The sequence below is a fragment of the Dermacentor silvarum genome, chromosome 3 (genome assembly GCF_013339745.2).
Source record: "Dermacentor silvarum isolate Dsil-2018 chromosome 3, BIME_Dsil_1.4, whole genome shotgun sequence".
Classification (NCBI taxonomy): domain Eukaryota; kingdom Metazoa; phylum Arthropoda; class Arachnida; order Ixodida; family Ixodidae; genus Dermacentor; species Dermacentor silvarum.
In genome coordinates this window covers 197,090,848-197,338,558 of record NC_051156.1, presented here as the reverse complement: position 1 = coordinate 197,338,558, position 247,711 = coordinate 197,090,848, and the positions used below count along the sequence as shown (strand labels likewise).

General features: G+C 49.4%; 1 protein-coding gene across 1 annotated transcript; it reads right to left on the bottom strand.

The window, feature by feature from the left end:
* Positions 1 to 13,479: 13,479 nt before the first annotated feature.
* LOC119446427 (GAS2-like protein 1) lies at positions 13,480 to 192,812 on the bottom strand. Its single transcript, XM_037710853.2, has 5 exons — positions 191,883 to 192,812; positions 20,052 to 20,159; positions 19,076 to 19,169; positions 18,217 to 18,298; positions 13,480 to 17,618 (listed from the first exon to the last, which is right to left on the bottom strand). Exons 1-5 carry the CDS (start codon positions 192,477 to 192,479, stop codon positions 16,343 to 16,345), a joined length of 2,157 nt encoding a protein of 718 aa, XP_037566781.1. The 5' UTR covers positions 192,480 to 192,812; the 3' UTR covers positions 13,480 to 16,342.
* Positions 192,813 to 247,711: the final 54,899 nt, after the last annotated feature.

Below are 247,711 nucleotides of genomic sequence, written 5' to 3'. Positions count from 1 at the left end.
TTTAAATAATTAATTGTATTTAATTATCTAACTCGAGAAGTACTGTCCTAATTACCAAAATGTCAATGTGAAAGTTGTAGAGCAACATGAAAAACTCCCGATACAGCTTTCCGTTGTTCAATACGTGCTACATAAATGTGTTTTTCCGAGTGTGAAAGATGCCCGCGAATACACGCAGAATTGCCGCATGACTGGCCGCTCGAGGCACTTTGCGTGTATTCGCGGGCTTTCATCAATGTATCAAGCATTATCTGACGTGGAGGAACAAGGTGCGCAGCCTGATACAACGAAGCACGGCGGCGACGGCTGGTCTTCGCTTTTCATTTTCTGAGCAACGCCAACACGAACGCACTGCTCTCTCCTCTGTTTTATTCTTTATTTTGTGTTCAAGCGCAGCCACAAAGTTTGCTGCATAATGGTAGCTGAAAAAAAGAAAGACAGAACGAAAAAACGAACGAACGCGCCTGAAGGACCTCAGAATGAAAGTACTGGAGCTTTAACTGAAGGTTGTCAGCTAATTACCCATGATCTTGGCGTGACATTCAAACGAGGAGGGCAGACTGGCTTGGAAGGCAGAGAAGAATAAATTAGCGGCTCCCGGGACAAGGGAGCCTGACTGCTGAGTTCGAAGTGGAGAAAGGTCGGGGCGGCGTCAACAACTCTATACGCATATGCGAGCTAGCTTATGCGAAGCGTTTGTGAATTAACCGGGAACAATATACCTGGAACAATTTCGTAGTGCGAGAGACCAGCTGGGCGGGGGGAGCTGATACGGTAAAGGTGGGTAGGAGGTGTCGGGTTTTGCGGTCGTAACGGCCTTGAAATGTTATTTATAGTCACGAAAGTGCCTCTCTTTCAGGAATGCATTAAGGGCATTCAGTTATGAGAAATTCCGCGGATACTTCCGGCCGGGGCGTCACTTTCACCAACCATCGCTAGCACCTTGGGACGAACCACGTGAAGACGAGCGTACCGATTAGCTACGCTCCGACGTCTGCAGCCGATGCCTGTCACCATCTTTGGGCATGTACTGAGACAAATGCAGTCCACGAAAATGCACTTAGCGATGCGTAGTTAAGAAGGGGCCTACCTGAATACAGTGAACAGCGATTCATGGACCACGCATTAAATAAGTCACTGCTGCGGTATCTGATCGAAACTGGCCTCCATGCTCGCATGTGATTTAATCCCTACGTTATGGCTCGTGGAAACCCAGGCGAGATAAAGAAAATCTTGGGACTACAGCTCACAAAAAAGTCAGCGACGATATGCACGGACCGAAAATGAGCGCAGGCTCACACATACTCAGACTTGTTGCCTCGCACACGTCCATGCGTTTTCGTACACATACGCAGGCAGGCCCTCAGTGGTATTCGCAGTGACAGGGAGCCATGACTCGGCGAGCAAGACGACGCACTGCAGAGCGTTACATCGTCTCGGTTTCAGAACGCCTTATAGCTCGAGGCACGAGTCGAACTGTCTTGCCTCAAGCAGAGCGCTCGCGGTTTTCAGAATCACAGCGCAAGGACCCTTAGCCCGTGACCTCACTGCAGGGACGCGTGACCCTCAAACGCGAGATACCAGAAGTTACTCCTGCACCGTCCTACTCATTTCTTCGACGGCAATCATCATCTGGCACGTGACTCGCCCCGCACGTGTCACGCACATTTGCCCGCGCTGGAAATAACGGGTCGCTGAGAGAAATGGGGGCTTCGTGCGATGATACCGCCGCGGCCGCCGCCGAGAACGGGCCGTCGTGTTATAGTACATCGCGTGGCTCGGGCGAAGCCGGCAGTCGCGCGGTTGCAGTCGTTATCCCCCGCGCGGAGGGGTCAATAGCGTTTGACACCGGACAATTTGCCCACGGCGCGCGTGCGTTTATAGCGAGCTGCCCTACTATAGCCACCGCCGCCACCGTAACCTCAGAATCGGGGCATCCGTTACAATTCTCTGCCGAGCTTCGAGCTCAATGGGCCGCTTTTGTTTTGTTTTTCGCGAAAGCGTGAAAGAACCGTACTTACTGTGTGCAGGCAGCCACAACCGCTATATACCTATTTCACGGCGACCCCTTGGGTGCCGCCACGTTTGATCACACGGTGACGCGTCCATTGCTCGCCTCAGCTGCCTCCGTTGCCTCCGTGTTTACAATGGATGCGCACGAAGCCCGGTGCGGCTCGGCAAACCTCTGTTTCATCGTTTATCGTAGACGGTGACTTGGTGCACGACGCGAAGGTCTGGCCACAGCTTCAGAGGGCGTGGAAGCGCTTTCAGAGATCATTACGCCTTGCCCAAACGACGAGAGCAGCGTATGCGGTGCTCTTACTATATAGAAGCGGGGCTAAATATGTATGAATTCAGCTTGTGAATTAAATCAGGATCAGTGTGTTTTTATCTTCCTTCTTTATTCGACAAACACTTCAAAGCAGCGGCTTGTCATATTTATGACTCAGTAACCTTCCACGGTGCGGTCACTATCTGATTGTATATTTCCTGCCTAATCGCTCGCGGGTGTGCTCGGTTGCGATAGAATTATTCTTGCTGCGCAAAAGGCTTGGAACGTAGATATTCCTTACTTTGCAATAGCTTGTAGCAAAGACGTACATCGCTAGCCATTCGCTTACTCTGTGGACTGCCACGAAGCATCCACATTCTAAGCATACGTGTGCTGTCGGTGCAGTCGCCGTCACCCCCAGATATTGTTTCACAAAGTGTGGGACAAAATTCATGGACGTTCTGATTACTCTTGTGATTCAATGTATAAAAGAGCGTTTTGTTAACAAAGTAAGTGGAACAACAGTTTATTTTTACGGCGAGTTCGATATCGCATATATCTCCAAATCGGTGGACCATTAGAGTTACAGAATGGATACCAAGAGAAGGGAAACGCAGTCGATGATAGCAGAAAACTAGGTGGGGTGATGAAGTTAGGAAAATTGCAGGCGCACATTGGAATCAGTTAGCGCAAGACAGGGATAATTCGAGATCACAGGGAGAGGCCTTTCTTCCTGTAGTGGACATAAATATAGGATGATGATGATGATGATGATGATGATATCTCCAAACTGGTGTCACTCTGGAAATTCATTCCAGTTGGATACGCCTAGCAATCTCAGCAGCTAAAATTCGTAAATTGCAACATGTGCCTTCAAGTAATTAATTAAGAAGTAAACTAGTCATTTGTTACTTAGCTGAATATGTGTTCCCATTTCGCTATTGCGAGAAAGAGCTCCTATCTCCCTTCCCTCTGACCCCCGCTCTGCTTTCACTGCCCGAAAATCCATCCTCCGGCGTGACACGTGGGTCCTCATCCCCCCGCGTAACTGCTCCCTTCCCCACAATGTTTCTTCGGAGCCTCCCTTACACCAGCGATCACTTGTGCTTGCGGTCAGCCATACGAAGACATTGTCCAGTGTCCCAAGTGCTCCGCTCCTGCGTCTGCAGCGGATTCTCGCCATCTACTGTGGACCTGCACTATAGGACAAAGACAATTCGCGAAAGCGTACTCAGACGTGTGACATTGAACAGTGATCAGTCTGAAGACTACGAACGATGGATTACGGACAACGCATTTTACAAGTCACTGTTGCAGTATCTCTATGAAACGTACTTGCGTGCTTGGCATGCAGGTCCGCAATACAGAGCAAGCATTATAATGGTGCTATCTTCTGCACGTGATTCTTTATTAAATTACTTCAAGTATTCGCAGAAACTTCCGGTATGTAGCTCTACCACTCGTGATTAACGCCGCAAGGGCGTACCATATGCCGGCAGCTTTTGCAGGGCTTAGTCAACGCCACCTAGATAGCACAAGGCATATTCACTCCGATCCATGACGTCGAGCTACCCGGCCCGACCGCCATAGAATCTAATGCGGATGGTCCCGAGTAAGTAGTGGTGACTTCGACGTCACCGCTTTCGTCACGCCAGGCTTGGCAATGGAAATTTCGGGCCAGCTAGCGTGACGCCATGGATCGGAGTGAACAGTCCTTGTGCTATCTAGGTGGTGCTATATTAGTCCGCCTGTAGCCTAGGCTACGTGAGGTATTCCTCTCCGTCTTCACCATCGCACGTGTAAAAAAGCCTGAGAAGCAAAAGCGTGTCCGTACATAAAACGCGCACACACGTCAGACCCGCCGCGGGATCCCATTGGCTCCTGCTGCTGCTAAGCAGGAGGTCTTGGGTTCGATTCCCAGCGGGGACCGGCACTTCGATGGGGGCGAAATGTAAAAACGTTCGTGTACCTCAGATTTTAGGCGGTGCACATTACAGAACTCCGGGTGTTCAAAATTAATCCGGAGGCGTCTCACGCGGCCCGTGAGTTTGCTTCGGGACGTTATAAGCGTTATCATTATTTGATTTGAACACGTATATATACACTTGACGGGAAAGGGAAAGCGAGGAGCAGGCTGGCAACTGTGTCCGGAAGGGGCCCAACGCCTGCAGACTCTTCAGAAAGGAGGAGAGAGAAACATAGAAATTGAAGACGGGAAGTATAAACCCCACGAATCAGTCAAATCACAGACACGTCAAAGGCTAACGGCGAAAAATGGAAAGGTCGAGGCGTAGGGAAGCCTCGGGTCATGACCGTGGCGCGAACCAGGCGTTCCTCATATTTCCCGGCGCGGACGCGCGGGCAGCTTTGCCCGTGTTAGGCGAGCGCGCGGTTAGGACAGCAGAGGACGCCGCCGCCGCTGCCGCAGCCGCAGCAGCTGTGTTTACTCTCGTTCGAGAACGTAAATCTGAACAGCACACTCCGCAGTGCGTGCTCTCGCTGCTGCGTCTGCTGGAGTGTGTAGGGCGGCGCATTGTGCGCAGGCGTCGTACGACGGGGTAATTTGGAGAACCAGACGGGGTAAGCTGGTCGGTGAGCGCACTTCCGGATATATATACCACTTCATGAGCGGCGGAAAAACAAAACTCAGCTGAAGAAAGAATAATATAAACAAATACGGCTTGTCGTGATATACAAACGCAATAGAACAATCTTGCAGCCAGTGTAAAATGAGAATGAGAGTAAACACTAAATCAGTTTAGACTGATGAATTTTAGCAATTCCTTCAAAACTAAGTTTCCGATTTCTTCTCTCGCTAATTTCATGTGGAGAAGTCGATTACTAGAAGAGATAATGAAAGCTGAACTTGCTTGCCTCTTTTTTTCTTTTCTTTGCGTTTTAAGATATCGTACAGGTAGTACAAACATTTTTTTTTAACCGGCCACCCCTTGAGTTTCGCGCGGAACCGTCATCGTCGGTATACGTCAGAACGACGTCGCAGATTTCAAAGTACGCATTTTTTGTCGTATTCGGGCCGGCTGTGACGCAGTATAGATTTTCCGAAAACCTGATAAGTCGAGTATGTTGCTTCTTTAGAGCCCGATGAAGTCCATCTCTACACGTAAGCTATATAGACCGGCACGGGCACCGTCAAAATCCACGACGTCACGGCGGACTGGTGCCGGAGCTTCATGCACGGTGGCGTCGTCAGCCATATTTCGTTTTTTTTTCTTCTTTTTTCTCTTTTAATGCGAAAGCATTAAATGCTCCATTACGCGACAATCCGGCGGCGTCGGCGTGGCCGAGCGGTGGTACCAAAAATGAACGACGGCGCAAACAGTAAAAAAAAAAACGTCAAAAATGCTCGAATTGACATGAAAATTTACAGAGAGGTTTCTGTAAACAAAGTAAATTAATTGTCTTGAAAAAAAAATTGGTACTTAATAATTTCGCATTCTCACACGTAAGCAGTCTTAAGAGTTTCTGCCGAAGCTTTTTTTCTTTTTCCCCTTTTATTTCATCTCGTTTATTTCTGGCATAGCTAGCCTCTTCTCGCAGGGGGAGTGGCCCTTTTGCTACTACAGATGCGTAATTCAATCGTATCACTATGATTCTTGTTAAGTGTTCTTTTAATTACGAGACAATTAACGGCTTTACTCCCCTCATTAGGAGATACTCATACGAGCACTCCACCGTCTCTCCTGTAGGAGTGGCAACCACATCGTTGTTTCTCGTTATTACTCCTTTGTTGTGCGAATAGGGCTAACTGGGGGGATCAAGTGGTTTCTTTGTCGTGGCCCGAGAGCGCTATAGAGAACTAGCTTGGACCATGCGCGGTCATTTCGCGGAGCGGTGGGGTAAAGGTTAGGGTCATTCAGGCACGCGCTACAAATCGCCGCGTAATAAGAGCCCCGCAGCGTCGGCAGATTATTTTAGGTCTGTACACAACGCGCAATGACCACGCAGTGCGCGAAGCGGGCGCGTGAACTATAGCGGCGATTAATAGTTTCGTTCGTGAGCCATGCCCGCAAACAGACAAAGCGTCGTTAAGGGTTATCAGCGCGACCGAAAACCCGAAATCACGGGTTGGCAGTGTTGCGGCGCGGAAGGTCCTTGAATCGTCGCACCCTGTGGCCGCGAAAGAGGATTGGGATGCGCGTGACCTGTGCGCTGGGCCGCCGGCAGGTTTCTCCGAATAGTGTAGCGCCTAGGATGGGAAGTACCCTTGTTTGCACATTTGGTGGATGATTACCTATGGCGTAAAAATAAAATAAAAAAATTGCTGTAGGTATAGGCTTGAAGAGTACAGGGTGCGATTACAACTCCTTTAGCTTTCCTTTAGCAACCCGAGAGTCCGAGACAGGGAAAGACATCCTTTACTGTACGGGGGCTAGGAAGCCTTGTCAAGCCCTCCAGAGCTTTTACTTCCTGGTCGGAAGTGGAAGTAAGCCGATTGATTGATTGATTGATTGATTGACTGATTGATTGATTAATTGATGGATGGATGGATTGATGTATGTATGGATTTATTTAATGGGTGCTTGAGATGTTTGCCACGCCGTACGTTTAGCATGCGCCTCCGGATAACGTGGATGAAGCATGAAATGACACACTCATAAACTGTATGCATGAGGGTATGGATGTGCATGAAGGCTATAGGTGCATGCTCATGTCCGAAGAGGTGTATGTACAGGTCCTGGGCCGTAGCATGAAATGACACACTCATACATAACACGAAAAGGAAGCTTTCGTGCTCTTGGGTGGATGGCGGTTCTTCCCCCTTCTGAAAAAAAAATGACTGCACTTGTACGATGGATGTTAGCCTCACTGCCACTTATAGAAGAAGGCATAAAGAAGACGTCGTCGTCTTTACGTTCTCATTTCATGTTGCGCTGAAGCTAACATGAACAACTCACTTCAAGTCGGCCAACGTATCGCCCCTCCCCTACATCCCTTCCCCCCATTCTTTCCACATACAGATTTGATTTGCTCTATCCTCACTTTCACGTCGCATTCGAAACTAAGAGATGAGGTGTTCTTTAGGACATTGTCGAATTCTGGTACAGTTTAGAATTTCGCCATGTTGATGTTTTGAGCCAATCAGAGGTGCCGTAGCAGCCTAGCTATGAACCAATCAGAACTGACAAGCTCGCGAACTTGTCAATATAGTGCAATCTGACAGATTGCGAGCTGCTCAGTGCTGCAAAACACAACAGCCATGGATGAAGGAAATAAACTAGCAGAAAGCATTACGTCATGCGGCCGGCCTTGATCTCAAGCCTTACGTGAAGCCACTGCCTTCGCTTTTCTCCTCGGAAAGTCGGTCCAACACATGACCTCTGAGACAGCGCATTGGCCTAAAATGTTTGGTTCCCGGTAGTTGATGCGCGCTTGTTCCGTTGCTCCGCTGTGGCTTTTTTTTTTTTTTTTTTTGCCTGCAGAACGGGTGTATACTGAAACTTGCAGCCGCGCGCTCTGACGTGACGATCACGTGTTGCGCCGACTAGTTCGGCTTCAGTCACGCCGCGTAATGCTCCCTCCTGGCTCTCTCCTTCCTCCACGACGACCACATCCATTCAAGCTAACCAACAAGAGCAGTAACAACGTGTGCACACACGCGCGCGACGGTCGTGCGTTTGGAAACACGACACACAAGGCGCGGAGCGTTCACTATTACATACGTACACGCCTCCTGCGAGTCGCGCGCGGCGGACGAGGTGCGGCATTCCACCCTCGTATACATGCAGGCACGGCGGGAAGCGAAGCAAGCATTTAAAAAAAAATTAAAAAGAAATAAAAGGTTAAAGACGCCTTGTTGTGTCTCCTCGCGAGTCTATTCCGGGCGCGTGCCACGCGGGGACCAACACGCGGTTCATGCAATGCTGCGCCATCCCGAAAACGCGCTCTCCGCTTTCGACGTACAGCATCGCGACCTTCCGTCGGCTTCTCCCCCTGCTTGTCGTGTACCCCCTCTCTCTCCACGGTATGCCACAGATAATCGCAAGCTGGAGAGAGAGTGCGGGTGCCTATTTTGAAAGCGGCCGAGTTCATTTTGTTCGTCGATACTTTTTATCCCCCGCAGCTCTTCGTCTCTTGTTTACTCCTCATCTTTCTCTGCTCGCTGACTAGATTTTTTTTGTTCCGTTCCATAGATTATACGCTTCGGCACGTGGTGGATGGATGAGTTAGGTGGGACGTACGGCTCTCTCTTGTCGCCGGAGCGGCTTGGCAAAAGTAAGAACGGAAGCCGAACATTTCCCGATAAAAGGGGACGATTCGAAGTGCCACCACCCTTTCTCTCTATTTAAAAACCGCAGATGGCAGTGCGGATATAGCAGGCCCGGTTCGGTGCGGAGAAATGTGCTCGCTTTTTTTATTCTTATTTCTTAAAAGAATTCTCCCTCCGCTTGCAGTGCGGCGAAGCGACGCTGCCAGAGGCAGCTGTTGTGTCTCGTCAATTAGAAAGCGCCCTCTCTCGCACAATGACGTTTTTGTTTTTCTTCGTGTTTTTTTGTTTTATCCCTTTCTTCTTCTCTCCTTTTCGGTCTCTCTCTCTTCGGCGGTGCTGTTAGCGAAAACGTTTTGCCACATCTGGCCCACATACACGACGGAAGACGAAGCGCTCGAAATAACATAGCAGTGTCAAGAAGGGGCAGGTCTGTTGAAAAACAAGCGCATCGTACACACACACACACACACACACACACACACACACACACACACACACACACACACACACACACACACACACACACACACACACACACACTCTCTCTCTCTCTCTCGAGACGATGCACACTCTCGATGCACACACTCTCTCTCTCTCGAGGCCGCCGTGCTTCAAAAACTTCAAAAACTGTAATAGCGCGCGAATGGCTTTACCCGCCAACGAACGGAAGTGGCCATGGAGGGTCCCGGTCGCTCTCTACTCAGAAACTGGTCTGATTTCACGCATATAGAGCAGTTAATAGACAGGCTTAGTTTGTTACGCTGTGCTGTATTCGTCGCTTTCGAACAGAATTGAAGATACACGTAGTTGTAACGTTAGTTTATTTACCAGTGGCGTCATTTATGTCGAATATTCCAGCCAAGGAGAAAAATCTGCTGCTGTCGTTCTACTTGTTCCGAATCGCTTTGAGTCGAATATCGAGCCGAGTTATACGAAGTAATCAGTCAACCAATAAGACAATCATTTAATCAATCAATAGCTTAATGAGCAGAAATACACTTGATGATCAGCTAGGCTAACACCCGCAATAGCAGTTTGATTGGGCCCAGACGACCATTAAAGCTTTTCACGGCAATAGCGGTGCACATTAACAACAATGAAACAGTGTTCCTCGAATAATATACAGTTATGTCACCGGTACTCGGTGTAACTCTAAAAGTCCGCCCCTTGTGCTATTTGTGAGTTTTGTGCGTATTATATGCGTATTTTGTGAAAATTTTAGAACGCACTTTTCTTACGCAAACTTGCGCAAAAAGCGCATTTTTTTTTTTACAATTTCCCGTGAAGAAATTGCAATTAGTGCTGTTTAGATGGTATTGGCAAACTAGGGCAAACTGTCAACCCCCCCCCCCCCCCCCCCCCCCGGCTGTGATCCTGGGTGCGCTACTGGTGCACACTGACATCATATAGTCTTGTACCGGCTAATATAGTGCCTAATTCGGACCACACATCCTGCACCCTTCCGCGCCTCTAACTTTCGCGAATATATCATCGGCCCCGGTCCACGACTGCAACGCTTGACTAAATAAAGGCTGTGCGCTGTTCGTGTTCTTGTTCACTCATGTGATTTAAGACGCCTGTGCATAATAGCAAGCGATCTAAAATTTAAATGCACGGGGTTTTTCGTCAGTAGCAAGGGGGGTTTCATTTCACAAATAACTGGGAAAAATACTCTGAACTACTAAACAATCAGAAAGAGGCAATTGGCGTCTTCAGACGTATGTAAAAGAGAGTGAAAAAGACCCTTTCTCTCAATTCTCCGTGGCGCCCCTTCGGAATATCCAGACCGCTGCAGACGAAAACAAAAAAATACGAATAATATTAATCAAACGACCCGAGACCATGGACACGCCGCAATCTGTAAATAAAGAGACCACAAGTATCATGTGCTGTTTTTCAATGCGCCCTTCTTCAAAACCAAGAAAGCTTCACATACATAGACAGACATCAGGAATCTGTTCTGCATAATTTTTTTTAATTTCCGTATCACATCCGTTTACCTAGCTAGCACGTTTTATTGCTTCCTGAACATGCATTGCTTAGAAGTGTACCACTACCCACACTTGCTGTCGAACTTTGCATATAGAAGGGGAGGGGGGAGCCTTGTCAAGCTGAAGTGTGCAGCTTTTTCAGCAATACCTCCACGTTTCTCATCGACAAATAAAAGTTCATTTCATTGCTTGATCGATTGAATGATTGATTCATTCACTCTTCGGGTGACATTCGATTTAGGTGTCAGAAATTTCAACCGGCAGACCCAAGGCATGTGTCCGTTTCTCACCATTCCGTGCGAATTTTCGCGCTCTTCTCGCAATGACGTTGCGATGCCCGGTTCCCCTCGACCACCAGTTTTTAAGAGGTTCAGGATTAAGCTATCCGAAGCCGCCCAGCGGCAGCCCAAGCCGCGATTGTTTGGTCACGGGCGTTGGGAGGGGGGATGCCGCGGGGCACCCTCGGAGGGCAGGTTTTTTTCGGGTCGCGAGCCCCCAGGCCGTGATTGCCGTGCCAACGACCTCGGGTTCCAAATACTACCTCGTGCCGCGACTCCGCGCCTTATAACCCCCCGCGCGAGGGCCTCACGGACCCTGCCTCGCCTCCTCTCTCCGAGCCACACGCACCCGTTTTTATGCCTCCGAATCGCGGCCCTTCATCTCCACCCAACGGGGTGGTGCCGCGGCTTCGCACCGCTCTCCCTACCCGGCGCGCGCCTTGTAGGCGAGAGCCGCGTGTTTGTAAACAAAGAGTGCGTGTGCGCTGCGGAGCGTTACAGTATAAGCGGTGTACAGTGTGGTCCTCTGTTAAGTAGAACGCGCGAGAGTGGAGCACGTGCTATGTTTTTCCCCTCTGGTAAGCGTACAGTTGCCAGGCTTCGGTAGCAGGTGACTATATAGAGCGGTTGGTGGCGCTTGCACATTTATATGCGCGCCTCCGCGCGTTGTAATGGAAATGCCAAGACATCCACAAAGCCAGGACCGAAGGAAGCGTACGCCTTTCAGAAGCACTCAAGTTCAAAGCTTATGGGTGTGTCAACTGGTCAGCGGTCGAGATAATCAACAGACAGTATTGGTGGGGGGAAAAAGCAGGGAAGGGAAACTGGGGCCGTTACAGGCATTGGTAACCTTACAGTATAGACATTGAGTCTTTAATGAACAGAGATTATACAGAGTAGAGTTAGACAAAATGGTAGACTTCAATAGATGTAGTAAAGCTTCATTGGCTCAAGCAGGCTATTGTCGCCGTGATGTTTCAAGGGGGATATGCCGTTAAATATCCTCAAAAGGAGAATTGTCTGACTTGAGCTACAAATGAAACCCATACGGGTTGCTCCTAAGGAAAGTTTCGTAGGTCACGAAAATATCGTCCCCTAGTCCGGGACGAATTTTTCCTCAACAGCAATTTTTTTTTTCAACTTAAAGAAGCAACCGAGTGGAGAACGCAGGTAGGTGAACAAAATGGGGCCAGAGCGTGCATTGAGCGAATACGTTGTTGAGGTACATAAAAGTGAAGAAGGAGGAGAAGTGAAGTGTCCTGACACTTCTGTAATACACAACTTCGAGACCCTCGAGCCAATCCGCGCGATTTCACCATACTTTCAGACTATACACGGCCGGTCCTGGAAATGGTGTATCCAAAGGTGGCGACACCTGGTGGGCCAATCACGAGACCAGCGTAGGATACGCGACTTCGAGAGGGTTTTTGCACCGTTTATGGCTCGCCAGGCCTCTGTTGAAGGCAGAGGCTGACATCTTTGGCATTCAAGAAGCGTAATTTACCAACTACCATAGCTTAAGAGGAAGTTTTAGCTCTGCGGCTCCTGTCTAAATACACGGGAACTGAGAAGTTCTTTTTCTCGACAACCACTGCGCCGAACTGGATGCGGTCTATGCATTTACAAGAAAAAAAAAAAATTAAAAAGAACTTCAAATCGAATGAATGTAGGAAGTGAATTTTATGTTTAGGCCATCAATTTTCTTAACTTATTTTTAGAGGAATTCGTGAAAATTGCGAAATTTGGCCGCTCTAAATTCATTAACAGAACTGCAATATCTCTATTTCTTGCGGGGCTAAACATTCGTAAATATCGTGCACCAATTTTTTTTTTTTAGCTGATTACTTTCCGGGAGCTTCTGTAAAACATTCCATGCCCTAAATCAAAACGCTGATAGCTGCAGTCCGTAGAATTTTACTCTCTCTCTCTCTCTCTCTCAAATGCAACAAATTTAATGCAAATCGGTCCAGCTGTTGTCTCATGAAAGTATGTCTGCGTTTTACATTTATTTGAACAAGGAAATCGGAGTCGGCCTCGAGCTAAGGCTTCCTCTTAAAAGAACACTAATGAGGAATCGCAAATCAGTTCGTAATGGTAAAGCATTCGCTGAAGACACTGCGTCCATTTCGCAGGAAAAGGCTTATCAGTAGGGGGGGCGGGGGGGGGGGGGGGGGGGGGGGGGGGGGGGGGGGGGGGGAAGGACAAGTCTCCCTTTCACTAATTACTCACCGAATCATCAGCACCAGTACTTCAGTGTTGCATCATGGATGTCGTATTTAGGCCGTCTTGACGAAGGAAAAGTGCTCAACACCTGCTAGGTTGAGTATTTTGATCCTCCATTATGCAATTTAGTTATCCTCCAGGATAAACACTTTACAATAAGCAGTTACATAGACATAAGCGTAGAAGGTGAAATCCCTGCAAGGGATTATATTATGGTAATTTCAGGGTTGGTATGGGTCACTTTCGATTTTGCCTCTTTTCTGTTCTTACTGAGCCTCGTACTATACTGTAAATGTAGCGGCTCTGCTACACCAGAACCGTGATTTGCCGATAATGCCTAGCTTTGTTATTAGCTAAACTTTAGTGCCCCTTCATAATTGCTGTTTAGCGCCCCGTGTATGTGGAAATGCCTAAGACGTGTTCTACAGTTCACTTGCCTTGTTCGTGTTTCAATAATGCGCGTCAGTGAACAAGAGAGACCCAACGTTTTTGTTAAAAACAGAACTTTTATTTACAAAATTTTAGCTGAGGTATAGGCAACGACAAAGCATACCGACAACAATGACCAAGTTGACAGTTCCTAGAAAAAAAAAAAAACACTTTGTTATATTATTTTTGATGGCGTGCTTACCCAAACACGGCGTGCCTGGCGTGTGGGTGCGTAATTATTTTTTTTTTTCAGGCTAAGTAACAGTGTACAGCACTTCAAATTGAGCGCGCTGTCTAACGCGCGCCAACAGTAAGCGAGGTCTTCTCACAATGTGCCAGCTGCACCATCCGTGCATCCCAGTCTTCTTCTCACCTAAACATTCACAATTATTATTATGTACAAACAACTGCAGCGTCAGTTGCGCGGGTTCAATTCAGCGGTCTAATAAACATTAAAACTTTCTTTGCGCAGCCTATGCCACACTCATTAATTTTTGTTTTCTATGGAAGGGTCCGGTGTAATCCACCAAGGTGCAGTCAGTATAACAGCTGCCAAACAACACGGGCGTCATTTAAAGCGAGACCTATCGATCACTTCTAATAACCAAAATAATCTTGACTTACGAAGCCAAGCCCGACTTCGACAGCTTGCGGAATCCACAATCAATGAAATCGGTTGTGCGTTGTCCACCTTCTTCACACCAACAGACAGTGTCGAATGCCTGCGTTCTTGTATTTTTTTTTTTTCTGTGCAGTGATGGAAATATACTAGATGTTTCATGCAGAGCTATGACAAGTGAACAACATTGGTGAATACGAAACGCGTGCTGTGTTTGCACGTGCCTGGTCTGCGGAAACACACACTACACAACAAATAAGGTCTCGCCATCGATCGAGTACAACGCCCGAGCCCTTGTCACTATCCCGCGACAACGCTGACACGCCGTGAAAGAAAGTGTGGCTATCCTGAAGCCATCAAATTCATAGCTGCAGTTTACTGGCAGCTACAGTTATCTGGGTTCATTAAATTTCACATAATATGCGCCACATTCGCTGAGTGACCAACAGCGGGCGAACAAGAAAATCCTCAGTACGGAGCCAGCGTTTCGACAAAAGTGCTTGTCTTCGTCAGGGCCCTGAAGAATACAGGTCCTCCTTGTCGAAACATTGTCTCCGGGCAGAGTATTTCCTTGTTCGGTCACTGTTGGCCGCTTCCAAGTTTCCGTCTTTCCACGAACGCTTTTGTGTCGTTCGCAATCGCATCTGCTGTCATCTTCACCTTCCATTTAGTCTTTCACTCGACCTCAATCTAAAAGCTGTCATCAGACATTCCTACTGTGACGTCTGCAGTTTGTAAATAGAATTCTTACAGAGCGATAAACAAGGGCCTAAGAGCCAGCGAACATGGAAGCCTCGTACTCGTCGTGAATGGTTTATAGTTAGGTTGGTCTCAAAAGAAACCAGCGCGTGTGCATCTGTGTTTTATATCCTGCAGACTAGAAGAAGCGACGGAATCGATCATCGTCGGGAGACGCACGACTTCCGAGCCATTTCAAGATGTGCGCCTGGGTCAGATGTGATGCCGATTGCGACCGCTATACAGATTAAAATAAAGATAAAATCAGCTGCTTGCGTGAACACGAGAGATAATGAATAGAAGGATCGTAACAAAACAAAAGAGCAAAACAAGCGCACTGCCATTTGTCTTGCTGCTTCAGCGAAAGCAAAAAAAAACAAATATACAAACACTCTTCATAAACTCTTCACGTACATCATGCATGGCACTCGTCCCGAACGAAATATTTAAAAAATAAAGCACATTTTTGACCAATACTCATCCGACCCGCTTCGGGGCAGTATTGGCAGCGGCGCTCGCACGAACCAGCCAGCAAAATGAACTTTAAAAGGTCTCAGGTGCACTGCTCCGTTAAATGCCATGTTACTTATTCTCAAGCGCCTCGAAATTGCTAAACGCCGGTGCTCTCTCTCTCTCTCTCTCTCTCGAGACACTTCACTAACTGCCACTTCTATTTCTCTTTCCCTGTACTAATGCGAAGGCTCGAGCGTAACGCAGTCATTATACTGCCTGCGCTAGGTCGTGCCGGGTAAAATAGACTTTAAAAATATATCTACACTGTTAATCTGTTGCGTGTGTGTTTTGAAAAGCTCCTGAGCGCATTTGTTATTATACGACCACATTCTACTGGGTCTCGCGTCATTCCCAGGGTCGCCCTATAACGTAAGCCGTTTCGACGACTCTACCTTCGTACTTCTCCAGACTCGGGCTCAAGACTCGGGCTGGTACGACTACTGCTGTGTTCGTACGAGCTTCGTTTCAGGTAACGCTATAAAGTTTGATCTCGTGAAACAAAACTTCAGCTCCGGGCAGCGCATCTGCCCGAAACAACAGCGCATGCTAGTTCTTTCTTGTATTTTTTTTCTTCTTTCACTTCTGCGCCATGCAACAGGTGGATTTGTTGCGACTTGTTAACTATAGCTGTGATTACAGGTGGGCCACACGTGCTACATACACGCGGAGAAAATGTTGCTGCGATGCCAAACTCAAAGTAGTTTTCACCCGTCTTGCAGGTCTCCCGTTGTCAAGAAACTCAGCAACTCACACGATAACACGCATACCGCAGCTATCTGTGTGTAAGATGGTGTGAATCATCACTCTATAACAGGCCATGCAGGAGCGCTCTCTTGCAGCATCTAACAACTTATCCTCTTGTCAGGAGGAAAGCAATTCTCGACAGCGGCATTCCAGCCTGTCAGAGATGGCCGGTCGTGTTGGCAACCAACTTGCTTTTTTTTCCCCCTTTGAACTGTCCCGAACCCGTTATAACACCGATGATCTTTCGGCACACCACGGGGCGGACAGCAGTTCTAAGCAGAGAGTCTTCAAGAACAACAGTTTGGATTAGTCCCTGTCGTAGTAAGTAGCCATGGGAATCTTGGAGCCTCGCCTCCGACACGGCGGGCTGCAGAAGCTGTCAGGTGACGTGGGTGCCGTGTGCGAAGCCTTGGGGAGGGTGGAGCTGCCGTTGGCTTCACCGCATTCGCCTCTGTCCAGACGCGAGCGGTAGTGGTTGACGATGAACTCCATCTTCTTTAGGATCTTGTCGTCCGAGTCGAGGTCCTTCTCGCGCAGCAGCTCCTGCAGCAGGGGCGATATCACGTTGGGCCTCTGCGATTTGGTCGGGCTCGAGTGGGCCGCGCTCCTCTTGGAGCCGGGCTCGGTGAACAGGTCGGGCGTGAGGGCAGGTCTCGAAGAACCGCGCTGCCGGAAAGCCCAGGTCTTGTTGCCGGCGCCGCCGTCGGAGGCGCCGGACCGCGACGAGGTCCGGACCGGGGGAGGACTCCTCCAGGAGCAGCGGCCCGGAGCGCCTCGCGTGAGGAAGCCCTTGTCGGCAATCATGCTCCCTTCACTGCTGTGAGACCTGGAGCGGGGCAGAGTGGCCAGTCCGGCGTCCACAGAACGACGCCTAGCGTTCGGGTTGGGCGGAGTCGACGACTGTCGGACGCGCCCGTTGGTCGTTGGCTGCTTGGACGAATGTTGTTGCTGATGATGTTGAGGAGTAGGGGACGTCGAGCCGTTTGTGGTCAGGTTCTCCGTGCTGGTGGCCCGGTGGGGTGGGGCAAGGTAGGGAATCCTGGATTTGGCGGACGACGCCGACGGTGGGGGCGTCTGTCTGGACCCAGCACTGGAGATCGAGTGCCTCGGAGACGAGGTCGTTCCGTTCGTCTTGGCGGGAGATGCCGTGGGCGAAGCCGACGACGCGTAGCTTTCGTCCGCTGACGCCGCGCCGCTGTCGGCGACGTCGTGCGAGCGTGGCAGGCCTCCGGCAGAGTCGGGTCGGTCCGGAGGTGCCATCTTCCAGGGGGCGGAACCGTTGGTGCTCCCGAACTCTCCTGGCTGAGGCGTGACGTTGCCGGTCTTGGCGATCTTGCGCGGCGAGCACTTGCGGGATCCGCCGGGCGTCTTGGTAAACTCGCCCTCGGACGTCTCGCTGCTGTTGTCGGAGGGCAATCCGCAGCCGCCGCTGCTCGAGCTGGTCGAGTCGTCGCTGCAGTGCGATATCCTCGATGGGGTCAGGTCTCGGTCGTGGTCGCCGGTGAGAGAGTTGTTGTGCGGCAGGCCCCTGTGTGACATCAGCGGCGACGTGCTCCCGTAAGGGTAGCTCGGTGCGGGAGGTCTGCGAAAGAAGGGACGACACCGGTCACGGTTGAGAAGTGCGCGTGATGCAATAAGGGCATCGAGAACGTCAGCTGCAATTCTTTCGCAAGAGTATTAGCGTATCAAATTCCCGCGAAACGATAACTCAGTCACAGAAAATAATGGTTATTGTCGGGTTGCAGCTGAGAATGTTAGGAAATGCTCTTAGCCGCCCTGCCCTGCACTTTAAACGTGTCACGTTCTGCGCACAGGGTTGTTATTAGCATGAACAAAAGCCCTCCTTTTGGTAACGGATAAATGTGAGGACGGGTTTACCTTATACATTTTCGCGCTATTTATTCATAAAGCTATTTCGCGGCGAAGTACGAAAGGAAGCAACAATTCAAACGTTACACGCGTTTATAACAAAATTTACTGTTAAGTATAAGCATATCAGACAGCAACAGAAGTTTGCATTATGCACCAAACAGAGCTATAATTGCTAAATTTGCTAGGTTAGTATCTCAATTGAAATAAGGTTTTTTGACGTGTCGTCACAAAGAACACACCGGTCGATGCATTATGTCACAATTTATGAACTGGAACTCAAATGTACAAGAAAGTTTCGCGGCACTGACCTATTGTATGTGACCTGCATGGTTGGGCTGCCACCCTTCCCGGGAGTCATGGTTAGCCTAGCCGATGTCGATGTCCTGTGGCCTGTGAAAAGAAAGAACAAAAAAAGTAAAGTTTACTCATATTTTTCGGTCATTTAACATTCTCCGGCAAAAGCTGTGACAGAGAGAGTAGAATTAGCTCTATTGTTCCTACGTGCCTTCAGTGCAAATTTTCGAAGAATGCTTCGTACTTAATTTTATAAGACAGATTAACGAAGTGATGATGAACTGGTGCACTCTTCCGCACTAATACCATGCCTTGAGGATTCCTTAAGCAGACCAAGATATGTTACCACTATTTTCTAGCTAGTACAGAAAGTCCAAGTCGCTCGCGAATTTATAGGATAATTCGCATACAGGAAAGAAGAAAACACACGCATTGTTTAGCTGCATGTCGTTTTTTTGTGATCAATTTAGACCAGCGCATCCAACCACCCCAGCTCCCAGCTACTAGATTAAACACTGCTGCGCACCAAGAGCTGACAAAATGATATCTCAGCTGATAAAAGGAGCTCTGAGCTGAAGAACTCTTTCTATGGAAGGACAGTGAGGTTTGCCAGTGCACATTCGTCTGGATGTTACACCGCAAGCGCAGTATTTGCTGAGATTGACGTCAAGAAACACACAATAATATATTCAGAGGACTTGTAATTGTGCTTTCAGTTTAGACGTACAGTACATGGAATGGCACTGAATTTTTTTTTTCAGACACTAAAGGTAGTCCAATGAGATCGAGAGATTGTTGCAGCTTTGACTGGCACTGTCAGGTACCAATATCCCGCAGTAAATCGCGTGGAGAAACAGCCCGCCCGACGCTCACCAGATCTGCAACGGCAGGGGTCATGCTTGTCGAGGTAGTGCTCCAGCGTGTCCCATCCGCCGCCCACGCGCACCATCACGTGACTGCGGAGTATCTGCAAGGAGAAGCACAACGGGGAAAAGGAATGCCGTAAGCGATTAGGTCGCAGTGCAAGTTGGCGCTCAATTTTACAAAGAAAGAAACAAACAGCCTCATAAAGCGACATAGCAAAACAAGAAAGGCACAAGTTTTCGTGCGCCTGCAACATTGTGCCTTAGTCCTTGTGGTAAGGAACTAAGGAGTTTGACACGCGCACACGCGCACACGCGCACACGCACGCACGCACGCACACACACACACACACACACACACACACACACACACACACACACACACACACACACACACACACACACACACACACACACACACACACACACACACACACACACACACACACTATTCCGCACCACGTTGTCCCATTTGCACGACAGTCCGTAAAGAGTCAAAGCCAACAAGGAGAAAGAGAGATGGAGGCAACAAGCTAACCAGAACCAGGGCTGACCTACACTGAATAAGAGAGGAGACAAAAAGAGATGAGCCTCAAACAAGTTCGAGAGTTCCAGGAACTCGGGAAGTCTGACGTGTATATCGTCAGTACAAGCTCGGATCCGCGGCGCTATATATTACTATGACCTCCATGGCTTATGTTCGTACTTAAAGTCTCGCATATGTCATCATGCCAGTACCAACATTGCCGGTTTGCTACGACAATCTTCTCAACTATACCGTTCACCCAGTAGAGGGTAACCAATCGGACAGTTACTTTGATGGAACTTTCCTGTCTTTGCACCACCAGCTCTCCCTCTGAAAAGCAGGCAACACGTCGCACTCCATCACACCAACGTCACAAGCACTGAAAACGGCCAAGCCACGGCCGCTATCCGTTTCCAACTTCTTCAACAATTTCCAACTATTCAGCACTGACTATACTCACCCGTACGAAGATGAGCACCTTGGTGTCTCCAATCCTGTACTTCCCGTCCGCGACGCGAATCATTGGGAACTGGGACGGGCAGGTACACCTGTTCAGCAGGTCCACGACCTGTACGAGACACAAAGAACGCAAGGCTCAGCAGTCGAACACACATTCTATAGCGGTAGCAATGATGCGTTGGCATGAAATGACAAACAACACAAACATAAAGGGCCCACAAAATATGGAGAATACAATTTATCGACAGCGAATGAACAAGATAAGCCTCAAGCTGGCGCCAACATTTCGACGAGGGGACTTCGTCAGGGCAATAAATGACCTGTCAGAACGCTGGTTTCCCATGTTTCACAACTGTTGATCCGTGGCAGTGAATGTAGTCGTACCAGTCACGCATGGCTTTAGTAAGCAATAAGTTGCTGTCTTAGTTGCTCTTAATTTTATTGCGATAGCAATTATATGGACACTCCAAAGCAGATTTCTGCCGTCGGCGTCGCCGTCGCCGTTGCCGTCGCCGTGAGGTTCCGTATGACGTCAATGGAGATGAAATCGTCGCCGCGCGCCGCCGAACGCTGTATGTGCGAGTGAAAGGGCGCGAGGGACGCGCGCTTTCACGGGGAGTGAACGCACGGCGGAGAACAAACGCGCGTTCTGTGCCGTGCTCCCTTAAGGGCTGCAGAAGTCGGCGTCTCTTTCCTCCTTTACAATCACCATATATGTAGAGCAAACGCGCCTTCTTCTGACGCACGAAAGGCCGTGGGGGGGGGGGGGGGGGGGAGGGAAGGGAGGCGACGTTTAGCTGCGGCACCAAGTGCCTATTTATATCAGAGGCTCCGGCAACAGTCACCAACGCCGCACGCATTTCGTGCGAACGCGGGCAAAACGCCGACGGCGTCGACAACAGTGCTGTGTGTTGCCGGTGCTGCTGCATGTCCAAGTTTGTACAGCGGATAAAACTACTATCCTTACTCCGTATAGCTCTCTACTAAGTTGCTATCGCAATTGATGCTTCGCCTTTCGGGTGAAACTGCGACAACTTTTTAACACGAAAGTGTTTTATGCCGGGGTCCACCAAGACTTCACTGACGTATTTCCGTCACGGAAATGCTCTATGACGTATTTCCGTCACGGAAATACGTCATAGAGCATAATACAAAGAAAGAAACCAGAAGAAAAAGTTCCACAAACATGCAAAATTTGGGAATCGAACCCACGACCTCTCGGTCCGCGACGATAGATCGCCGAGCGTTTAACCCATTGCGCCACAAACGCATTTGCAGAGAGCTACACAGACGCGCCTTATATATCTAACACTCCTCCGTGTACCCGCGCTCTTGCTCGGGGCGGTGCCGCCGCCTACGAGCAGAAAAGAGAAGTACTGCATTATGACACTAACGCGCACCGACAGTGAACGCTTCGGTGGTCTCAGCTCTACGACGCCTCGATGCCAGCATTCGAAGGGACGCTGGCATCAAGAAGCACTACCAAGGCCACCTAGGTGGCGTTGGTTAGGTGGCGTTGGTTGTGGCGTTCACCGTACTCAGCACAGCGGAGCGTGGCCTCCGCAATTAGCTCTGAAAATGTTTCTGAAGTTGATCGCGGAGGCTGCAATTACGACGCGCTGTACGCGCTGATTTGACTCGGTGACGATTCAGTTACGTGCTTTGTCTTGCGCGTTGTATTAGTGTGTCAGTTACGTGCTTCGTCTTTCGCGTTGTGCTAGCGTGTGCAGCGTAGTGCAGCTTCCATATGCACGACGGTTGCTCATGGTCATCGACGTTGGTAGTCGTGATGGAGGAGACGTGCCACCAGGCGTCAGCGTGGGTGCATCAACGCCTAAGGGCGCTTTAGCCACAAAACACCAATAGACCTTATATATCAATGTGCAATAAACATTACACTACTTCTGTGAAGACACGTTTCACTTTCGTGTTCTATACCGATTCCTATATAAGAGGGATCAACCACATTTTTTTATCCTAATGCATGCGAAATGAGCTGAATCGTGGTTCGAAGGCATTTAATAACATTATATATGCCCCTAGAACAACGGCCGTAGCCCCGGTGAAAGCCGATAAAACGGATAAAGTATTTCCCACAGGCAGAAACCGCGAGTTCAGTACCACACTTACGGTATCTTCAGAGAGAGAGAGAGAAAGAAAGGCAGGGAGGTTAACCAGAAGCGAGTTTCCGGTTTGCTATCCTACACAGGGGTGGGGCATATAGGGGTTGGAAAGAGCGCAAAGAGAGAGAGAGAGAGAGAGAAAGAAAAGAAGAAAACACACAAAGGTATAGGTAACAGTAAAGGCGTTCCGATCACAGACGTTCACACAGGCCAGTCGATTTCAGGAAGCGCAGAAGCGCTTGCACGGCCTTCTGATGCGATGTTGAGTCGCGCCGATGATGCAGAATTCTTTCTTCCGATAAAGGCTGGTCGCCCAACTGGTTCAGCACGACGGAAAGCGATTGTCTCTGCACACTGTATTGTGGGAACTGACAAAAAAATACGACGAATCGTTTCCGCGTCCCCACAATCGCCACATGCTGCGCTGTCGGCCATCCCTATGCGGAACGCGTAGGCATTGGTAAACGCGACGCCCAACCATAGTCTACACAGAACGGTCGCGTCTCTTCGGGGAAGTCTTAGTGGAAGTCTAAGGCTTAAGGTTGGACTCAAAGTGTATAATCGGGCGTGTATAAAATGTGGTTTATTACTCTCTGATGAAGTGCATTGGCGTGTAAGTAGGCGGAGCATCCTTGCAGCATGTGTCCTAGATAACGGGATCGATAGGCGGTTGTCTTTTACATGAGCTGAACCAGCAGCTTGATCGGCGCGTTCATTGCCAGTGATTGCACAGTGACTTGGTAGCCACTGAAAGATGATTTCATGTCATTTCACAGTCAAGTGGTGTATGGCCTTTGTGATTTCGAAAACCAACTGTTCCTGCGAACCGCGCCGAAATCTGACAGCAAACTCTGCAGTGCCGTCTTCGAATCGCAGAAAACGGACCATTTGAGTGTTGGTTCGTCATTAATAAAGTCTAGTGTATAGGCGTGCTTTGATTAGGCATTTCATGAAAACGCCGAGCTACAACCAAACATTCATCATACCATCATTATCATCACTTTTAGCGCGTTGCCACAAATAGGTCTCTCCAAAATGTCTTTTCAGTTTACCTGTTGTCCTACGCGCCAACACTAGCAGCTTCAACGTTTCCTGTCAACCTTGTTGCTCCATCTTTCTGCTCATTTTTCTTTCTCGCCAATCTTGTATGAGAATCGGCAGTGCAGAACGTGTTCCATGTTAAGTATCTCCAGTGAGCGAAAACTGGATTTCTCACTACTTTTCCTAAAGAAAAGGAAAAAAAAAAAGTTGTCGCAGTTTCACCTGAAAGGCGAAGCATCAATTGCGATAGCAAACTTGTAGAGAGCTATACGGAGTAATGATATTAGCTTTATCAGCTGTATAAACTTGGACATGCAGCAGCATCGCAACACGCAGATATGTTGTCGACGCCATCGGCGTTTTGCCCGCGTTCGCTCAAAATGCGTGCGGCGTTGGTGACTGTTGCCGGAGCCTCTGATATAAATAGGCACTGCGTGCCGCAGCTAAACGTCGCCTCCCTTCCCTCCCCCTCCCCCACGGCCTCTCGCTCGTCGGAAGAAGGCGCGTTTGCTCTACATACATGGTGATTGTGAAGGAGAACAGAGACGCCTACTTCTTCAGCCCTTAAGCGAGCACGGCGCAGAACGCGCGTTTGTTCTCCGCCGTGCGTTCACTCCCCGTGAAAGACGCGCCCCTCGCGCCCTTTCACTCGCACATACAGCGTTCGGCGCGCGGCGACGACTTGGCGCTGAGCCGTGCTCCCTCAAGGGCTGCAGAAGATAGCGCCAACCTTTCCCTTTCCCTCAAGAACCACTTACCACCGGCGACGACTTCTTCTCCAAATGACGTCATACGGAACCTCACGGCGACGGCGAAAAAGCAAAGCAGAACGAATGACTTGTTTTGATCTTTCCTCCGGTCGGTTTTCCTTGTGACTTTCTTCCTATAGCCCAGGCCATCAAGCATTAGGCGCATATCTATCTGATCGGCGGATGGCGCCAGAGAAATAAAGTAATGGCCAGACCGCTTCCGGCCGCAAACTCGTCGGCGACACGATCGAAGACAAAGTGAGGGATCGGATCCAGGCAGAGGAGTGGGAGAGGGCGTCAGTCAGCGATGGCAAGAAGATTCACTTGTAAGCATTTTCACGAACTCCGCTTATAAACGCAGGCGGCAGCCGCAACGGCGGCAAGCTGCTTCCTGTGCCACACAGCCGCAGCTGTCAATGCCGACGCCCGCGCGCGAAGACCGCGGGCTCTTCCAGGCTGCGCCATTAATAACCCCGCGCGTATTCGTCTCCCTCATCGCCACAGTGGAGCTCGCGTGGCTCCTAGCAGCACCTCGCACACCAGCCTCTCCCTCCCTCTGTCCTTTCATTTTTTCTTCTCCGAGGCATCCTTTGGTGCGTTGCTTTCGATTGTGTGCTACGGCTTTGTGCCGGAGGCAAGCGGCGTGGCTCCGAGGAGGCGAGACCAAGACAGAAAAGGCGGCGACCCGTCGTCGGCGCCGCTTATCCCGTGGAGCGTTGCGTAGGGATGAACGGCCACGATGCAACCCCCCCCCCCCCCCCCTCCACATCTCCCGAGACTCCTGCTAGCAACCCCCCCAAGAGACCCTGCTTCTGCATCAAAAGGGGTACGACGTGCTGCCTCGGCACGGGAGTCGAGGGCCCGCTCGGAGAACCGAAGTAGCAGCATTCGGAAACCCCGAGGTCGTTGGCACGACAATCACGGCCGTCAGTGCGTGGCGCCTCGCAAGCTCGGAGCTGCTGGAATCTCGGGTTCTATATGGCTCGCGACTCGGAGCTGAAGCATTGTTATACACTGATGCCTTTCGAGCGTTGCTGCCTGTATGCGAGCGATTCGGTGGGGGTCTATTACCCGGAAAGCTTCGGCGCTTTGTGTTCCGCGGTGGCAAAGGCGACCGGAAAGATCGATATGGTGATAGGCACGCACAGAGACGGAGTCACAGGGAGATTTACTATATGACTGCGATGATTACTACGACTCGACGACGATGGCGAGCGCCTTGCGCGGCAGCGCGGAGACCTGAGTGCCGGCACGGCTTCGTGGACTATACATTCTTAAAACAATTCGCACCCGGAAAATAGCAAACGTCAGTTGGTAAAAACGCAGCTAGTGCGTGCGCATTGGGCCCGTCAAAACCTACAGAGATATATCGCGCAGTCTTGTAATCAGATGTTATCGCAACATCCTCAGATACTCGGTTTCCTTCTTTGATCGCAGTGGCCCAATCCTGCTAAGCAGCATTCTCCATGAACAGAGCTGCGCGGATCTCTTTGCTGCAGCTGTCTTAAAGTGTGTACACACACACTCCGTGTCAGGTGGCCGCTAGAGACTAGCGCGGTGGCACCGGGAAGTATCCCAACTACGTTAAATTCATAGTCCATAAGCACGATTATACGTTATCATACTCCTTACACGCGGTTTCTTCGGCTAACTACTCGTTTTCTCCACCTTCTTCCTTTTTGGCTTATAGGCTCTCCGATAGCGAAACTCGCGACCGCGCAAATGCGAGCCCACGCCAGCTGCCACGTGCGACCGTATGGGCCAGGGACAAGTGGAGTACTGAAAGAAGGCATGCCACATACAAAGGAAGCGCGCGCGCTTTCAAAATAGGCGCTGTGCTATACGCACGCGGGTTATCTGCGGGGTGCCTCTGGAATGAAGCGACGGCAAGCCCGGCGGGTGAGGAAGGTCGCGTGCGTGCGCGTACCCGAGAATAGTAGCGTCGTACACGAGCCACGCACACCAACAAGGCGGGGGTGCTTTCCCTTTTTCCTGCCGATGCCGACCGAGGAATGCTGCACCTCGTTCATCGTGCGCGGCTCGTGTGGCGCGCGCGCACTGCGTACGCGGGCGCGTATTTATCTTGTCGCTGCGTTCGTCGGCCTGCGTGAACGTGCGCATGTATTTTTATGTTTCTGTGTGTGTGTGTGTACGCGTAGTGTGTGCGTTCGTGCATGTGCGTGTGTGTTTGTGCATGCGTGCGTGTGTGTGTGTTCGTGCGTGTTCTGCGAGGCCGTGCTAGCCTGGGTACAGACCTCATGACTGTTAAGAGCAACAATACTCCACAACTCTGCTTTGTTATTAGAGTATTTGTGTACGCTGTACGCGGCTGGTCTTGTCTTAGCATCTTATATCACCGAGTATTATAACTGGGGTGCGGGCCAAGAATACGGGTGGCAGATTTAGAAGCCAGCGTACACCCTTGCAATCGAAGCTCTGGGCCCTCTATAGCATGATGTGACCGTCCTGAACATCGAGGTCTCTCACTACGCAGGAGGAGGCGCTGGTGCAGTCACTAGTGCCACTAGAAGGGGGACAACGCCTCGTCGCGCCTCCACCCCCGCTGCTGCTGCGGTGCTGAGCAGACAACATCGCTATAATTTCATTCGAATACGAGAAGTCGAATTTTTATTTAGCATTTTATTTAGCACCCAACTATTTTTGCGGCAGATACAGGAACGGTCCCACCTCGAATGCAGTGCTGATTTAAGGGGACGCTATTGAGCAACACTAAATCAGGTTATATCAGTAACGTATTCTTTCAGAAAATTATATGCATTCACCCGACAGAAGAATGTTCATTAGTTGCAAATAAATGTTGCCAGAACTCAATAGATCGAACATTCAGCTCACTTCGAGTGTAGTCTGATATTTGTGTACAAAGATCACATTGTACTAACTACTTAATTCGACAATGGATTAAAACTAGGCCCGACTAAACGCTGTCAATGTCAATAGCACAAGCTGGCGCACTCGTCTTTAGTTTTCGTCTCCCGTCATGGCTCGGCAAGTATCCGCTCGCCAAAAGTGTGATCGCGTTTTGCTATTGCGGAAGCCTAAGTAACCAATGCAGCTTTCACTTAGTATTCTTTAACTATAGTGTCCTCTTAAACGACACGAAGCGTGGGGTTTGTTGGGGAACTTTAAGCGAACACGCGCCTGCCAGAATACACGTTGCGACTTAGAAACCACATTTTCTCCACCGTTATATCGTCCATGCAGAGAGGCTGACGCAAGGGCACGGAAGCTGGCGTCTTTATCGGACGGACCCTCCGAGATAACGCCAAGTGCGCATCCACGACGACCAACAACGGGCGAACGTCCGACCGCACCCGCTTATCGCGACGACCTTCTCAGGGTCGAGTGAAGGGCGTTCAGATAGGTCCAAAGGCGCGCGATGCTTGGGTGATTCGTCACAAACAAAGACATAAATACAGAAGAGTTGTGTGGATAGCGACGAAAAAAAATTGAACACCCGATACCGGACTTCATCGACCAGCTAAATTGGGTAGTTTTGAATCCTCGTTTTATCGATATGTTCCACGAATGTACAAGATTACTATACGACAACTCGAGCTCGCACGGATCCACGCAACAGGTCACTGCACTTAGCGGCCTCTCCAAGTAAAGCCGCATCTGAGTCACCAAATCAGGGTTCTTAAAAGGGCTATGCACAAGCCATCGTCGACAGCCTATCATTGATAAGAGGCGAAGACCACGGCGGCTTACCTAAGGAAGCCATCCGCAATCATCCCGAGCGCTGATTGCGCCCACGGAGACGTCTATCAGCCAATGTACGTACGTACCCAGCACACACTCATGCCTACTCACACAGTCACACCTTTTGACGGCGTGCCTAGAACAGGTTCCATGATCTTGTGCGGTAAGGGTGGTAAGAAAGATAAAATAACTAGCGGAGAAAGAAAGCGAGCGTGTGTTAAAAGAAAGGGGGTTAGGGGTGGGGGGGGGGAGGATGATGAAAAAAACAAAACTAAGCGCGGGTCAGTGAACGTGGGAGTATCAGAGTCACTGAAATAGTTTACTGAGCTAAGAACTTCAATAGCGCCTCGAGAACGACATCTAGTGCGAATGTCAGACAATGCGAGTGAGACTTGGACAAAGGCTTTCATGTTCGACTTCTGCATTGCAGGGGCAGCGATCCTCACTCTCTTGAACTTAGGACCACCAGACGCGTTAAAAGAGCAGCTCGGTAATATATAGTGTCGGAAGACACAGATCGTCGTCACACAGTGCTAATTTGAAACTCGTGACAAACATTGTATTTGAGACTCGCAGCTTCAGTGTGTGAAAACTCTTAAAGCGTGTCTAAATTGAGATCGCGCCAACGCAGCCGTTCCGCGGTCCCAGTGTCCGAGCAGACGACGAAGAAGGGTTACGACCCGGCGGGAGATGAATTAAATAACGAAGCTCCTAATTTAGAACAGGGGCGGCGCTTTCAGCTGTCGCTCAGCGACGCGCTGAGGTGCTAGGCGGCGACGACGTCTGTCTCAGGTCCAGCGAAGTGAGACGACCATTGAACCTGCTTCGGGGAACGGCACACTTGGCGCACCCCGGTACAATAATATCGTCGCCCGCATCCACCTGCGTGCGTGTGTGTGTGTGCGTGTGTGTGTGCGCGAGAGAGAGAGAGAGACAGAGAGCGGGTTGGAGAGAGGGTTATAGAGGGGGGAGTGACATCGTACACACAGAAAGTGTAACTCACTCCAAATCGAAGGGAGCGTAACGAACGCGCGAAACAAAAGCTCGTAGATCATCGTCCGACCCGACTATACTTGTACCAACGACCACATCCGACCAAGTGTCTGAACAGCTCGAGAAGCAATATGCCCAAGGTGTCGCACGTCCAAACGCGCATATCTCGCTTTTAGAGCTGCGCTGTCGACGATGCGACAATCATCTGCACGGACCTTTTATTTTCGTACTGTGTAAATAAAGTCTAAAAGGCTACACGGACAACAGTATACCGCCTCTGGTGGCCTTCACAGTCGGCAGTATGGGCTCTGCACGGTGCAAAGACTGCTCTTGCCTCTGCGCTGCTGGCGGCGGTTAGGAAACCGCAACAGGGAAAGCCAAGTGCAACGGACAGGGAAAGGGCGACGACTATAAGTGACCAACTACAAACCAACCCGCACGAACAGTGCAATGAACGTGCCAACACAACAACGGCAGTGCTATAGCGAGCCAGAGGAAGTGTCAGCAGCATGCTGAGGCGCAACCGTCGCCGCTGCGGGTTCGCGGTCGAGGTCAGGCACCCTGGCTGACTTTGTACCCTTGCAACAACCCACGGCCAGGGGCAGGCAGGCAGGCCGGCAAGCAAGCAAGCAACCAAGCAAGCAAGCATCGAACCGCGACTAAGAGGCACCGCAGTCACCCGTGATTTGTCGTTTAATTCGGGAGCACTAATGACCCCACGTCGCGGAGCTGCTTCGGAAATGATACGATTATCCCCGCTCGTTGGCGCCGCGCGCGAGAAAGGCTGCGTGCCGAGCGCGGGTAATTTGAACCGAAAATAGCAGCCCGCGCCACAAGCGCGCGCAGCTACGCGTTTCTAGCTGTCGCCCTAGACGTATAAGCTAGGTCGCGAGCTGTGGTGTGGAATGAATGACCTCATCGGTCTCCGTGGCTGACATGGCTGCCACTGACCTCCCCCTATACTCACCGAGTCGCGGAAAAGGTGACAACGGGGTTGCTTTGTCTGTTGCCCGTTAACTGGAGCCACAGTTCACTAAAGTGATCCGACGCGGAGCCGCTTTAGTGTGCCGGCTGTCTCGAGTATACAGTGATGTCAGGTGCATGGACTGCTCGGTTGCCACTCTCACCAGTTTCGCAGTTCTCTCGCCAGCTCGCCATTGAGTCGTGGATTACGATGTCGTGTACTCGGACCCCTACACTTAATAGTTTATCAGTAAATACGAAGTACATTGTAATCCAAAAGAACTAGCACATTTCGAAAACTGTCCCACAGCCAAAACGAACCTATCACGCGAAAAAAAAGATCCGGTACGTCATAATAACTGATCTCACACTGACGCACAGGCGAAATCAAGCGCGAATTAGCGCCGGGACATCAGCCTTCACCTTTATTCTCGTCGAGATTCTGCTCAGCCGCCATTTTGCTTGCCCAACAAAGTAAATAAGGGAAGCATTCTCGGACGATCGCTTTCGGCAATACTAGCGCCTTCGCGTGCTCAACCAGCCAATCAGCTAATCCAGTTTTGCTCAACCAGCCAATCAGCGTGCGCCTGATGGCCGAGGCGATAGTATCGCAGAAAGTGATCGTCCCTGAATACGTCCCCAGCTTGCATCGTTTTTGAGCTCGATGCTATCTTCGCGAAAGTGTGTTTTGTGGCGGCTTCGTCAAGAAATGTAGCGATACATAAGATGGGCGCTCTCCGCTTAGCTGTCTATTCAGCCGTCTGCGGGGAGTATTGGAACACAGGCACTATTATATTCATGAATAATAACCAAAACCGAGTTCGCAGCATTCCGTGCACTTGCGTGAGAGGCGGTGTGGGCCTCGTAAGGTATAGGTGCCGAGCACGTAGGCTACACGAGACCAAAACTGGCACTTAACTGCACCGAATTAGTTCAAGGATAACGTAAACCTTCTGTGTCTTCTCTACCGCGGGCATTCGAGAACGAGATGCAGCGCGTCGAACGCAGGCCGCGCTCGTCGAGCGCCAAGCTGTGTAAAAAAGCCCCCCCCCCCCCCCCCCCTCCCTCCCCCTCTTGGCGAGCAGATTTACGATCCACGCCAGCGTAAACAAAACCGAGGCCCAGAACCAAGCTAGGCTGATTCTAAGTAGCGGAAGGGCGCGAACCGCACACAAACTCCCAACGCGGCGGCGGCGACGGATGCGAGGTGCACGCGAAACCTCGCGGCCACGGTCACGGCCAAGAGCCGACCCGTCTCGCCCTCTCGTCAAACCGACGGCCTCGTTTCCTCGTTCGCTGTCGTCAGGCGCGCTGTTCCTGAACACCGCGCGCCACTCGGACGGAAGAGTCGCTCCATTCCGCACCCTTCCTTGCAAATAGATGACTGGAGAAAATGACACCATATACAGTCAAACCTGGTTATAACGAAACGATACATAACAAAATAATGGAGATAACGAAGTAACTGAAATTCACCTTGACATGCCCATTAAGATTCAGTGCAGTACATATAACAGACATAAAGAAGTAATGGATATAACGAAGTAAGTAATTCTGGCTACACCTTCAACTGCGTTGTAACGAGGTTTTACTATTCGAAAATCATGAGAGTTCTAGTTCGGCCTTGTGCATCTCACAAGTTACGGAATACCGGGCGACTGGAGACGTGGACTGCATTAGCAATGCTAGTAGCGACATAGAGTGACGCCAGACACAACGCGTTCGATACCTTTTCGTGTTACATTGGTGTGGAAACTTTACACCAGCAGATAAGTAGAATATAGTTGGACATTGCAATAACGGCTCTGTGCCCTGTCTAGTCAAGCCCTGCGCCACGAGATGGCGGTAAGAGCCTTGCTACTGTCGTCCACGTTTCCGGCCAAGCGCGCTCCACCCGCACGGCTTTCGCACGCGCAAACCGAAATTTGTGCACCTATGTGCAACGTGTGAAGCTTTTCGCGCGTTCGAACGCGTGCGGGAGGCCGTGCGGTTTGAGCGAGCTTGCGCCTTCAAAACCCGGTATTCCGCAGGCGTAAACTTGAGCAGCCTGGTTTGTGGGGCCACCTGGTGGGACAGTGTTTAACCAGAGAGGACACGGAGCTCTTAAATGTGTATTTCTTTTATTTTTTGTATTTTTAAAGCTGCGAGTGGCGAATTGATATCGAATACTGAATGCTGAAACACAAGGATGACGCTTAATAGTTACTCGAGATGTCGTCAGCAGTATTGCCACTCCCGTCTGCGTTTCTGGTATGACAGCCATGCAGTAACACTAATACGTACACGTGAAACGCGCCGTCCGGCACAATAGACTCGGATCGCAGTGGGGCCTCAGCAATACAGTGGGTTACACTATTACACGTTCCGAATACGGCTAATACAGGCGACACGCCTGAGCCGGGTGTCTATAATAATATTTTTGCCCAGCGAAACGGGACCGACAAGGTGCAATCTAGGCGTATCTAGGTTTCTCGAAACAGGGGCTCACTCGGCGAGGAAGAAAACTGCAAGAAGGGGGCGGGATCTTCACATATGTCGTGGAAATGGCGGGCATGGGCTCGCAGTGGATCGAGAGAGGGCTTTATTAGTAGGAGTGGCTTATATATGCCATAGAGTGGCGTACATACTTCGCAACCTCTCGGCCCATGCAAGACGCCAAAGGCGAGACAGAAGCAGCCTCGATGACCGGTTTCAAGAGCTGGCGATGCGTTTACACGGTCGAGATGGGCGCGCGCCCGGGCGAACTGTGATGACAGGGTCGCCCTGTGTGGGGCTCGCCACCACACGAGCCGGCTTGAGCTGCCAGCTGCGCCCAAGAAGTTGCGTGCAGCGCGCTGAAATCGCCGGTCGAATGTCGAAAGTGTTCTCTAAAATGCTTCACGTGCGGTACCCACAACGGCTTTCTAGAACTCGTTGGAGAAGGTTCGAACGGGGGAGACCTATACTCATGTAGGCTAAGTTCTAGCTGCTGTGCCCAGCGTAGTCCCATAATGCCGATATCAAGAACCAGCGTATTTACCATAGTAACCAACATGCTGTCCGCCACCACCCAGCGTGTGCATCTGTATATGGGCGCAAGCTTCCACAGTGTCAGCGTCACCGCGGCATATAAGTAGGAATATTCACTCACGAATACACCGAATCATGTTCGTTTCCCAATCAAGTGTTAGTGAGTGACCAAGAGTGTATGTGGTAGTGAGTGAGTGAGTGAGTGAGTGAGTGAGTGAGTGAGTGAGTGAGTGAGTGAGTGAGTGAGTGAGTGAGTGAGTGAGTGAGTGAGTGAGTGAGTGAGTGAGTGAGTGAGTGAGTGAGTGAGTGAGTGAGTGCCGGTTAACGTAAGTACGTTAGCCACACGAAAGCCAGTGGCGGTGATATTGCTGGGATGCGAGTACGAACTGTGGGCGTGCGATTCACTGGACGTGAGTATGTGTTTAGCTAGTGCCGGCCAGTAAACGCGGGTATGAGCGTGAATGGGTGCCGGTAAGTTTGAATGAAGCTGGCTATGAACGCGTTCTCATATCGGTATTAGTGGGCGTGAGAGTGAGTGGGTGCCGACGAGTGTGAGTGCACGTCAGTGAGTGCATAGCCTGCGTAAACATTGGTCAGTGAGTATCAGTGAGTACCCTCCTATTTTTCCGGTCCATGCGCGACGCAGCATGCCGATAGAGCTAACCCACCAAGAAACTTTCACCATCGCCACAATTACCTTTTATACCCGGCGTGATTTTCAGCATACCCATTATTATATTTCTATCCACCACAAATTGAGACCGACTACTCTTGGTTAATTACTCTAATCAATGCGCGAACGGCGCGAGAAGAAAAAAAAAACAAAAAAGAAGAAGACGAGGAGAGCAGTGCACGGTACTAATAAAGCACACACGCACAGCGCCGCACAGCACCACAGCCACTGATCTTCCGCGGAGGGTACAATCTACGTTACCGCATCGGAACGCTACATGGCAGACATTTCGGTCTCCTCGAAAATCAAACGTTTGAAATTAGCAATAAAAAATAATCAATTTTTAAGCAAACAAGTTAACAATTACGTTAACTATGGAATCTTATTTCCGAAAAGAAGCGAAAGTTATTATTATAATTATTATTTCATAGTGTAAGCCTTCTGAGGCTCACACAGGAAGTTCGTACAAAAAGTACAGTGTCAGCACATTGCAAAAAAAAAAAAAAGGAATAAAAAAGAAAAAAAAAAGATCCCGTAGGTGATAAAAAAAGACGATTCCCACTGTAGGCATTCTACTATAGTTTGGAGGAGACAGCAGAACGTTTTTCAGCCGAGACACGGTGCACACAACTGCGACAAATCTATACAAACTTTCGCGAGGAAATGGATACACGCGCAACCCTGGCGCCGAGGGCGGTAGGCCAGATCCCCACTATGTGGGCCGACGACGGTTCAGTGTCAAACGCTATTGACCCCTTCGGGTCAACAGCCACCCGACCGGCCAAGCCCTAGGGGAACGGCTACGCGATCACGATATACGGGACAAGCCACCCCCCTCTAGCAAAATCAGCAGCAGCTGCTGCAGCGTATGTAAGCATTGATATCGCGCTATTTCTCCGGCGGCGCACGCCGCTCCAAAACACCATTATTTAGTGCGCCGTTAGTGAACGACGCGTGTTCGCTTCCACACGCGGCGCGTGAGAGTACGGTGACCGTCACGGTAAAATATAAAGAAAAAAAAATAATGATGATGATAAACGAGACCTCGGGGTGCATTAGGTTACGCGGGCTGGCAAAGTGACCTGCCATACTTCCTTGCTCTGTATCGCCAGGCGCTGCAATAATCATCCCTGCTACGCGAGAAAATTCGCCACAGTGGAGAAACGAAGCTCCGTTGCACGATTTCACAACTACTACTTCACTCTGGGGTACTCATCTGCGGTCCCTATGATGACAAGGTGCACCATCACAATCTCTACGATTGCGAACACAGAGCGCGTGTCACTCGGTACGGGCAGAACACTCTGGCGAGCGGTCCAAATACGACCCAAATACAAGAAAACACTTTGAAATTTGTGACGTCACTGTCACGACGGCCTCGAGCGTTCTTGTCGCGAAACTAAAACAAAAATATGGAAGCTTGGCGTTCGTTTCTTTCTTTCTTTTTTTTTTGTAGGGATCAGATTATTACGCCGGAATAAACGAAAATATAATTTAGAAGAAGGCATTGTCAGATTAAAACTGATTTAGTGTTTCTCTTTAACCTTTTCACTTTAACTGCGTTTTTACTAAAAATTGCCTTCAGACATTTCGATGGGGGCGAAATGCAAAAACGCCCGTGCGCCGTGCATATGTAGGGTGCACGGCACCCCAGATGGTCAATATTAATACGGACTCCCAAACTACGGCAGGCCTCATAATCATATCGTGGTTTTGGCACGTAATATGACATATTTCACCTAAGTTATTTAGACATTTTGTTCAACAAAAATAACAAACACTTTCTGCAGACCGCTGCTCTAATAGAATTGGTAAATGTTCTCACTTTGCAATACAGTTAGTAAATAATTACATGCCACTGTGCAATGCTCCGGCACGCGCGAGGGCGACAGACAACACGTGAGGTCAAGCTGGTACACAGCCCGAACCATTCCACTATAGCTGCGTCACGTCGCAGACGCGGAACATAGAGGGGGCCTTGGTCGTCGCGTCAAGATCATCCATTATAAGCCGGCAACCTCAAATTAAATCATTATTACTTCCTCTCGGTCGCTTCTTTCATCATCGTTGGCTCATTCTCCGGTTCCTCGCGGTTCCGGTGAAAAATCGTGCGCGCGCGTGATGCACGAGGCGTTTAGAGAAAGAAAGAAAAAAATAAAGAGAGAAAGAAAGAAAGAAGAAAAGAAAGAGAAACGTCTTGTCTGCGCATACATTTAATGTAAAGTATTACCAAAGCTGCAGGACCATCTTATGTTTTGGAGAAACACCTGATTATCCCGCATAAGCCCGCATATAACTTCCGACGTTTAGCAATCTTACAGAGAGAAAAAGAGAGAGAGAGACGTTTGCCTCACCGCATGCACAGCTACTCCAGATGTATATGATGAAATAATATGTACAGCTCACGTGGCAGATGCACAACGTACACAATGCACCCGATGTGGCGTTTTAAACAGATGCGTGTTAGTGAAACACTATAGCCTGCATGTCACCACGGCGAATCAAGCCTCAATTTGCGCTCAAATGAGCAGCCCGTTCTTTCCCGTCCGATAATGGAAGACACTGTGCGTGAAACGCCGAGCTGAAAAATTAGGTGTGCAGGCTGTGACAAACGCCGAAGTGGTGTGGAGGATTCCGGAATAATTTCGAGAGCTTGAACGTACACCCAGAGCGCGGCAAACGAGCCTTCTGCATTCCTTTCAAATCGCAACGCGGTGGGAGCGGCCGGGACTCGATCCCGCGACCTAGAACGCTATATAGCTACAGCAGAACACTATATAACTACAGAGCCGCAAAGTCTTTTTTTTTTTTTTTTTTTTGCGACGGCAGTTTCTCATCAGGCATAATTGGTGCTCGAAAAATGTTAGCCGTAAATGTAAAGACAGGAAGACAAATGTGTGGGTTAGCGAATACACGAGGGTAGCCGACATTCTAGTACACATTAAGAGGAAGAAACAGAGCTGCGTAGGGCAGGTCATGTAATGGGTATATAGAGCAGATAATCGTTGGTCTATTACAGTTACAGAATGTGTGCCAAGGGAAGGCAAGCGCCGTCGAGGACGGCAGAGAACTGAGCGTTGCGATGGAATTAGGAAATTTGCTGACAAAGAATGGGCTTAGCTGGCACAAGACAAGGGTACATTGCCGGGAGAAAGAAGCCCTCGCCCTGCAGTGGACGTATCGAAAAGGCGATTGGCGATAATGATGATGATGATGATACGGGAGTTGAAATGCCCGTGTTGTGTACGAATTCGTGTAGTGCTCTGCGGTACCCGCTGTGTACCCACGGATCATAGCTAAGCCTTGGTACTCAACAGAGGAGACCGCGGCGGGTACGTCTGTACATACAAGTCCATACGATGCATTTGCGCGTCCCAGATCCCAAAGCGTGCCCTCCGCGGAAGTTTATTGGCCCCGCACGACCTACGTGTTATCGTCGCTGATGGCTATACTGCGCAGCAGAACAGCTATACTATATACGGCAGTCCCGACCGGCGCGCATGCGCAAGCGGTAAACGTCCACTCTCGTTCCTACCTGCCGCAATGCATAGAACGCCCCCCCCCCCCCCCCCCCCCCCTACCCTAACCTAAGCCCCCCACCACCACCACGCCCGACTGCCTGGCTAGCTGCGGTCGGTCGTTTTTTCCTCTCTCCCCCGCCAAGGCCGGCCGGCAGAGCCGAAGGTCATGTCAAGGTCATCCGTAATAACCGACAACCCCAAATTAAAGCGCGCCCTCATCTCTCCGTCGCGGTTTCTTTCGTCATCACCGTGGCCCACTCTCCGAGCTACGTTTTCATTCCTTTCTTTTTTCTGTGTTTCTCCCTCCGGTGCAACATCGTGCGTAAGTAAATGCGCCTGGCCTGTGCACGCGTGGACGATGCGTCGAGGAAACAAAACGAAAGAAAGAAAGAAAGAAAGAAAGAAAGAAAGAAAGAAAGAAAAGAGTGGGTGGTTCCCAGAAATCAAGAGCGGAGACCACCCGCTGCCGCGGTGCCCCTCGTTGCTAGGCGCCAGTTGGTTTTTTCTTCTGGTTCCAGGGCGACCCACGTTTTCGTCGATATTTCGAAAGAACGCGAGCACGCACTCTGTGCCGGCTGTGTAAAGACGGAGGCAGGTCGGTCAGTGCAGTGCGCCCGCACATCCTTGACCACGTGGTCTGCCCTCGCTGACGATTTTTAGATGGGAGAGAGAGAGAGAGATGGGAGGGCCGCGGCATAATAATGATCTGCAATTTCAACGCGGCCAATCTTGAACAACAATGAATACTTGGAATACCTGTTCACGTTCATCTTTCTTTAATTTCCAATCTTCATTATAGTCTGAAGGTCGCATTTTGTATTTGGGGATAGCCGGTTTAAAAAGGTCTAACTAGCTTCACATTCGTTTACGCATCATATATTGTTACGAGGTCATCACAACAAGACACCGCCCCTCCCCCGACCACCCCTCCGAGGCCCTCCCGACACACACACAGTTGGATCTGTATAATTTTTTTTTCAGTAACTGCTGCAGCAATGTTCACACTCGGCTCGACGCACTGCCCTATACGGTGATATGTTCCGCCGACCGCCTGGCACCTTCGCCAGCTGTTTGTTCCTCGGCGCCTTTCTCGAATCTCCAGCTGTCATTAAGAGGCAACGAGCAAATAACGCGCTAAACTATCACGCATTCTGCGAGGCCACTCGGGCGTTGAAAAATTGTTCTCACTAAAGAGTTAAAGCGAACGAGGAAACAAAGTTAGACAAAGAAAGACAGCTTTATGACGCCCGACGCCTTCTCACAATAGAGAGGCGCTATCTCGAGAATGAAAAGTCATACAGCTCTTCACACACCCTTCAGTTTATGGCTTTTCTCGAATAGCCAGTTTCCATGTGAAGATTTGGAAATCATTATTAGCAAAGCGAAATTCAAGAATTTGGATTGTCCCTGTATGCAGAAAAAAATATCAGTCACTTAACTATCCTTACGTGGTTTCAATGCGAAAGCATTATGACTTCTCAAATTAATTGGTTACGCCCATGATACGTGACGTCATGCACTGTCACGTGTCCTTCACCAACTCTACCTTAATCCACTTTACTCCACCTTAAGTCACCTTACTCTAAGTTTCATTCACTTCATTCTAATTCACTTAAATTCACATTATTTACTCATAATTACTACTAATTAAAAAATTATGGGGTTTTACGTGCCAAAACCACCATCTGATTATGAGGCATGCCGCGGTGGGGGACTCCGGATTAATTCGACCACCTGGGGTTCTTTAACGTGCACCTAAATCTAAGTACACGGGTGTTTTCTGCATTTCGCCCCCATCGAAATTCGGCCGCCGTGGCCGGGATTCGATCCCGCAACCTCGCACTTAGCAGCCCAACACCATAACCACTAAGCAACCACGGCGGATTTACTCCTAATTAATATCGCTATACCATTTACTATCTTCTGTTTTACCAATGACGTCATGCAAGACGCTGATGACATTACACTGATTTTCGGTACCGCTCGATGGGAGAAACAACCCCGGTTTTTCTGCCTCATGGGACATAACGCTTTCGCATTAATAAATACCAAGGTGGAACAGCTACAGAGACCCGCCGTGGTTGCTTAGTGGCTATGGTGTCGGGCTGCTAAGCACGAGGTCGCGGGATCGAATCCCGGCCACGGCGGCTGCATTTCGATGGGGACGAAATGCGAAAACGCCCGAGTACTTAGATTTAGATGCACGTTAAAGAACCCCTAGGAGGTCGAAATTTTCCGGAGTCCCCCACTACGGCGTGCCTCATAATCAGATCGTGGTATTTGGCACGTAAAACCCCATAATTTAATCTTTTGACCGGCTACAGAAACAGTAAAATCTCCGCTAAAGAGCTGCCGCATCACTTTCTAAACCACGCATCGGGGCGCAGTTGCACAGAATGCAAACGATGGTGGGCGAAGGCAGGATGCGTTCCACTTTTGTAACGTAAAAAAAAAAAAAAAATCATGCGAACGACCTTGCCAGTTACGCCACGCGAGTGCTCAGGCGATCGAGAGCGCGCGCGCGCGCTGGTTAAAATATTCCCACGTGTTTCGAAGACACGACCGCCAATTAGAAACAAAATGGCGGATGGCCTTTCGCGGCGCCTCTTTCTTCACACGCGAGCCTTTCCGGATGCCGGAAGGAAGCGGCACGATGTCCATCACGTACCATAACCTTCGGGGCCACCCACCCACACTTTGCGACACGGCCGAGCGAACGCACGCGGGGCGACATTCGCGCCGTTCAGCTCTTCCTCCACGCTCGGCCGACCACGGCACGTGGGGGCTGTCCGCGTGACATCACTCGTCTCCGGTTCAGCCGGCAAAATTTAGTCCGCGGCGCTGTTCTTTCGCTTCTTCGTCGCGCCCCGATGCTTTTCTATCGTCGACTGTAAATTCAATGCAAAGCGTATAGTCATTTCCAGGGCGCCGGTTGGACACGTTGCGGAACGATAGGGATAAAAAATTAAGAAAGAAAAAGGAGAGAGAGAGAGAGAGAGAGAGAGAGAGAGAGACAGCGGATGAATCACGATGGTGCCGTTCCGCGAAAATTATGCATCACGGACTGCTTCTATCTGTCGGCGAGCGCGCGCGGAGTTTCCGCTGCCATCTCGACCGTGGCTGCTCTGCCGATATTGTGTGCTGAGGAGCGCAGGGTTGCGGGTTCGAGTCGCATGCCGCGGATGTGGCATTCGCGTGGGACTGCAGAATGCAATAAAACATTCGTGTGCTTTGACTATGGCGAACGTCAATAACAAATAGCCTGAAAACAACCCGCACTTTTCGACTGTACGCTGTTGTAGCTCATGGCTCCCTTATATGCAGGGTGTTTCAGCGAACACTTTCAAAAATTCTTAAAGGTTGCCCGTGGCAGATAGCACAATTATAGTTCATGAGCTGGTCTACTCGAAGAGGCGGACATTACTTTCACAAGAAATTGAAATGCATAATCGAATAATTAACAGAAATTCACTAATTAAGCTTTTAACCTATTACCTGATGGCCCTTATTGCAATTTACAAATTGTAGCCATGGAGTTCGCAAGGCGATGGATCAACTTGGAACGAATTCTCCGGATGACAGCAGTTTCAAGATAATAATTCCCGAACTTTGCGGATAAATGCATTGGCGCTCCAGTTAGGTTCTTAACAAAACGTCGCTTTTTGCATTGAAGCACAAAATTAACTGAACACCAATGCATTTCTCTACAAAGTTCGGGAATTAATATCTCGAACCTGGTGTCATCCTGAGAATTATTTCTAAGTGGATCCGCCTTGCGAACTCCACGGCTATAATTTGTAAATTGCAATATGGGCCATCAGGTAATTATTAAAAACTTAATTAGTAATTTTTTGTTAATTAGTCGATTATGCATCTCGATTTTTCTGCAAGTAATGTCCGCCTCTTCGAGTAGACCAGCTCATTAACTAGAATTGGGCTATTGCCACAGGCAACCTTAAATAAATTTTGAAAGTGTTCGCTGAAGCACCCTGTATATATGTATTGTCCGCACTGTCACGACAGGTCCCGACAATGCATATTGCTTTGAGACGTTACAAGAAACGAATGAATGAACTTACCAGCGTGGAGAACAATAGGTTGCTCCTCTACCCTGCTATAGGCGACGTCATTAACTGGAAGGATATGTCAGGAATTCCTATAAATCTACAATGAAGCATTTCCTACAATGCATTGCCGCAACTGGTCCACGCGGTCACACATTTAACGGCATGATTTTTTTTTTCTTATAGGGCATTAATAATGCACAGGGCCATCCTTTTATTTTTGCGAAGCACTCGCAGTGTACACGGGGTCTTCGCTTCAACAAGGGGACCTCTGAAGTGAGCATCGTTCCCTTGCAGATGAGCGGCGAATGGACACGGCTATGTAGCACGGAACGGGTCAAATCCACGAATGCGTGAAGTATACCATTCCCCAACTCTCTCTCTCTCTCTCTCACACACACACACACACACACACACACACACACACACACACACACACACACACACACACCACACACACACACACACACACACACACACACACACACACACACACACACACACACACACACACACACACACACACAGTTTTTGTATATATATTTTCGAGATAACGGAACATGCCGGCATCAGTTCACTAGCACGTCGACAGATGCGCTATATTTACGACCGCAGCGTAGTAAGCCAGGCGGCACGGATAAAAACCCGTTCAGGCATCCGTTATCCCTGCTTCTCCGAGAAGCACAGACGGACGGACGGATGGACGGACGGACGAACACCGCCGCTTTCGCGCGCATACACCGCAACGCCTCATCGAAGACGCCGTGCACGCCGACAAAAACGAGGAAGCACTAAAGCACCTCTCTCACGATATACACGCGCGGGTGGCATACACCGCGCGGAGACGCGCGCAACGCTAATGGCGCGATTGTTTCGCCCGCGGTACCGCGACTGGATGAACGCCCTTCTTCGCTTGCTTCTTCTTCTTCTTCTCTTCTCCGGAGAAACCGCGAAGCACTGCACGCATCCGCAGGCCTCGCAGTATAGGGCGTATACACTTCGCTTCCTCGTGTTCCTGCATCGCATTTTAACGCCACGAGCACAACAACTGCGCGGCCGAAGCAGCAGCAGCAGCAAAGGTGAACAACCACACGGACAGCCGCCGAACGTCGAAGACGATGGTGGCGATGATGATGTGATGCCCGCGCCTGCGGCGGGAGACCGCTATTCGGTCCCGCATGGCTGCATCTTATACATACGAGCGCGGCAGCTTCCTTCTCAGCCTTCACGTGCGGAACAGAAAGTGATCGCTCCATACTACGCCCGTTAAGAAAGAAAAGAAACTGTTCCAAACGCGTGGCGACTGACTGAACTTTCGACCTTTTTTTTTTTTTTTTTTTTTTTCCCGCAGCCATTGTGAGCAACAACGCTTTGCATCGATGGCACACGCATCCACGGGCCGCTGACGACGGCGTTGAAGCAGTGCGCCGTTCGTCGTCGTCTTCTTTTTTCATTTCGGCTTCGGCCCAGCACGCTCTCTCTCTTTTGCTCGGAGTGCATATAGGAAAAAAAAAAAAAAAAAGAACTCGCGTGCCGAGACAGTCGATATACGTTATGCGTTGGGAAGAACAGTCGGCTTCCCTTTCTTCGAAAACGTTTCCCATCGATCGGGGTCATCGCGTATCTCACGCTGTATATATGCGGGAGAGATGACAAGTGGTCGGGAAGTCTTCGCCGAAGTTGGCGAGTGACGGCAAGTCGTGCGTGGAGCTCGCGAAAATGGAACTGGTGGGAAACAAAGGAGTCGTGAAAGCCGCGGCCGATGGATTCTGATAGCGAGGCCTATATCAGCAAAAGACTGACAACACTGCACACTATCGTGAAGCTAGCGAGAATTTACTGGCAAGGTGGTTCATATGATCGCAGAAATGAAGCACTGTGGAAGACCGGAGAAGGTAGGAAAAATCACACAGACACTGCGCTGACTGTAACAACTGTATGTATTTATTATCATGCTGCGCCTCTTACTGAGAAATTAGACAGCCTTACCAGCCACAACAGAGAAGGTGGCACGCAAGGCCAATTATAAAGCTGCAATTGTCTTACTTATTGCGTTTGTTCTCGCCTTGTATTCTCGCCACTGCACATGTACGCCCGTGTTTCCTGGAGTGCGAAGCCTTACACGGACACCCTGGTAATTCCGCTACGAAAACAACAGAGGCCTTCGAGATTGATCGTTCCAAAGATGATTGTTTCAGCGTTGCTTCCTTAAATTTTTCTAAGAAATCGATTTCTTGCTATGGCTTTGCAACGGGGACCGCTCGTGAACATACCACTTTGTCTCTTGACTTTGGTAATGCTGTTCTATCTCTGTTATATGCTGCTATATCTCCGCATAATAGGCACCACGTGATAACACACAGTCGTTAGTCGGCCCAGCAACATTGTGCTCATTCCTATCTTGTCTCTCCCTCTAGCGTTCTATTTCCGTGTTGCAATATAGAGTTGGGGAAATTTACGTTCTCCTATCGCCGTCCCTGCGTTGCCGGCGAGCAGAAGAGACTCCGCGAAGCAATCAAAACGAATTACAAGGTCAATAAGACGCCCGAGAAGATGGTTATCATCAGACAGACCACAAAGTTCACGCTACAGTGAAGTCCAAGATAGCCAAGAAACGCCTCAAACCGGTACATTTTTCTCAGAGGACAGGATGAGCCGCTCGCGTGCCGCGTTACTTGAGGGCACCACCACGTACGTGCACAAAGCAACAGTTGAAAGTTGCGTGCATATAAGAAGCAACGCAGACCGTTAAATGCGGAATTGCACATGCGGCTAACCGCGACGCGCACGAGGATTTCACCCGACCCCGCCACGCCCTCCGCGTCATTTGAAAGTCATAGTATAGACCAGCGAATGTATGCTCACGTTTTTTTTTCTTCTTATTTTTGTTCCTTCAACGCGCAAGTGCTAATATATGTCACGTGCTTCAGTGACGTCCGGGAAGAACAGCCGTCGTGAAACTGCTGTCAGGATCCTCCTGTACTTTCCAGCGCAACCACAAAAGAACCATCCAGGATTCCAGCATATACCTGCCGAGAAACTGCAGCATGCAGCGCGCGTCGTTCGGCGAGGGGAACTTGTTGCGTGCACGACCGGTGTAGATCACGCACGCGCGTTGCGACGACTCCATTGTGCGAGCCGCATTCTGAATACCGCATTGGACGTGCGTGTCGACGCGATAACGCGCTCAGCTCGCCCGTAGCGTCACGCGAAAGCGATGTGCCGCTGCTAAAATGTGAGACCACGCCCTATATATACGCGGCGCGTTATGTGAGCACGCGCACGCAATGCACGCAATGCACACAACTTAATCGCGCGCTACATCCTATATGTGTACAGAGGGGCCTTCCGCGAGCGCTCGGTGGTTACAACGTGAAGAGACCGGACAGGAGGTAAAAGTAAAGGGTTTGCGAGTGTTCGCAATAGTGCGGGCGTTGGCGTGGATTAGTAAAAGTGCGCGGAAATTCATGACGAAAACACGCGGTGGCCGCCTTCGTGAAACAACGGCAGGCGGTTTCCTTAGCTTTTGTCTCTGTATACACGCGGTGCGCATGCGCGTGCCTTCAGGTGATGTGCGACTGGAACAACAGACAAGTCCGAACAGCACCCGCCGTGGTGGCTTAGCGGCTACAAGCGTTGCGCTGCTAAGCACGAGGTCGCGGGATCGAATCCCGGCCGCGGCGGCCGCACTTAGATGTGGGGCGATCAGGCAAGAACGCCCGTGTCCCGTGCATTGATTGGGGGCGCGTTAAAGATCCCCAGGTGGTCAAAATTAATCCGGAGTCCTCCACTACGGCGTGCCTCATTATCAAATCGTGGTTTTGGCACGTAAAATCCCAGAATTTAATTCAAGTCCGAGCAGCGCGTCGATTTAATTGCGGGAAAACATATTAAGAGTTATTCGTTTATTTAAAATGATACGTGGGCGCTTATATGGTGTTCTGCTGCTACAACGCAACCACAAAAGAAACGCCTCAAATAACAATTAAAAAAAAAAAGTGTCACGCGTTCCCTAAGTACGAGGTCGGGGGTTGTGTCACGGAGCACAGTTTGTGGAGCTCTCTATCAATGCCTCCTTAATATTGCAACATGTGTTTTTCAGAAGCAGTTGCGACTGCAAAATCGCCAACGTGGCAGTGGAATCGCATGGCAATACGTGTGCGTATTGCAATGCGCGCTTACTAGAAAACCCTGCGTGATAAAAGAAAAAAGTAATATCGAGGCTTGAGACGAAGACAAAACCGAAGAACAAAAGTGAGCGCACTCTTCGTCTACTCGTCGTCTCCAAAGTTACGCTGTTACATTTGACATTGCGCAGAACCAACTTGTCCAATCTTCGACGCTTCAGCTCCGCGCAACATTGCACGCCATGTTGAAGAAACTGCCCCCCCCCCCCCCCTTTTTTTTTTCGTCTTTTTTGCTTGTTTGCTTAATCAGCGCAGCGTGAGAAATCTGCATACGAACTAGACAGACCGCATCCGTCACCCAAATACAAGCGCAATACGATCCTCGGAACGACTGGCATTGAAAACCCAAGTGATTACTAAACACGTAGAACGGACAAGAATAGCTCCAATCAGCGCGCAAACGTATACTGCTAGAGCGGGCTCCGGCAATGCGATGCAGCCGACGCGGTGCCTTGCCCGGGCTCGTAATTGCTTCCCCGCGAAGACGTACGCGCACAAGACGTGAATTCTCGCAATCACGAGCTTGAGCACTTACCATGCGGACACAAATAGAAGCGGGCTCTTCACGTTCTATTCTAGTATAAAGGACGCGTATACATACTCGGCCGTCAGGCCGTTATTAACCACTGCTAACGACGCGTGGTTAGAGACGCCTCACAACAGAACGTGACGCATAGAATAGTAGTATGTAGGATAGGAGGACGTGGTTCGGGGTTTCGAGCATTCGTGACTGCATAGCATGCACGAAATACAGCGTCAAATGTCAATAATGAGTGCAGCCCAGCGCGGACAGTGAATACGAGAACGTCAGTACGCAGTATACAGTCACAGTCTTTCTTAAGCATGCAGGCCACTGTGCAGCGGCAGATTGGTTGAACGTGCTGTGGAAGCTTACGCGAAGTTCTAAAGCTGACGAATCTCAAAAGACTTTCAACTGCAAGTTCCGCTATCAACAACGACTTTTAACCAAAGGGTGTCGGGGGATTCTGTAAGTGTCCAGTGGAACAGTTAATTTCAGCGCGCGCTGAATGGACGAAACTCGAGATTCGGTGGCGACGACTGGCGCCTGCACTACCGGCTTAGAAGCTCTATCCAATCAGTGCGCGCTGAAACTGACAGTCCACTTAGCTGGACTCTTTAAGAATACTCCCCTTGGTTTCAGCTTACCCTGCCTTTTTACAGCCGTGCGCGCCCATCGGCGGGTGAAGGCACTGAGGGTATTATACAGCTTTAGCCGTCGCTAAAGCAGCCACGGGATATTCCTAATTATACGGTATACTCCCGGGAGTCCTTCGAAGGCGATGCCTCGCAATATCCGACCTCCGCTATACAGCGCAGCTTTGCTATAGATATGTACTTGGCTGAAAGAGCGAACTCGCTTATTCGTCCGCGGTGTTAATTACTCTCCGACGGGACTTTAATTGCACGCCATATCTTGCTCCTACAGTCGAGCTTAATTGGGTGAGCGAGCAAGAGGCTGGCGGGTAAAGGCTCCCGTGAAACGCGTCTTGCGTACTGGCATACACAGGGTGTGAACGTCAAAACTTGTGTAAAGTTAACTTCAAAACAAGATGCCAAAGTATATGAATGCGAAAGTATACATCGAATAGTAAGGCGTCAAAGGCACTTTCATATGAAGAACAGAACATCGGCCTCCAGAAATCCTACCTACGAGGACAAGGTCAGAAGTGGGGCAGTATGAGGGCGACGGGCCAAGCAGCACACCACGCATCGGCCTGAATTTGTTCTATCTTTGTAGCTGCGTCATACGATACGACATAAAGTGACGTCGCTAACGACGTCGGATGACGTCAATATAGAAAACTCAGAATTTCAGTTCGTTGCGCCAGTTACGTCCTTTAGCACCTGTCACGCCTGCTTTTTGATCGCATAGCCCAGGCTTAAATCACCCTGCGACCGTAATCGTAACTTTTGAAGGAAGAAGTAACGATAACACCTGAAAAAAAAACACTGACGCAAATGACAACGCCGGCATCATAAGCTTTCCCTGCTTGCGAAAGAATCATTAAGACAAGGGTGAAGAGAAGAAGCAGTGAGAGTATTTTTGATGGTCACTGGGAGAGGTTCAATAAAGTTTTTCAAAACAATAACGTTTTCAACCAACCAACTGGAAAGGTTAGCCCAATGACAATCTCCACGTGCTGCACCCAAACAAGCTTGGTGCGCACACACCAACACGAGCAAAAATATGGCGAGGCACTTCGCAAGGCCCTCTTCGTTGAGACCACCACAAGGCACCGCGAAGTGAAGAGCACTTTGAAGTACGTATATATAGGCGTTCTGGCTCCATGACTCTCACATACGCTGCATCACTTATTAGCCACTCAACAACCACCTATAATATACAGTATATGCGAGATATAGTCCTCCGCGTAGGCACCACACTATAGTGGGCGAGCACGCGCCATTTATGAACAGACGGCTCATTCATTAGCAGCGAAAGAAAGTCGTCTGCTTCGGCTCCAAGCTCCCACGTCTGCACATTCGACGTCTTCATTTAGGCGACTCGAAAAAAAAAAAAAAAAAAGGCAATCCCAGCGTTACCTCGCGCTGCAGGAACAGAAAACACATTAAGGCTGCTTAAACCGACCTCGTTACGGGCTCGATACGGGGAGGCCTTCCCTCCAAACCACAACAACGACACGACCTACCCCACGGAAAGCCAGTAGTCTCGACCCTGGCAGAGAAACGTGCGCTCGGCGCGCCGCTTCACGCCCTTGCGGAGCTGCCGTGCGGCGCCTCTAAGTGGGGTTGACTAATGGAGATTCTTAATCAGGCTCCACATACCGCACGGCCCACGCAAACTCCTTGACGAGGCGGTGCGCTCGAATGTTGGGGTGAACCATGTTTTGTTTTTCTTTCTTTCTTTTTTGTCTGTCTAAACAATTTCAGCGTCAGCCTTGAATATACCGTGGCCGCATCGCGCGCTGTGCAGACGGGGACCTAGGGAGCCTACATGCGTTGCAAGTAAGCTCCCTAGCGGGGCCAGAAGAAAGCATACAAAACAAGGTGCACGCGAAGACTCATTAAGCCTAACAGTGGCGTCGACCGCTCTTGTCCGGTCGGTAGTGTTAATTTACAGCTTCAATGTCGACCGGTGGACGATTGCGCACTGCCCTAGCGGCCCGGCCATAATAAATGCGTGAAACATGAGGCACGTGACGGTGTTGTGTTGCACTGCAAATGGAGCCTTAGACTTTCTTTCTTTTATTTTTTTTTTTTTTTTTTGCTGCGGAGAATCAATTAATTGACAGCCATCTCGCAGTCGAAAGGTGGGGGGATAGTAAATGAGCTGTTAATCAAGGGCGCCCACTCGCTGAAGCGCACTGCTGCTGCTGCTGTCGCCGAAGTGCACGAAGAAGGTCGTTCGCGGTGGTAAACTTATGCGGAAGTCGGGTGCACCTGAGATCTGTAGCCCGATCCATGGAACGTTGGGGTTAGGTGGGCGGACCGGATTTTCGACGAAGCGGTCTTAACATAGCAAGACATGTAGCTCATACTGCCGTTGCTTGCTCTCTGGCAAAGAAAGAATATCGAGTGACCGGTTGTATCACTGTACACAGAGCTTTATGAACAGGGACAATTGCTCTCCTAGACGCATATAGCACAACTAGACGACCGGTCTACAAACGAGATCCTAGAGACACAGACCTCGCCGTTTATATCGGTGCACAAGGATGTGAAAGCGGCACTGCATAATTTAACATCAACGCGTGCTTGTGTGATCGCTTTCGACCGCGTGACAACATGCCAGGTGTAAGGTAGCCCAAGCAAGCATGGCCTAGCGTTAAACCTCACTGCATTTTTTTTCCGTCTCGTTTCCTTGTGCACTCATGTGTTCAGGGAACCTTCTCTTCTATATATCCCAATTTTTCTATACCCTCCTCGCCCACCCTCTCTGCAGGGTCGCCAAGCAGATTCTTTCTTAGTGCATAAGACAGGTAGTTGAGCAGTGCCGTTCCAATGAAATCGCGTTGTCCTCAAGAAAGAAAGAAAAAAGAAGAAGAAAGCGGTAGCGGCGCGCTCTCTCACGAGAAAAGCTGATTCTACACGAGTGCTTCAAGGGCTATCACCTGACCGCTGATTCACGTGCACCACCACACCGTGAACGCGGACTTCCTTCATTCACCGCGCCTACGCAGGTGAGAAGCGGTGATCCATCAAGCGGACCCCCCCAAACCCCAACGGCAATGCCCGGACGCGTCTTCTCGAAAGCACTCGTCTCGGCGGGACGTTAACGAAAGTGCATACACACCGTCTCGCCGTTTCCCCCGCACTGGGCCCCATCGCGTTGTCGGCGGGTGCACTAAGAGCCAACACGGTCCGGCACCCGGGTACGCCTTCGCAGCTACAACTACGCGCACGCAAGCCTAACAGATCAACAGGGAGGAAGCACTGTCTCTAAGTGGTGCCACTCTTGCTCGCGCGAAGTAACAAGCTCCTCCCTCCTCCCTCCTCCACGCGCCAACGCTGCTTTCGTCGGCGGAAATGTGCACGGATTGCTGTATACCCGCCTGATCTGAAACACGCGCCCTGCGCGAATACACTCAAGTTCCCTAGCCAACAGACTCGGACAGGGAAACGCTGCCCCGAATTCCTTCCGCTCTCGCGCACACGGAGTGTGCGAACTTGTAACACCTGTAGCAATACCACCTAGAATCTGTCATAATATCTATCATGACATCTATAATCTATAACATCAGTATCGGTCTCATCAACTTCCATGCAGTGCAGCGAAGGCAATAAGAGTTCGTGTCAGCCAAGTATAACGAGAGCCAGCTGCGTGCTCCAGGGAAAGGAAAGAGGCGGGTCTCGCCCATTGTGTGACACTAATCCTTCCGTGAAGCTTCCATTCACATTCAGGGAGATTATAGAGGCGGGCACAATGGGAAAAATCCCTTCTTATGGTGCCCTCTCCTGGTTGGCTGACGCGACTCACGCGCACTGCACGGAATTGGCGAGGCGAGAAACAACCAAAAGCTGCGTGATGTCGCGCACGCTCGTCGCGAAAGGTACAGCCCGCCGATTCCGCGCCCGTCTCGATACTGTATTTGTGTTACCGTTATTTCTGCAGCAGCGACGCGACGGCGAAGAAAAAGAGGAACAAGCTGACGAGCAGATGTCGGGCAGCCGCCGAGCTGCAAACTAGGGAAAGCCCCCGCCGGCGCAATAGCTAGCGCTGGGTCGATGACGCACTCAGCGGGAGAGCCCAGATGACGCGACCGTTGACAGCCTCCCCCGCTGTCACCGCGGGCGAGGCCTCCACTATTACTGATAGTTTGCGCCGCCGCCGACAGCTCACGCTATGAGGGGAGCGCGAACAATCGAAATGCCCGTCGAGTGACAGACAACGCTTCACTCTGTACGTGTTATGCTTCGCTTGGTGCCAAAGGTCGGCAAGCTCACTCGTGAGTCGACTCAATCAGGCTCAAACCAACCCGTGAGAACGAGTGTGAGTGGGCCCGGCTGAGTAGAGTTTTGGCAAATCTGAGCCGTAGGGGACCCGGCTCGGAGTGATTGTTGTGAGCCCTGAGTGCGAGTGGGCACCCCCGCTGAGCAAACATTTGTTGAGTCTGATTCCGAGCGATCCTTAGGAAGAAAAAAGAAGTGAGTTTGAGTGAGAAGTGAGTTTAGTTTATTTTGTCGTCTATACTGACTTCACTGACGAAATCTTAGCGCGAAACTCACGGGAGTTCCCATATATACGTTCAACATCTTGCGAGCTTAGCCACTGTCACAGAAGCACGACATCCACATTCAGCGAAATACTGCTACTCCATAGATAAGAGTCCTCGGCCTTCCTATATATGCTTCCTTTAATGCGGTCTGAGTTTCCCGCAAATCTCATTCTTTTTTTTTTCCGCAACAGTAGCCCAAAGAGAAAGTGCAGGTGATTCGACAGTTGGGAGTTTTAGATAATAACGTACCCAAGGGGCATTGCGTCCTATAGACAAAGCGGCACCGCGAACGGGCACAACCCAAGCTCAACTGACGCGTTTTTTGTTGTTGTTTTTTTACTCTTTTTCCATTGAAGTCAAAATAAAACAAAAAGATGTAGTGACCCTATAGTGCACGTGACATCTATTTTTCATATAATAGCACTCAGCCAGGAGTATTGCGTCCTTTAACTTCTTATTTCTAACCTAGTTCTAAAACTCCCCTGTCGAAGCTATATATCGTAGCAGTTCACAGCGTCTACGAGCATCAGCTTTTGCTTCGCAAGAGCCACGCACTCGTAATCGTGACAACCTCTCCAGAGTGGTAAATTCCGTTTCGACTACGGTGACTAAAATATCACCACCACACGCAGCCAGCTTCTTAATTCCCACATGTACAGGCATGGCTGCATGCGCTGAGCTTCACTATTGAAAGGCTCCTATACAACGTATCGTAACTAAATTAAGAGGACCAGAGGGAAGGCGTCGAAAGTATACACGCGACCGCACGAGGAAGTGATGATGCTTCGCACATAGTCAGAAAAGGGGCGTCGACGGTTAAAACACGACGGGGGGCCACTCTTCAAGGGCGAACGTCGATGCGCCAACATCCGGTCCGGAAGCCATGCGAGGGAGAGGAAGGCTCTTCGCCGCGCCTGCAAGAAGCCAACAACCCGACCCGACAGCGCGTCTCCGCGTATGTGTGTACATGGCAAGCACGCGCACAGACACGCACCCAAGCCTGTATTTAATACAGCGGTCGTCGCCGTTGCCCCGAGTGCGAAGAACGCGGCCATGGAGACACGGTATAGAGTCACGTGTTCGGAAACTGGCGCGCTTACGAAGCCAGAGTCTCAGGAATGAATACACAGTCTAAGGGCCCATTCACACTTGCGACTAGGCGAGGTCGCGCGACCGATTGCGACTGGCGACCAGAAAGCTACTCAAGACGAACTATGTTCACACTGACAAATGCGACCGACGAGTCGCTAAACCGAAATGTATCACGATATGCCGTTCACGTCTGCTTGAAATGTCATCGCCGCGTAAAATAAGCGTCTGCGTATACGGACGTCCTGTTCCTTCGCATCTGATTGGTTCAGCTGTTCTGCGACTGCGGTCGCGCGACTGAAAAATCGAGCAGTGAGCGACTGGCCCGAAACGGTCGCATTTCGAGAAAAGCGACCATTTGCGACTACTTGTGACTGGTCGCTTTGCGACCAACTTGGTCGCGCGACCTCGCCTAGTCGCAAGTGTGAATGGGCCCTAACACGGTTATATCGATCCCGCATATAACAGATTATCGTGTATAAAGAACAGCTGTAAAATCCCCTTGAAATTTTTTTGATAAAATCTGTATTTTATACATATCGAATGACCTATATATCGTACTTTTTTGTGATCCCCTTCAGATTTCATGTACCCGGGTTCGACTGTAGCAGGTTGGTAGTGCGCGACGTGTTATGGGTGATAACGTTGTAGCAGGTAATGATCATTAGAGCGAGTACTGGCGTGCTTGTAAAGTAGGCGCTGTTGGCAAGGTCGTATACTCTCATTCCGTCGATCTTTCGCGCGCATTCCGATCGCGCGTAGACGTTGTGGTTGGCCGCTTCTAAACCGCGAGTTGATTCAACTATACGTGACGTTTCATCTTCCGCGCCACCCCCATCGACCATCTTCCTTACTCCATCAACGTCTGCTTTCCCACGTACAGTCTTCGTCAAAAGTATACGGGCTACGTTGCCTGCAATCGCAAGGCTGACTATACAGGCTGTTTAAGGGAGTTCCCGTGGTGTGCCGTAAGTTCCAACGCTTTCCGAAACTAAAGAACTGCCGTGCTCGCAATACGTACGTCTGTGGAGAAAGCGCGGAGTAGCCTGTATATTTTTGCTGCACGTAAATCTGTATTTAAAGCTGTCTTTCTGTGTTTATTCTAGTGCGTGTACGCCGTGTATTATTGTTCTGCCTGCACTCCAGCCCACAGCTGCACCGCTTAAAAGCAAACTTCCGTTATAAGACCGATGTTTGAGTACACAACTTCTAGTTGGACCCAGTCGGTGCACTTTTTTTTTTTTTTTTTTTTTACAGTAACTTTAGCGCGAAGTGAGCCACTACACACACAAAGAGGCACGAGGTAGGCGCTGACAACTGACGAATGTCTCGCCGTATACCTTGTCCTTCCTTCTTCGTCCTTTTTCGCGCTGCCTTGGTATGTGTTCAAGAATGCACCAACTAGCCCAAACAAAAACTTTACTACAGAACACTTTTTTTTTTTGTCGTGACGCATTTTATTATTCGGACATAAAGACATTTTGGCGCGTCTCTACTTTGTAGTTTGTGAGTGTAGTTAGGAAATGTGTTTGAGTTGCACTGGTTCTGACCCCCTCCTCTCCCCAACCTTAATACCGTCAACTGAAGGTCTTTAATACTGCGAATAAATAAAGAAATGAATAAATGAATAAATAGAGGGCGCTCTTTTTTTTTTTTTTTGGGGGGGGGGGGGGTTCTGCGCGCTAAACTAGTTGCCTGAAAATAACAATAAAAAAAGATAAGACCAACTTATTTACAGTCTGTCTGATTTCTTCCGTAAACAGTTTTATCACTAGAACTCACGGTGCGTTCCCACGTATAGCCTACTTAACGACGGAACCGCTCCACGACAGCGGGAGTCCGCGCCGACAAGAAGGCACGACAACAAATAAGTGATCGGCGAACCGCGCACGAAGTCCTGTTGTATACGCGCCCGCGCCTTCCTGAGGTCCGTGACCGCGTATCCGAACAGCACGACGAGAATTGTGACATCGCGAGTCTCTTATTTGCACACGCTGGTGATTCGGCACAGCAGGATCCCGGACGGTGCCGCGAAGACGCCGTCGAGGAAAGCGGATAGAGATCTCTGCCTCCGACAACGCGAGAGGCGAACGAATAAGAAGATAAGACAGGCGGGGAGGAGCTACTGCTCGTCCCGTCGGGAGTCGTTATCGGGTTCGCAGCACCACGAACGCCGAACGGTTCATTAACAAGGTAAGCGTCCACGGCCACGCCTACTATCACCAGCGTTATATATACGTATATACACTATATCGTGGATACAAAACGCGATCCGCTGATGGCTCCTATTAAAGACAACCTGGAAGGTGACATTAACAGCAGCATTGTCCACATCGACGAGTGAATCGTTCAACGCGCGTTTATGTAGAACGCTGGCTGACAGAACTTTCTGGTCACACGGAAGAACGTTGGCCAGAGGAAGGAGAGAAAGGGGGGTGGGGGTGGGCATACTGGGCACGTGCCCCCCCCCCCCCCCCCACCAATTTGTTTGCGTTAATATGTGGCCGGCCAGCGCCCCACTCCCCGCTCCAAAAATAAATAAATAAATAAATAAATAAATAAATAAATAAATAAATAAATAAATAAATAAAACACGTATCCGGCAAGCAGTAGCGATGGTGACGCCATCTTGTTTCTCATCACCTGGTCCGCCACATAACGAGCGTTCCGAAAGTGCACGACTGCGACCGGACGACCCACAACTCATACTCTACGGAAATGATCTGCAGTACACAGTATACAGCTCTACAGAAGACATGTTCACAATATCACACTTGCAATACAATCCTTACAATATCATGCTCGCAATATAAGCGGCACTCCGCTTATTGTAGACGATTTCCAGAATCCCGCGATTCTCTCAACGTGTCAGCCATGGCTGCACGCACTAAGGGTACAACATGAAGCCCGCTTTCCAAGGCAAGCGAAGCCACGAGGTATGGAAAGAGGGAGTTGCGCCGCCCCGCCACCGCAAAGGCAGTTAAGACAAGCGCGAATAGATTTATAATGGCGGCCGGCTAAAGATAGCGCCGGCGGTCATTCGAGAAGCGAGGAAATACTAAGCTATAGCAATCGGGAATCGACCGAGGAAGAGAAGAGAGAGAGGAAGACGTTCTAATGAGCGGTCATAAATTTTGCCTCGGGGGCGCGCCGCAAGATTCGGAGCGTCGATGCGCGGCGCGCTTGCCAAACCTGGTGCGAGCGCACCGTACTGTACACGTGCGCGCGCCGATGTAGGTCGGTGCGCGGTAAACGGTACGACCTCCGGGGGTTGAACCCGCGTGCGTTGAGCGATAGATGCATCGCCTGATTCGGTCGAGCTCGCATATATATTATTACACCGACCACACAACGCACGCATGTTCTCCGAAACCACCTTGCCGTCACGTTTGTCCTGCTAGGTACGCTTATCCTAAAGGTTTCCGAGACCTTGGCGCTCGCCAGTGCGGTAGGATATCAACTGCCCTCACCAACTGTGCTCGCCAGTAGGGTATTGGATCTCTACGATCTCGTTGTCGGTTTTCCGGCCTTACGCGCGAGAAAAAAAAAGACAAAAAAAAAAAAAAAACGAGACAAAAGAAGTACAACTTGGCGCCTTCTCGACAGAAATTGTTATCGGGGATGCCGCAACGTCTATACCTCCACCTTGCACGCAGTTGCCGGCGTCACTTCGTTATATCCCGACACCTTTAATTCAGAACGGAAGCACAGGGTGAGCACTAGCGAGTCCTCGACGCGAACTTTGAAGAGAGGATATCGCCAAACGTGCCGCCGATTGCACGCTGCGTTCACGGATTTCAGGAACCAGAAAGGATCAGGAGTATATTTCGATAACAAACACGACAAACAAAGAAAAAAAAAGCTTTAAAACATTCCATTATTACTTTTTTTCTGCTTTTTTTTTCTGACCAACGCATCACCAAGACTCATGTGCCACCTGCCCCGGAAAAATCAGTAATACAGTACTGATGGGAGCGTCCAAACAAGCGAGAAAAAGAGCGCAGCAGATACCCCGACTGTGCTTCTTCAACGTATATACCTCCAGCGTCGGCTTGGCCGTAGAGCATGAAAGTCAAGAAGGAGGCGTTAATGTCGTTTGCGCCCGGCGACCCGCAGACCCGTGAAGTGTGTGTGTGTAACTGGTGCGTGCAGACAGAATGAAAAGAGCGCCGCCGAACAAGAAGGCAAGCGAGGCGAGTCGCCACCGCCCGAGGCGCCCTCTAGACGCTGAACGTATGATAGAAGCGCCGCTCTGCGCGCACACAACCGAAAACGCGGCGGTGGGACCCCTCCTGCTCGGAGCGCCGCGCCGCGGCCACGCCTGCTCTTCATCGCGGGATTGAGATGCGTGACACTATTTCCTTGAAACTCTCTCTGTTTCACTCTCCACACTTTTTTTTTCTTTCTCTCGAGCATCTACAGGTATCCTTTTCACGGTGCGCCGCGTACTTGTGCAACATCCTTGCGTGGCGTTGGCGCGAAACCTTTAGCGCCGCTGCGGAGAGGAATAACCTTGGCCGTGGTGCTCAGTGGCTTGGAGAAGAGAGGACATAACGCAAGCGATACTCGCTACGATGGAGAGTCCCGAGAAAGAGAGGAAGAAAGAAAGGGGGACGCAGGAAACTTGTCATACTTGGTCCTCGATGAAGACATTTTGATGACACAGAGAGACAGAGAGAGGGGGGGGGGGGATATCAGAATACTTCTGTGATTTCTCTGCTCTGAAGAACTCATTTTACTGCAACACCAGCGCGCTGTCACAGCGGACACCGTTCTCTGCCTACCGGCGGGTTGCGCGCTCTCGTGCGAACTTGAGCACCGACAAAGTTTCTCGCTCTCTCTCTTCTCAAGATCTCGAGAAGGACCATACTTTCTTGAGATGCACACAACGATGCCATTGCCTGCCGGTGGCCTTCGAAGTACGCACACAAACGACGACGCTCTCTGCGCGCGATGCGACCCCACTAACAAATTCTTGGGCGACATAGCCCAGTGGTCAAGAGCATCCGGTTGCCACCTTCACATCGTTGCAGGCCCCGGACGTTCTACAGCAAGGCCCTGAAGAGGAACGGCGATGCCTCTAGAAACGCGGCAGAGAAAACCTCCTGGCATGCTATCCCTGATCGAGACGACCCTCTTCCCCACGGGGCTACCTCGAGGGACACAAGTCGCAATAACCAAGGGAAGATCAGGGCATACGCCATGATTGGCATCGCTTTATGGCAATGCCGACGGCAACGCAATGACCCTGGCCGCAAGCAATCACGTCCGAAAGAAGAGTTACTGTTCCTCTAAGTCCAATGCAGAACAAAAGTGCCTTTCCCAGCGACCTCGGCAACCATAGCTGCCCTATATACGAAGCACGCCTGCGAATTCCCATATCTCATGACTCAACCAAACACTCTGCCACCTTCGAAGGCATGTTACGATGACTAAATCGGTTAGGTCATAGACTGGCCACGAAAAAAGCCCTGATCGTAGGCTGGGGGATTCTAGACTGCAACCTCTTACTCAGCGGCGGAACGTCATAACCACCAAGCCTTCGAGTTGGGCGAAGGTTGTTTCAGCTCACCACCAGGAAAAGTGCTTTTCACGCAAGATCGCAGCACAAGAAACCATGTCAGCCGGAGCTTACCTGCAAAGCGAGAAAGAAAAGAGAAAGAAAAAGCGTACCGTTAGATATCACGCAATCTTAATGCTCTTAACACAATAATGATGTTTTCGCGCATTTAACCTTCGGTACTGCTAGACAAGTTCACAGGCGACCACCATTTTTTTTTTTTTTGGACAGCTCACATGATTGCTACGTATATGTTGTCTGTTCATAATGAGTTTGGAACCTTATAAACAAAGCAGGAACAACACAAACGCAATACACGAATTACAGGCCACGACGAATAAAACAAGAAAGACAAACAAATAATGTAGACATTATAGGGAAATAATTGTTAATCCGCGATTCCATGCTAAGCGCGCAAAAGGGTGCCACAAGAAATCCTATCAGCAAGGGAGCACTGGCCGGAGACGGAGCCTACAAAGAGTATATTTTGCAGCTCTTGTACCTTTATTCTGGAGCTACGAAAACAAAAACAAAAGAGAAACAAGTCTTTTTTAGCGCGCTTGAGGTTTCTTTTTCTTAAAGTTTTATTATTTTTTTTTTCTTTTACAAACTGCCAGCACTAAATGTTCTCGCTAAAAACCAGAAACGCGTTATCTATCAATGAGATGAAGCGATATCCCACCATTACGTTCGCTTAAAAGCCGTTCATCTTTCTGCTCTACAATTTCTCACGGCTAAATTAGGCTGTATGTCGCCACCCTTTCAGTTTGTAACGTTCCTCAAGCGATCTCGGACCACCAAGGCAGCGACACCAGCGTCCCAAATGGCTGCAGAATACAGGGCGAGGGCGGTAGCCAATTTAGCTTTCTCTTTATTTTCTTTTTTTTTAAAGAAGAAAATGAACATCTGAACACAACGTACAGGAGCTGCCAAGACCGACAATTCACAGGAGAGCGCATAGCTTGCAGCCTGTCGCTTTTTAACCTGCTACGTTTTATTTTTCTGCGCCCGAGGCGCAGAGACGGTCCCTGCCTTCCTCTGCGGGGACGCGAATCCTTCAGTCAATTTGTCACGGAGGGAAGGTGACGAGCGGGTGATTGATGGCCGAGCTACCAGAAGAGCTTGGCTCCCTCTGCACTATACTGGCGCTGGTGCCTTGTGGTGAAAAAGTCACTCCACTGGTGCGCACGCGCGCACGCATACAGACACACACACCAAAATGTGAAAGTTGGTAAAGTTAAGTTGGTAACAGTTCATTATTTTTTCGACGAAAGACTAAGAACTGAGTCCAGTAGTGTTTGTGCCCCGTCTCACAGTGTGCATTTTTCGCTGCAGAAATAATGAGCCGGGGTGGCTCAGTCAGCTAAGGCGTTGCGCTGCTGAGCACGAGGCACGGGCACACACAATTTCTGTATTAATGCGCGGTCTGCCCAGCATGCCCCCTCCCTCTTCATCGTCCTCGTACCCGGTCAAGTACGTACTCCCCCCCCCCCCCTCCCCTCCTAAGAAAAAAAAAAAATTCTGGCTTGCCACTGCTTACACACAGTGGAAGTTCACTACAAGCTCCCCCTCTTTCCACCCCTTTCTCTGCGACAAATAGTCTGTTTTCCCGTTGTTCACTTAACTATTCGCCCCAACTTTCTGGCTTAACTTCTCGCCAAGCGTATTTGCAACCGAAGTGAAGGCACGCGTAACGTGATTCTCTAGAGGCGGCCGGTCTATATAGGAAGCAAACCTTGGCTCAGGAATCTAAGCCGCGGTGGCTTCCGCGTTCCCCAGCTACACCCGGCGATCAGGAACGCGGCCACGCACGCAGCTACGAGTAAAGAAAGTTTTAACGCGCGTTAAGGACTGGTTATCTCCCTGACACGGCGCCCCCCCAGAGCCCCGGGCATCGCGTCTCGACGCGAGCTGCCCACCCAGGATGACAGTGCTCGGCGCGCGCGCTACTGCATATCAAGCGATCTCGGCGGCGTCGAGAGATTCGCGGGGCCAGCCGAGGAGGCCCCGAAGACGAATTCTCTCGTCTGGGGCTCAGGCAGCACTGCGGCGTCCGTCTCGAATTCTTTTCGTCGCGTTATTTTCTCTTGCGCCGCTTTGCCTCGCGAGGTAGATAGGTGGGTGGGTGGGTACAGCTCTGCGTCCGAAAAGCGACGCTGCGCCCCTGTCTCGAGAAACTGGGCCCCACGTTGGGCGCTGCAGCTATCCGGCCGGGCGACGGCAGCAGAGGAAAGAGGGACGTACGGCGAGCTATAGGCGCCACGCCGGCGTCGTCGACGTCGACGCCGAGACTTCGTACGACGGCGCTTCGCCCCGCTTCGTTCGTCCCACGGCATTTCGGCGCGGCTCGCAAGCACGGAACGAGAGAGAGAGGGACAAATAAGAAGCACCAGAAGAACAACACGAGAAAGAAGCAGAAGAACAACAGACAACTCGCAGACGACGTCTAGCAGACGACGCGCGCGCGCACTGCCGGCGCGACACATCAGCGGTGGACGCCTCCCTTTCCACCTCCGCATCTTCACGGAGAAGACAAGCGCGCTCTTGGAAGCTGACCAAAGAATTCCGAGGACGCCCCCGGAAGAAGTAGAAGAGGAATTTCGGCCGGGGAAATCAAGGAGACACTGCTTCTACTGGCCTATACGCGGCCGCTCCACCATGGGGGCCGCGTGCCGCGAGGGTTACGACAGGCGCCGCGGTTCTGCGTGCCTCGGTGCGATTCGAATTTGGATGCAGTGGAGCGGAGTCACGCGGCGCTTGGCTGCAGGGCACGAGTCGCGCCGAATACGCGAAAAGTGTTTCAGCAGGGTATTATTGCACCAGCACGCGGTAAAGGATTTTGCGCCTTCAAGGGCGTTGATTTGTTTCATGGATAACACCTAAACCCTTAAGGGGCAAAAGAAAAAAAAAAAGTTTTTTTTTTGTACACAATAGCTAGCTCAAACTACATCCGCGATCACAGAAGCCGTAGTTGAAAACTACAAATTTTGACAGCGCGGTGAGCGTCAAAATGCCTAACACGAGAGTTGGGACAGACTGGTTTGGAAGGAGAGACTGGTTCAGAGGAGACCGAAACGAAAGAAGACGATTGGCCATAATCACACGTAGAGCTACGCGCCATAACCCCACCTATAAGCACAGAGACAGAGAAAGTAGGGAAAGGGAAGATAGGGACGGAGGACACAGACGACCGCCCAGTTTGCTACCCTACACTGGGGGTAAGGGGAACAGGATGAGGAAAAGAGAGAGAGATTGAGAACTGAGCGCGCACAACAGGAGGCTACAGCCGCTTTGTACTGAATATTGGTGAAGAGGATGCCGCCGCAGTTCACTCCAGAACACCGTTCTCCACAGTCTACAGGCCCAAGCCGACGCCCTGGCTCTCTTATTTGATCGCTTTCTTTCCCTTCTTTTCAAACGAACCAGCTTCGTGCTACGAACGAGTTCGTAAAAGCTTCCCCTTTGCTTTGTTCAAAGAGAGGGAGGGGGGAGGAGGCGGCGTTGACTCACTGCAGGCGCAATCCTGCGACCCGTTTCCGCCTCTCCGGTTGACGGCGGCACTTGGCATCTGTTGTTGCTCCTCGCTTGTAGACCCCCCCCCCCCCCCCCTTTCTCCCTTGTAGAAAGCGAAAGTGAAAGCCGAAGAACCACAGTCACCGTGGCACAGTTTAGAAGAGGCGCCCCACCTCGTTCCACAGCCAGTTTGTCAGGCCTGACTGAACGGCACGCCAAAGGAGTCCCAGCCTTTTCTGCCGCGCCGTCTGCTACCACAGTTGCAGAAGTGCAGAGTGGTACCGAACTTAGCCTAAGTGTGCATAGCGCAGAGATGGCCCACATCACTCGTATCGTCCACTCTTAGTGAAAACACGTCATTAGTATTTCATCGTTTACGTTCCGGTGTGTTTTACACCTCATGTCAACCGACTTCATGCGACTTTTTTTCCATCCTTGGGAGCTTCACTGCTGCCTCGTTATGGTCATACTTATTCGTTCGTTTTTCGATACTATAACATACAGGTAGTTTCTTGAGGTACGTTAAATGTTTTGAACCGGCCAGTTCCGGTTGCAAATGTCAGCTTCTCTATTTCTAATCACACGGGCGTGCCCACACATACGCACATACACGCACACTCTCTCGACCAAGCCCTCCATAACCCCCCCCCTCCCCCCTCCTCCTCACAAACGCTATGCCCCTAAGAAAACGAAGCCTTCCGGCGACGAACGACTCATGAAAGGACCACCGCCTGGTCGGCAGCTTCACCGCGCGGCTGCCGTGCACTGCGGAGTGCTGCAGTGCCGGTGCTAGGCCGCGGCACTGCGCCTATATTTAGGTCGGCGCGCGCACAAGTCGATATCGATTCGCGCGCCGGCTCGGCCTGGGGTCGCAGACACGCGCGCCAGGTGGCTGCGCGCAGATCTGCGTTGCAGGGAAGCCGGACGCAGCAGTGCGACTTCGGGCGTGTCCTTGTCTCGAGGAGACGGCGGAGAGGGAGGAGAATTCGTCTGCCCGGATCGGGAAGGCCACAGCGGCGGTTGGCGCTGCTGCGTTTTTTCCGCAGCATGAGTCATAAAAGGAACCGCGCTCGTCCCAGATCATTCCCTTATAAGTGGAACGCGTACGAAAGGATGCCTTACAAGGAGGAAAAGGTTGCCCCGAAAGAAGATTAAGTGACGTCGTCACTTTGGAAGAGCTCATGCCAGGATAATACCAGATGCTTCTGCGAAAGGACATTCGGCAAAGAGTTCAAGACGTCGCTCTTTCCACCGAAGGACGAAGCATTGACAACGGTAGCTAGCTATTACAATATCACGCAGAGTAAGGCTTGATGTTTTATTGGCAGCAAGCTGCAGCAAACATCCGCCTACTAACTAAACAAGCGTGGTTTCACGAGCAAGAGGACACGCATGTCAGTCACATGTCATCATCAGACACATTCAGACGCTCGCATGAGGCAATGGGGAGCGGGCATGCTTGCCCAAAGGGAACGGTGCTTGCTGCCGCTCCATTTACCGCTTCACTGCTCCGCGTTTCTGAAGACGCAAATCACGTGACCTCCAACACTTGGGAGTACTGACCTTTGACAAGAAGCTCAACAAGAGACTGCGCTTCGCGCAGGCGATCGTGTTGCACGGATGCGTGCGCGAAGGTGTCATGCATTAAGAAGAAGCTTTAGCTCGGGCGCGGCTCCTATCTAAATACATCGGAAATGAGAAATCATTGTTCTCGGCAACCATTGTACCGAATTTGATGAGGTTTGCTGCATTTAAAAGAAAACAATAATATCCAGAGACTGTTGGTGGAAGATAATTTTTCATTTAGCCCGTCATTTTTTTTAATTGTTTAATATCGTAAATTTTCAGGGAATGAAACTATGAAGTTTGCAACTCTAGAACTAAGCAATGAAAGACTATCACAATTCTGTAAATTGAATCTAATAGTACAGCTAAGCGAACAAAATTGATGTATCATACATTGCTCTCATACAGACCACTAATATTGGTGTATGTCATCCATGCACAATGTCCTAATATGTGAGTAGTACTTTTGCAAAACCCCTGTCACGTAGCAAAACCCCTGTCACAGAAGTCACGTAGGATATACATTCATACATCAATTTCATCCGATTTGGATGCTATAACAGATGCAGTTTACAGAAGTGTGATAGCTGTTCTTGGTGCGGAGCTACGAACTTGTAAATCTCATGCTATTCTTTTCAAACTTACCATTATTTTAAAATTCTTCTTAAGAAATTCAGGCCATAAATCGAAATTCCGCTTCCAACAGTCCACTACAACTTACCTTTCTTTCTCTCAAATGCAACAAAGTTCATTATAAAGTCGGCCCAGTGGTTATCTCAGAAAAGCGTTTCGGCGTTTCATACGTATTTGAATAGGCGCCATCGGAGTTGGACTCTGTGCAACCGCCATTTCCTCACTATCGGTTTCTCGTTTTGGGACCGTTATCCTCCAAGGAATAGAATACATCCTGTTACTCGGTCGTGCACCCGAGTGCCAAGCTTGTAGTCATCGGTATAATGGCAGTTAAGTGGCCGCCGTTCTCATTAGCGCGAGCCCCCCCCCCTTCCGCGTATTCCGGAGTCGGTGGCCTTCGGGAGCGAGAGGATGACACAGCCGAAGCGAAACAAACAGCCGGCGGAAATGCCTGCGTGCGGCTCGCGCATCGCTAAACTGACTCCCAGGAGCCGCTGCTCGTCGTAGAAGGGGGAGGAGCCTCGCAATAAAAGGGTTCCATTGTCGCGCCGTAGGGATAGGCACAGCACAGCGCTTGTGGGAAAACCAACAGGCAGGGCAATTGGTTCCACGCAAAGACGTGAGGCTCGATTTGCTAAGGGCTTTAAATGAGCCCAGACTCGTAACAAGAGATGCCGACCAAACTTGAAAGTGAACGCGACTGGCTGAAGAGTCAATGCGCCGGACAAAGATTAACGCGTCTAACAAAAAAGCGATTTTTCATTTGTTTTTTAATTTCTACAGTTGTTGCTCAATAAGTAACGGAAACTCTAAATAAACTGGTTACTGAAAAGCCGGCTATCCCAATATCGTATAAACGTATAGTCACTATAAGCCTCAAATGACAAAGAAACGAAATCAGAAATTGAAATGAAATCCAACACGTTTCGCCGGCTCATCGTTGATTCGCACCTAAAACTGAAGAGCTGACTTGTAGGTATACTCGCAGCAACAGTTATACGTTCTTGGCATCAGAATACTGGAGCGTAAAAGGTTATTCGGTAGTGCGAAACGCAGACCGTTATATAGCCTTGGACAGAGGTTAGCGCTCTTCTGAGAAATATTCACCGGCTCAGTATCACAGGGTAATTTTAACAAAGCGTAAATTAAAGGCGCGCCCGTTCGCATTAACATGGGAGCAACAGATACGTGCCAACGACTTCACCGCACCCACAACACCTCTGAAGATAACGGCATCTCTGAACATGAACCAATAACGGGGAGACTTCCTATAGTGAGGTTGTCCACGCAAACAGTAACGCATATTCTGAGATTTCCCTACAGAAAAAAACATGTGCTTGCATTCGAATCCAGTAAGTTCGTGAAAACCACCGGCAAATGACGTCCACACAGAAGGAGCAATTTCCGGCAGCTATCGGACACCTTCTCCGCTTATCGCCCGCTCCGTTATCTCCCGCAGCCGTCGAAGGCGAGGTAAAGCGCCGTCACAGGCAAGACAACGATGAGAGCCGCACCTTCATAGCACTCTCACTAAACAGGCGGTACCTTGCGACAGTCGAGTTTGTCTATCAGACACGCCTCGAACGTGGCGCCGAATGCCCGCTTGGCTTTGAGGGCTTCTACTAGCGTCTGTCTCCGTGTTTTACAGAACCGTAGTTGACACGTTATTGAAGACAAAAATGTTATGCTGATCCACTTCACACGTTGGAATCTATGTGAAGCGAAAGCTTTCGCGAACCGCTTACTTAAAGTACATATACAAACTCAATGCGCTAGAGTAATTGTGTTTATTCTCATCCTCTGCGGTGTGTTCTCTCCTGCTGCGTATACATTCACGTACTGCAAAAGTGAACATTAATCTTAAACAAATCTTTATATTGATGTACTACCCCGTTCGCTGCGAGGTATCAAACGTTCATTTATTTTATTTCATTTTACATGCGCACGTTTCGACCGCGGAAGCAGGAAGCAAACACATACAGTCGAGCCCCTCGACAACGAAAACCTCCACAACGAAATGACCTGTATAACGAAGGGATAATTGTGTCCCGGTTCTGTTGCGAGCGGTGTGGTTCCCGACCTTTACAACGAAGTAACCTGCATAACGAACGATTTCGGAGGCTTCCAGCACTTCATTATAAAGTTATTTGACTATCAATTCAAGAACACGGGAGCACCGATGCTCTGTTCCAGAACACACGCAAAAGAGAGTTGTACTTTGAATGAACGAAATGAAGTGGAACAACACAACGGCACCCTATATCTGCGGCCCTCCGTCTTCGGGGAGCTTCGCTCGAAGTCTAAAAAGAGGCAGTGTTTAGGCACACTGCCTCACTGCCGTATCCGTACTTAGCGCAACCCGCAGCCCTTGCGCGAGCCGCAAATATAGCATAGCCGCGACCCTCAGCTATAACCGTTGAGGTTAAAAACAATATAGACGTCCTCGCTAGTAACAGTAGTTCCGCCGGGGCTGTTCTCGTTCCCTCCCGATCTTTCTTTCTTTCTCCGCGTCGCCAACGACGGCTCTCTTTGTTTTCTTGTGTTTCGTTTACTTCCCCTCTAAACCAACCGCTCTTTATTAACCCCCGGCTGACGCCCCGCGCACAAACTCTTCCAAGCGTGAGCAATCCCCGCCTAACCGAAACGGCGTCTGCTCCAACTTCTGGAACGAAGACGTAAAAGCAAACTCGGGAGCTCCGAGTGATGGGTCGAGCATGACGCCACCAGATAAACGATAAGCCGTACTCAACGGCACGCTGAGTGTGAGGAGAGGGTTTTCGAGAGAAGAGAAAAACGTTTTTGACGATGGGAAAGGAGGAGGCGCCAGCTGGTCGGGAGAACGGCATGCCGCTGACTTCCTGCTCCACGCTGCAGTATAGGAAGGATTTCGTTTCACTTTAACGCCTCGCATAGCCGATATACAACGATTTAGATTAACAGCGAGAAGTGTAGTTAATTGCGTAAGTCCTGTAACACGCAGAGCTAATGAATGGTGGAATATCGGAGTGACCAAACGTGTGCCGACGGAATGGAAACGCAGTCGGAAGCGGAGTGACGACAGAAGGAAATCTACCTACATAGGATAACCAATCGGCTGACACAGGACGGGCGCAAATAGAGATACATATAGGCCTTGGTCCGGCAGTGCACAAGAAACAAAATGATGACGTCATAAAAACAGAGAGGCTATGAGAACGCCCGTAGCCGGAGGGCTCGAACGCATAAAAGAGCCGTTTCTTTTTTAAATTCTTTTTTATTACCCTGCACCATATATGCTCGAGACAAGCGTGGAAACTGCACGTAGCTTCGCGAGCAGCAGTTCGGTATTTATTCTAATCTGCTTTGTGGCAGTCGCGCGTGTTTCTTTTCTAAATTTATCTTAGTTTTTTTTTTTTCTCTACAGAACAGACTACACAGAACGGAGAGGAATGGAGTAGGTGAGGTATTTTCGACCCTTATCTCTCCGGCGCAACTCATTTATATAACAGAGGAGAGACAGATCTGAGGCTACGGAAAAGCACAACGTCTGCGATAAGCACGCGAGATAAGCGTCGCGTATACTGACAACTCGTGCAGAATGCGTCGCGATGACATCGCTCCTACCAGATACGGAACCGAGGACTGCCGGCCGACTCCCGGAATGTGCTAGCAGAACCGGGCATCTCAGATGCGAGAGCAGGCCAGGCGAGACCTAAAGGCTTTTTGCTTCTTCTTTACTGTCTTACTGATATGTATATTTTTTCTCAGCGTTCTTTCACGCTTTCATGCTTTCGAACAGAGCCCGCGGGTAGACCGGCGGTTTGAAATGCGCGTTACATACGCGGCGTTTGAATTAGTTTCTTCTTTGCACCTCAATTCATGCTGGCACCTAGCCACCCCACAGGGCAGAGGGGACTGGCCACGGGTGCTCACCCGGGCCAGAGTTCTCGCTCGAGAAAGGAAAATGAACAAACCTATATAGTAAGAACTAGGGTGCCAACGCGGGAGCTTTCATTTTGTCCTCGTCCTGAAATTTATGCGCGCGTTAGCGGAGACGTTAAGAGTGCGTGCTCCAAGCGTATACTACTACAGTTGTCCTTTCCTCTTTTTTTTTATCTCTCTCTCTCTCTCTCTTCTCGGGCGCAACTCTCGCACGCGTGACGAACCTCCGACAGATGAAGACGAAGGGATGACACCGAGACGAAAACAGAAAGGAAACGGTAACCATAGCATGTCGGGCGACACCATCAACAGCAGCAACAAAACAGCGAAAAAAAAAAAGGGGGGGCAAGACGAGTGTATAGAAGCAACGTGTGTATAAGGAGTGGTGAAGGAGGGAGGAAGAAGCGCTGCGACATAACCGAGCGCTCATTGCAGCATGGTTGACCCGAATTCCAGCGAACGCGCCGTTCTCGTCTATAGCGGAACGGATGTGAAGCGAAAAAAAAGGGTGTGACGTGCGCGAGTGAAGTGTTCTTGCGAGCACGCGGCTATATAGGCTACAGAGGTGCTAGGCGATTATCAGTGCGTACTTACGTGGTGCCGACGACGAGACGAAGCTGCGCGGTGCGAGACGGTGGAGAGAGAGTGAGAGAGAGAGAGAGAAAGAGAGCGGGAACGGTGAACGAGCGGATCTCGCGAACTTCGCAACTGCGAAGTGATCGCCCGGTCGTCGCCGGCGCGGCGCGGCGTGGCGTTACCGCGGTCGTGTAAGGACACGGCTTCGGTCGCGAAGAGAGGAACGACGACTGACCCGACGAGGCAGAAGCGGCCAGGTGTATTATACCTGTACACGGTATAGCGTAAGAGGCAAAAACCGCGCTCGACAGAGGACACTGCCTCGGCGACGCATCGACCGGTGCCTGCAGTGCGGCACCGGGACAGTGACCTCGGGGCTCGAGGCTGCCCGCCCCAGGTCGAGGTCCTTTCGCGAACGTTGCTTTAGCACTGGGCGGCATTGGTGCAGTGTTCTTCCCTTTTCTATGAAGCACTCACTGTGAATGCGACGTGTGTTTAGTAGGGCCATACGTATACAGGATGTTTCGGAAGATGCTGTCGAAATTGTTTAGCTATAAGGGAGATGAGATAATTAAGCGCTTGTACTCCTTTTTTTTTTTTTCTGAGAAATACGGCGACAGACGCTCAATAGAATTTGAAAGCAATGCAGTTCGCAGACAGAACGTCGTACAAGGGCGCTGCTTGGCCAATCGATAAGAAAGATAGTGTCGTAGGCGCGGCCAGCGGCTCGCGTCGATATCGACAGCAACTTCCGCCCCGCTTCAGCAAAACGAATCTTGTTACATTCGGGTCCCCCTCGTATGCTCTACAAGCCCCAAAGTATGCCAAAAGTTCTGAGCTCATGGCCATCAAAAGTGCTCCGTCGCAAACCAATGAATGCATTTCAACGCTTCTTTGAAGACACATGTGAATTAGCGAGGAATATTGATTATACCACGTCGTATATGTCTGTCTTATCCTTGCATTTGAAACTTGCGTAATCCAGACATTCACGGACTTTGTTTCAACGAGAACCTTTACATAGAGGCATTTACCGTTAGTGCTGTTGCATGTTCTGTTTTATTTAAATACTACATAACGCTGCCTCCGATCCGCGCAACGACCACTGGCCCTTGGTTCATGCCCGATTTCTTCAACGCACATCACCAGCTATGGCACTTGACTTTCGTGTAACGGCGCTCCGCTGCATACACAGTGCTCACTCTCTTCCTCTTTCTATTCCCCCTTTCCCTTATCCCCAGTGTTGAGTAGCAAACTGGACGCTCGCCTGGTTGACCTCCCTGCCTAAATTTCATCTCTTTGCTATCTCTCTTTGCTATCTCTCTTTCTCTCTACATAATGCAATAACTTCATCTTTTTTTTTATTCATATATTATTAACCAAGTGAAACGGGCTGGCTGTGGATAGGAAACGGCGACAACTCCTCCCTCTCCCCATCTTTATTTTTAAAGTAATTAAACAAAAATGAACACACAAGGACTTGTTCTGTCTGTCCTCATTTCTTCAGCTGTCTGTTCACGCCTATACCGTCCGTGCAGGTCTTCTGCACATGAAAAAGGCACAATCAAGTCGCTCGAATGGCAGCGTGAGAGTTCTTCGCGGACGGGCACTCAAAACGGCTCCAAAAATAGGTTGTACGTACGTCCGCGCGAAAGTTGATGGGCGGAGACTAACGGGTGGGGCCCCTATAGAGAGATATTTCGTACTGCAGTGAGAGTGAGAAATGAACGTATACCCCCGCCGCGTACAATACAGAAATGTTGCTCAGCCTCGCCAGGAATTTCGATGCGTGGCACGCGATTCATCGGCGCTGTACCTACATGGCGCAAAAGTATGCGTGCAGTTAATCACTCGCGCGGAACCATTTGTCATCGGCCTGTAGGCGCGCTTGGCCTTGGCGAAGAGGAAAATGGGGGGGAAAAAAAAAGTGGGACTCTTCGGTCTGTATTGACCGCAACGCTGCTATAGCTGCGCCCCACCTTTGAATCTTCCGGACACGTTGCGGAAACTGCGGTCATAGCAAGGGCGGCGTCACGCCGCAGCCTTCGCGTAGAGATAATGAGGAAACTTCGATGGAGGTAGCGGTGCCAGTCGTGTTTCGTTTACTGGGTTTTACAATTCCAGAACCGTTTTTTTTTTTTCTAGTGCAAGCCGGGCTGATACGGTGAACGGTGCAAAATGCGTCTACAACAATATTTGCGCTGCTATATGCTGAAAAATGCTGCGTATATAGGTACAGCTGCGAAGCATCTTTACCTGTACAGCGCAAGCTTGACAGGCGGGCCACAGAAAGAAGAAAAAAGAAAAAAAAACTGCTTCTACAATGCCCCGTGCGCTCCTCACTCACGCACGGCCATGCAGACATTTCACGAAGAAATAAGCAGGCGTGTACAGTTTTTTTCCAAATCAACGAAGCCTAATCAATAGCTTGTCAATCGTGTGGTACATCCCACAAGATATTGTACTACGTCCGATTGAAGAATTCCGATTTCACGTTGAAAGAAGCCCGTAAATATGCCAAGTGAGCACTGGCACAGCCTGAGGAGAAGTCACTCATGGCGCCTGCACCGCGCAGAATAGAACTAACGCGGCTCCGGGCCTTTCTTCCGGCAGAGGCTGTAAAGTCCCTCGTAACGGAGAACGCGCGCAGGTAAAATAAAAAAAAATTAGAAAAAAAAAAAACACTGACTTCCGTAATGGCCGAGCCCTTACTGCATCGATGTTCGCCTTAGGCTTACGTGTCGTCCATCTTCCCGAAAGTATATATCGAAGGCGAGCCGCACGTAAGATATAGTGTATACATATACTTTAACGGGAGTGGGGAGCGTGTGTTGCTCGCCTATATATACACAAAAAGCTATCTCGGCCAGCCTCGGTCCAGGCAATAAAACCGAAACACACCACAACGCTTCCCTACAGTATACTGTGCAGCGTCGGGCATGCTTGTACCGGAATCGGCTAACCACACAGATTAGATAAACATTATGGCCAGGTATATTAGTTCAATGAATGGGACTATAGTTGGCGGTATAGAACCTTAGGCGTACGCTGAAGGTCACACGGTCTACACTACACAGGAAGCGCTTTTAATGCGATTAGCATTCTTAGGATATCTGCAGGCACTTTTCGGTATGTATTCGTGTCTGTCTTTAACCGCTTTCCTTTGACGAAGACTTTCGTCACTGGGTAAGTGCCATTAGGTAATTATGCACCGGGTATCTGCCAGAGAATACAAATTTGGTCTGAATTCACTTATCTTTTGTTTCTTCCAAATGCAGTTCAACTTCTGTATGATGATGTTTATTTAGGTTCTCATTGATTCCTCGGCGTGCTTCATAAGTTCTTTTTTATTCTAGCCTGCCTACATTTCTCAAGTAGTGGTCTATTTTCTTTTGCATTCTTCACCAATCCCCGCCATAGTGGTGGTACGTGCCAATGCCCTCAGAATAAGGCCCTACATTTACGTCTACCGAAAAAAAAAAAAAAAAGCAGCACGCTTCAGTTATAACTTGCACGAGCCGCGTATAGCTTCGGCAGTACTGCGCGGATTTCTCGAGACAATAAAAGTGACCCAGAGGCGGCAGGTTCTTACATCCTGCGTGACCCCATGAACCTGCGTTTTACGATCACTCACTCGGGCAACTTCCGAGCCCCACAAGACAATAACGTAAAAACGGAGCACGAAAGTGGGCTCAATGGCGCCTTCGTTCGAGCACTTCGCACGCCCTGTGAAGTTCACGACAAAGAAATAAACGAAGTAATAGCATAAATACGAAGAAAGAGGGCCACTAAAGTTATGCCGAAATGTGTTTTCTATCCGTGTAGTTGACCGCAAAGTACGATTTTTTTTTTCTGCAAGTGTGTTGGCGGGACCAGAGAGCACTACGCCCAACGCACTACATCTTACGACGGACGTGCACTGTGGCGCGCAAAGTAAATACAAACATGCGCAAAGTTATGACAGTACTACATGAGAGGAAGTCGATAGTGGCACACTTCCTACAGAGCGCTAGCTTCCTAAGGAGTGTAAGTATACTGTAGTGCGACATCGTTTGAATAATGTAGTAGTATATTATGGTATAGTATAGAAAAGAGGGGGAAAGAAATAATTTCGCAGGTGCGCGCAAATTCGAACTCATACACGAACGAGAGCGAAGCTGCATAGGGCACTTCTCACACTATTCGGAAGTCCTAAGGATCTGGGGTCCGAAATCTACCCAAGACTTTGGAAACGCTCCCCTATAACCGGTGCGACTCATCTCCTATCTGTGCCTGCTCAACTGCCGACGGCAGGCTGTTCCTGGCTGTTCTCCGGCTGACATACGAAACCGGCCATGTCACCATGGCCGCACGAAAACCATTGCGAATAAAGAAAAAAATGCAGATCCGATTCGCATGTTAGAATCTGAGAAGCAAAGTTTTCGTGAAGCGGGGGTTAAATAAATGTCATGCAGCTGATTACATTCTGCACAGCGTTTCGCACCGTAGCAATTACCTGCCTGCCAGTGAAGACGGCAAGACGCCCGACACCCCCACCACGTGACCCAAGTGACCACGCATTATATTCTCCCGGGATTGGCCCCCTTAGCTATGACCCTGCATCCTGAGTCGGCGCGCCGACTCGAGTGGGCCGAATCCTAGAGATAGTGAAACAGTAGACTGCACGTTACTCCGCAAAAGACCGATCAATCAGACGCGCCACACCACGAAGCCTTGGAAAGTACAGGTATCGAAAGGTTTGCTTTATTAAAGGAGTCAATGCTGCGCGGTAGGCTATGGTTGGCTGCTGGAAGTTTAAAAGTTTTGCAAGTTTACTACATACCACCTTGTCCACGTTCACCCTCTCCCCCTAGAAATCATGTACCATGATGCACCATGTTTGCCTCTCCCTCATATCACGCACCATCTCTCTCTCTCTCTCTCTCAAGCTCTGTATCATGAACGAGTAACCGCTGCCAGTCACAAACAACGCCGAAGCCTCGCACTGCGCAACCTTGAGCCGAAGGCCGCAAGGACGCGCGGGGCGTAGTCCGTGCGATGAGCATGTATAGCATCCGTAGTACTCCGATATGGTGCAATAGCCGGTGAGCGCGCGCGGCCCGCATTACTCGTTACAGAGTGGCGCGCCAAGAAGGAACTAGGTCAGACCAGACCTTCCGAACTTGGCCACCGATGTATACACTGCAGGAGTCGTTGCGCGCGCGCGCGCACACACACACACACACACACACATACGCGTGAATAAATGACAAGCGTCCAAAGTAAAACGAAAACTATACAGTCAAGCGCCGAGGTGTGTGTCTATGTGAACGCGGCGCTAATGTAACAAATGGGAGGGCGGCCGCCCGGCCCGCGGGGATCTGAAAGCACCCGAGAGGACCCGGAGTGATCGAGCGCGCTTCTCTTTCCTCGGTGTTATTATACGAGTGTAGCCGCTCTCTTCAACGCCATCTCCCGGCGTCCCGCCCTTTCGGAGGTCTACCTACGTAGATCGCGCACGAAACTGTAGTTTTCTTCTTTTTTGTCGCTTTGCTTTATTGCGGCGGCAGTGAATCTACTTCGGAAGGAACGATCGGTAGGAGTGGAAGCGAGTAATTGCGACGCTCTGGTCGTGTCGCATGCAGGGGGGATCTGCACTAAGAGCGAGCTGCAACGAAGACGCGCGAGAGTCCACTTAATGGGAATTAACGCAGGAACTAGAAGAAGTAGAACAGCAAGAAACAAGAATAACATGAAGAATCAGCAGAGAAGAAGCAGAAGAAGAAGCAGAAGACAAGCAGAAGAGCAAAACAGCAATGTTTCCCTTTCTCACGGAGAACACAACGGTGATGCGCTGCGTTGGTCGCCCAGAAACAAACAAACAAACAAACAAACAAACAAACAAACAAACAAACAAACAAACAAACAAACAAAAACAGACAGTGCAGACAGAAAAGCAACGAACGTACACGCATCTGTTATCGCTATGTCCGCCTCACACAAACCCCACGTAACCACTCAGAGGGGCTCCCTTTTTACCTTTCCTCCTCTGCGCTTCTAGGGTAGGCGCAGAGCAGTGGTGTGTAAGCGCTTTCATATTACTTCGCGCGGGCTCGTCGGAAACTTTGCGTCAGCAGACTGCGCCGTCCTACTTAAGTGATGAGTGCGTATCGCACCTTATGCGACTACCCATTACCGGCAAAAGAACCAATATTTCGTTTTTTCGGCTTTACTGGAAGAACGCTTGCAGGAAGGAAAAGATGAGTGTCACACTCTATAGGAACACTTCGCATGCCTGCTAGCAGTACACGCATGTAGCCAAGAGCCTTTTCGAAAATTGTTGCAAACGAGATGAAGTAGGGGCAGTGAAAGATCTTCTTACACCATTTGTTGTATACAAGGCGGAATAAGTGCACTTCTATATTATTTTCTTAATTTTGTTTTCGAGGGCAACAAGAACACACTCGAAATTATTGCGCCACACGACAATAATGTAATTCACTGGCGCTGCCAGCTTCCTCCTTTATTTTCATCATTCTCAATGCCAGAACGCGCTTATGCAATTATACATACGAACAATGTATACATAAACGACCCGGCGCGCTGCCATGGACGAATAATTCTTAACCGAACCTATACCACATGTGATCAGCCGCCGCAGCTATACCGTGCAGACCACTTCTTATATAATGTAAACGTGAACAGATGAGCGCGACTTTTTTTTTTCTTTTTCTGATGAATCATCAATAGGGCCTGCAAAAAACAAAAAGCGAGGCTGTGCTTATCCGAAGTATACAACGTGATCCACAGTGAATTTAAGATGTGTAGGGAACAGACTGCTCTAACTCGCGCATTTTAAACTCCATCAAACATCCTACCTTTCAATCCCGGCACACCTTGGCGAGCTCAGCCTCTACACCGCAAGAGCTACGCACTACACTTTGACCAGTGTGCTGGAAGACCACATAAAACACGTCAGCCGGTCCCCCCAGACATAAAAAATCAGCACCATAACCAGGAACCTAGCTCGACTCCGACAGCGACAAGCCAGACGTCGTCCAGAAAGAAAGCACCTATCTCTTTCTTTCTTTTTCTCTCTCCATAAATAAACACCTCTTACAGCGAGTACGAGTAACAGGACATCAATCATTGTTTCACGTATGTTCATCGCAGCCACTTGGAGATGCAGACCTATGGCAGACTCAAAAGTGGATCCAATACGTTGCGGACGGAGATTCCATTCTTTTTTTCTGTTCTCATAATATGAGCTACGTAATGCTTTTCATGCGCGATGTATTGAAGACGTATTGAAGCATTGCAGTGCACTCGCATCAAGGGCGCCCGCACTGCGTATCCGCGGGGGGCGCTCTCATGCTATGAGAGCAACGCACGACCTACATATTGCGCGCACCGTACATGTATACCGTATTTTCGCGCGCACAACCACCGCCCCTCCTTGTAATCCCAACCCTGCATAACAACAGTTAGCACGAGGAAGGCAGCTTTCGCAATTGATCCGGCGCAAGGAAAAAATGAGAACACAAACTGATTCTAGGACACTTCTTTTCGTTCCTATAAGCCACTTACGGAAAGAAGAACTGTACGCTAACTGTAGGTTAGTCCGTGATTTCTTCTTAATGGGTAGCGCTTGTAAACCGTATACGTAACAAAATGACCTACACGTCCTGACTGTGGCGTCACCTACCGGAAGCACCTCCCCCCTCGGACGCTTCCAATGAAAGCCATGTCTTGGGAGAATATCGATCCCGCCGTTGTCACCCGCGTAAACAATGGAAAAGTATGGGCTCTGTATTCCCACGTGACGTCACGCTTCGAAGCGCGTCGACATTCCCTTATTTAGGCGGTGTCGCGCCAGATCGCTAACCTGACGTCACGGCAGCGAGCTTACGAGGCCTTGCGTCATTTATAGGAGACCATGTTCCACGCATTTTCTCACCGCGAAAGGAGTATAGCCGGCGTATGGTATGTATACTTGTGTTGATATTCGCTTTCTCATTCCAACCCCGCCCTCTCCGAAGAGCATTAAACTGGTTCGACTGCACACCGTCTTCGGATACGTCTCTGTGGCCGTTTACAAACCTGGTGCGCCCCTTCGAGTGCGCGCGGAACTAGGTGGTCGCTCACTTTCCTATTATCTCTCTTTTCGCCCCTTCATCCCTTTCCCCAGTGCAGGGTAGCAAACCGGACGTGCGTCTTCTCACTTTCCACCTGCTTTCACTGAGACATGACAAAAGTCCTCTCCATATCGCGCAGCCAACAGCACTCTGTACGTTAGTGCTTGTCGGGTATTTTCGGCGCGTGCAACAAGCGATAAAATACAGTGTGCGCGTTGTGTACCGGGATGGGCGTGAATGTATTTCACGCCTCGGAGCGGCGCGGCGCGTACCGACGGCACTGCCACGACTGTTCTGCACGGGCAGAGCGGCTACACTGCATGGCTGCACTCGGTCCGCAGAGAGAGGGCAATGCGCGCGAGTGCAGCGCTGCGATTGGGATCAGCCGACGAACGCGTCATCTTGCATCCATACACGCCTTCGCAAGCTTTTCTATTGTCTTTTTTTTTCTCTGTATCATTCATTACAGCGAAGCTTTCCTTGTTCCTTTGACCCCACTTTGCGCGGACGGCTGTCCGGCAGAGTAAATTGAGCTGATCCCACGGTGACGTCGTAATCGAAGGTGGTAACATGGCGGCCCGATCCTCGAGTCAATTGTTACACGTGAGTCCTCGCAAGCGTCTTGGTGTGGTTTAAACAATTGAATTCTCGACAAACAATTTCTGGAAACAAGGCCCTGCGGCCGTTTGAGTATGTATGCTGCGGCCTTCCGGTAGAGCTCTAGAGGCCACAAAACTGGCACGGCACCTTGAACGATAACAGACGCGCACCTCTATCAACGTTTGTTTTAGCCTCGATATGTCCAGCCAAGCTTTGTCCATGGCCATAGGCATTGAGAGGAGCGCATGCGCTGCTACGTTCCATATAGCACGCCGGTGCCCAGTATGGTAAGACGCACCTGTACCTCAAGTCGAGACGTTAATTTGCAGACGCGAAATCGCAGCGTGCGATATACTGCAAAGTGTTTCTCCTCCGCTCGCTATAAGCTGTGTGTTACGCCACTGCTATCGGTACGCGTAGATTGAGCGCTGGTTGCCCATACTAGTCATACTATAAGCACGCTCTTGATGGTGTCTACACGCATTCGCGCAAGAAGCTTTCCCTGTGCGAACGACCTCAAGGCCGCTGTCGAACGTTGCTAATCTTCTTCGAAAGCTTCTCAGTTCGATGTGCAACACACATCAGGAATGCCAGCCTGATAGCCTTCACGCGTCTACGTACCTTACCTGTACGTTACGGAGCTCAGACAGGGAGCGGCCGAGCCATTGCGACAATCGACACAAGCCCTTGTCTCGGCGACTATCTACGTCTACCCATGCGGTCGCTTGAGTGTAAAGCACGGCTAAAAAGGCGGAAGTAAGCGAACTTCGTAGTTCTACACTAAGAACACTAGAAGAGAGGCTGGCGCTAGTGTTCACCGCCAGTCTGGCTGTTCATTCAGGATAGGAGTGTTTGGCATGTACTACATGAATTTGCCTAAACTTCTTCCACCTGACTTCAGAAGTACACCCTGCGTAAGAAAACGGTTGACACGCTTTCTTACGCACCTATAGAGTAAGCCAAGCCGCGCTCTTTCTTTAGTTCACACGCGTAGAATTAAAATTATCGCGACATTGTTTTTCTCTGTTCTTTCAACTTCGGAACACCGCCAAAGAAATGGACGTAAAGAAAAACAACACAAGACAGCGAGTCGCCTTTCTTCACGTCGTCCGTTCTTTCACGATGTGTTCCGAAGATGAACAAAATTTACACCACATCGTCCAATTTTCAGATCCACTGTTGTTTTCGTTGTTGAGAAGTGACGCCAACTCGCAGACACACTCGAAGCCAGTGCTCGAAGCCCGCTTGTTTTAGTCGCCAAAGTAGACTGATTTGGCAAGAACTGGAATGACCGCATGGTATAGTAGTGAGCGCTGCGCTCTTTCCGATTGTCCGCTAGCAGCGCGCGAAGAACCGTTTGGAAACAGACAGCACGTCGACAAGACGAACGCCTCTTTGTCTGCGGTGGCCGCCGCGAAGCGGCATTTTCACAAGCCACGTCGTTATACGCTTGCAGGGCTTCGAATGCGGCGCTTACTTTTACAATCGTTCATTTGCGCGTTGCTTCAGCGCCGAGGTCAAAGCGCAGGTCGGGACCAGGGTCCAGCGCAGACAGCACAGGACTTTGCCGCTGCGGTGGCGCGTTCACTGGCTCTGACAGCGAGCAGCGTCTTCGCCTGGATGTGGAAGATTGTATCGGGAGCACGCTGGACGGTACGATCTCGAACTATGGCCTCCGAGGTCAGGGCTGCGCACATGGGGCGCCGAAATCTCAGAGGCCATACTCAAACGGTAGACGCTCCCAGCAGCGCGCGTGCTGGTAACACCTAATCAATGGGAACATCGGGCAGGTGCAGCGCGGCTTTGTTGAAAGATTCGAAAGTCGCTGCACAAACGACAAGATGTGATGCCGGAATGCCCTGCTACAGGGTTAAAAACGAACTTGGCCGGTGCGGATTCTGTCAGAGTTCTCGTAGAAAGTTTGGCCTTTTTATAGACATGTCAGTTCGGCCACCGCCAAGAGGTCCACATCTGTCCGTAGAGAAAAGTCGATAAGAAGTCTCACTGACGTGTGAGCCTCTGGTTTGATGTGCTCTGTGGACTCTACATGGGCTGCTTCCAGGACGTCTAGTTACATGAGTCGACCCATAGTTCACAGGCTGTCTTAAGGCAAATAGACAATAGACAGCATAGAAAAGCGCCAACTTTTCAGTGGGCTATCCTCACTGTATTCTAATTTCTATAAGTATACCTTCACTATAAGGCCGCTACTCGATCTTTTCGGTGGTCCACTACGAGCGCGCTGCGCGTTCCGGACGAGGACAAACAGAAAAGAAGAGTGCCCGGTCACTTCGTTCAATGCCCGCCCGCAACACGCTACGTTTGCTGCACGTAACTATAATATTACATATGTTAACCAAAGTGCGCTTCACCCATGGAGCTAGAAGCTTGTTGAAGTACGGTTGGAAGCGCTGTTAGTACGAAGGGGCTGTCAGCGTTTGACGGGTGTGGCTGGAGTGGATGTCGTGGTATTTCTATTTTCATAAGTCGAACCTGTCATATGTGTATCACTTTACTGTATTTGAATGGCATGTTGTATATCAATGCCACTGCGTTTTACGCTACGCTCATGTCTACCTTTTTTCACTATAGCCCACATTATTTTTGTAAAATTCATACGCCGCATGCAGGACCACCTCGTTACTGCTGCTTGTACAGGTGAGTGTGAACGTGAAATGTTCAGTGCTGCGGCCTCTAGTCAGGCGTTCTCTCGCCTTTAGTCGAACAGAACCCGAGAAAATGTATGTGTCTGGAATATACTTTCACATAAATGTCGTGGCAACATTCGTGAAGGCGACCGTCATTTCGAACGTGTGTAAGACGGATGAAGTAAGCGGCATTTCACTCCAGCGACATGCGAACGCCACGACGAGCTATAGCACGGGCCACTTAGTGGCTGTCGCTGCTCCGGTATGTGGGCCGCCGCCGCAAGAGTCGCAGTTGTATACGCGCTCTCTCGAAGAACAGAGGGAGAGAGACAGACACCGCATTGAAGCAGCAACCAACTGAGTCGTGGTGCGGCGCAGTGTCGGCGGTTGCGCGGTCCCGAACAGCGATGGAGATTGATCTCGCCTCCGCTTTGTGGCGGCGCGACGCGGTTTTAAGGAGCGTGGGCCGCAGCCGCGCCGACGATGACGACGACGACCTTGGCGCCATTCGTATACGCTGGACTTCTAGCGCGCGGCGTCTAGCATGCGTTTTGGTTCCTGACCCGCACTTTCACGAGACGCCCTCTCATCGCGCCGAAACGCCTTGTGCCGCATTCTCACAGCGACGTCCCGAAAGACGTTCACTATATGGCGTGCTGATTGCTGCGAGGCTCATCTAACACGGGATGACCCAGCGTTTAAGGTAAACGTCGCGTTTATGTATGCACGGCGCACGTGTCACTATATAGGCGCAGCGTCCTGTGTGCGGCATTTGGCAAGTTTGTATTTCCGGACTCGGAAAACATGCGAGGTATATTTCAAGAGCACGCCTGAAAAATCAGCCGAGCTGAGCACACTGAGCTTACGGTGAGAGCGCAGGCTTTATCGTTTCCTCAGTCTATATACTGTCCCGTGTCCGATGTGTCTCTACAACCCTGCGCCAGTGCTTACATTTACCACAGTGGCCTCGTGTAATAATGTTTGCTAGGCGCGTCTTCAAGGCTACGTGGCTCTCCGATAGAGTTGGCGAGACCCTTGCCCGGAATTCCCACGCCATTTTTCCCACACAGCCGGTGGGATCACCAAACGCACGCTGAACGGGAGCTATAATGATTTCGCAGCACGTGATCTTGTAAAAGGGTTTGCTTACAACACAAGCGAAGGGTCAGAGATCGAACGCGCAGTGGCAGTATGACCTTGCGTGCAGCATTACCCGACAGCCGCGTGCCGAGAAACTTCCAAGAGATATGCAAAACCGCGTCACTCGTACACCACAGACAGCGAAGCTTTAAGGCATGACTCACACCAGCCGAAGTTCAATAAGGGTGTGCTTTGCCACTGCCTCCAAAATATACCCGAGAATGTGCAAGCGCTTCGATATAACCGCCAATGAAGTCGCCGAAGACATCTATGCAGACGGCTGCGGGAACCGGAAGCCATATATTGGAACGTTTTGTTGTCTCGTCTCGACCTTTGCGCGCGCCGCCGTTGTGCCGATGTGTCAGGAGCGATTTCATGTCAATCAACGGGGTTACGTCGGGCTCTGTCAGTCCGATTTACGACTCGACCCGCTCGCGACGGCTACGCGTAAACGTACAGCCACTGCGGCCTCCTATGCATTTCAGGAGCGACGCGTCGTCGCCGCCGGATGAAAAACCGTTGCGGGACATCTCTATAGTACGGAGGGCTCCACTGTTAATCTGAGGATGGGCCTGGTTGACTGTCGCTGCTTCTTCGTTAGTCTTATAAGAAGCTGCAGCAACGTTTTTTTTTTTTTTCTCCAATTTCCCACACGGCGTACGTGGGAGACCATGCTCGCCAAACGAACGAGAGCGCCGCTTGCGAAAGTCCCTTCTCCTCCTCCTCTTCACCCCCCCCCTCCCCTCCTACCAGAGGCCGCGGCTGCAGGCTTATCAGAATGCGCGATGCTGTGCGCTCTTCTCGACGATAATTCCGCAGTCCTCGAACCGTCCTCGCGAGATGAGAGGTCGGTTAAAGAGTCGAGCCGGGTCACCCAGATTCTAATCGGCGCGCACGCGCCCTCAATGAGCGGAGTCGGGCGTTTTTTCTCGAACAATGACCGCTAATGTGACGCAACGCGGTTGTGTGAGGAGGGGTTAGAGAACGTTTCGAGATACGAAGCGCTGAGAAGAAACGCGATATAGGTGAAAGTTTATATAGTTACGCGGACAAAGCGTAGCATTTGGTACGGCCTTCGCGAGTTGACTCAAGCCGCTCTCGAAAGGAATATGACCGACGTTGTGTAAGCGGCGCCATTTGCATTTTTTTTTTAATTTCTGCTTCAACTACATTGTCCCCGACAACGTAAAGGTATATAGTATAGTCATCGTGCTCAATCTTTTCTTACATAAGAAACGCGTACCTGTGTAACCGAGCTAAGTCTCCTTATACTAACGCGCGTACATCGTTTAGATTTCAGTCTAGTTAGATTCGTCACTGACAGTTTTGGGACTGACTGGTTCTTCACTCTCACTATAATGTGACAATATTTAGGCACGAGAGAAGAGAGATGGGAAAGGAGTTAAAGCCAGGGAGGTTAACTAGCCTTTGTCCGAAAAATTAAACCACGATCTGATTAGAAGGCATGCCGTTGCGTGGGGGACTCCGGAATAGTTTCGACCACCTGGGGTTCTTTAACGTGCACCAAATGCAAGGTTAATGAGCATTTCTGAATCCATAATCGTGGCCGCTATGGCCAGCATTCTCCCCTCGACTTCCTGCCTAGCAGCGTTTATATGCCATAGCCGCTACGTCGCCTCGGCGAGTGGGACTTATTCGTCCAGTTTGCCAAGAGATGAGACAAGAGTTCAAAACACGCGCGCGCGCTGGACGATGACCATCGTTCCTATATACTGTCGGGCACCCCACAGTGTGGGTCGTTTCGGACTTTCTTCTTCTAGTGGAGGGCCCCCACGGATACAGCCGCAGCGCAGGCTCGGTCTATAAAGGCGAGCTGGTGCTTCAGGACTCGGCTCGTCAAGGCCCACTGCTCCAATGAGGGACGCGGAGGCCATGCCGAGTTACGTTGGCAGGCCCACGTGGTGCGCCTTATCCCCGCAATGTGCACATCTATCCCTCCACACTGCTCCAAACGAGAAGCCTTTTTAGAGCACCAATAAAGTTTATTTTCTCTCTCTCGCTCGCTGATGGCATTTCTCCGACTGCACCGACTGCATAACGTAAGTAAAACAGATTGCTCCCCAGGTACTGTTACTTGTGAAATCTACGAAACGCCACATTTTCATCAAAACTTCGACGCTATCGTAACGAACTCTAGCTGAACATGTGCGCAAGATGATCATTACGCGCACATGAACACTGCGAATCGTAGACGCAAAATGTGAAGAAAGCTATGCACCATTTCCCGGAAACGTTTAGGTGCCGCCATATTGGGCTGATAACGCTTGTGTTTTCTGTCGTTAACAACGAAGTTTATGGTACTGCAGTCAATCCGCAAGCATGAAACAGTTGTATAATTGCGTTCAGCATTTCATGACCATGTTACGTGACTTAACTTCTCATAACAATAAAATTGTTTGTGTAACCGCCCAAGATGGCGGCGCCCATGAATCGAATATAAAATCGTCTATACGCTGCAGCAAGGCGCACAAGTAACTGAGATCCGACGTTCCCAAGTCGAGCGCCCGTCTGATCGCAACGTTCCCAGCCGACAACATCCGCACCACCGTATGCGACGACGCATGCGAGACGCCGTAACCCGACCATTCCTTCGAAAGACGAAACCAGCGAACCGCAGATATATAATATATACAAGGGTCACGGATAGGGCAGCATCGCTGATTACTGGGGCAAGCGAGACCCACGAGAGCATCACGTGACAGTAGCATACGCGGTCCTGCTGTCTTCACGCCCACGACGATAACGCCAGCGATATATCTCTTCTCAGCGCTGCCTCTCGGGAGTGCGAAGATTAGGAGGGGAGAAAATTGAAGACACACCAAGGCTGTGTTGCTACGCGGGTACGTGTCACTCGCGATCCGTTCCTCTGCCGGCGTCTCTGCGAATCGCCCCGCTGCCGAAGGCATCCGGCGTACAGGACCGTTAAACTCGATTCGCTCGCGTTTACAAATGCATGTGAGTTGTGCATGCACGCTCGCGCCATGTGTGCCGTGGTATGCGCGCCTGCTTGGCATGCACACACGTCACACATCTGTCAACTAACTTTGCGCGTATGAGTGTACTTGTATGCCTGTATCGGGGTATATTTATACCTACGCGCACGCAAATCTGTTCGTGGGGTGGCCATGCATGTTAGCGAACCCGCGAACGTTTGGTCTGATGTCAACGTTCGAGTCACCCTCTAGCCAGCACCCACTTTCTTACTTTATGTATGTAACAGCCTCATGTGTGGGCGTGTGTGCTTGCGCGAACGCACGCGTACGTTTGGCGTGTGCGTCTGTACGCGCATTTACATGTCGTGTGTCTGTGATGCTGCCAGCGGATAGGCGATGCATATCCGCTGACCCAGGAACGCTTGGCGACGCGAAAATGTCAATGTTCGAGTCTGCTCGTCCACAACCTGCCTTTTCCCATAATCACCTCAGCTGCGTTTCGCTTGCGCAGCTTCGCACGTATAGGGCTACTAGGCTGAAGTCGCTGAAGTGCCTACTATTCTCACAGAATTCTCACTCCGGATGTCAAATGCTCGAGGGATTGGACTTAACTCGAAATATCGCTATGGCCCTTCGCACGCACTATACCGGCGTTCCTCATCCTCTCCTTTCAAATAACGAGGCCATCAAGCCATCCTTGTTACAATAAAACGATTCAATCGATCAATTCGCAAAGGAGTCACTGGGTTAGATCTATCCATTAAAGAGTTTATACCTACCGCAAGGACAGCGGTTGTCATAAATCACGCCCCCTTGGTGAGGGTTTGAGACCTGTCATGTACTTCAGCATCCGCCGCACCCTCATAACTATCACGACCGTTACTATAAGGAGAACAACGATATTGTAAGGCAAGTTGAATAAAGACTGTGTGTCGCGGTACGAAAGCTCCTACGTTACCTTGGGCAATCATCGTAGATGGGTTCTGGCGGAACTTCTAATTATTACTTTTTTTTTCCTTTTACTATTATTATAGCGCGGAAACGCATACTCGTCGAAATCCCGACAAGAGACCGACCAACTCAGGCCAAACCACAGGATCGTAGGCAAAACAAGCAAACCCTAATATTTGTTTTTAGAGTCCACTTAAGCACTCATATACAGCAACGCTTCGAGTGTCGCGGACAATAATAACTGCCCTACGGTGCGGGGAATAATTTACTCGGGACTGTGACACACACACGTGAAACTAGGTCACTTCCTATATACGCGTTGCCTTAAAAACGCAGATTAAAGAAACAAACATAATGAAAAAGAATGTAAAATGACGCGACGGGCGCTATGCAGGAAGCGCAGCAGAGCGGAAGGTTGCGGCAACACGTATACCGAGGATACAAATGGCTTCCGGAAACTAATCTTCTACTACTCTCCCTTCTTTCGTTTCATTTGTCTATCTTTTTTCTCTCTCTCTTCTACTCAGACCTGCTTAGGCCCCATACACTGCGACTCACATCTTTTTTTTTTTTCGTTCTTTCTCTCTTTCTTTCGTTCCTCCTTTCTTTTCCGTGACGACTTTCTTAAGCACTGGTGACAGACATCCACAGAGAGCGAAGCCTAATCTCATTTCCGTCTCACTTTAAATTCTACCCGCCCCCCGCTGGTTATTCGCGTTTTAGAGTGCGCCGCCGCCTCATCTTCGCTTCGCGCCGACGGCGTTTCCAATTACGCTTTCGTCGTATCCATTTGTAAGCGATCCCTTTCCTGAACAGATAGCTGACCTGAATTTTCGCGAATATACTGGGCGACCGCCCGCCGTGCCTTTTCTATAGCACGCAGAACCTCCTGCGGATACGCAAGCGCGCTGCCCCGACAGCGCTCCCAAAATCACGTGGCCGTATGTATTGCTGAAAAGGCTTAATGCATTCTGATCGATTAGTTGCAAAGACTTGCGGTCAGAAAGCTTGTTATAAAAAGCGCCTTCTTTCTGTTCACCTTGTGTGGCTATCATAGGATATTCTGTCAAGGTGAAAACATTTCATGAGTAGTTCTTTGCAAGAAGATTAATAGATAGATAGATTGATTGATTGCTCGATCGATCGTTTTTATGGCCCGAAAGCACCATCGTCGAAAGTAACAACATCATCGTCCGAAAGCCGAACAGTGAGAGACTCCACGGTGAAGTACTCTAGAGTTTAATTTTGATCAGATGGAGTTCACAACGTGCACATAAATCAACGTCCACTGGCGCATTTGCACTCCGCTGCCATGATAACCAGCCCGTCGTGATAGGAAATCGCGCCCGCGACCTTGCGCCGAGGAGCAGAACGCCAGAGCCCTCACTCCGACGCACACGCACGCACAACTGCGAGGTAAAGTCCAAAATTGTGCCGAAAAACACAAGTGGCGCCGCTTTGTTACCTTCGGTTTCATCTCTCTCTCTCTCTCTCTCTCTCTCTCTCATTTTATAGGACTTACGGTATCGAAGTTCTTGAACTTGCATCGTTGTCCACGTGTAGTGTTCTGTCAAGCAAACGATGTGCCCCTGGAGACATGATAGGAGACGAAGCTCGTTTTATGTTTGAACGATGCTTTCGATCTCACAGCTCTTAATGTTGCAACATCGTTCTGCGTGCTTCTCTAGCAAACAGACGACGTGACCACGGATACGCGTCGCCTGGAGTACCGTGCACTGGTATTTATAACTGAATGAAGCTGAATGCCAGTCATACCACACTGCACAGCTTTAGTGAGACGTTGCGCGTACTTGTTATTCCCAGACTGTATACAGGCTGAAAAACCGGCTGCAGACAGGGTCGACGAAGACGAAAGCAGCAGAAGAGTTATGTGTATCGTACAGGTATCGCCCCGGCTTCTTGTGCGCGAGATTAAAGGAATGCTTACCGAGCTTAACTCTCTACCACGATAGGTGGCGTGGTTATCGTTGTCTGGCGTATTCCATGCACGAGCCATGGACCACTTAAGAGGCAGGGATCGCTTGAGCAGACGGCTCAACGAGGTTTGCGAAAGAGCCAGACAGAAGTGTCCGTTAATGCGACGCTAAAGAGGACTACGAATGTAAGATGAAAATTACTAAGGTGCACTCTCTGCTATAGCAAAGCGGCAATTGCCTGCCGTGAGTTGAGGCTTTATAAGCCGGAAATGGGGGCAGGCACCGCCACCTTGAAGTTGCCGCCACGGCTCAACGTGATGTCATGAATTTTGCAGCGTCTATACATGGGTCCACCTAATAGTTTAGCTACGTTGCGTTCAAAAATAACCAGACTCAACACGTAGCAAGCTTTGAGAACATTTCGTGTGCCGAAACGGCGCAGAGTGCGGGAGAATACGTTAAAATCTGTGACGTAGCAGTGACGTACCGGCGCTGAAGTTCATCACAAAATTTACAAGACAGAAAAAGGTAAAAGTTATGTCTTCTTTTCCTGCAGTAATAAGGAACCTTTTTTATAGCCATAAATAAAGATAGGGTACTGAAATAACACTTTGCAAGTCAAAACTGATTTAACGTTGGTCTTTTAAATGCAGCCGAGTGCGATAAACAACGACGCGATTTCCGAGCTCAGTTTCTCAGATCGTTTGCAGACATCTTATCCATGTGTAACAACCACTCGAAGCATGGCCTCCGAAACTGGACTTGCGCGAACCAGCGCCGCCCGATCTCAGAGGCCATGCTCGGAGTCTTTTATTTCGTCTGCCTTCTAGAGGAGCAGCGCGTACGCCTATGGCTCCTCAAGCTGGAGACAGTGGCGTCTTGCCGTTGAGCACAAAGCTCTGGGTTCGACTCCCATTCGCGCCGCGGCCTCATTTCGTTGGGGGAGAAATTGCTCAAAAACAACCTTGCACACTCGGGTTACACCACAGGTCAGATAATCTCATGTGTGGACTAAATTGTTCCAGAGCATGCCACTAACGGCGCCCCTAATAACCCCGCGCAAGCTGTGAGACGTGAAAAGCCATCAATTATTGTCTCGCAACCTTCAGCCCCAAGAGCAAGACATACCTCATCCTCCCATCCTATACACCGCCGCCCGAAAACGCCTGGTTACGCCCCATGGTGCAGACGTTAGAGAAAAACGCCAGGGCCTATTTCTGGCGCGGAGCTTAGAAAGAGAACAATGGACCGCTCGCGAGGAATGCGAAGACCGCGCAATCTCCATCGTTTTAGTAGCTCGAGACGCGCGCAGGTCCGTGCTTCTTCTATAGGGTGTAGTCTCCCGCTGCACTGCATTCCAGAGAGTATACGTTAAACTTCAATACGTGTGCGTGTTGCGTGGTTCGAAAGTTCGTCTGTTCACACAGCCAATGTGTCGCGCGATCGTTCACCAATTCTTCAGCCTGTAATAACAATTCAGGTTAGGTTAGCAGCCAGACTAACCAAATAAGCTTCCTAGCTTTAAACAAAAACATCATCGGTCTCTCTATACTTATCACGTCAATGCACAGCGTCGCATCTATCTGGCAGCCACTTAGATGTCTCAAAGCGACTAACGAAATCGGAATGAGCGATCGACCTGTACAATACAGAAGCGCATGGTGTGCGTAATGAGTGTCGATGCCATCTCCACACTCCCCAGACTTCGATGAGAAGCAGGTGACACGGTTCGTCAGCGTTAACAACGAGGGTATACAAAACTGTCTGCCAGGTGCATCGACAAACGCAATATAAAGGGCTATAGTAAAAGAAGAAATCATCAATGATGGAATATGCATACATTCCAGAGCTTTCTGAACTCGCCGTAAGGGGTCACGCAAAACGCTGCACACTGGGTAACGCTGCACTGACGGTGATAGCTGCTCAGCGGGAGAGAGCCGAATCGACGTGGTGAAATGAAGGATCGATCGGTGGCAAGAAAGTCGTCATTCCCACGGTGATGTCGTCCTACTCTACTATACATCTAAGCGTGCAAGGCTGAGAAAGGAGACGACCAGCACACGAAGGCAGCTGTTTCGCATCTAACCTGACTGCAGTGCTAAAGCAACGCTCTCGCGCAAGGTCGTTTGCTCGCTCGCATGGTCGAGGATACCGAAGCAGACGACAGAGCGGATGTTGTTTCAAGCCATGTTTGAAGTAAATTCTCGCCATTCTTTTGTATGTCGAAAAGCTTTTCTGCGAAGCCCGGTCATATATCAAGTCGCCGATTTTCGGCAGCTATAGCAAACGCATCTCTTGCAAGCGCAGAAGTGACCACAGAGAAAGAAAAAGAAAAAAAGAAAGAAGAAAACGGGGGGGGTGGATGCAGCTCGTTGGTATTTGCCACTGGGAGACTCAGAAACGTCCGTCTGCTCTAGAGAGAAAATGTGGCGCACAAGAAGAGTAAGTATAGCAAGTAATGAAGCAATACAGGCCTTCGAGACGCACGGCGCTCCCACGCATCAGTGCTTTTTCTGCGATTCTTGTGTCCGTCTGTTTAAGGCTCTGGGACCGTGGATAAGGTTGTCTTGGGCGCTAAAGCTTATTCGCCCACTACTGCAGTACCGAATGGCACCGGTACAAACCGTCCGCAGTACTACTGTGCATCCTCTTGCGAGTGCGCTTGCGGTGTTCATTATCGCCTTCGTTTCGAGCTATTTCTATTGCCCTTTCCATTGCCCTTTCGGGTAGGGTTGCAAATCGGACTGTCGTCTGGTTGACTTCGCTACCTTTTCTCTTCTAGGCTTATTGCTCTAGCCGTTTCTCATACACGCAGATGGCGCCACGATTCGTAGGTATACACATTCTGATGCATATTCAGCACGTCGGCATACTTGAAGCAATATGAGCATGCAACGCGAGTGGTATGATGAAGAGCTCTGGCGCCTCTTCGCAATGCGGAGGCGGAGCGCGCGCCCTCGGAAGCTGACGTGATTAAACGGTTTCGACCCGCGCGTTTCGGCAGGCTGTGCGTCGTCGTCGCCGCCAGCGCGCACATAGTACTGCACCTCGCACTCCCACCCGGGTCACACAAAAGGGTCGCCGCGCTTCGACGCACACGGAGGCCGCCCTCCCTACTGAGCAGCGATCGTCAAGGTTGACGCCAGTCCGTCGCCTGCGGTGCAACCGAGACGCGTTGTCGGTTCACGACAGATGCAACAACAAAACTAAATAATTCCCGAGGCGCTGAAAGCCGCCTCCCTGCTGATGTGGCGCGTCGTCTCGTCACCGGATTATCGTCTGCTTCTTGCAAGGCTTTGTTTGCCGTCTGCTCTGGTAGGAGCTCAGCCCTAACTACGGTGCGCGATGGAATGAATGAATGAATGAATGAATGAATGAATGAATGAATGAATGAATGAATGAATGAAACTTTATTTGAAACGGCTCTTGGAGCCACGAGCCAGAGAAAAGACTTGAATCCAAGAGTGATTTGCATGCGAGATACTTCGTCCGCTGCTCGCGGATTTTCTGCCGTCTGCTGTGGAAGGAGCTTAGCCCTACCAGGCGCCGTAGATTCGCAAACTATAGAGAAAGGCTTAAATTAAAAACTGGATTGCTTGCAAGATATTGTTCTGCTGCACGTGGAATTCGTGTCGTCTGCTCTGGAAGGAACTCAGCCCGAACAGACGCTGCACTGTATATCGACAAAGCACGCTCAACAAAAGCTTCAATTGGAAAGCGGACTGCACGTGAGCTAGTTGGTTGGTCTTCATGAGTAGATCAGCTAAGGTGTTGCCGACAGAAGAGAAGGCTAGTGGCGATTACAAAAAGTTGAAGGTGTGCTAGTGACAGAATTGGCGAGCAATGCGAAACTATAAGCAATCGGTATGTCTCGCATGTTCTATTTTGTCAGGTTGTTTATTGACTCATTATAGTTTTGGTCAGCAATATCCACCAATCGCTTATTCAGTGATAATAACCAATGGCGTAACGCCTAACAGGACGCGTCACTGTGGCTGTACGAGCGTTTCGTGTCACGGTCTTTCTGGTACTAATCGTTACGTCACGCACACGACAGCTTCCACCTGCGACGGCACGTCGAACGTGGAAACAAGCATCAATTCAAGTGCTCCTACAACTCTACCGCATGAGGTTAAGCTTTTGCATTTCCCAAAATTCGCACTAATTTTCACCCCGGGCATCGACTTATGACCAACTTATGCAATACAGTTTATCGTGCCTCATCACGTGGAAAAAAAAAGAAATTTCATATTTGTTTGCAAACTATGCTTATAATTATTGGCCGCAATTTACAGGTTTTCCTGAGATAACATTAGACAACTGCCGAGAAAGTGCAGAAGTCGATAAGTGTACAAACAAACACACAAACACACAAACACACCACTCACTCACTCACTCACTCACTCACTCACTCACTCACTCACTCACTCACTCACTCACTCACTCTCGTTCATTCCATTCACTGACCGTCCCACAGCACTTATCCACGGAAGGCGAACCCGTGACCCTCGTGCTCGGCAGCGAGATGACATAGCCACTAATCTACCGCGGCGCACGCTACGAATAATCTAATCAGTGCACGTGCTTACATTGCATAATTTCATAACCTAAGTGCGCTCGGACGCTATCTATACCAAGCCGCAGTCTCCATCCCGCAATCCACAGGCGTATTATACTATAATTGCCGTAGAGGAGCGAATGGCCGCAGTTATGCGCTAAAACCATACGCGAGCATGCGGAACACCGGCGCTAAGTCGTTAGACACGACTGGTTTTTCGCGAGTTAGGCCGCAAATCGATCTCACCCTGAAAGTCCGTATCTCAGAACGCCATCTTTTGGGCGCAGCCACATGTCGCGTGTGGATTGGCTACGGCGCACGCGGCCTGCTAATGGTGCAATCTCGTTGTCTCTTTTTTTTTTTTTTTTATCTCAGCGACAACCACCACGTCCCTGCACGCAGAAAGTGTAACCGCAAGCAATATCGATGGCGCGATTATACGCTCACCTTCGAGAAAAAAACGCAACGCTACAGCGGCCGCGGCGTTCGCCTCCATAATGCCTATCGAGCAAACACACACGCAGTGACAGCTACCCGAGATCACGTGGCGGTAAAAGTCTTCCCTCGATGCAAAGCGCTATGCGTGAGTAAAAAGAGAAGCAGAAATTAACGACCCGTTTATCCTTCGCTTCTCTCATAAACTTTCCGGCAGTGTGACCGGGTAACACGGATGGTTGTCTCGAATTTTGTCCTCCCGCCAGTTTCAGCTTCCGCGCTTACTCTGCTCAACAAAGGTGCCACCACAACGGCCGCATTTCGATGGGGGTGAAATGAAAGAACATCCGTGTATATATACCGTGCATTGGGCGCACGTTAAAGAAACCCAGCAGGTAAAAATGATTCCGGAGTCCCCCACTACGGCGCGCCTCATAATCATATCGTAATTTTGGCACGTAATATCCCTATAACGTATTTATTTATTTGTTAACAATGGCGCTGCGTTGCGAAGGTATAACTATTATCAGCTGGAAATACTGCAAGTGTCTGCGCACCCGCGTCGTCTGCTCCGGACTGCTGCAAGCAGACGACTTCACAAATATTCAAAGCCTTTTTATAACATTTTGTAACCTTTATTGTAACTTTTATTGAGCAGACTAAGCGCAGAAGCTGAAACAGACGAGAGAAGAAATTTCGAGACAACTGTCCGTGTACTATGGAGTGCACGCCCTATTGGTATAATACGTAGCTTGTGCAACACTGCAATGCAGCACGTGTGTTCAGACAGAGGCCGCACTCCGGTACGCAACTGCATGCACCGACGCGATGAAAGAAAGGCTCGTCGTCTAACCAAGCAAGGGCAAACGAGGGCAACTAGGGGAATGTGTTTGCCGCCCTCCTCAGTGTTGCAAGGCCCCGTAAATCTCGTCGTACGCGAGCAGCTACTCGGTATCCCGCTGCGGCGCCGTATAACGCTTTAACAACGACGCCGGCGACGACAACCGCAACAAACAACGTCAACAGCAACAAACAACGCTCAGGCCCGCATAAACGAGCCGTTCAGCACGCGAATTCCAGACGCGCGTGCGCGCTTGCCTTTTCATTTACGCCTCGTTTGCGCGCGCGCCGTGTGAGCCCGTCTGCTTTCGTTTTCCTCGCGTAGTATTCGCTGTTTTCTTCGGACTCGCAATCTTCTCATTAACGAGCGAGAACAGCGGCCCAGAAATGCTGACTCGCGCTCATTGCTGGATTGTTTCCTGTTTTCGTTTCGTTTTTTTTCTTTTTTTGCTTTTTTATTTCTGTTGTCGGAACTGTACGGGGCGTGCCAGAACGACGACATTCTTTCTCGACTTTGCTCTGAGGCATTCGCTGCCATGGCGAGGTCTCCGTCTGATTAAACTACCGGATGACTGCTCCACTTAATGAGCCTTTCTTTTTTATTGAAACCTAAAGTAACAGAAACAGATTTAGTCACATTATAATGGCGCATGTTATTGTTTTTTCGTCACAGAAGTAATTAACAGAAGTTATTAGATAAGAAGAAGCGTCACAATTTGGGAAAAGCCGAGCGCCAAGACAGCCAGAGAGGGTAAACGAGGAGGTCCGAGACACACTGGAACATACAGAGACAAACTGAGAGTACCAAGCTGCTCATCACACACTATTTTGAATACCAAAGGACTGTACAAAGCGAGAAGCTTATAAGAGGTTTTCTTTTTCTAGAAGCGAACACCTTTCTGTGGATTTTTTGGCCGTTTTTGTGGCCGGTGGTCGAGCTTTCACCGCCGACACAAGACGCCAACGCAAAAGCCGCGGGCGCTTGCACAATTGCCGAACGGCAGGAGACACGCGCCGTCCGCCATACTGTATCACCAATGGTTTTTCAGCATTTCTGTGTAAGTGTCAAGGTGCGAAAAAAAAAATGTATGCGTGTGAAGTATGGGAAGCCGGTCACGTGGTAGAGGTAGAGGTGTGTGTGTGTGTATACACATTGGAACCGCGTTGATACGATCTTCACGGGAAGCGGCAAATAAAACGTATCGTGCGGAAATCGTATTATCCGAAAATAATCGTATATAAGAAACGAACGTATTATCCAGAATCGTATCAACGAGATTCCACTGTACATATACACACCTGTAATTCCTCCAATAAATCGTCCATCCACACTGTCGCTAACACTGTTCACAACAATCAAATGTATCTAAGGGACAGTCTCAGCAGTAATAGCGGCGTTTGTTCGCGTTGGAAACGCAGATTGAGAGCATAATCGAAACGATAGCACAGTGATCACCGCAAAGGCCGTTTCTCCCTCTCTTTTCGTCAATCGGCTGATTACATCACCTCGTGCACTCTCGCGTGTCCAGCTTTCCTCTGTTCGTTTCGATAGTTGGCACGAGAATCTTTGATACATGCGTCTGTAATTTTCCTGCATCCCCCCCGATCTCTCCTCCCTCGTCCTTTTTTTTTATATTTTTGTTTTTCTCCCGTCGACTTCTTGTAAACCGACACGCCCCCTGCCAGTAATCCAGTAATTTACCGCGACCCAGTCGGGGGAGAATTAATGAAGGCCGACAAGCAGAACCATTACGATCATAAATGGCGAACAAGGACAAGCAAAATATAAAAAAGCCAGCAGAACGCGAGCAGAATTGTGCACAAGCGACTTGTCAAAGCGCATTCTTCATACACGCGACACCGGAGGAAAGAGAGAGACCTTGACATTATAACGCCCACGCGAATATGGAAAAGCGGAGATGTCACGTGGGAGCCGGATAATGGGCCACGGAACGCGATACAGCACACGCACGCGGTGATTTCTCATGAGGCCTTCGGAAACCCCCCGCCCGACTGTCTCTTCTTTCGTTCATTTTTCTCCCCTCTCGCCCCAACAATGATTCTCCCCTTCTAGTTTTCTTTCATAACATTCATCTTTCTCTCTCTATCTGTCTGTTCGTTTCCTTTGTGCTTTTTCGAAGCAAGCGGGAGCAAATTTTAACACGTGTGAAACAGTAAACGCTCCATATATATGGGCGCACAGCAGCCGTGCGAGAGGGCGCGAGGATTTGACGCGTTTTAGAGGATCTAACGCGTTTCGATGGCTTTGCTTGATGAGAAGCTATGGCTCTGCGCGCTCGATGAATACCATGAAAGGCGAGCCCCCAACTCACCAACGAGCCGAGCGAAAAAAAAAAAAAAAAAGGCTAGATTATCATTTTGGTATCGAGTTCGCTATTTATGCGCCGCCTTCTGCACAATCCCTACATAGTGAAGCGTATACGGGTGTTGTATTCAGGCACGATTAACGTATGATGACGTATGATGATGTCACCCCCCCCCCCCCCCCCGTATACTATCAGCATAAATTCAATTTCCGCTGGTTTAAACTTCGATCATGCCTAACGTCTGTCCTCGCAGCTGTACGCAAACGCTCGGTACACTTTCTAGCGTTTAGCCGTCGGTGCAGGAATAATTCCGGATAGATGCCAGGTCCGAACACACAAATCAGTTCAAGTTGAGTCCCCAGTACAGAGCCATAGGCACGCCACCTCATGTTGAACTGTACAGCACCTGCTTTCATTATATATATATATATATATATATATATATATATATATATATATACACCAAATGTCTACCAAACATGACACTGTTCAATTACCTCACGTGCTACAGCACGAATCGGCCATGCAGTGTTCATCTTCCACGAAGCAGCAGGATCGATCCACACGCCCCATCACATAACATGAGTGAACATTGCTACTACTGGCCTCTTCTTCTTCGTCTCATGCTGGTCTCGGTTAACATTTCGGTGTTTCAAGCGTGGTTCTCCGTTTCACGATTCTTTCGCCGCGTTTCTCGCAATTATACCAAACACGGCAGCATACGACGACGAAACAACAGGCGATTAGTAGCAAATGCTCGCGCATCATTTAGATAACTCCCACAGGAGATTCCTCGTGTAATTTTTTTTTTCTCCCGCGCGCGGCACTCCAGTGGCATCTTCGAGAGGAACTGGTACTCGGCGCTCTCGAAGCATAACAAATGCGCGGATATTGCCAGCGCAGTGCATACGTTCTCGTAGGCTCACCACGCCCACACAGAATACTCGTTTCCCTGCAAGGTTTGCCGCATCTCTATCTCTCTCTCTCTCTCTCTGCCTGCGCGAAATGAGCGAGCCCGGCGCCTGCTCTGCGTATAACATGCCTACAGCCATGGCGGCGTGATATCGGATGTGATCCGCGCAGTAAAAAAGGCTGCGGCAAAGGCTGCGCCGCTCATCGGGTGGCGCTGTGAACCGGACGCGTCGTCGCTTGGCCCAGATTGCAAATGATGCGAGCCGCGCATCCGCCGCGATGTACGCGCGCTGCACGTGTGCGCAAGTTCCCGTAGAATACCATAGACGCTCCCCGAGTACACTGCCCGCAATGCTTCGCAACCCTGACGTTTGAATACATCACACGCTTCTAAACCGTGTCAGCTTGTGGGTTCATCCTCCGCACATGCAACCAGCAGCATGTGCTTACCAGCAGTGTACTCATACAGGCAGTGATTTGCAGTGATATGCCTTTCATGCAGTACTTCATATTTTATCTCCTTTTTGCTCCACGCATTTTATCTCTGCCTAGAAAGAACATACCGTATAAACCGGAACATAGGTCGAAATGTTTTCCCGAAAAAGAAAAGCCAACACCTCCCCTCGTCTTACATATAGCGGTCTTTCAAGTCAAGCTCAGGGGTCGACCTATATTCCGGTTTGTATGATAAGTATACAGCCCCCGCACTCTGCCAATATACGCACCCAAGGAACCGAAACTTTATAGACGATATATTCAATAATCGAACCTCCTTCCGATGTCCCTGCTATAGCGGGAAAGCCGTACTTCCGGTACTTACAGAGGGTGCACGCTTTCTGGCCGAAAGAAAATGAATTGTTCTCGGAAATCTGCGCTTGCCCAGACGCGCCGAATGAAGAAAGCACGGCTTATAAGCGGTGCCATTGTCTCACTGATGGCTTCCTTCCATTGTTACGCAACCACAATTAAAAGGCCACGCCGATCGAACGCATTGCCCGTTAAATAAATGTTCACGCCTGTCATTGCGCGGTATACACGATGGATTCGCTCCAATAGCCGCGACCTATTTTCCCACTCCCCTTCGAATTACGCTGTTCGTCCTATCCTTTTTGCGACGTTGCTTATGCAATTGGCGCTTCAGAGCTGACAGCCAGTTCTGGTCCAGCACGTAGCGATAGGTCTACAAAGCAGCTTGCTAAAGCTCAATCGAAACTTAAATTAATTAAACTAAATTCTGAGGCTTTACATGCCACAATCACGATCTGATTACGAGCCAAGCCGTATAGCGGCGGAACGCCGGGTTAATTTTGACCACCCATAGGATTCTATAACGTGCATCTAATGCACGGTACACGAGCGTGTATTGAATTTCGATGGCTCCAATCGGAATGCCACCGGGATCGGACCCGCGACATTTTTTTTTGCTTACCCAGCAGAGTAACGCAATAGGCGATGAGCTATATACCGCGGTATGTAACTTGCGATATGCTGGGTTCATTGCCCTAGTGCATAATAAACTGTTGGCAGATGGCGCCCGTGCATACGTACCTTCACGCCTGGCCTCGTCATAGCTCTGCGTCGTTTTAAGAGTTCATTACAGCGCTCAAACTCTGCTGAATATTCCAGCTGAATGAATACATTTAGATAAGTTCGCACCATCGGTGCAGAAGGCAGTGAAGGCACTGTTGCGCTTTCTAAGGACGTCTGGCATGTACGAGCGCCTTTGACTATGTAGTACTGTCCATGCACGTCTCTATATACCTCTCTCTCTCCCTCTTTTCTCTTCCCCTTCTCCCAGCGTAGGGTAGCCAACCGGACTCTTGACCGGTTAACAACCCTGCCTTCCATATATCCCTCTCTCTCTCACATGTACGCAATGACTAAATAAACCTTCGGGAAGAAAACGATAAAGAAGGAACGAGTAAGGCCTTTCAAATTATTTCAGTTGTGTTTCCGAGTGCGCCTCCGGTTCTACGGGAACCCGTATAACTAGAAATATACCAAGCGATAGGTGTATAGCTGAGTTCTACGTATGGGCACGCGGCTCCCACGCGGAATAATCTATATATCACAATGCGCATCGCGTTCAATAAGGGGACGAGTGATTAAAAAAAAAGGACCACAGATCTGATGTTAGGGACTCAACAAAGTCCCACACGGCGAACAGTTGTTTAACCCTACAATCCTGCGCAGTCCTAAGCCATCTAATGCAATCCTGTCAGATATCAGACAATCGCGTAGCTTATTTGTGACGTTGACCACCTCATCGGGCGCAGTCAATGTTTGTGGTGCTCAAGGCGCAAGTGATCCAATATACCTGTGATATAAAACCTGCACTGCCGCTCTGGACTACTGTGTGTGATTTTTTTATCTATCACTATACCCAAAAGCCGCTGAAAACGCAAAAAAAAAAGCTGGTACAGGGCTTCACCGGCAACTCGTGAACCTAAATGGCCGAATGTTTCGTTGCCACGTTTTTTTTTTTTTTTTTTTTTCTCCACACGTTCCTGCGTTCCAGTATGGCCGAGTGTGCCTTAGTGATCGACCCACTGAAGTGCTTGCGGAAATTACAGGCAAGATAGCAAAAAATTTAAAGTAACGAAACATGAATGTATCGCTACGCACAGCTATAAGGCACGAAAATAACTTCGTTCAATTATCATATACACAGCGAGCGTTCCACATACCTTCCGCACCGGTGCTATTAAAGCTTCCGTGACCCCAGTAGCCCTCCAAATTGTGCCAATATTGGACCGACGTTGGCGAAATATAAGGTCAATGTGGCCCAACATTACGCCTACATTGGCACTGGCTTCCTGAGCAGTTCGGGGGCCTTGCGTGCAGCTTTCGCGGGTGTTTTCGTATAGTGCCGGCGTGACGGCCCATAAATATAACTCGCCACGACAGCCTCTGTAATCAACTCCTAACACGGGTGCACTTCCTCGAGCGCGCGTTCGTAAGAGCGAAAACTCTCCCGCCGAGCTGAGTGCTTACGCGGACGACCTTGTTTCTTCCGGCGAAGCCGAGAAACACGAGTTGACCGGCAAGGCTGGGAGAGAGGACGCTCGCAAGACGTCGACGGCAAGTAGTCCACTCTGGCACGCGGCACACAAATTCATTTGCATGTCCGCGCAGGACGCCGCTTAATTTGGCAAAGCTACTACATAGACGGTTGCAGTACGTAGTAGCACTTGTAAAATAAACAGCGCAGTTCCAGCGAACTCCGCATTCCGGACACGCTTTGTTGTTGCTGCTATCGTACCCACAGGAGGGATTGGCCACAATGGCTCGATTGAAAAGTGCACTTGACAGAATACCAAAAGAGAGTAAAGGCAAACATTCAAATATGACGATCTTTGTCCCGCCAAATGTCCCGATCTTTGCTTTTTTGTTTCTACTGGGTAACAATAAATAGACTAGATTTTCTTTTCATAATGCCTGACAGCTCGTTTGCACAATCTTTCTTTTTGCGTTATGTGGCATTGTCACAAGCATAAAGGCGGTTTCGTTTCTGTCGTGGTTCTAGGTCTGTTGCAGGCCCTAACCGCTCACATTAACTCTATCCACATTGGTAGCCGTGTCAGTAAGGCAACTTGTTGTACAGTACATTTGTTGATATAAATCGCGACATGGAAGAAATAAAATAAAATTTTCATCTTCGTTGCACATACAGGTTGGCGTCTCTTGGCACTCGAACCAGTACAGTCAAGTTAACAGTGAGCAGTTATCGCGCAGCGTGAAATGCTTGCGCTGACGCCGAAAATACACTGGAAATAGAGTATATGCCATCTGACCATCAGCGTTGCACCCTGTCTGCAACTGACAACGGCAAACCCCTCAAACTGACCCCTTAAATAGCTATCATGTTATCGCCCCGCCAGCAGAACAGCGGGCGGTGAGTTCGGCGTGCCAAAACTTCGTAGCCCCTGCCATTGACCCATGGCAAATAGAACCGCGCCATAAAGGCGGGGACAATTAAGCGCATACTGCCAGTTTCGGCTTCACGCCGCTCACCATCTAAGAATGCCTCGCACAAAAGACCACGTGGCAGTTTCAACACAACTTCGGTCCTAATTGTTTCTTTCACACCGTCGCTCTACATTGGCGCGCGCCCGGGACGCGATTCGGAGCACCGCCCGGGCGTGGTCCGAGCGATTGTTCTGTCCAATCGACGACGACGGACAAAAGGAACCGCTTCCTCGTGAACCTTCGATGCGATTCTGTGCCCTCCCTTTGCCACAATGGACCCGCCCTGCGTATAGAGAAACCAGCCGAAGCAGCCGATCCGAAGCAGCCGAACTTCGTCCAGTAATTTGGAGGATGGTGGCGGTGTACAAAAATGCCTGCTTGCAAGAAACTGATGCGGTCAACTAGATGACCTCTTATAGCCTTTCTGTAGACCTCACTCGCACCGAAATGTCGCAGAGGTGACCATCATTATGCGTCACAGTGCTCTTGTTTACTGACTTGAAGGTCACCTATACATATGCGCCGCTCCAATATATTTGTAAACAGTATAAAACCCTGTTCATAAATTTACAACACACATGGAGGAGAAGAATGTAAAAAACAAGCTGGCAACTGCCACCAGAAGGCGCACAACAGCTCACTCTTCTAAAGTCCCTATATAAGAAAGGTACCGCCATCCTTTGATCAACGCCGCTTCGCTCTCTCCTGTATCTCTGATTGGACGATGATAGCGCGCGCTTTGACTTCTTTATATTTAGATTTTTTTTTTCGCCTCAGAGCCATGTTGAAAGTCCTCTGCGCAGGCGCAGTTGCCGGCGGCGGAGGCGGCGTGCGCCCGGCCTGAAAGTTTCAACGTGGACTTTCTAGGGTCGCCACCGTCGACTTGCTTTCGCAAGCAAAAAATAAAGAAAAAAAAAACACCATTTAGGAGTGGAAGAAAAGAGTAGATGGCGGTGCTTTTCTTATATAAGGACCTTACACTCTTCGGGAAGGAGACATAGGGGACAGAAAAATAAAAAAGATGGAAGATTAAGCAAGAAAGAAACGAAAGAGAGAAAGAACGCGCAAATTGAGAAGCGACAACGATCCCTAACTAAAAAAAAAATATATGGCAGAATACAGTACGGAAGTAGAAATTGAGGGGGGGCAAAAAGATTCACTGCAGGTCGCAGTATCAAAGGAACGTTAAATAATACATAAAATTATGCAAAATCTATTCAATATCTCAGGAAACGAGGCGGAAGCACTTTCGTTCTACGCAAAAGAGAAATTGCGTAACGAAGCGTTTATCTTCGGTGTCGGTGCGGCCGGGGGTACACAGGCCGCGAGAAGAAACGCACTGCAACGCGGCCCAATCGGCATGAACCGCGCCGCCCGACACGTGATTTCTTTATACACGCGTGTCGCGACACAGGCACTGAGGTATACAATGCGATCCCCCCCCCTTCCCACCTGTATTAAGATGCGAACGCCATTCTTCTGTCTCCGTGCAAAATAACGCGGCACGACCTTCGCTACACCTCGCGCGGCTGCGCATAAGGAAGGACCACCCACCAGCGTCGCCCAAAATGCATCGCCGCGCAACAACAATGGCGCAGACACGGCACGCGCACCCGCCGGTTGACGCAACGCGGCGCGAAACAATGAAAACGACCAGGTCCGTCGTTACGTACGCAAGCAGCCTGTGACGGCGACCCCAAATGAGCGCCCCCTATTACTTGTCTCGGCAACGTCAACAACAGCATGCAACAACAAGGACGGGGACAACGACGACGAAAATAGATTGAACAATAAAATTTGTGAGCAACCGGCAGCCTAACATTAGGTAATTAATAAGACGTCTACAAGAGGTTTCTGCCCCGAAGGGTGCATATGTGCGTCCTGTCCTGTCCCCCCACCCCCGTCGCTTGTATTTACCAGCGCCAACGACAGCGGCAGCAACAAAGCCGAGAAAGAACAGCGACATGGGCGACGACGAGAGAACAGATAATCAATAGTTTAAAAATGTACGAAAGGGCTGTCATACGCAAGGTAGCTAATAAGACATCTACAAGAGCTCTACAATAGCTTCACGTTTTAAACGAGGGCGCATAAGCTCTTTCACCTTTCAAGTTCTACCCACTATTACTTCTCTAAGCAACCTGGACAGCAGCGGCAACAAGGACAGCGACAAAGGCCCCAACTGCTAAAATAATGTTGCCAAAAATTATGCGCAACGGGTAGCCCAACATTAGGTAATTAGTAAGACGTCTACAAGAGCTCTGCAAAAGGTTTCTGCCTCGAAGAGAGCATACGCGCGTCATCGCTCCCCCTCTCGCTTGTATCATCAACCTCGACGATAGCGGCAGCAACAAAGACGAGAAACAACAGCGACGAGGGCGCCGACGAAAGAAAACTAAACTAAACAGTTGTACGAAAGGGCGGCCGAACTACAAGAGGTCTACAAGAGCTCTACAACAGCTCTGTGTTCCAAATGTGGCATATAACTGTCCATCCTCTCCTACCTCTACTGCTTGTATCGGCAACCCTAACAGAAGGAATGACGCCGATGACAAAGACGGAATTTAATTTTAACTTGCACTTATGGGACAGCCTAAATATGGGTAAATAGTAAGACTCTCACAGAAATTTCACCAGGTATTTATATCTATATCTCAAAGGGAGGACTGTATAACCTACGAGTGACGTTTTAATGGACGACTACTTTTTGTTTATTTTTTTCTAACTCCCCCATGATAATAACGCGGGCAGTGTAGCGTGGAATCGAGCCAACGACCTCCCGCTTTCAGCACCACTAGCACCACGAGCAATAACTCCTCAGTGCTCAGCGATTGATCCACAAGGCGCCGGTTATACGGGACAAACGTGAAATTACAGACGGCGAAGTCAGTTTTCTATAACGCATCACTCACACGTGAACTTGATGCATACCGCGAAGTAGAAAGTAACATCAAGTTGCATATCAGCATACCGAGGGTCATCGAGCACGAATTTGAGGCACAGAAGATCATACAGGAGATTAGCTGATCGACCACGCAATGATGAACACTATAAGCTAGAAGATATGCTTTATGTCCTGCATGGCCGCTCGCAGAGGTCAGTCAACCATAGTTTCGCAGGTCCACGCACATACCGCTCTTCGCAGACTCAAGGAGCATATACATCCGCGTCACGAAGAAGGTACAACGCGAACACTTAACTGGAGAAGTAATCCAACGCCGCGATCACGTACGCGTTCCCTCCGTGACACGCATAGTTTTGGAGCACAAAACTCGTGTATATACGTATATATCATGCCTACAGGGCAGCGGCACTGTAACAGGGGCGCGACACTCGGGCCGCAAGCGCTTCTGGCGCTTCATGCGAGGTCAGTGCCCGGCGTTTGAAACTCGAAGCCGAGCTATAAGAGATACCAACAACTCTCCGTCTTTTGATGTGTTCTTTTCTAGCCGCCGCTCAGCTTTATATCAACCATGCGGCGCGCGTATAGATTTTATGTACTAAGGCAAGATCCGCTTGTGGCGACGCGTAGCGATAAGGCTTCACGACGGCGCGGCGCCTCTGCGCTATCTTTTGTTTCTTTTTCGTGGTTTATGAGGATACGAGCGTATAACCACCAAGTCTCGCACCCTCGGTTCTGCAGCGACTTATCCGCCGTGCACGACGACGAACTATGGTCACACGGCGTTTATACATTTTGCCGTATACGCGCCTTGGTCGCCGAGCGTGTCTACAGTATGTGCCACAGGTCACGAAGTGGAAAAACAGACTGCATGTATATATAGATAACAACGCAGGAGAAGCGAAGTTCTCACAACACGCACGCTCATGCGCTCAGATAGCGGCGAGCACGGTGATAATGTGCGGAGCGATTTTTGGTTGTTCGACAAAGGTCCTTGATCTACGCATGTATAATGAGGTCCTCACATGGGAAAGTGAGGCCACGACGTGTTTCGGTGTAAGACACGTTCCTTCTAGAGGTACGCGAGAAAGGCGGTAGGGGATGGTTCTGCTCGTTGCCGTATTGTCGAGATTATTGTGACGTCTGGAATGAAGGAATGGACGCGCAGGCGTTCTTACTTTTATGCGCTTTGTGAGTTAGGAAACCTAGAGATTCTACCTTCCTCGCTTTCATCATCTTGTTATTTTTTCCGTGAGGAAGGAATTACGCGGATCCAGCGCACACGTTAAAATCTGTACGAACCAAAGCCCGAGCGAGTAGAGTAATTGAATGGCACAGATGAAATGCGATGCGTATACATTTGGTGGGCGTTATAAGACTTCTAGGTGGTCAAAATTAATCCGGAGTCCCCCACTACGGTGTGCGCCATAATCATACCGCGGCTTTGCCACGTAACATCCCAGAATTCAATTGTAACATTTTAGTGCAATCTGAAGCAGTGTTTATGTACAACATCGTTGTCAAGCTATGCAGACACGCAAACACAAAATCTGGCAAATGCACAATGTGAAACGTCTTCTACTTTACCCGAAGGCGACAGACTGTAGTGCCCGACTATACGCTGCACACGGCCTGGTGCGTATGAAAGAGTGATCAAGACTCATGTCTGCTCTCTCTCTCTTTCACTCCCCCGTACCCCTCCCCACGTGTAGGGTGGCAAACTGGGCAAAGTCTAGTAACATCCCTGCGTTTCCATCTTTCGTTCTTTCCCTGTCTGGCTCTCTCGACGCAACAACGTCACGAGGAGCTATAGGAAGCGCTTCAAAATCATGAGGACCTTCCAAATGTTTTTCTATGCTTTCTATGCTTTTTCTATACCGCGAGAGAACGCGGTCTGATGACGTCATGACTTGCGCCAATCAATCGGCGCCACCGTTAACACCTCTCTTCCCACTTTCCTCCTCTCTGCTCCGCCCCTCTCCTTTGCTCTCCACCCGCACCCTCCTCTGCACATGTACAACCACCACCACCGCCAGCCACAGCCTCGAAACCCGCCAGATGCTATAAATAAAGTTTCGGTTTAAGGATAAGCTCCGCAGTAACCCCGGTAGTGCAGACAAGAAACCTCCGCATTAAGCTATAGTTAAACCATCGCATGAGAACCTGACTGTGGTAGGAGGACGACAACTTAATATTTGTGATCGGTGTGCGGAACCGATATTTGAAATGCGCGGGCTTTTCCGTGCTTGTGCTCGGCGTGCGGGGCCGAAAAGCGCGGGAGTGAGCGTCGCTGGTGCGCGTGATCGGTGCGCGTGTCGGGAGAGACCATCTGGAACGACGGGGCATCCAGGCTGACAGAACGGGCAGTGCAGCGAGATGGAGCGGACCGAACGCCGGCCCACGTCCCGGCATCCCGGTCCTGCACTGCGAACCGGGCGCCGCCCCGGCTTCAACCATCGTCGCGGGTCCTGCTGAGCTGGGCTTCGTTCCCGCTCGCACGACCGCTGCCGTGCTGCCGGGCTCGGGCCACGACCCAGAGCCCCCTGGTCCTGTTCTCCAAACCGGGCGTCGCCCCGGCTTCTGCCACCGTCGCGGGTCCTGCGGAGCTGGGCCTCGTCCCCGCTCGCACGACTGCTGCCGTGTTCCAGACTCGGGCTACGTCCCGGAGTCCTGGTCCTGTTCCGCAAACCGGGCGCCGCCCCGGCTTTCACCCACTGCTGTGCTGGGCTTCGCCCCGGCTCTCATCCCACCGCTATGGTGCCGAGCTCGGGCTACGACCCAGAGCTAACGCTCCGGAACCGGGCTAAGTCCTGGAGCCATCCTGAGCTTCAACCGCCGCCAGTACTCACCGCCGTCAGAGCAAGTCCGCCGAGCCGTCGCCACAAGGCCGGACTCCTGATTAGAACTGTGAGTGCTCGCCAGTGACAGTTAACCCAGTTTATCTGTATAGTTCGTGTTCCCGTATTCGTCCCATGTGCCGTTCGTGTCATAAATACGTCTCTTTGTGTCTCTGGTTGCTTTCTTGTGTGTCTGGCTAACCTGCGCCCACACATAATCATAATCATAAACTATAGTTAAACCATCGCATGAGAACCTGACCAACTCCACAAACCAAACTTCTCTTAAATGGACAACTAAACATCAAAGAGAATACTCTAACGGTGCACGTTAATCATATTGAAAAAAGCACTAAGCAGATGCTTCATTCCTTTGTATAAAATAAACTATCCATGTGGTGCAGCTATACTTCAATGAAAATGTCTAGTGGCACACTAATTCCACGGAAAATATAGTAAAAGAAACTCAGTAAATTTTCAAACAACGTGATCGTTAAACAAGGCCCCAAAATTCGCGTCTGAAATCGCGCCCAGTTTATAGAAAGGCGTCACGTGCTACAATGACAAACGCTTAAAAAAAAAAAAAAAAAAAAAAAAATCGAACACCACGGTTCGGTCGTTTTTCTTTCCTTCCTTCTCCCTCATGACCTCGTAGCACAACAAACCTCCCTTTCGTACAGCACAACAACCTTGTCATTCATCCGCGCTCGCTGAACTCCAACCATGAATCATCCCTTAAGAACAGCCCTCTGTGTACTAGAATGATGTATGGCCAACTGTAAAGAGCAGGAATTCCACGTGCGCGTACTGCATGTGTTTTTAGCGGAGTCTCCGTCTCTCTGCCCGTCGAAGTGACGAAGTGCAGATCTTCCGCGACGTTTACCATCCACGCATGCCGAAGCAATGTCGCCATTCGAGGCCGCGTAGGCCAATTTCCTGGACGTCGTGGCCTCTCTGACAGCCCACGCTGCATAGTCGAGTACCGCGTACAAAAGAGCCGAGCTTCTATGTCAACGCCATAAGGATCTCACTAACGCGTTATGAAAGAACGAACATCAGGGCCTGGAACGATAAAGCTAAGGTATTGTGCCTGAAAAAGAAGTGCGCTTTGTTCGTCTGCTTGATGTCGGGAATAGCAGACGCTCCACGGAGCGACGACGTCGCCTGCAGAAGAATAAATGACAATCGTCTGCTAGTGTGGACGAGACGTCATTATAGCGGCGCGGCGCCGTAATGGCGAGGACGCGGAGGAACGGACGCCAATATCGACGTCATTGCGGATTCCCGCAGTCGCAGCTGATGAACGGAACTAATGAACAGTATAATACATTCCTTAGCTCTAGCGTTGGTGACTCAGCCTGCAAGGTATGCACACTATACTTAGCGATCGAGCTTGCCAGATAAAGATTTCGGCGGCGCGTTATCTGCGTGTATAAGTGAAGCTCAAGATACCGCGCAGACTTCTGCCGATACTTTCACTTCCTGCTTCACGCGACATACACCACGATATCAATAACTTAGAGTGATGCATAAATGATTAAAACACGGTACAAAGCGCTAACAATACTTTGTTCAAAATGGTCGATTTGCAAAGATACAAAGCCGCGTAAAACCAGAAAAAAAAATCTATGTTTTGCCACATCTCCGCACTGCTCATCATTCCCGTGTTTGCTGAACCACCATGTACTTGCAGCTTCCACAGACACTAGCGCCCCATTTCCATCTAGTAATGTTTCAATGCAACTATGAGCCGTATAATATACATCGGTATACCTGTGGTCGTTCGGATACTTGACAGGATGTACGGAAAAACAGCACTGCAATCGTTTACCGCGGTGCATGCGCGCTCCGAAACAAGTGGTTACTAACAGGCAAGCAAACAGGTAATACCGGAGGCAGGCGCACGTGAAACCTACAAACAGACGCTCTTTCCTGTCCCGATCCTTCTTTTTTTTCTTTTTTTTTTTTTGTCCTTGCTTGCGTCTTAACACTACGGAATAAACAGACAACGACCACTGCTGTTGTAACTTACGGAAACAACGGACTTCGGTCCAAAACAAAGCCGGCCGAACAATGCCGGCAAAGTTGCCTCACGGTTGAAGCCTATATCTGCTACATTATTATTATTATTATTATTATTATTATTATTATTATTATTATTATTATTATTATTATTATTATTATTATTATTATTATTATTATTATTATTATTATTATTATTTGATTTGAAAACATACACACAGGAAAGGCAAAGCGAGCAGCAAAGCTGGCAACTGCCACCGGAAGGGGCACAAAGGAGGAGACAGAAGCATAGAAATGGAAGATAGGAAGGATGGGAGGAATGAGGAAAGGAAAGAATAAAGTAGAACACACAGTACAGGTCACACACAGTGGGGCCCGTCACGGCAGGTCACGCTACCAAAGAATGTTAAAAAGTTGTCGGAGTTTCACCTGAAAGGCGAAGCATCAATTGCGATAGCAAATTTGTAGAGAGCTACACGGAGTAATGATAGTAGCTTTATCAGCTGTATAAACTTGGACATGCAGCAGCACCGGCAACACGCAGAACTGTTGTCGACGCCGTCGGCGTTTTGACCACGTTCGCACAAAATGCGTGAGGCGTTGGTGACTGTTACCGGTGCCTCTGATATAAATAGGTACTTGGTGCCGCAGCTAAACGTCCCCTCCCTTCCCTCCCCCCCCCCCCCCCCCTCCACGGCCTTTCGTGCGTCAGAAGAAGGCGCGTTTGCTCTACATATATGGTGATTGTAAAGGAGGAAAGAGACGCCTACTTCTGCAGCCCTTAAGGGAGCACGGCACAGAACGCGCGTTTGTTCTCCGCCGTGCGTTCACTCCCCGTGAAAGCGCGCGTCCCTCGCGCCCTTTCACTCGCACATACAGCGTTCGGTGGCGCGCGGCGACGATTTCCTCTCCATTGACGTCATACGGAACCTCACGGCGACGGCGACGCCGACGGCAGAAATCTGCTTTGGGGTGTCCATATAATTGCTATCGCAATAATAGAAGAAGTAGTTTCTGGGTTACAAACGTGCCTCTAAGTTCGTTACTTTTTAGAAACGTAAGGATAGCGCGATAAGCCTGGTCGCCTCGAGAGGCACAACCACTGGGGTATAAACATTCGTCTAGTGTGGTACACCGCAGGCCAAGGAGATGATAGTCCCTCACTAGTGACATGCGCTGCACACTGAAAGCGGGACATAAACTTACACTTGTAGACTGTCATTTTGAAAACTCCACCCGAGTTGCCACGGAGATTGAACGCCGATTATTAGCGGACAAAATTAATACCAAACTCGCGTCCCCTTTTTTTCAACTTCGCGCGCGATCTGCGATACCATTGATGTTAGCACGACGTCACAGATTTCACGCTGTTCCCGCATAACCAGACCGAACTTTCTTTCTTCCCTCATTTATTCATTAATTTATTGATTGTAATAACCAGCAAATGTTGGCAAGCATGTGTCATTGCTGTTTTTGATGCAATTTGATCCACTTTAGTTAGCGACGAGCACATACCGGTAAAACGCATGACGTCAAAGGGGGCTGCTGCAGGCACTTCAATTAAACGGGCATTTAAACGGGCAATTATGCGTAAAGTAGTGAGAGAGGCGTGAAACTTCACTCGAAGCATTCGACTTCGCGCTAAGCAGAAGAATCGCGTCCAATCCAAGGCGGCGGACACATAGTAAGCGGGACGGGACTGCATTCCTTCACATTTAGCAGAAAGAATTTGCAGGTCAGTCGAAGAAGACGTATCGCTGTTGCCATATAGATCCGTCTCTACAGGACGCTTTCTTGGCCCTCGTTTACGCTTCTGCGACGCTACCAACACACTTGACTGCGTCATTGTTACTTCAGCCAGCGTCGTGGTTCTTATGTCAGCGCAAACTGATAGTTCTATGCGACTATACGGAAAGGAAGCGCATATTTGATCTCGTTAGTGGTGACTATAACCGGGGTCAACGACACGACCCACTCGATCTCCAAGTTTCCATCCTTCAACGCGAACAGCGGCCACGTACCGAGGAAAACTTTCACAACGAAATGCTCCGCGTGATTGACCTCTCCCTGCGGTATATATATCATTCTATAATTATCCTTCTTTCTTTCCCGGAAGGTGAAGCGTTTGGAATAAGTACATATACAGCAATCAAGCGATTGGGGTATTATAGCCTGGGACGGACCCGCTCGGAGGGGATTCATATACGAGTGCATACACCCTGTGCTGGGGACGAGATGATAACGTTTGCAGGAGAAGACAAGTGAGAATATCTGCGGGTTACCTGAGAACAAACGAGCGAGTGTCTTATCTACGACAAGGCAGGCGATAACTCAACGGACTGCGCGGCCTGCCTCTCCTTCGAACGGAATGCCCAAGTGCGGCAACCTCGACCAACCAACCTTCCTCGTTTTAGTTCCTGCGCGCAGATGAAAACCGTCGACACTGTGATCCAGTAGTCCGTTTTAAGGGTATCGAGTTCCCAGCCCGTGTCCGTCGTAATCTCGCTGCAGCCACCCGCCTGCGCCCGCCCTTTGGAAATGTACCTGATATCTAACTAAATACGTGCAGCATTCAGGCAGCTTGAGACGCGCTCTCGTTAACCGATCGGGAAAGCGAGAGTCCTCGAAAACGTTTTTGTGCCTCGGCGACCGTGCCGTCGTCTGTTCACGATAACGGTGGGCAGACGAGACGTAGGACTCTCGACGGGACGATATCAAAGCGCTTCGAATGGTTCGATGAAGTCATTGTTTAAACAATGGCAACCCACACGAACGCTCTCGAAACTCGGGCACTATTTCCTGCAGCGCCGAACAGAGGGCAGGCTCTTCGATCGTTCGCGTCGTGCCCGCGTCACAAGAAGCGTCGTCTGCTCCCGATAACGGAGGCATGCAGACGACAACGTCACGTTTAATGGCGAATGGTTAAAGGTGAAGCGCCGACTTTCGAAAGAAACCGTAAAGCGATACAAGAATTATGGAATGTCGGCACGCGAGCAAGCCCGACGACTTCCCGAAGGCTGCACGGATTTTGAAGAAGTGGATCCCACAAAGGGGAGCGTACGTAACGACCTCGCCAGAGAGATATTTATCTCGCTACGGCAGTCCAGCCCACAGAATTCCTTCAAGGGAGGGGGGGTCGTTCCTCGAAGCCCGAACATCGCCGCGCATACTATGGAGGGAAACCAGCGAAGCTAACCCTTCACAACCACGTCCTCATTCCAGCTCGCATACAAACTAGCTCTCACTGAAGTGATCACCACCAATAAACCACCAGGCAAACAAACAAACAGAGAGAGAGAGAAAGCGTGACTGATAACAAACGCCAAGTGCGACTAGACGGTTCCATCTTAAGAGACACGAAGGCTCTCACGCTCTCTTTGACCACCCGCCATCCAGCTAGCTATATGAGGTCGTCCTTTCAACGAAGATACTACATATCTACGATTGCGAGTTGACATATATTTACTCTCGCGCGACAACACGAGGTCAAAAAACGAGGCATGGCCAAACAATCACGCGCCAACGTTGCTGGGGACGATCGAGGTCCTAATGAATGTTTCTTCTGTAAGGAAGGGCAAGCTTAATATCTTTCGGCGGTATCCTGTAACTGACAACGGGAACCACGCTAGCGATTAATCCTTAGCCGCATCCAGGATCAACTGAGTGCGGTGCGGCGCGTCTGTCGTCATCGAAAAATGTGTCCTGAATTGAAACAATGCCCCCATGCATTCAATATCTTTGAGCACTCTGATATGCGAAGGCTAAATCTGTATCTAAGTGTTCCAAGAGACAGAAGGAAAAAGCAGCAAACAAGAGGAGATAAAGAGTCGTAGGGCTTATGTTCCCTGGACAACATCTTACTGTATTTATCAGCCGGCACCACGAAACGCTCAAATAACTGATCAACCCTGCGAGCGGCCACAGTCCATTACACGTATATCGCAGGTGGTCTTATTTTTCCCGACGCCGTTCTCTGGAAACGGCGACAAAGCCGCGTTTGTCAGAACACAATACCTCGTCGCCACAGACAGAGAGACAATCTAGACTCACCTCATCACCGAGCATCTGCAATAACTGTTCCGAGCAGTTTCGCCGAGAGGTAAACCCTCGTCTACTGCATCGGATATAATAACAGGAGTGTGGTTATTCAAGACGAGGCGTGCCACCTCTCCGCCCCGTTCATTTCGCAACGAAGCACAAGCCATCGAACCCTTTCTGTAGTCATGCACAAGCTACCGGAGTGAAAAAGGATGCTCTTCTTGAGAAACTAAAAAAAAAAAAAGAAAAGCCTCCTGCATGGATGCCTGCGGCACCTTGTGATTCCAGAAGACTTCATGATAGCCAGCAAGAAAGTTTAACGTTTTCTGTTTACATTCCTAAGAGAGACTGGTTTGCTAGAGGCGTGGCACGACAGACCGCTGGTGACGTTGCAAGTGACGCTCAGGCGGAGCATCTGAAATGTATATTGAAATGTTTGTTTTAATATACCAATAAATCAAATCCAATTGCCGGCCTCAATCGCCACTGAACGCGGCTGTTGCTACAAACATACACCACCATCATCTCTCCTACGTGTCAACGAAATTAGATGCTCAATAGGGTGAAGACACTCCAACCATGAGAGGCTAGAAGCGCCGATATCAAACTCCTTTGCTGCGGGGTATACTTTCACGATAGCGGAATAAAAAACAAAACGACTATCGCCAAGTTGGCAGGCAAGGACTTGGTTGGTATTACCTTGCCATTTACATTTACGCGAAGCAGCCGGCCGCTCGGCTGGACAATCGATTGCCCAATCTCAATAGGGCCGTGTACACTTAAAAGTGACAACTGGAAAGCGGCGGCCATTAATCCTTCGAGCCTACGGATACGGTCAAACCGCGAGAGCCACTTTCCTCTCTTGGGCACGATCTCCGAGATTGCCTCTTCTCTAAAGAAAGAAAAAGTCGTGCGGGTGGCGGCGACAAAGTCGTCCCCTCCACGAGATGGTCAGCACTTCGTCTCCCTCCGTGGAAGTGGGAACGCCCAGCCATTCCCCTCACGACGAACATCGGTCTGTGACAAAGTTTGTGCGGTAGGAACACACGCACGCACTCACAACCACAAGCAACGCACACAAACACACGGACTCGCCAAGTTGGCACGGTGTGCCGAAAGACATATACAAAACAACGGCGAGCGAGCGGGGCGACGCGAGGATCGTTCTCACACAAACACACACACACACCGCTGATAGCGAAGAGGCACGTCGCCAGGGCCTTCGCGCCTCTTCCTTTTCCCGACAACGGCTCCACCAAGGGGACATGCGCCAATACCACGACGCGTGGGCTGTTATATTCGCTCTGCACGTCAACGCTCGTTTCGTCACCTACCACTCGGACACGCTTCGGGCCCTTATACGAAGAAAAGAACGAGGTGTTCACGAGCAAGCATGGGAGAAAGAAGCGCGAGCGATCAGACGTAGGGACGGACGGACAAGGCACGCATACGTCCCGCCGATGAGCCAGACCACCATCCGCCCTGGGAGACGTTAGGGTGAGGAATAAGGGAGGGTATGGAGGGGCCAGTGTGATATTAGGCGGGAGAGAGCGAAACGCATTGCGGTGACGACATACACGTTTGAACGCTCGATACATTCTGTGTCAGCGCTCATTTCCCTTTTCTTTCTGGATCGAATCCCATTCTAATTTGGCCTCTCTTCGTATTTTCTTCTTCTTTATATCTGCTGCAGTTTAGGCAGTCACCCCCCTGCTTGCCAAGCTTTCTCATTGCAGTGATCATATTTTTTTTCCGCTTGAGTTGCTCCACGGCATAACATCAGAATAGAACTAAATATAAGCACGCTGCAGGCCCGTTTCATAGAGATACTGCAATAGTGACTTCTAAAATGTGTTGTCCATAATCCATCTGTCGTGGTCTTCAGCTTGGTCACTGTTCAATTTCACACCTTTAAGTACACTTTCGCGAATTTTCTTTGTTCCAGGTCACTTTCAAAGTAGATGGAGGGCATCCGCTGCAGACGCAGTGGTCAATAGTCATAGGAAAATTACGCGTCATGCCATGTAACCAGCATCGATGCGTGTTAATAGTGAAGGTCAGAGGAGTGCAGTGATGCATGCGTTCAGAACGCCGGGATAAATGCATGTTGCGTAGGGAAAGTCGAGTGTCTTTTGATCACTTAGCCCTTGACGCGGCCTCGTAAGACACAGTAAGCACGAGGTCACCACCCTGAGAAGGTGAAAAATGCAACGCATAGATTGCGGCCTTTCTAAATGGTCGACTTATAATGATTAAAGAGACGTAACATGCAAGAAGTATTATTTTATCTGCCAAGGCTTCGAGCGGTGTACTGTGTCATGAATGCCGGAAACGGTTGACGCGTGACTTGAACGAGGCTTGCTTAACTTCGAACAACAAAACCGGGTTTCATTTACGTATTTCTTCTTTCCCAACTGCATTGAGTCGTGTGCGAATCAGAGCTCCGCTCACAGTGATAACGTCGCTCGGCATGGGCATGCGATGTCAACGTCTTGTACAATTCGAAGCATGTTACCGCAGTAATAGATCTGCGCACGACTGTTTCACGTGATGAGTTCGAGCAGATATAGCCGTTAAAATATGTCGCTGGCCAAGTTGGGTTCAGTTGACTTGATACGTAGTCGCGCAATCAAAGGACAAGCCACATGAAATAGGACGAACACATGTCCTGTCCTCTTCTACGTGCGTTGCCATTCTACTGCGCTAAATATGTATCATGTACCCTGCTACTGTTCCCTGTTAGACTTCCTGCACGAAACAAACCTTTGTGTGCTTGTAGACATACCATTGTATCATTTCAAAAGGCAGGCTTCCGAAGTATAAACAGAATCTATCACCCAGCTGGGACCAGCAAAGAAAAAAAAAAAGTTCGCCCCCGTTACGGTATTGTGTACATATTTCCAGTTGGCCGAACATTCAATGTTCGAATCAGCAGCGAAGGGGCGCCCAGCCTACATTACTTAAGTTGCCTTGCCTCGTCCACATTAGCAAATTCGAGCTGCAACAGTCATCAAGCAGAACGACCTCACCCGTTCAGCGAGCACCCTTTCTCGTCTAGTAACGAAGGTAGTCAGGTTCAGCTTACCTGCAAAGAGAGACAAGAAGAAGTGTGAGGTGAGGTACTCGTGAGAAAGGGATCAAAGACAAGCAAACAAACAATAATCAAGATCATTAGAATAACGCAGTTTCCGAGTTTACAAGGCAGATGTGAAAAATGAAAATTTGCCAAGGCTTTCCGCGATCACGTTGTCTTTGCGTCCGTGTAGAATCGTAGTAGCAAATATAGTAACGACTGCTGAAGGGCCCTATTCGCTAAAAAAACCATACTAAAACAATTCCTAGCAAGGCCACCTGAACCATATCCCACCCAGGCACTTACAAGAAACAGGCTCAACCCCTGGAGTTTTCTTTTTTTTTCACTTTCAAAAATAGCAAGAGCAGGTAAGCAGGCACGCACGCACGCGCACGCACGCACGCACGCGCACACACGCACACACGCACACACACGCGCGCGCGCGCACACGGCGCGCGCGCGCGTTGTTAACGTCAGACTTCGACCCTTCGATCAGACCCTTCGGCAGCTTAGATAGCAAAGTCCGCTTTGAACGTAGCTAATATCTTCAAGTCACAGAAGGCTTTATAGAGTCGAGGCATTCAATTAGGAGTTAACCAGATGCTGAGCTTTTACGCTCCGACAAACCTCTCAACGAGGTTTGAGTGTAGGCTAACCGGTTCTTGAAAATGAAAGCCAAGTTGCGCTGCATAGTTGACAAAAAGAACACACGAAGTATAACCACGCACGATGCGAAGGACAGGGGAGTGGTCAAAGCAAGATTGACCCAGACGACCAACTAAAACTCAGTAATAACTTCAAGACAAAGAGCTTCACTACATGTTCTAGGAGTCCGTAAATAAAAGCCAACACTGTCACATAAAAGCAAGAAATAAGTTACAAGAGAAAGGTTTATTTTTTAATATATATATATATATATATATATATATATATATATAGTAAAAGCGTAAACCAAAGTCTTGAACATTCGCCACCCCGAACAGGAGACAAGGAAAATGCACCGCTAACATAACTACACATAAATCGAAACAGAATCAAGGGCAGTGCCCATGCGTGCGCGGTGGTTGAGTCGGAACTGTCGACATCGGTTGCCCACAACGATGGGAAACATGCGGTATGGACCTCGGTTTGGACCTGCGAAATTTCGCCTACAGCGCTATGGGGGACAAGCTTGCCGCGAGCTTCCCTTCCTCCCTAATCTCCTCCCTTCAATTATCACCAGGCAACGAGAGGAAAAGTGGGAGATAAGCCGCTACGCTTGGAGTGACTTGGGGTCTCCTCCAGTCTGCCCGCCTACCGGCGTAGCGAATCCCTAAAATCACCCGAAGCGCACAAACGCAGTGGCGCAACTCCTCGCAGTGCAACGGGAGAGTTTCCCTAAATGAAGCACGTGCGCTGTCCCGGGGAGGCATGCGCCAACCACGGTGTCATGTCTGCTTCCCTTCTGTGTTTTCCCTGTTGGCAAGTGCAACGGGAAGCATATTCTCAGCCCTCTCTCCAGCTACCCTCTTTCTCTCTGAACCCCATTGGGAAGGAAGCCAGCGCCATAGCTTCCCTCTTCCCTAATCTCCCTTCAATTATCGGTCGTCGAGGAAAAAGGGGAAGATAAGCGGCACGCTCGGCGTCCCTTTACGCCCTCTCCAGTCTGGCAATCGTCTCGGTTCCCGAAAATAACCAGAAGCGTATGTACAGGCTTCGGCGCCGCTCTTCGCAGATGCAACGGGAGAGTCCCTATGCAGAAAATGGGCAGTAATAGTAAGTACGCGCCAACCTGAGTGTCATATCTGCTCCCTTTTCGCACTTTCCCGTTGGGGAGCGCAATGTCGAGCACTCCCCCAGTCCTCTTCAACGACTACGCTGCTCTTTCTGCGTTAGGTCCATTGGGAACATATCGAGAACGAAGCCAGGGGGAACACAGAACGTCCCGAATCTGCAGTGAGCTCCCTACGCATGAGGGCGCTGAGATACGCCGCCTCCTCGCTGGCCAAACTGCCCCCTCTTCTTCGGGACCCCCGCGCACTACAGCTACAGAAGAAAAAAAAAAAGAAGAAAGGGGAAAAGCGTTCACGGTCGTCGTACCGCGAACGTCACATATAACCGTCCGCAACGGGTCTCCTACGTCCCTTATCACGGTCTCACAGGCGCGATGCGAACAGCTACGCTGCAAAGCGAGGCCGGGAGCACATGGTTGGCCCGTTCCAGCTTTGCGTGGCGTGGGCTCGCTCGGCGCTTCTCCCTGTTGTCTCTGCAATAGGACGTCGTAGAATTACAATGTTTATGAGCTCGGTCCGCATGAATTGTGCAAGCCGATGCATGTGTCCGCGGACGTCGTTCATTGAGTGGGTGTCGATTGCGTGGCTGCAGACAGTTGAGAGGTCGGAATCACCTGCTTCTTGTCACTGTATTTCGCCTCTATAAAGGGCTAAAACGCTATTTGTGATGAGCATTGATAATACAAAAAAAAGGCAGGAAATAAAATCCGAGAAAGCACTGCACAGGTGCTTGTGCGCGGTGGAGTTGTTTCTTGCGAAGGACAGTTCAACCATCTTTCGTCAGATTGAAGATTAAAAAATCAAAATTATAAGAAAGACAGAACGTCACTATATAGCAGGCGTATTGTACTTTCCTCTATTCGACGGTTGCTGGCCATTTCAGAAGTTAAATTCGCTTAACAAACCCTTTACTTCTATTAGCGCTAAATCCAGTACTTCAGTAAATGCCAGGCCGTCAGACAGACCAACATCTCCAGCATTTTATTAACGACGCCTGTGTACATAGGACATGTTGGGGCCTTCGTGGGGCACATCGAGCTGCTGCTTGTACCACGCGCTAAGTTAACATCATCATCATTAACAGCCTATATTTTCACTGCAGGACGAAGGCCTCTACCTGAGATCTCGAATTACCCCTGTCTTGCGCAAGCTGATTCAAGCTTGCGCCTGCAAATCCCCTCACTTGCTAATTTCCTAACTGATTTCCTAAAGCGCTAAGTATTTCCGACTAAAGAATCCGACACAAAGGGACGGCAACGCTCCACGTAAGCACCGTAATGCACAGTCGCCAGCAGAAGTTTGCAGACCACAGCGCCAGCAAATATATAACTCTTCTAGTACGGCCGCTCATCGTGAAACTGCTAAATAGCATTGCGTTGGTCGAAGAGGCTGACGCGGTGTGTACGTCTTAATTTCAACCTGCACGCCTACGCTGCAAATGAGTTTTTTTTTTTTTTTCGCGGCATTCGTAGTCCACACGGACTCTTGCTCGCCACTGTGCCCCTTGAAATTGCTACGTTGACACGTCGTCCACCGAACACGCGCTAGCCGATGCCAAATGCAACGTTTTTTTTTTTCTTGTCTTTTTTTTTTTTTTCTGCGCACACTATTGCACAATAATTGACGAGGAGGAGCAATGATGTTCTCACGAAGAGAAATGCCGAGAGGTCGGCTCGAATGAGGAGATGTCTATATATCCTCCTACACCTCAAAATTACCGAGAGAGAGAGAGAAAAAGCAAGGAGAGAAAAGGCAAGGAGGTCAACCAGAGGAGCATCCGGTTTTCTACCCTACACTAGGGGTAAGGGAAAGGGGGAATAGAAAGAGGAAAATGGAAAGAGAGAGTACTGAGTACACGTGGGACAATGTACAGGGACACTATAAGCCTTTACAGAATGCTGTAAAGTTGTCGAGGCGAGAAAGGACGATCTTGCTAAGTCGAACGCCTTTATAAAAAGTGATTGGGGCCCCCGAAATCATTCGTTATACAGGTCACTTCGCTGTAAACGTCGCACACCGCACAGCTCCCAATATAGAACGGGGACATAATTATTCCTTCGTTATACAAGTCCTTTCGTTGTAGGGGCGCCCGACTGTATATACAACACAACCAGCTGGCGTCGTTCTAGACACGGCCCGCGTGCGGGCGCCACATTACTTGTCGAAGCACCCCGAGCAGCTGCTCTCCATCAAGGCGCGAGCAAAAAAAAAAAAAAACGAGTTCCACACGCGCTCGAGTCATATAACAGCCTGTGCCCAAAGGGGGCGCAGTGTGAGAAAGGAAGCGCACGCCGCCAGCTGGAAGCAGCAGCAAAGTCGATGGTCTCCTCTCTGTCCTTGCCGACGAAGCCGCGCGAGGAGCAAGGACACGTTCTCGTTGAAAAAGACGAGCCGGTTCGGAACACACGACCGCGCGAGAGAGAAAGGCCAAACGATGTTTGCATTCGGTACTGCGCCCTATCGGTTAACTCGATCCGCCAAAAGAATGAATCACTGACCGTAGGATAAGACCGGAAAATGATCTTCACAGAAGGGGAGCTTTGAAGGAGCGCAAAGATTGCCGAGTAGGTTACGTCTTATAGTGAGGCGGCGAATCCGGTAAGCGGATATGCGAATTCCCTGACCCTTCACTCAGATTTCTGTGAAGGTCCCTCGTTTAAACAGCTTGTGACGTCGTGTTTAGGCGAACCGCGCACTTTTAACGCGACAGCGTTAAGGGACCCGTGTCGCGAAAAATCGGGTGCCGGCGTCGGCGGTGATGTCAGTGAACGAAAACATCGGTATATATTTAGGTATATGTATATACCACGCCTTGCTATATGACACGCGGTATATACTGGTTATATTGTCACGCCATTCTAAAACTAAAGTTGCTCACACCTTGTCTTACATTCTTGACAAAGCTATTCATCGATTTTTAAAACTTTTTTTCCGAAATGTCTGACTATATATATATTTCTTTTTTTTAATTGCGTATATCAGTCTACATCACGTGCAAGCCATATTCCTCGCCCGGCACTTGCAAAAGCACGCCGGGCCTTCAGCCAGGCAAACATCTCTAGCATATCAGTGAAGTCACCATCTCCCCATATCCGCTTGCAGCGTCGTAATCAACACGACCGCACTTTTGCATCTTGTTTGTTTCCCAGAGCTCTTCCACGCGAGGACGCTACAAGCGCGTCATGGTCGATCAAATCATCGCAGCGCGTCGCCACCGGCGCTGTTGTTAGTGGACACTCCTTTTCGTACTCCGCGTCTATACGTCTAGGAATCCTATACAATTCTCGCTATTGGGCCGACGAAACTGTGAAGTACGTTAGCTCCGGCGAGGCGCTATTCTTCTTATTATTATTATTATTATATTATTATTATTATTATATTATTATTATTATTATTATTATTATTATTCATGGAGACACATTTATACCACACTCACCAACATCAGAAGCAGGGGGAAAAGAGAAGTAAGCGGTGAGAGACAGTGATCTACGGGAAACAGGCACACCTGCAACTCAATGTGTTCGTCACTTCATTCATTCATTCATTCATTCATTCATTCATTCATTCATTCATTCATTCATTCATTCATTCATTCATTCATTCATTCATTCATTCATTTTCTCCTCTGCCGCTTTATTTCTTCGTTGACTCTACCTCTTCGTGTAATTTCTCTCTTTATGTATCATATACCACCGTATCTGCACTGGCAGGCCGTCTTAGCAGTGGTTTCTGTGTATAAAGCAACAAAGTAATCCGTGTATAAGCCTCGCGCATTATGAATGGCTCCCCTGGGGGAGAATGGGTGAGCTAGGTCACCGTTCTGGCGCTCTTTATCATTTCCCAAATGTATTTCAGACGCGCAGAAAAAAAATACAAGAGAGAGAGAGAGGGTGAGGACCGGGGACACGATAGCGAATCATGAGGAGCGATGGTGCTGAAGCGATTGAAGTTGACGGCAATGGAGGACGCTCCATCCTCATGTGATTCACGACCACCTAATTGCATTTTTTCACGTAACGTAGCCGTGGCTCAAACAGCCAATCTAGGAATTGTTGGCACACTGTGGATACTTTGAGCATGAATTTGAGCAAGAGGCGGTACCACTACAACATTAACTATACAGAGGCCCAGAAACAGGCTTTATCGCTGCAACCATAAGGTGCCGTGAAAGTCTAGTTATATAGCGCGCAAAAATCAGCAAATACCTACGTACCGAAGAAGAAGCGACGAGAACATAACACGGACAAACAAACAAAACAAAAATCTTGGGACAATATAACAATGCCGCCATCATCTTGGGCGTATACATATTGAAACGTTCGCCGCACGAAGCTTGTGGTCAGTCAAGTCGGAACGCGTTTCAAATCAATCTTCGCAGTTCGAAACAAAGCCAACGCAGAAACAATGACAAAGAATAGAGAAAAGAAAATGCCGCAACATCGACGAAATGCACAGCTGGGAGGTAAAAGCGAAAACAAGTCATATTTGAACACGTGATGAAAGACTTCGAAACGAATTTCGCCGACGTCCGCTTCTCCAACTGGCGCTCCAACCAGCACGCGAGCAAGTCTCATTAGCATAACTACTTAGGCCGCAGGAAAAGTTTTTCTTGTTCGCGGCCAGGCGGGCGATCGACGCACGGCAGTCTTGTTGGGATTCGATCGGCATTTCGCGTGCTTGAGATTTACGGCCTGTCCGCACCATAGCGCCGAACGTCTCGTAATTAAGCGCATGCCGAATGCCCCTTGGCTTATCTTAAACGCTCGCCTTGGGAAAAGCCGCTGAAGGTCGCCAATTTTAGGACGGCGCGCACAAAAGGAGCGCGAAGCTACGTTGGTGGCCTGGCAGTAACGACAGCCAGGCTATCAACGAGAGAGAGAGATAGATAGAGGAACTGATAGGCAACATCTGTATTTGTCGCAGGAAAACCGGCACTGCGCGCAAGGAACGCCACAACAGAAATGAGGATAAAGACAGACAATGACTCGCATGAAGGCCAGATGTCGTAACCCACAAGATGTGCTCCGCATTTGATGGTTATACAGTGCAACACGGCGTAGTACGGTGCAACAGACACTGGGAAAGTTCATCGAACCCCCACACGTTTCTTTTTTTTTTTTTTTTATTCGTGTATTCATGTTAAGTAAGAAGGATATCTGACGTCACTTAAAAGCGCCAGCACCCCATTCTGGCACGCACGCACACTTCAGGGTACATCAAACTTTCCTTTGAGAATCCCCCAACAATTATTTACCTCGTACCGATATTTACTGACTTAAATTTTCTGGAGTCTCACGGGACTCCGCGATATGCATTTCTTTAGCAAGTAATAAACCCATTCCCTTAAGTTCTGCTTATTGTCCTTCCGCACGTGTCAGTAAACGCTCACAGATGTCGCACACAGTACCGCGACCTTTGCATGTAGCGGACATTGCGAATGCGACCTCCAGCCGCTATTCTCGCCACATTTGCGGGCGAACAGTCAAGGTTCCCCCGCGAGACCGCGGGCAGTGCAAACTGGAGCGGCACAGGAAAGATGCGCCGCCATCATTTATATTCAACGGGACTGGTCATGCAAGCGATGAGCAACGCGCCATCAATCACCGGTGCGCGGGGACGTCCGGCTTGGCCTGCCCTATACGCAGCAAGTCACCCTGGGAATGTACTGCGTGTATACCGCTGCTTCTTCCCCGATTCCGCAGGGGCCGTGAAACAACGCAAAAAGCCAAGCAAAACAGGGCGGACAACCGCATTAGAATAGAGATTGCTCTATTTATGGCCCGCAGGCCATCCTAGTTCCGAGTAGTCAAGGCGGAAATTTGCCGATTCTTTTTATCGTATACAGACACGCCACGTGGTTAGTTTGCGTCGAGTAGAGGTAGAAGAATGAGCATCAAGGTCATCGGCTCGAGAGTCCCCGTCCATTTGTGGTGGTAATGGCGGTACCGTTGAGCAGACGTGATTACAAGAATAAACAGTCTCACTTTACTTTGTCCCGTTGTCGAAAGCTGCAAGTTATTCATCAGGCGGGGTTAATTAGCCAGGTAAGCTTGGTATGGCAATCGTACCACCCGACCATTTCATAGGTTGTTAATACGGACGGATGTGCCACCAAACGGTGACCACTCGGTGTATCGTACAAAAAGGTGATCAACAGGCGAAGCAGTCTTTTCCTTATTCCTTTTCACAGTCCCCTGCACGCAGTGTAGGCGAAAAACAAAATAGCTCTATTGTCTCACTATGTTTCTGGGGCTATATGCATGATTTCTTGGACAGTTAGAAAAAGCGTTGCAAATAACGCCACAAGAACGACTGAAGCCACCAGCACGAAGAATCTAAAGAAATCTCAGCATATACGACCCGTCATTCCTGCTGTACACCTAACGACCGCAGCGCCAAGATTCCCTCTAGCGGCGACTTTTCGCAGGAAGCACTATTTGAGCCGTGGTACAATGCTGCACCCACGTGCAGTCTTATTTCTCTTCCCGGTGGTAATCACGCATATATATCCGGCTGCGCATACAAACAATCCGCACACGAGGTGCTCAACCACACTTTCAACCCCGTTAACCGCAGAGAGGTTTCTTTCTCTCTGCGGTTAACGCTCGGCTTCGCACAAACGCAGGCGCCGCATCCCTAACCAGTCCCGCCGGTGAAACGAGGGCACAACACTATCCATTGTTGCGCTTCGGCGATCATAATAATATGTTCCTATGCTAATACGCGACGCGCATTTGCTCGCGTGACGAGAGGCCTTCCTTCCACGTGCACGCACACAACGCCACAGATAGGGAGCCTACATGCAAGCGCTCCCTAGCCACAGAGAGGCCGGCGCGCCACCTTTGCGTTTCCTGCGAAGAGGAGCTATAGATTCACGTGCCGTGTAGTGCGGGGATTGCGTTTGAGCGGATGCGTTATAACGCGCGCCGCTCATGGCGCCGGTTAATCAATTCGAAGAGAGACTACAAGCGTTGAACAATATAGCTGGGGAACGCGCTCGGTTTGCGGCGTATATACTGCCTGGCGTGTATATACCTGTTAGTCCGATGGGTTGCGAAGTCATCTTGAAACGCGCAGTTGCGCCATTTCTCAGTATATTACGTATACCGGGGCATGCCGAGGGGGTCAGCAGTGTTTGCGCCACCGAAAGCGTTTGGTGCTTGTCTCTCCGTGAGAAGCGATCGCCGAAGAGTTCACGGGTTACACCGTGCTAACGACATGGTAATGCTGCCACTTCGCTCGCTCGAGTGTTGATGTATAATCTGTGTGTACTTGCCGCGGTATATATTTCAATGGCTAAAGGTGCGCGCAGCCGTGTACGTTCGGCTGCTTGAGCGCTTCTCTCGTCAAGGCGGCAAGGAGATCGTGAGTTTAGTGAAATCGAGACCGCGTTGTAGTGGAAGCTGTGCGTTCCGGATTAAGGTCAATGGAAGTAGGCGACAGCGATATGCTATACGGCCTGGCATTAGGCGCGAGGGAAGCCGAAGCAGATGTTACGTTGTGCGCTGACTGCCCCTCTTGTACTTTTCAACAACAAAAACTAAATTTATTTCGAGAATGTTTTATTTGTCGTATCCAAATTACACAAAGCGCGATACAGTGAAACCTGCTTCACGATACCACTGCAGCAAATACCCGCTTGTATTATTTTGTGAACACCATTACAGAGATCCATCTGTGGTATACTACTGTCTGCCTCTTAATATACCGAATAATTTGGCTATTTACCTAAAGCAAAAAAAAAAAAAAGGAAGGTAGCACTTACTGAAACATTTGCTCAAGGCAGAGACTGACGTGTTTTAAGCGCATTGACGACGAGGACACACTTTGTCCCATGCCGTCAATCGCTCCCAAAACAACTTTAAGCATGTCTTACCAACAAGGCTGTACGTCAACGCTCGTAAAACTAACGAACGTTTAGTTTCATACACTTCGGGAATCTGAAAAAGCTCGAGAAGCGCGGCCTGATGAAGCGTTTTAGCCAAACATAAGTGTTCAACTAAAACGAAGTTTGGCCTTCTGATCTCCTTCAGGCCAGAGCGCAACGTAAGCCTTACAATGCTGATTTCTTTTTCCCCTTGAGAGAACGGGCAACGTCCTGCTCTCCGAAGGAAAACTGCATCGTAACGCAAGACATGCGGCCGGCCGAATCGGATCAAAGCCACGGAGCACCGTGCAAGATGGTCTCGTTTGTATTCGCGAAGAGCGTCTCACTGGATGTCCTTGCCCGACGAAGTAATGTTCCTTGGCATCGATCGCGTCTCTGCAACGCGCTGACGTGCCTCGACGGCTAACTCGCGGTTTCGTCTGCTCGCCGTTCGAGCAGACGTAAAAAAATATATCTATATATATATTCGCGGGCAACGTTTTACTGCTTCGGTGGCGCCGCTGTTACACCCGTTTTGCGCTCGCCACTATACGGAGAGAAAATCCCAGACACATAGCATTCCCGATATATTTTTGGAGGGTGCGTGACACACACTGCGCGAAAGAGCGAAATGGAGCCCACAGAACGCTGAAAGTGCAAACGTGTACAAGAGGTTCCTCGAAAACATTTCTGCGCCGAAAAGCATCCCCCCAACGGCGGACTCGACAGAAGTACAGAGTCTTCGCAGCGCTGCCGCGTTGTTCAACGCCCGGTAATTGAATACTGCAATGGCTGACTTCGGGTACGAAGATGTGCTCGCTCCGTAACGTTGAGCATAGGGATTAATTTCGAAAGGTAGTGAAATACGAAGCGTAAACGGCCACAGGTTAAAAAAGAAAATTTAACGCCTATTCCGTGTCACGAAGCCCTGGTTTTCATAACGGAACGTCGCCAAATCACAGTTAAGGCAAGCGTGACGAGGTTTCTATGCGCTCGGACATATTGCTTCGCAGGTCGGAGTGACTTACGACACATCCGATCTGGCAACAGAACAAAACTGCCAAATAAAATAAAAAAAAAAGAAAGCCCAACCGAAGATTGGGCGCGCACAAGGCGTGACAGCTCAGGATTACGAGAACGGGTGACACTGGAAAGACCGGTACGCACTCTACGTCGTGAACCTGAGAAATCCTTGCGCCATTGAACAATTTCGTTCCTTCCAATACGAGGAGGCCACTGAATGAGAAGCCGGATGACGAAATAAAGAAAAAAAAAACGCAGGTATACGACCAACAAAGACAGTACAGCGAAATACAGTACAGCGACGCCTCAATGAACGCTAAAACAGAAGGGGGAAGCAAGAGGGCAAGACTGAGTGCACTGTCCCCGACATCTTCTCTATAGGATTACAATACGATATAAACACCAGGGTTCACTGTTGATTAAAAGCAAACATCGCGTTCAGCGCACTCCGGCGACTTAACGTGTCCGTATCGAACAAGACGGGTTTCCTTTAATGAGATGCGGAAAGAGAGAGCGGAACAAGCTAGTTCCGCTCCATTTCCAAAAGCAGCCGGAAGAGACTGAACCCCTCCTCCCTCCAAAAAAAAAAAAAAAGAAAGAAAGAAAGAAAAGAAAAGAGAAGAGGGACGCGGTCGCTTCCTTCCACGGTTATCGAAAAAAAGAAAAGTGACGCAGAAGACGAAGAAGAAGCCGTAATACGCAACTTTCGCCTCACGACGCGCCGTTATGACGGCGCCGAGGGGCAATTGCTTGCTTCTTCGTCGTCGTTCGTGGCGAAAGCGTGCTTGAAAGACAAGAAGAAGGAAGAGGAGTTGGGGGGGTTACAGCAGCGGTATTTTTTTTTTTTTTCGCACCGTGTTTGTGTACGGCGCAACGCGTGAAGCACGGCACCGTGTGTAATGTCCGTTTGCTCGACGCCAGTGCATTAGCAAGCGGACGGTGTTTGCTTTTTCTCGCGCGAGAATTCCGCTATATCGTGCGCTCGAATAATACGCATTTGCCGCAAGCGAGCAACGCAAAGGTTACGCGCGTGCGCTAATGCCCATACTTTATTTCATTCATTATTAGTAGTAGTAGCTTGTCGTTTTGTTCTTAATGTTGTTGTCTTTCGCATTGCGTTTATTTTTTTTTTTTTTCGCAGCTGCCTTCTTTATCACGAAGTGGGCGTCGCGACGATCGTGAGTGCGAACAGTTGCATGCGGATACCACCGTGCGAGTTGATTCACGAATTGTGTCAATATTACGCGGTAGTTGAGCCTATTTATTTTTTTAGCGCTCTGAAGGCACGAATGAACTGATACGTGCCCTCCTATCTCCTCTCTCTCTTTCTCGCTCTCTATTGATATCAAAATAAGTGAAGAAGTGTGTCACAAAATGGTTAGTCTATTAATGCGAAAGCATTATATGGCTCATGAGGAGGAAAATCCGGCGTTGGCGTACGAAAGGTCTAAGTGAGCCAATCGAGGCAGTCGATGACGTCAATTATGGCAAAGTTATTAAGGCAAAGTTAATTACGGCAGGTTTAATTAAGGTAGACTTAATGCACTCGAACCCACGACCTTCGGTGGGAGTCGGAACCACGACCTTTGGTTTAATTAAGACGAAGTTAATTAAGGCCCAGTTAATTAAGATTTATATTAGGGCACTAGAACCCACGACCTTTGGCGGGAGTCGAACCCCCGACCTTTGGTGGCCCCGATGCTTTCGCATTCATCCACGTAGGAATAACGAAGTGCCCCTTGAATTTTTGTTAATAATCCAATTAATAATAGTGTGAGAAGTTTCTACGTCCCCACATCGGCCCGTGCATCATCGTAGAATAAACGTCTGCTGTGAAGCGCCGCATTACCCCGGCCCATTCTTTGGATGACAACCGTCGCCGCAACCGTGAGATTGTCCCCGTGTCCCGACACATACTCTTAGTTCACATATCCTTTGACATGCGGCCAGGTTGGCCGCTGTAAAGAAGGGGGGAGAGGGGGGAGCGCTTTTATCGTACCTCATCGTTTTCATCTGTATATATATAATAGTCCTCATACCAGATCTTCCGTCTAGGCGGGAGCTATCTGCGGCCTCGCCTATAGGAAAATCATTCGGTATGGTTCAGTCCTTTCTTGATATAGCATCATATCCAACATTTCTGTACACGCATCGTAACCCCAATTCCCAACCTTAGGAAATTCAGTATAACCCTTTTCTTTACGCGGTCGTACGTCCTATAGGAAGCTTACACACGTGCACAGAGCATTGAAACTTCGAAGTTTGCAAAGTGCGAGGCAACGCGGCAACCCCGCGCTATTGCAGCACGATGGTGCCGATCGGCGATTGGCAGCGGCCATAGTGTAGACTTTCAGGGTTGTCCTCTTTCGCAACGGTTCTTCTCTTACTGACCTCTCGGGAGACTGCCAACCGCGGTTTACGGTATCGGTCGACGACGTAGTGACGGCTGCAAGGTGCGGCTGAGACAAATTATTCAATTCCATCCGCTGTTATTACGGCTACAGCTATATAATACCGCTAATTGTTCACGAAACACGACGCCGTGACATAACAATGTTGCAGAAGAATTAAGGCGAAAAATTAACAAAAAAATACATTTAAGATAAACACGTGGATAAAGAACCCAGCACCGATAGAATATACGGCAGCAATCAACTTATCATATTCATCGAAGGGGACCAGCGTTTTAACTCCAGTTATTCTCCATTAGAACTTAGACTCTCTGATGAAGTGCCGTTTTCAAAAGGACATTTTATTCACCTGGCAGGTTAATACGCACGGCCCAGCATGCCGAGTATCTTTTATAATTCTTTAGCATTGGAGTATCGAAGTGGGAAACAGTATGTGTGTGTGAAGAAAAGAAATGAACAATTTCAAAATGTCATGTCAGTGTTCCTTTAACCCTACTACCTACTATGTATGGCCAACCAGCTGAAAGCGAAATCTCCGCTACGAGATAGCAAAAAAATCGCGATCACGTTGAACTGCCTGGAGCGACGCAGGAATTGCGCGGCTTCTTCAATCTCAGCTGCGTGGAGCACACGTCATCTCGAGCGGGAGAAAGAAAAATAAAGAAAGAACAGCCTCCGTAATTAATTACGACACTAAGACGGCTATCTTTAGCGAGGGCGCACAGAGTGTATACCCACAAGTGTTCTTTTGAGCTCTTTCTATACGCGGCGTCTCTGAAAGAGGGGCTCCGGCTTGTTTGGAACAGCGCTGGGAAAACAAACGGAGAGCCGAGCGATTCGGTGCCTCGCTTGAAAGGCTGCCGTGCAGCTGTGGCGGGCGCGTTACAAACCCAAACAAAGGAGTGGAAGAGAAAGTCGTGAGAAACGAATAAGAGACACATAAAAGAAAGAAAGAAAGAAAGAAAGAAAGAAAGAAAGAAAGAAAGAAAGAAAGAAAGAAAGAAAGAAAGAAAGAAAGGAAAAGCACGCGGTCCTTTTTTTTTTTTTTTTTTTCGCCAGAGCTAGCGCATGGTCGCACCGAGTGTTTCGATATTCTTACTGTAGATGGCATAAGTTTTACGACAATGAATTTCTTTAAGGTTAGACACACCAAGTTTTAAACGCGTTGATCCGCTTCTTGAGGGCATGCGGACCGTGCGGTCGACTCAAAGAAGTGACCAACACTGCATCACGTTTTTATGCGCACCTTTACAGGGTATACTGAAGAGGCACTTAAACACGCTTCAACCCCACCCCGCCTGTCTTGCGCTAACGTCCTGTCGATGTGTTTTCCTTACTTTTTTTTTTTTCGCGCCGTAATACTTATGCCGGTATGTCTGACCAACTATATATAGTTCAAGCAAAAGCTCTTGTGCAGCCAAGCAAGCAACACTGCTCCTTTCTTCTTTCTCTCTCTTTTAACTTTCTCTCTCCCTCTATCAATCTTCTGCGAATCCACGCCACGAATCAAGCAGATATTCGCATTTCACATTCCGGCATTGCCCGATTCCAGCACGCAAATAACGCGCCTCTCCTCTTAACGACTCAACGGCGCTTCCGGAGGAACGACAGGATATCGCGCAAACAGGACGACGCACGCAAGCGATCGGATCGGAGAAATCTTGGAAGAGACGCCGGAGACGCAATCGAAACAGAAATAAAACCAACCGAACGAGGTGAGTATACCAGAGAAAAGAGACACATTCCGCCGAGGTGATCGCTCGAGGGTTACGCAAGTTGAGCTCGCTACGCCTGATTTAAGACGGAGCGAGAAAAAAAAAAAAAAATATCAGAACGGGAAAAGAAACGATCAAAAAGAAAAAAAAGTGGATGATTGCCGGGGCGTTGCCGTGCTTCAGTTCTGACCTGGCTAGGCTTGGCTTCGCGACTCCGTCTGCGTTACGTACTTGATTCGTATATGTACGCGTACTTTCTCCAATCGACTTGTCCCCGTGAAAACAAGAGCCCCGTTTCGGTTTTTCTCTCTCTCCCTCCCCCTCCCCCACATTCTGGGTTCAGGGTTCTGCGCATACCAGAGAGAGGTTCACCCCGATTTCACCGTTTCATTGGCCGCACTACGCTGATAAACGACGACGCCCACCTTAGGTGTCGGTGGCCAACATTCGAGCTGATTAATGACGCCACCGCACGCCAGAGCGGCGACGTCACGCATATATATATATGTATACCTATAGCTCAATGCGGCGCAGTTCGCAGATACATACACTGTCTCTGGCGAGTCCCGTCACAGCTTCGGTCCCGTGACGCAACACCGCGCTTTGTACGCTGCTTCTTAAGCCAGTAATAAAGAGTTCAAGTGGTCAATACTCTCGAGTCTCTCTATCGGCACCGCTTCTTTTCGTTTGGGAAAGCAGGCGCGCTTTATTCGACCGCAAATAACGCGAGTAAGCCTTGTTGGTGGCAACGTTTCCGGCTATTGCCTCCTGCGCTGAGCCATGTGATGAGACAATCGTCCTCACACGGAGAGCTCTTAAGTGGTGGTGGAGATGACAAGGCGTGTCTGTGTGTTCTCCGCATGACAAACAAAATGGACACGAGAAACGCACATGAAAACAAGCGGAAGCATGGAAAACACGACGGACAACTTTGAAGAAAGGAAGATATGAAGTCAAGTGTCCACAAGGTCCCTCAAAGATGCATGCGTGTAGCTCAGGCAATGCGACTTTAGAACATGCGAAATCTAGACACTCCATAGCCAAGAAATGCGAAAGCCTGAGAAGATCGAGCCAACCACAAGGTTTTTAACGTGCGATGTCGAAAGCGTCTACGAAGTCCGAAAGCATGCAATGTCCAGCGCCTGTGAAGTCTGACGCCTACATGTCAAGTCTGCGACCAGCGTATGTTGTTTTGTGCTGTTTATTGGCGCAAGAGGCCAGGTATGTATGGCCAAAGAGCGCCGGTATGATATTTTTAGATGATTCGATGTTAATGACATGAAACATGAATGATGTTCAGTGGTGTAACAAGCCTGTATACTGGTATACGAGCAGGTTGCTGCGTAGATGCCTAAAATGTATATACACGGAATACAATATTGGACGTGCGAACGATTGGGTGTTAGAGGATGTATAGGCTATGATAACCTGATAAATTCAGCCAGAGGACTTTCAAGACCAATATCTGGAAAAACTCTGAAACTGCGTAAACGTGGACTTCCGATGGGTCCACACATAACGCGGGCGCGTGATCCTTTACAGGAAGAAAGAAGTCCACTTTATCAGCAGATGTCACGTGTACGCGTCTAAGAACAAAACAAAAACCCAGCCAATTGTGACAAACGAACAATACAGGTTTAGCGAACAACAACAGATTTGTGTACAGTGCGCCTGGAAAAGTTTGGCCCCGCAAAACACGGGTCTAGGCACTCCAAAACATTCGCACAAAGGAACCGAGGCCGAAAGCCCGTGCGGTTAAACAAATGATAACGTTCGAAGTCTGTCTGAAACATTGGCCGAGAGGCGCAGGCCATCGGGAGCGCAACAATATGCAATCGTCGAGAGGCCCGACGGGCGCCGGCGATAAACGCAATCCTAATTAATGACCGCAAACAGCTCGCAACAATAGGTCGCGGCTTTTGCACCGGGAAGTGCGAGCGGGGGAGACTTCGTGAGCTCCGCGTATCTTGCGAAGTCGATGACAAAAACCTCCTTATCTGCGTACACGTGGTCACGACAACGATATCGGTAACGCATCTTGCCCAACAGGTAGAGCGATCGACGCATAGTAGGCGCTTTCACTTTCTCGAACACGTGTTGATGTATAGCACGAGCTCTGGTTGCAGCTCACCGTTAAACCATTGGGGACCGGGTTACACGTATGTCATCCATTAGACTGCACAATATCCGTCTATCTATCTGTCTACCTATCCGTCCATCTATCAGGCATACGAAGCAAAACGATGGGTGAACGTTTACACTGTACGGTCCACAAGATATACACTGTAAAAAACGTTTACACCCTTCGAGGCTTATCTTGTTCCCACAACAATAGTTGTCATCAACCTTGCATAACGTGCTTTATTTACCGCTCAGCGTTCGCCACTTTCCTGTCGGCAACGCCATGTCCCACTGATATACATATAGGCGCGTGCCATTCGTGGCTTGAAAGCACCGGAAGCGGATGCTTTAAAGGAAAGAAATGCATCCATAGGTTGATGAAGATTATTGTTTTTATTGTTAAGTGGCAAGATAAGGCCCAGAGGGTACAATTTTTTTTTTTCTCTCTCTTAGTGCGGAGTTTACAGAACTACGGAACAGTCTGTTGTGGTTCGCAGAACTTTCCACAAGTTCCGGCCGCTTCCGGCGTTTGCATCCTGTTATAGCCGTCGCAATTTCTGTTTCAGTGACACACCGGCCACGCAGTTTCCGGCCACGCATGTATAACGGGCGAGCTTATACGACTTCTCGGGAAGCCAAGCCGCAAGCCGACGCGAGTCAGACGCGCCGCCGAGACGTCGCCGTCGTCCTTTTCCCTCCGTCCGGCTATTGCTCCCGTCAAGGGCAATAAAGGCCCTCTATAATGCGCTCCTGTCTCTCCGCGATAGCCGCGCTCAGCTTTGAGGACCTGCAGCCGGCAGTATATGCTGTACACAGGAGGCGAAGGAGCCAAAAACGAAAATAAAGGATCTGCGCTAAAGGATCGAGGCGCGTATCTTCGTGCCGATTGCCTAAATGCCCCTCGATATCTCCCTAATGGTCGATGCCCCAAAGTGCGACGACCACGGGGAGGAACCTTCACCTTCATTCGTGAGCGGCGCTTATATCACCCGACGCCACCGGTGCAGCAGTTCCGGGGTTATCAAACGCTGCATTCGGAGTCGTTAAACATTTCCTTGGAAGTGTCAGTAAAACACTTAGGACAAGGCGATGGAGAGGGCGCGCGCATGTGTGTGCGTGTGTGTGTGCGTGAGAAAGAGAGAGAGAGACAGAGAGAAATGGGAAAGGGTATCAACGAATGCCAATAGAAGCCAGAACAGTAATAGCGTTGTCGTATTTTGTGTCGTTATTTTCATTCTACAGGAAGAAATATGCGTCGTAAAAGGGATAAACGAAGCTCGTCGGGTGAGCCATAAAACTGCTGTTTCCGGCTTCTGTCGCTATCTGCTCGCGCCTGGCTTTTGCTTATTACGTGAGGCGAGACACGAAATGAACGAGAAAATAAGCGTCTCCAGCAGCCATTTCGTCGTCGTCTTCCTAGCCATTTTTCACTGATGTCGCCCTTTATTACCACAAGAACGTAGAAGTCGCCTTGACGAAGTAATTAATGACCGCCTACATAGACGCCAGCCTGCGAACACGCCGCGCGAACCGAAAACCGAGCTCATAATTATAGAATTGAAATCAGTTTCAACAATTTGTGATCGTTAACGTCTAAGATTCATACCAGGGCTATGAGGGAGTCGAGCGCTTCGGGATGATTTCTAACGCTTTAGGTGATTCAAGAAGTGCCTCAAAACTTCGCTAAAAGTTTGCGAGTATACGAGCAAGGCAGCAGACACAACGAAGAGAGGAAGAACGGGACCCCGTAAGTGTTGTTTTGGCGATCCATTATTTTAGCATTTCTTACTTGGCTCCGACACATGCTTGGACGCGGCGCGCAGAGTTGCCGACCTAACCGATGACGGCGTCCGAGCCAGTGCAGACTGGATCGCGAAAACATTCCTTCCATGCATGCACGATACGTCCCCAGGCCGTGTATTTTGTATATAACGATCCACTTAATTTTCCATTCACCTCGTCCCCTTTTGCACGGATGCCGCCGATCCGCCATTATCGTCGAAACAGCGGCAGCTTGGTGCAAAGCGCACGATGCAAACTGAGGAACGGAAAGTGAGATGGATCGTTACAAAATACGACCCAACGAGGCAACACGTTTTGCGACGATCCATTTCCCGCCTTCAGCTGCTCTTATCGTTCACCCCGCCTACAGTGGGCGATCGGTGGCTTCCCGATAAACTACGAAGGGCAAGCGTAGTATTGAAAGCGAAATTAATCGTTACAAAACACGGCCCCAGGACACCTTCACGTAGAAACGTCGTGGCTGGCAACTTTCAACACGACGTTGTCATTTTCGCGCTGTTCTTACGCAAAAAAAAAAAAAAAAAAAAAAAAAGAACATTTACCACCTTGTCTGCAGCGTGCGCCCGTTCTAACGGCACGGACGTTTTCGCATTGCAACTTAACCGAAATGCAGCCGGCACAACTATGAAACAGTAGGGGTATCTTATAAGTGTTTTGTCCGTCACTTACCCAATCGCCACTACCCGATTTCAATCAATATCGATGCCCGGCTGGGGCGCGGCCGCGTTTAGATGGGGGCGAACTACAAAAAACGCTCGTGTAATTAGATTAACCTGCATGTTAAGTAAGCCCAGGCTGTGAAAATTTAATTCGGAGCGTCCCTGAAGTATTATACGGCGTCCGTCATAACCCACTGCGCAGATTCAGGAGCGTTAAACATGCAGAATTTTACTTTACTCTTTCACGTGAATAACTATATATAATATATATATATCTCGTATATACGCATTAGCGCAACGTGTACAAACAGCTGGATTTACGGAACATTCAGTCCCGGAAATGTATACGTGTAACTCCACCAGCCTTCAACGACGAACCAGACAGATCCAGGACGTTAAACATCCACAATCTAACTTCACTTTCACGAAAATAACTATGTACGACCGCACAGCTCGTATACGCATTAATTATAGGGCAACGTATACACATGTGCATTTCCGGAACGTTGAGTCCCGGAAATGTACGTGCAACTTGGCCAGCCTTCCACGACAAAATCAGACATGCAGGCCCACGCACGAGGTTTACTACACGGCACGCGGTGACGGCAACGGATGTGGTGTATCGCGGTTTATCAATGAAACGAGACGCGCCCCCAAGCAATAGTCAGGTAAGAGCACGGTGTGGCTGTATAGTTAAGTTGAGCTATGCAAAACCCACCGACATTATAGTTTATATACAGGAGGCCTTGTTTAAGCGAGTCTACGCAGCTGATCGAGCACGCGAGGTGGCGGGTTCGATTCAGGCCGCGGCGGCATCGTTCCGATAAGGGCGGAACGCGAAAACGTTTCTGCGTCGTGCATTGTGAGTGCACGTTAAAAACCCCAGGTGCTTGAAAGTTAATCCGGAGACCTCAGTTACTGTGTGCTTCATGACAGGATTATGGTTCTGGCATGTAAAACCACAATCTTTCTTTTTTTCTTTTTCTTTCTTTCTTTTTGTCGAGTGTCCCACATTGTAGGCATCGGATACCAAGTCACTCGAGCTGCGAAAGGCAGGTATACAGGAATGGGCACAGAAGCACGACTCAGCTGTCGCAGGCGCCACCATAGAGTCGCAAGAGATATACGGCGCCACCGCGCCATATATAGTCAAAAGCGAGCAACCGGCAATGCTACTCTAGTTAACCTCTGGCTTTTTTTTACCTAAGCTTCCTGATCCCTATCCCATCCTCAGTGATTCATCTGAGCCACTCTGCATATTTCCGCAACGCAACTGCGCTTACGGACTCACGTCATTACTCTTAAACAGACGTGTACTCTCTTTCATTTTTGTTTTCTTCTTTGATACGTAGACGGTGAATTCTTGCACCCGCTTTCACTGCGCGAAGCGCCGTGGCGACTGCGGACGCAACGCGATATACATTTAGGCGTCGAATGCGTCAAACTTGCTCCTGTAGAAAAAAAAAAGGAATAGAAGAAAGAAAACTCAAAAATAAAACCGCCGGAAGAGCGCGAGCGAATGCCGTCGGCGGCACAAATAAAGGTGCGGAGGCGACGGTGTATAATAGGGTATACGATGAGGAAACAAAATACAAACGAAAGTGCCGGCGGCCGGCACATTCCATCTATAGAGAGACGCCGTTCATGCATCCAGGGTATACGCGATACGTCACTTCCTCTTCTCCGCGCGATGCGACCGACAAAGACAACCCCTTCCCTTTTCAATGCCGCCGCACGACCTTGCGCGCGATCGCACGCACGTTCGCACGCGCTTGCGTGGAACGCACGACCCGAGGGAGACGGCGTCGCGTCATCAGCTGTGCACACCCTCGCGCAGGGCGGCAACCAGCTCTGAAACCTCGCGTACCGACAGCAGCGCCGTAACGCACAGCCTCATAGCGAGCGGTGGCAACAGTTTTTCGGCAGCACATGCTGCGATTTCGCGTCATCAATTGCACCGCTCATCTTGAGGTACAGTCAACCACGAAACATTACGGAACGCGACATCTGAGAAAAAGCTGAATATCTGCGCAGCTTCACAACGCCGCCTAGTATTCGCATTGACAGCCTCTACCAGTATATGTGAACAACATTGTGATGTTCGGTTTAGCTGACTACTGTTAGAGGCTGCTCGGAAATTGAACGCTTTCTAAGATTCCATGGTCCGTAAACTTTTGTGATTGACTGTACATGTGTCCAACATTCTGGCCTGACTAGTAACCGGCGTACTAGAACGTATAAGCTTCTCCAACAAGCATGGGTATGGACAGAGCTTGGCTGGACGCATAGAGCTAAAAAAAAAAATTATTGGGTTTTACGTGCCAAAACCACGATATGATTATGAGGCACGCCGTAGTGGGGGACTCCGGAAATTTGGACCACCTGGGGATCTTTAACGTGCACCTAAATCTAAGTACACGGGTGTTTTCGCATTTCGCCCCCATCGAAATGCGGCCGCCGTGGCCGGGATTTGATCCCGCGATGGACGCATATAGAGCTAAAGAGAACGTTGATACAGGCGCGCGCCTGTTATCATCCAAACTGTCGTACCATTTTCGCGGCCTCCCATATCGGATGGCGTCAACATACTTCAACTACACACTCAAGTTGCCGTAGCACCTCCTGGCGAGCGCTGGTTCCCCATTGCAGACTCGGTTTGCAATGGCCAATTTCGTCTTCGGAATCTCATACTGTCACTACTAAACTGCCAATGTGATTTCCTGTCCTCTTCTTTCTACCACTACTGCTACTATATACCACCAACATAACCCCATCACTGCCACATGCCTACTATACTGCTATATCTACCGCCTACCAGACTAACCACGACTTCTTTAATATTGCTACAACCGAGACACCTTCGCTAAAGGACGTTGCGGCTTACACAATGCATTTATGGTTGAAGAATCGCGCCTATTCGGACACCACCATCGTAATGCCGTTCCACATACAAGTTCCGCCAATTGGAACGTTTTTGCAAGTTCGTTCACTTGGTGTATGTGGAACGAGATTATGAGCGCAGTGATATGGAGGGTCGGGCTCGGCAAAAAAGAAAAAAGATGTGCATATGTGCATGGAGACGGCGAGGTCGCTCGGACCATCTCCGTTTACTCGTGGTTTACGAGGCAGGGCATAGGCTCCGAGGAGATGACGAAGACGGTGTCAGGGTTGCAGCCTATATAGTTTTCTGCCCGTGCCTCGCGTTCCCCACGAGCTCGTTTCAGTGAGCATATGCCACAGATTTAATGCTGGCACCTCGGACCTGGCCGCTAGCGCGGGCATACATACTCGTACAACATGCAAGGTGGTCGTTCCCGCAGGGGTAAAAACACCGCGGTGTGCAGGTTGCCAACAAACATTCATCGAAATACCACCACCTCACGACAACACGAGATAACGACGCGTGCGGATCAATTAGGCGCTACACGGAACAACATCCGCTCGGCTGCTAAGTACCTGCATAACGCAAAGCCTAAGGCGCCATAAAGCCCACGGTATACACATCGTCACAGCCGTCCTCGCTGTATATATACGAAGCGGCATTCTCTTAATGAGCGGGCCTACGATCAACAAGAGTCATTAGGGAAAACGGTTATAAAGCTTCAAAATCGACGAAAGCTCTCCCGAGCCACCATTAGGCGTAATGAAGAAGGAAGTCGGGCCAGCAGTGACCGGAAGCTGAGTGCGACCTCAGTACACCCTTGCCCGTACAGCGCACGCGTGTACCCTATGTACCTGAGAACAGATGAAATCGTGAGTATTGGCTTGACCACCAGAATGATTTCTTCAATATAACTCGCATCATAATCGGGGACAGCGGCGGAGCTTTGGAGAAGTATATATACAAAGGACAGCGGCAAAGCCACGAAGACTGAAACTCTGTCTCAGGCGTGTGTTGACGGTCGCCTTGTTTACAACCGCGGCCGAAGAACGTATTTGTTTCATTTCGTTTCCAAATGACATCGTAAGCCCATGCCCCTCGATGCCATACTGTCATCTCACTCTCTCTCTTTCAACAACATACGTCAACCCAACGTGACACGCTAAAAGTCAACAGCACTGTAGTCTAACTTTGTTGCCAGCAATGCATTAGGAGCCAGAAAGGAAAAAAAAGTAAATTTCAGAGGTATGACGTCCCAAGTTACTCACGGCCTATACGGCAGACACCATACGAGTAGGTTCCGAAAAAATTTAGACCACCTGATGTTCTTCAACATGCACCTAAGTCTAAGTACAGGAGCGTTTTCCTTTTTTTTTTTTTTTGTATTATACCACCGCGTTCAGGATTCGAACCAGTGACCTCGCGCTCGGCAGATAAACGCTGTGTGCCCACTGAGGCAACACGGCGGATAGCCGGCGAAGTGAAAGAAGGGAGACGACGTTCTTACATTCTCGCGCACGGACACTCAAAACGCGGTGTTCTGATTTGTCTACACTAGCAGTACACCTGAAAGGCAAATGAGAGAAAGGAGAAGTGAAGGAAGCACAGGCGGTAAAAAAAGCAGGGGGAAAGCGGCCAGGAGGAATGGCGCCAAGGAAAATGGATTAGGAGGTCTCTGCCCGCCCCCTTCATGCGCTGCGGAACACACGGCGAACCGCGCTTGCTCTTTCGCGGGCCAGTTTTGTGAAAGGAAACGACTCCAGTGACCCGCCATTACTCACGAAGCAATGCGTGGGAGCTGGCATTAGTGACAAATGGCCGGTCATATATACTATACAGCATACTCCAGCCCCTCAGTTACGTGCGCCGCTTTTGCTGCTGTGGCTCAGTTTCTTTCATTCCTTTTCAGTTTATTCTTTCCGACAGTTAAACGCTGCCTGCTCCCATGCTGGCCCTTAAAAAAAAGAAAAAAAAACCCGGCAGGCACAATCTTGCTGGAGGAATTCCCTCTGTGGAACGTAATAAAGAGCGAGAAATCTAGAAAGTGGGACGAGAACGACTAACGAAGAACAGAACCATTGTACGACTTTTTTTTTTTTTATTCGCCGGTGCAGACGACACAAATAAAAACAAGCAACACTATCGCTGACTTGCAAACAACAGTGCCGTCTGTTTCTTTTCCCACACCCGTGTGTCGACTGCGAGGTAGGAAAACAGTACGGATTACTAACGTGCCTGTCTCCATGTACTCCGCGTATCGTATAGTTAGGCTTCACGTTTCGGAGGTTGAAAATGCCTTGAGAAGCGCACCCGCCCAAGAGAGCGTAAACAATAGAGAGAGAGAGAGAGAGATAGTAAACGATAGAGACCTGTCATGCGAATCGGTATATAGTCGAATATAGCGAAGTGTGTAAGCAAACGGCTATATAGCAATGCTTTGTCAATCGGCAGCTTCGATGGTTTTCATGCATAAACTCAACGGGTGCGCACCAGTCAAATATGGATTCCTTCTTTTTTCGCCCCTGACGCAATTATTTTCTTCCAGGAAAACTTGCCGCTTCGGAACAAACGTTTTGAAAAAGGCTGTACACATCGTACAACGGTCCGTGTAAGCCCCCTCGCGACAGCAAACGGCACATAATCCGGCAAAACACTACAGAACCAGCGCCTTCCGTTCTGCACCGCGTGCCGGTTCGTCCACGCTCGTTTGCGTTCATAGCTACATCGACAGCCTTTCTTCTTTTTGCCACGTAGGAAGAGAGAGAGAGAGAGAGAGTCACGCTGCTGTTCTGGCGTCCTTCGAAAAGACCTCGCGAGGGGGCGGTAATTGCCGGCCACGCGGTTTTCCGGGCCATAAACCTCTTGCGATGCGTCGCCCACGTCTAGCAACCTCTATCCGCACAGAGGCGCCCGTTGCCCAGCCGCCCACGCTTCGACGACGATATTGGCACCGCGCAGCCGTACTTACGTTGTCGAGCGTGGTCTGTCGCCGAGACTATAGGAGACATGGGCGAGAGTGGTAAGCACGGAGCTGCGCGAGCTGGTCCGCACCTATACCATCGATGCACCAAGATGCTTTGTCGTCGTGAAGCACACCACCGACAAGTCGAACAGCCGACCATGGCATTATAATGACCGCACTATACCAGCGAGGTCGAGCTGCTTAATATAGCTGCTCGTATTGTCGGCATATTCAGTTCCGTAGCAGGAAGGCCGAATACTTCGGTTCATACGGCGCCCCCGTACGTACGTCGGCCAACCCACTGCCGGCGCGGACTGCTAGGTTTGCACCGCCTGTCGCAATAACGCAACCACCGTGATCATCAGCCGAATCCATCCTACAGAATTTCTTATCTTATCGCTACATCTAATCATCGGCCACTGCCGACTGTCTATCCTTGGGAACCATGCTTCTGCTTTAGGAGAGTATCGGTTGTCTGTTCTACGCTTAACACGACCTACCCAAGTCCATTTCTTACTGTCTAATCTCGGCTGGAATGTGAGATATATACCCGCGTTTGCCTGTTTTATCAATACTGATGTCTACCACTTTCCTTTCCATCGCTACAGTTATACGTTCCTCAGCTTCCGACTTACTTTTTTTTTTTTATACTCCACCTATACGCACACCAGCATATCGGCCGCGACTATGGGAACGAACCGGCGACCTTGCGCCCACGTGGACCACGTGATATGCGAGGGCTGAAGGGCGGGGTTCGAGATGAACGGGCGAATATGGGAGCGATGCGTTTAAGCAGCGAGGCGGAAGTGACTTCCGAAGTAGCGCGCAGTCGAGGGACGCCTACGTTATATGTAAGTACATATATAAACATAACAGGTGATTTATGGCCGTCGCAGTTGTCGTTGTCAAAACGCCGACGCGCGGCGGCGACAAAAGGAGACTTCCGAACGGGAGGGGGCGTTGCCGTCGGCGGTTCGACGACTGTCTGCCTTCGCCGAGGAGGAGGTGGTGGACCGCAGCTTTTTATTCGGGCGTTGCCGCCACCGCTGCTGGCGCAGAAGACGGAACCACTTGTCAGGTCGACGCGCGGCCGCCCAAGGACACGCGTGCCAATTCGGCGCTGAATGAAAAGTATTCGCTGGTACGCAGTGCGCGGGCGAGGTCGAGGCGTTATACGACAAAGCGCGAGGCACGTATTGACATTTAGACCGAACACTGACAACCGGAACGCTTCCGTGACGTTCGCGGCAAAGAAATGCACTTAATGCACCTTAATGCACTATAGAACAAGCTACACATGTATATCATCATGTATATCATTGTAGGCGGGGTCAAAGATTACGGAATGCGGGTTCTGCGAAAATGAAGTGAGTCTAATGTCAGCCTATAGTTATATAGCTTGCAGCCATTAGTACTACAATATATTTGTTGTATACACACTATAGCAAACGCAGCGCCTTTGAAATTCAGGACGCGTTGCCCGGTCTCAGCAAATAGTCTGCTCTCTTTCAGAGTTCGTAAAATTTTGACCACCTGCGTGTGCATGTATAAAATGCTTTATCCGTTTTATGCCGCAGGACAAACTTTGAAACAGTGAGTTATAAGGTTGACTTGATCTTTGCATGATTTAGTACACACGCTATATTATAACCACAAGCATCCCCCCCTCCGCCCTCCCCCCCCCCACTTCCTGCTACAAATTTCGGCAATCGAAAATTATAATTTTTTTTTCCCAAGCTTCAAACACTAACAACAAGAGCCAGTTGTCGGCATAACATGCCGCTGCTAACAGCCACCTGTCTGCCGGCTGCCTGTCTCGCTTGCAATGACGCAAGCGTATGTGGACTTCTTCGGGCGCACTTTCTTTTTTTTTATTATTATTATTTATATGGACACCACGTCGAATTTGACGCGCCATCGCGAGAGGTATTTAGTGGCTCCAACCAGGCGCCCGAAGCGACAGCGCACTATACACACAAACGCTCAACGCGCGCAGAAGTAGGGCGCGTTTAGGCGTCGTCAACGGCGACCGCTTAGCGCTCGAGCGGCGTGGCTAATAATACGGTCGCGCAGGCGACGCCACGCTAATGGCCTTCCCGACGCCCCTTCCCCCACCTAACTCTCTCTCTTTCGGAGCCGCTTATGACGACGACGGCCGGTGTCTGTCACCTCCATACGCTACACACTTCCGCCCTCGACAGCGGCGACATCGCGGCGACACATAACGTGACGGATGCTTCCTCTCTCTCTGGATGCCCCAGCCACCGCCATGTCTATAAAGGGTCGCATCCTTCCACCACCACCACCACCACGCCCTCCCTCACTCTTTTCCTCATCAGATCACGCCCTGTCGAGCCCAGAGCGGCCGAACTACAACAGCGCGCCGTGACCCACACGTGAGCATCGCTGCTGAAGGGGCGCGGCACAACGCAAACGGCGGGAGATCTTAACCCTGCAATCCGGAACGTATCAGTTTTGCTACTCTGGGTTCGAGACCCTAAGACTCCAACTTTACTTAATCGCAAGAAACTTAACGCACAGCCTACCGTAGAGTTCTTAGCGCGCTAAAGCAAGTTTTCATTTGTGGATAGTTGAGTGGAAATTATTACAATAATTAATTACTGTGCTAAACAAGTTTTTACATCAAATAACATTTCAGTGTTCTGCTGTTTTTTTTTTTGTTTTTTTTTTTCGCGGCTGTATACTTTCCATGGCGAGAAAAAAAATTTGACCAAGAAACTTTAATTTTAATTTATGTGGAACTATATGTTTTGGTATAGGGTGTTTTGTGAATACGGTATTTGCTCTCGATTTCCTCATTTTTCTGGGTCTCCCTGCACCGCCCCCAAGTCTAGGGTAGCAAACCAGATTTGTGGTACGGTCAACTTCCTGCTATATTTTTTTTTTTATCCCATCTATTCCTTGCTTAGCTATAGTAGGCGGTCAGACGTGTTCCTGTTTCCTTCCCGTCATCCCTGCGTCACGTTACGCTTGCCGAACCAGACCTATTTCCAGTCGCGGCATAAGGCTGCGTCGTGCTCAACGAGCTCTTAGTTTCTCGTTCACTGAACCTCACCCACAACGGTGCCTCACAGGTGTACGGCGGTTTGACGCCGAGAACGATAGAACGTTTGCCGCCGGGGCCGCGCGGAACACCACATTCCCACGGAAGGAGCTATAGATCCAACAACCATCAGCGTCCCTCAAAGCGCTTGTGTTGCGTCACGACCCGGCGCCTATAGTGAGCGAGTGCACAGGAATTCCCGAAGTGCGCAACCCAGCTCACAATTTCAAAGAACCGAATAAAAGGAAAAGAAAGAAACCGTCGACGTTCACCCTATCTCTCTCTCTCTCTCAACTCAACTTCGATGGCCATACGATCCCACTGCATCGGGCGGCGTCCGAGAAACGCCAGCAGCATCGGACACCGCCGTCAGCGGTGTGTTTTGTGCAACGTGAATCGCCAGGCTGGCTCGGCGCCAGACCGTCGTGAAACGAGCTCGCCGGTCAGGTATACAGAACAAGGGTGTTGGCTCCCCAATACCACTCAACTGCCATGTCGTTCTTTCTACCTCCCTCACAAGTCCCTCCACTACGCCCTCTATTTCTCCGCATCAAATAGCCCACTGTTCTGAAGTGATCGCTCTTTCATGAGGTTATCCGCCACGGTAGCTCAGCTAGATGCTATGTCGTTGCATTGCTGAGTGCGAGGTTTAGGGTTCGATCCCGGCGGCGGCAGCCGCATTCCGATTGGGGGCGGAATGCGAAAACGCTGATGCAACTTGCATCGGGCGCACGTTAAATAAAGACGCGTGTTCAATATTGGTCCGCGTTTAGACCCAGCTGCTTTTTAGACGCCTTCTAAGAGTTCAGTAAAGGAAAAGACAAAAATAACAGTTTATACATGACGATGAAGACTGCGAAAGACGCAAATAAATTTGGGTGAAGTAAAGTGGCTCACTGGATTGTACACGTACGAGCGGGCAGACACGCAAGGCGTCGTTATAACCAACAACAATAACATCAACGACAACGTTGCGTCGGAGCAAGAATACTGCCGAATGCATCGTCGTCATCGCTAGCGCGCCTTCATTCGTCTACGCCGGGTTTTTCCTTAAACATGGCCGGGAAAGCTTACGACTTGTGCGACAAGCGCTGTCGACACAAGGCGCGCTCCCGTTTCGAACCAGCGAACACAGTCACGTATGGTTTGGTGAAAAACGAGGCTGAGGCTCACGAGAAAGACAAAGCCAGAGGCGACCCGAAAGCACCAACCATCTTCCTCGACCGAAGACTACGCCGCGCGACAAAAACGAGAGAAGACGATAAAGACCCTACCAGACGAAAATGAAACAGAATGCAGACGACACAGAACACAACAGACGAAAACGAAACAGAATGCAGACGACAGAACACTCAGTGCAGGCATTCCAGACGACCATCGAAAGGACGCCTTTGACTGCGCTGCGGACGCGAAGACGGATTGAACATGTAAAAAAAAAAAAAAAAATTTAAAGAGAAGGCATTAAAAAAATTAAAAAACTAACCTAATCAGAGAGGGCCATGGACATCAGACAACGCATAAAAACAAAGGGTCAATAGGTGTCATGCGGGTTCTGTCACCCGGCTACAAACTGCGAAGTATTGCTTCGGAGCCGAATTGTGAAGTACACTACTTCTTGCAAGCCATAACAAGGAACCCCCCCTCACTTGCTCTGAGTAATATTCTCTATTTCGATCAACGTTTTCTTTAGCGCTTGCGACCATTGTTAAGCTTAAGAAGCATTCCTAACAAGTTCGATACTAAGTATGTTTCCTTTTACTTAATCATGACTAGGTTCTTGTTGGCGACAACATATGCAAAATAGTATGATAACACTGTGAACAGTGTATTGTTTCCGAACAGTATTTCAATTCGGAAATTCAATTGTCAACTAATTATTTTGTGGCCCATATTGGACATTACAAATTCTAGATGTGGAGTTCGCATTCGCATTGGAACGAATTGACAGGATGACACCAGTTTCGAGATGTTAATTCCCGAACTTTGCGGAGAAATGCGTTGGCGTTCCAGTTACTTTGGTGCTTTTTTTTTTTTAATTTCGAAAGCTTGCCCTTAGGCATAATACAAAGCATGTCAAAAATATACTTTGGTGCTTCAATGTATAAAACGTGCGTGTGTTTTAAGATAGGCGGGCTTTAGGCAAAATAATGACAAGCCCACGGTAGCGCAACCCACCGCCCCGTTTCAAAGGGGACGCTCATAGCAAACATCCATCCATCCATCCATCCTCCAAAAACACAAAAGGGAGAGTATGCGCTTCGATAGGGCTGGCTGGCTGCTTGGAGCTTGCGAAAACGACTTCTATCGTTTAATGACCCCGCAGTATACGACACATGGGGAACTGGGAAACGGTGGACACAGAGCAGCGCGCTCGCCATTTCTAGGTTTTGTCCCCGTCCGTCTGCGCGCTTTCTGCATTACAGCAAGTTAAATCAAGCAACCCATGGATTTAACAGCGCTTTGAACACATTACTATAGCGCAGCAATGCCCTATATGTCTGTGCCACGGAATAGACCCTATGCTGCGGTTTTATGACAGCCACGCAGTAGTAATACAGCAGCAATCATACCCGCCGCCCCTGTCAAAGTGGGCAAAAGTGTATGGGTGTGACGTGTGGGAAGCCAGTCACGTGGTAGAGGTAACTCGCGGTCGTCTGCTCTGGACCACCCTCGGTTGGACTTCGTTCTTCGAAGAGGCAGGACCGAGTGAGCTCCTGGACAACATTTTGCAATGTGGTGAAAGTGGTTTAAATCATGGATCCGGGAGCTCAAAGAGGCGCAGGTTGTGCTAACGCGTTTATTTCGCATCTACCGCTATAAATCGCCGCTGAATTTTCGTTTTGTTTGTTTGTTTCTTTGTTTTCGGCAAGTCCAATGTGATGCATTGGACATGCCTAAGCTTAAGCTTATACCTTTTATGATAAGCTTAAGCTTATCTCACGTACCTAACTTATAGGCTAACTTCACACTGGGTGCGCAACATACGAACAAACAGACTAGGGCAGACAGCTCAGCAGACGTACAAACGACATGCACGTCTGCTCCGATGCATAACGGAAAGCGACAGTTGCGTCTGGCACCGCCCGACTGCCTCCTTAATTGTCGTCAAATGGCTGCAAGAAAACCGGGGGCACCACTACTACATTTCGCTTCCTTGTGTTCAGCTTCCTGAAAAAAAAAAAAAAAAAAAATCGGCCAACTGTGTCTATCTCCGTTGTCTGTGAGCCCATCTGTTGCTCCGCGTGCTTGACTCTCGAGCTACATTCCGTTACGGCTGGACGAACCGTCGCGCCATCAGACCTGCTGCTGGCCCGTTTGCTTTGCTCTGTTTTACTTGCAAACGTCGACTGCCCCCAGCGCACGCCATCTTCCACTCGAGCCGCCGTATATATGAATGACAACTTATTCTTCGCTCAGCTTCCCGGAGGTAAGTGGGCCACTTCCGCAAAAATAAAAAAAATTCGTCGCTTTTGTGCTGCGCTGCCAGATCGCGCATTGTCTTTGTGTTGCTAAATCTTGACATACCCACTGCGATAGCTCAGTAGCTATGGCGTTGCGCTACTGAGCTCGAGGTTGCGGGATCGATGCCAGCGGCCGCGGCGGCCGCTTTTCGATGGTGGCGCAATGCCAAAACGTCCCCGCTACCATTCATTGCGTGCAAGTTAAAAAAAAAACCCCAGATGGATCAGGATTAATCCGGAATTCCCCACTACAGCGTGCCTTATAATCAGATGATGATTCTTGCGCGTGAAACCAAAGAACCTTAATTTTATTTTAATTGACATGTTTCGAATGAAAGACCTCAACTTGCTATGGCAAGTGTTCTCGCTGTGTTAGTTTTAGGAGAGGCGCTTTTAGCTTCTACACGCTCCTATAGGTGCCGGTTTCTAGATGTTTTTTGCAGGATGCCGGTTTACCCTCGGAGAACCTGTTCAAAAGCCGGATTCTTGGCTTAGACAATGCGTGCGAACGAGCAATTGGTGTGCGCGCATGCGCATTTCCAATTCCCGCCAAGGACTCGTACTTCGGCACACCTTATAAGACAGAGAGACAAAGCAAAAAGGAAAGAAAGAAAGAACCGGCAGCATCGAAACAGAGACCACGCGGGTCATCCACACAGGTCGCGACAGGAAACAATGGAACAATGCAATACGTATTCATTCAGCCTTCGCCGGTAATGCTCGTACGGAGACGCAGGCTCCTTAATGACAGCCCATAACCCTCACGCGCGTGCGCACAATTGATTTAGATTAAGCCATACGACAATGAGTGTTCCTTTCCTATTAAGCAAATCGATTGTATTGCTCTGGCGGTGCGTACTCTACACGGAACCACGGAAATGCTGTTGCGATGGAATGGCTTTTCTTTGTTCTTTTCTCATCGCAAGAGAATCATATAGTATAGTGGTCATGTGCTTTAATCTTAGCACCAGATCACGCATAAAAAAAAACCTCACTGGTGCCTCGTGTTGGCGTCTCCTGCTTTTTAAATCAGGTGTCTGACCTTTGACTCATCTGCATGCCACGGGCAATGTTTAAAAATTTGGTGCAGCTATTAAAAAAAGAAAAGGAACTGCAAAGGTTAGAAACAATAGAGGTCCTACAATATGCAAGCAATACGCGACAAGTTAGAAGAGCGACTCATCTGTACAATAGACGTCCTAATGCTATGGTGTTGGGCTGCTAAGCACGAGGTCGAGGGATCGATTCCCGGCCACGGCGGCCGCATTTCGATGGGGGCGAAGTGCGAAAACACCCGCGTACTTAGATTTAGGTGCACGTTAAAGAACCCCAGGTGGTCCAAATTATTCCAGAGTCTGGCCCCACTACGGCGTGCCTCATAATCAGATCGTGGATTTGGCACGTAAAACGACATTATGCAGTTCTCGACAAAGCGCTGCCGCTGCTGCTTTCGCTCGAAGAAAAGCGCAGCCCTTTTCTTTGCAAACGCGGTCTACGCTGCCCGTGGCAGTGTCCCAACGCGTGGGGATTGCCCTCGACAAGTTTGCCGGTGCGGGCGATGAGTCAGTGGCGAGACGGTGCCGCGTCGCAGTCGCTATTGCGGGTCAGAGCAGCTTCGCCGACGGCGCGACTCTCTCTCAGCGGCGCCAGGAGAGAAAAAAAGGGCCGTTGCGTCACTGTTTGGGTGGACTCGGCCACTAAGCGCTGACGTCGTCGCTTCCGTCGTCTCGCCGCACTGCGACCGACGCGGAGTCTCCCGTCTCGACACATAGTTGCCAAATAAAATCGCTTCAACGATTTTTTTTTTCTTTAAAGATATGGCTAGGCGAAATCGTCTGTCCACGGAAAACGATCATCATCAGCATTGGCTCGAGCGTCGTCCTCTTCTTCCACAGCTGGCTGCGTTGCCGCTCATCATTCCCGCGTAAAATTTCACTTCTCTTCTGTCGTCGTAATGGGGAAGCCCCGTTTACAGGGGTATGAAGCCATTGCTTAAGGGGGTAGGAGTCATTCATTGTCTTACCGACCGGACAGATTTATTTGTGAAGCAATTTAATTTCGCAGAATCGCAAGCAGCAATGGCAGGCGAAGACTGCTAACCACGCCGCCGAGCAAACTCGAGACATCGAACGCAAGCGAGAACGGCGGACTGCGGGCTTACCGTCCGTCAGCGACGTCGTTCTCTCCGTCGCAGCCGAACGTGTGTGTAAGGTCATAATTGAGAAACCCTCGCGATTAACCCAGCAATAAACACCGGGGCCGCACGTTTCAGCTTCGCTGGTTAACCATCTTCGCGGAGTGGAAGTGCCGACGAATTTTAATCACTGGCTTTACTCAAGAAAAGTATAACAATAACATTGACGTTTTCGCCACCTATGCGGGTGGCATCGTAAGTGCACAAATGGCAACGAGTAGGAGAATACATCCTATGTATTCGAATCTAATCGCTACAGAGCTTCCTACAACAATCTTGCAACAGAAATGACGCTATAGTGTCTACAATGCTATACGTCAACTGCAAGCATATATGGCTGTTCATGAGCTAGTATTGGAATTACAGAAAGTGCATGGATCTGCCAAAGCATCGCCCTTCTGGATTAAAAACGGCATTGTGGACCTTGCAAATTGATCATTTTTCATCTATACGTTGGGCTACATATGCAAACAACTCGCAATTAGATTGCGTATGTGCGCAGAGACTACAATTGCCTTGCCGTGACTTTTTTTGAAAATCTTGAAAACCGCTTAACCTTGAACTCGGCTGCGCAACGCTTGAAACGGCGAAGCTGGGCGATCGTAGCCCAGCATTTTTCGGAAGTGCGCGCGAACTTTTCATCTTATTACTCATGACGATGATAATTTCTTCTCGCGCGTCTCGGACTTACGGCCGTCACTGCGCGTTGCATAGCGCAGCTTGCAACACCGACACCGCGTTCCAGGAGACCCGCTCAGTGAATGCGTCTCTCTCTCTCTCTCTCGCTCTCATTGCGCGCAAAACCGACGAAGACGACGACGCTCGAGCGCAATCATATGGTTCGCACAAATGCACGTTCTGAAAGCGTGGCTGTATAGCCTACTGGTTACGACCCTCGCTTTGGGACCGGGGATACGCGGGCTCGAATCCCGCCTCGGCAAGAAAGATTATTTTATTTTCTTTCTTGGTAGTTTCCTGATACGCACCACAAATTACGGCCGGCTTAAACAGATTCGCTGTTAATATTTACCGTAATAAACGCCGTCGCAACAACGTCTGAAGCGACAAAGAAACGCAGTTACTAACAAGGTCCACGATACGCCAAGTTAGACGAACAATTCCGATGCACGATTGGAAAGGGAAAGAAAGGGCATAGACGTCCCGTGTTGCAAACGGTGCGAATGAAACTCGAAGCCACTTCATGGGATCCGAGGACGGGTCGACCACCGGTATCGTGGAGCCAAACGCTATAGCTGCGAATGGTAAACAGTCGAAGGGCACGTGGACACGGATGGCAAGAGAGCGAGACGCGACCTTGGTTCCCATGGCAGTCGATGGGCCGGCCGTAACAGGGGACGTACTACTACCTATTCTCGGACGATCGCTTTCGGCGACATCACTTTCAGTGCGCGCGCTTATTGGCTGGGCTGAGCCAAAACCGGATGAGCCGATTGGCTGGTTTGAGCACTGCGTCACGCGAAGGCGCGAAAGTGATCGTCCCGAGAATACGTCCCCGGCCGACGCCGATAGACGAAGCCCACCGCGAAGATATATATTGGAGGCTTTGCTATAGGTGTTGGACAATGTCCGCACATATGCCAGGCGTTTTGTTCTTTGGTGCACTCAATTTTTTTTTTCCACCACAATTCTAACCGATCGACTCAATTACTCGGTGAGGCGGACGTTGCTTCTACAAGAAATCAAAATGCCTAATTGAATAATTAACGTAACTGTACTAGTTCTACATTTATAATTGCTTCACGGTACATATTGCAATTTAAGAATTGTAGCCTGCGAGTTCGCGAGGCGTATCATTCGACGGAACGAATTCTCAAGATGGCGCCAGTTTCGAGACAATTTTCAAAACTTCCTACGAAATACATTGACGTTCCAGTTACTTTTGTGCTTCAATGCATATAACAGCGTTTTCATTATAAAAAAAAGTAAGTGGAACAACAGTGCGTTTTTACCGCAAGTTTGATGCGCATATCTAGAAACATGTGCCATGCTCGAAATTGGTTCGAAGTAGATGTCACCTTCGTAACTCACTAGCTACAACTTGACTGAAATATATGCAGTAAATCATTTAGTAATAAACTTAATTAGTGAAATTTCGTTAATTCGTCGAATATGCATTTGATTTATTGTGGGTGTAATGTCCGCTTCAACGAGAAATTTAGTTGAAGGGTTAGAATTGTGCTATCTGCCATAGGCAATGTTTAAAAATTGGGCGCAGCTAAAAAAAATACAAAAAAAGAAGGGAACATGAGCCTTCATTCTCGACTTTCGATCAGCCCCTTCACGCATGAATGTATTTCAGCAGGCGAAATCCCATTAATTATTTGGTGTAACCATTTGGTATAATGATTGGGTTGTCTTTTTTGTGCCAGAGGCTTCGAAAGCATTCCAGAGGACGGTATCTTGCAAGTGCCATTCTTCTGCACGCTTCTGCACCTTCACAGTTCCACGCCGCCACCCCGTTGGCACCACCAATATATTTTGGGCCCTATAAAAGTTTATTCATCATCATCCACGGCACCCCAGCAATACCGGAAGAAAAAAAAAAGAAGAAGCAAAGAACCTTTCGAGCAAGTTTATAGCTTTTACCTTCGCAAGAATCATGCACAGTATTCTATTTAATCTAAACGATGTCTGCAGAACGCAACAAAAGAAAAAAAATCAACAGAAAGACTAAAGATTTGTTATACCTGCTTTCGTCTAAGGGTAGGGACTACTTCCGTGAGCTGCGCCGTATAAGGCAGTCTCAGCAACATCGCGGCTGGGTACAGCTTGGCCGGCCACGCTACGGGATTTCGACTTCCCTTACGTTGGCGCTCAACGCAGGGCTCGAACCCACGACACTGAGATTAAGAGTCTCATGCTCTGCCGACTGAGCTATACGTAAGAGGGCTTCGTTCGAGCACGTCCAACGCAGCAAGCGCATGCGTATAGTAGTACATCTTACGGAGCAAGAAACTGCAAGCACAGGAAGTCGGGGTGTTTCGATTAGTTACAGAGGAGATGAGATGAGAGATGTTGCAGGATAGGAGATGGAATGATAGGCAAAGGAAGGGCACGAAAGGAGTACACATATAGGTGAGATCGCTCGACCTTTGACCTTGACCGGGGCCGTGGCCGGTTCGCCCTATTGGCCAGCTTGCTGTGCCAGCTCCGAGAGGAGGAGAAGGCGAAGAGGAAGTACAAAGGCTGAGGAAGAAGAAGAGAAAAGGTGGAAGAACAGAATCAGTACGGAGAGCGAACCATGGAGACACCACGGGACAAGGGGGTGACTACACAGACTACGGGATTCAAAGGCAACACAAGAGCAAATGCAGAAATTAAAGAACGAAATTCGGAGATCGCAAACGGGGACAGCGGTTTTTAATATAACCGTATCGCTTGAGGAATGTACTTTTATCGATATATATATATATATATATATATATATATATATATATACGAAAGAAGAATGGGAACCGAGGGACTCGATTTTAGTTAATCATAACCACATAAGGCCAACAGACATCCGCACGCAACCTCCGCACGCATTGCGCGTGCGTTTGCACTACCAATTGGGCGGGTTCGGCTCCCGCCGGCGACAAGTTACCTTTTCGTCCACTTTGATTTCCCTTTTCTTCATTATTTTCTACATTCCAATTTCAACTACACTTAATTTCTCCGATGCTTTCCTTGGCTTCGATGTCTGTTGGCCTTGTGTTGTTATATATATATATATATATATATATATATATATATATATATATATATATATATAGTAAAACCTCTTGTATGCCTAATATGCATCGTCACTTTGCATGCATCGTGCCGGCGTTTAAACAACCTTTTACTATTACGTTTGGAAATACGGTCATGTCAACGAAGATGCGAATTTTCCGTTATATAGGTAACGGTCGTGCTGGTCGTTTAGGCTTTCGTTATTTCTCGCCCCCTTTAATAAAAGGGTAATTTCGATCGGAGAAAACATAACTATTGCCGCCACCCCAGGAGTCAAACTGTAGTATTAGAAGTATAGCTATACCGTAAGCCTTACAGGTCCTTAGCTTCCGATATGACGAAGAATGTCGGAACATCAAAATCTACATGCTTGTTACCATTATTTCTTGTAGCACCTTTGAATGTGAAAAACGTGCACCTTTATCAGAATCACCTCGACAAGGGGAGTGGCAGGCGTATAAATAGCACGATGGCAACGAGCTAGATACTAATATGGGCGTGGCGCGGAGTATTGAAATTATCCTTCGGAGCCACGCGCGGCACATAACGTCCCACGCTAAACGGCGACTGCCACAGCAGCCAAAACTGGCATTAACATCGCGAACCAGCTTGCCAACGCCTAATTACAAGCGCGACCTGATTGGGAGGGCGAAGCAAGTCAGGTCCCGCTGGCCGCTGCTGAAGCGAGTAACGCACACGACGTCGCGAAAGTCCGCGATAGTCGTTAATGCTTGCACGCGTCCCTCGTAGATCTACGGGAAGACAGTGCGCCGTACGGAACACGTATGCAGATAAGTGGTTAGAGAGAGAGCCGGACACGAGGAAAAACGATCGCTATACATCTCGTACATAGTGAGAGCGAAGCGCAGTCTCAGTGCGCGCAGCAGTATGGGCTGTCCGTATATATACTAGCATATAGGGTGCAGCGGTTAAGCCAGACATCTAGGACCATATCGCCTTGTCTGAGAACCCGCTGCAACGTTTTGCTGACTGAGTGCGCGCGCAGATGCTATTATAAGACGGCGTATAGGATGGATAGTCGGGATAGTTAGTAGGTTCATCACAGGGCAAACTGGAGCGCAGGGACGCGTCCAGACACGAAGAAAGAGGACTCAGGCAAGTTTTTCTTTTTGTTTGTTTTGTTTTGTTTACTGCACACGAGGAAACATATATATATACAAATACGATGCATCCCCCCCCCCTCCCCATGTCAGGTGAGCTAACAACAAACAACAAAGGCACGTGTCTAACAACGATTAATGCGTTTGAACTCTTTATCATGATATGACAAGGATGGTCTGGCTTACGCGCCGAGTGACATACTTGGTGACGCCATGCCCCCTCCGAGATTTCTCGCGCGGTCGGGTCAGAGTGTCGGAACCTAATAATGGCTGTTTACTTTCGAACACAAGTTGACACTTGGCACGACTTGTAATGCGACGCAAGATGACGTATAGATACGACGTCCCGGCCCTTCTGGATTGCCGAAGCCACAGTCTTAACACAAAACAAAACAAAACAAAAAACAAAAACACGTGTTTTCAAAGCGAGCAATGAGTTACAACCTAACGATTAAGCGGCAAACGCAGTACGAAGAAAACACATGCCAATAAGTAGCGCCAGCAAATTAGAATCTCCTTGTGCCAGACAGCAGCGGCAGTCTCGATTGTTCGTGCTTGTGGTGCGCGACAACCAGCGCGTTAAATTAATTATCTCGGTGTAGTTCGGAATATCGTTAAATTATCTTGTCCGCGGTTTATCTACTAACTACATATATATTGTTCAATGTCCTAAATAATAACAACACGAAGTGAAACGCGCAGTCGATGCGATTAAACCACCCGGGTGCCTCGTCATCTTTGCCACTGGAATTCGTGGTAAGAGATTAGAGATATTCATCGTAAACTGTCGCAACTGTACCGTTACCGCTATTACTTCGGCCGCCTGCTACGCACGTGCGTGCCAATTTGGCGTACATTAGCCACATGGAGCCCTCACAAAGCTGGCGCATGGCGAGACGGTAGCGAGGTAACGACATAACCGGAAGCGGCATGCTAAAACTCTCCACTTTTATGGGAGCAGGGAGAGCCTAAAGGCACAGGCGTCGCACGCACACTGCGAGAGGATCAGCATCTCCCGAATTCTGAGGTTGCGTAGCCCCCGCAATTCCACTAGAAATAGAAAAGTAAAACTGAAAGAAAAAAAATTTTTCTTCTCAGACTTCTCTTTTCCACCCAAAACACACAGCAGGGAAATCACGTTCCGGTTTCCATTGGCGTCACTCGCAACTCGCATTCGCGTTGAATGACGGGAGGAAAACATTCATGCAGTAGGCAGGGAGACGCCACTTTCAAAAGGTGCAACACGGTGTCCACAGAAACCCGCGGCATTTAAATGGCCGACACGCCCCGAACGAAAAAGCCCATGGAACGTGTGCCCCGAGCCGAAATGCGAACTCATCCCCCGTCGCAGCTTCACACTCGCATACACTTGTCCCCGTATATGGTCCTCAAGCTACTAGAATTCGAGCGGGAATAAAGCAGCTCACAATTGCTCCTGGGTCTGCGTGAAATAGCGCACTATAGTTAGATGCAGCAGCTCTGAGCGGAAGCTGCGTTTGAGAAGATATGGCCTTCTCAAAGATGTGCACTCGACGATGTTGATGCGCATCGCAAGGCTTTCCGCTTGACAAAAAAAAAAAAAAAAAAGAACAATGGATATAACGGAACCAGGCACTGCATCGTGAACTTACTAATGTCGTTGTACACACCCGGCTGTAACGAAATCACTTCGCCACACTCGAAGCGTTTATAGTGTGGACCGAGAATCATCACCTGCTAATATATAGCACCACCGCGCGTTTCCTCTGCTCTGTGCGCTCGGTGAAAAACACTACGGAAGCGACTTCGGCGGCACTGAACGCAATTAAGACGTGCGGCACGGCGACCAGTCTCAAAAGTATGCAGCGTGGCCCGTGAGAAAAAAAAAAAAAAAAAAAAAAGAGTCGCGCCGCATACCCGGCGCGCTTTATCCTGCGTAATGGTCGCCATATAATGCCATCGCAGCGGTGCTGGCCGTATACGCGCGTTTGTTTGTTTGTTTGTTTGTTTTTTTTTTTTTTTCGCACGCTATAGCTGCAGGCATACACAGAATAGCTCGAGGTGGGAGCAATGCGCCATTGGAAAAAAATAATAATAAAAATAACGATAGCCAGTCGAGCGAAACAAAACCATACGCTGGTCGTTTAAGAGTGATCCCGGTAACGTTCCAAGTCGCATAAGACCTCGTTTAGGCTGTATTTCGACGATCGTCGTCATCGTAAGCCTGTGTAAGTCGCAAGACGAAGGCTTTTCCGCAGTGGTCTCCAGATGACATAGTCCTGCACCAGCTTATAGCATATTATGCCATCCGATCTCGAGGATACGCGAGTTCCTAACGGGCGACGGTCAGGCTTCATCATCCTATATGGCGAAGTGGACTCAATAAAGCTTTATTAAAGTCGAATCTTCTCCGCGCTGTAGGACTACGACGTACGACCGGTCGAACACGCAACGCAAAAGATACAATCCAGAAAAGCTGAATGACATCAAATAGGCTCACAAATGAACCTGAACACTGGCCTGGAATGCATGGAAACTAAGTTTGCTAGTCATGGGGGAGGATAGCAAATTAAAACAACATAATAAAAAGGAACACGAGCGCAGCAGAAAGAGAAAAACAAATACAGAAATAACTCAGAAATTCACAAAGCGTTGAAATTTGCCGACCAGTTGCTCTATAACAGTGCGTCGAAACAAACGAGCTCTGACGCTCCCCCCCCCCCCCCCCCCCCCCGAATTCCTGTTCCCTACCTTTCATTCCAAATTGTCCGAGTGGTACACGGAAAGCTGAAGGGCTTTCGTAAGCACGCGCGGAAATCCGAGTTCATTTCCCATCTTCGGGCGGCGCAGGCGTTTCGGCAGTCCGTACGAGGAGCGCATGCTATTCTGTTTGCCTAGAGACACCGAAGACGAAACGAATAGGGAGGTGGTACGGAAACAAAGGAAACCCGGAAAACAGTGCGATACTCAGTACGACCGAACCATCCACCCACCCATCGGAGGGAATGCACACATCATCTTGGGAACAGCTGAACGACTTCCCATGTCCACTCACCCAACCATACCTTCCTCCCCCTCACGCTCCGTCTCGACATCTCTCTAGTGCCTCTCCCCGTACCTGTTACCAATTCCGTGCAGTGCCGCGAAGGCTCGTGTCAGCCTATCGGTAAAGAGGGCCGGTTTTCGTGTACCAGAGAAGGCAAGACCCTTATGGAAATAAGTGTAAACTTTCTCTTGTGTTTCTATTGCATTTATGTTACCTTCAATGGAAAGTCAGCTGAGATTATATTGAATAGCGTGCATCATTTTTGCAAGGGGAGGACGGCTCGCCCGTTCCACGATAGTAATCCCTCCGTGAAGCTGCCATTCGGTTGGCGTCGCGCGGAGGGCAACGAAAAGATGCATTCGATTAACTTGTTAACGTACGAATTCACGTATAAATGACGCTCATTGCGTGATAAGGTTTCACTTTTGCACACTGATCTCGCACCAGGAGTGTTGAAATGTTATCTGTTGAAAAAAGGGTGTTGCATTTTTCTCGACAGTATTGTTAGTGAACAATCGTTGCATGATTGCGACATTGTGAATGTCGCGTGTCAGGTATTCTTGGTCAATGGCGTTGCCCTTTTACTACATTTCCTTTTTGTCGTTGTTTAGCAAGCTTTCAAACGCCTCATTTAGTTAGTATTCTTAATTGCTGTGCCCTTCAAGGTTACGACGAGCTGTTCTAGCGCTGCCATGTACAGAACGCCTCCATGGGAACCAGTCAAGCTATTTAGCGCAGCTTTTCAGCCCAGGAGGGCGCTTCCAGTGCATGTACTAGACAAAATAACGTTGAAAAGTGAACTGCGGAGGACGGGCCTTATTCTGGTTCTCCCTTTCCGAGGTTGGCTATAACGCGACCCACAACATGAGCTACGCTGCACAGTATTGGCGGCACGGAGTAGTATGCGGGGGAAATCTCCCCGGCAAGGTTCGTTCCTAGACGATTGGGGAAAACAAACTGGATTGGCTCATCAGGCGGGGCTGCGTTCCGATCCTGACAAGGCTTCCTGCAAGCTACGTAGCAGGGGATGCGTTGAGACACAATTGGAAGTTTGCTGATCGCTTAGGAAAGAACGCAACCAGCAGAGGACAGTATAATAGGTTGTAAACAGAGACAGAGAGAGAGAGCGAGTGAAACGAGGCAGTATATGTCCCTCAGGAGTTGGGTTGAAAACCGCGCGCTGTCTTTAACAGGAATAAAGACTTTATCAAAAAAATCTATTTGTTGTCTAATTCCTGCCCCCAAGTTTTTTTACGCATTTTTCAAAATGTCTACTTATTCCCATTAATTCAATATTACGTCTATGAAACGTAGTCTTAATCTAACTCACCTGCCCTCCCATGTCAAATCAGTACCGATTATGTCTTAATTTTTTAATCTATAATTTCAACCTCACAGCCAATAATTTCAACCTCATAGTCAGTCGTACATATCATCCCGTTTAAGTCACAGACTGAATGCTGGTTTGCTGTCTTGCCGAACAAGGTTACACACACTTTGTTAAACTTTGTATCGCTGTGCTAATATAGGTTCGTTCTCACGCACCCTTCTTCCTGCAGTGCCTTCGGACCCGGAAAGTATTTAAACAATTAAAGCCCATCATTTCGATTACATGTAGCGGTGTGTGGACGGGTCGAACTCTGCGTACCAAGATGGCGCCACAAGCGCGGCTGCCTACATTTATACGTCTCCGATATTCCGTAAATTACGTTGAATTCGCGGACAAGCTAAAACGCTCTAAAAAAACCTCAAGAGATACGCCACCCACTTGACGCAACAAACTTTCGGAGTTCAAGGCTTGCACCGCGGCTATCGCATGCCGAGGGGATATCGGCGTTTCCCACCGCGTATCGTGCGCGCGGCAAGAATGTTATCGATAAACCTTCGGTGCAGCCGCACGAAGGACGTTGCTCGAACACGGAAACAAACCCCTGGGAAAGAAGTTAAAACTCATCAAGTACTTGTCGTCCGTCAAGTACCACTCGACTCGCCGCAGGGAAAAAAAGAAAAGAACAAAATGTCGCCCTACAGCAATCGCCAACGCGAGCAGCATATGCACAACGTCTGCTCACTCGTTTGCATGCAGACGACATCGCCGCTGTGTCAGATAGCGATAGTGCCACTTCTTGTAGGACGTGACAAAGATCACGTACGCCGGCGCTGTACACCCAGTCTCCCCAGAGAAATAATCATGCAGTGTGTCGTTCTGTTGTATGCGTGTTGCAGCTGTGAGCCTGAGGTAGGAAAAATTGCTGGGCTAGCTCTTACATTTCTTCGTTCTACGGTAACAAATTTCGCAATGAAACTAAGATAATGAAGAAATTATGCAGACCTAACGCAGGTGTTTTTGGAACCTATATGAAGCGAAGCTTATAGTGAAGCGATTAAGTAAATCCTGCACGACCAACGGCGATGCCCGTATACAATTACGTTTACTTTCACACTGTGGAACCTGTAACCTCAAGCAATGGTTATGTTTACGCAACTCGAAGATCACAACTTCTTAACCAGCGCGATTTCTATGTTTATGCACTACACACTGCGCACACATTATGCCGTCCTTAAAAGGGGGGGGGGGGGGGGGGGGGGGATGCACGGCCCGGTCACAGTCATGTGCAACGGGTGCATACAGGGAACCGACTCGTCGCTCTGAATCTTCAGTTTTCTCACTTTCATTTCGTTTAAGAACATTGTTTAAGATATCGGGCCCGTAATCCGACAGGGCGAAGAAATAAACGTAGGTCGTATTGAAGTTTGCGAACGGCTGACGAATCTTTCTTGTCGTCAGGTGAGAGAAGCGGCAATTTCGGTTCCTGGTTAGTTAAAAGTGTAGCCCTACGGCTTACGATGCACTGCACTGATTTAAAAAGAGAGCAGGCGCCGTTCTAGAAGGGCGAAAAGCGTGTAAAGTGAGCTCACGAAAGAACGAGGCATCGATCTTGCGACTAAAGAGGCATGACCGACGGTAGTTTCTCATCATTTTCTTCTTCTAGCCGAGATGGCAGTGCCCCCGTTATTACGAGTCATCTAGACATCCGATGCTTCTTCGAGTGTGAAATCTATATAACGTATTTTTATGCACATACTTCCTGCTGAAGTTGAAAAAAAAAATCGAAGCTGCCCCGCTGCCGTAGCACGGAAGCAGACGCGGGCTTTTGCAGACGGAAGGGCGCTGTCTCGGCAGATCGGCAAATCGATTCGTGATAGAAAGCATCTCTCGCTTATCGTTGACTTCAGTCAAGCCATCTTCCTCACCCCTCCCCCCCTCTCTCCATCCCCTTTTCACCCCCCACCCCCACCCCAGCTCTAACTCCAGGCACCATCCATGCCAGTGACTTTCCAGATCCCTTGTAGTCTGGAGTGGCGTAGCTCCAGATAGACGCTCCCTGTAGACTTTCTGGTCACTTTTACTTATTTGTATTGGTCGTCAAGCGAACAATGCCCACACATTTCGTGTTGCGAGGCAGCTTCGCCCTTTTTTGGCAGTCACTATGAAAGCGTGAAACGTATATCTGGACTGCTCCGTGAAAAAGAAAAACAAAATTTCAAGTATACACGACACCGCATTGTCTCGCCCGAAGCGATTGTTCAACTATATCGCCGTTTAGAACAACGATAATTCGTCCGCCAGCCGAGCATACATACAATGTCTCCGTGAGTAAATATATGCATAAAAGAGAGAGAAGGCAGCGATGTGCAATCACGTATATGCTAAGACAAATGGCACATGCGAGTTCTCATGCGCATGTCAAAGGTAAGTAGCTATATCAACGTAGGCTTCCTCAGAAATATTCGGCGAGAGCAAATTCCAATAATATACGCTCTCGAAAGAAAGCGAGATGAAATGGCGATATACAGAACGGAAGAAGCCACGATTCCTTCGATAAATACGTTTGCAGAAGCACTTTACATACGTTTATGTGACTTTCAATGAGTTGCCACCGTGTTATACAAAGTGCAGTCACTGCTGAACACCACCTAAAGCAATAACGCTTTTTCCGACAAAGCAATATGTTGTTGGCTTTTCTTTTTGTTTTCTTTTTGACGGCAGGTTCAAGGAAGTCCTTACGCAAAGACACCGGTCACGGTCGTGTTCGGCAAGATGTTTTTCGGTTAAACTTGCAGGGCAGATACGGTAATCGGGGATACGGAAGACGAGGCGGGAGACGAGAGCGATGCCGAGAGACACGACAACGCTATAGCCTAAATAAAAGAAGCTAGGTGCAAAAAAAATATGTGGGATTCCTTCAGCCTTATCGACTACTTACCGCAAATGCGGGATTCCCTCAACCTTATCGGCCTCTTACCGCATCCGAAGATGTAACCGATCGTTGATATCTCTTCTCCTTTCTCACTTTATCCTGCCTCGCGCGGACGAACGAGACGCCGCGTCGCTCTATATCACTGCGTCTCGCTTCCCCACGTTCTCGCCGTCGACAAGATATACGACTATACGCGCTGAAGGAGGCTTTGGAGAAGCCACCGAGAGACAAGCGAACCGCAGGTGCCGCGCATGGTGCGAGGCGCCCGCGCGCGCGCGCGCGCGCAACAACCTCGCATGCATGCAGCCACAGAAACACCACGCGCACTTCCATCATCGCTCTCTCGCGCCGTTGCTCCTTCCCTCCTTTTTTCGCGCCATCCCAGGAATGCTGCCGCTTATCGCACCCGACGGGCCAAGAAAAGACGCCGCCAGCAGCCGCGCGCCCAGTCGACAAGGCGCAAAAAACTCCAAAAAGCTCCCACCAACCAACTCTCCCGCCGACGCCAACAGCCACCGCACCGCGCGGACGCCAGCGTAGCTATGCGCCCTTCCCCCCATATACACCGTGTCGCTCTCGCGCATCTCCTGAAAAACCTTCCTCGCGGTGCTACCCGACGGACGTGCGCGTGCGTTGTCCCTTTAAAACCGTGCAACGTCGCAGAGTGGGCGGGGGTTCCTACAAATATTATTACTCGAGTTAACTGTGGTCCTATAGTGCCTAATGTAGCTATGTGTATAAGCATTGCGGTTCAACCTGCAAGCATGGGCATGATGGTGAGCGCATGGATTTGCCTAAGCTTCCGTCCTTCTGGCTTCGAACGGCTTTGTGACATCAATAAACTGATAGCATTCAGCAAGATATTGCGCTATAAATGAAAGATTATGGGGTTTCACGTGCCAAAACCACCACCTGATTATGAGGCACGCCGTAGTGGGGGACTCAGGAATAAGTTGGACCACCCTGGGGATCCTTTAATGTGCACTTAAATCTAAGAACACGGGTATTTTCGCATTTCGCCCCCATCGAAATGCGGCCGCCGGGGCCGGGATTCGATCCCGCGACCTCGTGGTTATAGCAGCCCAACACCATAACCACTAAGCAACCACCGGCGTGTGCTATAAAAGCAACATTCCGTAATGATCTGCGCAGAGACTGAGCAGAGACTTACGCCTAGCTGCGTTTAGGAAACTGTTCATGTGTGGAAACTTAGAAAGGTATACAGAGGGTAATAAATAACCCCGTACTGACGCCATAGGCAATGACACAGACAAATCCTTGCACTGCGTTCGCAGAGTTCGCTCTAGAAATTTTGGTAGGAAACTCCGTCGCGGAGCGTACAGTTGGTGGCAGCCATTGCGGGACAAGCGAGTGCGCAACCGACACGCCGTCCTTCTCCGCAATGCAAGCATGCACTGTGCACGCTTGTCCACCGAAGCGGACAACATTTCGAAGGTGTCTACTCGAGATGCTTCAATAGATTCGGTTTACAGAACTGCGATATGGATTTTGGAGCAGAGATACGAATTTTCAAAACTTCGTGACTTCTGTTTCTTTATAAGCTTGTCGAGTTGGGCTTTCTCTTTTCTTTTAAATATATATATATATATATATATATATATATATATATATATATATGGAGGAAGGAGGAGGGTTTGTCCATTGTACGTTACTAGCTAAACCTGCCGGGAAAGCTACCCTTCAGTCGGCGTCGCATGCACTGCGGCGCGATCGGAGGCGGACAAGAGAGGAGCCCCTTCCGAACGGTTCTCTTCTGCTTTTGGCCGAATGACGCTTTCGCTGCACCGTTAAACTGAGCTGCTAAGACTTAAGCTCGCACCGCGCCGCACGCTTTTAAAAGCGAGTCAGAGATCTCGGGCGGCAGCAGCAGTAGCAGCGGCGCCGGCCGCGGCGGCAGCCGCAGCTGACGCGCGTGTCACATCAAACGCCGCGACCTCCCACCGCGATGCGCCGCCAAGCGAAACGTGAGATGGTGTCGCACGCTAGCGACGCTGATATGCTGAAAGCGGCGATGGTGAAGACGTAATATAGCTGGATCGTGAACGACGTTGAGTATAAGAAAGAAAAGAAAAAAAAATGCGATGTAGCAAGGTGAACAGCTCGCTCGAGTTGCTTGAAATTCATCAAAAGGGACGTAAGCAGAGCGACTGCTGTCACGTGTTATTAGAGAGTATAGGAGCACGCAAGCGTTGGGGCCCCCTATAGTGTACGTACGGCGCATTCGACTACGTGTTATATATATAATTCATTGCGTACAGCGTAGTCACCTGTCACGTACCTCTCCCTTTCTTCCCAGTCTCTCTCATTTGCCCTTACCCGGCTGAGTAGTGGCAGGCTCGCTCTTCCAGTTGACCTCTCTCACACACACACACACACACACACACACACACACACACACACACACACACACACACACACACACAGAGAGAGAGAGAGAGAGAGAGAGAGAGAGAGAGACATGGCAAATACGTGCGAATGTCAAACGAACCGAATTACCGAGATGCAAGAACGGCATTGCTATTTAGAGAGGTTTAGGATGCCGTACCGGCAGGTTTAAGAAGAGAGAGAAGTTAAGAACAGAGAAGCGTTGCCCGCTCCTTAAGAAGTTAAGGAGTGGGCAACGAGCGATGGAACGAAAAATACTATAGGCGTAACGTTAAGAGGCAGGAAGACATCGGCGTGGTTCAGAGAACAAACAGGAGTAGCCGATACTCCAGTTGACATTAAGGGGAAAAAAAGGGGGAAAAAAGGAGCTAGATTGGCCATGCAATTCGTAAGGCGGATAACCGGTGGTCTCTTATGGTTACATAATGGGTACCAAGAGAAGGTAAGTGCAGTCGAGGACGGGAGAGAATTAGGTGGTCAGGTTAAATTAGGAAATTCGCATAGCACAACTTGGAATCAGCTAGCGCAGGACAAAGATAATTGGAGACCGCTGGGAGATGCCTTCGTCCCACAGTGGACACAAAAATAGGCTGAAGATGACAACGACCTGCTTGCACTTTCGCCGTCCCCTCCGCGCTTGGGCAGTGCAGTACTTACAGCTGCAACTTGAGCAACGCAAGTGTCGACACTATGCGCGCAACAGCGATTTCACCGCTTCCTTAAGTGTAACTTTTGAGTTATCCAATCATCACTAGCCAGTTCACGCATTTATCGCCACTGTAGGACGTGACCACATCGCACGCGGGAGCATCAGAGCGAAACCTGCGCCAACAGCAGCAAGACCTGCGGTTTCTTCGCGCGCTCACAACCGCTCGAAAACACGTCCAAACGAGCGTCTTTAGGGTTCTGAAGTTTTGTCTCTCTCTCTCTCTCTCCCTTAGAGCTCTAGCATGGGCATGCAGACGGGCGCCACGGACATGCCTATCTCACCGCCATTTGTCGCGGACTATTCCGGGTCTTCCGGTTTACCATGTGCACGCCCGCGCGCACTGCACAAGCGCTTGCGCGCGTTACAGCCAATTTCTCTGCGCCGTCTCGGGCAAAGAAAAACCGGCAGTTTGAGACTCAAACCCTCAAGGTTGCGCGCGCCAGGCCCGCAGCCCAAACCTCGGAATGCGTTAAAGAGCTGCGGCTTGAAGGGACAATTTGCGCCGTGCCTAGCTCTCCCGAGGCATTTTCACGGTCTCTTCCGGCACGTGCCGCAGGAGAAAGCAAAACGAAGTGAACGCGAGCGAAATAAAGTGATACGAGCGAGCTGTCACGGCAGACGCGGGCCCATCTTTCAAGCCCGAGTCGCACAGCCCGTGGCACTGACAGGGAGTGTTTCGTTGCGCTCCGCGCGGCGCCAACCCTGCTGTGTAGACTGCTGGCCAAAAGGCTCATGGTCATGGCGCAGTTAAGCCAGCGAGGTTAGTAAATACCTTGAAGAACTAAAGGGGGGTTTGCATCAAAAAGTGTGACTGAAGAGTCTGCTGCTGACGCGCCCATGCTCATAAATCGCTGATTAATGTGCACGTTCACCAGCTTGCGCTACCAACGCTCTGATTTATGAATCCTGCGCACCTTTTGATCGCGTTCTGAGTGAACAGACAATACTAGAACATCGTCCTCACTCAGAAGGTAGTGAGGGACTTTTGTGCTTTCTGAGAACGTCTGGCTTGTGCGAACGCCTTTGACTCTGTAGTGTCCGCCTCTCTACGCCTTCCCTCTCCCCCCCCCCCCCCCTCTCATCAGTCTACTCCTCTTCTCCCTTCCCTCAGCGTAGGGTAGCCAACCAGCCGGACTCTTGACTGGTTAACATCCCTGCCTTCCTTTTATCTCCATTTCTCTCTCTCTCTCACACACACACACTCTCTCTCTCTAATGTGTTTTCTGGGTTTGCAGCAACGCGGTATTTTGGCGCCGTCTATAGCACGGACTTCGCCAATGACACGGCTGTTGCCTCCAACATTATGGTGCACGCCCTTGCGACTTTAACTGCGCTTTCTTACGTCTTTTGTGACTATAGACATATGACACACAAGAGGCTTCAGACAAGACCACAGGCAGCACTGCAAAAGCTTCATATATCGCTCGCTGCCGCAAGTACTTTTTCTTTGTCATGCTTGCGCTCCTCGGAGGCCCATATATGACACACCGCAAGAAGCTTCACCTACAGGTGCAAACACTCAATTGACGAGAGCAGTTTGGGCTTGTTCGTAAATGACAACGCAGCAACAGCGCAAGAAGGACAAGTACAGAGGAAGCGAGATACAAAGGCGCTGGGTATAAATAAGTAGACCTGGCTATTGCGAAGACAAGAAAAACGCATAAAGGTTGGCATAACGTATCCATGCAAAGTGGGCACGGACTGTACATACATGCCTTCGACAGCTACTTGATATACCCGATTCTCAACATAACTTTCTCGAAGAAAACAAAATGTGTGTATGTGTAGGAGGGGGGTATAATGGCAATCACGGGCAGTTTAGTACGAAAAATGGAGCATCATGAAAGCCGAGCGCTGCCTCCAGATCGTCGGTTCGAGCTGACACGTCAGTTTCTGGAGGACGATCGCCGAACCCACTCATCGGAGACAAGCGAGTGAACAAATTCTGCGTTAGTTGGCAACTGCTATAACACGTCAAGTTGAGGCCTCGTCTTCATCTCGACTGAAAGGTCAGCCTCTCGCTGACCGTCAATGAGTGGGCAGACAGAAGGTACCGCCGAATTCTCTCTCGAGTGACATTTGACGTTATCGCTACAGCTGCTGTCAGGAAGGTGCTTTGACCGGCCCGTGGTAACCAGTTTTAGAAGGTGTCAGATATCCATCACTGCATCGCACTGAAACGACAACAAAAACGCGACGAAGCGATAAGGTCGCTCTGAGGCAAATCTCGTACGGGAGGGCCAACATTGCCGATACGGGAGGGCCAACATTAGAGCAAGCTAGCTTTAGTGCATACGCTCGGCCCACGCACTAAAATTTTCTCAAATGTCCATGCACCCGCGTTCAGGCTCGCAAACACCACCACGAAACGCACGCAGGCACATTCATTTTCTTTCCATAACGCATTCTGGGTGTGGTGTCCCTATTCAGGAGACAAGTGATCTTTCTTATCTATGTGGTGTTTATATCTGAGGTACAATCTTTCTGCTAGTTCCCGAATTTCGGAGACTGAGGGCGGTTACATTCTACGGCGATCCGCAGCGGCGGCTCCAGTCGTTACGGCGTTCTGCCGCTGATGGTCAGGTCGCGGGTTCGACTGCCAGCTGCGGCGGTCGCGTTCCGTATCCAGCGGAATGCAAGGAAACGCTCCCGTGCACCGAGCTCCGGCTGCACGCTCAAGAACTACAGATGATTTAATTAAATCGATCCGGAGGAGCTAGCAAGATTGCTGCTTTGAGACGAAAAAAAAAAAAAACGCCGCGAGGTAATTATTTCGACTCGGTTACTGCGTAACGCCTCGACTGCAATTTGAAAGAACCCCATCATATCAATACTACACGCGAGAAACGCGTTTAAGAAGCGACGACGCGACGCGCGCAGCTTCGCCCGCTTTTTCCGCCGCCATGTGAAAAGCGAAAGCGCTGCAGAGCCCTGTGCCGGTACTACAGTACCGGTACGTACTTCTCACACACTGAGAAAAGAAGCGAGCGGGCCGCCGCGATGACGAACTGACGCGACGCGGCCCCAGGACGCCACGCTATTCCTGGCCCGTGACGGAGAGGACGACGACGACAAAGGTGCGCGCCGGGATTCCGAGCGGCGCTCACGACGCTTTACCTCGGAGTTGCGTGCATTGCACGCTCCTATGCACAACTCTCAATCTCAATTCCACATAAGTTCTACTTACTAAGTGGAACTATTTAATCTTGTTCCACGTGCCTTGCACTATGTAAGCGGACCATATATGTCCGAAATGTTCCACTCAAGGTAACCGACATATGTTGAAAGTGATTAAAACGTTCCAGTTAATGGAACCGACGTGGAATGTGATTAAGAGTGTTGTATATAGTAGTAGCGGCTAGAAACCCTAACGAAGCTACTGGAACGAGATTAAGGGTGCAGTGTATTTATACGCGTGCACAGGCATATCTAATACGCGTCGAAATGTACCGTTTAGGTTTTCTTATACATGTCCAGTCGCGAGCAAAAGTTTGGAGACAACTGGCGCCGCGATTTATTTCTTCGCAGCCTTCGAAGTCTTCGCAGCCTGAGCATGCCGGCTGAAATGAAGTAGTACTGCAGCGCCTACGTGAGCGTGTTCGGTCAATGCAGTGTATACTAGAGCAACTCCACCATGCAGAGCTGTGCTGACGACGCAATGACCGTCAAACTTTTGCTTCCGACAGTATACATACACACAAACACACAGTTCCACAACTACAAACAATAGATTCACAAACAATCTCCACAAACAATAGATTGTCCCCCAGTGAGTTCCTAATATTTCCAATGTCATCGGAATAAATTCCTATATTCCTTCAAGTAAACCTCCCCATTGCCTTTCTATATAACTTATCCCTCTTCTTCTCTTAATCTCTCTCTCCCCTTTTTCCCTTCCCCCAGTGTAGGGTAGCCAACCGGGCTCACCTGGTTAACCACCCCTGCCTTTCATTAAATCATTTTCTCTCTCTCTTGAGTTATCGACTTGAGGAGCGAAATTGGAACACGGTTCCACTTTATTTCCGTTTTAATCGCCTTTTTCTCATGCTAGTAATCTGGACTTTATTAAAAGAGAAACAACGTTCATTCACCGACGTGCGCTCAGCAATAGCCGAGGCTTCATCCCCATGGCAGCTGCAACATATTACCTTAAATTAAGGGGTTGCAACATTAGTGGACAGTCTTAGTTTTAATAAGTCAAATTACACGTTACAAGTTAACGTCCGCCTCTTGAGATAATACAGCTGAATATTCGCGAATGCGCTGCCTGCGACCCTGGGAAACCATTCACGGGATTGTGCTTGCATGAAAATAGTTGATCCAAGTTGAACACGTTGCGTTCGCCCAGCATCCATATCTTTATCTTACTTTCTTTTCATCTGTTCAGTCAGGGTTGGCATACTCGCTTTCGTCGGAAGCGATGCATCAGAAACCGACGCCAATAATTAGTCCTCGACAAAACCTTTCAACCAAAGAAACTGCCAACCGCAAGCGCGACAAACAAAATACTGTAAGTAGACTAATCACGTCTATTTACTTATTCACTTAATTACTTATACATTTATTCATTCACTTATTCATTTATTTATTTGCTTCTATAGCGAAACGCGCGGTATAACACCTCTTATAACGTCTACTTACAAGCTGTTACGTAGCCACTGCTTGTGGACGTTAAGCGTGCGCTTTACCCTCATGCGACCTTGGCCATAGAGTGTTATTAACAGCACATGAGTACGGAAATAAACTTGTAAACTTGTGCTCCTCCTCAACTATTTCCCGTCCCCGAGACCACATACCGTTTGAGCCAGTACAGGCTACGGCAGCTCTCAATCTCGCAAGCGGCAGCTGCCAATAGATAGCAGTGCTACAATGTAACCTGTCCTGTAACAGTCTATATAACCACGACACGACACGACCGACTGGTAGAAAGCGCGCTTGATCTCACTGCACACAACTAGTGAGAGTACTTACAAAAAAAGAAGAAAAACAGGAAGGAACACACTTTCGTGGCGAGGTGGAGGAGTGCGAGAGCCGGAGCAGAGAACAGCGGGTAGAGGGGGGGGGGGGGGGGGGAGGAAAAGTCTTAAATAAATAAAGACTGAATCGTGCAGCGGCGTCAGCGCGAGACTCCACAGCTCGACACTGCGCCAGCGAACCTGTCAAGGCCAAGACGAACACCGCGCGAACTGCTGCTGCAGCAGTAGCAGCCCCTCAGCCTCTTTTTGCATTCGACGCGTGCTTTCCGCACGAGAGTTTGTTTCCGTTTCAGTGCATTACTTGTTCTCCCGTTCGCTCCGTCTTGTCGCGTATCTTCTTTACATTATTCTTCCGCGCACGATCCCACCACCTACCCACCCACCTATATAACGGCCGCGGGCGCACGGGAAAGTGATTACGTCTCTGTATCATACCCCCTCCGTCCCCCCTCCCCCCTCCGCCCGTACTCGTGTGCCACAACAGGCGCCTGCGGAGCGATCGCAGTCTTTGCGGTCGAATTATCGCCCCAACGCATATTTGTGGTGCAACTCGCGTGGGCGGAGACGCGGGCGCATTTCCTTGCCTGCTTTTGGCGGCAAGCGCACGCGCTTTTGATGACGTCACGAAACGTAGGCCGAAGGCGATTCGCGCAATATGGCGCGAAAGGAAGCCCCTTTTCGCTGTCGCGTAAGTGTACCTTGCCAGGACTGAGGTCCTTTGGTTTGTCTTCCACTACTGCGTTGTCGATTCCTTTTTTTCCAGGGCACGATTGAGACCACACAATCTTAATTTAGCAAGGTGTATGCAGTTTGAGCGAGTTGGCTAACGTTCACCTTTGAAACATCTCAAAAAGGGACCGAATGACACGGAAAGTATATACACGAGACAAGCGCTTACAACTGGTATTCGTATTAAAAAAAAAAAAAAAAAGCAGCGAATCAATACAAGAAAGTCAACCTGCGCAGAACACGCTTATCCTTGGAGCAAATCTCTTTCGCAATCGAACCAGGAACCAAAATGGGCTGATATGCAATTATTAGACATTTTCTTCTTTTTTTTTCGTTTTTGTTGTTGTTGATTGTTAATAGAATATTTATACGAGCATGGATGAAGCATTATACTAAAGCCGCATGTTACTGACCTGACAGGAAGCCAAGTTCCACTACACACACGCGAGGCCTCCTCTTCTGAAATACCAGACAGTCGATTACAAAAAAAAAAAAAAAAAAAGTAAATGCCATTCAGCAAACAGCCTACTTATAGCTCTTCGTTCTATTCCAGGTGATTCGATTAGAGCACTTAAAAGACGTACATTTTTCAGCTGCGCCCGGCGGCTGTCGCCCGCAATAAATTAGAGGCCCCACTGGAACATTTCTCCATCGACTCTTAACGAACCCAAAGATACACAAAAACCTATACACAAAAGAACAAGAAAGCCACACAAGTCAGCTGCCACCGACAACGTTTAATAAATTGCGAGCCAACAATATAAGGTCACCTCTTGCGCAGACTATAAGAGGCGAGAAAAGAGGACAGACAGCCCATAAGTTACGACCAGCGTCGAGCATTTCTTGTTTGCGCACTGCGGCTGAGGCCAAACCGCCTTGATATTCATCACGGCTAAAAGAACTTTCTTTTTCTGGCTTTGTTTTAAAAGCTCATACTGGCTTCGTGCACGCGGCTTTGAAATATCGTAAATCGTGGCCAAGGGCAGCATTGTTGCGGGTAGCATAAGGCGCGCGCGTTACCTCTTGGAGAAAGACGTATTGTCTTCTTTATGTTTACTTGTTTTCTTCGCGGACCCAATCAAGATCATGCGGCTAAAGTGTGCCGATTGCGGCGATAAATAAATCATCGTGCTGTACTGGCGCATGCTTGTGTGGAGGTCAGTTCAATAGTTCGTTTTGCGACTGTGAGCCGCGTAGCACTTGCAAGCGGCAATTTAAGGGCGTTAAACAGTATCGCTTAGTCGACAAGGTCTATCCATATGCAGACAGTTACCACGTTCGCTCGATCCAATAGTGTGTCCCCCGCTTCACTACTAGACGCGAAGCCAAACGTACTACCAACTAAGCTGGCGCTGCTCTCCACTGGTAGTTTAGATATATAATTCTAGAAACAATGTTGTCTATAGAACGCCTACAAGCTTTGCGTATACTTGGCGCTGTCTAGATGGCACCTGGAAGATTTTCAAATAACGTTAGCTAGAAGACACCCGTAAGCTGTCCAAACGATGGCATGAAACTTCGAACGAGAAGCGTACAAGCGCGTCGGGTACAGTGCGAACAATCAGCGTCTAATTACCTACCCCCAAATTAGTGCCCAAGGAGAGCCTTGACTACTTTTACGTCTTCCAGAAAATATTCTTGCTTAAAGGGGAAAGGCTAACGAGAGCTTAGACTTAATTTGTTGGTTCGACTGCACAATAACGCCGTTAACCTCTCTCAAAAGCCTACGCACACGTGCTCGTGACGTCATTAGGATGGTGAGGACATTTGATCGGGTGTGACGTATCCTACTGACTACTATAGGTGTCGCACCTGAGGTCAAATTACAGTGGAGCAGCAGCGAAGTGTCGCCAAATTTGAATGCAGGGCGTGTTCCAGAGTGACGAGGACTTCTCAATACCTCACGTTATGACGTACTCGCGTGTGCCGAAACGTACTTAAAGCCCGCCGAACACACACTGTTTCGGTTTCATCTCGTCAAACCGTTTCCGTAACTGCACGATAGCGGGCAAGGGCGTCGTGCTAACATAATATTGCGGCACGTAGCAAGCCATGATACAGGCACGGCACGGATTCCGTTGAACACGTTCCAGGCATCAGCAACCAGTCAGGAACCAGTCAGGAACCAGTCAGGAACCAGTCAGGAACCAGTCAGGAACCGGTCAGCTGACCAGTCAGCTACCAGTCAGGAACCAGTCAGGAACCAGTCAGCTGACCAGTCGTGAACCCTCAGCGAGAACGAAACTGCCGCTCGCGCGCGCTTCTGCCGCTCTCGGTAATGGGACCAGTTTCACACGTCTCCTACAACTGCCCTTACAAGCGCGCACCACGTAAGCCGCAACCATGCACAAATTTCTTTTTCCCACACCACCAGCACAGAAAGTCACCCGCCGAGACTAAATATGACCCGACCGGGCTCGCGCGAATGTATGTGTCTGTGTACGTGGGAAACAATATGTGGTCCAGTTCTCTAGCGTAATCTACCCCGCTCGTGGTTGTGTAGGTACACGCCCCCACTACCACTCACACAAACTCTCAAACACACGCGGACGTACGTACGTACGTACACACACACACACACACACACACAAAGGTGATGAAAGTCCGTCTCAAGCACCCATTGTTCCACAAGCGTACTGCTATTCATTCCTACAGGAAGCTTGAGTGTCATTTCTTTTTCTGGGTCCCCTATTGCCTGAAGCACAGCTACACAGAAAAAGACACGGCGGAGAAAGTTCACCGGAGTACATTTCCTCGGAGCTCGGCAATTTCGACTGAGGCGCGAGAAGGGCCTCCGCCCTGCTACGTGACGTAGGAAGACGCGGCGGAGTGGCGGAACAGATGATCCCTGGAAGACCGGGCGCTAAAGAGCGAGAGATTAGAAAGGAAGGCCAGGCAGCGAAAGAAAACAGAAACACACACGCGCGCGAGCGTATTACGGTACATTGAGTGACGAGGGAAAGTGGTGTGCTACGTCCCTGTACATCGGCATAATTTTTTTTTCTTTTTTTTTTCGTCTTTTTTTACGCGGGCCTTTCATAGTAGGGTGCTTGTGCCTTTCTGCAACGAGCAGAGAGGGAGGGATGCAATTCGGAAAAGATGGGAGCTCCCTTTCTCCGACACCTCTTTGTTTTAAAACGTCTTCCTGAAAGTGACGAAGAAGAAGAAAGCGGGAACCTGATGAAAATTGGAGCGAATAATTCGCCGAAATTCTTTCTCCCGGAGCCTCCTCTCTTGAGCATCTCACAAGGGTGCTTATTCAGCCGTTGAAGAACTTATAATTGTGTAACTAAATATTTTTGGTAATCTTACAGTTCTGTGTTATTTTCTATTCGTTCTTAGTTATCGCAGTTGTTTTCTGGGCATTAGTAATCGTCTTCTAATTTCATCCCAATATTCGCCAATCCCCCCCCCCCCCCCTTTCTTACTGAGTATGATTCAATAACAGAGGGCAAAGAAAGAAAGCAAAAGAAAAGATGAAAAGAGAACAGAGAAGGCGACGCCTTCTTGCGTATCGACACACGTAGGCAGCGTTGTGTACGTACAAGTCGTCACTTCCGTGTGTCGTCGAGTCACGCATACACGCAAGAACAAAGTGCGTTTGACGATAGTGTGGAAGGGGGAACAGGGCACGGAAGCAAGGAAGGCGACAGTCCACGACACACACAGCGACTAGCACGCATACACACCGCCGCCTCCACAGCTGTTCCCGTTGTATACCTCTTAGGCGCGTCTTTTTGTCCCAGCCGACGAGAGCGCCAGTAAGCGGCGCGTGGCGGAACTACAGACAACAGCCGAGACATGTATAGCTATAGATAAGCACACACAATACAGCAAACAATGCAGTAACCGCTCGTTCTAAAACAAAGCGTCATAAAGTCTCGACGCAAAAGACAAAGAAGCCGGACTTCAAGGCGGTGGTGCTGGGGCATTGCGCCCCCCCCCCCTTTTTTTTTTGGCTATTTATATAAGTACGCCGTTCAGCCGAAAGAAAAAGTGTGCCGGCGCACTTTCACTGGAAGCGTCAGTCGCCGTTTTTCTTTAGAGAATGCCATAGCGCTTCAGCGAGCCTCAAGAGGGCGGCGAAGTGGGGTAGAGAAGCAGGAGAGCTGATAACCGTCTACTTCTAGAGGTATATAAGACGTCGTGGCTGCTGCGGGGCTACCCTTTGTCCAGCTTCTTTTGTTTTTGCCTCCGCGCTCTCTTGCACTATACGCTCGTATTTCAAGTGTTCGTAAAAAGCGAGCAGTCACTATCACTGCCGCTCGCCTCAAGCTTGCCGCATAAAAACAAAAATATAAAAAGAAAGTAATTGTCTTGAGTGAAAATTGCCCCTGTGCTCTTTCGTTCTACCTTTCTTTTTTAATTGCGTTTATTTTCACATCACAACAAAGGCAGCAACTTAGTAGCGAACTATGCGAGCTGGATATTGGTTCGTTCCGAAAAGAAGCGTGCAAACCGAGGGACAACATGAAGGAGGAAAGGGAACGTGCATCAACTATAACTAAGCGTATACGGAAAAACAGACGGCACAAGCGTAATCTGCAAAAACTGCATGCGCCACGCCGACATCGCCCGTCACCCCCTCAATGGCAACTAACTCACTCTCGTCTCCAAAAGTATGGACACTCGTCCGTTCGCAGAAATATAAAATTCTACAAAACAGGGTTCTTGAGTGTGCGACGCATGAGTCTTTCGAGAAGGAGCTTTTGGAAACGATGCCCGGTTCCACGTCTCGCTAGCCACCATATCCCCTCTTTTGGTCAACCGCTTCCGTCGCGCTGGCGAGGGATCAAACACATCCGCAGGAGAAGTCAGTTACGCGCAGTGACTCACCTTCTGCGCCAATCGCTTCAGCGGCGTGCGCTACCACATTTGTCCGTATCACAATATTCGAAAGCATAGATTGAGAAATGGTGCGTGTGTACACGTGTATGTATGTATGTATGTATGTATGTATGTATGTATGTATGTATGTATGTATGTATGTATGTATGTATGTATGTATGTATGTAGTATGTATGTATGTATGTATGTATGTATGTATGTATGTATGTATGTATGTATGTATGTATGTATGTATGTATGTATGTATGTATGTATGTATGTATTATGTATGTATGACAGAGAGACAAAAGGTAAAAACCAAAGACAGAGGTCCACCAGGTTGCGCCTGGTTCGCTAGCTCACAATGGGGAGGGAGAAGCTTACATAAAAGAAAAAAAATTGGAAGAAAATGAATAATAAGGAATGTGCGCACATGCACGCAAGACAACGTTCCCAGCGCAATCAATGGCGGCAGCAGACCCCAGACATCTTCAAGAAGTACAACAGCGCTATTTCAGTTAGATGCGCGCGCCTTGAATCATATCACGAAGCAAAACAATTTTTTTTTTTTTTTTTTTTTTTTTTTTTTTTTTTAGAAGAGGCCCATAAAGCGCACAAAGTGAAGGCAGGCTACTCAAAAGTAAGTCAGGACGACCAACCTACACGGAGCAGCTGTTTAATGAAGAAGGCAACCAGACGAGCTGCGGCGCGGAAATTGCGGCTGTCAATCAAAATCCCGACACGTAGTAGCACTAGCAGTAGCAGCTAGTAGCGGTGGTTAACAGTAGTAGTATACTCTAGCTCCAGTGCCAACAAGCGCGACTTCCGAGGCACTTCCCGCACCTCCACCGCCGTTCGTCTTCTCGGGAGGAAGAAATAGAGTCGATGACTCAGCGCCCCGCGACGCGCACATGTTGCGTTTAGAACGCGTGCGCTATACTACACAAGCAGGGGTACTATTCTAGTACGCTGTAGCAGGGGCGCACGCACCGACAAGGCCGCCATACACAACAGGTAGAGTACCCCTCTCCCTCCCTTTTTTCCCTCCCCTCTCTCTCTCTCTCTCTCTCTCTCTCTCTCTCTCTCGCGTCACTGCGCGACAGGAGCGTGACTAGCAGGTGGATTTACGCGACAAGCGCCGCGTGCGGAGCGGTGCAGCGTCGGCGCGTCTCTCTGAAAAGGGCACAGGGGAGGGACGGGGGGGAGTTAACGCGTGACTCGCCACGTGCTGTTGCGATTCCCGGAAAAAATAACACCTCGCGTATGTTTCCCCGGCCTCTTCCCGGGGCTGGCCACACAACTGGTGACGCCATTTTGCCTCCTCCCTCGTAAAACAAAGGCCTATCTATATACGAGCATCTCGGGGCCGAAGCCATCGCACGAAGTCGCCGTAGAGATTTAGCTCTCTTTTTATCGCCGCAAGTACTCCGTGAATAGTGAGTGGGTCGACTGATCTCACGTCAGGGCTCTTACTATGTTGATTTTTTTTTAAGTGTTAGTTTTCTAATACTTTTTTTTTTTTTTTTTCAGGAAAGCTGACCAACCAACGGTTGGAACGATGGTTAAATGGTTCCTGTTGTTGATGTTTTTTCAGCCCCTTTCTAAAACAAAATAAGAGTGAGAAGAACGCAATCCTCAACGATGCCTGGAGTTCTACGTTGCATAATAATGATATCTCTCTACGAGGCAAGCTCAACAATTCGTTGCAATCAGGGCGATATCACGGATTTCTAAGTGGCAGATAACGGAGTTAGGAAACACCGCTCCAAGCTCAGTCCTCCTCTCCGGCACTTTTCGAGTCGGCACGGCAACAAAGAGAGTCAAAATGAGCGAACCGTTAGCGAATGAAAACTGCAACGGTTAGCCTAGAGCTGAAGAATCGACATGGTACTCCAGATACTAATGATCAAACTACAACACATACAAACAAGCGAAAGTACAAACCACCACGCGACCTCGGGATAATTTACAGGGACCGGTTGAGGCACGCGTCCCGTAATGAACTATCGAAAGCGAACGTCGCCGTACTTCAATACTCGCAGGGAAATTAGGCCGGTGACGGATGAACCGTTTAAAAAGCGCCCAAGCCAGCTCGGACCTCACGAGGCGGCCGGTCGTGCCTGGCCCGACAGCTGCATGCGTAGGAAGTCTTCGAACGAACGTTGCGGCGCTCGGCGACGCTAAATTAGCATATCCGTAAGCTCGCTGCCGTAGCCAGTCGATGTGCAGGGTCCTGTCCTAGCTAACTTAAGCGAGGGTGCAAACATATGCTGAAGCACTGAAGGAGGACGCGACCAACTGCATGTTTTTGGCTATCGTACGACGCAATTCATATTATTTCTCTTCTTATTCTCCTTAATTGCGTAAGTGGTCATTATTAGTTAACCACATTCGCAAGTACTAACTTGAGGCAAAACTTCCACTGCGAAAGCTGTAAGAGAGAGAGAGAGAGAGAAAGCACTTTATTTGCACCCGTCAGAGAGTATGGGTGATCGGGGTGAGACTCAGCTCCCCCTTTCACCGTCTACCTCCCCCCTAGACGTCGGCCGGAATCAGTTGGCTTCCGGCGGCGGCCTGGGCTTGACAGATGGCTTGTTTTTGGGCATGTTCTTCCTGGCTATGAAGGGAGGATTCCCATGACTCTTTGTTCCCATGTAGACCGTTTAGCGCTGGGCAAGCCCAGAGCATGTGATTTAGGGTCGCTATGCCTTCACAGTTTTTGCATTTCGAAGAGTGCACCTCAGGATGCCATTTGTGTAGGATGTACGGGTTTGGGAAGGTACCCGTCTGCAGTTTTCGCCAGATTACTTCTTCCTTTTTTGTGAGAAATCTATGGGGGAGAGAAAGGGTTCTCCTGCCTATTCTATAGTGTTTTAGAAATTGTATGTGGTTAAGTCTAGCTTATTGGACAGGGAGTAGTCTACCTGCGCTGGGGCCCGGTGTGTGAGTCATCGGGCGACCTCGTTAGAGCATTCTAGAAAACACGTAATACAGCTGTTTCTAACTTCCTCCTTGTTACATTTTTTTTTTTTTTGCGTCCTAAAAAAAGCTCGCAAAATGTGAAAAAAAAAGGGGGGGGGGAGGAAGCACGAGCACGTGACATGCCTGCGATTGCGCAATTTGAGAATATGTGCGCAAGCTTATCGTAACTTGCGCCTCTCCTGGCCCTCTGACGCCCAAGACAGTCACCTGCATGCATTACGCAATGGTATCGCATACACACAAGACTGTGGCTGACTGACGACTCACGAGGTGTGCACTATACGCTCTCAAGAAAATGGGAACGCTATCTACGACAATGGTAAATAAGAGGACCGCGCATGCGCAGAGCTCTCGTGGAAGAAGACGCTTTCTTTCTTTCTTTGTTTCTTTTATTTTTTTTTTTTCCTGCACAAAGCGCAGTGCGGCGCCTCTTCGCGCCGCTTCGTCGCAACGACGCGAGCGCGCTCGGATGCATTCTGTTTCCGCAAGACTATACGACTCTTCCGGGCGGAAGAGTCGAATACCTCCCAGAACGGTCGTTATGCCGAGGACAAAGAGTTCATGAAGAAAAGAAAAGGAAAGGAAAGAAAGACCTCTCTGGGGCAGCTTCGCGGGCCAAACGGGTACGGTATAGCCATAGCACAGGCTCAAGCAGAAAAACGAAGCCTTCAAGAAAGAAAGAAAGAAAGAAAGAAAGAAGAAAGAAAGAAAGAAAGAAAGAAAGGGCAGCATCTCCGCTGGCCAGCTTCGCAGAGCATGCAGTATACCGCGCAGTGCAGACAGGAACAAAAGGCGTTAGAAAATCGGAGGAACTAAACAAAGAAAGAGGACTCACGGGCCACGCAGCAGTACGCGGTGTAGCCGTAGCACGGAATCGAGCGGAATGCCTTAACACACACAGACAGACGGAGGGAGAATAACAGTATATAGCCTGAGTGCCTACCACGTAGTACGTCGGTCTCGACGAACGAAGCGACAAAGCCTGCACCACGTAACGCCTCGCGAACCCTAAGTGCCACTTCTGCGCCAGCGTTTTCTTTTTTTTTTTTTTTTTTTTCGCCGCTCTCGCCGACGCGGAAGAAGGAAAAAAGAAGTCCAAAAAAACCGAGGCACGCGCGCCTGCGTAATAGGCGACGAGCGGCCTCTGCCGCACACAACGAGCGAGCGGCGTGAATATGGGCGGACGAGTAATGTGTATCGCGTTTTACGGAATGTATGCCTGTAGTGCATAGCTCGCGGAGTGTTCGCGATTTTATTCGCTATAATAGTAGTTCGAGTACTGAAGCAATAAACACGACGTAATAAACTTCCACAGCCGGGGGAGGGGGTTATAGCCGGACTGACTTTCGTCGCCTAATAAGCGCACAAACGTTCTTGCATTCGGCCCCATCGGAATACTGCCGCCGTGGTTGGTGATCGAATCCACGACCTCGTGCATAGCCGCATTATACGCAGCCACAACTGGACCACCACGCGGAGTGTGCTTTAATTTTTTTTTTTTTTTTGCATTTTTCTAAACGGGCGAGTGGAGACAGAAGATTTAGCACGTGCTCTAGACTGATGTCTGTGGACCAAATTTAGCGCCCGCGCGCTCACACATACACACAAATGACGCGCACTACTGCCCGGAAAATACGGTTTGCACGACTTGTGCATCGCCGGCGGCTATGTACAGGAGCATATCTCCAAGTGCCCAACCCCCTGTTTTCCTTTTTCTTTTTTTTTTTTTTCCTTCATTCTTTCCGGTGAACCGCTGACGCCGCCGCCATTGAACCGAGCGTGTGTGGGACTCGAGTCCTGCCGCGTACCTCCTCCTCGATATAGCGGTGAGTGCGAGCCCGCGTTGCGAATGGCCGAGGCCGCCTCGACTCGGCTCGGCCCCGGGGGTCATTTGGGGAAGTCGTGACTTCGCGGTTAGCGCATCGCGCCCGGCGAGGCTCCGCGGATTTTGCGAGCCGGTCGGTCGGTCGCGCGAAGCCAGCTGTGGAAAAAGGCACATAGATGTGCATGTATGCCGTCGAATGGACGCAGGGCTTGCGTAAGCAAGACGATGATGTTACGTGCAAATTCCCTCGCTTCCTCATATTTTTTTTTTTTTTTTCTGGGCAGTAGTATCGTTTTGTCTCACTCGACTCTCATATCACGCCTTTTGCTGGCTGTAAGTCAGTAGAGACTTTCTGTAGTGTAGACTCTTTCTCGACTCCTTATATCATCACAGTGCAAGTATAGACCGTGCAACTCCAGTGTGTGAATATCGCGCTACACAGTCTCGCTTGCGCTGCAAATTTTTCTTTCGTTCTACAACTTCCGCCGCGGTCAGCATGCATACATGTTAACACGTTAGCGAACGTTTGAAGACTAAAACATCTATATTTTCTTTTCTAATCAGCATAACAGCATATAGGCATGCCGCTAATAACTCGTGTTCTACCAATGTAATCCACCGAAGCAATTCCACATTGCGCAGCCACGCTAGAAGAAATTAGCATATTTAGCTGATGCCGTGATCCTCATAGTGGTCTCCGCGCAGTCGCAAGTGTACGTCGACCGTGCCAAGCAAGCAACTCTTCGTAACTTGTATACTTTTATGCTAAAACGTCCCGTGTCAGGACGCCTTTAGCGTGTCGCTCCCGTCTTGCAAAATTCCGTTTACACAGCCAAAGCAGGCACGGCGTTACTATACCTACATGTGTGATCGCGGCACCGTATAGTGCGCTTGCGCAGTTGCCAGCTGGCTGGCCCGGTAGCAACGCAACGATGTGGTACGTTCAAACGTTCCACCGAAAAACCGCGCTTAGCGCATGCATAAAATAAAGGTGTACACACACACACTTTTCAGCCGTTTGCGACGAGAGACCGCGTGGCATACGCCAGGCGCCACGACAGCCGGCGTGACAGCCGAGGCGTAAAAAAGAATGCCACCTACTGGTACAGTGCCAAGAGCGCGCAAGCGTCCACATTAAGCACGACTTTGCGAATAACAACTTCCTTCCTTCGTTGTTTCTTAGATGCGTATATATTTATTTTCTTTCTCTTCAGGTGGGAGCGGGCCGCAGCCGCGCGCGCAATCCTTCCTCGTCGAGAGCATACAAGAAGGATGCGCGGGGCGAACGAGACCGAAGGCATGCATTTCTTAGCCACGACCATCAATCTACCCGGCACCTGTACCATGCATGGCGCAGCTATACAAGACAGGCGTCATGTGAAACTCAGCAAGCTACCCGTTCTGCGCGATCTCAATGCAACGTGAAGAACTTATGAATACGCTATATTACACGTGTTAGATATATAAGTGAGAGCTCCTCCGTTCTTCAGCGTTACGAAGGCGGTTGCCACCTTGTATAGCGACGGTATCCACTGCTCCTGGTGCCCTTCTTTCCAGCACCTTTTAATAGCGACGCATGGGTTCGTACTGCCATTCAAAATGTGTGCTTAATGCGAGTTGGCTCGCATAGAAACTGCGTGTGTGCACGTGTACGTGTGCGCATGCGTTTACTGGTCCGAAGCTCAGCACAAGGCCTTGTCTGCACTCCACAAGTTGTCGCAAAGTATAATACTGCGCCGCCGGCGACGCATCCACAAAACGTCAGCCTTACAACAAGTCCCAACACTCCCGGCTTCACACTTGGTTTCCCTCGAATTTCTTCGAACGAGAACCCCCTCGTATTCAACGTGGGATCGCGGCCCCGAAACAAACTGTGTCGCTCAGTCGAAGCGGCACTTTTAAAGAAACCGACGCCCACTATACCTGTTGCGCTAAAACACGCGGCTGCAGTACACACTTGTTTCGACGCTTCAATGAACGAGCGAGGAGGCAATAACACCAGCAGCTCCAGCAAAGGCACTGCCCGGAGCCGATGGTGCGATGGGCCGCCGGTGCTGCTCGTGCCACCATCGCGCGAATGGGACAACCCTCGCAGCGAGCCACGATGGCGCGGAAGGCGTGACCCATTGTTGTTCCGGCGGCAGCGCCTTTGTTATGCTGCCAGCCGCCGCTCTGGCACGCGCAGACAAGAGTGACCGCGCCCCGCACGCCTGCCTTTTGTCTTGCGACGAGCCGTTTGTCACTGTCTTCTTGGCCACGGCGGGGGGCCGATTATTGCAGTTGTCGCGGCGCGCGCGTGCGTTTGACGGTGTCGCTTACTGCTTCTTAAAGCGACTGCTTTCTTCGCGAAGCCTCCGGGACTTCGCTGGCCGCGGCTTGGCGCTGTTTCGCCGAATAGCCGCGTAACGTCACGTGCACGCGAGAGCCAGCAGACATCAAACATCGCCGTTGTTGCTGCCACATCAATGCGCTAACGTCTGGTCATTCGCACGAACTGTTTGCATTTAGGCATAGCTGGTGAACGGCGTATAGTGCATGAATACAGATGTTACACGAAAATAATGACTCGGCGCGCTTGCATAAGCATTCGAATTGGTGCGTTTCTAGCGCAATCTTTCGTTGAATGTCGTAATTTGGGGAATATCGTAGCGCCAGAGTTATCTCTAGTAAATATGTGCACGGCCTCGAAATCCACGGCTCAGCGACGGTTTTCCTCTGGATAACAGAAACACACTTCGAAGGCTATGTTTGCGTTGACTGCATGCGCCGGAATGAATGCGCCGAGGCATGGCCATAGAGGCCATGCCTCAGACAACACCTATTTTGCAAGAAGCTGTTAAAGTTATTGGGTTATAACTGCGAGTGCAGCGGGAAATTGTCGCACTTAAGTAAGTAAAGCCAGAGTATTCCGGTAACTGTATGACGAGGTAAAAAGAAAGAGGGCTTTTATGGGAAAACTATTTTGGTGTAAAAAGCATATTTTTGCATACTGTGGCACTTAAAAGTAAGCATGAGTAGGTTAAAAGACAGACGCAGAAAAAGCGTTGCAGATATCAAGCATTCGCGCAATCCCCGAAGAAAATATTTTGACAAAAGCCGCAGAGGGAACTTGGGCATAGACGATGGTCGCAGACATCTACAATTGCAACTTTCTCTTTAAGTAGCGTTTTACAAAGTAACCATTCTGCCTGAGTCGAGACTCTGTACTCGTGCGTGCCCCAGATGTCAATAATAAATTTGCATGTACACTGTAATAGTGTTTTTGAAGCAGAGACGATTCGTTTTTTTGTTTGCTCCTTGGATTTGTTTATCTCAAGTAAGATGTATTGCACATGCGCTATGTTACATCTACTCAATGTTCATACCGCAGTTGTACGCGTGCCTACGGGTGAATAACTTTCAAGCGAAGTTTTATTGGCTCACGTGTGTCGGGATCGGTGTGCGCGGCAAATATCATCATCAGCATTGGCTCGAGCGTCATCGTCTTCCTCCACAGCTGGCACCTTTGTCGCTCATCATTCCAGCGATGAGCCATTGCTTAAGGATGTATGAGCCATTCATTGTCTTACGTGACGGACAGATTTAATTTTGATGGAATTTAATTTCGAAGAATCACAAGCGGCAATGGAGGGCGAATGCTGCTAACCAGGCCGCCGAGCAAACTATAGACATCGAACGCAAGCTTCTGTCTCTGGGCTGTCGCTTTGAGACAGTGGCCGTTTGAGCTTCGAGTATCATTTTCCCATACGTACATACTTTCGTAAACCGCTGGAGTCCTGCTGTTCCGAAGACACTGCAACTTATCGACGGGCTCCCAAACGAGAAAGCGACTGTGTTCTTTTCCGTTACCCACATGTTACCCAGCCCTGCTGCTGCTTTAGTACCGGAAAAACCTCTTAACGCAGGCGGCGAGATAAGTCGGCTGGAGTCAACATACGCTCGCACGCATTGCGTCTGCACTTCGTGTTCGAGGGAAGAGCGAAAGATCACGAGAAGAAAGGAAGGAAGATAAATAGAGAGAGAGAGAGAGAAAATGAAAGAAGAGAAACAGGCGATAATATAAAAGCACGACCGCGCGGGTCACGAAGTCTGAATCACGACCGGATAAATCAAGACGGACAGACGGCCCTCACGCATCCCTTCTTTCTTCGTCTGCTGCACTCCCCTTTGGTTTGAGCTGTATGCACCACTTCCAAATCGTGCTTCTTTATTTCTTTTCTTTTTCGATTCGATTGTGGCTCGCGCACGCATGCGCGAACGTGTCAGCTTGGCGGCCAGTTAGTTCACGCCGCCGTACAAGGACGAAAGGGCTGACGCTGCCACATTACTATTACGGACACGCGATGCAAACGGCGATCCACGTAACAGCTCTCTATATAGAGCTACTCATCACGGCCGAGTCCCCGCCGAGTACGTAATGGCGCTTGAGATACGGGTTGCCCTACGCATCCAGGCAGGAGCTGTCTTACTTCTTCGTGTATATCTATATTTTTTGTTCTTCTTCTTCTCGACGCCAGACCGTCCATCTTCCACGAGAAGCAGCGAACGGGGCTATAGGCAACGCGAATTGAGATCAGATCAATGGGTCGGCCGCTGTTACACCACTGACCCCGTGACAAAAGGACGCGACTATTCGTTCTGCCTTGTCGTTATAAGTTCCATCTGATCGTCCGTATACGTATGTATGCCAGTACATTCGTTTTGCTTCTCTCGGTGGTCGCAGAGTTCAATAGAATCAGACGTATTTATATCGCAATTCATACTGCGATATAAGATATACCGCATTTCTCGTCGTGGCAGGACTAGAATAGACAAAAATTTAATATTTTCCTTGCAGCATAAGAGGCATATTTATATACACTGGCGCTTTTTCTTGTTTATTACAACACAGCGCGTGTCGTCTGCTGCAATTACTAGAGTTATTGCTACTGCCGCAGTTATTAATATACAACTATACGATACTTACTATTACTAGCTATACTAAACTAGTGGCTCCTATGTTATAGTCTACACTCTGTTGTGGACAAGACGTCTCCAAAACTACTTATGAACATTGTGTTTGCTACATGCTACGTTCTTGTAGTTCTTGTCAGCGAACTGACATAATATCATGTAACGTTCCACGTTAAAAAAAGAGAAAGACACGGAGAACAATACTAACGCTTTCCTTGATACCCTTTCATTTTTCAAAAGAAGGAAAGCAGAAAGGTAGCCCTAGTCGTCGCAACTGTCTCACCTGTCTGTGGACACCTGAAATGTGCCGCGGCTATTTCGTATTAAATGATTATCCACGAGTATGAACGACGCCAGCGACGCCACTTATCGCATATGCGCGCAAGTGTCATTCCGCCGTTCATCAGCCGCAAGCAGCAGCCGTCGAGGCGCGCAAAGTGTGCCGCGTCGTCTGCTACACTATATAGATACACGAGTGAAAGCAGACGACGACGTCGTGCAGACGACGCCCGATCAGCGCCAGACGACCCCACCTTGACCTGCACCTCGCTTTCTGCGGTGTCGGGAGCCTCACTCCTCGGCTTCACGCAGCACGCGCCGACCGACACAGTATAAAAAGAAACTGGGATAAAAGAAGGCGACAGGCGAGGCGTAGCGAATGCTTAATTCCTCGCGTGACGCCATCGCAGGCCGCCGCCATCATCGCAATATTTTCCGGGCCGGGAAGAAGCGTGCGCTCGCCTTGGCCGCGCTCTCCTAGCACCGGTACTTCTGCTACTGCCGTGACAGACGCGATGTACAAAGAACAGGTGCGCAGCAGCCCGCCTAGTATACATGGAGTTTGTGTGTGTGTGTGTTTATATGTGCGCGTCCGCTGGAAGAGACGCGTTTTCGGTTTCGGCTTAGCGTAACGCGCGTCGAACTCGACGTCGTGAGCGCTCTATTCGCACTGTGACGAAGCCGCACAGGGCGAGGAATAAAAAAACAAACAAGCCACCGCCGTCGCTTGAAAACAGAATGCCGTCTGCGACGGCTGCCCAACGTGGAAACTACGTGGAGTTTCGCTAGCAGACGAATTTTGTCACTACTTGAAGAAGTAAAGAATGAAGTGGAAGAATGAAAGAAGGCGCATGTGACCGTGTAACGACCACAGAAACGGGCGCTATACGGGGACTCACTTGCAGACAATTTTTGTCAGTTCTTGAACGGAAGAGGCCGTCTGCACACGTGTAACGGCTTCAGAAACGGGTGCTATAAAGAGGATTCGCTTGCAGGGGTTTTAGCGGGAGCGACGGATTGACCGCCATGTTGAAGGGGGAGGGGGGGGGGGGGGCGTCACGTGATTTGGCGCTGAGCCGTGCTCCCTCAAGGGCTGCAGAAGATAGCGCCAACCTTTCCCTTTCCACACGAACCACTTACTACTACGTCATGTTCGAATGCCGGCATGGATCTATAGTGCGGCGGTTTGTGGGAAATATTGAAAAAGCATAGTAGTCGTACACAAACACGACCAACGCGGAAAACGGCGGCAAGCGAGCATCCGACAGGAGAATGTGCTTTTGACGTGGCTTATCCAAGCATGTTCGGAACGATTTGCGACTGACATGGCAGCTTAACGGAACAGACAGTTTTGCTGCTGCTTATATTTTTTTCTCCCGGTCTGCTTACATTCGCGGAAACATGTTTTCGACCTGGCGATCTTTTTAAACAGTGACATAGGTTGATACATGAGTAAGAGCGGAAGTAAATACGGTATGTGGCTCAACCTAGGACGGCCGCCAATCATCATTCATTTCATCAAAACAGCTAGAGAAAACATACGAGCAAATGTCATCCGTTATAAACACACTAGACTAAACCAATTTCGACTGCTGAAGCGTTATTTCAAAGCAACGCCCTTATAATTTATTCAGCGGAAGTCAACTGATTACTATAGTGGAGAAAATGAAGGCCGAGATATGGTATTGCGCTGGTAATAAGCCCAAGGTCGATCGCGGAATCAAATCCCAGCCGCGGAGGCCGCATTTCGATGCGGACGAAATGCAAAAAACACCCGTGTCCCATGCACTGGGGGCACGTTAAAGACACCCTGGTGGTCAAAACTAATCCGGAGTTCCCCCACTACAGCGCGCCTCATAATCAAATCGTGTTTTTAGCACGTAAAACCCCCGAATTCGGTTCATTTGAATGCTGAGTACTTGCTATAGATACAGTTCCAAGACCGCGAATCCACCGCGTCAACCAACGGTCACGACCTCAGTCACTGCCCGGTGCATACAAAGTTGGCTGCAAAGGAGCAAGGACCAAAACAACGACGAAGCGCAACAGATAGCCAAGAGAGCGAGCCGGCGGCACCGGCAGTCATCACGGGGCCTTTGAGCCCGAGACAGGAAGGAAGCAATTGGAGGGAGAGGCCAGCCTCATGAGCAGACAGGCTGGAGGAGGAGAGAGAGGGAAGGGGAGAGGCGGCGCTGAGCGGAGGAACAGTATCGATCGCAGCTGCAGGCTCGATGACCGGAGCTCCGCATGCGGGCAACGTGTGTCCAGCCCCAGGCGGCCCTGGGATGCTCGCCGGGCCACGCCTTTGCGGTTAGCGTGAGAGCGCCTGTTTGTGCATGCTGAATACGAAGATTGTTCCGTTTTACTGCGTCGTACTGTTCACACAAAGGACAATGTAGACGAAACGGACACGCGTGCGCGCACATGTGTGACCCTATCATTTATTGAACATTACGACGCAGTAAACGGAGCAATGCCTTACCAACTAGTAGCCACGAGTCGAAGCGTTGTAGATACACGAACAGGGTCGTCTGGAAACGCGAGCTCGGCTGCAATGCGAAGCGTCTGCTCAAGAAGGGAGTCGAAGATGCGTGCAGCTTATAGCGTCCGCTGCGAACGTAACGTGTGCATACTGGCGTTATGTAGTATACATATATATCTGCCGGTATAACAGCATTCACAACTTCCCCTCTGCTTTCTCTAGATTTAATGTCGGTCACTTCGAAAGGTTCTGACTAACAAAAATCGAGCCCTTCGCATTTCCCTATTCTTCTCACATAAAGCGGTTAGGTGATATGATCGATTAAGGTAACGTCGTAGGGGAAAATCCAAGTGGTTACTAAACGCTGCATTCGCCTCGCGAAACGCACGAACCAAAATGGCTGTGTACCACCGTAGGCTCTCACGCAGCGTATATTTGATAGAGTGCCCTTTGTGGTATAGACCGCGAGGCAGTGGCTTTTAGGCAGTACACTGCGTAAAGGCAGCGTACCGTGTATAATCACAGAGAGGCGCAAAGCTCTTGTCACGCACACCCCGAGAGGCTACTGACAAGCTCCCACGTTCAAGCAGCGCGCAGCGCTATCGTTTACAAACAGCCAGCAGCTGGCGCCAGTAATCTAGCGAAACGAACGAGGAAGCGCTAACAAGCATGCGAGACCGGAGGAGACAACAACGAGGCGGCTGTGACGTGACGCAGGAGGATTCCCCGTTGACTCAATTCCCATTGCGCGGTTGGTTTCAGAGGCGACAGCGGGCAACAACATTCCAGAGCGCGCAGAACGCGCCCACAGCTGGCGGCGCTACACAGAGCGGCTGACGGGCACGCGACTGCAAACGCGCGTCGCGTGGCGGCCCCGCGGCGCAGAGCGACACCAACCTGTTGATCACAAAGCGGCTCGGCGACCGGCCAAAACAGCAGCAGGAGTGCGGACTCTTAAAGGCGCCGCGGGAGGAACGCAGTGAGAGAGAGAGAGATAGTGGGTGAGACGACGCCATGTGGAGCCCGAATACACGTGCTTCCACCGAGTCGGCGAAATAGTCGATAGACCATCAATTGCTTCGGCTCTCAGCTGCATTCTATCTATACTCTCAGTTTTCAAGCGGCTCTTTCGGACGTTTTCGTGGTTGGTCGGTGTAGAAACAGTGTATTCTTCCCACAGCGTGTGCGTCCAGCGACCCTTAGCTTTTAACGGAAGACATGACCGCTGTGAGCAGTGACGTCACGAGTAAAGGCACACACTAATACACTTGATGCTTTCAATGGAAGACAGGCGCTACGCTTCGAATTACTATTTTTCGACGGTGACGGATGCTATGGGCTCTTGACTCGCTTTGATAAGACCGGAATCATTGTCTGTCGTAACACCTTCAATACATGTACAATACAGTGCAATACAGTACAGGTTCGCGCAGGGGTATGTATCGCCGCCTAGTGGGCAATCACCGATGCTGGTCAATTGCTAGATATCCAGGTGCGCCTTACGGCTTCGATCAGTTTAATCGCCGCGTAACTTATCAGAATTGCGCTTGAGGGTTCTGTGACTGACAAAGCACTCTTTCAAAAGTCTATGTTAATTTCGCGGTAAGGAGTTGATTATTAGAAGAGAAATGAACGCTGCTTTCAATAAAGATCTGCTACGAAAAAAAAAAAAATTCAGAGCCCTTTCCCTGTCGAGAAAATGGGGGGTAAGCGAAGCTTGTGGCAAGACGACACTGTCGCAGGCGTTCCGCTTCGTTTGCCCAAAACTCAGGGATGGCGGCTCTTCGCTGACGTCTGTCGTGAACATCGGGCTCCCGCAACTCGAGGTCCGCCGCTCTTCGCTGACGTTTCGCCTGGGAAGCCCTCACGCTAGAATCGGACGACAAGCTTCGCTTATCCCATTTTCTCGACAGGGGAAGGGCTGATGATTTTGTCGGTTTGGGTCCCACGTGTAACAAGGGTAGTTCGAGGGCGCGTTAGAGGTCCCCGAGCCCACAGGGGTATGTGCCATTGTGCTTGGACCCTTCCTGCACCTATCACCAGGATCGGCCCACTTTTCAGCGTGACACCACCACCGCCGACACTTGTGAACCTATAAAGCTTCGCTTAAAGAACACACAAGCTGCTTTTATTCACAGCAGAGTGACTACACATTGCAATACTGCATCGACATCACGAGCCAGCTATTGCATACGCACTTGAAGTGCGCAGTCTGTCACGGTGAAGAAGATGAAAACCAGACTGAACAGTACAGAGAGGGAAGATTCGCGGCCACGAGGTCTCAAGCGGAATTGCACACGCTGTGTCGATGCTTCGTATACTTCGAGTTAAGCTGCAAGGAAATCTCCAAAGAAAAAGCATGGCTTTCGACGGTCCCTCGGCCTTACCGCGTGACCTCGCACTTCAAAAGTACGCAGGCATTTTTGAAGAAAAAAAGAAGAAAACAAGTTTTGCCTGTGTCCGAGAAGGGGCGCAACATGGATTTCAGCACGAACAAAAACAAGAAAGAAAAGAGAGAGAGAGAGAGAAAGGAAAGGGAAACGAGCCAACGAAAGCCCTGGCGAGCCTGGGCAGCCAGGAAATGCGCGTGGGAGCGCGAACGCGTGCGTCAACTGTGCAATCGGAGAGAGAGCGCAATGCCAGCAGCCCCGGCGAGGAAAGACGTGGGCGCGCCCGGCTCCGAGTGGACTGCCGCGCTGGCGGCCGTGAAATGCAAGACTGGGCCGGCTTACAGACGAAGGCACTCCGTCTTCGGACTAGTCCCACACTATATCACACGGCATACGGGGCAGCCTATATATACGGGGGGCAACAACACACGGAATCTTGCCCCCCTTTATCGAACATCACTATGTATACACCTCGATCGCATCGGGGCGATTCATTTCGTTTCGCAGCACGAGGCAGCACTTGAGAGAGGGCATCGAACTGGAATCCAAGCGAAATCGACTGCGGCTGTTCTAAAGGGCATCAGCCAGCTTGCTCCCTTTAGAAGTTGGCTATACGTCGGCGAGGCGCATTTCCATCAGCCCACCACTTATGCGGCGTGTGTTCCATGCGTATACGTGCGACTACTGAACTGACATTCGGGCGAAATTAGGTGCACGCAGGAAAGGACAAGCGGCCTTGCCTTCTTTCCAACAGCGGCACGCCCACTGAAGTGTATCTTCTACCCCGTACGGTGCGTCGCATTGACATTCCAGCGAAGTCGACTTAAGAGGCTAAAACAGCGCTTGGGAATAAAATAAAATGGCCGGCGTGATGGACGCACGAAAAGCACAGAGATGTCTATCAACGAGAAAAGACCCGTCCTTCGCAGGCATTCGAGTTTATGTCCCGAGCTGCTAATCAGTACCAGAATACTAATTAAGAACACACGTTGAGGTGCAACGGCTTCGAATTGAAGCCTGTCTTTTCTTACGTTGCGCTGTAAGTATCCGTCAAGACTGAGAGATAAGCATTGATGATAAAGAAAAGCCCATCCCGCGTGTCAGTATGTGCGCCCTCCTAGTGTTTTTTCTTTTTTTTTTTTTTTTTTTCTTAGTGTTTCCTCAACCAGTACGCTCACCTGAGCTTTCAGGTCATGCAGTAGCTAGGGCCGCAGTGACGGATCTCCGCTTATACCTTGAGATGGATTATGCAAAGCACGCAAGCGCGGTGATGGATGTCTTTAAAAAAAAATAGATTTAAAAAATGCTCCGGTGACGCGTCACTGCGCTGAGCTAACGCATATAAGTCGCTCTCTTTCAGCTTCCTTCACGTACAGCTGTTAAGTTCTTTCCTCTTCATGGCATTTCTTTCCCTCTTACTTTTCCTTCTCGTCTTCTCGCTCATCAATGTGCTTGCCCATCTCGCAGCGACGAAAGTCAAGATCCCGTTCGCTCGCCAAGTGCAGTGCTGACGCCGACCGCCCTGGGGCAAGGTCGTCGTCGGCGCCACGGACCGACGCCGACTGTCACAACCGGTTACGTCTTTCGTCATCCGCGGCCGAGAGAGTGAAAAAAAAGAAGAAAACGTGCATCGTACGGCTTTCGCGAGCGAAGTAGATATCAGGAAAAAGCTCATGTATAACTACGTAGAACATCTGCGTCACGTAAGTGACGAAACCGAGCCCTCGATCGCGTTTATCTTGGGAGATGCCGCTCAATGCTCGAAGAGGACATTGCATGTGAGGACGAAACACGCATATAGAACGATATACACTGTGAGAGGGAGCGCAATCCAGCTGAACGCTGAACAAGAATGCGCTGGGTGTTCGTAAAGTGTCGCGTAATAGTCACTCGCTACTTCCCCCGGGTTTGCACGAAAACGTTCTGAAGAAAAAAAAAAAAAAAAAAAAAAAAAAAACGGGTACCAGCAAGTGTCCATCAGCTAATCGGCTAGGTATGCGTGCTAGAAATCTGTAGCTACATAGCGTTGAGACGCATTAAATTGTATTAAATTATTTAAAACAACTTCTTATTGGGCTTTCTCGTTCACGTGTAATGAGGACGGCTAAAAAGCGCAAACACAGTCACATACAAACTATCATAGTTCGCGTTCGCCCTTGTATTTTCTTGTTAAAGGTGCAAAGGCGGTAGTAAATGAGTCTTGTTCGTTAGTGGCGGTTTGTCACGAGCATATATATGTATGCACTGTTAGTGCGCGCAATTTCTTATCTTTATCGACCGCGCGGGAAAAGCTGCACAGCTGTCAGCCGGGGTCGTCAGATTGCTTCGCGCGGGAGCATGCATGCGTTCCGGAGAAATGTGCCTACGCCGTAATTGATCAATCGTGGCATACTTGCTATTTGTGAAGCTAGAACCCATTCGTTAAAACTTTCTTTCCTTATTAGCGAAGAAGGGGGAGCACATTACAGGACAATGCTACAACGCGAGCCGGAATCGTCAAAACTGGAGCGCACGATGATGACCGAAATTGTACATCCGGTATAAACTGAAACGACAACAGGAAATAAATTATTACAGCGCCTGTTACGCGTAATTACACGTAATTGCGACGTATAATCGTTCCGTAGCCGCTTTCTAAATATGGTGTAGTCCCAATTGTATGTCCCGTAGTCTTAACTTGAGGCACTGACAACGCAGGTGAACCTGGAAACGAATCCATACAGTGGAGTAGTTTCGGAATTGTCACGCGCTTGAATTTTTTGCGATTATGCACGATTGCGTCCGCTGCGGATAACCTGCAGAACAGACAACGAATCGTGTGGCTCGTTAGCTGCTTCCTTTGTGCGAGGAGCAATTCGGCAGCACCCAGCAACGTTATCCTCGTCCGCAGACTGAACTGCAGCGATCCGTCCCGCATCCACCTTTATCACTGAACGAAAAAAAAAAAAAAAAAATGCGGGAGAGAGGAGCTCAAAACATTTCTCGGCGCTCCGATGCGCAAACCGTTTCGAGAACTGCGATTGCTAACTCACCGAACAACGCTCGGGGAGAAGAAATGATACAAGATTCTCTAATATCGGCTCTGGACAAGAAATATCTCGCCGCTTCGCCATTGAGGGAAACGGTAAACAATTTCTCCGCGCAATCTGAGCCATTACTGCCCTCAAAGTGTCAGGCCGATCAGAAGGGCTGGGACTTGTAAGATCAACGAACCGCGCGGCTACCGCCTTCAGCTCGTCGTCATACCTATTTTCGAAGTACTGTCACACACTTTCAAAACACAAGGGTCGATCAATAACGCGACGCACGGCAATCGGCCAACCGAAAGCGCGTCCACTCACCCTTTCGTGTAGCGATCGCAAGTCGTTGGTGATGATCTGCGGCCGGGGCGGCGGGGGCTCTTCGTCCGAGTCGCACTCCTCGTGCTCGAGCTCGGCGTCGATCTCCTGCTCGAACTGCACCAGCAGCGGCGCGAGCATGCCGAGGCGGGCCCCGCGGCGAGCCACTTCGAGCAGGCACAGTATGAAGCTGCGCTCGTTCTTGCGCATCACCAGGTCCTCGGTCTCGAAGAGCAGGCACTCCTTGATGTCGAGCGCGCGGCAGAACGCGATGAAGTTGGACACGTTGTCGCGCGCCTGGAACGTGCCCCGCTGTACGTCGGCGCGGTACACCACGTCGCGGTCGGGCAGCTTGAGCGCGGCCAGCCGGCCTTCGCGTCGGGCCGCCTCGAGCACCTTGTTGGCGTGTCGGCACAGCGTGACGCCGTCGTCGAGCGACTCGAAGAACGTCTCCGGAGTCAGCTTGAGACCGTACAGCGTGTTCATCCACTCGGCCAGGTCTTCCTTCATGGCCCACAGGTACTCCTCGCTCGACTTGAACGGCCGCAGCGGCCGGATCTCGAGCCGCACGGCGCCGAGCTCGTACGCCGCCGAACACATGACTGTAAACTGCTGTTGGTCCGGCCGGCTGGCCGCCTCTTAAAAAAAAAAAAAACTTCGAAAGGCACTCACGCACGCACTGTAAGAAGGAACGCACGCACGCACGTCACACACCACTTGCACCACTCTTTGTACGCCGGTATATACCGCGCTAGCGCTTTCAAATTCCTCGCGCCGGTCGTAGTTGTCGAGGCGAAAGCTGCCGCCGCCGCCGTGGTCGTCGTCGTGTTGTAGTAGTACGCCGCGCGCGCGCTCCCGCTAGAGCACCGCCCCGTCCATCTCACTCGTGCCGCGGCCGGTCTGCTTTTCACTCTCGACGCTCGACAGCAGCCCAGACAGGAGCACGCGCAACGGTGTCCTGCGGCAGTGGGTCACGTGGCCGGCGCGCGCGGGGAGAGCGGCTGGCAACGCTGGCGTCATCTGTCGGCCGGCGGCGGAGACGTAGCGCACGCGCGCGCGCGGCGTCTTTTCCGCTGAGCGGGCTGGGATATTAGAGGAACTAATAATTAGCACTGCGTCTGCGCGTAGTAATTAATTTGTTAGTAGATTCGAGCCTTGCGTTGCTGTACATTAGTCCTATTTTTCGTTGTTTCCGCGCAACGACGGTAAAGCTGAGTCTGTTCGCGAGCCGAGCCGTGAGCAGCATTCGAGTTAGGAAGTGAGTGAGAATGAATTAATAACGCACAGGCGTGATTATCTTCGCAATGTGACGCCGACTTTGCTGCAGTCTTACACGTGCCATCAGCATAAATTCCGCCGACTTCGTCAGCTTTCCCTTGAGCGATGAGCTGAAATGCGAATGTTAGAAATTCGTGCATTCTGAGGGCAGTACACCCTTAATTTTTTATTTATGCACATCGCTGCTTCATTAGCAATAATTCTTGAGACAGCCTTCATTTGATTAACCTATCTTATCGCGAAACCTCACTGTTGACAAGCACAGTAAATGCTCGTTATAACAAAGTCAGCATGATAAACTATTTCTTTATAAGCAGCATTTCGTTAAAAGCGGTGTAGTTCTAAAGAAGACGTAGTAACAACCGGATGCATACTCCAAGAGCGCAGGAGGTTCTTAAATTGATATTGAAACAAAGCCACTCGACAGGGAGTAGCGTGACGATTGAGCGGTGTGCAAAAACCAAGGTTAGAGTCGTGGGAAATGAAGTCCACGCGCGCAACACACAAATAAGAGCAGAATGATCAAGGAGATAAGTTTTGAAGTAATGCAACTTGAATACTGATGTGCTTGATGAGGGCGCCAATACAAGAATGTTACAATAACATTTAAATACTGCGAAACTAAATACAATAAACACAGAAGTAGCCTTAGATGGGCATAGCCAGACACCAAACACATGCGCATAAGCGACACAAAACAAAGTGCGAGAGGTGCAACAAAGACAGTATTACACTATATAATATAATACATTTACGGTATGACGGAAGGGCACGACGAATATGAATGGTTTCACGGTATGCCCATGTGAATGAGAGTACAAGGTTTGCGTTTAAAGACAGTAATTTTCTTTATTTCTGCACGCTCTGTAACGAAAACGGAAGTTACATGAGGGGGGTTCTTAAACATTAAGGTTTTCTGGCTGACACGTTTACAGAAATTACAGCTAGCTAGGTCCCTGATCAAGTGTTCTCTTCCATATCAGCCGCGAAGTGTACGGAAACGCAAAAACTACGCAATGGGAAAAAAAAAAAAAAAAGACAGGCGAGCGATATATCTTCGTGATACAGTCGGGTAGCTGGCAATTTTCTCCATTCATTTGCATAAGAGAGGCAATGAACACCGTTAAAGCAAGTTCTGCGCGTGAGAAGATGAAGCGTAGCCCCGGAAGAAAACGTTGTCGCTCATCTTATACAGGTACTGGCCGTTTAAAATAATTGCAAAAGCGAAAAGCCGGTTCCTCTAGGTGCCTGCAGTGCGTCCTTGTTGAGTTGCACTTGTTGCTCCGCTCATTCCTTCCCTTTAGGCACGTCTTTACTACGTAGGCGGTTGAGATATATGGAGGCCGAGGACGGGTCGGGTCCTCGGCGAATACCGGTCAAGTGCGTTTCTCCGAATGTGGCGGCGGAGGTCCGTGTGTATACGCATGCCTCGCAAGTGCGCTACGCGTATATGCATCTGTCTTCTCGGAGAAGGCATCCCCGCAACACCTCGTCCGTGTGAACGTCGTTCCAGATTAAACAACCTCCCGCCTACACCGAGATCGCTTGCCATCCTCTTTTTTTTTTTTTTTTTTCTGCGCAACTCGCGGCGCCGGTTTGCATAGACAGAAATGAAAGGAGGCTTCTTGAACCGTCAAGAAAGAAACCGACTTTTTCTTTCTTTCTTTTTTTTTTTTGTTTTTTGAGGTGGGGGGGGGGGGGGGGGTGGTGTCTTTTAGCGATCTAAGACAGATGATGACGAGGCGTGCGAACTGGGTGCGTCCTACATTGATCTCGGCAAGCGTGCGCCGGAGCGCTAAATCGGCGGGCTTTCTTCCATTGTTGCGATGTCCACCCTATAGCGGAACAAAGAGTCCGATTTTCGAGTGGCTTGTCAGTGCGGGTTGTTATGGACGAATCGGTTCCGATGCAGTACTCATCAAATGCGACTCGACTTTTTCTGCCTCTTTTTTAATGAGAGCGCCATCGAGCAGGTTAACCCTGCCGATGCTATACAAGGACTGCACTGACAGACCCATCGACCAACGGACCCTCGTTGCCCGCGTGTCCACAACATGCAAGTGCGTGCTGGTGCAGCACCATTGCAAATGACGCTCAAGACTACTAAAGGCATCTATATCGGTAGTTACATTTCTTTCTTTTTGAGTAGCATACAAGCCGAGAAGGTCTTGCCGTAATCAAAGGATCTGTAGGCAAGAAAAGCACACCGAAACGAGATATGGTCGGCGACATCGATTCTAAATTTCCGCACCAGCTCTGAGTGACTTGACTGCAGGTCCGTAACGACGTCCGCTAACCGCTATTAGGCGCTTACGAGTAATTGAGGATTACATTGTAACCGAAAGGTACCCGGACAGTCAACATGGCAGCATTCGGGGAGATTTACACCATGAAATTGCCCCTAAATGCGTTGTCACCATGTGATCATCGGCGGTCCACCGCATTTAAGCGCATCTAAGTGGAACGCCTTAATTGCTTCGGCGTGCACTGTATGTAATCGATCAGCATAACACACTATCGTCCCACTCCGTCACTTGAACCAAGCTGCCGATATATGGAAGACACGCCTGTTAGATCGAAGTGCCGAACCCATTAATTTCTTCCGTGCTAATAGAATTGAAATGATTCTTCAACTGACGGAGGCGTATTAATTTAGTCCGGAGTGGTATCTCGTCCTTGTAAGGTATTTACCCTTGCCGCCATTTCAGTATTCACTATGTAAAGTTATGCCGTTGCTCGAACAGCACGGTCTGAGGATGGGGGCCAACTTTCGTGGCATTTTTCGCTGGACTATGCGCTTTCGCAAATGGAGAGGGCTGTCATTATCTTGTGCGCCTGTGCTACGTGCAAGCGTCATTTCTTCCCTGCAATAAATACAAGAAAAAAGAAAGAAATATAGGAGAGGAAGAAAGAAAAAGGAGGTTGCGGATGTGCACTGTGAGAACACCTGTCTCGCTATACAAAGGTTATGAGTTCAACCTCCGCACGATAAGAATCATTTTCTCTCTCTCTTTTTTTTCTGTGCAGTGGCCATCTTGTGGCGACAGACACACAGACCAACTGGCTGACCAACACAAGAAATTAGGAACCGCGCGAATGCCCCTTTGCGATCCGTAGAGCGGTTATCGTGATTAAAAACAAAACTATACAAAATCCACACCACGCAGTAATATCACCGCACCCCCGCATACCTACCCCAAAGGGAAAAAAAAAAGAAGAAATGAACGAAACGCACCCACATTGACAAATGGCAGATACAGCAGACAACCTGACAAACACGTGTTTTACGCCTCGACGGATACGCAGCATTCCACAAAGGCGCCTCCACATTCCGAAAGGACAACAATAACGCTCCGCGCACGCAAGCAGGCGCGCGCGCGTGAGACTTGCAAGGGCGTCACCCACACGACCGCATGCCACCGCTGGCGCCGCGCGAGGACATCGGTTTTTCTCTCGCTTCCTAAAGCGCGCACAAACAGGCGTGCACACAGACATCGCTTGAAATTACACGGAATCATGTGTCGAGGTCTCTCTGCGTGTCAGCGTTTTTCCCGACGCAAAGCGCCCGTGCGCACGCAAACAGCGCGCGCTCATTCAACGGCGCAGCCGGGCACATCGTGGTGAGGACAGGCGTACATCGCTCGGACATAGCGGTTCCTTCTCTGTGACAGCCGTCATTCGTGGGACTTTGGCGTGACGAACTATACATCACGCGAGGATTATTATTCCTGTCTGTCGCTCTCGTCCTCCTCTCCTCCATCTCCCACCAGTCTGTGTGTTCACACTTGAGAAGGCGAAAGCGAAACGCGCGAGAGAAAATCGCCGTCGCGTCTAAAACGTGTTTTCACGTAAGCGAAAGCGAAACGCGCGAATAAAATCGCCGTAGCCTCCTCTCTTCCTCCGCGGCCCCACTGTGGGTGCGACTGTGAGCGTTCTCCTCTCGAGAGATGAACAGAGTCTTGACAGCAGCAGCAGCAGCAGCCGCTGTATATCAAGCAACGTGTGAGCGCCAGGTCAAGCGAGTGGCGGCGATTTCACGCCTTTGACGTGAAATCGTCGTTCCCGCGCCGACGTCGTCGCCCGTCACCGTCGCGTCCACGCTCGGTCGCTTCAATCCTCCCGAGGCTTTCTCGTCGCGTATATTTTCCCTGCGTTTTATTTCGGTTTTCACCGCGTCCTCGCGACCTCCTTTCCCGTCTACTGGCAAGGACGTTGGAATATTTATTCTCTGACTCACGGACGGCGTCAGAGGCGTGTTCGTCCCCGGAGGGGGCACGAAGAGGGGGGGGGGGACACGATGGCGACCGGTCAGGGCAAGCTCACACACACGCGTACTACATACGCACGCACGCACGAAGCAGAAAGCGACGCAGCGGGCGCGAGCGGCAATTGTCGGAGATGGACGGCGAGGTCTTTGAGCGATCGCCGAAACGAAAGGCCGACGCCGGGGCAATCGACTTCGGGAATGCCGTGTTGTTTAAGCGACGCCACGCTATCGAGAAGACGCGTGCTTGTGTGCTCCGGCGGGCGACGTGTGTTTGAGTTCCAATCTCTTGAGAGACAGAGGGAGACAGATTAGCGCGACCTCCTGTCGGTTATACGCGACGCGAAGAGAGGCGCATTTGCATTCTAAGTGCGTTTCCGGAGACAGAACAAACGCATTCGCTGTGACTTAGGATAAGCGGCTGGAAATGGGATGGAGGGGCAGGAGAGAGTATTCATTGATTGGAGTTGGGCAGCTCATGGTAACGCGTAAACAGACTGCAGGGAAGCTGGCGCTCATTTAGAGGCTACCCATTTATAGGTGCGCCAAAGGTGCCCGAACTGTGCCTTTGGTACCCTATTAAAGTAACTAAATTTAACTTGGTAACAGGGGAGATAAAACGTGCAGTCGGAGAAGGCGCGACGTTAGATAAGGTGATCAGATTAAATTTGCGGGGTTGTGTGACTCGGCTGACGTATGAGGCAAGGATAATTCCCCACTTCCGAAAGCGGCCTTCGTCCTGCAGTGGGCTTGAACGTACACTCTACGAGCACAGTAGAGAGGGCCAATGTAGGCCCTACGACTAGCCACATTTGCCTTGCATTTGGCAACGTAGTACCGACATGTGGCTAATATTGGCTCTACTTTTAGCTCTACTTGGGTTTATAGGCGGTGGTGGTGGAGCTAATGACTGAGTTATCGCGGCCTTCAAATGCTGTACAACTTAGCACGATTTGAGAAGCTGTGGGTTATCTAAATTCGACTATCATCTGCTCGAATATGGAAGCTTTAAAATGGGCATCAAATTTGGGTTCATGACGTCGTGCGAATACTCCCAGCATTGTCTTGGGCCTGTCGGACACAAGCGGCGCCTCAGCACACAATAAGTACAAAAGGAACACGTCCTCCTTAGCAGCAGGGCGTGTTTGTCACATATTCCCCTCGATCTGTTTGCGAGAGCTTTAATACACCACGGATGGAGTACGTTCGCACTATTTCGGCACAATCATATAGTAAGCGCATATATACTTCATAGCACCACTGTATACCTGACATTGACCTCAATGGTCTATACAACGCGCAAGGCGGGAAAAATCCCAACCGCCCACCATCTATTTTTTTTTTCTCAGCAATACGTACAACCTACATCTACTATCGGAACAAATACCGAGGCTCGGTGTCCAGCCTCGAGGAATGGACGAAACGAAAGACGGAGGCGCGCTCAGCGCTCTCGTGGAGTTATAGCTATCACGCCTTTGCCCGTTAGTCCGCGGAGGCATCCGCCTGGTATGATGACCGCCGCCCTCTAAGCCCGGCACCGATCTCGACACCCCTTCCCTAACATTCGCAATCCCAACAAAGAGCAAACATTTATCATTTCCTTTAACTAATTCATACAGCCATCCATACATTTACCAACCCACCCATACGTCCATCCAACCGGCAGCCAGCCATCCAAGTCCTTTCAACTGTTCATTCATCCCTCCATCTATCCATTCATCTGCGTGCACCCACCCGTCCGTCCGTCCATCCATACATCCATCAGTGCAACATACCTAACGCAATCGCCGTATCTAGGGGCGCATTTCATTGGCAGAACAGGAACGGAAACAAAAAAGCAGAGAGGAGCAGCGTAGCATATATAGTGCAACGAGATTGCGACTGCTTGGAAACGTTTCATGCGCTCCTAGAGCAAGTGCGAGGGCGAAGGTGTATCACGTGACCAGATTGTTTACCTTCCCGCGGTGATTACCACGCGATCTATACGTTTCTCAGCCGCCACTGCTGGCGCCCGCTGAACCAAAACCAAATTCACCGACGATTACGATACTCACTAATGCGAAGTTTGCTCTATACGTGTTTCCATTTCGCGTGTCAATATTTTGTATTATGGTTATATAAGTACGCGATTTATATTTGGAATAGAAAGCTGTGACTAGCGTAGCTGGCGCGGACAATCCTTATCGTGCGGCACGTAGCAAACGGAGCGAAGTGTGGCGCGACTGCCTCGCTAATCAGGAGATCACGAGAGGCAGCGCGTGGGTGCCGCTCGGGCGCGATTCACAGCAGCTGCCGCAGACCTATCTCCGCTAATGCAGCGCTTTGTTTCTATACAGACGACGCACGCTACTCTGACGCCATATCGTAGCCATCGTCGCCCCACAGTCCGACTTGCGCGGCACTACGCGTTTCTTCGCACGCTTTCGTTCCATCATCGACGAGAGCAGCCCTTCGTCGCGGGGAAATCGTGCCACCAGTGTCAGCGGCAACAACATACAAGGGACCGTCACGTCGAGCCTTACTCGTAGCCGCTCGCCATCGCCGCTTGCAGGAGCAGTGATTCTAGTACTATGAGTGGTTCGTTATGAGAAAAGGAAAGGTTGGCGCTATCTTCGGCAGCCCTTGAGGACCGCAGTGATCCCCGTCACACACGCTGGTACGGTACCGCGGACGAGCGTACCCACGCGGCGGCAACGCAGCGCATGCGCAGGCCGTCTTCCCTCCGCTCCCCTCCTCTTTCCGCCTCATGCTTTCTTTAATCTCCCGCTGCGCTCCCCGCGTTCGCTTTGATCTTTCGCTGCGTTCGTTCACTCGGTTACGAATTCCACGCCGGGGAGAACCACTCGGAGGCTGAGGGCGTTACTAGGTACTTCAGAGATCCGTTGTTAACCTTTAATGAAATCTGCAAACATTACCAGTTGGAGCGGCGGAGGTACCCACTCCCGCACCCACACTTAAACAGAGCTCAGTCTATCACTCTACGTCTGTTACAGACGGAGGCGTATGCATCGCCTCTAAAGTGTTCTAAATACATGGATGGCATAGAGCCGGGGTGCCCGCGCTGTGGCCACCCCGAATGTACCTTACAACACATGCTGTGGCAATGCCCTTCGTTGCGCGAGAGCAGCGAGTCTCCCTCTACGGAGGCGGACTGGAACTATCTTCTCACTAGCCAAGACAAAAGAGACCAGCTTAGGGCCATCCAGAGGGCCCGCGACATGGCCGTGGAGTTTAACCTCCCCGTCCCGTCGTGGGAGTGGCCCACCGGTGTCACCCCGGGGGTCGAGCGCCGCCTCCGGATAATAATAAAGTTCTTTGCCTGCCTGCCTGACTCGGTTACGAGGGACGACGAAGCACGCCGACGCTCAGCTCGGGAACGGGCACCTAACAGCTGCGCTCTAAAGCCACGGAAACACAACCACAATGAGAGGACATGACGTATTTGCGCCACGTGTTTACTTCCTTCGCACTCCGCTTTTCGCGCGGAAGCATATCGAACTGCTCTCGGCGTCTGCAAACTGCTCCTGTTCTGCCATTGGAACACAGCACTCCTTGCTTCTGTTCGCCCATTGGAACATAGTTACTTTTGAGCGAGCTCTTTGGGGACGCTTTGGAATGCTCCCGTTCGCCAAACGAAATACGCCGTAAGTGCGAACAGCGTGAGCGAATCAATTGCCGTAGTCTCATATCTTCTGTGAGGCTGAGAAGGGGCTGTGAACCAGTCAAGCTCTAATAAATTAAAGAACGGTATGTTTTTTCACCGTCATTCAATATGTGTCTTAACAGAACGAAAATAAACTATTACTGATTCCAGAGATGGTGCTTCGGCAAGCAGACCGACCTGCCCAAGTAGGTGAGCCTCTGGCGGGACAACGGCATTTTCGTGGGCGCCGGAGCAAGTGATTCTGCGGGTACAATCGGCGACTGCGGTTTGTGCGCGGGCGGCGGCTCATAGACGAGGCGTGGGACTTCAGCAGAAGCTCTTGCGAAACCGAAGTCGGCAACAACGACGACGAAGACATCCGAAGGCGTGCACGCACCCTTAATTGTATGCGAGCAGTGGCCGCCGTTCCCAAGTGACGTGCGTTTACCGAACGCGTTCCAGAACCGCATTTGTACCGCCTGCTTCAAGTTAGAAGAAAAAGAAAGACGACTCATAAGAAATAATAATGTATTTTTATTGGCAACGGGCTAGGTTATAGTAATCAAGTTATTAGTCTGTGTACTACAGTCTCCCAATAAACATGAAGCGAGAAACCGCTGCTCGTGCGACAAATTGAATATATGGCGTCGAATGCCTGACGTTTTGTTTTCGCGCCCTCTCTAGCTTACCAGGCGGACCTGTTCCCATAAGACAAACGTATCCGATTTTCTAGACGGGTTTTTAATGATGTAGCTGAAACTATAATTTATTTCTAGTGCAACCTTACGTAACGGCTGGGCGAAGGCAATGAAAACACAACGTGGTGCGTCGTTCTCCTGCATTGAGCGGCTGCCGTACCGCGAATGGCCTTGCAACACCAAATACGGACCACTCCAGAGAGCGCAGAAAGCGCTCTTGCCCCCTGCATCCTCCACCAATATAGCCCCTTGCCCCCCCCCCCCTCCCCCCAAAAAGAAAAACAAAATTCAACTAGCTGGAGGCCCCTGGAACTTCCTCGCATTATAGAAATGACATCCAGGTCAACACGAGCCATTTAAATGTGAACCTCCTGCTGCTCGAAGACCGCCTTGTAGGAATCCGTGAAACCATTTGGACCACTCCCTCGGGAAACACGGGGGCATTAAAATTTCGCTTGTCTCGCGCAATTCACTTCGCGAAGACGGAGCGATTCGACTCGCGAATAGCTTTCTTTTCTTTTGTTTTACTTACTTGTTATTATTCTTTTTGCGTCATGTTTCACCGCGCAACTGGCCGCTCGAGGCACTTTGCGTGTATTCGCGGGCTTCTTTCTAACTCGGAAAAAACACTCTTGTGTTGCACGTATTGAGCAACAGAAAGGTGTATCGCGAGTTTTTCATGTTGCTCTACAATTTTCTCATTTACACTTTTCATCTGATTATAATATCTGAGAAGGTGATTAAGTAATTAAGAATAACTATGTAATTAGGCGAATCCAAAAAAAAAAATCTGAACATCTCCAAGCGATGGCAAACAACATTACCTTGGTTCTGTCCAGCTACGTGCACTTGCATATTTTTAAATACTGGTGCATGATAGTTGGAACACCCTGTATACAATGCCCTAGCCGATGCCACAGACATGCAAATGCAAATAAACACATACATGCAACCATACATACGGAGAGACACGTGTTGAAGAAGCACGAACGGCGAAGCGAAAGTAAAACAGCGATTAATTCGCGCACGTATACACACGCGCGCACAAACACGCGCACACACGTCTGAATGTTGCTGTAGCAATAATATGTATTCTCCAGGTGAATTTCCGCCGTCACCGTCAATATTACGTAAAAAGTACATGTGCGATAAGGACCTATGTCGAACCGTATGCTGTGGGTGCGAGGAAAAGCGTGCGAGGGTGAGCCGAAAAGGATGATGGCTTGATGCGCGCCGTCTTCCCGCGAACTTAATGTTGGAAGTCACGTGATTAGGGGCGCGCAAGAGGAGATGGGGGGGGGGGGGGGGGGGGAGTCAGCGCGCGTCTCCTCCTTTAGCCCAGCAGTGGCTGCGCATAGCTCTCCGTGCGACTCAGCGCATACGCGGCCCACGCGCCCTATCTTGATGGCTGCGAAGCTTAGGGAGAACCGGGATGGCAGGCGGCTTTGTGTTTGCTGTGTTCCAGCGTGTTTATAGTGTTGGAGGTCGCGTAATCTCCACATCCCGAGACACAGTGAAACAAAACGCAGCATGAAGCCTTTGCTCCACACTGCGCGGCCCTCTTCATCACGCCAGCGTTGTGACAGCGAGCATTCTATCCGTGGTCATCAAGTGAGATCTGTTCATGTGCGCGCTTGACATCATGCTTGTTAATATATTTAGTAAGTGAATGATTACTGCAAACTATACTGCCGATTAAACTACGAACCATACTTCGCGTAGTTTTCTGGAAAACAAGCTGGAAAGTGGAAAAAAGTGTCATGAGGGCAGTGTGTGGACCACTGGTCACGTGGTATATATATATATATATATATATATATATATATATATATATATATATATATAATGGGTGCCAAGACAAGGGAAGCGCAAGACAGCGGTAATTGGAGATTCGTCCTGCAGTGGACATAAGCATAGGCTGATGATGATGACCACCGGCAGTCACACTTCGCTCTTCGAATAGGTGAGTGGGCTCCCGGACAGCACTTTGCAATGTGGTGAATAAGGGGGTTTAAATTGTTGATACGGGACCTCAAAGAGGTGCGACGTAGTGCTAGCGCTCTTGCATTTACCGCAAAATGACCACAGAGCTTTCTTAAATGTTCGCTTCGTCATATTATTGCAACGAACGGTAATACGAATAACAATAATACCACCCGCACGTCTGATTTCATCCCTTGTGTTGATCGCGCCAGTGAATTGACACACAGCCGCTATTCAACGAACCGGAAGGAAGTTGGCGACGGCGAGAAATCACAAAACCACAGCGATTGCTGCGTCCGATGACTCGTTCAAGTACAAACAGGTGAAGGCGATTGATAAGGGCACCGAAACGCCTGCATGGTCGGTTTGCGGTCGCCTAATAATTGGAAAGCCGTTACGTTCGCCTTCTTGACCTCCAGTCTCTTTTTCTACGTTCTTCGTTTCTTTCTTTTCGTTGAATGCTGACATAGCGCAGCAGTCGAGGTCGTAATTTCGGCGAGCTCACCGTTCGCCAGCTGACTCTCACGTCGGTGAGGCTTCCATTGTCCACGTGAGGAACGCTCGGCCAGAACGCATTGAAAATAAACCGCGGAGCGAGGTTATGCAATCGACTCCATCACAGAAAGACTCACGCTGAGGGCAATAACCTGCTTAACTGCCAGGTCACGACTGGTTGTGTGTGTGTCTGTGTGGGTGTGTGCGTGCGTGTGCGTATGTGCGTGTGTGTGTGAGAGAGAGAGAGAGAGTGTGCGGGTGTGTGTGTGTGTGTGTGTGTGTGTGTGTGTGTGTGTGTGTGTGTGTGTGTGTGTGTGTGTGTGTGTGTGTGTGTGTGCGTGCGTGCGTGCGTGCGTGCGTGCGTGTATGTGTGAGCGTGCGTGCGTTTGTACGTGTGTCTGTGGACTGTCGTGCAGTGTTGGGGAGCAGACTTTGCAATTAGGCGAATCCATCTATTCCCACCATATATTTATCAGTGCGCTTTGTGCATATCTTCTGGGCGTGTATGTGATAATTTGTGGCGTGTTCCTATTTTGTGTCGTATAGAACATATAGAACAGCACTTTTCGATGTCGCGTTACCCGCTAGAGGATTCAGCGTCTATGGCAAGCTGTATATATACTGCTAAAGATAAGGTCGTGGTGTACATAACACCGGGTCGTGGCAGTAGCATTCCAAAAATAAAAAAGAAGGAAAAAAGAAAGCGAAAGCTTTCTTTTGCAATTAGATTTAGAGGAACCTTAATGTACTACCCCACACCGTCATATTTAAACCAAGGCCTTCCACTACAAAGCCCTCAATCCAGAAACCCCCGCCAAGCGGTTCCCATAACGCATAGCATGAGCCTTGTAACCTCTTGCATTAAAAGAACAACGAGTATCTCTCCGTGTCAAGCAAACAGATGAAATGTATCGGCGGTACAGGCGGGGAAAAATCATGACCGATGAGCAGAAGAAGCTGCGGCGACGCGACCGCGCCCTATTTCCATTCGCCCCAGGAGGCCTCCCACTGAAAGTCAGTGTTGTCCTCGCATCCCGCAAGAACCCGCCCACCCCCGCCGTACACCCATAAAAAAAAGAAAACCTTTGAGATAGAACTAGGTGATAGAGCGTGACATCATCCACAGACCCGCATCTACCTCGATCTACACACTACGGCGAGCCCCGAATAAAACGCACGTCGCTCCCGCCACCTGCCTTCAAAAAAAAAAAAAAAAAAAGATTTCCCGCAGGACCACCACCACATAATAGGATCCGATGCAAGTTAGAAACCACCATTCGGCCATGCCCAAGAAGTGAGCACGGATGTCATCTCTATGTTAGCAGCAGCGGCGGCATTTACGGCGACACGCACCGAACAACCGGCGACGACACACACATCCAGGTCAACAATGCGGGGCCGAGCCGTTTAACCTTTGACCTCGGCGGCGGCCCGGGCCTGCGTTGGTACACACTATGGTGTAGTACCCTTCGCACGCGAAACGCTCCGTCAACCCGAAACGCTCTGGGACCGACCGGCTCGGCAGGTTGTCGACGTCGATTTGGACGATCATCGCCTTCTCACGCGGCGCTTATCAGATCTTCGCGAAATCGGTTGGCGCCGACCTCTATGCGGCGAGCGGCGATCACGTGCGCTTATACAGTGCACGTGGTGTCAGACAATCACATATACACACGTACAAAAAAAAAGTAAAAGAAGATCCGCGCTGTCTAGATGTATATCGCACATAACAAGCACGTAAGGAATGATGGAGAGCGTTATACATGCGTGCTACATAACACAGCCTTCGCGGAATCACAAAGCGAAACACGCAGGGAATGGGTGAACGGGTATACGCCAGAGATATGGCGGGCCCGGCGATTCCGCTGGCCAAGGCTGTTTCTTCGCGCTGCCGCAACCTTTTCTGTGCGCTATGTCCTCTGCGCCCGATAACCTTGGTATTACCTTTACGCGTTTGCGTATTTATTGTTTATTTTTGTTGTTGCTCTGCATATCAGCTGTGAAACGGTTTCGCACAGCAGTGCGTCCGTCTATGCAGTGCTCTTCGGTAATGCGCCGTGGAAATTACCATGTCTGATAGCGAAGTGGTATACGTTTCCAGTATACTCGACAGTTCCCCTGCGTTATTTACTTTATGCCCAAGCGCAGGCAGCGGCCTCGAACTGGCAATTATACTTGGAGCAGGAAAGACGCATATCTGAGCAGAAGACTATAACCACGCATGTTGTGTACGAAAAATCTTAGCACCAAAGAAGAAAAAAAAGGAAAAGAAAACAGAAATTAGTGCCAGAAAGACGACCCCGAAGAATCTTCGCGGTCACGTATGCACTCCGAAAAAAAGGAGGGCTGTATATAGCGTTCGCGAGACCACTAAGAGGGCGTGTTCCCAGAACGTGAAGGCCGGTCCCTGAATTGGTATTGAAAAGTGTGACGTATCGGCACGGCTCAATTCACTGCGCATTCGGATACGCCGAAGAGGATGTAACATAAACGAGGAAGAAGAAAGCACCAACGACGACGCCACAACCATCTGTATGAACACACTCTAATACGTGACGGCTGACAACCGGCGCTGACAGAACGTCAACAAGCTTCGGGATGCTTCGTGAGCGGCATGAAATTGAATCCTGCATAGGACGTATGACAAGTTTCTTGATAAACGTCGCAGCGCATCCTTCGAAACCTGGCAGCCCCGCGCGACGGGCGGTCCACAGAACCCTTTATTTTGCAAGGAGCAAGCCAAACACTCCGACGCATTCTTATACCACGCAGAAAAACGCCATCACCCGGCTAGGCTATCTTGTCGCGCTTGGCCGGGCTGTCGCCCAGATGAGCCACGTGATAAAAACGCCTCCACGTTATTGCGTTTGTTTGCCACGGCGATACGCATAGGTAAGCAAACGACTGAAAGATTCTGTATGGTGGCTTGCTAATACCTGTGCAGCATTGCTAGAAGCTGGCACATACGCCAGCCGCTGCCATAGCCATGTCGTCTGCTCTTATACGTCTGCATAAGGAGACGACGCCACAAGATACGCTTAGTGACAGGCGTTCCGATGACGTCGATTGATTGATGTGCACCGATGTATATGTGGGGAGGCGTAACTATCCGCGTAACAGACGGCGTAACAGACGTTCTGCTCTTGCAGAATGGTAAACAAACGACGATGAAAGGTGCGCGGTAAAGCTTTGAAGCCCCTCGATGAGGTCGGGAGTTCGGTGGTACGTGATCCGTGGCATCAATGAGTCATTATGAGAACCCGAAAAAGTGTTAACCACCCAAGAAAGCCTTAGAAGAAACTTAATGGACACGGAAAGTGGCATCCTAGAGCCAGCGGGTGAGTATCCAAGGGAGACTCGGGACAAGCGCGAAACTTGCTTCGATTTCTGTGTGCTGCCTTGAAAGGGCTGTCATGAACGTGTTTACCAACAAAGCTTCGAAACATGTGACTGACGAGGAAATAATTAACTGAAAGAGATGTTTCCTTTCCCGACACACATAAAGGCACCGAAACACCGCGAGAAATCACTTATGTAAGAAAGCAGGAAACGCTAGGATTTCTTTATTAAGTTGTTGCGCTTCCTTCTGAGTTATTATAACAGTAGTTCGAGAAGTCATGTATAACACTATATTCAAAGGACGGCTTTAATCCCACAAGTCTAAGCGCCATCGAAAGTGTGCGTTACTTTCCCTTTATGTGCCTCGGTCACAACTGTGGCAGCCCCTCGTATACGCTCACACAATACAGCCCGTTTCTAGTGATAGCGTAACGCTTATTTGACCTTTCGTTTGTTTTCGATTTCGTCTAACTGCGCATCACCTCGTGGGTGACGACCATGCAGTTGTGTACACAAACGGCTGCATATCGAAGGGGGCCCCATCCGTTCGTCGCATTCGAAAGATTGGCCGCCCACGTGTCTTGAAGAGCTTCGCTCGGTGGAACACCCACAGCGAGAGGTGTAGAGGCACAGACGCAGTTTCGATTAAAAAGAGAGAAAGAGAGACTAGAAAGACACGCCTGGCACTCGGGCAGGAGGTGCAGAGTGTCGCAATGGTTCGCGGAGTTTTTTTGTCGCATCGTGTGTGGGGCGCCTGTTTACGACCGCTCCAAGTCGACGCGGGCTGATCGCGGGTGTCTTGAAACGATCTCTTCTGGCGATATGCGCCTTTTTCTGCGTCGTAAGCCGCTTGCGTGTGGCACATACCCGACAGCGACAGTGCTGTCCGAGTCAGAGGGTTGGCCGGCTTGCTCTGACTGACCTATTTGGACAGTTTTAATGGCGCGCTTCACCGGCGGCAAATTTATCTGTCGCAGGCACGTCGGCTCGGCTTTCTTCGACGCAGGGGCAGGCGAACGAGACTAGAATAATAGAATGAGCAGTTTTGCCCAACGGGGCGATGAGATTACTGCGACAGCTAGCGGCATAAACCGATAACGCTATAGTGTTCCTCTTTTCCTTTGCTCAGCTTTGATTCGCGCCTCGATATAGCGCAGGAACCATAGGACATATTTTGTTACTGTGTCGTAGTATCCATCCAGAGGTAAATGAGGACGTCGCTATGCCCTGTCTGAGGCCTTGGGCATTTAAAGATAATTCAGGTACGTTTGAGGTATTCTCCGCTGGAAAATAGTAAAACACGGCTGGGGTATTGGCGACTTAAAGACAGGGGAACACGCAGAATGAAAATACATTAATATGTTAGGGCAGTGAATGTTTCCCAGGTTCGGTCGTTTGTAAACATGAACCATGGATTTTGATTCCGACAATAGATGCAGATGGTAGGTGAAAATAAGGAGAGCGCTGGTATCAACCCCGACCCCGATTCGATAAGTAACTTCGTGCTTCAATGCATAAAACGGCGTTTTCCTCAAAAGGTTAACTGGAACGCCCATGCATTTCGTCGGACTGGACTGGACTGGACAAACTTTATTTGGGTCCTGCAGGACGCGCTTAGGGCGTAGTGGGCGTCTCCCACGTAGGAACCGACAGGGAATACCTGGCGGCCGCTTCGTGTGCCTGCTAGACGGCCCATTGCTGGTCGGCGAGAAGCGAGCTTCTGAGGGACTTCTCCCACTTGTCCGAGGTAGAGTCGGGATGAGCGTTTCTATACACTCCTAGAGCATGTGTGTGAGTGTCGCCGTGTATCCGCACGAGGGGCACATGTCGCTGGGGTACGCGTCAGGATAGAGAACGGGGAGTTTGGCGGGGTTTGAGTACGTGTCTGTTTGTAATAAGCGTAGGGTTAGCGCTTTGCGGTCTGTTAAGTTTGGGGTGTGGGGGCGGAAGCAACTCGTCGGACACTTTGAAAATTAATATCTCGAAACTAGTTCAGTCCTGAGAATTCGTTCTAAGTGTATCGCCTTGCGAACTCAGCGGCTATAATTCTTAGATTGAAAGATGTACCGTCAAATAAATATTTTAAAAGTTAATTAGCGTAATTATGTTAATAGATCAATTAGGCGTTTTGATTTCTTATGGAAGTAATGGTCACCTCATCGAGTAGTTTATATCAAGGATTATAATTGTGCTATCTGCCACAGGCAATTTTTAAAAATTTGGTGCAACTAAATGAATCACCCAGTATATACATAGAAGCAAAGGAAAGACGGGAATTGTAACCAGAGGATATATGTGGCTTGGCTATCCTGTACAAGGGAAGGGGAAAAGGTAGTATAAAGGATTGAAAGCAAATAGGAAAGAAAGGCAACGAAAGAAAGAATGAACAATGTAGAACAGTCTGTGTTGTCGTACAGTCTATGAAGGCGCTACATAGTCATAAACAATGTCAATGTACTGCTGAGGCATAAAACCCCACACATTCCACGGTCGCAATGTTTGCCACAATTCAGTGACTCTTGGCAAACGCAGCAGCGAGCTTATACCTACTCGCGCTGACGGCCAGGTGGGCCAGTATCCAATAATTTTGTTTTCTGTGAGTGGGCGCTCGTCCAGCTTGTCTAGAGCGTCTAGAGCTGAGAGCGGCCGCTTTTTGCTGGTTGAAGCGGGGACACTCGCAACGACGTTGCGCGATTTATTCACGTACTGCACCTGAAGAAGTCGCAAAGTTGGCTATTGGCCATACCAATAATAAAGGAGTACGCATTTGAAAACGCTAACTCCATGCCATAGACGGGCTAGAAGGGTGGAGTCACGTCCTGAGTGGTCGGGCGGAATACGAAGTTGAGGAGAGGTGAACGAATCTGACTATGGAGAAAAGCAAATAGACTGCGGGAGGATTATGTGGCCCAGAACAAAATAAAAATGATTACTCGATGAACGTTCATCCGTTCAGGTCGCACACAAGGAAATGCGGTAACTAACCGACTCAGAAGTCAAGCTTGAAGACTCGTGTATGTCACATTTTAACAATGCATGGGACACCAGGCCTATCGTCCGTTTTCGTATACGAACGATATGACCTGAGCAGGTTCGAGGCATGCTCGATAAACAATGTCAAGCGTGACGGACGGGACCACAATGATTTATAAAAATAGCAGTGAAGAATCGTCATCCAAGTACGCTTGGGATTATTATTATTATTATTACCGGAGTTATTCCCGTTTAACATAATTGTCATCTTCGTCGACGTTGTTGTTGCTTGGTAAGTAAATAAATATAGTCAAACCTGAGTGTAACGAACCCAGGTTTAACAAAGTTTTCGTTTTAGCGTAATTTTTGGGAAATTCGGGTATAACGACGGATTTCACTCCAGGTGACGGACGCCATGTGACCTGTTGGAGGTTTGCAACTATCATGAAGAAACAAAAGACGCGTTATACAACGGGCACGCTGCCTATGATAAGTGCGCGGGCAGTCTAAAATTACATATTTTTTGTTGTTGCTCTTTAATAAATAGCATGTTATTCGCATGAGTGCTTCAGGAGCTATCGGTTCAACCAAGTTCTAGATTTACCGAACTATTGTCCGTTCACACCAACTTCATTAAATTACACCCTTTTGTTCCTCTAGTAAAAAAAATCTACAACTTTATTCCCACTGGTGTTGTCGGCGTTTTCTATTCAGCGAATTTCTCGATTCAACGAAACATTTCCAGGATCCCACCAGGGCTTTGTTAAATTGAGATTTATTTGTAGATAAATTTATCAGGTTCGTGGCGAAAGCTCTGGGCACGATGTTGCGCTATATAGAGCCAAATCATACTAAAAAAAAATTACGGAGCTTACCGTGCTGAAACTGCACATTGGGTTGACAACCAATTGTGCAGTCAGTTTTACAGCCTTAACCAACATATTAGATTCGATTGGGCTTAATTACTGCACCATCTTGTTCAGCGATTTTCCCCGAGCCTCGTGAGAGACGATCCAGTCGAGGGCTTCAGGTTCTTTTCTTGACAACATGGTGTCCTTTAAGGTAGTACCCAAATAGCGTTCTTGCGTTATGCCCCCATCCAGATGCTTCCGTCGCGCCCTGATATTGAACCCGCAACCTAAACTCGTGCCCGGCAGTCAGCATGCCGTAGCCGCCGACACGGGTTCAAGCCGGAGTCTTCTAAAATTGCGGGCAACGCGCGCGGTGTCATCACAAGCCAGATACCGCCGCTGAATCGAAGAGCCCAAGGAGTGCGGGTGATCGTGGGTGGTGCGCGGCCCGGCGCAGTCCTCGCGTCGACAGCTGCGTGGGATTTCCGGCCGCGTCGCGAAGACGAAGTGGCGTCGTTTCGTCGAAGTCGCTGCCTCGTGCACGCACGCGTACGCTCCCGCTACTACGCCGACTGCACACCGCGGGGCGATCTTGCGATCACGGGACCCGGTGGGCGTCGGAGTCGCGCTGCCGTTGCGTCAGCGTTACACCGCGCTCGGACGGAGCACGCGCGCATGCGCAGTCCAGAGAAGTGACGTCATGGAAACCTGCTGACCTCATTACCGTATACAGCCTCCTGTCGGATGGTGCGGGTGAAAATTGTGTACATATGCGCGGCCACCCAACTTAAAGCTTGAACCACCCAAGGTTACCGGCGAAAATAATGCTCTTCGAAACGTCTGTCAAGTCTGCATGCTGCCGTAGCCGAGGACGGTTGTTGGACACTTTCGGTGCCGAGAGATAAAAAGACACAAGGACATACTTTACTGAAATTTGGGGATGTTGTCCGAGATATGTGACAAACTAATTCATATGATGTGACTGAAGTATGAAATAAAGCGATGCCGAGATACGCTGTGTCCAACTGCTCCATATGAAAACTCGCAAGGTTCCTGTACTCTATACGTTTCGGCGGCTTACCTGCCCTTTTTAATCGTTTTCCCTTTCCTTTGGCTTGAGAGCCACTTTCTATTGGAAATGAACAACTGCGCCATCTTACTGACTCCGTGCCGTGCAACAAAAGCCATGTGTTGCGTCAGCCAAACAGAAAAGGGAAAACCAGAACAAACGGTTCCTCCATTGTGGGAATCTGATCGCTCTGCGCGCTACACGTCGAGTGAACGGAAACTTCATGGCAGGATTAGTAGCATACAATGGGCGAGTCTTCCTTCTCCCTTCTCTGGAACACTCAGCTGGCTCTCGTTTATACTGATCAGCTGATACAAGCCCTAACCTTCGCTGCATCTTATACTAAGTTTGAGACGGAGTCGGGTAGTTCTTGAACGACGACTGGACCACCCTTCAACCCTTTGTGCTTGCCGCATGCCCCGTTAGCGCATCTGTTGGCGCTGCTGCACTTGGCGCGACTTGTTTAAACCTGCAAAGATCATCTTCTGGCAAGTTGCAGATAGTCACCGACGCACGAGGCCTATACCTTCGTGCGCGCCGAGGAGTTCTCTGCCGTTTGTTCGTTACGCAAATCAAGTACCGTTGCAGCGCCATATATACGTATTCTTCGAATCGTTAACAGACGCGCTTGGCGTATCACCCTTTAGTGCTCTCCCCGACCGAGTTTTGCATTAGTGACGTCAAGGCGCTGACGTGAGACGGATTCTCGTCATGCGTCTGCACGTGTACGAGGAATCGGATCATTGCGCTCATCGCGTCACGTCATTAGTAGATTCAATGTCGTCCAACTTAGCTTGGGTAACTTTCCCTTGATTGCGCTCGACGAAGAGTACTGCAGCTCGCGAAGAGGCAGCTGGTGTCGCTCGCCCGGCAGCCTGCGGTCTATCCATCCACCCCGCGTATATCGCACGGCGAAAGAAAAGGACAAAAAGTAGAAATATCTGTGCGCACGTGAGTGCGAACGTTATTATGGTATGATAATACATACATACATACATACATACATACATACATACATACATACATACATACATACATACATACATACATACATACACACATACATACATACATACATACATACATACATACATACATACATACATACATACATACATACATACATACATACATACATACATACATACATACATACATACATACATACATACATACATACATACATACATACATACATGGCCTTCCTCTGGATCCACCAATATGTTTACGTTGTTCTTCATTAACCAAAATCCCCTACGTAGTGTCAAAACACAGACATCTCTCCAAAAAAGGTTTGAGTGGTCATTACGTGTACTTTGTCCCCTGTCTGCGCGCTGGCAGACACACCTTCACCTGTCCATTACCGGCGTGCGTCTCTATTGCGACGGTCGGCGGGTTCACCTCTTCTGTCTTCGAATGTCCCACTCCTAATCGGGAAGCACATAAAATTACAGCGCGCGCGCGAAGGCGAACGGCATGCAGCCGAAGCTGGCGTTAATGCGCACCGCCCCGTTTCGACACATCCCGTATTCCGCGAATGTGATGCGCCCCTCCCTGCTTGTATGTAGATGCTGTCACGTGCCACCATCGGCGACAGCGAGCACTCGAGCGCTGCGCGACGACCCTTCGTGCAGTCGTCGCAAAGATGCCCACGCCGAGAACCATCGCAGTCGGCCGTCACGGCAATAAGACCAGCAGCACGCCGTATCGCCCTTGCGGAACGCTGCTTCGAGCTCGTTAGCCACACTCGGGTGATGATCGCGCGTCTGCATGGGTGGCGCATTAAATAACTTTGTTGACTGCGGTTGGGGCAGCACAACGTATCGCAGGGACGAACGAAAGAAAACAAGAACACCCGTCTAGCGTCTCTGTTGCGTTGTGTTAGCCGAATCAGTCTGTAGTGCACCAACCAGCCCAGATATACATATATATATATATAATAATATATATATATATATATATATATATATGTGGAGGGATAGATAGTTAGGGATAAAGAAAGAGAGAGCTCTTTGTTTAATAGCCGAGGGGTTCGCCGCCGTAGAAGCATTCGCCCACGTCCTATACTCGGCAAGGGAAGGGAGAAAAGGCCCTGGTATAATGCGGTGCTAACAGCTTTGTTTTCCCTGCTCCTGCGCTGCCCGCTACATTTTTAACTGCGATAACTTGAGAACTTGCAAGCTATTCCTACCGTTTGAATTTGTTCACGTCACCTTTTCTGACATCTCCTGCGTGTTTTATGTCGAATCACCCTCCCCCCTTTATGAAACGAGACAAACAATCTAGAAAGTCAGACTTCTGGAAGAAATTCAGTACTTTTAGCATTCCGTGAGATGTTGGAGCTGGCGCATGCACATTGAATGGCACGTGGCAGCTAGTGTTGAAAAATGGGAGGCTACACGAAAGAAAGAAAAACTTGTACATACATAAAGTCACTACTTTTCAGCAAACTTGACTGGGCCTGGCGTTGCCTACGTGTACGTACGTTTATCCAGAATGAGATGCAATATAGGCTGCGTGGTATCTCTGACGTCTGGTTGCTCGACCGTAACACGAATAACAGAGAGATGGAAAGAAAACAAAACAGACATCAGTGCGAGTTGTTTCACAGCGACATTAGAGTACAGTTAAGAGGAGAGATAGGAATTGGGGGTGGGGGTGCAGAACTATAAAGCCACAACACTTAGCGCTTTCACGTGCGCACTGGCACGCAACCTGCGCTCCGATAACACCGGCGACGTGGACGCTCTGACGCAGTGGGTGGCCACCATGTGCTCAGTGGGTCGCATTACCTTAAAAGTCGAGAGCCCCCATTTTGTAATCAATGCCGTCGCGTTCCGATGGCGCAGTCAAAGAACAAGAAAAAGCGGGCCGCGCGCGCACGTTCTATCGTTGTTTTCGAGCGAAAGTTCGGTTTAAAAAAATTGAGATTAGCAGCGCTGGCGTATAATAGCAGCTGTAGAAATGCGCTAAACTGCTCCTGCACACACGTGTACACAACTGGCCCTTTAAGTTACCTTGTAGACTATATAACGACATGTAACCACGGTGGTGGCTATGAGAGAGGCCGCATTGCAGTCTACAATACTTTACACTACTACCGTACTTATACTGTCAAGGCAACATAAATGTTTGTTCTATACAATACAGTACGGCAAAACTACACCTGCGATGAGAAAACCCGTAGGTGTAAACTTTGTATATTATAGTTCTGATCACCTGGCGTGCTCCGAAAGATCTGACACGCGCATTTGACACTGATGGCGATCAAAGTATATTCTATACAGCTTTGATGTCGTCTGTCGCAGCTGTCGCCATGTTTACTTGCCGCAAGAAGTCGCAAAAAAAAAAAAAAAGAAACGTAGGTGTCTATACTTTTCGGAAACTAGACACTGTTTACCATATCACCCTACTATTTGACATATTTTGCCTCCGACAAGAATGCAGTCAGGATTAAGTGAAAGGAAACATGCTCAATATTGCATTTGTTAGGAATGCTACTTAGTCTTAACAACTGCCGCAAGCGCTAAAGAAAGCGTTGATCAAAATCGAGAATATTACTTAGAGCAGGTGAGGTGGTTCCTTGTTATGGCTTCCAAGCAGTGTTGCGTTTGAGCACTCGCCTCCGGAGCCATTAGCTGCTACCAGCCGCAATTGCATTCATATGCCACCTTAGTGTGTTCTTTTATTTTCATAATGTGCCATTTTGATTGTATGTGCCAGTGCCGCTAGTGTTTGTTTTCCTGTACATGAATCCAAACTAGTGCACATGTATTTCATGAATGTCTGTTTGAAATAAAGTTCTCTTTATCTGCATTGTGTTGCACCATGCAGTGCATAGCGAAAGTGTACACATGACAATACACTTCTCTTGGCGCATTTGTATATTATGCATTGTTTACACCTATGCTTTAAGACGTTTAAGGGTGTCATGATTTATCCCTAGTAGAAACAACATACTTAGCACAGCCTGTGTGTTGAGGCTGTCTGTGGCACGTTTGTCATTACGGGCTGCTAGAGGCCCGTTTACATGAATGCGGCGACTGGCGCATCGCATCCATGTGAACGGGGCTAATGCGCTATAGGAAACCGCGTCGCGTTAATGCACCACACAGGGGTGGATAGCGGCGAGTAAGTCGACTTTCGCACTGCATGTAAACGCCATCGCATCGCATTAGGAATTATGGGAAATGCAATTTGCTGTCGATCTGCTGCGTTCGCCGAGCTGCGGCGTGGCGTGACGCCGGAAGCGTCTCTCTGGAAGCGTTGCTCTGCCTTCAATGTGCGACAACACCGTGTGCCGATACCATCGCACTAGGGGCGAAGCGCTGCATGTAAACGACGGCGCATCGCTTTACTTGTGATGCGCTAGGAAATGTGATGCACTATACTGTCGCATTCATGTAAACGCGGCTTGGGTCATTGCAGTTCCTTCTTGGTTACTTCTTCTGGTCGAGCAGTACAGAACTGGTCTGTCGCGCGGCGTTTGAGCAACCACGCTCTCGTGGTGGGTTCGCGTTCCCATCCGTGTCTGTCCGATGCCGGCTGCCTGCTCTGCGATTTCTGCTCCGCCTGTTACTCGCCGGCTATTTCCTTGGCACAAATGGTCGTGGTGCTCACCACGCTCCTCGTCTTCCATGGCCGCCACGCGTTGTTGTTCCACTTGCCTCTTCTGGTCGTACTGCTCACGACGCTCGTCGTCTTTCGTGGTCGCCACGCTACGTTTCCTTGCCTCACGTCTTCGAGCCAGCATACACATTCGCGATCCCCACGACGCTTAACTAGCAACAGCAACAGCCGAAATGGACAGTTCACTAAGTAGACTCTTACAGAATACCGCCCCTGGAAGTAGAGGTAAGAGGGGACCGTGTACAGCGATAATGTGGGTGTCTACTTTTCAGAAACGGAACACTGTTCACAATATCATCCTACTATTTTACATATGTTGTCTCCAACAAGAATGCAGTCATGATTAAGTTAGAAGAAACATGCTTAACATTGAACTTATTAGGAATGTTACTTAAGCATAACAATTGTCGCAAGCGCTAAAGAAATGACTGATCGAAATAGAGAATATTACTTAGAGCACCTGAGGAGGTTCTTTGTTGTGGCTTCCGAGCAGTGTTGCAACTGAGAATTTGGCCCCAAAGCAATGCAGTTCACCGTTTTTCCTATGTGTGTATGTAATGGGTATGATTTATCGTTGATGGAAAGAATATACTCTTAGCACAGTCTATATTTAGCGGCCGTGTGCGGCATGTTTGTCACGTTGTACAGTGTCATAAAAGAGCACGCGAAAGAGCACGCCGACCCCGCGGCAACTTCAACAGAGGGGGAGAGCACATACGCCTCAAACAGGCGACGCGACCAACGGCGTCTAGACGTCTAGAACATCGACGAAGTGACGGTAGCCAGAGAGAGAGCGCGCGGGCGCCGAGACACCTTCTCACTCGGCGAATCGAGAGACAGAATAGATTACTACAGCGTGAGCGTGCGCCAACAGGATGACTCCCCACCTCCTCGACGACGCTCCGACGGCGGCAGTCGAAGGTGCGAGAAAATACTAGAAGATTCCCAGGCTTTGGCCATGCTACGAGAGCACGACTCCGATAGGAAGGTTCGAAAACGCCAGTGACGGCTATATAACCGCCGTGCGAGAGTCAGAAGGGGTCAGACCGCTACGGTGAAGAGATGTAACGTGGAAACTGACCGTCTGCGGAAGAAGGGGATTCCCCAGCAAGCTAGTCGAAGAGTTGATCGAGCCGTCTGCATTCCCGGAAGAAGGTCCTTCTTCGGGATTTGCCCCGAGCTACGCCAAGATCAGTCCTGACTCCAAGACCAGCACGGGTGAATACGATTGGACACAAAGTGTTCCTATTCATTTTGTACTTTACGTGTTGGACTCTTAAATTATTTTCCTGTGTTTTTGTGAATGCCCACCTGAATTGTATTGTGAAGTGTCTAGCCTAAGTGTGCACGTGTGTGTGCAAACTGCCTTGTGTGAAGAATATATTTTATTGTGTTTTGACAACTCTGGGCTCTGACGCGGTCTTTGGACAGCAACCGGCGTTCGCTGGCGCACCAGAGGGCCCATTCTTAATTGTCCTTGCTTTCGTGGGATTATTCTCGGAAGCTGATAAGTCGGCTTTGGAATTTTGTCCAGCGTCTGCCCCTCGTTCACAGGGTCTGTGAAATACAGGCACCATTACGGGTTATTACGTCATTGCAGTCCCTTCTTGGTTCCTTCTTCTGGTCGGGCAGAAGAGAACTGGTCTGTTGCGCCGCTCTTGAGCAACACCGCTGTCGTGGTGGGTTCGCGTTTCCATCCGTGTCTGTCCGCTGCCGGCTGCCTGCTCTGCGATTTCTGCTCCGCCTGTTACAGCGTGATCAGTGTCCCAGGCGTGAAGTCGCCGGCTAAATTCTTGGCACAAAATATGCGGATCCCACGCACTGTGGGAATCGATGTAAGCGAAGCTTTGTACGCTATTTGCTTTGATTGACTATAATTATTGTTGTCCTTGTCGCTTCCGGTCGTAGTGCTCAACCCGATCCTCGTCTTTCATGGCCGCCACGCGTCGTTGCCTTGCCTCACGTCTTCGAGCCAGCATACATTCGCGATCCCCACCACGCTTAGCGGCGTAGCAAAGACGCTTCTGTTCCGCGCGACGCTTCTTTCGGGCCTGGGTGTCGTAGACGTTGAGTGCACGCTTTGCAGCCATTTTGCTGGCGCGTGTTTACGCGCTCCTCCTGCATACGTGGCCAGCACGCTGTTGAGACGCCAGCTCCAAGCGATCTATTCAGGCTATAGACGACTGTAATGTTTACACTATCACAGCCCAGCACCTGCATTTTTGTTGTACAGGAAAGTAAGCACAGCACGTACCATACGCACAAATAGTGTAACGCTGCCGCGGCGCGCCGCTGGCCGGGATGTATAAAGATTTAGGGATGCGTGGAGGCGAGCGCCGTCTGGTGGTGTTGCAAGAAACCCAGCGGCACACACGAGCCAATTCACAGCAGCAGCGCACGGAAAGTGGGGACGAGAGGCAAATAATACTTCCATTTAAGAACCTTATGTTTCCCTATCAAAGACTCGATCTAAACCACCTTAAAGGTGAATGTGATACACATGGGAGAAGCCAGGCACCCTTTGTGCACCCATAAAAGTAATATGCTTATATATAGTGTGTTGGGGTGGGTATTCGAATTGATTTCTGACCACTGTGTGAAGTGGGGTGGTCCGAGCGGCCATGAAGGTTCCGTGGGTGATGCCGTGCCAGGTGCCGGGAGAGAGACAGGTCTAAAAGCGGCCTCCAAGAGATGAGGAGAGGGTATTACCTACAAATGTACATGATAGCTTACACGAAGGGCTCCGTGATTCTTGGAGCCGTCTACGTGCTAAAGTTTTTGCATGTCCGAGCGTCCTCGCAACACTCAAGCTCCGACTTTTTATCCCTTTCGTTTCCCCCTTTCACTCGACGAGCGAATTTAATGTCCTTCTTCTCGGCCAATCACAATCGTCGAATCGTTCGAAAGATACCGCCCATGAAATCGCACCTTTCCGCTGGACTCCGCCTCCAACGTTGCGCGATCGCCCCCGCATACGAGGCTGGCAATTTGGGAACGAAATGTCGACGCCGTTCCCACGGAAGTTCTCGACGTTGGCCGCTTGCAAGAATTAGTGGCCTCTCCGTGACGGTCAGCTTGCTAGGGTCAGTAGACGGGCATTCGCAGTAGTTAGCGCTTCTACGCAGTGCTGCGGCTGTTGTCGTCTCGAAGTGAGCTGCCGTTTAGCGACGCATCAGGACGATGTCCCATTGCAGCCTGGGGTCCCCGAACTCTCCTCGCCCGTCAGCTCTGGGCGGTCGAACAGCCCAAGAACAAACCATAAATTAAGAATAGTGATGCTTCATATTTCCAACCCAATTTTATTGTTCTGAAATTGGATTGGGTTGGAGTGCATACGGCAGGCGTTACCAAATCCTGACTGGGAGCTTACCACTGGCGTTGAAAAGAAAAGTGCACAATCATTGCATTCTACCGGTGCTAACATATGGGCAGAAACTTGGAGGTCAACAAAGCAGCTCGAGAAGAAGTGAAGGACCGCACAAAGAGCAATGGAACGAAAAATTTTAGGCCTAACGTTAAGAGACAGGGAGAGAGCGGTGTGGATCAGAGAACAAACGGGGATAGCCGATATTCTAGCTGACATTAAGCGGAAGAAACGGAGCTGGGCAGGCCAGGTAATGCGTAGGATGGATAACCGGTGGACCATTAGAGTTACAGAATAAATACCAAGAGAAGGGAAGCGCAGTCAAGGACGGCAGAAAACTAGGTGGAGTGATGAAGTTAGGAAAGTTGCAGGCGCAAGTTGGATTCAGCTAGCGCAAGACAGGGGTAATTGGAGATCGCAGGGAGAGGCCTTCGACCTGCAGTGGACATAAATATATGCGGATGATGATGATGCTTCATACTTAAGAGTGGATGTCTCTGTGTAAGATGTGGGCCGTGTTCTGTAAAGATACAGAGTTCAGTAAGGAGCAAAAATGTAGTAGCGCGTGAGATACTGGAAGATATATATATATATATATATATATATATATAGTTACTTTGTATAACAAAACGTCGCTTTATGCATTTCAATTGCTTGTGCAAGTAATGTCCGCCTCTTCGAGTAGACCAGCTCATTAACCAGAATTGTGGCTTCTGGCACATGCAACCTTTAAAAAATTTTGAAAGAGTTCGCTAAAACACCCTGTATCTAAAGTAACGCAACAGCCCCTTTATAGATGCTTCCGCCGATGATATTGGAAGCACTCTTCATTAAATATAGAGGCTTAAACTGCGTTATCGATACGTCTGCGTTGTGACGACACGGCGGGGAAAATGTAGTGTGTTGTCGTCATAACGATACAGTCATCTGACGCTGTCGTCATAACAGCAGTGGTAAACTACTACGCTGCTGCTTGTTGCGCGGCCCGACGTAGGAGCACAGCGGACGACCACGAGAGCCTGAGCAAAAGCATAATACATCTCGGTGTCTTGCTCCCACGTGACCCCCTTCTTCGTCATGGCGTCGTCACACCTCCTGAGGAACGAAATCACAATGGTCAGTAGAAAAGCGGTTATGGGAAATTTTTACACATCTCCGAGGCAGAACAGTTCCTTCTTTCTTTTTTCTAGGATTTCAAGGTTGAAGACCTTCCTTTAAAGCGAAATATGAAAGACAGAAATGTCATGTGAGTACCCCTTTGACAATTTAGTCCCGTACCTTACCAATTGCTACTTTCTCTTTTAGGTTCCTGCACGCCCTGTCTCCTCGTTTCTTTCTTTCTTTCTTTCTTTCTTTCTTTCTTTCTTTCTTTCTTTCTTTCTTTCTTTCTTTCTTTCTTTCTTTCTTTCTTTCTTTCTTTCTTTCTTTCTTTCTTTCTTTCTTTCTTTCTTTCTTTTTCACGACCGCCTTTTTGACCAGCCCCCACCGCCTCCCCCCTCTCTGTAGTGGGTAATCCCCATAGAATAAGGAGCAAGAGCAAGCACAAACAATAACAAAGTCCACAGAAACTCATTTAGTTAATAATGATAGTAAAGTGGGCGCAGACGTTGCTATACAGATAGAGAAACGTTCCCATCGCTTCGTTGGTCGCGCACGGGGCAGTTGTCACGCGCGCGGCTATGTATCAGTTTGAACTTGGCCTCAAAACAAGCCGCGCTCGCCGAGGACAGGCGACCGCCGAGACAAAGGCTCGTTTCGTCAGATACGGCCTCGCAAGGCCAATCTGACAGCGGGGGTCGGCTCGGAGGGATCGCAAAGGCGGAGGCCACAAAATACACAGCCGCGATTAGATGCCTGCATGCATTCTTGAAATGGCTTTCTTGCTCGTGAACTCGCGATACGCCTGGACGTTTCTGGAAGCAGCTGAGAAAAACTAAAACCTTAAGGGAAGTTTCACCAGAAAAATTGCAATACAACGCACCTGACCCGCCGAGTTAGACCTTTGCCGCTGCGGTATATACGTGAGCGGTCCACTAAGAAGATTACTTTTGAGCAGCGGCTAAGGACAAAGCGTGCGTCGTCGCTCCATGGAAGTGAATGAATAGTGATTAAAGCCGGAAGGTATGTCTATCTGCATACGCAGGAAGGCGCTTGCTTTTTCTTCCCTGTAGACGTCACCGGAATTGAGCTCGGTGTTTACGCAGTGGTGTTCGGCGCTCTCCTAAAGGTGACCTCGGTACACGGACGCCCGTGACGTCAGCGTCAGCCGCCATTGGTAGATTGTTTCGTTAATGGCCGAGTAAGTCGAATGTGCACCCTTCTCTCCGCGATGATTTCTTTCACGGGAGTCACAGCCTTTCTCTTCTCTTTTATTTATGTCTTCATTTCTTTATTTTTCTTTTATTATGATTTCTTGTTTCTTTCTTGCTTTTGTTGTTCTCAGCTTCCCTTTCGCGATAAGATGAAGAAGAAACAGCCCATTCCAGCTCCACTGCGATTCGAGCTAATACTCCCACGGCAATGCGCCGACCACCGCGATATCGGCGCCTAGCAATTTCAAGCTCAAAAACCACTGAAATGGGTTCGGACGTGCGTACTAAGTGAAGGAAACACTACAGGATGCTGGTAGAAGTCATAGTCATGAGCATGACTCAGCAAAAATTACAATGACTCAGCGAAAAAAGATTAACACCCAAAAACCACTGAAATAGGTTCTGACTTGGGTACTAAGTGAAGGAAGCATTAAAGGATGATGGTAGAAGTCAGTCATGAACATGACTCAGCAAAAATGACCATGACTCAGCGAAAATACATTAACAGCCAAAAACCACAGGAATTGGTTCGGACGTGGGCACTAAGGGAATGAAACAATAAAGGATGGTGGTAGAAGCAACTCAGGCTACATTTTTGTTCAGTTATGATGTTTTTTTTTTTCAGTTATAATATTTTTTCCGTTGTCTCTTTTTCTTTCCATGCGCTTTTCGTTTTTTTTTTTTGTAAAATCTTTTTTTCTTAGTGTCCAAATGTTTTTTTTTTTTTGCAGAAACGCATGTTTCTTTTTCTTCTGCTTATAAGCATTTGCTGTCATGACTACGGTGCACTATGACACAGTTATCGATATTGCAGTCATGACTCTTATTTTTTTGCCGCAGATATATGTATATACATATCTTCTACAGTGTTTCATCATGTGCCAAGTTGATGTTGCTATGTAAGGTCTTTTGGGCCCCGTCAAGCTACTCTCGTAGCTTTTAGCCCAAAATGACCATCCAGTTTCTGTTTCTTTTACTAGAAAATAAAGATTTATTTGATTTGATTTGATCTGAAGTCATAGTCATGAGCATGGCACAACAAAAATGACAATGACTCAGAGATAGAAGATTAACACAAAAACCACTGAAATGGTTGCGGACGTGGATACTAAGTGAAGGAAACACTAAAGGATGGTTGTAGAAGTCATAGTACATGACTCAGCAAAAATGACAATGAATCAGCGAAAAAAATATAGTACCCAAAACCCACTGAAATGGGTTCTGACCTTGGTACTAAGTGAAGGAAGCATTAAATGATGGTGGTAGAAGTCATAGTCATGAGTGTGACTAAGGCTTTCGCCCTAAGGTCTCTTAGGTGTAGCTAAAGGGACTCCTGAGTACTCATGACATGATTATGATGACATCATGTGTCATGTAGGTCATGAAAGAGCCGCCTACGTCTTGGTGCTCGCATGGTCGTTTCTTTAACTTGGTTGGCTTCCCGCACACTTATTTCCTTGATACGCAACAACGAACCACAAATTACTGGTGGCTTAAACAGATTCGCTGTTGAAACATTCTTCAATATACATTATATGAAAATAGTCGAAAGGGTCGTATTGCTTTGGAGCCGATTTCTCAAAGGCAACAATGCTTGGATGCCATAACAAGGAACCCCCTCACCTGCTCTAAGTAATACTTTCTGTTTTGATAAAAGTTTTCTTTAGCGCTCGCGACAATTGTTAAGTTTAAATAACATTCCTATCACGTTCAACATTAAGCATGTTTCTTTTTACTTAATCATGACTGTTTTCTTTTTGGAGGCAACATACCTACGTCAGAACCGGTTTGAGTGGTTTTGAGTTAAAATTCACCTGAAAGGCGAAGCATCAATTGCGATAGCAAATTTGTAGAGAGCTATACGGAGTAATGATAGTAGCTTTATCAGCTGTATAAACTTGGACATGCAGCAGCACCGGCAACACGCAGAACTGTTGTCGACGCCGTCGGCGTTTTGCCCGCGTTCGCACAAAATGCGTGCGGCGTTGGTGACTGCTGCCGGAGCCTCTGATATAAATAGGCACTTGGTGCCGCAGCTAAACGTCGCCTCCCTTCCCTCCCCCTCCCCCCCCACGGCCTTTCGTGCGTCAGAAGAAGGCGCGTTTGCTCTACATATATGGTGATGGTAAAGGAGGAAAGAGACGCCTACTTCTGCAGCCCTTAAGGGAGCACGGCACAGAACGCGCGTTTGTTCTCCGCCGTGCGTTCACTCCCCGTGAAAGCGCGCGTCCCTCGCGCCCTTTCACTCGCACATACAGCGTTCGGCGGCGCGCGGCGACGATTTCATCTCCATTGACGTCATACGGAACCTCACGGCGACGGCGACGGCGACGTCGACGGCAGAAATCTGCTTTGGAGTGTCCATATAATTGCTATCGCAATAAAAGCCGGCAGATCCCACGTCCTGTGGGAATCGATGTTATGCGAAACGGTATGCGGAGAGCCTACCAAGTTAACGAAGTGACCATGACAGCACCAATTAATACGTAGGTGGCTGTTTCATGACCTACATGACACGCATGTCATGACGTTCATGTCATGAGTCCTCAGGAGTACCTTAGCTACACGTAAGAGAACTTAAGGCGAAAGCCTTAGTCATGCTCATGACTTTCACTTCGACCATCAACCTTTAGCCTTTTACTTCACTTAGTACCACATACGAACCCATTCCATTGGTTTTTGAGTGTATTCTTATATCGCTGAGTCATTGTCATTTTTGCTCAGTCATGCTCATGACTATTACTTCTACCATTATCCTTTACTGTTTCCTTCCCTTAGTACCAACCTTAGAACACATTTGAGTGGTTTTTGAGTGTTAATCTTTTTTCGCTAAGTCATTGTCATTTTTGCTGAGTCATGCTCATGACTATGACTTCTAGCATCATCCTTTACTTCACTTAGTAGTTGCCTTCACTTAGTACCCACGTCCGAACCCATACAGTGGTTTTTGAGCGTTAATGTTTTTATCGCTGGGTCATTGTCATTTTAGGCGGCTGTTTTATGATCTACATGACACGCATGACATGAAATTCATGTCATGACCTATCATTTATGTTCGTCATACACTGTTCTCATACTATGCCCACTTTGGTACCTACCAAGTTAACGAAACGACCATGAAAGCACCAAGATGTAGGCAGCTGTTTCATCACCTATCTGACACACATGTCATGATATTCATGATATGACATATCATTTATGTTCATCATACACAGTTGTAATAGTGTGCCAATATTGGTAAATACCAAGTTAACGATACGACCACAAGAGCGCCAAGACGTAGGTGGCTAGATAGATAGATAGATAGATAGATAGATAGATAGATAGATAGATAGATAGATAGATAGATAGATAGATAGATAGATAGATAGATAGATAGATAGATAGATAGATACTGTCAAAGTGGCAAATGTTCGCCAAGAAATGCTTCACATTTAAAAATCCACGCATCTCCACAAAGTGAATCATGACGAGTGGGCGAAGCACCGGGGACCGTTCTTACCGTAAATCACCCGTGACATTGTCCACTCGCGCATGTAAATGAGTGGCAACGCGTGTGTACAGTATATACAATGTTTTATTTGTCATAACTCGTATGTCGTGTTGAGTTCTGTATTCCGTTTTCTTTGTTATCACTGCGTTGTGGTCCGTGTAATGTAGAGCCAATGGTTCTTCGATGGGATCTAGCCTGAAGTTGGTAAAGACAAGGTCTATGCACGTTGCCCTGGTGCACACACACACACACACACACACACACACACACACACACACACACACACACACACACACACACACACACACACACACACACACACACACACACACACACACACACACACATATATATATATATATATATATATATATATATATTCGGTAAAGCAAAGGACGTGTGCTGTCGTTAGTATGGGATCTCGAAATTAGGCACTTTTTTTTGGCGTTGCTGTGCACCACCTCCGGGATCGGCCCACGCAAGAGCACGGACATCGTGGACGGACGGACAAGCCTCGTCCCTAAGGTGCTTCGCCCCTAAAAAAATCACCCTCCCAAGCACTCTGTACCAGTGAAGCCGAAACGTGCGGCCCCGGTCTTTATCACTGGGTGAAACCTGACGGTTCATTAAAGTCTTCCTGAATAATTGGTTACGTCCTTGTGTTTCTTAATGAGGTTACATACACGTTCTGCTGCGACGGAGAGAAGGACGTCACTGACGGCAAGCCTACAGTCCTCCGTTGTCGCATTGCCGGTTGCGATTCTTCGAAATTAAATTGGCTCAAAGTTAAATCTGTCCGTCGCGTGAGACAATGAATGGCTCATCGGCCGCGGCGGCCGCATTTCGATGGAAAGCGATATGCAAAAACACCCGTGTGCTTGTGTTGTAGTGCACGTTAAAGAACCCCAGGTGATCAGAATTAATCCGGAGCCCTCCACTACATCGTGCCTCTTAATCGGAACTAGTTTTGGCACGTAAAACTCCAGAAAGAAGAAGAAGAAGATGAATGGCTCATAACTCCTTAAGCAATGGCTCATACCCCGGTAAACGCGACCTCCCCATTGCGACAACAGAAGAGAAGTGACATTCTGAATTCCAGGATCACTTGCTGCGCTACTGTAGTACGCACTTCGAACTCGTGGTAGCCGAATGGGTTGCAATCGCGCTGGCTATGCTCGATGGTCGCAGAGAAGTACTCTCCACGTGCAGCCACTGAACACGCCCGCGACGCGATCGCACACGCCGACCACGCGCGCCAGCTCACCCGCACCCGTCTCGAGGCCTCACAGGAGCATCAGAGGCGCCTCTATGATTGCCACCATCGCGACGTGCTCTTTTCTCCGGGTGCTCTGGTGCTTCTCTGGTCACCTATCCACCGTGTGGTGCGACATGTGACCGATGTCACGTATGAAAGCATCCCCGCCGACCTCTCAGCGTCATCGTCAGCTGCAAGTGACATGGTGCTTCTACTGCCGGGGGTGATGATACGGAACAGCCGCCACAGTGTGGCGGCACCGAGGAGAAGGAAGACGACGTGTTCCCGCTTGATATAGCGTCGCCATTTTGGCCTCCGCTAGCTTCCCTGTGAATAAATCGTAAATAGCCTTGAGCATCAGTTACACGTAACAATAGTGATTCCAAGGCGGCCATTAAGGCCTACCAAACCGGGATGGTATCCCCTCAGGCCCTCTGCATTCTCCGAAGCGTCAAAGGTATCTCTCCCCATTCTCTCACTTGGTTTCTTCTTCAGGACCTCATTAAAGTTTACTACTCACTCACTCACTCACTCACTCACTCACTCACTCACTCACTCACTCACTCACTCACTCACTCACTCACTCACTCACTCACTCACTCACTCACTCACTCACGCTGAACTGATGAGCGGCAACGGAGGCAGCTATGAAAGACGACGACGCTCGAGCCATTGCCGATAATGATAGTTTCTGCGCACATCGGACTGACGGATTTTGGTTTCGCCTAGCCATATACAGCGTCGCTGAAAAAATGTAAATCTCTATACTTTTCGGAAGCTAAAAACAGTTCACGATATTTCCTACTATTTTACATGTGTTGTCCTCCAACAAGAACCCTGTCATGTTTAAGTAAAAAGAAACATGCTGCATATTAAACTTGTTAGGAATGCTGCTTAAGCTCAACAATTGTCGCGAGCGCTAAAGAAGGCGTTGATCGAAATAGAGAATACTACTTATTACAGATGAGGAGGTTCCTTCTTATGGCTTCCAAGCAGTGTTGCAGTGGAAGGTTCGTCTCCACAGCGAGAAAGTGGTAGTGTGGAAATAAGTTCCTCTGAAACAGCGGTGCTTTTCGTACTTTAGACCTCGATTACGCCTATGATTGAAGACGCTCAAGGTATTATTCAGGCGAAAGCCTTACATGTCTCGTTTGAGGTGACCTTGAAAAAGCTCAATAAGAACATTACAAACCCAATAGAATTATATATCAATTGACAGGTAAACACGAGGAATATAAATATCGATAAATGATCATGATATTCATTAAATTATGATAGTTAGCATGTCAAAGCTGAAAAATGCATCGAGAAACTCGTAATGTGGCTAAGAACCGAGAATTAATGATAGTAATGGGTATTGGTGGTAACGATAATGATAAAAAATGGGTATACAGAGTGGTGAATTAACAGTGGAATGATGGTGAATTTAGAGTGAATGGATGGTGAATTAAAGAGGTTTAGCTGAGTGATAGGAGTCTAACGAAAGAGAATGGTAAGATAGAATAGCTCAGATAGTGAAGAGTAAATGAGTGTGAATTAAGAGTGAATCAAGTGGCTGATAGGGTAAATAAAGAGAGTGATGAAGATTGGAAATTTGGAGCAATAGAGCAAACCAAGTGTGATGTAAGTAAAACGGAGATGATAGAGTGAATGAAGGTGAACCAAGCAGTGATAGGGTGAATCAAGAGTGAATCAAGTATGAATCAAGAGCGAATGAAGGGCTTATGAAGTGGGGGAGTGACTTGCGAAAAATATATATGTGAGATTTGAGGGTCCCAGTGAGAGTGACTCAGCAAAAGAAAGTGCCGAGTCACGGTTCAAAAATTAAAATTAAATTATGGGGTTTTACGTGCCAAAACCAATTCTGATTATGAGGCACGCCGTAGTGGGGGACTCCGGAAATTGGACCACCTGGGGTTCTTTAACGTGCACCTAAATCTAAGTACACGGGTGTTTTCGCATTTCGCCCCCATCGAAATGCGGCCGCCGAGTCACGGTTCGAGTGTGGTGAATCATAGGAAGGGTGACTTGCAAAAAAATCATGATGACCTGCAAAAATTACTGAAAATTGTGGTTTGACAGTGATGACTCAGCAAAAAAGTGCTGAGTCATGGTACGAGTTCGTGAATAAAGTATGACTTGCAAAAACGACTGCATAATATAGGTTCAGAGTGAGGATGACTCAACAAAATTAAGTGCTGAGTCATGGTCCAAGTTTGGTGAAATAAGGATGACTTGCAAAATTGACTTTGCAAATTATAGGTTCGGAGTGAAGATGACTCAGCAAAAAAGTTGTCGCAGTTTCACCTGAAAGGCGAAGCATCAATTGCGATAGCAAATTTGTAGAGAGCTATACGGAGTAATGATATTAGCTTTATCAGCTGTATAAACTTGGACATGCAGCAGCATCGGCAACACGCAGAACTGTTGTCGACGCCATCGGCGTTTTGCCCGCGTTCGCTCAAAATGCGTGCGGCGTTGGTGACTGTTGCCGGAGCCTCTGATATAAATATGCACTTGGTGCCACAGCTAAACGTCGCCTCCCTTCCCTCCCCCTGCGCCCCCCCTCCCCCACGGCCTCTAGCGCGTCGGAAGAAGGCGCGTTTGCTCTACATATATGGTGATTGTAAAGGAGGAAAGAGACGCCTACTTCTGCAGCCTTTAAGGGAGCACGGCGCAGAACGCACGTTTGTTCTCCGCCGTGCGTTCACTCCCCGTGAAAGCGCGCGTCCCTCGCGCCCTTTCACTCGCACATACAGCGTTCGGCGCGCGGCGACGATTTCATCTCCATTGACGTCATACGGAACCTCACGGCGACGTCGACGGCGACGGCGATGGCGACGCCGGCGGCACAAATCTGCTTTTGAGTGTCCATATAATTGCTATCGCAATAAAAAGTGGTCAGCATGTCATTGTGTTAGCGGCGCTCGGGCTTTCGCCATCAAGTCGTCTTAGTTGTAGCATAAGGGACCTCTAGTAATTTTATCCCTGTTAGAAAGAAGATACTTAGCAAAGTCTATATTTTGCGGCCGTGTGTGGCACGTTTGTCATGTTGTACAGCCACCATTACGGTTTACTAGGTGATAGCAGTCCGTTCTTGGTTCCTTCTTCTGGTCGCGCAGTACAGAACTGGACTGTCGCGCGGCGCTTGGGCAACCACGCTCTCGCGGTGGGTTCGCGTTCCCATCCATGTCTGTCTGCTGCCGGCTGCCTGCTCTGCAATTTCTGCTCCGCCTGTTACAGGGTGAACTTGACAGCTATTTCCTTGGCACAAAATACGATGCGGATCCCACGCACTGTGGGATTCAATGTAAGCGAAGCTCTGTATACTGCTTGCTTTGATTGACTACAATTGTTGTTGTGCTTGTCGCTTCTGGCCGTAGTGCTCACAACGCTCGAAGTATTTCGTGGCCTTGCCTCCCGTCTTCGAGCCAGCATACATTCGCGGTCTGCAACATGTTTCGCTGCGTAGCAAAGACGCTTCTGTTCCGCGCGACGCTTCTTTCGGGCCTGAGTGTCCTGGACGCTGAGGGCACGCTGTTGTGCCTGGCGGTCCTTCGGGGTAAAGGAGGCCTCACCGACATACGTGCAGCTGTGGAGTGTTGTTCACGCTTGTCGTTTCTCGCGGCCAGGGAGCGTCACCACCACCTGGGACTGATGGACGAGCAATTAGTCCCCAGGCTGCAATGGTCATTCGGCCTCGTGTGTCGCTAAAACGGCAACGTCGCTCTTGGTGTGTTTCCGTGAAGCACCAGCACTCGCCCGAACTACGGCGATGCCCGGCGCCGACTGTGACGGGCAAACCAGGAGCCCCCTTCGGAGACCACAGCCGCCGCCCTCCCTGGAAATGGTGGCTTCCGCGAAGGCCAGTCTCCGGACCCTGTCAAACTGACCGCCACTGAGAGGCGACTAATTCTTGTGAGGGGCCAGCGTCGAGCATTCCCGTGGGAACCACGTCGACGTTTGGTTCCCAAGGTGCCACCCGTTGCCTGGTGTGCGGGGGCGTTCAGGCAACACGAGGCGGAGCCCGGCGGAACGGGGATACATGATGGGCGGGATATTATGAACTGGTCAAAGATTGTCATTGGCTAAGAAAAACTAAAGTGTATTCCCTCGTCGAGTGAAGAAGGAAACGAAAGGTATAAAAAGGAGAGCTTGAGTGTTGCGAGTCGTAGGATATGAAGACGGTCGGAGATGTGAGCGCTAGGACATACAAATACGTTAGCATGTAGACGGCTCCAATATCGTGAGCCCTTCCTGTAAAATACCACGTATATAGTTGTATATAAAACCCTTTTCTGATCTTTCTGGACCTCTCCTTCTCCCGGTACCTGGCACGTCACCATCCATGGAACCTTCGTGGCAGCTCGGACTCCTCGGACTTCGCAACAACGCTTTGGCGCCATTTGCTGGCGCGTCTTTACGTGCTCGTTCTGCATACGTGGCCAGCACGTTGTTGAGACGCCAGCTCCAAGCGCTCTCTTCAGGCTATAAATGGTTCTAATGTTTACACTACCACAGCCCAGCACCTGCATTTTAACAAAGAAGCTGTTTCTGTTGGAGGTAGTCCGGTGGAGTACGTACGCAGAAAACTCCTCCGCCTGGCGATGATGTCACGGGCGTCGACTAGTAACGGAGAGCCCCCTCCTCACATACTAGGACTATCTTTTTTTTTACCTACACGGGCTAACGAGTGTAGGTTGTGTAGGAAGTCGCCATTTCTTTTACTTGGTGTAAAATAGTGTAGCTCCGCCCACCTACACGAAGCCATTTTTTATAGCTGTAGTGTAGCTTGAAAACTACACTTTCTACACTGCAGTTTCGATGAGTCAAAGCAGCAGACGACAAACAAGCAGGCCAGCGTTGCCACCCGCGCCATTTTGTCTGCGACTGTCGGCGCTAATAAAGCGAGGATAGGAAATATTGGCTGCAAGGGCGGTAACGAAGTGCTGGGTGTCACAGAGGCAGGTGACTTAACCTTCTAAGAAGATAAAATTATCTTACTCACAGATGGTGCGGGATGTTTCAGACTCCGCGCTGTTCAATATGCAATGACAGGTTGTCTTCGTGCCCTGCGCATTCGCGATGCATTTCGTTGCAGTTTGTGCAGTTCGCCTAGATTTGTTGACGAAAGAAAACTCGTAGATTGCCGTATGGTTTCAGGCACGGGCATATACGCAGCTAGTAAGTGCGAAGTTAGGAGTCGGGCGCTTTTCGTCTGCTGATGCAGAAAACGACGCGCAGCCTGCTCTGATTGGCTACAGCCCAGGGAACCAAGTGCAGCACACGTCATAATCTCTGCCTGGCACTACACTCGTCTACACGAGCCTGCACGAAGTGTAGGTAAAAAAAAATAGCCCTACTAATTACTTCGCCGAGCTGTGAGAGAGCGAGAGAGCTGAGAGAGAGTGAACGCAGAGTATAAAAATAGCATCGCGCATCATAGTGGAAGCGAGATGGAGAGGAGGAGTGAGGCAGGTGGCAGTGGGACGCGTAGAACTGCAACCCACTCCAGACCTGACAAGTCCGGAACAACACCCCTGCGGTCTAAGCTGCACTTTAAGGCCTACCATTTCAGCCTGATACGTGCCGCCACAGCCTGCCGGTTTTCCTCGCCCAGCCATGGTGACGACTTCACCCTATCCCCTTTCTCTCCCACTTTCCCCTCCCTGTTGGCGCTGAGCCGTGCTCCCTCAAGGGCTGTAGAAGATAGCGTCAACCTTTCCCTTTCCACACGAACCACTTACTACTACTACGTAGAACTGCTGCCGACGCCGACCACGTTTCCCCGCGTTCGCACCGAACGCGCCCGGTGTCCGTGACTGCAGCCGATGCCTCTGGCGGCAGCTCGGGAGGTTTCGACCAGCGAACCTGACACTCGTCGCTTCCGAAATACTGAAGCGAGAGCCAGGGAAGCTGAAACCGAGCGTCTTGACTAACCTCCGCAGCAGCGCCGCTCGCTCCTCCGCCGCAGCTCTGCCTAGCTTCTCCCCACAGCCGCGCAGGGGCGAAGCTATAGGCAATGACGTCACTCCAGTATACAGCTCCGCGTCACCGAGGCGCGGAGACACACTCTGCCTCGTCAGTTTGCACCGAGCCCATGGGTCGTCCGAAGAAGATCGTCATGGCCGAAGAAGAGGAAGAGCGGCGCGAAAAGCGCCGCGCTGCCCCTCGAGAGCGACGCCGAAGACTTCGCACCGATCCAGTTTCCCCAGCACCGCCAACCAAAGTCTAGAAAACCCAAGCTAATAGAAAGGCTAAGTTAAATCTAAGAGAGAACCAAGTTAAAGGTAATGAAAAGACCAAGGTAAAGCTAACAGAGAACCAAGTTAAAGCTAATGAAAAGCCAAGTTGAAGCTAGGGAAGGGCCACCAGCTTCGCTGTTTGCTCAGACTTCGCACCACTAGTGTGAAGCTGGCCCCATTTTTTTGTCGCATTTTATTCCGATAGCAATTATATGGACACTTCAACGGGATTTCTTTTCGTCGCCGTCGTCGTCGCCGTCGCCGTCAGGTTCCGTATAGATTCCAAGGGTGATAAAATCGTCGCCGCGCGCCGTACGAGTAAAAGCGCGCGGGGGACGCGCGCTATCACGGAGAGCCAACGCACGGCGGAAAGCAAACGCGATTGTCGCCCAAAAGGCCGTGTGGGTATGGGGGAAGGAGGCGGGGCGACGCTGTGCTACGGCACCAAATGCTGATCTTGCAACCCAGCGCAAGGAGAACTGACAACGCAATCTCCCACGCGCAAGCAAAAAAAAAAAATGTCAGTTTCGCCCTAAGGGCGAAGCAATGAATGCGATAGCAACACAGCAATGTCATACGAAGTAAGGTGAGCGGCTTTGGTAGCAATATGAATTGTAGTAAACATGAGCTGATTAAGTAAGCAGGTGTGCTGTGGCGTAAGTAGACCGACATGAAGAGAGACTCGATGACCACGAGAAGGCGCGTGCGAAACGGTGGTGTTGATGAGAAGCGCTTCCCGCGGGCAGCGCGTGCGAAGGGACGCACCTGTAGCGCTGCACTGCCGACCCGGGCAGCATTGTATGTGTAGCGTGCGTTGGAAAATGTGGCCCGACTATTACTAACTGATTGAACAAGCGTGGTGTGAGCGCGCACAAACAAACATGAATAGATCACACTGAATGACTGCAGACGACTGTCAAAACGCTGGCAGCAAGCGCATATATACGCCGCAGCAGCGGGCGAAGGTACGTGCGGTCTATCGCTTCAACGGAAACTGAGCGGCGAATGCACGGCGCATAAAGGTCAGAGCCGTGTGGAGATAAGAGATGGTGCGGACGAGCGACGAGCGCGGTTGTTGGCAGCGTAGAAGTGCGCCCCCCCCCCCCCCCCCCCCGCGCTCCCTCCGGCGCTGGCTTCCCGCTTCCTTGCTTGCGCGTGGGTGATTGAGTGCGTTAGATCTCCGTGATAGCGCGCGTCCCCGCACGCTTCAGCTCGGGCATACGGCGCGCGGCGAACATTTTATCTATAGGGAACCTCACGGCGAAGGCGACGGCGACGACGACGGCGACGGCGACGGCAGAAATCCGGTAGAAGTGTCCATATAATTGCTATCGCAATAAAAAAGCGGGGAGGCAGCGCGGGAGGGACGGGGGGAGCAGCTTCTACTCTGCCAACAAATACGCTTGCACTGGCTGTGGTGCAAGCGTATTTGGTGCAAGCGTATTTGGTGCAAGCGTATTTGTCGCCCGCACCGTCTCTTTATCTCCGCCACGGCCGGGCTCGACTGGCGCGCGCACTCGCTTCTTAGCGAGCGCGCGCGCCAGTCGAGCCCGGGCGTGTCTCCACACGGCTCTGACCTTTATGCGCTGTCCATTCGCCGCTCAGTTTCCGTTGAAGCGATAGACCGCACGATTCTTCGCCCGCTGCAGCGGCCGCGCCAGCGTTTTGACAGTCGTTTTCTGCGGTCATTCAGTGTGATCTATTCATGTTTGCTTGTGCGCGATGACACCACGCTTGTCAATTCAGTTAGAAAGCGAATGTGTCAAAGTTTATGCGGCCGATAAAACTACTCTACTATCCCTACTCCGAATAGCTCTCTACCAATTTGCTATTGCAATTGATGCTTCGCCTTTCGGGCGAAACTGCGACATTTTTTTTTCTGTCACATTTATTGTGCTGTGTTTGCACGCACGTGCAAGCACAGCACGTGCAATACGCACAAATTGTGAAACGCTGCCGCTGCGGCACCGGCCGGGATGCGTAAAACTTTAGGGATGATGATGATGATGATGATTTATTGGCATCCCCTTTGAAACGGGGCGGCGACAAATAGTCACCTAGCCTGCTTGATTTAATCAGGTATACTATACATGTTCTTTATCTTGCATTTTTGTATACCTATCATTATTTTTCTTTTTCAAAAATTTACCTTGTACCGCTGCCTATGATTTTAAGAGATCAGGTCGCATCCATCTTTTCCCTACTTTTTTTCCACCAGTACTCTAATCGTCTCTTGCTGATCTCTACGGCTGATCTGTTTATGTTTCCTTCCACTTTAAACCCAAGCGCTTCTGGGAGTTGCACGTTACCTACGGTTCTCGCTGGGTGGATCCCGTCGCATTCCATTAGGATGTGCTGAGTGGTCTCTGGATCTTTACTGCAGCATACACATGTCTCATCTAATTCCGAATATTTGTTCCGATATGTTTTCGTCCTTAGGCAACCGGCTCGAGCCTCAAATAGCAAGGCACTGCCCTTTGTGTTATCGTACAGAGTTTCCCTTCTAATTTCTTTCTTCTCATTCTTGTAAATCTCCATTGTCCTTTTCGTTTCCATTCTTTGCATCCAATTCACGGTCTCTATTTCTCTCACTTTCTTTCTGATGACCCCTGGTTGTCTATTTACAGTTTCGATTATCCTGTACTTGGTTGCCAACTTCCTTGACCTCTTCCTCCATTCTGTGTCCACGCTTTTCATGTAGAGATATTTGTGCACTTTAGCTGCCCATTTATTTTCATCCATGTTCCTGAGCCTTTCTTCAAAACTAATTTTGCTTTGTGCTTCTCTGACTTCAAAAGAGGCCCAACCCATGTCTCCATGCACTGCCTCATTTGTCGTATTACCGTGTGCTCCCAAAGCCAACCGGCCTACTGATCTTTGGTTAACTTCCAAACCCGCCAATATATCCGATTTTAAGCATATAATGGCATTTGCGAATGTTAGCGCTGGCACCATAACTCCTTTCCAGATTCCACGCACCACCTCATACTTATTGTGGCCCCACAGTGCTCTGTGTTTCATTAATGCTGCATTCCGCTTCCCCTTTATTTTCAGATTATCTTGGTGGTTGATTGAGTAATTCTTTCCTTCGTTTATGTGTACGCCGAGGTACTTATATTGCTTCACTATGGGTATTACTTGCTGTTGAATTGACACCACGAAGTTACTCGTGTGCTTATTAAAGATCATAATCCCTGATTTCTCTGTGCTAAACTTAAGGCCTAGATTTGTCGCTGCGTTCCCACAGATATTCGCAAGTATCTGTAAATCTTTTTTATTGTCCGCTAGTAGCACAATGTCGTCTGCGTACATCAGTCCAGGGATCTTCTGTTGCACCATTTGTCCATTACGCATGTAGGATAAATCAAAACCTAATTCGCTGTTTTCCAGTCGTCTTTCTATGCCCTTGACGTAAAGCGTGAACAACAATGGTGACAGAGGGCATCCTTGCTTCAATCCTTGGTGAATTCCCACCATTTCATTTCCTTTTCGGCCTTCCCATGCCACTTGTACTTGGTTGTCTCGATATATCTCCCTCAGCAGCTCCACGAAATCGTCATCTATGCCTTCGTATTGAAGAATATCCCACAACAATTCCCTGTCTACGTTGTCATAAGCTCCTTTAATATCTAGAAATGCTATCCATAAAGGTCTTTTCTGAGCTAATGAAATCTCTATGCACTGAGTTAGTACAAACATATTGTCTTCTAAGCGTCTGCCTGGCCTGAACCCATTCTGTAGTTCCCCCAATACACCGTTTTCCTCCACCCACTTCGACAGTTCTAATTTTATGGCTTGCATTGCCATTCTATATATCACCGACGTTACTGTAACTGGCCTGTACGAGCTCGTCTTATCCTTATCTCCTTTGCCTTTGTAGATAAGATTCATCTTGCTTTCACGCCATCCAACGGGAATATTCTTTGTTCTAATCACTTGCTCTATGGCATTAGTCAGCAGTGCCTTGCTTTTTGGACCGAGGTTTTTGATTAGCTGTATTGGGATTTCATCGGGTCCTGCTGCCGTGTTGTTAGGGACATTTTCTGCTGCCTTTTTCCAATAAAAGCTTTCTATGCTGAATTTTGATCTCTCAGGCCTCTCTGTTGTTGCTGGATCTGTTGTCTGAACTACGCTTTTTCTCGTACCAAAGTTATGCCTGATAACGTCTGTGATGTACCGCAGCGCATCATCGCCTTCATAGATGTTACCGTCTTCATCCCTTATAGCCGTTTGCGAGTTTCTAGTTGGAGCTCCGAGTGCTTTTATATGGTTCCAGAATCTTTTTGGGGCGCCTTTGTCTCTTTTGTGAATGTTATGCACCCAACGTTCACTTGCGCATTTAATTTTCTCTTGCACGAGCTCACTCGCAACCCTTTTCTTTTCTCGGTACGTATTCCATCTAAGGAGCACCTCTTCTTCTTGTAATCCCAACTTTTTGGCTTCTCGATGAACCCTAGATGCCTCTTTACGCTCTTCTATAGCTTGTTTAATTTCCTTGTTCCACCACTTACGTGGTTTCCTCTTTCCAATCCAACAATTGTATTGCCGTGTCCGCCTTATTTCATGCTGCATAACCTCCACCAGTTCCTTATATTCCCAGACTGCTGTAGGAAAAGCCTCAATTTTCTTCTCTATGTTGTTTGCGATCTCTGTTATTTGCTCGTCATTAATTTTTAAAAACTCTGAGGCTATTGGTTCATGTTCTGCGCTGGTATCTCTCCCAAACTTTAATGCTAAACGTCTATGATCGCTTCCCAGGCTATTTTTTCCATTTTCGTCTATTATCATTTGGTCCAGTTGTTCGTAGACCATTTCTGAGACTAAGGCGTAGTCGATACATGACTGCCTGTTTCCGCATTGCCACGTTACCTGTCCATGACACTTATTCTCCCTGTTAACTACTATAAGGTTCTGTTCATCACACAAATCCAGCACTAGAGAGCCGTTGTAATCAGTATATCCGTCTAAATCGTCCATGTGCGCGTTCATATCTCCCACTAATATCACCTGGCCCGAGTTACTGAACTCATTAATATCGCTTCTAATGCAATCGACCAATTCCTTATTTTTTTCCCTGCTATCACTACCTGTCCACAGGTAAGCTACTCCCAGCCACGTCTTTTTACCTTGCCATGTACCACTAATCCATAAATGCTCTTTACATGTCTCGTTTACCCTTCGCCACTTCAGACCTCGCCTAATTAGTACGCCTACGCCTCCGCCTTTCCTTGACCCGGTCATTCTGTTGCACCCTTCCCATACAAAGTTGTCAATAACAGGCGGCTGCTCCAAATCTCGTAGATGCGTTTCGGTCAAGGCGTACACACTAATCGCTTCATCATTCAGTTGCGTTTGAATTTCCAGCCATTTTTCCTGCTTACGACCACCCTGCATGTTAATGTAGCAAATTTTACCTTCTCTATTCTTATCCTTTCTGCGTCTTTTCCTGACTCCTGGTCGCCTAATTCTGCCATTTACTGGTGTTTCGCTATGTTCAATACTTAATCCTGCTTCCTGATTGCCTGGGGCCCGCCTAAAAAAGCTACAGCTCGTGCCGCGAATCGATTTCCGACCGGTGTTGCTACACTTTCACTAAAATGTATCCCGTCACGCACAAAAGCGCCTTCGCGGCCTGCTCGGTGCACTTCACGGTTGATGTCAATGACCGTAAAATTCATTGCTTTAGCTAGAGTCCAAATTTCCCTGTTTACTGCAAGAACTGCCCTTTCAATTTTATAACCCTGCCTTTCAACCTCTGGCACCGTGCACACCGCGATTTGTACTTCTTTTGAAACATTCCGCAGGTCGGTGACCCCTTTGGCTATTTGCTTTGTGATTCCTGCTCCTCGTCCGTTCAGTACGTCAATCACTCCGCCCATTATCACCACTAGGTGTCTCTCCTCCATTGTGTCCCACATGCGTTCCTTGGCCTTCGCGATCACCTCTCTAATCGGCTTTCCCGGAAGCGCGCTAACCTGGACTCGTTCGTCTGCCCCTACCCTCTCTGCTATCGCCGGTTCTACTTTACGCATGTTGGAATCCCCAACAAAGACAACTCGACGCTTTCCTTCCCCCTCACCGCCGAAAGCTGCCCCCGAAGTCACAATGCCCTCCCCTCCTTTCTTATTCTTGCCCTTGGCTTTGTTTTCTTCCCCGGCCGCGTCAGTGGTATCCCCTTCGTGATTATCACTGACGTTTCCGCCACTGCTTCCCGGCGTGGCGGGTTCGGCTGTCTCTGCACTCGCATCGGAGCCAGCTCCGTTCGCGGTGCTCGCCTCGATGCGTTCATCATTGCTTTGCAGAATGGTGGCGCTCAGCTGGATTTCTGCGTTAGCTAGCTTTTCTTCTGCCTCCTTCCTCTGCTTCTGCTCGATTTGAAGTTCCTTTTCTAGCTTTCCAACCCGCTTAGCTAACTTATCCTTGTCTTGCTCTAGGCGGTCTAGCCGCGACCCTAGCACACACATCCTACAGATAAAATCTGCACCATTCGCTTCGCGTGCTGATTTAAACCGCGTTTCTTCCAGCGCGTAGGAACGCTCGCACTCAGAACAACGCACGCGTGGGTTCCCCCTAGTACCAACCATCATCTCGTACTAACAAGGCGTAGATGTGGAAAAGAAAAAAAATTTCTTTACCTACTTTTATCTAAGCGAGAAAACCAAGAAAGTGAGAAAGCATTAAAATAATTTATAAAGATTGTTTGGCTAAGCTAACCCTCCTAAAAAAACCAAAAAGTGCAATATAGAATAACAAAACTTATCTCTTTGGCACGCTGCTCCTGCTGCGCTGAAATGGCACCTCCATTGGCAAATGGCAATGGCACTTCCTTCCTTCCTTCCCCAGGGATGCGCGGAGGCGAGCGCCGTCTGGTGGTGTTGCGAGAAACCCAGCGGCACGCGCGAGCAATTTCACAGCAGGAGCGCCAGGAAAGTCGGGAGAAGACGCAAGGAAAGCGTCGCTCTGAAAGCAGACAAGCAAAATTAATATGGCAGTCTTCAAGGATAATGTTGCTGTCGCAGTCAATGAGTTCATAGCTGACGGAATCGCCGAAGTCGGCTGCCTTGTCTTGTTTCATGCTTACTGCCATTTTCCAGCACAACTCTCTGACCGCCTGTCATCGCACTTTCTGAATACTCGTCAGTAGGCAAAAAAAGGGAGAAAAAAAATCGGAACACGGGGTCGCCTTCCAAGTCGCCGTCGCCTCGGACAGGGCTCAACCGTTTGCGAAGTAGCCGTTTTTTGGGCCTACATACTATTGTCGTAGGTAAAGTATGTTCTTGCTAAATCTAACAATTCTTGGCAACCTAACTTCTTAACTGTTAAGGAGATCCCTAAAATTAAGAAGTTAACATTACCTTCTCTCCTTAACAGAAAGATGAGGAGTTAACTGACTAAATGTTTCTGTGTCGTGATTCAATTCCCCATTGCAACAAACGAAAGTTTCCGGGGCGTCGGAAGTGTAGAATTTGTAGAATACCAGCTCGCTAAAAATGAGTGGTTAAGTTTAACTTAACTCCTTGACAAATAGTTAAGGAGTGAACTCTAAGTGCGAGCAGCCCACTTTGTCAGGTAACTCACAACTTGCCGGACCGAATAAATGTCTTCCTTCCTTCCTTCCTTCCTTCCTTCCTTCCTTCCTTCCTTCCTTCCTTCCTTCCTTCCTTCCTTCCTTCCCCCTTCCTTCCTTCCCTCCCTCCTTCCTTCCTTCCCTCCTTCCTTCCTTCCTTCCTTCCCTCCTTCCTTCCTTCCTTCCTTCCTTCCCTCCTTCCCTCCCTCCCTCCCTCCCTCCCTCCCTCCCTCCCTCCCTCCTTCCTTCCTTCCTTCCTTCCTTCCTTCCTTCCTTCCAAGTAAAAGTTGCTAAGTCTAAATGCACTTCGCTAGTGTAACCAAGAAAAGTTTCCGGGTCATCAAAAGCGTAGAATGTGTAGAATACCGGGTTGTTTAGGAATATCACGGCAGAAGTAGAGGGAGATGATGAAAGAGCCGTATCGAGCAGAAATTGAGAAATGTATGAATTGTTCAAGTCTAGTTTAGCCTAATCGACAAATTTACGGGTAGTGTCATCATCATCATCAGCATCATTTCGTCATCTCAAATTCTCACTCCTTTTTCATCCCATCTGCCAGACCGGTGCCATAATTACATTCCAATTCAATTACGGATGTTTTAAAAATCGTAATCATTCGAACTCTTGAGTTGCCACTCAAGAGTTCCATCCTCGTTCTTCTTCCTGCCCTTTTGAAATAGCAGATGCTCGTGTTTACGTATTTTCTTGTGTCTTCGTGTTCCAGTGGGCCTTTCGTCCGAGTACGCGAATGCTGTGGTGGGAATGCGGCACTAAAGAGACACCAAATTTGAAATTGCCCTAGAGCATCTATATTTTGCGAACATATATGTTACATCTGTATATTGTTTCCATGTTTTCTCTACGTAACACTTCAAGCACTGAGAACGAACGAACGAACGAACGAACAAACGAACGAACGAACGAACGAACGAACGAACGAACGAACGAACGAACGAACGAACGAACGAACGAACGAACGAACGAACGAACGAACGAACGAACGAACGAACGAACGAACGAACGAAAGAACGAATCGGAAGCTCCAGTTTTGCACAGCTGCGGGCTGTTGCAGTCCCTGCTTTGAACCTGCGACTGAACGGCCACATTATTGTTTTTTTTGTGCTTTTTTCATCGAGAGTTTCGTTTCAATACTTCTTGGCAAACGTACCACCAAAAGCACCATACGGCACTGCCATTCTCGGTTATCAAAACGGCATTTGACAGCGCTTCGTATAGCGTGAAAGGCGATTGACAGTTCCTATAAGAGCACCGTCCAATGACACCCTAGCAATATCGGACACATCAGGAAATGCTTGTCTCTCTGGAGACACGGCGCGTCAGAACGAAGTTCGCATTTTTTGGTCCTGGCAACCGAAAATGTGAAGGCAGAAGCTCGATTAGAGAGAGAACAAAAACGACAACGAACCTAAATCGGAATAAGGATGCTGCAGGATCACGTGCCACTTCAAGGTAAACGAGACTAAGCTAAATATACGTATAGTAATATCGGAATAGAAGTTGTTAGCGAAATAGGAGGCTCCTAAGAAAAAAAAAAGACTTGGTCTTTAACAACCACAGGAGGCACCTTCTAAGGCAGCATACGTGTAGTTCTGTCGAATACAGCAGACAAGATACAGCCTAGTGCGAGGCCGGACCCAAAACGAGCGCCGGCCCAAGATGGTGACGTCTCTCGAGGGCTGCGCCTCACGCTAAAGTACACACGCGCATAGCCGCCGCTTGGGTCGCAGCTGACGACATCCTTCTTCCAGGATTGGCAAGGCAAAGCAAGCAAGCAAGCGCGTGCTCGGACTGTGCGATATTTCGACAGCAGTATAGAACGCGCACAACGCATAGCCGAGAATTATACGAGTGGGCCGTAACTCTCGGTCACGATGCAATTTGAATGGAAAATAGCGGTCCTTGAGTGACACGAGTGCGAATGATTGAGGGCGCGAGGTTGGAACTGCTTGCCGCAAGTGTGGCGGCCGAGCGCGCGCGCGGAGACAGGCTCGCGGCGCTGGAGTTCGCACCTGTTCATTCATTACGTGGCTTGTGCGCGCGCACGAAAACATGTTTTCCCGTGTACGGCGCGACGTGCTTCCCCCGTATATGGGAACTCTACAGGCCACCATGACGTGCGAAGGTGAACGGGTCTACTGTAGCAGATGGCGGTGCGTGTCCAGAACTGTCCCTTAAGTCTGAGAAGCCGTTACTGTGTCGTCTAGTTCATTATCAGACTTAGGGAATGCCTTCTCGTGACGTTTCTCTCCCTCAAACGGTTACTGTGGCCTTTTAAAGTGTTTACTTCCAGCTGCCACTGAAAAAAATGTTTACCTACTGTATGCTAAAACTGAAAGTCAAACGGGTAATTCTGTTGGCAATTCTGTTGAGTCTCGGAAAGTGCCTGCATAGCACAGCATGCGTCTGTACGCATTGTATTGCTAAAAATAGAATTCCAATTCAATTCAGTGTTACTCCCCGCGCTTCGTGCTACCGACTAATTATACCTCGCGCTGCCATCTGCTAGCCTCCTGCTTGGCTCGGATGGCATAGAGCGACCAGCCACGAAAAGTAGTGTTGGTCTGGGCTTCGATCCTCCGTACACGATTGTCAGATAGATGACAATTGGCTCCTTTCTGTCGAGTGTGCATGAGAACAAGACTTGCATGAAGGCTCCACACATCCTTCGTTAAACTTCCCCACCTTGCGGTTTCCCTCGGCTCTGAACCGCTTAATCAAAAAGAAAGTGTATCGTCAATCCATTGCGCATGGTACATTTTTGGGACGGGTATATCAAAGCTGGCGGTATAGTCTCATGATTTCTGCGCAGTGTACAGGACTTCAGTACTGTACGGCTTCAATTCCGCGAAGGGAAACGTTTGCCCTGAAGTTAAAAAGAGAAAATTTAATTAGTATAGCAGACAGGCACGTACGTATACATGCTTGATCACACATGAACCACTTCAAGCAGTGCACCTTTTCTTAATAAAATGAATTCGGACAGCGTACACCTTGTCTCTGGATTGCTTCTAAACCCCTTTGCCCTCCTTATACATATGTACCTATGCGGCTTGTCCTTAGTCATTATCGTCATTTTCTTTCTGGGGTTTTACGTGCCAAAACTAGTTCTGATTATGAGGCACGCCGTAGTGGAGGGCTCCGGATTAATGTTGAACACCTCGGGTTCTTTAACGTGCACTTTAACGCAAGTACACGGGCATTTTAAATGCGAAGCATTTCTTGGCGAACATTTGCTACTTTAACAGTATCTATCTAGCCGCCTACGACTTTGTGCTCTCATGGTCGTTTCGTTAACTTGGTATGTACGAAAATTGGCATACTATGACAGGAATATATGACGAACATAAATGGTGTTCATAACATATGTCATGACATGCGTGTAATGTAGGTCATGACAATGACCCAGTGAAAAAGTTAAAACTCAAAAACCACTGAAATGGGTTTGGACGTGGGTACTAAGTGAAGGAAACGCTACAGCATGCTGGTAGAAGTCATAGTCATGAGCATGACTCAGCGAAAAACTATTAACACACAGAAACCACTGGAATGCCTATCGAAATATCCATATGTCCCATAACTCCCATATCGAATAATCCGATATGAAACATATAGGATCCCATACAAAAACCTGTTTTTCCTGTATGTCATATGATATGGTATTGGATATAGGAGTTATGGGGAATACGGGGGTTTTTGAGTAGGGGTGGGTTCGGACGTGGACACTAAGTGAAGGAACCACTCAATGATGATGGTAGAAATCATAGTCATGAGCATGACTCAGCAAAAATGACAATGACTTAGCGAAAAAAGATTAACACTCAAAAACCACTGGAATGGGTTCGGACGTCGGTACTAAGTGAAGGAAAAACTAAAGTATGGTAGTAGAAGTCAATCATGATCATGACTGAGAAAAATGACAATGACTCACCAAAAAAACATTAACACTCAAAAACACTCAAGTGGGTTCGGACGTAGGCACTAAGTGAAGGAAACACTAAAGGATGGTGGTAGAAGTCATAGTCACGAGTATGACTAAGGCTTTCGCCCTAAGGTCTCTTAGGTGCAGCTAAAGGGACTCCTGAGGACTTAGACATGAATGATGAATGTCATGACATGTGTGTCCAGTAGGTCATGAAAGAGCCGCCTACGTCTTGGTGCTCTCATGGTATTTTCGTGAACTTGGTAGGCACACTGCTTCGCATAACATCGATTCCCACAGGGCGTGGGATCTGTCGGCTTTATCGGCCGCCGCGGTCTGGATTCGATCCCACGATCTTGTGCTGAGCAGGCCTTAGCTGATTGAGCCACCGCGGCGGGTTAGTCGTTATCTTTAGTATGCGTACTGGCTACTATACAGCAAAGGTCGTTAACGAATCAATTTCCTTTGGTCGATTGCAACCCATACATTTTCCTACCAGTCGTTCGTAGAAAGCCGATAGGTATGTGTCTTATTAGTCGCCTAAACATGCAAGGCCGGAAGTTCATAGGCTTCTCCTGCGAATCTCGACGGACTTCTGAAGAAAACACGCGTACACTATCTATAGACTTCCTAAATATATTTTTTCAGCTTTTCCTTCCATGCGTGTGAGCGACACGCATGCGGACGCTAGAGAATCCTTCGCATCATGTAATCTAGAGTGGGCGAACAAGGAAAGCCAAAGTTTCGACAAGAGGGCTTGTCTTATTCCGGCCGACTAGTTTCCTCGTCGAAACTATCGATCAGGGGCTGAAGCTTAAACTTGTAACCCCACTACCGATCCCTCCAAATGTCCCTTCGCCTTGTTTCGATCTCGTATCACACGTACTGCGTTGCTGCTGTTCACTTTTCAAAGGGCGAGAAAGGCGTGCAAGTTCTGCCGTAAAGCCAGCACAGCACGTTCCGAGCTGGTATAGAACTATACCATCGCCAAGAAGTGCGCCGCCGTACCCGAGAGGGGCTGGAACTTTCTCCAACGATGCACCGCGACCGTTCTTGCCCGCGGCACTGTTCCTGACGAGCACGCCGATATATGCACTCGCGCTGGTCGTAATATCCGCGGGATCGGGCACCTCCTATGGCTCTGTCTCACTTTAGATTAATATCTCGGAGTGGGCTTCGCCCATTCCGCCGTCTCGACTTCGGCTACTATACATACAAACGAGTCCGACTGCGAAGGGACGACCTCATAAAGTACGCTGTGCGTGTTCGTACTCCTGGAAGCGTCAGGGCCGCCGCGTAGCCTAACCGCAGTGCCTGCCTCCACTGCGCGCGGCTTGTTCGCGCGTATACGGGGACCGAAAGGCATCGTAAATGGTCCTAAAGTAAACGCGCGTGCACGTGCGTATGAAGATGTAAGGTACACGTGGCGATTCATTTTACTGCTCGATGCGCGCGATTGCCTTCGACTACAGCGCCGCATTCGGCCGGCATGGCCCCTCTCTCTCTGCATACGTGCACGTGCGTAAGTTGAGCGTCGCATGCGCCCGTGTCGCAGGTGGTCAACTCGGTAGCGTAGACGTGCGAGTAGGTAGTAATAACGTAATCAGCCGACGGCCGGCTTTAGTCTGTTCGTAAGCTTATTACAGTTTACGAAAATATGCGAACACCGCAGACACCGACGGAAGCATCAAAGCTGGTAGCGTCGTGTTGTGGCGCCATCTTCCCCCTCTTTCCACAATTAAAAGGGTGTGTGTGTGCGGGAGGGGGGGGGGGGAAGGGAAAGTAGGCATTTGCTAATACAGTCGACTTCCACTAATTCGACTCTTATGGGTCCGCAAGATTTGGTCGTCGAATCATCCGAAAAGTCGAATTAACAAACTGGGGCAAAACGAACAAATTCAAATCTTTGTTTATTACTTGCGCTAGTCTGTCATCGTCGACAGCCTTTACTTCAATAGAGTGTCACAATAACTATAAATGTGACCGTTGGCCAGTGGCCCACATTACCAGAACACTGTCGTCAGACGATAGACCATTGATGGAGGACCTCTTGCTAGGTGCATGGCCACAGCTAGAGTTGGCAGACGATAGAGACAATGCGTGCTCTTTCACGTTTCTTAGGCGACACGGGCCTGGACTCATGCTTGTGATAACATTTATGCGATGTGTTCTATCACCTCGTTTCTGCCATTATCATACCGCATTGTGACCCTCTTTCTTCCCCTAGCCTTACGTAGAGTAGTAGGCCAGTCACTCCATTTTCCGGCTGAACTACTACTTCTCGTCGGCGCTGACAAATTCCTCATACCTACTTGCGATGTGCCCTAGGAATATCGCAAGTACGTAGTCATCGTCACTGCAGGCTTGCGAGTTCGAACTTAACGAGTCACTACTACAGCTTTAGTTCCGTGCTCGATCGATCCATTTGAACGCG

Excerpts from the sequence above, each read along its gene's own strand:
- LOC119446427 (XM_037710853.2), bottom strand. The coding sequence starts at position 192,479 with ATGTGTTCGGCGGCGTACGAGCTCGGCGCCGTGCGGCTCGAGATCCGG. Across the intron at positions 19,170-20,051 it reads AGGTGCTCATCTTCGTACGG|ATACTCCGCAGTCACGTGAT; the intron begins GTGAGTATAGTC and ends TTCTCCTTGCAG. Across the intron at positions 17,619-18,216 it reads ATGCAGGTCACATACAATAG|ACCTCCCGCACCGAGCTACC; the intron begins GTCAGTGCCGCG and ends CTTCTTTCGCAG.